At 58.9% G+C, this 268,252-nt stretch overlaps 8 protein-coding genes and 1 long non-coding RNA gene across 18 annotated transcripts in view; 4 read left to right on the forward strand and 5 right to left on the reverse strand.

Moving 5' to 3' along the window:
• The window catches only part of LOC115505306 (SLAM family member 9-like), a 22,954-nt gene extending 11,202 nt beyond the window's left edge, over positions 1–11,752 (reverse strand). The window contains exons 1-6 of one of the 3 annotated variants that reach the window (XM_030302841.1): positions 11,556–11,752; positions 9,900–10,298; positions 9,235–9,531; positions 7,767–7,908; positions 7,472–7,554; positions 6,678–7,214 (exon numbers count right to left, since the gene is read on the reverse strand). In XM_030302841.1, the coding sequence (XP_030158701.1) occupies positions 7,506–7,554; positions 7,767–7,908; positions 9,235–9,531; positions 9,900–10,298; positions 11,556–11,628 (960 nt within the window). In that variant the 5' untranslated portion in view covers positions 11,629–11,752 and the 3' untranslated portion in view covers positions 6,678–7,214; positions 7,472–7,505. Of the gene's footprint in view, positions 1–6,677; positions 7,215–7,471; positions 7,555–7,766; positions 9,532–9,899; positions 10,299–11,555 lie in introns of those variants that run through there. The other 2 variants (XR_003965977.1, XR_003965976.1) reach the window with 2 other exon arrangements.
• A 24,015-nt stretch (positions 11,753–35,767) lies between these two features.
• ETV3 (ETS variant transcription factor 3) lies at positions 35,768–49,276 on the forward strand. 2 transcript variants are annotated; one of them, XM_030302834.1, is made up of 5 exons: positions 35,768–35,847; positions 37,688–37,746; positions 38,358–38,595; positions 39,838–39,953; positions 45,882–49,276. In XM_030302834.1, the coding sequence occupies exons 2-5, from the start codon at positions 37,701–37,703 to the stop codon at positions 47,009–47,011; spliced, it is 1,530 nt and encodes a 509-aa protein (XP_030158694.1). In that variant the 5' UTR covers positions 35,768–35,847; positions 37,688–37,700; the 3' UTR covers positions 47,012–49,276. The 2 variants fall into 2 exon arrangements, with proteins under 2 accessions (XP_030158694.1, XP_030158695.1); XM_030302835.1 differs by having other exon boundaries at positions 35,774–35,847; positions 37,691–37,746.
• Positions 49,277–67,906: 18,630 nt separating this feature from the next.
• Positions 67,907–71,932, forward strand: LOC115505559 (ETS translocation variant 3-like protein). The gene is made up of 5 exons (XM_030303206.1): positions 67,907–67,964; positions 68,083–68,320; positions 68,471–68,657; positions 68,988–69,108; positions 71,454–71,932. Exons 1-5 carry the CDS (start codon positions 67,907–67,909, stop codon positions 71,930–71,932), a joined length of 1,083 nt encoding a protein of 360 aa, XP_030159066.1.
• A 21,556-nt stretch (positions 71,933–93,488) lies between these two features.
• ARHGEF11 (Rho guanine nucleotide exchange factor 11) lies at positions 93,489–180,826 on the forward strand. Its single transcript, XM_030302022.1, is given in 43 exon segments — positions 93,489–93,898; positions 137,503–137,517; positions 137,829–137,926; positions 138,825–138,923; positions 144,780–144,829; positions 145,502–145,559; positions 146,258–146,436; positions 147,121–147,192; positions 151,368–151,487; positions 152,839–152,884; positions 153,357–153,433; positions 154,381–154,518; positions 156,153–156,227; positions 156,437–156,538; positions 157,434–157,532; positions 158,513–158,555; positions 159,563–159,659; positions 159,794–159,916; positions 161,898–161,921; positions 162,931–163,075; positions 163,367–163,463; positions 164,249–164,278; positions 167,338–167,464; positions 169,871–170,050; positions 170,130–170,177; positions 170,305–170,492; positions 170,744–170,890; positions 171,194–171,273; positions 171,381–171,506; positions 172,018–172,135; positions 172,913–173,091; positions 173,511–173,586; positions 173,728–173,895; positions 174,340–174,380; positions 174,382–174,431; positions 174,924–175,049; positions 175,370–175,431; positions 176,192–176,407; positions 176,585–176,902; positions 177,831–177,926; positions 178,700–178,938; positions 179,021–179,210; positions 179,644–180,826. Coding segments are annotated over 43 exon segments (4,653 nt in total). The 5' UTR covers positions 93,489–93,866; the 3' UTR covers positions 179,703–180,826.
• Positions 180,827–181,671: 845 nt separating this feature from the next.
• Positions 181,672–192,534, reverse strand: LRRC71 (leucine rich repeat containing 71). Of its 5 annotated transcripts, none has more exons than XM_030302024.1 (16): positions 192,375–192,534; positions 188,956–189,105; positions 188,549–188,674; positions 188,168–188,243; positions 187,927–188,004; positions 185,899–185,967; positions 185,531–185,690; positions 185,361–185,444; positions 185,193–185,282; positions 184,521–184,674; positions 184,290–184,382; positions 183,827–183,915; positions 182,749–182,790; positions 182,565–182,676; positions 182,043–182,164; positions 181,672–181,936 (listed from the first exon to the last, which is right to left on the reverse strand). In XM_030302024.1, exons 1-16 carry the CDS (start codon positions 192,532–192,534, stop codon positions 181,829–181,831), a joined length of 1,713 nt encoding a protein of 570 aa, XP_030157884.1. In that variant the 3' UTR covers positions 181,672–181,828. The 5 variants fall into 5 exon arrangements, with proteins under 5 accessions (XP_030157884.1, XP_030157883.1, XP_030157886.1 ...); XM_030302023.1 differs by having other exon boundaries at positions 182,565–182,679; XM_030302027.1 differs by having other exon boundaries at positions 181,818–181,936; positions 182,590–182,679.
• A 1,686-nt stretch (positions 192,535–194,220) lies between these two features.
• PEAR1 (platelet endothelial aggregation receptor 1) lies at positions 194,221–203,937 on the reverse strand. Its single transcript, XM_030302586.1, is given in 33 exon segments — positions 194,221–194,694; positions 195,159–195,392; positions 195,496–195,564; positions 195,743–195,878; positions 195,990–196,078; positions 196,299–196,511; positions 196,664–196,792; positions 196,892–197,020; positions 197,894–198,019; positions 198,227–198,373; positions 198,505–198,574; positions 198,576–198,608; positions 198,706–198,758; positions 198,761–198,848; positions 198,850–198,869; positions 199,588–199,708; positions 199,792–199,902; positions 199,904–199,950; positions 199,953–199,966; positions 200,240–200,406; positions 200,408–200,434; positions 200,436–200,454; positions 200,538–200,674; positions 200,850–200,961; positions 201,604–201,680; positions 201,682–201,728; positions 201,731–201,856; positions 202,093–202,158; positions 202,161–202,184; positions 202,794–202,894; positions 203,170–203,252; positions 203,451–203,594; positions 203,850–203,937. Coding segments are annotated over 32 exon segments (3,066 nt in total). The 5' UTR covers positions 203,550–203,594; positions 203,850–203,937; the 3' UTR covers positions 194,221–194,542.
• An 84-nt stretch (positions 203,938–204,021) lies between these two features.
• On the reverse strand, positions 204,022–211,617 carry LOC115505149. The gene is made up of 4 exons (XR_003965928.1): positions 211,545–211,617; positions 206,573–206,790; positions 204,897–205,028; positions 204,022–204,110 (listed from the first exon to the last, which is right to left on the reverse strand). It is a non-coding gene; the product is annotated as an uncharacterized LOC115505149 (long non-coding RNA).
• Positions 211,618–222,285: 10,668 nt separating this feature from the next.
• Positions 222,286–241,119, reverse strand: NTRK1 (neurotrophic receptor tyrosine kinase 1). Of its 2 annotated transcripts, XM_030303130.1 has the most exons (17): positions 240,911–241,119; positions 236,922–236,996; positions 236,618–236,689; positions 234,951–235,019; positions 234,130–234,275; positions 233,779–233,921; positions 231,420–231,552; positions 229,503–229,829; positions 229,066–229,083; positions 228,848–228,903; positions 228,469–228,571; positions 227,818–227,964; positions 227,393–227,523; positions 227,100–227,272; positions 224,196–224,436; positions 223,765–223,923; positions 222,286–222,599 (listed from the first exon to the last, which is right to left on the reverse strand). In XM_030303130.1, exons 1-17 carry the CDS (start codon positions 241,117–241,119, stop codon positions 222,414–222,416), a joined length of 2,388 nt encoding a protein of 795 aa, XP_030158990.1. In that variant the 3' UTR covers positions 222,286–222,413. The 2 variants fall into 2 exon arrangements, with proteins under 2 accessions (XP_030158990.1, XP_030158991.1); XM_030303131.1 differs by lacking the exon at positions 229,066–229,083.
• A 2,132-nt stretch (positions 241,120–243,251) lies between these two features.
• INSRR (insulin receptor related receptor) lies at positions 243,252–258,356 on the forward strand. Of its 2 annotated transcripts, XM_030303133.1 has the most exons (22): positions 243,252–243,353; positions 246,385–246,936; positions 248,174–248,477; positions 248,571–248,713; positions 248,919–249,063; positions 249,729–249,943; positions 250,199–250,325; positions 251,713–251,951; positions 252,354–252,521; positions 252,609–252,804; positions 253,133–253,174; positions 253,245–253,465; positions 253,708–253,844; positions 253,928–254,090; positions 254,302–254,407; positions 255,020–255,072; positions 255,257–255,486; positions 255,979–256,089; positions 256,222–256,381; positions 256,671–256,800; positions 256,918–257,052; positions 257,266–258,356. In XM_030303133.1, the coding sequence occupies exons 1-22, from the start codon at positions 243,269–243,271 to the stop codon at positions 257,504–257,506; spliced, it is 3,903 nt and encodes a 1,300-aa protein (XP_030158993.1). In that variant the 5' UTR covers positions 243,252–243,268; the 3' UTR covers positions 257,507–258,356. The 2 variants fall into 2 exon arrangements, with proteins under 2 accessions (XP_030158993.1, XP_030158992.1); XM_030303132.1 differs by lacking the exon at positions 243,252–243,353 and having other exon boundaries at positions 246,240–246,936.
• The last annotated feature ends 9,896 nt before the right edge of the window (positions 258,357–268,252 follow it).

Raw genomic sequence — 268,252 nt, forward strand, 5'->3', positions numbered from 1 at the left:
GGAAGCCCATCCTAAGGCTTTGGATGACCATCAGAGGTCACTCAGCAGGGCGGGAGCAGGGACTGGACTCCTAACCGTGATCTCTGAGACCCAACATCCCAGCCCCCATCCCTTCCCACTGTTGTGGCCTCCAAGAGTCACCCCGTCCACTCTGGGCTCCACGACCTGCTCTGCGCTCCTCGGACAAGAGAGCATCAACACCGCCTTCTTCCCCCACTCCCGTCCAGTAACGGGGACGGTCCTTCAGAAGGCTCAGTCCCTGGCCTCGCGGTTAGAAAGTCCTTGGACAGAGGCCAGACCCGGGCAGGTCACCACTGGTCACTTCGGCGTGATGGGGAGCAAGTCGGCAATGCCCCTGTCCCTGTCCCTGCACCCCCGGGGAGTGCCTCGGGGGAAGAGTGTCTGCTCACGCAAACCACTGCGTGGAGGGGGGCCCAGGGCCCCGGAGGGAACCCCCAACAGCTGCAGGTCAGGGACACGGGAGGGGACGCCAACACACGTGCCACGCCGGCACCCCACCAGGGACATTTTGACCCCACATACTGATCTCTGTCACTCGCCGCCGTCCTGGGCAGCAAGAGCTAACGTCACCCGTGCACAGCGTGTCTGGTTTCTGCGGTTCCCAGGCTCGGTCCCTGCGAGAGGCGGCGGATATCAAGATTAGCGTCCATTTTACAGATGAGCAACGTCGGGGCCCATTTAGGGTATTTGATGAGCCCACGGTCTGGAAGCCGGGACATGGCGGGGCCAGGCCCACATCTCAGGCTCATAGGCCACTGGTCTGTCCAGACCTCAGTCCCTCCTGAGCTTCAGAAGCCCCACTGGAGGGGAAGGGGGAGGGAGGCCAGGCCTGCCCCCGGACAGCCTCTCTCCTTTCTCACACCCCCAGGCAGAGCAAACAAGCCCTGTGGTCGCCACTCTGCAGGCTCTGAGGCTCACAGAGGCCCCTGCTGACCACAGCCACCCCCCTACACTGCCTGCATCACACGTGGGCCAGCGTCTCCAGCTCTGCTCACCGTGGGGCTTGCTTCTCCCACGTTCGGCCACGTCCCAAAACTTTCGAAGCAGACTGGGAGCAGCTAACATACATCATGACCCTCAGCCCAAGGACTCAGAACCCTGCCCGCATTCCTCTCTACGGGGGAGGGGAGGGGACACGCTTTCCAGAAACAGGGCACAGAGGGAGCCAAGGTGCAGGGTGGGTGTAGGGACAGGTGCTCCGGCTCACGAAGGAAGTCTTCCCTGAGCCTGGACACATACCAGCTGCTGGGGATGGGGTCTGGGGGCCGTGACGGAAGCGGTCGGGGCCTCGACAGGGACCAGAGCACCTGCCCCTCCAGACACGGGTGACAACCAGAAACAGTGTGCCAGCAGCAACAGCCCGATGGAGAAAGAGCACACAACCGCCTGTCTTCCCAGAGGGGCTTGGGGCTCAGCAGTCGCACCAACGGAGCTCCAGACAACTCACCAACCTTCTTCAGACAAGCCACCCACGTGTTTCAGTGGGGCGATCGTGTGTCCTCCAGAAACCCTGCAGCTTCTCATGTAGCAACCTATGTGTTGGCTTGACTCTGGGACCTGGTCTTTCCTGGAGCTGCTCTGCCTCCCATAGGTATAGAAAAGAGACTTGGACTCCTTTGCTTTAGACTAGTTCGATCTAAATTGCCCTCGGCAGCTTGGAAGGTATGCATGCTATTGTGTCGGTACAAGGGTTTGGTCTTTACTCTGTGTCCCAGTAAGCAGGAAGACGGAGCCCACCCGGGCAGATGAGTGTTAACGGCCTAGCTGCTATCAGTCCACAACATTACTTTTTTCCATTAACTTCTGATCCCAAAAGAAACTGAGCCCAGCACCCACTCATGATGATAAACTCACAGAGAACCAGGAACAGAGGAGAATTTCTTCAACTTGATAAAGATCATCTCCACAAAAACCACAGCTACCATCATACCTGGTGCCTACAGGCGGGAAATGCTTCCTCTAAGGCCAGAAACCAGAAAGGATGGCTCCTATCAACACCCTCTCTCAGGGTTGTACGTGAACTCCTAGCTGACACAATAAGACAACAAAATGCAATAAAAGGGACACTGACTGGAGAATGAAATAAAACCATCATTGCACACATGTGACGTGGGTTTCCATGTACAACGTCCAAAAGAATCGACACAACAAGAAGTGCTCTGCATCTGATGACGGATGATAGCACGGTTACAGGAAACGCAAGGTTTCTACTCGACGCTCAATGACTCACTTACACACCAGGAACGAAGAAATGGAATTTTAAACTGAATGCACCGTACCCTTTACACTGACAACGCAAAAGTGAACTGTTGAGGCATAAATATCACAGAATATGCAAGGATCTTTATGAGGAAAACTACAAGACTCTCATCAACAAAATCAGAGAACAACTAAGTACATGGGGAGATAGACCATGTTCATGGATAAGAAGGCTCAATATTGTCTAGATATCCAAATTCCCAACTAGATCTATACATTCAGTCAACCACAATCTGCAGCCCAGCGCGTTATGTTGTAGACATTGATCACGTGATTCCGCAGTTTGCGTGGAGAGAAAATGACCCAGAGGAGGCCACACTATGTTGCAGAAGAGCGAGGTGGAAGTCTGACACCCCCTCCTTCAAGACCTCCTACACACTTACAGCCATCAAGACACTACGGATTTGGTGAGAAGAACCAAACAGATCGTGCAACAGGATAGAGAGCTCAGAAATAGACCCACGTATACACGGTGAACTGATCTTTGACACGGAGCAACGGCAATACCATGGACGAAAGACAGTCTCTTCAACAAATGGTGCTGGAACTACCAGACGTCCACGTGCAAAAAAAAGAACCGAGACACAGGGCTCACACCCTTCCCAAAAACTAACTCAGCGGATCAGTACCTCTATATAAACGAAGAATTGGGAAACTCCGACAGGACAACATAGGAAAATCTAGATGTTCTTGGGACCGGTGAACACGTTTCAGAAAGACACAAAAGGCACGATTCATGAAAGAAAGATGACGTAAACAGGAATTCAGTGAAATGAAACAGTTCTGCTCTGCAAAGGCAATCCCGGGAAGGAAAAGACAAGCCACAGACAGGCAGAAAATATCTGCAGAAGACACAGCTGATAAAGAAGTATTAGCCAACATATATAAAGAACTCTCCAGGCTCAACATTAAGAAAACAAACAACCCAATGAAAAGAGGCCCAAGGCACTAACAGACACCTCACCAGAGAAGACACGCTGATGGCAAAAAGCACAGGAGAGATGCCCCTCATCATATGTCATCAGGGAATAAATAAACAGCTAAATCCAGACAATGGGTCGTCACCCAGCACTAAAAAGAAACGAGCTATCAAACCACAACAAGCCTTGCGGGGAATGTAAATGCCTGTTACCACATGCAAGACGCCAATCTGAAGAGATTACACACTGTATGATTCCAGCTACATGAGGTTCTGGAAAAGGCAAGTTAATTTTTTAAGTCTATTTAAATATTTTCAGAGACAGAGAGCACCCAGCAGAGAGACAGAGGGAGATGGAGAGAGAGACAGACACACAGAGAGAGAGAAGCCCAAGCAGCCTCCAGGCTCTCATCACGGAGTCCAATGCGGGGCTCCGACCCCTGATCTGTGACATCATGGCCTGAGCGGAAATCAAGTGTCAGAAACGTAACCAACTGAAACACCCAGGGGCCCCAAAAGGCGAACTTATGGAAAGAGTAGGATTTTTAATCATATGTGTAAAACGTGATCTTTGTCATCGGGAGCCACCTTCCGGAGAGAACACAGGACAATTTACTTCCTGTGTCATTCATTTTGTTTAATTGAACCTAACAAACCTTAGACTACTTTATTTCGTAGGCTCTGCTCCCAACGTGGGGCTCGATCTCACCACCCTCAGAGGAAGAGTCTCGCCCTTCACAGACTGTGCCAGACAGGCACCCCTAGACTTTCCCTTTGAATTATTTAAATGTATATTCAGTATGAGACAGAGAGGGTGCAAGCAGGGGAAAGAAGAGAGAGAGGGAGACACAGAAGCCGAGGCAGGCTCCAGGCCCTGAGCTCTCAGCGACTCCTCATCCAGGGAGCAAACCTTCTCTCAGGACCAGGGATCATCACCCCCGTGACCTGCGACCTCAGGGATCCCCTGCGTCCCATCTCCCTCCCCCGGGGTCGGCCCTCACCTCTCAGGGTCTGTCTCAGGGGATGGGGCAGGCACCCCGCTCTGCCCTCCAGCCCGTGTCACCCCGGAAACCTGGATCGGGACCTCGGACCTCAGACCCAGGTTACTCCAGGGATCCCCCTCTCCCAGCGGTCACCCACCCCCCCTCGCCAGTCACAGTCGCCGCCCTCAGATCCCGCCCTCACCCCGCCCCGCCCCCCTCAGCACCACCTGCCCCCCCACCCACCCCCCCAGTCGCCCTGAGCAGCCTCCCTCCGGGCCCTGAGCGCCGGCCACCGCCGCCACCTGGCGGCCGAGGACCGAACTGCCGCTGGAGAGTTCTGCCAAGAAGCCTTCACCGTGGGTTCACCTGCACACACAGGTCATGAGCGCCTACTGTGTGCAGCACAGGGGCAGGGAGAGACAGGGAGCTGAGTCCTCTTCCCAGAGGAGCCCCCAGGCTGGCGGAAGCAGTTCAGGCCTCGGGAAGCAGGTCAGTTCCGCGGACGGAGCAGAGTGGGGACATCTCGCCTCACCGGGGAGCCCGGCCATCGTCATGGAGGGTGGGGGGTGCGGGGCACAGGCCTCGAGCGTCCCCCGCGTGCAGGGCCCTGTGCAGGGGGCTCCGCGCCTTCTCCAGGACCCCCTGTGGCTCCGCGGTTCTCTCCTCCCCACCTGCTCTACAGAGGTGCCGGCACCCGCACCAGGACGCGCGGGAAGAAGGTCGGGATCGAGTGGGAGGGGCCGCAGGTGACAGACCACAGGCTCTGTGACCGGCCTTGTGTGCACCCCCAGAACAGGCCAACTCGGCCGTCCCGTTCCTGCTGCCCACGGAGGTGGTCCAACTGGAGAGAGGCGGCAAGGGCTCACGTCTGGGGACGGGGACATTGGAGTTTATGAGGACATAGGGAGACTCCTGGGGGCCGGATGCAGGGTGCGCAGTCAGCTTGTCCCCCGCGCTCCCTGGGGCTGGCCCTTGTCTGTCCCTCTTGTGTTTGCCGCTGCGGGTCCCCGGGGACTCATTGGGAGCCGGGGAACAGGGTAGGGGGGCTGGGGGTGAGGTCAGAGCAGAGTGCAGGGAGGAGTGAGGGTGACAGACCACCCTTAACCTGCCAGAAACACTGGGAAAGGTGCCATGGCCCCACCCCCACTCACAGGGTTTGTCCCTCTCCTAAGACAACAGCCTAGGAAGGGGAAACTGAGGCACCACAGGACAGGGCCGGCTGCCAGGTGCCCTCCTCTCCTGCCCCTCATTCCTGCGTGTCCTGGATGAGAGTCGTGTGGAGGACGCCCCCCTCCGGCCCTGCTCCGTGGACACACTGGGTTTCTGGGGTGGGGGGCGTTGCTGCTGCCACACCCCCCTGATCAAGGCTGTAGGTCCCGGCCACACCCGCCTGCACACACCTGCTGGGAGAGCAGAGGCGGCCCACACCCTGTCCACCTCACTGCTGGACAGCTGACGACAGGGACGGGCAGGACAGGGCGATGCAGGCATAGGTCAGCACGGGGTGTCTCCCACCCATGAGCCCAGCGCCTCCTCTCTCTCCTGCCCCCACCCGGCCTGGCTCTCTGGGCCTCGAGGCCTCCCCTGCAGATCTGAAGTTTGGTGTGTCTTACTAGCTGGCCCGAGGCTACGAATAAGGCATCTCTCAGACTGACTGTGCCCTGTGTGCAGAACAACCAGTGTCCCCGGACCTGAGGTCCCAGAGCTGGGGGTGGGGTGCCCTCAGGGTCCTCAGTCTTTCCTCTTCAAATTCTTCCTTCCTCTGCCTGGATTCTGCTGCTAGGTCAGCCCCCCAGGCCCCCCGATGCTGGGAAGGGGGCGCCCACGGGCCGGCCCCACAGGTAGGTCCCGGGGACGAGGCGGTACCGGGTTCTGGTCCGCGTTCTGGACCTGCAGGAAGCTGGGGCCGAGCGCCAGCGTAGGACGCGGACGCTCCGCGAGGACCTCATGCAGAGACCAGGGCACATACGGGGCACACGGGCTGCCAGTGGTGTGGACGCCAGGGGGGAGCGAACGAGGGAGCAAAGGGGACCTCCAGGTGTTGCTGAAGCCAGTGGGCGGACGGTGGGACCCGAGGGAGCTGGAAAGGTCATCAGAGCCCATGGAGGAGCCAGGGAGGGGGAGGGTCCCCGTGAGACAGGAATCGGGTTTCCCACAGGTGACTGTGCCTCCGAGAGCCCATGTTCATCAGGCGGCCGCGTGAGGGTGTCGGCTCAGGACTGGAGACGCGGGCTCAGCGCGGCCCGGCTCCGGCCTCGGACTCAGCCGGAGTCATCGGGGGAGAGGTGGTGGCAGGGGAGAGACGAGGGCTCTGCGGGGACCAGCAGAGGATGGGGGGTGGGGGCAGTAAGAGACGGATAGGGAGGGGCCGGGGTCCTGCTGTGAGCGGAGTCACAAGGGTCAGAGTGAAAACAAACTTTTTCAAATTAAACCTGGAATTACAAATTACAAAGCCATAATAGGTCTTAGACAAATTTCATCTGTTTTTTTTTTTAAAGTGGTTATTTGCACATATATTTGGGGAGAGAGACAGAAGGAAAATGCACATACTGACAATTGGCTGGTGGTGAACCGGTCGAGGCTGGAAGTTGAGACTTCAGGTCGACGGGTCCCAGAGGCCCAGGGTCCGGACAGGACGACGGACGGGGCACAGACGTGGGGAGAGTGGGCTCCGTTGACGGTCGCCAAAGGGGCTGAGGCTGAGCGGAACCGGACCACAGCTTTGGACTCGTTCGACGACGAAGGTCCCGCTCGATCCGCCGCGATGTGTGTCTTCTGCTCAACTTGGGCACGACGTGTCCGCATAGAGATTCACGGAGGGTGGATGAATCCGGTCCCTGCTGAGAGCAGTCAGAGGGGGAGGGGGCAGGACCAGGGCCGCAGGCATCAGGCGCGCAACAGAGGTGTCGGGGGGAGGCTGGATTCCCTGCTCCTTCCAGTTAAATCGCCCTCAAGCCCTGGCCTGGGTGGCGGACCTCACTGTAGACTGTCGTGAGCGGTGTCTCCTGTTCGAGATGTGGTTCCCCCGAACCCTGGAACGCAGACAGAGGGTTCCTGCCACAGCTGAGGGACACGGAGGCCCCAGAGGGACCCACACAGATGCCATGCCGCTCACGTGACCTCCCCCCAAAGCGCCCAGCACCGCACGGACCCCGTGTTAACTCTGCACTGTCTGGAGAGGGATGCAGAGGCAACGAGGCCAGAAACGGCTGATCCCTGGGTTTGGCAAACTCACACCCAGGCACCGGGACGCGGGAGAACCCGGGCTGACCGCCTCGCCTGGACTCACCTCATCTCTGCCATCTCCTGTCTCGTGTTCTCCTTCATTGACGCCAGCAACAGAGTCTAAACCTTTCTGTTCTGATCCTGCCCCTGAGACACACACAGGTCGAACTTGTATCTGAACGTCGGAAACGTGTACCCTCCCCACCACCATGACCCCCAAGATCACGCCCACACCCACCAGCCTTCTGCAGTGATGTTCCCTGAGCAGGAAAATGCAGGAGAAAGGGAGACGAGGGTCCCAGGGGAAGGGAGGTATGAGTGCACAGGAAGGCGAAATGCACCTGCCTCTCCCAGCCTACCTGTCACACATCAGCCATATGCGCACCGTAACCCCAATGACCAGAAGCACGACCACTAAAGCTCCCACGATCAATCCCACGTTGACACCAACAGACGCCAAGATGTCTGGCAGCCGGGCAGACCCGTCCGGCCCATGTGGACCTGTTTGCCTCCCACAAGACAGTGAAGAAGGATGAGACAAGAGACAACGTCACATGCCCGTTGCCAGGCACGTGGAGACGTGTGAAGGGACCCCGTCTCGGCCGGAGAGGGGGGAACACGGCAGGTCCTGTCGCTCGACCAGCACCGGGCCCCCGCTTGGGGCCGGGGTGCCGAGAGGGACAGGACAGGGTCCAGGCGCTTGAGCGGCTCAGCCGCGGGGGGAGGGCTGGGAAAAGGCCAAAGGCAGCCAGCCAGGGCCATGGCGGTGCACTACAAGTTCACAGCCGGTACACGGGTCTCCAGGGAGGGCTTCCCGGAGGAGGGGAGGGCCGAACTGAGTTGAGGGAGGAGCCGGAGGGAGGAGGGTGAGCGGGAGGCAGGAGGCTCCTCCAGAGGGGTAGGGGTCACTGAGGGACGAGCTTCCCCGGGGACTCAGGGATGCTGAGGCAGCAGGGGGACGATGGGGTGGAGGGACGAGGCGGCACACGGGGAAGCCGGTCGCTGCTCACTCGGGGACACGCTGACGGTGAGCAAGTCAGGTGGGGAGGCCGAGGTGGGACAGGAAGGCAAACAGAAGCTGCCCCGGCCCCTCCCTCCGGTGCCCTTGGCCACAGCATCAGCTCTCGGTGGGGGGGGCCCCTGTGCTCCTGAGAGGAGGCCAGGGGTGAGGGCGGCTCAGCAGGGGCTCCTGCAGGGCCCTGAGGTAAGCAGCCCCGCTCGAGGTCAGTGCCTGCTGGACGGGTCCCCAGCGGGGGCTCCTGTGGGCCGGCAGGGGTCACCCACGGTGGGGCAGCTGCAGGAAAAGGGTCCCTGGACGGGAGTAAGTGCGGAAGGGGAGGACGCGGGACTGGAAGGTCTGGGGGAAGAAGGAGCAGCCTGGCCAGAGGCTGAAACCTGGGGAGCCCAGGACGCATCCGGGAATCCAGGCGAGCACTGGGGCGGGAAGCGTGTCCCCGAGACCGGAGACGGGCACACGAGCCCCGACGCCTGAACCCTGCAGGCCGCGGCTGGCTCGGCCTCCCTCAGGTGGCACCGACCACTGACCCTCCCCCCTCGCTTGCCGGAGACCTCCCGGGACACACAAGGACTGAAGGATGAGGCAGGGGTGAGGTACCCGAGGGGGCTGCCTGGACCAGCAGGGGTGAGGGCTGCAGAGGAGCCGGAGAGAGACACCGAAAGGCAGAAGCAAGCGGGGTGTGCCTGCCAGCCTCCTGGACGGGTGACGGTGGCAGGAGGTGACCAAAACATGGGGGACAGAGCCCGGAACCCTCACCCAGGGGGACCTGAGCCCCGGGAGTCCCCTCCCCTCTGACAGGATGCACTCACCGTGGCCACAGACTTCCCCAAGGTCCCGGGTGGCAGTTTTCCGGTCCCCCGGGTTGCTGACCACACAGGTGATGCTGGGGCTGGGCTGGCTCAGGGGCAGCTTCAGAGCCAGGGTCCAGGGGTTGGGGGCCGGTCCTGGGACCACTCCCTGCTCCAGCTCCCTGGGGAGGCCCTTGATCTCCCAGGACACATTCACGTCCTCTGTGGTTCCCGGGGCGTGGCACTCCAGGGTGACATTGCACCAGTCTGGTGTGACGGATGGAGTCTTGGCCAGGATCTGGGGGAGGGGCACGGGCTCTGGGGCCCGAGGGACAAGAGGACACGGGGTCACGTGAGTGGGAAGCATCACACCTCATGCTTTCTCGGGCGGAATCTCACTGTCGCCCTGGCATCCTCCCCCCAAGGATGATGAATCCACTTTACAGATAAGAGGACTCGACCCAAGTATACAGCGAGTGGCTATGAGGACAGGAGCCACTGCGTGAAGCCTCAGGCGTGATCTCAGCTCTGCCTCAACTTGTGGTGAACACACTGCGTCCAGTGTCAAGGGAGAAGCCAGAGCCTCAGGTCTGGGGTCTGGAAGGGGTCCTGCGAGGGGGGCCAGGGACACTCCCAGGGACAAAAGAAGTGGGTATTTGTGGATTGGGGGAGGAGCCACCACCTACCATAGACAGTGAGGTGGAAATACCGGTTCGTTTCTCTTCCTCCTGTTAAGGAGACTCGAGCCCAGTACTGCCCACTGTCCTCAAGGGTCAGGTTGTCAATCCTCAGGGTCGTGGTGTTGAGCACATGGACCCTCTTCTCGAACTTGTCCTGGAAGTTGACCCATGTTGGAACATCTTCCCCAGGAGACACGTGCAGCATGATCGTGTAGTTTCTTCCAGATTTAATGGCCCAAGAAATCTTCTCCAGCTTGACCCCTGGAGCTAATTCTGGACGTCTGGTCACATGAAATGGCACAGAACCACCTTGAGTTCCCTTCAGAGAAACTACGTTTCCAGAATCCTCCACTTGAGATCCAAGAGTTCCAGAACCTTTGACCACAGTGCTGAAGGTGCCTAGGGCTTTGGAAACAGACACGGTGAGTGTTTTGTCATTGAGAATAAGGAGAAAACCCTAGAACCCATGGCGCTCATGAAATCCGCCCAGTAGACTCCCTTGACCCCGGGAGGCGGGACCGAGCAAGAATTGGAGTCCTGCTGGAATCAGGTCCTGGTCCTCGTGGGGCGTCCCCTTGAACCCGGTCCTGACCTGCTGTCCCGCAGTGTCCTCGCCGTCTAACTCTGAGAGTCTGGACGTGACGACATCACGGATCGAGAGCCCCGAGCACTTCTGGGCCGACGCCAAGTGCCCAGCGTAGGAGGCAGCTTCCACCGTGGCTGCCCACACACTGTGGGAGCCCCGGCCCTGGAGTGGGGGCCGCGCCCTGTGACTTGCTCTGGAGCGGAGCTCAGCTAAAGTGATGGCCGTCACTCAGCGACAGCAGGTCTCACAGGAGTGAGACGTCCGTCTGGCTCACACCCTGTCTCTCGCTGCTGTGACGACCCCAATGCCGTGTTGGGGGCTGCGCTGTGGAGACGGCCATTGGCAGGGACTGAGGGCAGCCTCGGGCCAGCCGTGTGAAGAGTCCGTACACATGGAAGGATCTCATTTAACGTTGCACACGTCCCCTCGTGGACTGGAGTTCTCTCCACGTGTGACGGACAGTTCGTTTTTCTTGTCTCTACAAACGCTGTCGCGTTGAGTAGCCTTGGATTGGAGACTGTGCACAAGTGGATGCACATACCCCAGCCTCTGTGCACACCCACCTGTGCACACCCACTGTATACGGGGGTATATACATCACGCACACACATACACCACACATAGGCGTGCATGCGCTGGGATAACCCAGTGGGTGAGTCCAGTGCACCAAAGGCAGGTTCATGTACTGGGGACAGGCCTGCCTCAGTGCCGTCCTGAGAGCGACCGACATGTAACAACCAAACTTTTTGCCTTCTGCGGAATAGATGAGGGAAAATCCGCTCACATGATATTTTAACGAGCGTCTCTCCTGCAAAAGACCCTGGTCGCCATGTCACATGACTGTTTGATCTGCTTTTCTGTCAGCTGTCAGCCGTCCGCTTACAGCCTTTCCCCGTGCTTGGCTTTTCCTGTTAGTTTACAGGAGCGAGACCCATAGGCTCAGAGCCAGATGCCCCCCTCGTGCTCCCTGACAGAGCTGGTATTTCGGGCTGTTCCCCACAGACATCAGACACACGGGACCCCCGCCTCCCTGCCCCGCACACCGGCCTCCCACCCGGGGAGCCCGGGCCACTCACTGAGGACGAGGCTGCTGAACCCCAGGAGCCGGGAGGCCCAGCACAGGTGGGGGTCTTCTGAGTGGGCTCCCATCACAGGCTGCCTCCTTCAGGCTTGGTCTGGGCCCAGTTGGCCGTGGAGGAAACATCCAGAAGGCAGAGGCAAGAGAAGAGGCGAGCTTCTGCTCAGAACACTCTTAGGCTCTTCCCACCCCAAGGGCGGAGCTAACTGTCTAGGACAAGCTGGCTGGTCTAGATAAGCCAATCAGATGCTTCCTCTTCTCTCTGGCACCTGCAGGGACCCTCGGGGAACGATGGTGGAATAAACATAGGAACCTCCCCTCGGTGAGGCGCTGTGTGGGAGACGCCCCGTCCTGTGGGCACGACCAGCCTGGTGATCTCAACTCCCCAGCTGGCCGCCAGCGGGACCCCTTACCTGTTTCCCTGGGTTCACACTCTGCCCAGGCAGCCCTGCTCCCCAGGGTCAGCCGATGGCCAGGCACAAAGTCGCACAAACCACTGTACCAAGGACACAGTGACCCCCTGCTTTGGGCCTGTCCTCTGTCTTAACACCATTGAACGAGTCAAATCTCCTTTCTGATTTTCTCTGCACTTAACTGTCGGGTGTCTAAGGAAGACGCTCTGAGCACAAGAACAAAGCGCTTTGTGGAAAGGGCCCACCCCCACACCCCAGTGCAAACACGGGCATTTCCCTTTTGCCGGCACCCCAGGCCCTCCGGGACCCAGACCCGCCCTGCCCCCCCACACAAGGCAAACCCCCCCAACGGGGCAGCACCCCACCAGCGCGTCCCCCTAAGGCTCTGCCAGCCCTGGGCCCGCTCTCACACACAGGCAGGGGGCAGGGACGGGCTCCTCCGTCCACAGGCTCGGCTGCCTCAGACTCACGGCCACCTGCTGAGGGTCAGGCGTCTTCTCCCCAGACGGGGCCCCACGACCTCAGAGAACCTTGTCTCCCGTGGACCCTGGGGGAGCAGCCCCATAACTCCCGCCGGCCGTGCCCTTTCCCCGCCCACGGAGGCTCCCCCCAGCTGCTCAGAGCCTCGGATCCTAAGCCTGGACCCCAGGATGGCCGGGGACACGAACTGAAGGTAGTCAGCCTATGGGCTGGGAAGTCCCTTCTGGGGATGCGGAAGCCCATCCTTAGGGTGTGGACGACCATCGCAGGTCACTCAGCAGGGCGGAGCAGGGACTGGACTCCTAACCGTGATCTCTGAGACCCAACATCCCAGCCCCCTTCCCTTCCCACCATTGTGGCCTCCAAGAGTCACCCCGTCCACTCTGGGCTCCCCGACCTGCTCTGCGCTCCTCGGACAAGAGAGCATCAACACCTCCTTCTTCCCCCGCTCCCGTCCCGTAACGGGGACAGCCTGCCAAAAGGCTGTCCCCAGTATGGTACTGGCACAAAAACACACACATAGATCAATGGAACAGAATGGAAAACCCAGAAATGGACCCACAAATATATGGTTAACTCATCGTCAATAGACCAGGAAAGAATATCCAATGAAAAAATGACAGTCTCTTCAGCTAATGGTGCTGGGACAACTGGACAGCGACATGCAGAAGAATGAACCTGGACCACTTTCTTCGATCACTCACAAAAGTAAATTTAAAATGGATGAAAAACTTAAACTGAAACAGGAAACCATCAAAATCCTAGAGGAGAACACAGGCAGCAACCTCTTTGACCTCGGCCAGAGCAACTTCTTACTAGACACGTTGCCGAAGGCAAGGGAAACAAAAGCAAAAATGAACTATTGGGACCCCATCAACATAAAAACCTTCTGCACAGCAAAGAAAATCAACAAATCAAAAAGGCAGCCTATTGGGACGTCTGGGTAGCTCAGTCGGTTAAGCATCCACCTCCTGATATGAGCTCCGTCATGATTTCAGGGTTCATGAGATCAAGCCCTGAATCGGGTTCTGTGCTAACAGCAGGGAGCCTCCTTGGGATTCTCTCTCCCTCTCTCCCTCCCCCTCTCCCCCTCCCTGCTGCCAGGCTTGTGCTCGCTCTCTCGCTCTCTCTCTCTCTCAAAATAAATAAATAAACTTTAAAAAAATTAAAATGAATAAACTAGTTTGTTCTAAATTATTTTTGGTGGCTTGGAAGGTATATACACTATTCGTCCGAGTGGAATAGAGTCTCCGCTTTACTCTGTGTCTCAGTAAGCAGGGAAGACAGGGTCTACCTGGGCAGATGAGTATTAGTATTAACTCCTAGGTGGTGTTCCTCTACAAAATTAAGTTTCTTTATTGTTTTCTTTGACTCCAAATGTGACTGAGCCCAACACTCACTCATGATAATACACTTACAGTAAACTAGGAATTGGAGGGAACTTCTTTAACTTGATAAAGATCATCTCCAAAAACACCACAGCTGGGCGCCTGGGTGGCTCAGTCGGTTAAGCATCCGACTTCAGCTCATGTCACGATCTCACAGTCTATGAGTTCGAGCCCCGCGTCGGGCTCTGTGCTGACGGCTCAGAGCCTGGAGCCTGCTTCAGATTCTGTGTCTCCCTCTCTCTCTGCCCCTTCCCCGCTCATGCTCTGTCTCTCTCTGTCTCAAAAATAAATAAAAACATTAAAAAAATTAAATCAAAAACACCACAGCTAACATCATAGGTAACCACGAGAGACTGGAAGTGCTCCTTCTAAGACCAGAAGCGAGGCAAGGATGGCCTCATCACTGCCCTTTTTTAGGGTTGTACCTGAAGTCTAGGCTCATACAGTAAGACAAAAGCATTCAATAAGAGGTATACTGACAGGGTAGGAAGAAATAAAACTAACTTGATGAACAAGTGGTATGGATTTCTATGTAAATCCAAAAGAATCTACACAACACGAAAATAAGAAGCACTCTTAGATCTGACAAGGGATGATAGCACGGTTGCAGGAAACACAAGCTTCCTACATGACACTCAATTACTCACTTACACACCAGCAACGAAGAAATGGAATTTGATTCTGAAAACACAGTACCGTTTACACTGACAATGCAAAAGTGAACTATTTAGGTACAAATCTAATAAAATATGCACAAGATCTTTGTGAGGAAGACTACAAGACCTGATAAACAAAATCAGAGAAGACTAAATACATGCAGAGATAGACCATGTTCATGGATAAGAATGCTAAATATTGTCTAGATGTCCATTCTTCCTAACTTGATCTATACATTTGGTCAACTGCAATCTACATCCCAGCAAGTTATGTTGTAGGTATTGATCACGTTATTGTACAGTTTGCGTGGAGAGAAAATGACCCAGAGGAGCCCACACCATGTTACAGAAGAGCAAAGGTGGACAACCGACACCCCCTCCTTCAAGACCTCCTATAAAGTTACAGTCATCGCTGGAGGGGCCAACATGGCAGAGAAGTAGGGGGATCCATACTTCCCACATCTCCCAAACAAAGAAGGGCTGAAGCCAAAGGACTTTGAACCCCAAGAGTCTGGGAGGAAAAGAGACTGAGTCTACCAGGGAGAAACTGGGACAACCTGATGGACAACAGGTGGGTGATTGCGAACTGGGGGAGATAAAACGGGCCGTGTAGGTACAGAGGGGAGGGATGCCCTTTTGTGGAGAGACAAAGGGAAGAGAAAGAGTGGCTGGGGAAGCATAGAACTGTATCTGGAAAAGGGAATAAAATCTCGGACGAGAACAGAGAGGGATCCCACCTCTAACTGCAGGTTAGAGGATCTCTAATTGCAGATCCCATCTTCAGACTGGGGCCGGCTGCCCTGTTCGCACACCTGGGGAGGAGGGGAGCCACCTCTGGGTTCGGTGATAGATCAGGGGCGCAGTCCACAGCAGGAGAAACTGGTCCCCTCCCCTGAAGTGCTGCGGCACAGGACAAAACCAGCCAAGACCTCACCCCGGGAGGCACTTCCCCAGTACCAGGGCACACAGAGCAGGAGTTTAATTCCCAGCCAAGCACCAGGGCAAAAGAGTTGTGGGAGTGAGACAGACAGCCTTGTCGGCACCCGCAGCACAGTGACGATGGCTCCTAAGCAGTGATTTGGGACACTGGGTCATGGAGAAAAGGCGGGGGGGGGGGGGGTGGGAATCACCATTTTTCTCCCCACCACTACCAAGGCAGGGCCTCAGGGATTGGTTCTCAGGGCCCACTGTGGAGGCGGGACCAGCCTGCACTAAACCACACCCCTCCGTGCTGGATAACTGTGTATCTACCGGACCGGACCGGTATAGACGGTGTGGAACCAGATGGCCCCCTCCTCCAGGCCAGCGTTACAGCGGTGCCTGGATTAATTCTAGGACAATTCTTGTTACATAGATATATTCTCCCCCCCATTTCTCCTCTTTATCTCTTCCTTCCTCTAGGCTGGTTACTCTGGTTATTGGTTTGTCTAAACAGACCTATTTAATCCATTCTCTTGGTACATGTTCTACACCTCCTTCTTTACGCTCCTTTCTCTCTCTCTGGAGAGCCCCCCCCCCCCCGGGCTCCTTCCTTATTTTCCTTTATCTCTCTCTGAATTAAGCGTTTTAGTCTCTCTGCCTGGCCAATGTTTATTTTCTCCTTTTTCCTCTGCCCCCGTCATTTCTCTCGTTGTATGTGCTCTTCCATCAACACCGCCTCCACCCTCTTCTTTACTTGTAGCTGGTGTTTCTGTTTTTTTGCTTTTGGATTGTTTTTAGTTTTGTTTTTGTTTGTTTTATTTGTTTGTGAATTTGCATGTTTTTGTTTCCCGTTTGTCTGTCTGTTTGTGTTCCTTTCCAGGGCTAAAGGAACAAATCAAAGCACACCTGGTGGAAGGTCCAAAACATCACTACGAGTAGGGAAATAAAATAACCAAAGTCACAACAACAGAGAGCAAGTAACCCTCTCCAAAAAACACCTCCGGAAGGGTCAGGCCCTGGACAGTGTATGACCCACCCCTTTAATATAGCAGTGCTCACAGGTGCAGAGCACATAACAAACTTTTAAATCTCATAAGGGACAGAAAACTAGCCAAAATGATGAAACACAAGAATTCTCTTCAAGAGAAATTCCGGGAAGTGACGGGCCAACTCAACCATCCCGTTCGTGCCCCTGTGGAGGTGGTCCAACTGGAGAGAGGCGGGCAAGGGCTTATGTCTGGGGACGGAGACTTTGGGATTCTTGAGGACACAGGGAGACTCCTGGGTGGCCGGGGCATCCCTGTCCTGTTACCAAGATTTTTGTTTTCCTCCTTTTGCGATTTACTCATAGATGTGAGTGACGAGGCACATGCTGGGAACAATTCACACTCCTCCCTTCTCACCACCCTTGTGTGTCTAGAACGCCAGCAACTCGGAACATGAGCCCCAGGTTTCTGAGCTGCTTGTATCTTCTCTTTTCTGATTTTCTACACTCATCCCTGAACATGATCCACTGGAAAACCCCGTCATATTTGGGTGGCGAGACCACTACATTTTGCGGAGAGAGGGTCCCTGAGGGAGAAACTACTAAGGACTCGGGGGGGCCTGGGGGAACCGGAGGGGCCACGGCCCCCTTCTTCCAGAGCCCGTGAGGACCTGCTGTCCCTGCGGACGAGGAGCCGTGCACGTCCTTCCGTTTGGGGCCACTCGTCGGCTCCACAGGAGCAGCTCCTGTGCCTCCCGGGCCTACAGCCAGCACCCCCCCCCACCCCGGGGCAGGAGCAGGTGCACGGGGTGGGGGGTGGGGGGCAACGGAGCAAAGACGCACCTCACCCAGGAGGAACAAGCAGAGGGACGGGGGAGACAGCACACAGGCAGGGGTGCGGAAAGGGGGTGAGAGCTGAGTTTGGCTCCAGGGGTGGGAGGGGCAGAAATGTCCAGGGACTCACAGAGAATCCCCGGGAAGGAGAAGCATCGGAAGCGGGGGGACTAGTCTGGAGAGACGGGAAGCGACCCCGAAGGCCTGGTGCCCGGCTCAGCGCGGAGCTTTGTCCTGAAAGTGGCGGCTCCCAGGCAGGCGACGAGCGGACGCTGGCGTAGCAGGAGCCCATAGCACCTCTGCTCCAAAAGACAGAAGACAGGAGTGAGAATTCCGCGCCCCCCATGACGGGAAACCCGGATGAGAGCATTGCCACCGTTCCCGCTGGAGTCGGACCCTGAACAGGTCAGCAGGGACCCGTCTGCTGCGTCTCCCCCCCATTTCTCTGACCTCGTGCCCCGCCCCCACTCTGAGGAGCCTCCCGCAGAACTCACCCTCCCCGCTCGCACCCGGAGTCCCCGATGCAGGTAACCCGGGTGCCGGCGTGTGGACACGCTGAGCCACAGCGGCCTGGCCGGGCCGGGCCGGGCTCTCCCTCCAGCCCCTTCTCTCTGTCCCCACAGGGCAGCTCCTGGACGCCCCCCCCTCCCCCCCGCTCCTGTCTGGTGACCCCTGTTTGGTCTCAGCGGCAGGACCACGTGCAGGCACCGACCGCGAGCTGTTCAGGGTGCACCGTCTGCCCCCAACCGGACCCTCCCACGGTGGACTCGTTCCTTCCACGCCTGCGCCTGCGCCTGAGCTCCTACTGGGTGCACAGACCCCTGCAGGAAGCACCCAGCCCGGGCTCCGCCCCCCTCACTGTACTGGGAGGAGAAAGGCAGTGGGCGGTACCCACAACACAGAGGGGGAGGGGCTCTGGAGAAAAGAGCAGGTGGGGGGAGGCTCAGGGCCTGGGAGTGTGGTTTCGAGGTCACACCAGGAGGTCGGAGCGGCCTCCCCACGACGCCTCTGAGAGGAGACCAGAGGAGGTGAGGAGTGACCGTGGACATCTGGGGAGCTGCTCTCCGGGCAGAGGTGACAGCCCGTGTCATGGCCTCAGGCGGGACCTGGGCTGTTGTGTTCCAGGAGCCAGAGGTCAGGTGCCCAGAGCATACGTGAGCCCAGACAGGACAGTTGGGAGATTGGGATCAGACAGGTATCAGGGAGCCAGATCGGGTCCATCCTGACCTAGAATCCTGGGATCCCAGGGCCAGAAGGGCCTCGGCGCTGCCCCATAACCCACCACCCGCTGGACGGCTGAGGAACCAGGGAACAGGAGGGACGCACGCCCCGAGGCACCGGGAGAGAACTTGTCCCCTGAACGCCTTTCTCAGACCCGGGTCTGGCCGGCGCTGACCTGGCCTGGCCCGGTGCAGGGCTGTGCCGTCCACCTTCAGGGTCCCTGCTCCCTGGGCCCTGCAGGCGGGGCTGGGAGACCGGGCCGCGCGCGGCCGCCGCCGCAGCTCCTTCCGCCAGGGGGCGCTGCCGGCACAGCTTTGCCCGCAGGCCCTGCACCTGCTGAGGCTGAGACTCAGGGGCGCCCCTGGCCCGCGCCCTGACCCTGACCCTGACCGCAGCCCAGCCGGTGCGCAGGGCCCTTCCCAGCCTCGCTGCCCGGGTCTCCGTGTCTGCCTCCGGTTGGACCCCGGGAAGAGGCCTGAGGGCAGCCAGCCTGGTTTGCAGGGCGGAGCGGGGAGGGGGATGAGGAAGGGCGGCCCCAGGGCGGCCTGGGCAGGTGCAGGGTGCACAGTCAGCTTGTCCCCCGCGCTCCCTGGGGCTGGCCCTTGTCGGTTCCTCTTGTGTTTGCTGCTGCGGGTTCCCCGGGGGCTCATTGGGAGCCAGGGAACAGGGCAGGGGGTAGGAGCGAGGGCAGCAGAGTAGAGAGCAGGGAAGAGTGGGGTGACAGGCGGCCCTTAACCTGCCAGAACCACTGGGAAAGGTGCCATGGCCCCACCCCCACTCACAGGGCTTGTCCCTCTCAAAGACAACAGCCCAGGAAGGGGAAACTGAGGCACCACAGGAAAGGGCCAGTTGCCAGGTGCCCTCCTCTCCTGGGTGCCCTCATTCCTGGGTGTCCTGGATGAGAGTCGTGTGGAGGACGCCCCCCTCCGGCCCTGCTCCGTGGACACACTGGGTTTCCGGGGTGGAGGGGGGGGGTTGCTGCTGCCACACACCCCCGATCAACGCTGTAGGTCCGGGCCACACCCGCCTGCACACACCTGCTGGGAGAGCAGAGGCGGCCCACACCTCGTCCACCTCACTGCTGGACAGCTGACGACAGGGACGGGCAGGACAGGGCGACGCAGGCGGAGTCAGCACGGGGTGTCTCCCACCCATGAGCCCAGCGCCTCCTCTCTCTCCTGCCCCCACCCTCTCTTGCCCTCTGAGCCTTGAGGCCTCACCTCCAGACCTAAAGAGGAGGGGTCAGTGGGAGTTCCCTGCTGAGCAGGGAAACAGGCTCTTGGCCTGAACTTTGGTCTGGCTTTGTAGTTGGCCTGAGGCCAAGAATAAGGTTTCCCTTTCCATGCAGACTTCCTGCTGGCCCAGGCTGGGGAAATCCCAGAAGCTGAACTGCCCTTATCCCCCAGGGACTCACAGCTGGCCTGGGCCAGGGGCAGGGAGCTGCTGTGTGTCCCTGACAGCACAGTAGCGGGCTTGGGGCAGAGGGTGGTGCTGAGGCAAAGTTGGGGGTTGGGGGGGGGAGTGGCAGGAGGGCGAAGGGCCTGGGAGATACCCAGGTACGGACCAGGGCCAGCAGCCCAAGAGGGACAAAGAGGTGGCCTCTTCCAGGCCTTCACTTCATGGACATGGGGCTGATATGGCTCTCAGTGAACCAGGGAGAGAGTCAGAGCTGGGGAGGGGGAGAGGGTGGGACGCCCATCTTGGCAGCCACGGAGGAGGGGATCGGAGGAAGGGATGGGCTTCCGTGATGGGCTGAGGTGAGGGCGCAAACAGCTGGTAAGGCCAGCCATCCCGCACACTGGGAGCCAGGTGGAGAGGTGGGGAGTAGAGAGAAGTGGGGGGGGAGGCAGAGGGAGTGCGCGTGTCCTCCAGTCTGAAAGCAAAGCCCCCACAGGGAGCGAAGGCAGCCAAGCTGAGCTGGAACGGTGCATTACAATGGTTATTCTTGTCCCTGTTGCCCTAGAGATCTCCTTGGGGCCCCCTCACGACAGCTGTGATGGGCTCCTCCTCCAGCAATGCCCCCCCCAGGATGGATGGGCCTGGGGACCATGCCCAGAGTCCCAGCCACAGGCAGGAAGCTCCATCCTCCCTCCAAGAGCATCTCCCCCTGATTCTCTCCTCCTTCGCAGTTGCCTCCGGGCCAAAACTGAGCCCTGCCTTCCTCCCCCTCCTCTTCCTCCTGTCCCTCCTCCTCCGGGAAGCTCTTCTAGACCAGCCCTTCCCCACCCCCTATGCACAGCTCCTCGTCCTCTCCTCGGAGTGACTGACTCCCTTTCCTTTTCTGGGCGCTGACAGGAGGCTGTGCAAGTGTTCTAGACTCTGTGGTTTCCTGGATGTGTCTCAGGGCTCTCCTGTAGGAACGACTCCAAGGCACGGACCTTGAGGCCAGGTCACAGGCCGGTCCTCAGGGAGGGGGTGGGCAGCTGCCAGTGGACTTTCACAGCCCAGAATCCCAAGTAAATGGCCCTGGTCTCGCCATCACCACCTGTCTCAACCTGACCTTTGTGTCTCCCTTTCCTCACTTTCCTCTCTGACCCAAGCCATCAGCTTCTCCCAGCTTCTGGTTCTGTGCCAACAGCTCCGCCCTTGTCCTCCCGACCTGGACTCGGTCCCTGGGAGTTGCCTTTGACTCTTTCCTCTGACACCCCAGATACACATGAGGCCCTTTCCGCTCCGGGGCTCCAACCCCGGGCACCTCCTTTCTTTTCAAGTCAACGGCACCTTCGGGGGCCGGCTGACATCAGGTGCCGGTTCACAAAGGATGAGTAAGACACAGGCAGTCACCCTGGAGGGAGTCACCGCGTTGCGGGTCAGACTGTACTGAGCATCACCTGGGCAGCACAGATCGCTGCTTCCATCTGGGGCAGGAGGAAGGCAGTGTGGACCGTTTCTGTCTTCTCGTCCTAGAAGGGATGAAGCTGCCTGGGTCCCCTTGGACAAGTCACTTAACCTCCGAGCCTTCGTTTCCTCCTCGACAACTGGAGCCTCGCCGTGCGACTGGGATGAACCATCACGAGAGCTGACGTTTCTTGGTCACCAGGAACCAGGCGCCCTCCTAAGTGTTTCTTTGTGACGTAGAGTTCTACACTTACTCCCCCAACAAGATGGGCACGCTCTCAACTCTGGCTTTAGATGAAGAAACAGGCTCAGAGGTTAAGTAGATTATGCACATGAGCCCAGCTGACGGGGATCGGAGCCAGGATTTGATGTAGGGCACCGTTCCATAACCTGACCCTACTCACTGTGTCTTCAAAATAATTATCATCGCAGTCAACCTGTTGGGTATTTTTTTCCCCAGCTCTGTGCCAGGCTCTATGTTGATTGTCCAATCCTTAGAACACCCTTGAACAGCAGATATTACCGTCTTAGGAGAAAGTCAAGGCTCACAGAGGTGCCATGATGCTGAAGGCCACGCACCTGGTTCCCAGAAGTCTGTGCCTCCTGGGAGCTTTCTCTTCTGCCTGGTACCCTCCCCGCCTGTCTGGTCACCTGCAGGGCTCACGCGGCTCTCCCTTCCCGAGCTGTGAACGCTCCCACCCGCTTCCCACGCCAGCTCTGAGTGGCCCCGGCCACTTTTCAGAGTCCTTCCGGGCTGCACTGCTCAGGAAGCCCTCTCGCTGATTCGTCAGAGCCACCTGGCTTGTCCTCTACAGACACGCTCAGCAAGTAACCCTGGTGGCCCGTACTCTGGGGCTTTGTCATATTTAACCGACAGCGTAATTACACGTTATTTGGCATCGTCTTCTAATCATTTAATGTTTAGAACCCTTATATCCACGATCAGAGAGCAAACATCCCTTGAGGCCAGGAACGCTGACTGTCCGTTCCCTTGGGTCTCTGCCTCCTGGCCTCCTTACTAAGCGCAGGGCTAGACGCACCGCAAGGGCTCCTTAAATGGAGAGGGGCTCACAGAAGTGCCCAGATGCTCTCCCGCGTTCGTGTCCCGGGCACGCACGCGCCCACACACAGCGTGAGACTCCGGCTGGGTGCACCGCCAGCCTCACCGGGGGGCAGCCCCCCCCCACCGCGTTTCCAGGAGCTACAGGTCCTCTGAGGACGGTCTGCCAGACGACGGCCTTGCCCTCGGCTCCCATCTGGTAGCACCAGTTCCCTGCCTGCCTCCCGCCCTCCCTGAAGGAGGGCGCTGAGCGATCTCCCGAGCACAGCAGGGAGTAACCGCTAACCCAGGTCTGGCCCTCCTTCGTCTCCACAGCGACCCTCCGCTGCGTTCCAGGGCCGCAATCCAGACGGTGGCGCTGGGTCCCTCACTCAGGAGGACCGGGACTCGCCGTCTCCATCCCGAAGTGATGTTTGAGCCCCGGGCCCCACAAATGAGGCAGCCCGCCCTAGGCAGGCCATCCCTCCCATGCCAAGGGGGCCATGGCAGCCTGGGCCCCTTCCCCGCCCTGCCCCTGCCACCGTGAACAAGGAGGGCTCCGCATGGCAGGGTGCCGAGCCTGTGTCACCCTATCTCCCAGCGCTGTCGTGCTCTGGCCTCCTGCGGACCAAGCGCAGACTCCCCTCGGTCACAGGAGAAGTGCGCACGGGGCTCAGGCAGGGCCCGGCTCTGGGCTCTCGGCAAATGCTGCGGGATTAGCGGGATTAGTGGGAGGCCTAAAGCCGCAGAGGGAAGTCGGGGGCGTGGATGGAGGTTTGGCCTTGGGACCAGATGCCTCATACCTGGGGCCCCCAGATCAGAGGACGGGCTCCTCACAGTCCAGACCTCCCGCCGTGTCTCTGCTTCCTCAGCCTGTGCTCTGTCTCGGGCGATTTTCTTATCAGGCCTCGCACATGAGCGTGCTTGTCTCTGCTTCTGCAACTTTGCACAAAACGTTTGCTCCTAGATACCCGCTGTCACTCCTCCTTCCCGATCCATGCCTGTCACCTCCTCCGAGAGGCCGCCTGCGACCAGCACGTCTGCCCTCCTTCCCTGCCCGGTTCCAGGAGCGACACTACACTCTAACTGCTTAGCTTGCTTACTCACGGCTCCCTGCCTCCCCCCACCCACTCGGGGGAAGCAGATGCCATGTCCCAGGACTGGACTGACCCCTTTGAAATTCTCCCCGCCTCTCGCTGAGCTCTGAGCTCCGTGCAAGCCCACTGCCTGTCAAAGACGGCGAACCAAGGACCAACGCCCGCCCCACCTACCTCCTCAGAGTGACGGAAGGTAACGCTTAGAAAAGAGGGCTGACCCTCTGGGAATCAGGGTTCTAGAAAATTGCCGGATGATTATTACTGAAGTGTGCTCCTGTGCTCACCAACGGGAGTGAAGGAAGCATCACGGTGCCTAGAAAATCCCCCTGGAAGAGAGCCCAGGAGAGCCAGGACCCCACGTCCAGCTCTCCCACCGACGTGCTGGGTGACCCGAGCACAGAACTTCTCCGTGACTCAGCCGTCCGCGATTTGGGGTTCTGAGTGCGGGGACGGAGTGGTCCCCACCAATCGCAGGCTGTGCCTACGGCTGGCCCTCCGAGGGCTGAGTTTGTATTTGTCCACTTAGGACTGAAGGAAAACAGAGCTGGCGAGTTCTGGAAACTGAGTCCAGTCCTTTCTGCCCAGATGCCTTCCACCCTCTTCCCATATTCAGTGGGAGGCGAGGGGCAGGTCTCCTCTCCCAAACATGCCCTGATTCTCTCCCAAATTCTGCCGTCTACACATGAGATCATTTGAGTAGCAGGCATGAGACGAATCCATCATCGGCTTTCTCTGGTCAGTGAGCTTCAGTCCATGATTAGCAACAATGATGGGGTTGACAGCCTGCCATATGCTAATCGTTATCTCTGGGAATACTTTGATGGAGACACCATGAGGAGTCCTTCTGATCCCTGAAACTCCTTGTCCCCGTTCAAAACATTGCAAATAAGCCTTATTTTCTTTGGTTCTGTTTTCTATTGCTGCGTAGGAAACCACCCCAGAATTTAGCCACCTAAGACAAGAGCTGTTTTACTATATTGGATGATTTTGTGGGTCAGGAGTTTGGACAGGACCCGGCGGGGCAATTCTTGTGCTTCCTGTTGCTCAGACTGGAGTTACCCGGTGGTTTCAGCTGGTGGCTCAGCTAGGCTGGGGGGTCCAAGATGACTTCCCTCATGTGTGTGGTGTCTTGCCTGAGATGGGGGAAAGGCTGGTGCCTGTCCCTGTCCGTGCAGTCTGGGGTCTCTGTGTGTGCTTTCTCTGGCGGGCGGTGGCTCCGGGCCACGAGAGAAACAGGTAGAAGCTGCAAAGCCTCTTGAAGGCTCAGCCAGGACTCACTCCGAGTCGCTACGGCTGTCCTTTGTCGGTCAGAGCAGCCGAAGACCAGCCGAGATTCAGGAGCGGCGGAAATAGCTCCCACCTCTGCAGAGAGGAGCGTGGGAGAACGCTTGGCCGTCTGCAATCGGGCACACAGGGCAACCTGATGGGGACCAGGCAGGAAAGATGTGGGGGAGGACACCCGGGATGCAAAAGGCCACAGAGAGCTCCTTGATACAAAGTGAAACCTTCAGACTTGGCCATGGTCCCCAAACACCTCAGCCTCCCGGATGTTTCTTCTCTGCACCCTGAACCCAACCTGCCCAGATCCCAGGAGTTACCTCACTGGATGATTCGAAATCCAGACTGTGGTCTCGAGCCCGCCCGACACAGACACCGAGCCCTCTTCTCTGAACACCCCTCCCTGTGTCCTAACAGCTCCCGTGCTCCCCTTCTGTCCTAAGGACAGTGCCCCTCGGCCTCACTGTCTCCCATGACTAGTTTCTCAGACCGGCATCACCCCCTTCCGTTTCGTGGGCAGACTTCACACCAGGGTCTGTGCTAAGGGCTTTAGAAGCTTCATGACGGTGGCTCCTTGCAACGAGGCGTTGGCCGTGCACTCCAGGTAAGGAAACTGAGACTCAGATGATGCAAACACACCTAAGCTACGAGCACCAGGCGTTGAACACTCTCCATACACCGACTCACTGAATTCTCTATCTCAACAGACCACCCACGTCCCACGCCTGGGCCTTACATCCCAAGTTCCCTGTCAGTGGGAGAGGCTGCAAGCCCCTCAACGTGCTGATCAAGGACCCCTTAGACGGCAAAGGCGGTAAGGAGGGAACTCGGGGACCCTAAGTCCTTCAAGAAGGAAATCCAAGGAGCAGCTGCAGCCATGGTTTGGGACCGGTTCCGCGTCAGGGCGCATCCGTGGTGGGGATAAATCCGCACCCGGCCTCACGACAGACAAAGAGAACCGACTGAGCAGGACGGATGAACACTGGACACCTCATTCGGTCGTCCCAGCACCCCGGAGGCCCGGCCCCAGCGAGCTCGGTTCTGCGGAACGCAGCAGCCAATCCAGACGTGGACAAGGCCTTTAGGCCCCCAGAATAGCTGACACAAAGCTCTTGAACCAAAGCCACGTGCTCAGGCCTCCACACAGAGCCTTACTTACTGAGCCACGCCGGACAAAGTATTCAGAGGCTGGCCTCTGATTTCCCAGCCCGTGGTCCGGGGAGGTCAAGGTGGGGCGTGGGCAAAAGGCCTTCTAGCGAGGCGAGCGTCTGGTCGGGGAAGAGAAAGCCAACAACCCAACAGCAAAAGACAGTAGGAGTCGAGGGCGGACGCGGCGTTGTGTCATAGGCCGCTTGGCTCCAGCAAAAGCGTCACAATGCCTCCGAAGACGGTGTCTGGTGGCTGGCCCAGCCCTTCCACACGGATTCTCTGAGTCTATGCCCGCAGCAAGCCTGTGAAGTAGGTGGCCAAGGAGAAGAGAAGTAGAGAGGCGAAGTGACCTTTTCCCTGACCACACGGGTTAGCGAGCGTGGGGCTGGGAGTAAAGGCAGATCTTACGATGTCTAGCACACCCTTCTCCTGTGCCGTGACGCCTCTCTTCCCTAGTGACGACCATGAGTCAGCAAGAAAAGGCTACTTGAAATCTAGCCAACTCTGTTGAAAAAAGACAGGGAAGTACGTGGTCCTTTTTTAGATTTTTCATAAAAAGTGACACAAAGGGACAACGTTTGGCATTTGGGATACAGTTCAACTTTCTGCTGTCAGTTTTCCCTCCCCCTCTCTATTCCACCTGAATTCTGCTCCCTCCTCTCTCCTGAGCTCTCCTGAAACTCCTGATTGGGATCCCTGCCTCTGCTCATGGCATTCTGGCCAAGGCCACAGAAGGAACAGCAAACTCTCCCGGAGAGAACAGTCAGGCTCTCCCAGAGGGAAGGCACACCCTTCCTTCATAGGGGGTCAAGGCCTCACTCCTCAACCCAAGCCCTGCCCACCCCCTCCTACGACACCAAAGACTCATAGCTACCTCATGTCTCTCGCAAAGCTGGTGGCTTCTGCTCTTGGGGTGACCCTGCGTTTCTGAAACGCCCTTTGTCCAGCCTCTCACTTGATGACTTTCTGCGTATCTTTACTTTTTTGGTTTTTGTAATCAAGCTTATTTATTTTGGGAGAGACAGAGCCAGCATGAGTGGGGGAAGGGCAGAGAGAGGGAGGGAGGGAGAGAATCCCAGGCGGGTTCCATCCACGCTGCCAGCGCAGAACCCGACGTGAGGCTCGAACCCGCGAAGCCGTGAGGTCATGACTCGAGCGGAAACCAAGGGTCAGGTGCTTAACTGACTGAGCCACCCAGGCACCCTCTACGTGTCTTTAAAAACCCAGGCTGAGGGGCGCCTGGGTGGCGCAGTCGGTTAGGCGTCCGACTTCAGCCAGGTCACGATCTCGCGGTCCGTGAGTTCGAGCCCCGCGTCGGGCTCTGGGCTGATGGCTCAGAGCCTGGAGCCTGCTTCCGATTCTGTGTCTCCCTCTCTCTCTGCCCCTCCCCCGTTCATGCTCTGTCTCTCTCTGTCCCAAAAATAAATAAACGTTGAAAAAAAAAAATTAAAAAAAAAAAAAAACCCAGGCTGAGTTGCCACTGGACCCTTCTTCTGGGTGTCCCTGCCACACCCACCTCCGTACGACACGGCCTCCGTCCTTGCGTCATCAGTCAGGATGCTCGTGGTTCAGGACTCCCACATCTAACGCAGCTTAGACACCAGGGGCTTTACTGTCTCTTCACGACAAACGCGACAGCGGATGGCTCCAGAGTTGATCCAGTGATGCCAAGGTTCTAAGTTAGCGTGTCTGCAAGTCTCTTGGCCCTAAAGGCCTCATTGTAATTTACTTCCCTCTGTAGACACCCTATCTCCAACTACAGTCATGGTCACGTTCTGAGGTTCTGGGAGTTATGACTTCCACATAAGGAGGGGGGGAGAGGGGGGACAATTCAGTCCTAACAGTGGGAGATGCAGGGTCGGAAATCCCCCTCTGGGAATCTCTCTCTTCAAGGGAAAATCTTTGCCAGAATCCTTCCAGTAAATTTACAGGGCAGGATTTGGTAACATGCCCTTTTCCTAGTTACGAGGGAAGCTAGGAAAGCATTTGCACTTTGTAACGGGAAGAGAGCTCTGCCAGCCGGAAGGAAAGTGTCGGGAAGCACGTGTGGGGCAGGCTGCCGGGCTCTGGCACCTTGTGCCACACCGCTTCGAGCTGCCTGCTTACGCGTCCACGGGGCACCCAGCTGGCTCAACTGGTAAAGCATGAGATGCTCAGTCTCAGGGTCGTGAGTTCAAGACCCGCATTGTGCATAGAGATTACTAAAAAAAAAAAAAAAAAATGCTTTGGAAAGGGGCATCTGGGTGACTCAGTCGGTTAAGCGACCAACTCTTGATTTCGGCTCACGGTTTGTGGGTTCAAGCCCCCACGTCGTGCGCTGTGCCGACGACACAGAGGCTGCTTGGGATTCTCTCTCTCCCTCTCTCTCTTGCCCTCCCCCGCGCACGCCCTGTCTCTCTTAAAATAAATACACTTTAAAAACTCTTTGAAAAAATATTGTCATACAAATTTAAAGAGTTACCATATTTTCTGGACAAAATGTCTTCCAGAACCAGGCATGCATTCTGCTCTGTCAGCACTTGTAAAGGGGCTATCGCGTCAGGCATTTATAGCACCTATTTTTTTTTAATGTTTATTTATTTTTGAGAGAGAGTGAGAGAGACAGACTGTATGCAGGGGAGGGGCAGAGAGAGGGAGACACAGAATCCGAAGCAGGCTCCGGGCTCCGAGCCGTCAGCACAGAGCCCGACGCGGGGCTCGAACCCACGGACCGCGAGATCACGACCTGAGCCGAAGTCGGACGCTCAACCGACTGAGCCACCCAGGTGCCCCTACATCACCTATTTTTATTCCACTGGCAAAGAACGGTCCTCGCGATCTCGGCCAACAGGCCCACGATGTCAGAGCTATTTCATCCGAGAAGTGAGGCTACGCCGGCAACCTGAGCAGCTGAGCTGTTGTGAGTGGCTGGGACTCTGGCTCGGCGCGGTCCCGGGAGGAATACCACCGGGCTGCACAAAGCGTGCTGGCCGCCGGATGCCAGTTCCGTTCCACAGAACAGACTGCTCCACTGTTCCACGTGTCTGACCTTTCGTGTTCCGCAGAATAGGGAAGAACCGAGCACCCAACTAATGAACGGCACCAGCTGTGGGGGTACGTGGCTGATCGGGTGGAGGTTCCCCAAATTCTGGCCTCCCCAACGGTAGAGAGCCTCTCGTGACTCCCATGTAATTGCTACTTCCTTCTCTGCATCCAGGTGAAGGCCTCCGTTGGCCAAGGCGTGAAGTACGTGAAATAAATGAGGACCAGGGACGCAGAAAGTTGCCACAAGCAACCGGGCTCCCAGAGGCGGGGCGTGTCGCGCCCAGAGGCCACCGAGACGCCCAGAGCTGTCCCCTCCCACCCTTTGCAGACCCGGGGGACCCACACCTCCTTCACAGGGCTCAAGTAATGAGGTTCAATTAAAACGTTCGGGCTCAATTAGCATCTCAGGGCAAAATATTTTCCACGAGGAACTTGAGAGAAAGTAACCCGGTTCGGGACCAGCTCGGCATGTAGGGGCAGGAGAGGGCTCGGTCTGCACAGCGTCGAAGCCGGACAAGACGGCACTTGCGCGTGTGTTTGCGCGTCTCCAGCGCCCTTCTCTGCGCCCGGGGTGTTTTCCCAACAGCCAGGAGGAGGACGTGCACGCCAGGCTGTTTTCCCTCCGCGTTTCGAGTTTTTCTTCTCTCCTTCAAATATTAGCAGCCCAGACTTCTGCTGCAAAATCAAGACTTGTTTTTATAATGACGGTGCTTCGTTTTGGTTTGTTTAATTGTGCCAAGGAACCTGGTCTCGAGGCATTCTTGCAAGCGCATTAACCCAGCCCATTGCGAGAATCTATTGTTCAGACAAAAATGTCCTGGCGGCACATGCATCGAGAAGTTCCGCCTTCTTAATTGATGCCAAAATATGATAGATTTCCAGTTCCTTACAATGTCCAACTACTTGACACGAACCCCCACTCCCCTCTCCCTGCGGCCAGCATAACGAGTACTTTTCCTTTGATGTTCTTCCTTTCCACAGCAGCTTTAACTCTCTACCAGAGTCCCCCGCACTAAGCACTCTGCTATTTGGAATCCCATCACCTGCAACCCCACTAACTGGCATCCTGCAGATCAAAGGTACGATAATTGAGGACACACTACGGGATCCTGCAGTGACTTCTGAACCCGTCAGAAAATATTTGATTGTGTTTGGAGTAGGTTCACGTCGACGTTTTAATTTTTTCCGCAGAAGTCTGCTTCATGCTTGCTCTAAGTAGAGTCTCTCTACCAGGACATCATACAATAATATATTCCAATCAATCCAGATGATATAGACAGCAGGCTGGAATGAATAACAGATCAAAACCAACCATACAAAGTTGACAAGAAGTAATGTAATTAATGTAAACTCTGGCATTTAGACTTCGAGACGACTTAACAGAAGACCTGGACAGTTCTCGTAAGAAAGCCATAGAGATTTTGACTCTCTACTCAGCAGTACGCTATGGCCTCTGAAACGGTCAATCTTATCCAAGGCCATTTTAAGGTGGGGGGTGGAGGGAGAGGGAGAGAGGAGGGAGAGAGAGAAAGGGAGAAAAGAGAGGGAATGAGAGTGTCCAAACAAAGAGAGAACAGCCCCACTCCATACTTTGCTAATCAGAGGAGGACTGTGTTTAGTTACTGAAGCCACATTTGAAGAGGAAAGGAAATAAGGATGTTTCTTCCAGTTAATTCCTTACAAAAGGCATAATACTTGCCTTCAAAGAGCTGGTGGGTTGTCACATGGAAGAAACATTCCACTTAATCTGCACAGCCCCAGTGCCCAGAGCTAGGAGTCATGGGTAGTCATGTCAGGGCGACACATTTCAGCTCCATATAAGGAAGAGCCTTCCACAGTGAGGGTGATCTAAATGCTGAACGTGGATGAAAACGGGAGAAGCAAAGAAAATCCCAGGGTGTGGTAGCTTCTTTCCCTGCGTGGTAGGTACTTAAGCACCTTTGTTTTATTATGGTGTTTCAACTGACACGTAGATTTCCATACACTCTTCTGCAGGTCTGATATGTTTTACAATAAGAAAACTAGGTTGACTAGGTGCTAGGCAAAGTAGTGAGCTACAAAGTAGTAAGGGTCCAGGCAGAGGCTGATAGCGAGGGGATGGGGTAATGACCTCTGACATTCAGTCCATCTCTAAGATTCTACACATCCAAAAATACGTGGGCAATTATTAAAGGGAAGCTTTTCAAAAGTATTTTTAAGATGATTGCCTTTTAATTAACGTTGAGTCGAGGCCTCGTTCCATTGTTTGCCGCAATTAGTACGGGCGTTTGCTAGACTATGATCCCAAGTCTCTGTTACAGCGATTATCATGTTTATTGCCATTGTGTAATGAGAATTAGATAGACACAGTGTCTGCCCTCTTAGGACAACAAATGATGTAAAGAGTATACAGTAAGAGCCGGACACGAACAGTGAACAAATACAAAAGATAGCAAAAAGGTTCACGTAGCAAACAGGGCAAGGTTTCAGGCTTACAGGAGTGGGGCCTAGGTACGCAAGGACCTTGGGAAGTGTGCCCTGGGTGGGTCAAGATCAGGAGCTAGCCCTCTGCTCCAGTTAACTTCAGTGGGCTTCCTGGGTGAAGCGAATTTTCAGAACGATCTAGATTCTGGCAATCGTACATTTGGTTAGGGGAACCTTTGTCCCGGGCTGCCAGGAAAAAGAAAAAGAAAAAAGTCAAGATAGCCTGAGTGGCTGGTTCCTCACGTCAATCCTGTTCTCCTGTTCTGTTCCTTCGTGATCTCTCACTACCGTCTCCCCCGTGCTGATCTGAGATGGGGGAACCAAGACCTGAAAAGGGGAAATGAGAGGAAGGGGTATTTGTGGACTGTGATAGATGTGGAGTCGGGGAGAGTCCTTGAGTCCCCGAGTCGCTGCTAAACAAACACACAGGCTTTGCCCCTCCTGGCTGAGCTGTGACTCTGGGCCAAGTTACTTCTCCTTTGGGCTCACTTAACCTTTAATCTGGGGATCCCCACTCATGTTACTGACATTAACTCCTCTATCTTTACAACAACCCTAGGTTGATGGGAAAAATAAACCAAAACACGAAAATCTTATGATCTGCTTGAGTCCAATGTGGTAAAATACAAATAATCCATGGCCGAAGTTTATTCTTTCATAATCACTTGTCTTCACTTTACTGAAAGGGAACCTGAGTCACAAAGAGAGGAAGTAAGTTTATTCCATCTACACAATAGAGCTTTTGGCTCTATTGATATAAATAACGTTCTAACAGTATAGTATTTTTCTTTCTGAAACTTCTTGTCGTGGTCATTTTACGGGTGGGGATACTGATACTGAGGCTCAGAGTGACTGAAATGGACTGTCTCAAGGCAAGCCTGACAAAAAATATCGTGCCTGGATGAGAAACTCAAGAACCCAAATTCTCAAAGCAAAATTCTTTTCCGTTAGATTGCCACCCAGGTCTGAAGCATTAAGTTCACTTGAGGTTTGTGAAAGGAGGTGATTATGGCTGTCTAGTTCAAGTTCTGGATACCAAGAACAGTGCGGGGTCTGGGGCTGGTAGCAAGAGGCATCACGGTCCATGACCTTCGTAAAGAGTTTAGAGTGTACGGGGGCGCCTGGGGGGCTCAGTCGGTTGAGCGTCCGACTTCAGCTCAGGTCGTGATCTCGCGGTTTGTGAGTTCGAGCCCCGCGTCGGGCTCTGTGCCGACAGCTCGGAGCCTGGAGCCTGCTTCGGATTGTGTGTCTCCTTCTCTCTCTGCCCCGCCCCGACTTGTGCTCTCTGTCTCTCAAAAAATAAATAAATGTAAAAACGAGTTTACAGCGTGTGAATGTGCAGCTGCCATCACACTCTGTCCTCATCAAGGACGTCAACAGCGTCCCTTTTACAGACGAGGAGGCCAGGACTCGTTTAGCGGCTTGTCAGAGGACCCGGTTAGCAAAGGGCAGAACTGGGACCGAAACTCAGGCCTTCCGTATCCAAGTTCAGCGAGAACGCCCTTTGGGGGGAAAGAGGCCGCCTAGTTTTTACTGGGAGACCTAGAGGAGATTAAGGGAAGGTGGGAAGAAGCTAGTCCCGGCAGCACCCCAGCCCGTGTGTTGGCAAAGATTACCGTCACCAGGCATTTCAAGTGATGACACAGAACTGCTCTGGGCACCGTGACGTCTACCGCAGCTCTGGCTTCTGAAGGCCTGCAATCTAACACCAACACACCGAGAAGAACAAACATGCTCACGACACATCGATGGCATCTACTGCAGTGACAGATCTGCCGTGTTAATCCCCTACAAGGGTAGAGAGGAAAGCATCTGTAGCATACACACGGCCAGATCAGTTTGGGATGTAGAGAATTGAAGGGCACAAATAAAAACGGGAACGATAAAAGAGAGCAAGCTGGGCAAAGAAGAAACACACGTACACAAGCAAATGCACACACCAATCCGGGAAGGGTTTCTCGGAAGGAAAAATAAACCTGAGGACTTCCTTTTCTCTTCTTTGAAAGGGAAGACACAACGGTGTGGCGGTGTCATGGCAAGAGCAGAGGGGAGAGCGCGGGATTTAGAACAGAACTTGTCCCAGGCCTGTGGAACAGCTACAGAGATGGGGAAGCAGGGAGGCGGGGCAGTGGACAAAGAGGGCCTTGAGCAAGTGGAAATTCAAGAGAGGTCACAACCTGCCTTGACTCCTCAGACTATGCCCAAGTGTCTCCACCCCCACGCTTTCAGAAAGCTCGTGCTGTGTGTCTCAGAAACAAGGACCCCCACCTTGTGGAAGCCTGTCTGGAGAAGAAGGCCGGGTGCCACGGTGAAGGCGTAGAGGACGGGGACCTTGAGGGTGCTGGGCAAGGGGTCTCAAACCGTCCCCATCTCCCCAGCTGCTACCACCCAAGGAGGTTGCCAATGCAAACCTTATTCATCTGGACCCAGTAATTGTTAGAGACTTCCCAAGATTTGTTATCAAACCCAAATCTTCCTGTTTGAGTTTGAGGCCAGTGAGGAGATTCTTCACGTAAAGACTGTTGAGGTCTGCTGGGGCATAAACATTAGTCAATGGATCAGTTCAAACTGCAGCCAGGTAGAGACACCTGTTCCTCTCCGTTAACTGTGTTTACTGACTCGTCATCCTTTGTGACCCTGAGTGGTCAGAGAAGCAGCGGGCAGAGAACCACTAGGAGACCAGGGTGAATAATATGCAGAAAGAGCGCCTATCCTCTAGTTGCCGGCCCCTTGCAGAAAGGGTCCTGGGAGATAAGGGGCTGGCTCAAACCGTGACAATTTGAGAGCTGAGCCAAAAGTTAACAATTTCAGACTTTCAGAGGAAGCTGCTCATTCCCAATCATGCTGGTTTCTGAGCTGACACAACCAATAAAATTTGCAAGGGTGGTGTGAGAATTTGAGGATTTTTATGATAATGATTCTTATGATTATTTTTGCCAATATTTGTTCACCTGCCATGTTTACAATGTGCTCTTTTTACCCCCCCCCCACGTCTTAACGCATTTAATACAACCACATGAGCCGATACTATAGGAACTGACACAGAGAAGTTAAATAACTTAATGGGGGGGGGTCACACAGCTAGTACATGAAGGCACTAGGATCCAACTACAATTTACATCATTCCGCTTAAATGATTTTAAAAAGAATGTTCAACCAAACATCTGATACTTACGTGTAAGACATTGTTCTAGGTACTATGTAGAAGATACAAAAGATTGTAGACAGTTCCTTACAAAGAGCTCAGGGTATAGCTGCAGGTATTGGTAATCTTGGTAATCGTCTCTATGGCACTAAAATTGTGCTCATTTTATTCACCTACGTCGTAGCCTTTTCTAACTAGAAAAGACCTTACATCCTCAATGCTATTGTCCTTTTGTGGTTTTTGTTTTGGGGGGGGGGGGGCGTGTTTGTTTTTGAGAGAGAGAGAGAGAGAGAGAGAGAGAGAGAGAATGGGGGAACAGGGTAGAGGGAGAGAAAGACTCTTCAGCAGCCTCCACGCCGCGCACGGAGCGGGACCGGGGCTCACCTGAGCTGAAATCAAGAGTCAGAAGCTCAACCCACTGAGCCACCCAGGTGCCCCATCCTTTCTTTTTTAAACAAAAAAGGCAACCTGAGGTCCAGTCAATCGATCAACAGCTAGAGAATGGCTAGTGGCAAATTCACAAGTGGAAGCCACCTTTTCCAACACGGGATGCTGACGTCCCCACGCGTCTGTGGCCTGGGTATGTCAAGGCACCAGGGGAACACCAGGACAACACGAAGTGCCCTCTTCTGACCCCACACGCCGGTCAACTCCCCTTCAGTCCCGGGTCCCTCCTCCGGGGCTGCCGCTCTTATCCGGCCTTCCTCCTCCCTTCCCGACCGCCCACTCCCCTCCACCCACCCCCCCGCCGTGACACAGGCCCGCACCCGCGCGCGGCTGGGGGAGGCGGGGTCCACCTGCCCGAGGCCCCGCACGGCGAACTGTCCCTGCGACAAGAACGACCTAGGGAGGAGGCGAGCCAGCGGGCTCCGGACAGCAGGACCGGACGCGGCCCGCCCCTAAGGTCCCCGCGGCGACCCTCCCCCGGGCTCGGAGAGGCCCCTCGGCGGGCAGGGCGCCCCGACTCTCGCGAGGGATCTGCCGCACGCCCCCTCCCTCCGCGAAGGCCCAGCCCGGCCCGCCCCCTCGCGCGGCTCCCCCGGCCCGCCCGCGCCCCCCGCCCCCCGCCAGCGTGCGTGACGTGTCCCCGCGGCGTGACGCGGCGCGGCGCCCGGGAGGGGGAGCGCGCGGGGGCGGGGCGACGGCCGCGGCGGAAGTCGGCGTCTGCGGAGACGAGAAGGACGGGGGCGCGGCCCAGGCGGGGAGCCCGGCCGGACGGCACCGCCCCGTTTCCCGCCCCCTGCCCTGAGCGGAAGTGACGACAGCGGCCGCCGAGGTCACTTCCTGCTGGGGTGGATGAGGAGGAGCCGGAGACGCCGCGGGGGAGACCGGAGCGAAGACGGGCCGCGCCGGGGAGAGGTGAGCCCCGGCCTCGTCGCCGGGCCTTGGCGGGCCGGCCCGGAGCCTCGCGGGCGGCATCCCCGGGGTCGGGCCGCCCAGCGGGCCACGCACAGGCCCGGCCGGGCCGCCGGCAGCGCGGGGGCGGCAGGGCCCCGGGGTGTGAGGGGAGCCGGAGCGCGTTCGTGTGGTGGCTCCGCGGGGCCCCGGGGCGAGGCCGGCTTGGCCGGAGGCAGGAGGGAGACAGGCTCCGGGGGCCGGGACCCCGCAGCCGCGGAGCCGCAGCGCCGGCCTCGACGCGCCTCGCCCTCCCGGGCGGGCCGCGAGCTGTGGAAGGGCGAGGGCCCGGGGAGGTTGCAGACGTGCGACGAGCGGCCTCGCGGGGACTCTGTGGGCGGCAGGGAGAGGCGTCTCCGGGCTCCTGCGAGGGGGCGATCGGGGAGCCGGGGGGTCGGGAGGAAGGTTCCTGGTCAGGTCCTTGCCGCGGCGGGACTTGCACCCCCGAGTCTTGCGGTTGGAGGGCATTCCTGCGGCAGAATGGGGGCCCCGCGTTCCGACGGAGCGATCCGGCGCTCAGAGTCCGGGGCAGCTTCCTGGAGCGGCGGAGAGCAGTGTTTTTCCTCCGTCGCGGTCGCGGAGATGGGAGCAGCCCGGAGAGGAAGCGCTGGCCTCTGAGCTCTGAGGCCTTGTTATTGTGTATCTTGTGTGTGGGACTGCGTGTCTGTGTTTGTGTCTGTTTTCTCCTTCCTTTGGGGTGTTTCTGTCGCCCTCGTTCCCTGGTCGTTTTATAGACTGAAGCTTACTGATTATCCTAACGTATATGGTGAGAAAAAGAGCTCAAAGGATCTAGAGGAATTCTGTTTAGATGAAATTTCCAAGATCAGGAACTCGCCCCCACCCCACCCCACCCTGAGGCCATTGAGGCACCTACATTCCGGCCTTGAGCGCTCTTGTTGATGTGGGTGCTGCGGCCCTGTCATCCACCCTGGGGAACCGAGAGTGTGGCCCTGCCCCCTCCTGCCCGCATCTCCCTGAGGCAGCTTCACCCCTCCCTCCTTTTTGCTGAAGGGTTGACCGACACAAAGCTGCTTGCTGCCAGGAACAGGAAACTTATCGAGGAGCTGTAAGTCTGGGTGGAATGAGTTCAGATCAGCCAGACTCCTCCACCTCCCCAACAGAAGCTTCTCAGAAATGCCGGCCTTCTCCCCTCCCCGTTAAAGGGAGAAGATGTAAAAATACTTCTCCAAGTAACGTAACTGTACATGTGGTGTGTTTACTTCCTGTATCCCACGGTGTTTTTCAAGAAGGAGGGGGCAGTCTCCGACTGGGAGGAGTTTCCTTCTCCCGTCTCATATAATTCGAAATAAATCAAAATCAGATGTTTTCTTGAGTGGCACAGGGACTTGGATTTTTTCACCCTTTTAAACTGGTACATCTGGGTGAACTCAGGCATGTGTGTCTTGGCATCTGGGCCTGTCTGGTAATCGAAGAGAACGGTTTGGCCTGTTTGGGCTGCCTCTCTGGACCCATTTCACGGCACTCTTCCTTTTTTTTGGTTTTTTTTTTTTTAACATCTGAAGGGCCGGTCTGGGGGAAGAAAGCAAATACTAAAGACGGTGTTTGCACTTTGTGGTTTGAAGTCAGGTGAGAGGTAATTATGGCCTTTGAAGCCAATGACCCGAGGACCATCATTCGATGACCTGGGGATTAGCAGTTTGGAGGTGACCTATTCGAAAGAAAGCGGGTTACATAAGGAGGGAAGACAGGGAAGGAAGGTGGGGGAAAGGCTGTGCCGGAAAACGTTGGGAGGATAATAAACAAATAGCACCTTAAAGTAATTGATGTGGCTTGTGTCTCTCAGCAGGAGGGTGAAAATGAAAGCAGGCTGTAGCATCGTGGAAAAGCCAGAAGGAGGTGGAGGTGAGCAGAAGTTAATCATCTCTGATGTACCTGGAATGTTCCTCCCGGGGTTCCTTTTCTCTCCACTGGGGCTCTGTTCACAGATGTCAGGCTGTGACCAGACGGTCTGACTGGGTGGATACCGCCAGCACAGTTGTGGGCTTGTTTCTTATGAAAGTATATTTAACGTGTCTGGTCACCACACCTTTATCCCGGGCTTGAGTCTCCTCCCTGTTGGAGACACAGCTCCACCCTGGGGGAGGGGGCAGGGTAAGGGGTCTTTCAGCTCTGTTTTCCTAAAACGTTAGTTTGTCTTTCCCGTTTGTTTCTGTTGGAACTCTCATGCCCTCGTGGAAAGTAGGTGTGAGATTTAGTAGCGTAGGAAAGGGCGACAGGTTGGGACACCTTGGTGCGCCATCCCGCTCTAGCAGATCAGATGATTGCCCCAGGGAAGGTGACGCGCCTTTGCTCTCCCCTCCCCTGTTGTGTCAGCCCCAGCTGACCGAGGGGGTGTTTATGGCATGTTTGCACAGCACTCCTGAGATTCTGAGCGTCAGGGTGCGAGGTCGGGGATACTGATAGGTGTGTGCCCGACTCCTGACTACCTTGATCTTGCCCTTTTCACATTAAAGGGTATCAGTTTCCCGACTGGGCCTACAAAACCGAGTCGTCCCCAGGCTCCCGGCAGATCCAGCTGTGGCACTTCATCCTGGAGCTGCTGCAGAAGGAAGAGTTCCGCCACGTCATCGCCTGGCAGCAGGGGGAGTACGGCGAGTTTGTCATCAAGGACCCGGACGAGGTGGCCCGCCTCTGGGGCCGCAGGAAGTGCAAACCACAGATGAATTACGACAAGCTGAGCCGGGCCCTCAGGTGAGGAAAAGGATTCCCAGATCCACGGTTTTAAGAGATTGGAAGGAGACGAAGCAGTTGGGTGAATGTTGGATAGAAAGGGTATCAGGTGGTAAGAGACTGCTCTGTCGAAGTGAATAGCAACGTGTGGCTTTAAAGTGGGAGTATAAGAGCTTCTGGATCTGAGTAGCACAGGCACAGGAGGGAAAGGCATATCTTTGGTCATATGTAGGAGGGATTCCAGCGTGGTTGGCATCGGATCCTGACAGACAACCGAGTCCGCTCTGCAGTGGGCGAGGGTGTGTGGTGAAACATGGATTGGAGCTCACTTAGAATCCAAAGGATGAGTTTAGACTTCCCTGTTAGAGGTTGGTTAGACTTTCTCTCTTTAGGCTTTCCTAGAAGAAACAGAAAAGTGAGGCAAGCACACGGGAGGAGGGTTCGCTGAATGGCAGTGACCTCACCTTTCAGCAGCCGTATCTGGGAGCTCCGTTGTCGGTCCAGAGGTCGCTCCAGCAGGTCTAAAGATTGACCACTTCAAGGTTTCTCGGGTTCTTTTTTTCTCCCCTTGTCAGTTTTTACATTTCATAACCCGTTAGCCCTCCAGGGGCCAGAAGGTAGGTTATAACCCGCGCTGCTGAATAGATGCGATGCCAGAGACTCCGGGTCCATTGAAGCCCCTGCCTCTCTTCCTTCTTAGCGACCTTGAGCGTCAAATCTGCGGCAGCTGTGCTGGAGCCGCTCTCATCCTCGTGAAAGTGAGGCAGGCCAGGCCGACAGCTGTTTCCCAGATCAGGGTACACGACTGTTTGACCTGCCACCATCAAACGGTTCTGCGTTTCTGTGTCTGCGCTTTGCGCTCAGGTCTCCAGACTAGCCTTATCAGGTCTCCCAAGAGACTAGTCTGCCCCCACCTGGGCAAGGCGGCGACATACAGTGGGATAGGAAGGAAACAGAGAATGGAACTGAAAGTGTAGAGCGATGGACGACAAAAAGGTGGCTGGGGCTGGGATAGGTGTTCAGGATCTGAGAGTGCGATTGTCTTTGCAAAGCCCTAGCCAGGCACTAGAACCTAGTTTGAAAATGGAATGGGAAATGGAAGCTCTTAGGTCTCCCAGCCCTAACCTGAAGGCCAGGCTGCGGAAGGATAGTGACACTTCCATGTAATTTAGAGCAAGAACCGTTTGTCTCGGTGGTTACCTAAGTGTATCAAGAACCGTCAGTAGCTAGAAGGTAAATTGACACGTATTCCTATTTTTACAGATACTATTATAACAAGAGGATCCTTCATAAAACAAAAGGGAAAAGATTTACTTATAAATTTAACTTCAACAAGCTGGTGATGCCTAACTACCCATTCATCAACATCCGGTCAAGTGGTAAGAAGCAGACTGTTCTGGGGGGCGGGGGGCGGGGGGGATGAATTTTGAATTGAGAAAGGATTTTAAAAGCCCAAGTCTAAGTCCTGGCATGTTGAAGGATTTTTGGAAGTGCTGAAGTCAGGTGGATTGCCTCCAGGGTCTTGTTCAGGTTTCCCTATTTGTCCTGTACAGGGAGTGACAGCCTTTGCAGCCTCAGAAGAGGTGTGTTTAGTTGTGTCTTTGGTTCCCTTTTCTACATGTTTTTTGTATCTCCCAGATATTCTTGTTCTGTCTTCTTTAGGAACTATGTTCCACAGGTCTGTGTTCATCTTTCAGGTCAGAACTCAGAGTGTTAACACCCTGCCCAGAGGCTCTTTCATAGACGAGGGCCTGTTTCTACAAACACTTCCGATTTTCTATGAAACTACCAAGCTCTCCCTTATCGAGTGAATATCATCAAAACCACAGCATCCTTAATCACAGAAGGGGAGGTTCATATGTTTGCAGTGAAAAGCAGGGTCTTTGATCTGCACTAGCAACTCCTCAGAGACTAAGATCTGGGGTTGTTTGACCTTCTTTCCTCTTACGTGCAGCAAGGCTCCCTCTAGACTCTCCTCTAACCACTTTCTATCACCGCTCCTCACGAAGAGTTGAGGTCTGCCTCTGCCCGTGCAGAAGGCACCCTCTTAGAACGGGTTTGCTTTTGTTTTGTTTCAGATGGAAGTCTTATCCCTGTCCAAGAAAACAGATTGTATTTAGTTTCTGACCAGCCCATCAATACTGTGTTTTTGTGGAGTTGGGTGTTAAGGCAAAGAAATCTGATTGTAATTCTGCAGATTCTGAGTTCTCAGAGAAAAGTTGGAAGAAACTTGAAAAATCAGAGCGGGGGTGTGGCCGGGAGAATATACTGCTGAGATCCATTGTAGATAGGTAATTACTACACACAACAAGTTAGGGCAGTTTTAGCTTGACTCTCCTATCGGTAAAGTCCTGTCTCTCCTGTAGCCACTCCCTCCTATCCCTGGGGCATGCGCTTGAAAAAAAAAAAAGTGGTATTGGAATGCATCTCTCTAATTACAACCTGTTTTCTTTCCTTGTGCCTGAGGGAGAGGTGTTAGGAAATCAGACCCATTCTAGTCACTGGAATCTTGTTTCCTCTGTTTTCGCTCCTGTCCCCTTCTGCGTACCTAAGGGAATTGAGACTATGGATGGGTAGTACACCAACAATTTTGAAGAAAATGTTGGTGTTCCATACCTCCTGCCTGAAAAAGGTTCACTGCTTTTGTTTGGACCCATTTTTTCCTATTGAAAACCCTGAAGTCCAGCCAGCCACTTGAAGAGCCTGGAATGGGACACATCCATTAGCCCTTGGGAGTTATATGCTTTTCCAGGGCAGGAAAATCGGGCCCCTCACTCTGTGAAGTCTCTGGTGTGCTAGCCCAACAGTACTGGCCTAGCACAGCCTGTTCTCCCTGATGAAAGCAATCGGACCAACCTTGATCCTTAACTAAGCTCAGGACCCTGATCAAATGAAAAGTCACAGGGAAAGGAAGAGAGTATACATTTTGTTTGTGTATACCACTTGGTTGCATACGTCCTGGGTACAGATTAACTCCAAACAACTGGAGTCATCAGTTCATAAAGGACTTTTACCCAGACCAAATGTTGTTTCAGGTTTAACTTTTATGATGACGGGGAAATGTAACATTTATTGAACAACTGCTTAATGAAGGTACTTCTGCTGGGTGTGTTTATGAATTCTGTCATTTAACTCTCCCAGCCTACTAAACTATACATCTCCAGATTCACATCTTACAGATGTTAAAATGACGGATGACGGCAAAGTCAGAGATTGATGAGGGCAGGTTGAGTAGAGTTATTGTACAGAGTTGTTGAATAGTTTCTCAGGAAACAATTCCTGAGAGACTGAGCTATTGACACTCACTCTTGTTTATTAATAGGTCATACTTTCCTCCCCCAAATTGGGATTCATTCGTTTGCTCAACAGATAACGTGTTAAGTCCTGAAGACAAAAAGAAAAGATTACGGAGGAGTTCTTTCCCTCAAGGAACTTAAAATTTAGCGGGAGAGATCAGATATATGAGGTCTAGCACAATTCGGAGTAACGGTGTAAAATGTGATAAGCACTCTCCGTAGCAGAGCCCTGTGGATTTTGATTCTGGAGGTCAGACGGGTCATGTCCAGATGGTGGCGATATGTGTGTGCTTTTAGGAGACAGTAGATGCTGATGGTAACATACCCAAATAATACAGAAACTTAGAGTGAAAAGCAAAGTGAGCGCTCTTTTCCCTTCCTAGCAGTCCTCGCTGTTGACAGTTTAGGGTAGGGTGCTTAACATGTGGGTGGCATCAGAAGTACTTCTACGTACAGCATTTCATGTTTATCTTGAAAGCGTGCTATGAAATACGTTATTGTATATGTGTCTTTTAACGTTTACTGTCTTTGCATAAGAAACATTGGGAAGATGCAGAAGGTACTAGTGAAAATGGTTACTTGTCAGGGTGGGGGGGTGGGCAGGACAGGCCATTCCAAGGAGGGATTTGAGAGCTCTCACTCTGTGCCTCCTCACCCCCAGCCTGGGTTTTTACAGTTCTCTTTATTTTGGAAAACTTTATTTTTTTTAAAAAATTTTTTTTTTCAACATTTATTTATTTTTGGGACAGAGAGAGACAGAGCATCAACAGGGGAGGAGCAGAGAGAGAGGGAGACACAGAATCGGAAACAGGCTCCAGGCTCTGAGCCATCAGCCCAGAGCCTGACGCGGGGCTCGAACTCACAGACCGCGAGATCGTGACCTGGCTGAAGTCGGACGCTTAACCGACTGCGCCACCCAGGCGCCCCATATTTTGGAAAACTTTAAACCTATGAAAAAAAAATTGCAAAAAATAGAACAGTGATTCCTCCATCTAGATTCACTAATGGTCGACGTCGTTGCCACATTTGCTTTTTCTCTCTTTTTTTTTTTTAAGTTTATTTTTGAAAGAGAGATTGAGAGAGAGAAGGCTCTGTCAGCACAGAGCCTGATGTGGGGCTCAAACTCACCAACGAGTCTTTTTGAGGTTAAGTTGCAGACAACACGACATTTCTCCCATGTTCCCCCGTAGTTCCAAGGACCTTCTCTTCCACAACCACAATAACATTAACACACCCAGGAAATAAGACATTGCTCTAATGCTCTTGTCTAACATATGGTACGTAATCAAACTACATGTCTTTTACAGTTTTTATTTTTAAACGATGATTATTGTGTAGTAAAAAATTACTCGTTGTAACAAATAGTTAACGTAGTTAGCTGTGTGCCAGTACTATCCTAAGGACTTTATAAAAATATTAAACCTTTTACTTATTATTTTTTTAAGTTTTTTATTTTTATTTATTTTGAGAGATAGAGAGCAAATAAGGGAGCGACAGAGAGAGAGACAGAATCCCAGGCAGGCTCTGTGCTGTCCACACAGAGCCCGACTCGGAGCTCGATCTCACGAACCGTGAGATTATGACCTGAGCTGAAATCAAGAGTCAGACACTTAACTGACTGAGCCACCCAGGTGCTGCAACCCCTTTAGTTTTTATAACATGAGGATTAGTCCTTTACTATCCATTTTACAGGTAAGGAATCTGAGGCACAGAAAGATGAGTAGATTATCCAGAGTCACACAGCTAATAAGTGGTAGGGCGAGGGTTTGAAAGTAGGCAACAGTCCTGTTATTTCCATTTTGCAAAAGGGGGTTAAAAGCCAGTTGGTTACAGGTCACAAGGTAGAAGGTGCCAGAACTGAGATTCAATGTCTTTTTTTATTTTTTTTAATGTGTATTTATTTTTGAGAGAGAGAGAGGGAGACAGAGTTTCCAGAATGGGCTGTGCACCATCAGCACAGAGCCCGATGGGAGCTTGAACTCATGAGCTGCGAGATCAGGCCCCCGAGTCGAAGTCGGACGTTCAACTGACTGAGCCACCCAGGTGCCCCCAGAACTGAGATTCAAACCCAGATTTTGCAGCCTTGCCACCCAGATTTCATAGTGGCTCCTCGAAGGCGGTCTTGTTCTAAAGCAGTGTTATTCAAAGTGTTTTAAGCAGCAAGCTCAGTTTTTCAAACAAAATCTTAGATTTGTTCTCTCAGCACATCTACCCCATAGAAAAGTGTTGCCGCTACTCAGCGTGGGAGGCGAGGGCCCATAGTGCTGCCCCAGCACATGTGTTCTCTGTTCTTATTGCAAATCAGCATACCTTAGCCTGTGTGAAGAAGGAAGTAGAAGTTTAAAAAAAAAAAAACAGACTGTCTAGGAGACAGGACCTTCCTCCCTCCCTGCCGCTCCCCAGAACACACCTTCCAAACACATAGAAGCAGCTTTTTTGCTTTTCGGTACATGTGCTCTTAATACAAAATTAAGACGCAAATGAGTCCAAAAGAGAATTTTAGCCACTAATAGGCTGGTAGAAGAGATCCTTTTGGCCTGAGACGACCTTGATACTACTCGGATTGTATATACAAGGTCATCTACCAGTTTTTCCAGTTGTAAGATTGAGTTACTGGCTTTAGGGGAAAAAGGCCCTACGGAGCCGTTTCCGCGGAACTTCAGTTTGGGAAATGCTACTCTGGCACAGTTCCTCAGTCGCGTGTGCCTAGAAAGCCACAGTGCACAGCCCGGCCACCTGTAGAGTCCTGGCTGAGGATGGCCCATTGTGTCAGCAACGGAAGGGGGCAACTGATGGGGGCGCTTTCCGACCACACCAGGCCTTACACCCTCTTGTTTCTTCTCCTTGGTCTGGTACTTTCATTTACTTGGCTTTTCTTATTTTTTCCTTCTCCCGTATCTCTGCCTCAAGAGTGTAGAAAGCCCTCCTGACATCATCACTGATAGAAGCCACTGGTACCTCCCAGGGGCCCAAAGGGTCTCTGAGGCCTCAGATGGCATCCCTTTCCTCTGACTTGTTTATAGAAGGACCTTGGGGGGAGTTGAGAACTCGCAGGCCTCTGAGGCTGATGTTTAGTGTGGTGTTGGTTTTTGCATCAGTTAAAGTTTCAGTACCAGCAGGCAGACGTGGGAGAGGGGGTGGTAGGTCCTCTGTTTTCTCCCAGCCTCTTCAGTGCTTGAAAGCAGGATGGGAACGGAGAGCATTGTATGGAATTTGTTAGAGGAAAATAGATTTACAGACATCAAAAAATACTTGAATCTCTGTAGTGATTGTGTATCAGAAATGACAAAGGATCTACCACAGCAACTCACCTTAGTAAACACGTGGCCTTTTCTTTTTTAAGCTGTTTTTGCTCTTAAATATGGTCTTGTTCGTGACCTTGTATGTGAGGTGCAGAGTCTTTGGGCTTTTACATACATGTCCTTTCCAGTTTTGTTTGTGTTTGATTTGCTCGCTTGTTTTATTGATACAGCCCAAACTATGAAAGTAAAAAAGAGGGGCACCTGAGGGGCTCAGTACATTTTTTTTATAAAAATAAAAAAAGACTCTTTGCAAAGCTGAGAATTGCAACAGGTGATACACGCACAGTAGTTTGAGTCGCCGAGGAGAAGGCTCGTGTGCCCATCTGTTCGTCCCGCTGACCCAGACTGGGCCCCGACGAACCCGTTGGCCCCCGGCTGCTTTATTACATCTAGTTGCAAACAACGGGGAGTCCCCACCGTGGTGGACGTGATGTTGGAGGACAGACAAATAAGAAATGTGATTTCGGACGCCCGGCGGGCAGGAGGCTAGGGGAGCCCACAGCAGCCGCCTCCTGGGGAGGGAGCTGAGCTGCAGCTGCTGGGGGGGGGGGGGGGGGAGGGGCAGAGCGCGTGCTTCCTGCTGTGACGAGCTGTAGACCCCCCCCCCCCCCCCCCGTGCTGCTTACCAGGGTGCTGCTTATCGGGCTGAGCGTGCCGGCGGTGGGTGACCAGTCCTCTAAAGTGGCCTTTGTCTCCTCCGCCCCCACAGGTGTGGTCCCCCAGAGTGCGCCACCAGTGCCGACGGCCTCTTCCCGGTTCCATTTCCCCCCTCTGGACACCCATTCTCCGACGGGCGACGTGCAGCCCGGGCGGTTCTCCGCCGGCTCCCTCGCCGCTTCTGGCCAGGAGTCCGGTAACGGCGCCGAGAGAAAGGCGGAGCTGCCGGAGCTGGACGACGGCTCGGCCGCCGACTGGCGCCGGGGCGTGGACCTCCTGTCCTCGCGGAGTGCCGTCGGTGCGGGAGGGATCGGCCATCAGAAACGCAAGCCGGACATCATGCTTCCTCTGTTCACCAGGCCCGGGATGTACCCTGACCCCCACAGCCCCTTCGCCGTCTCTCCGCTCCCTGGCCGTGGAGGCGTTCTCAACGTCCCCATCTCCCCAGCCCTGTCCCTGACGCCCACCATCTTCTCCTACAGCCCGTCCCCGGGCCTCAGCCCCTTCGCCGGCAGCGGCTGCTTCTCCTTCAACCCTGAGGAAATGAAACACTACCTTCATTCTCAAGCCTGCTCCGTGTTCAACTACCACCTGAGTCCGCGGACATTCCCCCGTTACCCGGGCCTCGTGGTCCCGCCTCTGCAGTGCCAGATGCATCCTGAGGAGTCGGCCCAGTTTTCCATCAAGCTGCAGCCCCCGCCAGCTGGGCGGAAGAACCGGGAGAGGGTGGAGAGCAGCGAGGAGTCCGCCCCCGTCACTGCTCCCCCCGTGGCTCCTGTCCCCCCGAGAATTAAGGTGGAGCCGGCCTCCGACAAGGATCCGGAGAGCCTCGGGCAGTTGGCGCGGGAGGAGGAGCGCTCCCAGGAAGAGGGCCCTGTGCCGGGCAGGACCACGGAGGAGGAGAAGGGCACCCTCTTTGCCCGCCCGGCTGTGCCGGTCTGGCCCTCCGCACCCGTCGGCACCCCGAGCGAAGAGCCCCTAGAGGTGGCTGAAGACAGTGAGGACAGGCCTGGCAGAGAGCCCAACGCGCCTGAGAAGAAAGAAGACGCCCTGATGCCCCCCAAGCTCCGGTTGAAGCGGCGTTGGAACGATGGCCCTGGAGCCCACCAGCCGAGTAAGAACGGCGCGGCCCTCTGGAGGGGGCCGGGACCCCGGGGCTTGGCCGCGGCCGCCGACGCCTAGAACTGGCGGGGGGTCGGGGACCGTTTGTACTCTAGTCACACGCGTCCGTGTATTTATGTAGCGAGATTGGGGGGGGGGGGGGTGGGGGGAGGGAGTTAGACTGGTTTGATCATTCTAGGGGCATAGACTTGTATTTTTATGTTTGGGGGACGGGATGGGCATCTTCTGTTGTAAATTAGGTGGGGTATGAACACTTTCCCTGGTGAATAGCACGCGGGGAGGTCGATGAACTGAGAGGAGGAGGGGCCTCCGCTTCTTGGGGAGGCTCACACTTCCCGACAAACTCTCTCGGGGGCCTCGCTACGCTTGGCCCCGTCTAGTTCAGGTTCCAGACTTCTTTTCTATTGTATTTATATATGGAAAGCCATTAATGAATTTCTTTTGCTCTGAGAGATACACGTAAAAGGGAATAGGGCGTGATCAGGAGGGTGAGTGGGGAGAGCCCATTCATACTATGGGTGTCGCCTGAGATGTTTCTGTATAATTATTTCAGGGGAGGAATGAGATAACCTGTCTTACTGGGACGGGGGGGCGTGTTCAGATGTTGCTTTTTTCCTCTTTTCCTTTGTTGTTGTTGTTTGGCGTTTTTTCCTTTGCTTTTAAAAAAAAATCGTTTGCAGGAAACGTGAGACGTTTGCGCCGGTCACAGGCGGGGGTTGGGGGTTCCACAGGGGTGGGGCCGGGGGCCCCACTGCAGGTTTCTCAGACTTACCCCTGCTTCCCGTAGTGAGGAGCTGTAAACTCTGGTTCAGGGAAGCAAGAAGAGGGCGGGAGGACATAACCCAATGCCTTTAAAAACAAAACACATACAAAAATGATCTTCATCTTTCCTTCTCCATCGTGGGTTTGGAGAGCCAGGCTGCAGCGTGGCCGTGGGCGCGCTGAGCAGCACGACGTGGGAGATGCCTTTGCGTTGCGTCTGGTTCTCTGGCTGTTTCTTAAGTCGAGCCTTAACAATGAGCATACTTTCACCTGATACGGGTCTGTCGGCAGAAGCCCAGAGAAGGGCACGGACAACTTTGCAGACAAGCCAGGAGCGTCGAAACAGGGTTAAGTTTCGAGTTGGCATTTAGTTGTGCCCCTGAGCGTCACCGGGACGAGAAGCAGGACGGCGGGATTGTGGGCGACAGGGGCAGGTGATACCTGGAAATTCAGAAGGTAGCCGGGGTGCGAGTGGATGTCGTTGGAGACTGAAGGGCGAGGCGGGCGGAGACACAGAAGGCGGCCAGATGCCAAGAGCCTGGGGGGAGCGCGGGAGTTGGTGTCCGTCCTGTCGTGGTGGTGCCGTTTCTGGTGTACCCATTTCCCTAGATTGTTCTAATCCTCCTGATCAGCTGGCCGTCTCCCCCCCCCCCCACCCCCGCCGAGACTCCAGTTTACAGATGGCGAGGAGTGGTTTCTCCATGGGGAATCCCCTTCCCTCGGCACGAAGGAACGGGAAAGTACTGCTCTTACGTGAAGTGAGAGAGACCTGACTGGGGGCAGAGAGAAGCCACAGCCACCCGTGTGCGCACACGCGTAACTGCGAGGTGTGCCGAGATGCCGGACCGGCTCACGTCTGCCCGGCGTCCAGGAGGCAGGGAGAGAGGAGATGACTCCCTATCCGATGGAGGCAGGGAGCGGGCACAGGGACGCTGTCTAGGAAGTGGCGAAATCCCTGACTGCACCTTAGCCTGAGGAAACTGTATACTAAGAAGCATTCAAAGGTTGTCTTTTAATGGGGGGGGGAGGGTCTTTTTTAAAAGAGTGCATGCGGGAGGGGCGGGGGAAGGTGAGTGGGTTGGTAGCTGGCTTGGGATGTCTTGAGTCCATCGTGCTATTCTCTGGCAGGTGTCCTCGTTCAGATTTCCAAATAGTGACTTGTCTTTCCCTAGGAAGGGCTCAGGAGAGTGGTCTATCAACTCAGGCTTTGGTCAGGCTGCAGAGGGCTCCCCGTTCAGCCTCCTTGGGGTTGGTTATGTTTTTGTCCGTTTCTTTCTCTGCACCTCTTACCTCGGATCAGAAAGCAAGCCCAGGCAGGTGGAGGAAGGATCTCTGCGTGGCATTGCCCAATCTAACCAGGGTGGCTGGCCGGCCCCCCTCCCTGTCCACGAGAGGGGGGGGCCAGCACGTGTCGGTATGAACTCAGGAATAGAAACTCGAGGCCTTTAAAATAAGAGGGAGGAAAATCCGTGATGCATACCTGGAAACCCCTGGAACCCAAGTGCCAGAATTAATTCCTAGATGCTGCTTCTGTGTGAACAAAAAGTCACCGCTTTTACACTTGAAAAAACACACTCGAAAAACGTTCAACTCCATGAGAAATGTTTTTTGGCTTTAAGAAATTGTTTGGTGTTTACTGTTTTCTTTGGCTGCCATTCCTCTGGTAAATCGTTGGTTGATCTGCACTGTGCGCGGGCTGGCGTCGGGAAGGGCCCTCCTACAGAGCCAGCCTTGCTCAGGAAGGGGACCGGGAATGGGGAAGTCATCGACATTTCCCGGGGCAGTGGGGTGGGAGGTGCCTCCTCACCCCAGGGGACCCATTCCGGCAGGCACCTGTCTCCCTGGCCCGGCACAAAGCCAGTCCTAGCTCTTTGCGCCGCATTTCATCCCTGTCCCGCAGCAGGCAGGGAAAGGGGGACGAGACCGGGCCTGTTTCTCCCGTTCCCCCCACGTTTTGCTGCGCCAAACCTTTCAGACTTTGCAGATCTACTTCTTGGATTTCATCAGTCAAGAACTTGTTCATGCAAACAGTTTGCTTTTCTGACTATAGAGGGAACAGTAGTGGTCTCCCAAGGGCATCCGGCGCTGCTGAGCTCCTTCTTCTTTTTTAAAGGATGGCTAGGTGTGTAGCAGGCGATCCACCAGGTCCCTTCACCCCAGTTTTCAAGCTGCACTGCGTTAAACCCAGCTCGCCAGCCGACAGGGAGACGCCGCGCCCTAGTCCTCTGTGGGCCAAGAGACCCTGCGAAGCATTAAAAAGTAGTTGAAGTACATCACTTCTCACCAAGCGGGTAGTCAGTTGGCTGTTCGTCCCTTGTTTTTTGTTTTTTTTTTTTAATTTATTCCATAATTATGTTTATACTTTTTATTTTGTAAAGGGTAATGGAACATACGTTTTAAATTTGCTTAGAAGAAATTTTTTGACCCATTCTTTCATGAGCAGTTCTCTTTCTCGTTTCAGTGGGGTGGGGGGAGTCACGGCTCATTCGTTCCGACATAGCTAAGCATTCTTTGAGTTGCAGAATTGCGAGGCAGGGATCTGGGAGTGAGGCGCTCACGCATGGGGGAGGACTTCTAGGCGTGGCTGCAGCAGAACCAGCGTGCATGTGTGCATACGTGTAAGTAACCGCCTCCATCGTGCAGTGCCTTTTAGACGTTCCTCTTTCTATAAAGTCTTCAAATTTTTGCATATATATTATATATATATATATATGATGTAATGTTATAGAAATATATGTATAATATACATATTTTTTCCAGGGGTATCTGATAGCTCTGTATTTTGTTATGGAAGTTGAAAGAGAAAAAGTATTTTACCTCAGAAATTAAAGTTAAATAAAAAAATACTTTTAAGTAACGCCTGCGGGGTGTCGGTGGTGTTGACGCGCCGGGGCGGTCGTGGCAGAGAACTCGCCGAGCCGCGCCCGCTCACCCTCCCTGCCCCAAGCGTCCTCACGCGATGCCAGCGCGGTGACGGGCAGGTCTTTTAACCGCCTCGGGGGCTGTCGAAACCCCGGCGGCAGCGGCTGCGGCCAAAGGACAGCTGACGCCGGGGACACGAGTTCGTGGGGGGAATTTTGACCTCGGGATTGTTTGGAGGGTCCGGTGAGAGTCTGTGGCAGGGGCGCCGGCCGCCTCAGCCGGTGGAGCCTCCGGTTCTGGATCTCGGGGTCGCGAGTTCAGGCCCCACGTCGGGCCTAAAGCTTACTTTAAAAAAAGGGAAGAAGTGCACGGCGAAGCCGGCCCCGTGGGCCGCGGGCTGTGCTGTGCGATTGCGTTTCTACGAAGCGTCCGGGAGAGGCGAGTCTGGAGACGCAGCCTGGCTGAGCGGCTGCAAGGAGGGCAGCGTGACTGTGACCCCTCGGGCGTTCCCAGAGGGACAGGAGCGCTCTGCAGTTGGCGGCGGGACTCGCACGACGATCTGATAAAGCCCGCAGGATGGCGGTCGCTCCGAAGGGGTGAACCCCGTGGCTTGCGGTTGTACCTCCGTGAAGGCGGTTTTGTTAGCTTGTGGTTCTGTGGCAAGCTGGCTCCGGTTCCGGGGAAACCAGCGGAAGATGACCATCCGGAGGCAGGAGGGGAGCCCGTGGGATGTCGGATGTCCTGCCACACCGCCTGAGAAAAATGGTGCCACGCCCTGTAATCTCGTCCCCCCCCCCCCCTCAGAGCTCCCCACGTTCGCAGAAGCCCAGCCAGGTGTTGGGTTTGACTTCCGCGAGAGGGTCCTGTGGGTCGGGAAGGCCCAGACAGAGGAGGTGCCGAGGCTGGCCCGCAGAGCCAGGGCGGATCGCAGGAGGTCTCAGGAGGGGCCTGGAGGGCTCACGTTCTCCGGGCCGGCCACGGCCACACCCCGTGTCTAACAGGAGTCGGGGCCGGCCGCCGAGTGTGGCAGTCCCGGCCTCGAGAGCCTCCCCCCCCCCCCGCCCCCGAGCCTGCTGGCACCCCTGCCCACGGAGAGCAGGGGAAGGGACAGTGACGAAGGTGGCTGCTCGAGGCCCGGAAGCAACCCGGTCAGGCTGGGAATGAGCGTGCGTGCAGACCCCGGAGCTGGGAGCCAGGCAGCCGGTCAGAACACGGTCGGTCCGTCCTGTGTCGCCGCCTCCGTGCACAGAACTGTGGGATTGCTAGATGCCGAGCAGAGAGAGAGGTGAGCGGGGCAAGGCGGCGGGAGGGGGAAGAGAGGGCTCGGCCCCTCAGGTGGGCGGGCTCCCGGTCACCTCCCTGTCCCACACGCAGCCCCGCACAAAGCCTGCGTTGTAACCAGAGCAGTCGCCCGAGCCGGGCCTCCTGGCGTCGGCTCCTTTAAACACCCTGTGAGGCAGGTGCCGCTAGCTCCCATCGTGCCGAGGGGACACCGAGTCGCGCTGTGAACTGGTGCGGCCCCCGTGCGAGCCCCACCCGTGCGCTCAGCCTCTCGGCCCTGCTGACCGAGGACACCCTCTTTTCCTCCCCCTCCCCCTGGCCGGTGACCTCTCATCCCTCAGAATTCCACTCGCACGCCGTCGCCCTTCCCTGGCTCCCCTGAGGCGTCCCGTTGCCCCCGTGCCGGCCTCTGAACCACGGCCTCGCGCTGCCACCGGTGCCGTTGGTCTGGCCGCTGACGGGATGGTGGAGAAGCCGGGGGCCAGCACGTCGCCAAACCCTGAGGATGCTTGACGAGCGTTTGTTGGACAGACGGGAAGCAAGAGACGCACGAGGGGTGTTCGCCTGGGGTAGGGGACACAGGCCTGGGATACAAGGACAGGCTAAGGGACGAGGGAACAGTGGCACTCGGCGGCGTACGGTGTCTCTGTGACGAGCTTCCGGGCCCGGAGGAGTCCCCGTGCGGAAGGCGCTGTGCCCTGCGGCTCCCTCTCCCCCTGCCTCTTCACACTCTGTCTCCTCTCCCTGCAGCTGAGCCCCCCTCCCGGCACACCTGCCTCTCCCCGGGGCACCGACACGTGTGTGCTGCAAACTCACGCCCACGTGGAACGTGAGCTGGAGGAAAATGAACCGAGACCCCTCCCACTAAGGCTGCTCCCTAAATAGCCCAGCGGGGTCTTTCCCTTCCCGCCCCTTTGGCCGGGATTGACTCACACATTCCAGCCTCACTCACTTGCCCCCGACCCTACAGAAAGAGATTTTTAAGGGTGTGCGAGAAGGCAGCTGAAAATCCCCAGAAGGCCTGCTGTGTAGACAGCCCCCACTCCGGCATCCCCTCCCAGTCGTGGTCCTGTGGCCAGCTGTGCTGAGCCCCAGAGGAGGGGAGGTGAGCTGGCGCTGGCCTTGCCCCCACAGCCGCCCCTCCCCCCCCACCGCTGTTTTCCTGGCTAGGACATGGGCAGGTTACAGAACCTGCCTGTGCCTCAGTTTCCCTATTTTGTGGAGACCGAATGATGCACACAAAGCACTTAGTACTCAACATCATTTGTTGTAAAGATTTTATTTTTAAGTCATCTCCACACCCAACGTGGGGCTTGAACTCACAACCCCGAGGTCAAGAGTGGCACCCACTGAGCCAGCCAGGCACCCCTCAAAATCACTCTTTTAATGAGACCGGATGTCTCCTCATTGAGGTGCGGCTCTGTCTTCACGCTCCTCTCCTCTGCAGGGCTGAGTGCCTTCTCGTCCCCCTTTGGCCCCTCGAGAGGATCCCTGGTTGCAGATGAGAGAAAGGAGACCCGGCACGGGTGACCTGTCCCAGCCATTTAAACAGGTTTCCAGACTCCGAATCCCCAACTTGCCTCGGATCTCTGAGGCAAGAATGAACACACGGAAGGAAGTCGTGGGGGGACCCCGGCCTTGGTGTTTCTCCACTGTCGGGCCAGTCTGGAGCCCAGGAGGCTCTGGTCAGACAGGCTCCAGGGGCCGGGCTGCCTGCCGACCAGGGAGGGAGAAAGATCGAAGATGGAACCCTTCGCCAGCGCAGACGAGCCGACCCGGAGGAGCAGTCCCCGGGGTCTCTGACCGCAGGCCCCAGGATGTGGGGATGCGTCCGGGCAGACGACGGGGTGGGATGCAGCCCGGACACTGGACTGAGCCCGGACAAGAAGCCCGGGCCTCGGCCCGCGTCGCCGCCCCTCGCCTCGGCTGGCAGGTGCCCGTCCCAGCCAACTTCTATCCAAAGGCCGGTCTGCAACCAACCTTGGTCCCAGAGAGCTAACCAGCAGGGAGGCACAGGGCCTCGCCCCTGGAGCCCTGCAGGGACCTCACCAGAGAGGGGTAGGGAGGAGGCAGAGGGTGGAGGGACCCCTCCCTCCAGGAGGCAGAGAACAGCGTTGAACCAGGGGTCCAGCGGTGGCCGGGCAGGACCCAAAGTTCCGTGTGTCGTTACGAATTGCTTCCCCTCCCCCATCCCTCCAAGTGACATAAACAGGTGAGAGGGTGGGCAGCCGGCCTCACCTGGTGTTTTGAGATGTGTGGTTTTTGTGTGACGTCTGTCCTCTTGGCAACTGGCGGAAGGAAAGGGGAGGGGAAACGGGCCGGTGGTGTTGCTCTCCATTCGTGCCACCACAGGTAACGAGGTCTGTTCACTGTCCTGCTCCCGGCCCGGCTGGAAAGCGTCTGCATCCGTGCTTGTTCAAGCTCTGGCCTTCTGCTGCCCAACTCCGCCCGACCCCCGTGTCGAAAGTAACACCACCGTCTTGTCCAAATCCACAGACTTGCCCCCTGCAGAAAGTACTTATGATTGTCCCCATTTTGCAGACGAAGGAAGCAGAGGTCAAGGAAGTCAAGTGAGTTGCCCAAGGTCGACTCTGCTGTCGAGGAGCCAAACCAGGACTCAGCCTGAACTTCCGACCCCGAAGTCCGTGCACCGCCCCCCCCCACCCCCCGCCTCTCAGCCGTGACACACACAGCCTAGAAGCTGGAAGGAGGGCAACGGGGTGGCTTCAAAGAGGTCCCTGATGTCCCTAAGAGGACTTGTGGAATCAGGAATCAAGAATGCCCTGGAACAAGCTCCGGGCCACACGGTGCAGTCAGTTGTTCACCCACAAAACACGTGGCGGCCCATGCGTGCCTACAGCAGGTCCCCGCTCTCTGGGGACTCCTGGTTTGGCCCGGGAAACAAGCTGACATGATGAACTGACGGTGGCCTGGTGACAGTAGCCATGCATGTATTCAACTAGCCTTTCCTGAGTGCCTGCCGCATGCCAGGCTCCGTCCTGGGCTTTCAAAGTCAAATAGAGATGCTCCTTACCCACCAGGAGCTTCCCCCTGGGTGGGGTCCCCGCAGACGCAGGCCGCCCCCCACGGTGCCACCGCCTTCCCCAGCAAGCTGCAACTTTCCTGGCCCGGGGAATTTTCAGTACTGACCGGGCAGGCAGGAACTCAGGTGTTCCCACAATACTCGGGGAGTTCCCACTCTCCCCACGCCCCTTCTGGAAAGAACCAGAGCCTCGAGTGCCCCTTCTGACCCCGGGCAGTCCCCGGATGGACTGGTGCCCTTCCCTGCCAGCACCTTCACAGCCACCTTTGGAGCCGCACACACAGCAGCAGCAGCAGCAGCAGCAGCAGCAGCGGGGGCCTCCTCCCGGCTCCTCCGGGCCCGGCCCTGACCTCCGAGTGGGGCTCAGCCTGGGCCTGGCGCACTGGGAGTGCTGGGTGGTGCTCAGCACTGGAGAGGTCAGGTCAGGTCCAAAGACAGAGGCCCAGCTCCCTCCAGTCCCGTCTGGCCGGTGGGGAAGCCTCGGTCCCTGTAAACCTGGGTCTTGTCCTCAGAGAGTCCTAAGTGATGCCCCCAGGACACAGATGCGGGCAGCTGGCTCCCCAGCTGGCCTGGGGCGTGGCCCCCAGTAGGGGGAGTTGGCGAAAGAGAGGGAGGCATCCCGGGCAGCAGCCTAGAAGGACTGATGCTAAGGGGGTCAGCTTGGGAGGGGAGGAGAGGGCAGTAGGGGAGGGGAACGAGGGGAAGGGAGGATCCAGGGTGCAGCCTAAGCACAGGTGGGGGCCGGCCGGAGGGGCAGGGGGTGATCCTCTGGGGGGCCAGATGCAGAGGTAGACTCAGGAATTTTCAAGGAGTGGGCAGGGGCTGCAGCAGGGAAGGGCAGGGGGCCCCCCCGCCCCAGCCTCCTGCCCACAGTATTGATCTGCTAGATTACTCAATTTCACCCGTATTGATCAGGTAATTGCTTTATCTCGGGTCTCATTTGAGCTCTGCATTCTCCTGGCTTCCCCTTCTCTCTCCCTCTTGTTTTTCCTATCAGCCTGACACAGGGCTCCTTAACACAGAAAATATATATATATATATATATATATATATATATATATATATAAAGATATAAAGTTTGGTTAGCTTGTTGGGGGGTGGATGGAGCTCCCTCTAGCCCCTGAATCGTCTGCTCTCCAGAAGCCCCTACTGGCTCCAGATAGTGGCCAGGTTGGCTGTCCTGAGCTCCAAGGTCCAGAAAGGAGCTGGGGAAATAGAATCCATGGGCTTCGACCTCTGTTTCCTCTTTCCGTCACCCCACCCGCTGCCCTCCGACTGCGACCCGGAACCCCCTACTCCTTAGCCAGGCTTTTGGGCATCACCAGGTCTTGGGAGCCCCGCCTCTGCCCCCTCGCTGCCTCCTCGGGGGCCTCTTCAACGGCGGTAGCGCCCCGTCGGCCCTGCCCTCTCTGCAGCCCTGTGTGGGCCCCTCTTCCTAACTCCTGCTCCCCTCAGCCTCACCCAGCCCAGTGCCCTGCCCCCAGGGCCCAGGCAGCCTGGGGAAGGGGAGCGTGGGAAGGGTGCTCACAGCCCTCCCCCAGGGAGCCCCCCATCTGAGAAGCAACAGTTCCTGGCTTCTGCAGAAGAGACAGACCCATCTGAGGACCAGACAGAAAGACCCACACAAAAGACAAAAAGACAAGGCCCAGAGGGGAGCAGGCAGTGAAGGGTCCTGGACAAGTGTCATTTTGAGCACCATCTTCCAGAGCTCAGGTCACAGACCAGCCTGGCAATGGATACAGATACAGAAATTGTAACTTGCAAGCAGGACCACCGGAGCCTGGGTCTGGAGTCTGTCGCCAAGGGGACGTGTCCACCCGCAGCCATGTCCTCCGTCCGGCCCACCCTCTGGGCTCCTGGCCCCCCGGGACCCCCGTCCACGTGATGGAGTGGTGAGCAGTCTGTGCCCCAGACGTGCCCCCCTGAGCAGGGGTGCAGGGGGCGGTCGCCTGTTCGTTCTCCTGCACAAGCACCTGCAAGCGTCAGGAGTGGACCAGGCTGCAAAGACTCTTGACATTGGAGCTCCGTCTTCAAAACTTCCACTGAGAGCTTGGTCTGTAAGACAGATGAAAGCCTGCGTGACCTCCGAAGACAATGAAGTCTTCATGGTTATTGGCACAACCCTCCAAACACCTCGAGGTGCCAAAGGGCCAATGTCAGGGCGATTTGAAAAGCACTGCGTTGAGATCAAACAGCAGGGGACATCTCTCCCCTGGGCTGGAGCCCGGTCCTGTGTGAGCAGGGACTGGTGCAGGAATGAGATTTGCTGGTGGCCGTGCTCCCCTGTGCGGCCTGGACAGCAGTGGGAGGGACAGGAGGGACAGGGGCTGGGGACAGGAGCAGCCAGGGGACTAAAGGGCCCCCAGAGGAGGGCAGCTAGCACCCTCCGAAGAAGGTGCAAAGCTAGAGTTAGTCAACAGGATCTTCAGAGACACTGTGTGCCAGGCATGGAGGGAGGGACCCGGAAGTTCCACGGTGAAAACCATGACTGGGACCCTCCCCGGGGGAGCTCAGAGACCCTAAGACACTATAAACCAGCTCAGCCTCGCGGCCCCCACTCCACCCATGCCCACCCCCCGGGGCCACCGGGCCTGTTCCGGCCCATCTCTGAGTCGCTGCGGGGGGCGGGGTGGGGGGGAGCTTTTTTTTTTCTAATTTTTCTAATTTTTTCTAATTTTTCTAATTCTTCTAACGTTCAAGTGCCAAGCGCCTCGACCTTTCCAGCTTCCCCTTCAAGCCCCCACATCCCACGGTTCTCCCTCCCTGGCACCTGCCCCGCCCTTCACTCCAGCCTCCTGGTGTCCAGGCCTGGACGGAGCAGGAACCCCTGGCCTGGTTTTCGTGGGGCTGGGTCAGCTCCAGTGCTGAAACTCCCGTGTCTGGGGAGACCACTCAGGCCCCGCTGGGCCTCAGGTGCAGCCCAAGGGCCAAAGCTGGGGGACAGGGTTAGAGAGCGGCGGCACCCGCCCACTCATACAAGGAGACAAAGAGGGGGCGCACGTGCGCGTGCACACACACACACACGCACGGGTACACACGCACAGAGACGCTCGGAAACAAAGCGTGACCCGCACGTCCAGAGCAGACACCCACAGAATCGCGGACACACTCGCGAACCCAGGCTCACGCACCCACGTTCCCAGAGACAGGCGTGCGAGGACACACCGGCGACACAAAACGTGGCAAACACCCACGCGTGAAACCGCACGGCCGTGGAGACGCCTACGGAGACACGGCCACTTCCCGGGTCCTCGGAGACGCACAGACGCAGGCCGGCCGAGACAGACAGCCACACACGCAGACGCCCACGCGCGGGCACGGGCGGGCCAGGAGCACGGAGACGCCTTCACCTGTGCCCACGGGGTGAGCGGCTCAACAAACTCCAGAGCTTCCCCGGTTCCGCCTCGGAAACATGCGCAGGGCTGGGGACGTGAGTTCAGCCCCGGGGGGCACAGGGTGGGCCCGAGCCTCACAGAGCCGGACATCACCACCACCCCCCCCAGGCCCACCTCACCACGCTGGGGGCCCCCAGCCCCGGGGACGGTTCCGGGAGCAGGCTCTCCGGGGAGGGGGCCCGGGGCGGCCGGCGGGGGTGGGGAGCGTGAGTGAAATGGGTTCATTACTGGGAGTCTGTTGCCTCGATTGGTATCGATCCCACATGTCACCTTCCATTGCTGCTAATGGGACCTGAAGAGTCTGCACCGACACCACAGCCACGGGCTCCACCCCCGTGCGCCGCCTCCCCTCCCCCTGCCCGGCCGCCGCCTCCTCTCCCGCTCCTGAGGTTCCCCAGTCCTCCTCTGTCGCACCAGGGACCTTATCCCTCTATTCAGGGGTGTCCTTCCCCCGCTTCCCCCCGCCGAGTCCGGTCTCAGTCACATCTGTCACAACCGGACTGGCCAATGGACCCTCCTGAACTCGCCCGTCCCCTGCTGCCCTCCACTGCGTGCCAGGCCCCCGGGGCCAGATCCCTTTTCTCTCCTCCTTCCTACTCCTCATTTCTGAGCCCCGACCCGCACCCTGTGCAGCCCCTCGATCAGGCCTCCGGGGGCTGAGCCCACCCTGTGTCTCCTGTCCGCCCGTCATAAGTTAGAGGGTCACAGGGGCCCACATGAGGCCTAAGAGGACCCACGTGGGGTGATGAGGTCTTGATCCAAAGTGTCACACAGTGTCCATAGGCTCACGCTGGCTACTCGTGTATGAAAAAGTCACTAACTAGGACGGGAACCTTCGACCCCAAGCTCACGTGAACACCCTCTGGTTGGCCCCCAACCTGTGCCACTAAGCTCTAGGGGGTGGCTGGGGAGCCAAGGCCCACCCTCCTCCCCCTGGGGAGACTCCTCTCTCTGGGCGGACTCCCGGGGGACCCCCAGAGCCGGCTCCAGCCCCAGAGTGGGAAGGGCCGCCCTCTGCGGTCTCCGCCTCACCCCGCTTGGTGCCCATGATTGTGTCACTGTGTTGAGAAAATGTAGGTGGCCTGGAGCGGGCCACTAAAGTCAGTGGCAATGAAGTTGGGGGCCCTGAGGCGGTGTAAAATGTGTCGAGGCTGATGTGAGCTGGGGCCGTGGGATCGGCTTCAGCGGGGGGAGCCGGTTGGGTCCTTTTGGGGTGAGTTGCTCAGCAGTCATTGGTGAGGCAGCCCCGCGGCCAGGCCCTGGGACACATCAGAGATGCTCGCAAGAGCGAAGGGCTGCATTTGGTTAGGGGACGCATCCCCAAGGGCACTGGGCCCTCTGCCTGTGTCTTGGGGAAGAAACAGGAGGCCCGGTGTGCCACCCGGGAGCCAGGGTCGGTGCCAAGCGCCTGGCCTCCTGTCCCCTGGTGAATGGGAGTGGGGGCTCTGCTCTGATCGGGCTTACGGGAATATGGAAGGAAATGGGCAGGGAAGTGTGTAAGGCACTAGAGGGAAGGTGAAAACCCTAAGTGTCGCAGAAGCAGCTGCTCTGGTTCCCGAAGGGACTGTAGTTAGCGACTTGGGGGACTTTCCTGGGAGCTGGGGTCATGGCAGGCAAGCATGGGAGCCAGGAGCCGCCCTCCCCGGAGGCCCCCCGGATGCTGCCTCCCGGGGGACCTCTCGGAGGCAGCAGGTGCTCTGAGCGGCGGTGGGGTCCAGGCCTTGGACTCGGCTCCTTCGAATGGGCGGGGCCTTCGTGGAGAGGAAGCTCTTCCTGCCCGCGTCCGCCTGGCCTTGGCATCTTCCGGGTCCTCACTCAGGTGCCAAGTCCTTAGATGAAGGAGATGGAGTGAGGTGACGTGTGTAAGGGCAGGACCACCTGCCCAGGGGAGGAAAGGCCAAGGGCACCTGAGGGAAACGCCGGGATCGCGTCTCAGTGCCGACCTCGGCCCCCTCGCTGAGGCTCCGTCTCCCGTGGGCACCAGGCCTGCCTGCTCCTTGCTAGGCCTGCATCCAACAACCTGGACACGCATCCTGTCCCCCCCAGGACCCTCTGCCCGCGGCCCCCAGCGACCTGTCTCTCCATCAATCATCCTCTCCCCCCTCACCTCTCTGTCATGTTAGCTTCGGTTGATTTAACCAGAAAACAACCCCCAGGATTGAATTCCATGGCTCTCCCTCCCCACGTCCTTCAGCCCGAGGCCGGGAGGGGCTGCGTAATGAGGTGGGGAGGGACACTTGGCCTCCCAGAGCCAGGGAGGAATAAAAGAAAATCATATTGATTCCCCAGCGACAGCCGTCAACCTTTTCATCCCCGCCGGAGACTGGAGACGTGGGCTCCAGGCCCCACAGGCTCTAGGGGGGCTCATTCCCCGGGACTTCAAAGGCAGAGGCCCTCGTTTCCCCTTGAGAAGCGTCTCCCCATGTCAGGCGCCTAACGCAACCCCTCCCGGTGTATTCTGGAACCCCTTTCCTGCTCCTGCTCCTTCCCTGCAGGGTATCTGATGCCCCCCCAGTCACTTCCTCCTGTCCAGTCTGTGCCTGACCTGGAAGTTCTTCTCGCTGTCTGGCTTTCAGTCATATTAATAGAGGAAAGAAAACATCATTTTCCAGAACTCCGAAACTCCCAGACGACAGAGACATAATAAGTGCTTTAAAATCCTCAGAGAAAATACATCAGGTAAACCATTTGTATCATTTAATACTCGAGACTCGAGGAAAACGCCAGATTTCGGGGACTGTAACCTCCATGAGCTCGAGCAGAGCCGGGGCCTGGAAGCCAGGGGGACTTGGGGACCAGGTGGTGGTAACAGTCCCAGGTTGGGAGGGGCTTCTCTTCCAGGCCTGGGCTCTATCTGCACAGAAAGTTCCCTGAGACGGGGACTGACTTATCTAGGGAAGGGTAGACAGCTGGAAGGACTTCCCCACAGTTCAGGGTCCCTTTGCCTAGAACGGAGGACAGGTGGCCTCCTCACGAGTCTCTGTGTCGGCCTGACACTGTAGGAGCCACCAGCCCCAGAGGCAGCTCTGGATACAGAGGACTGAAGGAGAGACACCCCTCCTACCACAGCCCTCACGGAGGCGGAGGGGGCGCGGGCCGCGGTGCCACCGGCCCCCGAAGGGTTAATGCTATTGTCTGAAAACCACATCGGCTCCCCTGGGAGCTTGGAGATCCCGCTCTCATTTTAAGTAACCCTAACTCGCGTGTGATGAGCGAGGGCCGCTGGGCGAGGCGTGCACCAGAAGAAGCAGGGGACGTAGCAGGGGACGGCCGGCCACCGCTCCAAGGTAAGGGACTCTGGTGGCAGGTGTGCGGCTGGGCTGGGCTGGCCTGAGGGACGGCCCTTCTCGCCCCCGCCCCACCCCAGCTGTGGAGCAGCCGGGAAGGGGGTTCGTAAGGAGGAGCGGGCAGTGGTGGGGGTGAGAGCCCAGGGGCCTCGCAGAAGCCTCCCGGGAGGCGGCCGGTGCGGGACAGCCGCAGGGCCGGGTGCTGGGGGGCCAGGGCGGAAAGAAGGGGGGACCTCATCGAGACAGCTGGTCTCCTCTCCCCAGGTGGGGCGCTTCTGGGGTCAGACGTCCGCGTGCCGGGGCAGAGGAGACTCCTGGCACGGATGGGGTCAGGTCAGGCTGGGGCCGGCGGAGGGACGGGCTCGGGCGTCCCTGCGCCCTGCCGTCCACACAAACAGCAGCCCGTACAGAGCTGACCGCACCATCGGAGGGGCTGAGGGTGGGGCCGGACACTGGGGGTGCGGGCATCACAGCCCGGGGGTACGGAGGAGCAGGGGGTGGGCCTCGGGGTCCCAAGGGCGGGAGAGTTAAGGCTGTGCTCCCACCTGAGCCGGGCTGGGGTGGACCGGACCGAAGCCTGTGGCAGGGTTAGGGGACTCTGCCCCGTGTGCCTGCCGGGCTCCCTTCCTCATGCTCCTGGCATCCTTCCCAAAAACGAGGTCCAAGAAGCCTGAAGTCGGACAGCCCCTGTGCTGGAGGGCAGGTGCGGGCTCTTGGAGGCTGGAGAGGCGCAGGGAGGGCTGATTCTCTCCTCCAGCCCTCCGGAAGGACGAGGACGGAGAAGGAGGAGGAGGAGGAGGAGGAGGAAGAGGGCTGGGGAGGGCGGGGGCAGGGAGAGGGGCTTCGTTCAGGCAGGGGGCTTAGTGAAGTTCAAGTCAGGGTTCACTAGGACTGGGGTGAGCACCACGAGGCTGGAGGTGGAGGCTGCAACTGGACTGGGATGGGGGGGTAGTCTGGGGGTGGCGACACCCCCCAGCCGGCGAAGTCCTGACACTCAGGTCCCTGTTTGCTCCGTCTGGCTGCCACTTGTCCCAGATCAGCGTTTGACTGAGAACTTTCACTTCCTCTGGCTGGTCTGGCTCCTGCTGGAGGGGATTTCTTGTTGGGGGGGGTGGGGGGGTGGGGGGAGCAAAGGGAAGGATCGGGGATGTCCGGGCAGGGGGATCCCCAGGGCACAGCTGACAGGAATGAGATGGCAGGAAGGAGGCCGGGGTTGCCTGGGGAGGGATTTGGGAGGGAGCAGGGGTGGGAGGGGGCTGCGGGGACCTAGGCCGGGGAGCTGGGGGCCTGGGCTCAGCTTCCAGGTCTGAAGCCTGGGTTAGAGAAAGAGCACAGGAACAGGACAGAGAGAGAAGCAAGAAAACGCAAGACACAGGGCCTGAGCCTGGAGGCAGTGCCCAGAGCAGGAGATGGGGTGAGGCAGCCGGCCTGGTCCCCGTAAGTAAAGACGGAAAGGGACCGGCCTCCTCCTCGACACCGAGACGGAAAAGGATGGGCCACAGAGGTGGCGGGGCAGGGAGACTCAGAAGCCTGGTGGCCTGGGGACTGGAAAGAAGGGAGAAGAAACAGTCGGGAAGCAGGAAATGAGCTAAGATGAAAAGGTCAAACCAAGTGCAGAGGCCGGGAGGGGCCAGACGGGAGAGGGGAGCATGCGGGGCTGGGAGCCTGTCTCCTGACCCCCGTTGCCCATCCCCCAACCCCTGGGCCAGGGGGCTGTGACTTGCCCCACCGCCCTTCTACCGCGCGTCTGGGGTGGGGTCTGGGGGCGTCTGGGATTTCTACTCCAAGAGTTGCACAAACCTTTTAAAGCCCACGGTCCCCAGGGACACAGAGATCAGAGTCAGAGGGTCTGCCAGGGGCTGGGGGGCAGGGACCTGAGACCCGAGGGCCCCTGGAGAGAGAAGTAAAGTGACGGAGAAGCAGGGCCGCCTGGGGACCCCCCTAGGGAGTGGCAAGGAGGGGCGCCTTTCCTGCTTGGGGTTTCAGGGGAGAGGCGGGGCTCAGCTGGTCCATTCCCAACATGGAGCATCGAGAAGGGGCCCCTCGGCCCCATGCGGGTCCCCTGAGTTTGGGGACCTGCAGGAGGGACAAGATGCCCTGGGGTCTCTGGGAAGAAAGAACTTCTGTCTCTGCCCCTCCCCCAAATCCCCCAGGGAAGAAGGTGGTTGGCTTTTCTCCTGGGCCCCAGCCCCTCGCAGTCCTACCTAACTAAGCAGCTTTAGCTAATAGCATTAAGGGAGGTCTCAGGACTAACCACTCTCCACTGGGGGAGAGATCAAGGGGACAGACCAGAGGCTTCTAATCAGATTGGGGATTCTGCAGAAGTGGGGGGGGGGGGGGGCGGTGTGCAGTTTGCTCAGTGTCCCCTGGAGGCCGTCACCTCTGTGTTCCCACTGTCCCCCTCTGGGCTGGTCTCCCCACTGTGACCCTTCAGCCCTCACCTGTGTCCACACACACACACACACACACATACCCCGCAGAGCTGCCTCTCTGTCATTCCCTTGGCACTCTTTCTCTCGGACTCTGTCCCCCTGAATCAGTCGGGGACTCACCCACCAGGAAGGCTCGGTGGAGGTCAGTCAACCCGACCATGCGGTCAGCCCAGGCCAGCCTCCTGGAAGGCCCAGCAGCAAAGTGACTCTCGATGCAAGTTTTGCTTTTCAGATGGGTAGGCAGTACGGGGCTTTACCGCTCAGCTTTTTTTTTTATTCGGAGTGTGTTCGTGTCTTTCTCATCCCCTTCCCGTCTGACTGTCGGTCCTCAGGCTTCCGGACAAGGAGCCCAGCACAGCTTAGGTTAGACCTGAGAGGCTCCTCCAGGGCCCCGGCCGCCACCACCCTCTCAGCTCCGAAGTTTCAGTCTCGGCCTCTCTGCCCTGATTGACTGATTATAGCTCGGAGCCCGGAGTCAGATAGACCTGTTCCCGAGTCCGGCTCAACCACCTGCACGGGGATCTGATGCAAGGCTCCCACTCTGTGGAGCGTCGATTTCCTCGACTTGCAAAATGGGGGAAATAATGTCCACGTCGAGGGGCTTGTGTGCGGATTCGGGGCAGGACCTGTGGAAAGAGAGGGCTGGCCCGGTGCTGTGACACGACAAGGGCCCGTTTCTAGTAACTAAACTCTCAGAAAGATAAGATCTGCTCTGGACTTTTCCTCTGGCTCCAAGCCCAGAGAAGTAAAGTGTCGGAGAAGCAGGGCCGCCTGGGGACCCCCCCAGGGGAGTGGCAAGGGGGGGCGGCTCTCCTGCTTGGGGTTACAGGGGAGAGGTGGGGCTTAAGGCCCGCTCTCCGTTGTTACCAGGCTCCTCTATATCGCGTTGTTAAATAATGACCTAAAACCTACCTGTGTGGTAACGAGCGCCTGTATTAGCCAAGGAGACCGACCATGTTATCAGTAACCAGAATGACGGGGGCGGTGACAATAATAATCGCTCACGGCTACGAGCCTTCAAACAACACAAAGCGCCTAACAGCAGCCCCTCTGATCATTCCAGATTGGGTTATGGTCCTCTTTGATTTATAGCTCTCCACGCTGACCCTCTGAGACCCCGCTGTCGCCGGGGCTGTAGGGGCTGTGAGAGCCGCCGGGCAGGGGGGCCCCCCAAGCCCTGCGAGCTCAGCTCACCACACGGGAGGGAGGGAGCTGGGGGCCCGGGGTGGGGGCTCGGGGGACAGAGCGGGTCACCTCCCCCGGCCTTGGGGTCACCACCACCAGAGCCGCAGGGTAAAATTGGAGCACAAGGAACCGAGATGAAGCACGAAGGCCGCGACCGTCTGAGGGCGGGTCAGCTCCTCGGGGCCCAGGGCAAAAGGGGGGGCTGGAGGGGGGCCGTCAGGAAGGATTTGCCAGCAGCGAGGACTTCCACATCCCCGCTGCAAGCTCCTCAGAGACCCGGGGGTCTGGGCGGGACCCCCACACGCATGGGGGAGACCAGGAAAAGGGGAACGGCGGGGACGGGTGGGGCTTGACCTCACCCACTGATGCCACTTGCGGTTTTTGTATTTGGGGTTTTCTCCCTTTGGGGGCCAGAGGCGGGGTGTCGGTCGGTCGGTCGCCTCCCTGGGTGGCGGAATAGCACACATCTTGAATCAAGGTGTTGCTGTCGCTTCCGCTTAAGAGCTGTGTGACCTTGGAGAAGTTCCTCGACCCCTCTGAGCTCCATCTTGTGAGATACTCCGGCGGGCTTTCGGGGCGTGTGGGCTCCCCGGCTGGGGGCGGGGCGCACCGAGGACCCCCTCTGCAGTGGGTTCATCATTCTCCTCGCGCCAGATCCTAAAGCTATCCTAAGGTCTCCAATCCTCCAGACCAGGAGACACCGTGGGGGCCCGGCAGCACTGGGGGTGGGGGGAGGCAGCTGGAGGAGGCCACCGCTCCCTCCACGGAACAGTCTTCCCTTGGGACCTCTCACCCCAGCACCCCCCCCCATTTCCCAACCCATTTTCCTAAGGTGAGGTGGAAGGGATCCCAACCCGCTTGAGTTTAGACAGGAGGAACTTGTCAACGGACAAGGCAGGGGAGGAGGGTGGGAGACGGGTGGGGGGGCTTCTGTTTCGGGGGAGGTCGGGAAAGGGCGAAGTTCCAGAATGTCAGCCGTCAGTTTAGAGGCGGAAGGCTGGGCGGGAAGACCCCAAGCGGCGTGCACCCCTTACCACCATCCACCGTCATTTCCGGAGGTGCCCTCTGCTCCAGCCAGACCGGGCACCCCCAGGAGCACCTGCCCCCAAGGGGCCACTGGTTTGTCGGTTGACCCCCTGGAGCCGTGTCCCCTGGGAAAGGAAAAGCAGGAGACCAGGTGACCTCTGGGGCGGGGGTAGGGGTGGAGAGGGCAGGGAGGGTCTCAGCAGCTGAGGTGTCTGACGTCCTGACCCCCAGCAACTCCCGGGGTACCCCGCGGGCTCTCGCTACTCAAAGCAGGGTCCGCAGGCCGGCAACATCGGCGTCACCGAGGAGCTCGTTAGAAATGCAGAGTCTTGGGTACCACCAAGTGCCTCCAAATCAGAATCTGCATCCTGAAGCGATTCTTGGGATTCTTCCGCCTTGGTGTTTGAGAAGCACTTCTATAGACAGCGGGTTCTAAGTCTCAAGACGACACGGCGTAGGAGCGGGGGCCGTGTGCGAGGGGTGGAGGTGTGGCCGCTGAGCCCGTGTGTCGGGTGGCTTTCCCTCTGTGAGCCTCGTCTGGAAAGTGAGGAGGCCACTCCAGGCAAGCCCTCACATGCCCTCCAGACCTGCCGGCCTAGTAAGTTCTGGCTGAGAGCAGAGCTCACCCCATCCCGACTTCCCCCCTCCCCCAGAGATGGAGCCCGGAGCCAGGTCCTGTAAGCCTCGTCACAGGGTCCTGACCTCACAGGTGACGCCTACCCTGGAGCGGGACCCACACCCTGCATCTCCCCCAGACCCTGTGGGCGCTCCGCCTCTGGGGTCATCTTCCCTCGGGGATGGGAAGCCAGCCCTCGGCCCGGCCTCAGCTCCATCTGGAAGGTCTGGGACAGGGACAGGTGCTCTCCTCCCGTGGCCTGCATCAGGGAGCTCACCCCCGAGTCCTCTCCCCATCTGGGCCACGCTGGGAACCAGCAAGACCCCTCCTTCCGTGGCCGGGGCCGGGGTTCAGTAACTCCACGGATATTTACAGAGTAGCTGGAGCCCAGGGCCCGTGCTGGGCTGGCCTGGGGCCCCTGACGGCGGGGAGCCACCACTCGGAGGCGAAGACAGACACAAGCACACAGACCCCGTCGACAGCCTCATTCCCACGCGCGGACTCCACCGCCAAGCACTTCACCGCCAGGCACCTGCGACGCGCCAGGCGTCTGCTGGGCCAGGGGCTCGCTGGGGACAGAGCAGGAAGCACGCACCCCCTGCTCGCCCGACGCCTGCAGCGGGTCCGGCTCCGTAAAGGTATGGGTGTGCGTATCTTCCGCCTGCCCCCGCTCGAGGTTTACGAAGAGCCCACGATTAATCACATTTTCTCTGGTCTTCTCTTGGGGAAAGCTCCAATCCTATTAAAGCCCTGAGAGGAGAGCGCGTCCTGTCTAAATCCCCCAGCGGGGGCAGGATATAGGACCCTCTGCCTTCCTCTGCATCCATATAAGTGGTCCCAGCCCCGGGTCTGCCCCTGGCCGGGGAGGACGTCCCCAGAGGAGGCCGGGCCCTGCCTTCCGTGTGGGGGAGCTTCCCGCCTGCCACCTGGTCCCCTGCCTCAGGGCCCCTCGTCCTTGTCATCCTCCTCTCTGTCCTCTTTTCTTTCCCTCATTCTTCGCCTCCCTCCTAAGCAGTGACCGGCTCCCCCAGGCCCAGACGCGGCCCTCGCGGCCCCAGAGGCCACCATGCACTGCGGCTGCGGGGCCCAGGGCGTCCCTGTCGCGGGCAGCTCCTGGATCTCAGGTGAGCCTCTGCCAGGCCGCCCCGCCCGTCGAGGCCCAGCCGCAGAGGGGCGGCCCCAGGGGGCGGGGTTGCCCCCCTCCCCCCCGCAGCGCTGTGGCACTCACGCCCCTCCCCCCAGGCTTGGCCTTCCCGGACTGGGCCTACAAAGCCGAGTCGTCCCCAGGCTCCCGGCAGATCCAGCTGTGGCACTTCATCCTGGAGCTGCTGCAGAAGGAAGAGTTCCGCCACGTCATCGCCTGGCAGCAGGGGGAGTACGGCGAGTTTGTCATCAAGGACCCGGACGAGGTGGCCCGCCTCTGGGGCCGCAGGAAGTGCAAACCACAGATGAATTACGACAAGCTGAGCCGGGCCCTCAGGTGGGAAGGGGCGGCCAGGCGGCCAGAGAGGTCAGGGCTCAAAGACGGGGCTGTGGGTGCTGGTGGGGTGCCCCGGGGCCCCCCAGGCTCGCCGGCCGGGGGAGGGGCGTGGCCGGCCCAACTCTGCGTTCTCAACCTCGGAGTCCGCAGGTATTACTACAACAAGAGGATCCTGCACAAGACCAAAGGCAAAAGGTTCACGTACAAGTTCAACTTCAGCAAGCTGATTGTCGTCAACTACCCTCTGTGGGAGGTGCGGGCACCACCTTGCCCCCTGCTGCTGGGGGCCCCTGCCCTGTTTCGGCCAGCCCTGGTGCCCATGGGCACGCACGGCGAGGTAGGCACGGAGGCGGCCCCCCCTCCCCTCCGCCCAGGAGGACCCCAGCCCTCCTCTCTGCCTCGGGGGCCCCGGCAGTGGCCAGTGGTCTTCTCCCACTGCTTTCTGGTCCCCCAGCGCCCCGGGGGGGGAGGGGCAGGGCCGTCACCCTGAAACACCTTCAGGGGGCGCAGCCTGCGCCTGGGGGCGAGGGTGGTTCCTGCGGGACCCCTCCAGCGGGGGGACCCCAGGGAAGGGGGCGGGGTCTCAGGGAGGAGTCTGGGCATGAACCGGGGAACACAGGCCGCCGGCCAGCCCACGCCACCCTCACTCCTGCTTCTCCCTCCCCAGCTCCTGCACAGCGCGCTGCTCGCCCGTTGGGCCACAGTGGAGCAGCTGGCCGGGCAGCGGACCCCCCGAGGGCCGCCAGAGGCCTCCGAGGATAAGAAGGGGAGCGGCAGCAGTGCCCCCCGTGAGTGCTCGGGCCCGGGGAGGGCCCAGGGGATTGCAAGTGGGACCCTCCTGGCTGAGCCCATGGGCCAGAGGCTTGAGACGGGGAAAATAAAGTCATTCATTCATTCAACAAACTGAGCCCCAGCTATTCCCTAGGTGTGGCGGCTCAGAGGGGCTGGGCGGCCCTCAAGACGCTCAGAGAATGGAGGGAGTAGAGGAGGGACAGTCAGCCAGTGGTGTGGAGAGACTCAGGGAAGCGCCAGGCGCTACGGGAATGCAGAGACGAGCGGGCATCCCGGAGGAGGAGGCCCCTGCCCCCGGTGAGGCAGGTGCAGAAAGTGCCCAGGCAGAGGGAATGGCGTTTGCAAGGCAGGGAGTTGTGAGCAAGAGTAGCGGCGCTGAGGGACCCAGTGACTGGCCGTGGTCAGAGAGTGAGGGGTGGAGCTGGGTTGGAGGGGGCGTGTGGCGGGTACTGGCAGGCTTGGGAGGACCATCTAGGCAGAGGATGACGGGACCAGAACGAAGCACGGGCGGCAGGTGGAGAAGGAGGCTCTGCACAAGGAGGAGGGAGAAGAGCACGGCAGGCAGAGAGAAACGGTGTGTGCAAAGGCCCTGGGGCAGGAAAGAGGGACTAGGAAAGGCCAGCGTGGCAGCACTGGCGATCCCAGGGGGGTGGGTGGAAACGTAGGCAGAGGTCAGCTCTCCCAGGGCTGTAAACAGCGAAGTGACAAAACCAGACTGTCCGTGAGGAAGATCACGGACGCGCCTGAGCAGCCTGAGGCTTCACACAGACGGCTCAGACCTGCCCCTCCTCTCCGGGCGACTTCCCGGGAGAGAGACCCCGGGCCTTAGCCTTGTCCCCAGAGCCAGGCGCCTCTGGGCCCCAGGGTGCAGCCGAGGCTGTGGGCGAGGGTGGCCCAGGGCCTGCTGGGACCCGCTCGGCCACCGGTCTGGCCCCTGGAGAGAGACAGCGCCTGCACGGCACCCCTGTGCTCCTACCCCCACCCCCCTCCTGGCTCCAGAAGTGCCCCGCTTTCTCTTTGGGGAACCGCGAGGGGGAAACAGTGTCCCCGGCGAGCCCCAGCTTGGAGTGGGCCGTCTGCACCTCCCTGCCCTCTGTGGGGACACACACACACACACACACACACACACACGAGCTGCCTGGCTGAAGTCATCTGAAGGCTGTGCAGGCCCCTCACCCCACCTCCCCTCCGGGCACTGGTGCCAAGAGCGGATGCTTCTGGGTGGAAAAGTAGCCAGGCCTGCGAACCGGAGGCAGAGGCTGCAGGCCCGGTGCTGGGGGGGGGGGGGGGGGGGGGCGGGGCGGACACCCAGACCGTCTCCTTCACCTGCTCCTCAGCCCCCATCTGATGTCCGAGGGCGGACGCAGCCCCAGACCCAGGGAGAAGGGCAGTGACCCCGGGGGACGGCTCGGGGTCACCTTTGCCTCATGCAGGACCCTGTCCACTGGTTTCCCTTCGTGGGTCCGACTTCAGAACCATCGTTCCTTCCGAATACGTCGGGCGTGTTAAATAATAACGAATTCGCCTTTCCGGTTTTCATTCACTACAGCCCCACCGATGTGATGACATTACTCTTGTAGTTCGATGATGTGGCCTTGCTAAGAGAGGACTCGAGGGGTCGGAGTTGGGCTTTTGGAAATAAGGACAGTGCCGGGAGGTTGTGCTAGTCGCCCCGAGCCCCGGCCCCCGCCTGGGGTTTTGGGTGCCGGGTTGCAGGATGCCCGCAGGGCCGGAGGATCTGGAAGGAGGGGCGGAGGGAAGGATCCTGGGGGAGCAGGCCAGGGCCCAGCCGGCCGAGAAGGCGAGGCCGGGCCCCCCACGCGCTGGCCTCCCACTTGACCTTCGCCAGCAGAGGGGCCTGTACAGATGAGGAGACCGGGGCCTGGATTTCAGGGACAAGCTTGGGGCCACAGGCTAGAGCCAGAGCCCTGCGCTACAGAGAGTGCAGACAGGACTCACTGAGTTCCAGCAGTGTCCTCACCCAGTCATCCCACACGCTCATCCTGAGCTCTTAGGAGGCACCAGGCGGGTCCAGGGGACGGCGAAACAGGCGCAGTGCCGGCGCGCACAGAGCCGGGGGCGCAGACATTCTGGGGGTAACCATGCTCGTTGGGCCAAGGGCCCAGGAGGAGAGGGGCGGGAGCCACAAGGGGGACCCCCAGGCTGACCTGTCTCGCCCCCAGGGAATAGACCCGAAGCAAAGGAAACAGGATGGGGCACAGCAAGGAAAGGAAGTTTCCAGCAAGAGGAAAAGGAAAAAGGAAGTAGGTGGAGAAGGGAGAGCCCTCCTGACCCTCCCTCCCTCTCTGTCTCTGTCTCTCTGTCTCTCTCTCTCCCCCAGGCCTTGGCTCTCTCCCAGCCCCCTGCCAGCTTGGCCCTTGCTGCCTTCTGGGGAGCCCCCGAGAGGAGCTGCTGGGTCTGGCCTCCTTGGCCCCTCCTCTCCTGCCTTCCCTCCCTTCCGACTGGACCCGCCTCTCAGGTCCCTTCCTGCCCCCTGTCCCCCCAGAGGGGCTGATCCCGGGGACCTCCAAGCCAGACACCCTGCTGCCAGGGCCCGGCTGCCCCCCAGCGACCCACCACTTTCCGGGGCTCCCCCTGTTGGCTGGGCTGGGACAGGGGGCCGGCGAGAGGATCCGGCTTTTGCCCCTGAGGCCCCCGGGGCTGGAGGTAAAGCCCTATCCCATGATGGGGGCAAAGGGAGGCCTGGACCCCAGGGAGGGCTTCTCCTCAGAGATACACAGACCCAAAGTCGGGGACGAAAGCCCCATGTCCCCCCATCTGGAGAACTTCAAGGCAGTGTGGCCCTTGGATCCTCCTTAACTAGGGAGAAGAGGGGAAGTGGGGGGTCCCCCAAAGTCCATGCCTCCTCCCGGGTATTTCCTTTCTGGCTTTGCACCTTCCCTGGCCTGGAAACAGGTTTCAATTGCAGGAGGCTTTGAAGGGGAGGAGTTGGACAAAAGGGGGTGGGGGGAATGCCGGGGGGGAGGGGGGTGGGGACTGAGGCAGGGTGACCCTCCCCTCCCCTCCCCTCCTACCAAATTATGAATCAGATTAAGGAGGCATCCTTAACCTCAGCTGTCCTCAAAGGAGATGAGCATACGGATTCTGTCGCTTGAGCGCCCCCAGCCCCACCTGCCCACATGACGGAGAAAGCGAGCATCTGGGGAGCCCCTGCCCCCTCATCCGGGCTGAGGCCCCAGTCTCTCTCCTGCCCCTCCGTGCGCTTCGTCCTCGGCCCTCTGGTCTCTGTGACCCTGGGAGCTCCTGTCCTGCGCGGGCACTTCCTACAAGCCACCATTTCCCCAAGACGCCAGGCAGTGGGGCAGGGAGGACCCGGCCTCCTCAGCTCTGTAATTCTCCCCGCGAATAAAACACCCTTGGCCAACCAACTCGGCTGACCGTCCCACCGCGTCCCCGCTGCCCTCAGCTGCTGTGGGGCTACATGTCACCCCAGGCTCTTGTGGGAGGGGGGGCAGGGGACAGGGTGCTGCCATCATCCCCCAGAGAGAGAGGCTGGCAGACGACGTGGTCTGGAGCCACCTGTGCTGCGTGGGGACCAGCCTCAAGGACAGAACCCGAGCAGAGCGGGGCCTGCCGTGGACCCGTGAGCAGAGCCGAGGGGGCAGCGGGTGAAGGGGGCCCTTCCTCTGTCCCCAGCCCTCAGAATGACCAGAGGAGCTGAGGAAGCATGGGGCAGCCAGGGGAGGGGGCCGTGTGAGGGAGGGGCTTTTGCTCAATGAAGGAAAAGCCAACAGGGCAGAATGTTCCAGGAGCCAAGACGAGTGAACCGCATCGCTCTCCTGTCTCTGGGCCACCGATTACAGGTTTAGGACTCGTCTCCACTTCCTGTCTAGGATATGAGGAGGCACAGGGGTCCTCGTGTGTGTGTGTGTGTGTGTGTGTGTGTGTGTGTGTGTCTGCACTGGGCTTGGGGGTGTGCGCATTTTGCTTTCTGCCACCTGCTGTCCTTCCTTGCGGCAGATGCCTGGTGGCCTCCAACGGAATGGGGGAGGAGAGGCCCAGAGCAGGGCGGGGCCGGGCCCTCACCCCGGGGAACCCTGGATACAGGCCCGGGGTCTCCCTCCCAGGAGCTATGGGGGGGGGGGGTCCGTGAAAACCCGCTTCTCACTTGCTCCCAAGGCACAGGCCGATCCCCAGCCCAGCGGGAAGGAGGAACCACCAGCCCCGGGCCTGCCCCTCACCCTGCCGGGTTTGGGAGACAAACCAGGTCTCCTCTGACACAAGGAACCGGCTCGCGCTGTCATGGGGCCTGGGCCCTGTTCAGAGAGGCCAACCCCCCCCCCCCACGCCCCGCCTCGACAGGGTCCCGTACCGAGGACCCCATGTACCCTCTGCAGGGCACACGGTGGGTGAACCTGGGACACGGCCACAGCGGGTCCAGAGGACATAAACTCCCAGGGCGCGTGCCCTGCTCTGCTCTGCATAAACCATTTTCTCAACCTTGGCAGTGCGGACATTTGGGGCTGCCTCGTCTTCCCTTCTGGGAGCTGTCCTGTGCGTTCCAGGATGCTTAGGACATCCCCGGCCTCCAGCGGCACCCGCCCCCAGCAGACGCAGTGAACTGTCCCCCGGGGGAGGAAACCGTCCCTGGTTGAGGGTGGCTTCAGTGAGTCCAGCTGTTCTGCAAAGCTGGGCCCTGCGCTGTGCCAGCACAGGAAGCACGAGCGTTCCATGGTGCGAGAGCGCCCTCTGGTGGCCAGGGCCTCACCGACGCCCGGCGTGGGGGGAGGACTAGGTGTGAGGTGACGGGCACCTTGGGGTCTTCTCAGATTAGGGATTCGCAATTTCACATTGTGAAACCCTCCCACTTCAAACCCCCTTGGCTGATCACGGAGGAGCCCCCAAAGGCTCCGCAGGCCTCATGTGACAGCAGACAGCAGGTGAGCAGCTCCTTTGGGACAGTCGAGTACAGCCATCAACCCTGGACCTCAGGCTCCCTGGCCGCCTGTGGCCGGAAGGGCCCAGAGTGGATACTCGGCCCTCCTCCAGCAGCAGCGGGAACCAGGACGAGACACGCAAAGTCAGTGCACCAACCATCCTTCCTCCTGGACGCTCCGTCGCGCCAAAAACAGGGACACTCGTGGGTTCGGGCAGGCTGAGGAATCACATACCCGAGCTTCACGAAGGCTTGACTGTTGGGAGCCGGAAGGGACCTTTGCGAGAGAGGAAGACACCTGCCCCAAGTCACACGTGTGGAGGGGCCACGTGTAAAACCAAAGTCCCCCAGGTATCAGGGACCGTTCATCCCACCTCACCACAATCACGTGGACTGAGAGCTTAAGACGCCCCCGAATCCCTTAGAAACGAGAGTGTATTACCTACGGAGAAGGAAATTTTACGTCGTTCCTGCGTGATTTTTACTATGGCCGCGGTGGGATTCGACAACAAAAGCGAGTCATTTGCTGCCCTGAGTTGTCAGTGACGGTGAGGTCCTTCCCTCCGCTCCCCTCTTCGTCCCTAACGAGGACCCTGCCCAAGAGCGGGGGTAAACGTTCAAGTACCGCAGGTGTTACTGCACACACACGTGTGCGCGCTCACACGTACGCACACGTACGTACGCAACTCAACAAACGCGTCTTAAACACCTGCTGCGCGCCAAGCACCGTGCAGCCAGGTACTGTGGCTCAGGCAACTGCCCTGGAGATACTTTCCTCTGTGAACGTCGGAGCCCCGGACGCCAGGGGGGAGCCGAGAAAGGAGGAGGGTCTTGGGGTGAACCGGGGAGGGGACGGGGCCTTGGCAGTCACTGCGGGAGCTCCGAGCGTGGCGTGCCTGAGGGGCAAGCTTCTTCCTAATGTTCGACACCTAATTTAAAGATCAACTTTGTGGGGCGCCCGGGGCACTCGGTCGGTTAAGCGTCCGACTCCGGCTCAGGTCGTGATCTCGCGGTCCGTGAGTTCGAGCCCCGCGTCGGGCTCTGCGCCGACAGCTCGGAGCCTGGAGCCTGTTTCGGATTCTGTGTCTCCCTGTCTCTGACCCTCCCCCGTTCATGCTCTGTCTCTCTCTGTCTCAAAAATAATAAAACATTAAAAATTAAAAAAAAAAAAACTCAAATAAAATAAAATCTTCTAAGGGATGCCTGGGTGGCTCAGTCGGTTAAGCGTCCGACTCCGGCTCAGGTCGTGATCTCGCGGTCGTGAGTTCGAGCCCCGCGTCGGGCCCTGTGCTGACCGCTCGGAGCCTGGAGCCTGTTTCGGATTCTGTGTCTCCTTCTCTCTGACCCTCCCCCGTTCATGCTCTGTCTCTCTCTGTCTCAAAAATAAATAAACGTTAAAAAAATTTTTTTTAAATACCTAAAAGTAAATCTTAAAGCATTTCTCTTTTTTTTAAATGACTTTTTTTTTAGTTATTTACTTATTTCGAGGAAGGGAACGAGCAGGGGAGGGGCAGAGAGAGAATCCCAAGCAGGCGCCACAATGCCAGCGCAGAGCCCAATGCGGGGGCTCGAACCCACAAACGGTGAGCTCGCGACCTGAGCCCAGATCAAGAGCTGGCGGCTTAACCCGCTGAGCCACCCGGGCGTCCCCGGGAGGCGTTTCTAATCCCCACACACAGTCAGGCAACATGTGCCAACGGCTTGTAAAGTCATCAAAACACATCCCAAGTCCCTGATCGCTTTTCTGCGTGTTACTTCATAAACAGCTCACCGCGCGCACTCGGAGCCCACGTTGGCCCGCTCGCCACGGCCGACCGTTGGGTCACGCGGCCACGGCGTGTATTTAAGCATCAGCCTTTCCATGGCCTTCTAGGTTGTTCCTCTTTCTTTGCTTTGTAAATACAATGGTTTCAAAACCTTTGTCCCAAGTTGCCTTGTTTTTTTTTTCTTTTTTGACTTAATTCCTCAAGATACCTCCTCAGGAATGAAATTACTGACTCAAAAACCATGACATTTGAATGGCTTTAGATGCGCACTGCCCAACCGTCCTCAGGAAGGGTTGTAATATTTTTGAAAGCCACATCTCCGCACCACTTGCTAGGAACCGTGTTGTGTCTCACGCGAGGCCTACGGCTGCTGGCGGGGGGCGGGGGATCGTTATCACGCTTCACCGATGAGAATATCAGGTGTAGACGGGCCAGCCAGCTCAGGGCCCAGCCCCGGGGTGCACTTGGCAGTGGGCTCCATGGCCCGTCCCCCCGCCCCCCCCCCCCGGGGGCCGGCCAAGAGTGTCAACTCAACTGCAAAGGACGGCCCCACCCGTCTCAGTGAGAGAAGTCTGTTCCATCTCCGCCGTCGACTTCGGTCGGTCTTCAGTCAACGCTGAGGGCAATCGAACATTTGACCGCTGTCTTGCTGTTTTTAATCTGTACTAATACAATATCTAAAAGACGCTTTAGGGGCGCCCGGCTGGCTCTGTCGGTGGAGCGTTGGACTCTTGATCTCCGGGTTGTGTGAGCCCCACACTGGGTGCGGAGATGACTTAAGAATAAGATCTTTTGGGGGGCGCTTGGTGTGGCTCAGTCGGTTAAGTGTCCTACTTCGGCCTAGGTCATGATCTCGCCGTTCCTGAGTTTGAACCCCGAGTCAGGCTCTGTGGGGACAGCTCGGCTGTGTTCTGCCCCTCCCCGCTCATGCTCTGTCTCTCTCCGTCTCAAAAATGAATGAAACATTAAAAATTTAAAAAAAAAACTCAAATAAAATAAAATCTTCTAAGGGATGCCTGGGTGGCTCAGTCGGTTAAGCGTCTGACTTCGGCTCAGGTCACGATCTCCCAGTTCGTGAGTTCGAGCCCCGCGTGCGGCTCTGTGCTGACGGCTCGGAGCCTGGAGCTGCTTCGGATTCTGTGTCTCCCTCTCTCTCTGCCCCTCCCCCAACTGTGTTCTCTCGCTCGCGCGCACTCTCTCTCTTTCTCGCTCAAAAATGAATAAACATTAAAAAATTAAAACAATAAAAAATTAAATAAAAAATTAAAATATAAAAAGAAGCCCTCCCTTTATGGGGGCTGAGAGCTGTCGTTTCCATTTGAAATGTTAACACAATAGCAACCGGGCACTCTTTGTCTTTCTTTCCGCGCCCTGTGATTCTGGCCTCAGCCCCCGGGTCCTGCGGTTGGGCCAGAGGTTTTGCCTCCCAGCAGGTGAGCCCCAAACAGCCCACCGCGGGGAACCTCGAAAGGAAGCCGGCAGGGGGTGGGGGGCGGGGGTGGGTAGCAGTCCAGCCATCCCAGGTCCCCAGGCATCGGGTGTGCTGAGTCGCCGGCGTATCAAGGCCTGTGCGGTCCATCCCGTCCCATTCACCCCTACTCCCCTGCTGAGGGCTGATGGAGAGACCCCTGCGCCTGCAGGGACCCTGGCCCACCCCACCTCTCCCGGAGCTCCCAGGCCGGCGGCAGTGGCTCCCTGAATCCTCCCTCTCTCCCATCCCACCCGGTCGTCCTCCGTCCTCCAGGTGCTCCAGGTCATCCTCCGTCCTCCAGGTGCTCCGGGTGGTCCTCTGCCCTTCCTGCCAGACCCTCCCTTCCCTTCCCGCTGGCTCTTTCCTCCAGTCTCCCCAGCGACGCGGCTCCCCCCACCTCCCCGCCACCTTCACGGCCAGGCAGTACCATCCCTTTGGGCAAATCTCCTCGGTGACAGTCCACGGCTGTGTCCAGAAGGGGTGGGGCTGTGTTTTCTCCGTGACTTCCGTATTCCATTGCAACCAGTGATCACACTTTGGTCCTTATCTTGTTCAGCCTCTCCCGGCATCCACCACCCTTGACGACTTTTATTCCATTAGTTGCCAAGATCGACCCCTCCCCAGGTCTCCTTCCCATCCCTAAGATGTTCCTTTTCTTTAAAAAAAATTTTTTTTAATGTTTATTTTTAAGAGACAGAGAAACAGAGCATGAGCGGGGGAGGGACAGAGAGAGAAGGAGACACAGAATCCGAAGCAGGATCCAGGCTCTGAGCCGTCGGCACAGAGCCCGACGCGGGGCTCGAACTCACGAAGCGCAAGATCGTGACCTGAGCCGAAGTCGGACGCTTAACCGACTGAGCCACCCAGGCGCCCCAGTAAGATGTTCCTTTTCAAACTCCATTCTGGGGTCCCCTGTACACGCCCACCTCCAGGGCTCTCCACGGACCCCCCCACAGCTCTGCTAAACCTGCCCTTGATTCCTGGGTGGTTTCAGTTCTGTCCTGTCTCCCCGCCATGGCTGCCACCTAAATGCTGACCGTGCCCACGTCTGCACAGCCAGCCATGCCTCTGACCCGAGCTCCAGGCTCATCGGTCCGCCTGCCCACTGCCTGGACGTCCCACGGGCACCTCGAATGTGTCATGTCCCAAGTGGAGCTCTCTGTCCCAATATCCAGGGCTGCCTCTCACGCCCCTTGCCTTTCTGTTTCTTGCTCTAGTTAACGGCACCACAAAATATCCACTGACACCCAGGGAGAAGCTCGGGGGTCAGGATGTCCTGCCTTTCCCCTCACCTCCTACACCCTTTCAGTCATCAGAGCCTACCAGTTTACCAGTTTTCCCTCCTAAACATTTCTCGAATCTATCCTTTTCTGGATGATCCTACGCTGACCTGGTTAGGCTCTGACCAGCCCATAGAAAGGCCACCCTGCACATCCCATACATTTCTGTTCAAAATGCCGATCTGACCACGTGACTTAAAACCCTTCTGTGGCTCTCCTGAAAGGAAAAAAAAAAGTCCTCTGTGCCCCCAGTGATGGTAATTTATCTGTACAATAATGTCACTTAAAGAGACAGAGACACGGGAATGCAAACTGGTGCAGCCAGTTTGGACAACAGGATGGAGGTTCCTCAAAAAACTCAAAATAGAACTACCCCACGACCCAGCAATTGCCTGCTAGGCGTTTCTCCACGGGATACAGGTGGGCTGTTTCGAAGGGACACACGCACCCCCACGTTTACAGCAGCGCTGTCGACAACAGCCGAAGGACGGAAAGAGCCCAAATGTCCCTCGATGGATGAGTGGATAAAGAAGATGTGGTCTATATATACAAGGGAGTATTACTCGGCAATCAAAAAGAACGAAATCTTGCCATTTGCAGCTACGTGGATGGAACTGGAGGGTATGATGCTAAGTGAAATTAGTCAGAGAAAGACAAAAATCCTATGACTTCACTCATAGGAGGACTTTAAGAGACAAAACAGATGAACATAAGGGAAGGGAAAAAAATAATATAAAAACAGGGAGGAAGACAAAACAGAAGAGACTCATAAATATGGAGAACAAACTGAGGGTTACTGGAGGGGGTGTCGGGGGGGATGGGCTAAATGGGGGAGGGGCACTAAGGAATCTACTCCTGAAATCATTGTTGCACTATATGCTAATTTGGATGTAAATTAAAAAAAATAAAAAATAAAACAAGTTTTAAAAAAGAGATAGAGACATACAGCTAGTTATAAATATGTATTTATGGCACATCCAACTATAAAAGATCTGGCAATTTACCAATCAAATGGAAACAAAATTAGCAAGCCAATACGTATTTTACTAATAACATTTTTTTAAGTTTAGTTTATTTTGAGAGAGGAAGAGAGTGCAAACAGAGGAGGGGGAAAGAGAGAAAGAGCGAGAATCTCAAACAGGCTCGGCACTATAAGCGTGGAGACTGACATGGGGCTCAAACCCACCAACTGCGAGATCGTGACCTGAGCCGAAATCAAGAATCAGATGCCTAACTGCCTGAACTGCCCAGGCACTCCTTTATTTTACTAGTAACATTAATTTATTGCAACAGATGGTATTTCCTGAAACCGATGACCGCACAAAGCGTGACCCTCCAGCGCAAGTTCCCCGGTGTTTGGCAGGCGTGTGACAACTCACCTCTGCTGCCACTCTCCATTAGAACTTCTGCTAACCCCCTCTTCACGCCACCTGGAGGGAAGAACCAAGTCCTCTATTCTCTGTTCGGTGGCTGACACCATTAAAGCGGCGCTCCTCAGCACCAACCCATCATAAACACAAAGGCAAATGCAAACACTGAAACCAATTGGCAACTTAAGTCATAGAGCGCCTCCCGGATAATCCAAAACATGATTAGCTCATTTGTTTGTTATCTTATCACTAAAAGTAAGACCCAAAAGTTAACCTTTCCGCAGAAGTTTCATGGACTTTGGGTTGAAACCTACAGAACCGAGTCAGAGTTCCAGAAAGAGCCAGGAGCTCCCCACTGCACCCGACACAAACACTCAGAGCCACGTCTGTAGCCATTCCCCGCCATCCACTTGACATCCCAGTGGAAACAAATTGCTTGCGCCTCTGGGCTTTGCATGCCTCCTCATCCCCCTGACTGAAAGGCCCTGTTTTGCCCACTTCTGAAGCTAACTCCTCCTCATCTTTTCGAATTTCACTCAGAAGCTCATCCTGAACCCTCAGGCGGGATCCAACAGGATTTGTCCGAGCTTGCCCCCGGACCAGGCAGCATGGAAACACGGCCACCAGACTAAACCCCAGGCTCCCTGCAGCAGTGGAGGGAAGCCCTCACCGTGGCTGAGCCGTACAGCTTGCCGCGATGATTGTTTGTGACCTTGGATGTGCCATTTCACCACCTAGGACCTCAGCTGCCCCATCTGCGACGCAGGAACAATACAGATAAACTGGCACGGGTGAAAAGTATAAGCAAACTTGATGCGGCCTGGGCTCGAAGCAAAATATTAGAAGCAACCCAATGTCCACAAATTACACAGATTAGGGCACATCCATAGAACGGAATCTCATGCACAGACAGAAAGAAAGAGGAAGCTCTCTGTGTACGGATGTGGAAACACCTCTGAGATTTGTATTGGGAGGGAGTAGGGACATAGCAGTGTCCGTGGGATGTTATCATTTGTCTGTGAAAGGGGGGAGGGAATGCATATTCACATTTTCTTGCTTCTGCACTAAAATGTCCGGAAAGGTAGACAAGAACTAATCACAGAGGTTACCGTTAGCGAGAAGGAAGTGGGTGGGTGGAGGGCACAGGTGACAGATTTTTCACCGCACAGACTTTATGTTCATGATTTTAAAGTTTATTTCTTTATTTTGAGAGAGAGAGCACGGGGGATGGGCAGAGAGAGAGGGAGACAGAGTCCCAAGCAGGCTTCATGCGGTCAGCACAGAGCCCACATCGGGGCTCGATCCCACCGACCGCGAGATCATGACCTGAGCCAAAACCTAGAGTCAGATGCCCCACCAACCAAGCCACCCAGGCACCCCACGTTTATGATTTTTAAACTACAAGATTGTTATTATATAAAAAGTAAATGAATTTAAGAGCAAACGGTAATATTGCTGCCATGGCCACATCTCGGGATCAAGTGGGGAAACCAAACAAAATCTGCAAAAGCACGTGCCGTGGTCGTAAAGCGTGGAGCAACGGCAGCATTTTTGTGGTGAAGTTACTACCCTCCGGGGTCACATGCCTGCCCTTCTCTATCCCTGCACCCCTCCCGCCACACTCACCGGGAGGACCAAGCTACCATGTGACAGAGGGACGTGGGGAGGCTGCAATTCAGGAAAGGACAGCTGGGCACATGATCTCGTGCCTGCTTGTATTATGGCGGGTCCCACGTGCAAACCCTCCCCCCCAAGAGCCTTCCTCCCACCCTCCCTTCCCACAGCTCAGTCCCAGCCAGACCTTCTCGTGGGCCCCCGCACAATCGTGACCTTCCTTACTCAGTTGGACGTTCTCCCAGGAGCCTCAAGGCCGCCAAACACCAGGTCCCCACAGAGATACTGGGTGCTGAGTCCTGAGGTCCTGGGTGAGCTAGCTCAGGGTGAGTCACTTCGGATGGGCTTCCCGCCTCTTCTCCCTCTTGCTTCAAAGAAACTGGAAGGGTGAGGGCGCCTGGCTGGCTCAGAGCACATGACTCTTGATCTCAGGGTCATGAGTTTGAGCTCCATGTTGGGTGTAGAGATTACTTAAAACTTAAAAAAAAAAAAAAAAAAAAAACAGAACTGGAAGGGAAGAGTGCCAACATTGGCTTTTGGAGAGCAGGCAGGTGCCACGCAAATGACACCCCAGCAATGCCCACAGGAAGGGTCTTCTGTGAAATTCTACGCTGAGTCCTACTTGGTTCAAGGAACGGCCGGAAAGACCCTAATCATGAAATGATCAGACACACGGATTTTGGTCTTGTGTCTATTCATTCAACAAATATTTACTGAGTGCCTACTAAGTGCCAGGTGCTGGGCTAGATAATGGCATGCTGGTAAACAGGCTGTCCAAAAACAAAAATTAAAAGGCCCTGATTTTTTTTTGAGTAGGTTCCACACCCAATGGGGGGCTCGAAGTCATGACCCCAAGATCAAGAGTCACATGTTCCACCAGATGAGCCTGCCAGACACCCCAAAAAAAGCCCCGATTTAAAGCATCTGTCAACTACCATGGTGTGAATACTCCCACTATGGTCCATTATCAGCTGTAGGACGTCACTGAATGTGGAACTGGGAGGAGAGAGGCACGACCGGTTCTCGTTGGCACAGGCTGGCTGCAGCACGCCACCAGACGATGAGCAAAACACACAGACTCTACCTTCATGAGCACGTGGCATAATTACTAACGTTTCCTGAGTGTTCGCTGTGCGCCAGATAATATTCTAGTAACTTCATCATTATAAACCGTTAAGTTGTCACAACAAACCCTATATTGCGAGTTTTATCATCGGATAACAGGAAACTGCACACATAATCTCGAAGTGGGAAGCCAACAGACAGGGTACTGGAATAAACTATCGACAAGGGGGCAGGGGCAGGATATGATGACCAGGGCAGAATCTCTCCCCGCCTGGGTACCTTAATGAATAAGCACAGGAGGGCCGCATGCTACCCTGTTCACCCATCCCGCTGGTTAAACCACTGAAATTTGGGGATGGTTATGCTAGCTAGAATCATCCTGGGACAAATATTTTCAGTTGGTGGCAAGTATTTGTTGTATTTGTCACACGGAGGACATCATTCCACGGCTTTCTGATTTCCACGGTTGAACGTTGAGAAGTTGGCTATCAGTATAAATGTTGTCACTTTTACAGACAGCGGGGTTTTTCTCTAATCCCTTAAAAACATCTTCCTGTGCAATGATTTTAATAGGCATCTCTAACATACAAAGAATAGGGGCGCCTAGGTGGTTCAGTCGGGTAAGCCTCTGGCTCTTGGTTTCAGCTCAGGTCCTGATCTCATGGTTCGTGGCATCGGGTTCTGGGTTGACAGCTTGGAGCCTGCTTAGGAGTCTCTCTCTCTCTCTCTCTCTCTCTCTCTCTCTCTCTCTCTCCCACTATCTCTGCCCCTCCCCCACTCAGTGCTCTCTGTCTCTCTCAAAATAAGTAAATAAAAACATTAAAAATAAATAAATAAATAAAACACAAGAGATAACTTTTTAACATAACCACAATACCATTATTATATCAATAGTATTAGCAACGGTATTACTAGTATATCACTCATCAATAATTCCTAATATCCAGTGATCTAATGTCTAAATTGACTCACAAACGCCATATGCTTTTTTAAACGTTTTAGCAATTTGTTTGTTTGAATCAGTATCCATAAGGCCCACATATTACGATTGGTTGGTATGATTTTTAAAATCTCGTAATCTATAGGTTCCCCATACACACACACATACAAACACACACACAAAATCTATATATTAGATTTTATATATATATATATATCTACACATATATATGTGTAGATATATATACTTTGATATATTTCATCAGTTTCTGTAGTTTTCCTCAAATAGATTTGGTATATACTTTGTTAGATTTTTTTGGTTTTGTTTTTTTATTTTTTAAGTAGACTCCACACCCAACATGGGGCTCAAACTCACAACCCTGAGCCCAAGAGTCACATGCTCCACTGACGGAACCAGCCAGCTGTCCCTATTTTGTTAGATTTATACTTAAGTATCTCATTTTGGGGAGTGCTACTTGAAATGGTAATGTGTTTTTAATTTCAGATTTCACTAGTTCATCGCCAATATATAGAAAAGCTATTGACTTTTGCATATTAGCCTCATTTTCTGCAACTTTTCTCTAATCTCTTATTAAGTTACAGGAATTTTTTGTTGACTCTGATTTTCTACATAGATGATCATGTCATCTACAAAGTTTTATTTACCTCTTCCCAATCTGTATCCTTTTTACTTCTTTTTCTTTTTTATTTTTTATTTTATTTTTTTTTCAACGTTTTTTATTTATTTTTGGGACAGAGAGAGACAGAGCATGAACGGGGGAGGGGCAGAGAGAGAGGGAGACACAGAATCGGAAACAGGCTCCAGGCTCTGAGCCATCAGCCCAGAGCCTGACGCGGGGCTCGAACTCCCAGACCGCGAGATCGTGACCTGGCTGAAGTCGGACGCTTAACTGACTGAGCCACCCAGGCGCCCCTATTTTTCTTATCTTATTACATTAGCTAGAATTTCCAGTATAATATTGAAATGGAGTGGTGAGAGGAGACATCCTTGTCATGTTATTGATCTTAGTGGGAAAATTTCGAGTTTCTCACCAAAAGTATGATGTTAGCTATAGGATTTTTGGAGATGTCCTTTTATCGAGTTGAGGAAGTTCTCTATTCCTAGATTGTTGAGGTTGTTTTTTTTTTTTATTATGAATGGTTGTTACATTCATGTCAAATGTTTTTTTCTACACCTATTGATATGATCATATAATTTTTCTTCTTTAGGCTGCTGATATGATGGATCACATTAATTGATTTTTGAATGTTGAATCAGACTACGATGCCTGATATAAATCCCACCTGGCTGCAGTGTATAATTCTTTCTATACATTGTTGAATTTGATTTGCTAACATTTTGTTGAGGATTTTTGTATTTATGTTTATGAAAGACATTGGTCTGTAGTTTCCTAATAATGCGTGTGGTTTTGTTATTAGGATAAGATTGGCCTCATAGAATGAGTTACAAAGTATTTCCTCTCCTTCTGTCTTCTGGAAAAGATTGAAGAGAATTGGTAATAATTTTTTTCATAAATGTTTGGTAAAATACCAGTCGGCAAATCTGTGCCTGGTGCTTCCTGCTCTTAAGGGTTATTAATTATTAGTTCAAAAACATTTTTTAAGATACAGGCCTATTCAGATGGCTTCTTTCTTCTTGTATGAGTTTTGGCAGACTGTGCTTTTGAAGGAGTTTGTCCATTTTATCTAAGTTATCAAGTATGTGGGCATATAGCTGTTCATAATATTCCTTCGTTATCCTTTTAATGTCCATGGGTTCTGTAGTGATGCCTTTTTATTTCTGATATTAGTAACTTGTGTTTTTCTTAGTTAGCCTGGCTAAGGGCTCATCAATTCTATTGAGCATCTCAAAGAACCAGATTTTGTTTTGTTTATTTTCTCTACTGATTTCCTATTTTCAATTTCATTGATTTCTGCTCTAATTTTTAGTATTTTTTATCTTCTGCTCACTTTTGGTTTAATTTGCTCTACTTTTTCTACTTTCCTAAGGAGGAAACTTAGATAATTGATTTTAGATCTTTCTTCTTTTCCAAAAAATGTATTCAATGCTATAAATTTCTCTTTAAGCACTGTTTTTAGTGGATTCCACAAATTTTGATACACTGAATTTTTTTTAATTTAATCAGAATATTTTAAAATTTAGCTTGAGATTTCTTCTTTGACCTGTTGTTTGGAAGTATACCATTACATTTCCAAGCATTTGGGGCTTTCTAGCTATCTGTCAATTATTGATTTCTAATTTAATTTCATTGGGGTCTAAGAGCAAACACTGTATGATTTCTACTCTTTAAAAACTTGTTAAAGGGTGTCTTATGGCCCAGAAGGGGGTCTACCTTGGTGAATGTCTCATGTGAGCTTGAGAAGAATGTGGTACCTGCTGTTGCTGGATGAAGGGGTCTGTAGATGTCCATTATATCCAGCTGATTGATGGTGCTGCTGAGTTCAACTCTGTCCTTACTGATTTTACGCCTGCTGGATCTGTCCATTTGTGACAGAGGAATGTTAAAGTCTTCAACTATAATACTGAATTAATATATTTCTCTTCACAGTTGCATCAGTTTTTGCCTTACATATTTTGATATTCTGTTTCAGATGCACACACATAGGACTGTCGTGGCTTCTTGGAATATGGACTCCTTCATCATTACATAATGCCCCTCTTTATCTCTGATAACTTTCCTTGATCTGACGTCTGCTTTGTCTGAAATTAATGTAGCCACTTCTACTTTTTTTTGAGTAGCATACCTTTTCCTGTCTTTTTTTTTTAACACAAAGATTGAGTTTGTAGTTAAAAACTTTCCCACAAAGAAAATTCCAGGTCCAAATGGCTTCACCGGGGTATTCTATAAAACATTTAAAGAAGAAATAATGCCAATTCCACACAAACCCTTTCAGAAAATTGAAGAGGGAGAAATTCTTTCCAACTTGTTCTACAAAGCCAACATGACTCAAAACCAGATGGGGCTTCACAAGAAAAGAAAGTGACAGACTAATATCTTTCATGAACATAGATGTAACAATTCTTAACAAAATGTTAGCAAATCAAATCAAATCATAAAGAAAAGGTTAACATCACAACCAGGTGGGGTGTATCCCAGAAATTCCAGGCTGGTTCAACGTTGAAAATCTACAATATCAAACAACTAAAGAAGAAAAACCATATGATCATCTCAGTCAATCCAGAAAAAAAAAAAAATTGATAAAATAACGAACATCTATCTATTCTTGATTTTAAAACAAAACAAAACAGAAACAAAAAACAAACAAAAGCAACTCTCAGCACACTGGGAATAAATGGGGATGTCCACAGTCTGATAGAAGAGCACCTAGGAAAAACCTACAAGATAACATCATATTTAATGGTGTAAAATCAATTGCTTTCCTCCAAAGATCAGAAACAAGACAGGAATGCATGCTCTCACTAGTTCTATCAACTTTGTTCTGGAGGTTCTAGCTAGTGCTGTAAGACAAGAAAAAGGAAATGAAAGGAATGCATACTGGAAAGGAAGGAGGAAAATTGTCTTTATTCTCAGACAACATGCTCATCCATACAGAAAATCTTATGGAATCTACAAAACACCTACTAGAACGAATGAGTGGTTTTAGCAAGATTGTAAGATATAAGATCAATATATACAAAAATTACTATAGATCCATGTACTAGCAGTAAGCAATTTGAAATTGAAATTTTAGGGACACCTGGCTGGCTCAGTCGGAGAAGCATGTGACTCTTGATCTTGGGGTCATGAGTTCAAGCCCTATGTTGGGTGCAGAGATTACTTAAATAAATAAAATTTAAAAGAAAAGAAAGAAACCTAAGAGAAAAAAGAAAAGTCCCATTCAGCAATAAACTGATGTACTCAACAATATAGATGAGCCTGAAAATATGCTGAGTAAAAGAAGTCATGCAGAAAAGAATACATACTGTATGATTTCATTTATATAAATTCTAAAAGATGCAAACTAATCTACTGGGGCAAAAAGCAGATCCCAGATTGCCCAGGAACTCGGAGGGGTGGGGGGTGGGGGTCTAGTGGGAAGGAGCGGCAGGCAAGAATCAGAAATGAACAAAAAGTAACCTTAGAGGTAATCAACATACTCATTACCCTGACTGTGGTGATTGTTTCATGGGTGTGTGTCAAAACCCCTCAAGTCGCACATTTTAAATACGAAAAATTGATTATATGTCAACAATTTCTTTTTTAAATTTAAGAACATTTTCAGTTTTTAAAGCACGCTTCGGGCGGTTTTTAAAAAATTATCTTCCCCTTGGCCTCTCACCTTTTTTTGTAGCTCACTTTTGATCCTGGGAACTTTTCCTTATTCAGAGGGAAAAAATAACACACGTACACAGCCAGCTTCCCGAAATATTAGCCTTCAATCTAAAACTGGTTTTCTTTCACACATTTTCCTTTACAATGTATCTTGGCACCTTCCCTGCTATTCAGTTCGTCTCAGCTACCAGAGGTGTTGGTGGGAGAGAGTTGGTTTCTAAGGTAACCACAGACAGTAAGGTACCAAGCTTGGGAGGCTGGAGTGCACACCCAGAGGTGCCCCCCCCCCCCCCCCGGGCAGCACAGACCTCCCCTCAGTGAGAGTTAAGGTGAGAAGCCCCTTCTCCACTAAATGCCTTGAGATCTTCAGAAACCACGAAGGGCCGAACTTCTGGGGGTGGGTCTCAAGGCATCAAGGGACAGTAGAAAGGGAGACACAGAACTGAGAGCAGAAGGTGAGATCTGCTGGTCACCTCCCCGTGGGAAAGAGGACCGTGCAGACGGACCCGGACTTCCAGCAACACCCTCGCCAGTGTCCCCGCAGTAAGCCTGCACCCTTCTAATCTTCTGAGAACCTCCTGCCTCCGCACCGTTCTTTGGTTTCATCTTTTCCTCCAGTGCTGGCACCGTGCCTACAACATTGAGGGGGTGTGGTTGACAGTTAAGCACAGACTCCGGAGACAGACAGCCTGGGTTCCCAGCTCTGTGACCCTAAGCAAGTCATTCAACCTCTCTGGGCCTCAGATTCCCATCTGAAAAGAAGGGGTAACGGTAAGCACCTCAAAAGGTTGCTTGAGAGGATCTAATGGTTAATATTGACAGTCTGTTTAAAATGGTATTCACACAGTAAGCACTGTATATGTGTGGGGTATGGTTATCACTTCATATTAAAATGTGATCGGGAACTCAACAGGTTGAACAAACAGAATACTGAGTGGCCTTCAAAGGGGGTGTATAACACAGGTTGACTACTGGTTTTCCTGTCTACCCGAAAGCATTCTAGAGAAATCTAAATCAGCCAGAAAATAAGTCTCCGCCTTAGGGCTAAACAACACCTTAACTAAGCCAGCCTTTCCACATCCCCTTTCCAGTGGAGAAGGGCTACAAGAAGGATAAAAGATCTCCAATAAACAGTGGCACTGGGGCCTTCAGTGGTGATGTTATCTTCAGAAGGAGAATGGCTGCAACCTGGAGTGACCTGGCTGTCACTCTCTAGGACACACCTGCTTTGGTCTGGGGACGTCTGCCTGTGAATGAGAAGCTGTTTCTCTAGAACTCACTCCGAACCATTCGGGGCTCTGTATCACTACTCTCCCTGTGCTACTCAGTCAAGCGTTAAGTTTCTAGAATCCCTCCCCGCAAATAGGAGCCGCCCATACCTGTGTTTTCCTCTGCTTCTCACGCCTAAAGATGAGGAAGTATGAATTCTAGCTTCAATTTATCAAATTAATGAAACTTCTTGCTAACCACCTACAACCTGTCTGTGCCCTTCCTAGTTTCCTTAAGTATAAATGAATGAAAGCAGCATAAGAACGAATGCCCTCCCCACCCCACAGGATGTTGGACAGAGGAAAGGATTCATTTATTAATAGAGTTCTGGGGGGGGGGGAGTTAAAAGGACTATGTCAACTCAAGACATCACTTCTTAATGTCTATTTTGATTTTTCTGTCCAGCACGCTACAGTTTACAGAGCCCGTGCTTGAACTTATTCTATCCTTACGACCTGCAAACAGCGGTCCCAGAGCTGAAAAGGGACACAGTCCCCCCAAAAACTCAGTTCTTTGGACTCCTAGTCTAGTGCTCTTTCCATTAACCAGCCGCTGCTTCCAGATCCCCTACAACGCAGTCTGTCTTGGGTCTAATCTAGGTCTTGTTTCTAAACCAAGAGTTGCAGTTCACTTAAGTGGCCAGCTAACTTGAAGGAACTCTCTTCTGCTGAAGCCCCCCCCCAACCCTCTTCCCCATAGACTTCAAAGTGGAGTGTACCAAGAGATGCTCAGGTGTGCCAGAGGAAAATGTCTAAGAGTGCGTGCACAGTAGTATTTAACTGTAGCAAACACAATTGTCTAAGCTTTACTAAAACCTGTCTTTAACACAGGGATCGACCTAGAGCTCTCTCTGGGCAGCGTGTCGGATGTTTCTAGGAACGAACAGTAATGCCACCCACAGCTTAGACCTCCATTTTCTCCATCGCGTAACGCCATCCGCCAGACAAAAACAGGCCCGTTAATTGCTACAAACTTGACAATTCTTAGGAAAGACATGGAGAATGACCATGAAAATCCTTGGTCTGCAGAGATTCACTGGTTATCTCCAGAGAAAGGCCCCACAAGAGATACTGAACACAGAAGAGATACCCGTTTTTATTTGACAGCGTCCTATGCTGAGGACTGGCCGGCAAGAGTGGACTAACACTTGTGTTCCAAACCAAGCAACGACAACAAAAAATCCACTTAATCTGTTCCTTCAAAGTGAACAGGGCAGTCTATTAATGAGTGAGAAAGGCATTGCTTTGCTAAAGAAAGTCATGCATATGGGGAAAGCATTTTGAAAATGCACGACTACATACGGGTCCAACATTGTGATTTTTAAATTTTTTTTTTTTTTTAACGTTTATTTACTTTTGGGACAGAGAGAGACAGAGCATGAACGGGGGCGGGGCAGAGAGAGAGGGAGACACAGAATCGGAAACAGGCTCCAGGCTCCGAGCCATCAGCCCAGAGCCTGACGCGGGGCTCGAACTCACGGACCGCGAGATCGTGACCTGGCTGATGTCGGACGCTTAACCGACTGCGCCACCCAGGCGCCCCTTAAAATTTACTTATCGGGGAGCTTGAGTGGCACAGTCAGTCAGGTGTCTGACTCTTTATTTTGGCTCAGGTCATGATCTCGGAGTCCTGCGAAAGAGGCCGCGTCAGGCTCTATGCTGAGCGCAGAACCTGCTTGGGATTGTCTCTCTCCCTCTCTCTGCCCCTCCCCCACGAACATGCACTCACATTCTCTCTCTCTCTGTCTCTCAAAATAAATAAATAAACATAAAACAATAAAATTTATTTATCAAAAACAATGTTACCTGTAAAACATATATATATATATATACATATATATATGCATACATATATATATTTTTTAAATCAAGTAAACCTTATGCCCAGTGTGGGGCTCAAACTCACGACCCCAATGTCAAGAGCTGCATGGTCTACCTAGTGAGCCAGCCAGGCACCCCGTCACCTGTAAAACTTTTGTCTGCACGCTTGAAAAACTAGAAACAGAATTTTAAAATCTGTCTTAAAAACCTAAATGAACTTTCTTAGTAGGTTTGGACCCATTTGTTAAAAATACAAAACGCAGTACCTTTCAGTCAAATACCAAACAACTCATTGAGTTAAAATGTAAGTTGCTGACTGGATTTCAATGAAAACCTTTGCATCGTGGTGAACGGACTGGAAAATGAGTCCTAATATAATAAACGCAACCAAGAATGATCTTCCTCTACTTTAATCTACCTCTTTGACAAGTACCTCTTCCAGTTATGACAGCCAATACCTTTCACTAAAAAAGTATGATTTTAAAAATGCACTTCATCTTTATTTCGATCTTCGTGTATTCCTACTCTAGGGCATGTTTTATAGGGTATGTAATAAAATTGCACGTACACCATTGTTTTTAAAATATCGCACGTATTCAGAAAGCACGATAGGACTTGTCTGGCGACCACTGGTTGGTCTGTCAGCACAGAGGAAGTGTCCACATTCGGGACCATCATCCTCGCAGGTAGAAGGGGAAAGGAAAGGACAGCAGCAATTTGGACCGTGGCGCTTCAGCTGCCGGCAGACCACCCGTCTTGGGGAGTTCTGACCTGGGAGGTGGTGAAGACGGGTGAAGGCAGCAGGTCTTTCTTTTAATTGTCACCTTGTACTTGGTATCATCTAGGGGAAGCTCCTGGGTTATTCTAATCGTCAGCCAATGCTTACTCGTCTTTCCTCGTGCTAACTGGTAACGCTGCTGGGGTCAGTCCACACGGCTCCCTCCACACCGCTCATGGATGTGTGGGTAAGCACACATGCACCGTGCGTGTATTCCCCGCCCCCCCCCTCGCCCCCCAACGATCGAGGTGGTGTGGGAGGGAGGGAACACACTGCCCGCGGGGTGTTCTACAGTAGCACTTACCTAGGCCGGAAGACAGAGAGCATTCCCCAGTCCCGATGGAAAAGTTTCCTTTTTATCTTATTTTTAACGGTAATGCCAGGGACCCTCTGACCAATGTCATGTTACTTGGAAAGACTGAGGCACCGTGATTCTGTGAGAGGGGTTGTAAAGATAGAATTGTCCTTGAAAGGCTCTTCCACCGAGTTCAAAAACGCTCCAGGGCTGGCACCAAGGTGCCCAAACGCAGGGGAGCGGGAAGAGCGAAAGGTCTCTGCCTCCCAGGTGGGGGCGGGGGCGTCGGGGGTAGGGAGGTCACGGACACCGGGAACAGGCTAAAGAGCTCCCGGCACCCAGGAAGAAGGGCCGCACAGATTTTTGGAAAATAAGACGAGGTCAGAGGTGGAGAGAGGGTGAGCAGCGGCGGTGGGAGCGCCCCGGGCGGGAGAAGGGGGAGGGGGCGGCGCGCGCCGACTCGGCGAGCCAGGGCCGGGGCCGGGCAGCCGGCGGGCCGGGCCGGGAAAAGCCGGGGATCCCGACGCGCCCGAGGCCGGCTAGGCCGCGCGGAGAGAGGGCGGCGCGCGAGGGGCGGCGGGGCGCGGGGGGAGGGGGAGGGGCCGGAGGGGGGGGTGGAGCGCGGGGAGGGCCGGGAGGAGGGGAGCGGGGAGGACGGCCCGGAGTGGGGGAGGACGAGCCAGAGTGGGGGAGGGCCCGGAGGAGGGGAGAGAGGAGAGCGGGGGAGGGGAGCGGAGAGGCGGACCCGGAGGAGGGAGGGGGAGGGGCTGGGGGAGGGCCCGGAGGAGGGGAGGGAGGACAGGCGTGGGGGGGGGAGGGGCGGGGAAGGCCCAGGAGGGGGAGGGGAGCGGGGAGGAGAACCCGGAGCGGGGAGGGGCCGGGGGAGGGGCCTGCGGGCCGCGCCGGCGGAGCGGGGCCGAAGGGGGCGGCGCGGGCACGGACGGGCGGCCGGCCGGGCCTGCGCCCGAGGAGCGGCGCGCCGAGGGGGAAGGGCCCGGAAGGAGCCGCCGAGCCGCCTTCCGCGCGCGCCGGGCCGGGAGGCGAGGCCGCGGCGGGCGAGCGGGCGGGCGGGCGGCGCAGGGGCCGAGACGAGCCGTGGCCGGGCGGCCGCGGGCCGGCGCGGAGGAGGCCGCAGGCGGGCGGCCGCGGTTGATGGCGGCCGGCGGCTGGCGGCGGGCGCGGGCCGGCGGCGCAGAGAGGCCGGGGGTCCGGCGGGCGTGAGGCGGGGGCGCCGCGCTGCCGGGGAGGCGCTCGCTCGCGCGCTCGCCGTGCGCCAGCGGCCCATTGAGGAATTTCCAGACCTTTCACGGAAAGACTGCTTTTTTTCCCTTTTTCCAAGGACGTTGGTAAGCGCGGTCCCGGCGGCGGGCCGGACCTGAGCGGCCGCCGCGGCGCGCACGCCGCTGCACGGTGGCGGCGGCGGGGCCCGGCCCGGCTGGGGTCCCTGTGGCCGCGGCCCGCGGCGCTGGCCGGCGGGGGGCCCGGGGGGCCCGCGCCCGCTCTCCGCGGTGAGCGCCGACATGCCGGGGGCGCGTTCTTCCTGCGGTCCGCGCCGGAGCCCGCAGCGCCAGCCGTGAAGAGATTTGCGGTCGGGGGTTTGTTTTCTGAGAAGGTCACAGTTTTTCCTCTTTTTCTTTCGGTTTTTTTCTTCTTCTTTTTCTTTTCCCTACGGCGGGGGAGGGGACCGGGGGCCAAGAAAGGACAGCATGCTGGCCGGTGCGAGTAGAGTGGAGCCTCAGTTCCCGGGGTCCTGAGAGCCCAGCGCACGACACCCGACCATCCGGCCGCGAGCGGGGAGGCCCTCCTCCCGCCTCTCTTAACCATCGCAGCCGATTCGGCCCCGATCCCGACGTCCACACTGCAGGACCCTGGCGGCGCGGACGCGCTGAGGAACCATGAGTGTAAGGTTGCCCCAGAGCATAGACAGGTAGGTTTACGGATGATGTGCTTTTCAACACTTTCTTAAGGAAAGGCTGGGAGGGTGGGTGTTGCATTTGGATAAAAGGTTGCAAAGCCCGGGTCGGGGTGGGAGCGACCGTCTCTGGGGACCCTCCGGACCTGTCTGTGTGTTTATGTTCTGTGTGTGTGTGTCCGCGTCCTGATTCCGTGTTTTTTTAATCTACCAGCAATAGACAGCAGAGCTGGGAGAGCAGAAAGAGGGGCCGTGCTCCCATCAGCCTTTGACTTTTGCCTTGCTACAGGCTGATTTTGAGCCCCTAACACGCCAGTTTAGGGGGCGGGAGGCGACACGAGCCTGGTCACGTGAGTCCCCAGGGTGGATTGGGACTGGCTTTAGGTGTTGAGCTGCTGGGGGAAGGGCCCTGCAGGGGCGTGGGCCTCCGCCTGCTGGTTGCTACGGAATGGTGGGGCTTGGTGATGGGGTGGATTCCATTTCTAGAACGAGGAGGATGTTGCAGGCCTGACTGATGGGACAGAAACACCCTTTGCACCCATACAGGTCTGGATTTTTGCCAGTGGCTGATAATGGCCCGGCAAACGCACAGGGCACATTAGAATCTCTTGCTCTGCAGGCTTAGGGTTTAATTGGAGTCCTGCTTACGGGCGCACGTTCTAGGCTGGATCTTCTAAGCCGTTTTTAAAAAGCCTGGCTCTGCAGGATGGGCCTTTCCTCTGCCTAGGAGTTGTGGGCTCTCAGGCCTAACCTGCAGAGGCGCTGGGCCTTGGAGTCTGAGCCCAGGACCCACCCCCCACCAGCCTCTGCTTCACTGGTTACCACCGCAGTTTACAACTTTGTGAGGCGTTTGCCCGCACCCCCCCCCCAACGCTTTCTCCTTAAGAATCTTGACAGAGGGCTGCATTGTGGGTGCTGCACACATCCTAACTGGATGGAGATGGGTGGTTGCAGGACTGAGCACTGGCCTGGAGGCCGTGCGAGCGGAGCGGCAGGGAAGGGCAGGGAGCGGTGGTGTTTTCAGGCCAGTTAACCTTTGATTATCCATGCTAATAGTAATTTCTTTTTGGCTATGGAACGCGGCCTGAGTATAATCTGTCCCTCCCAGACACTCCTCTGCGTGTCGTCCCCGAGTCCTGCTTAGATCAGTTCAGCATCAGATCAACTCAGCAGTCCCCCAGCCCGGGACCTGACTTGGCAGCGGTGGGGGGAGAAGGCGGCCAGCCGCAAAGGACATAAGGCGTGTGCCCCTTCCCCTTGTTGTTGGCCTCTTGTTTTTTTTTCCAACGTTTTTTTTTTTTTATTTTTTTTATTTTTGGGACAGAGAGAGACAGAGCATGAATGGGGGAGGGGCAGAGAGAGAGGGAGGCACAGAATCGGAAACAGGCTCCAGGCTCCGAGCCATCAGCCCAGAGCCTGACGCGGGGCTCGAACTCACGGACCGCGAGATCGTGACCTGGCTGAAGTCGGACGCCTAACCGACTGCGCCACCCAGGCGCCCCGTTGTTGGCCTCTTGTAAAGGGGGGCCCGAGGTGCATCGGGGCAGGGAGGTGACATGGTTGCCGCCTTCTCTGTTCCTCCTGCTGGAGTTTGGAAATTCGTGCACCTGCCTTTTGTGAGATTTGAATGGTGAGTGATTTCTTAGAAATCGGGGATGTGAGCAGGTGGAAACCCAGGCTTAGGGGGGCAAAGAAAGAGGCCATGACGGTTCCCGGGCTAACGCGAGATGCCCCTCTGGGAGCCTGTGTATCTTCGTAGTCTTGTCGGGATTCATACAGCGCAGGACATCTTCCTAAGAGCTTTCGTAGGACGTATCTCATCTGGGCCCACGGCGTTTCTGAGGGGCAGACAAGTTGGATGTGATTCCGTTTTACAGAGGGGGTCACTGAGGCTCGGGAAGGATACGTGGCTTGCCCAGTGCCATCTTGCTGGACCAGTGGCAGAGTCTGAGCTCCGATGCAGGTTGTCAAGCCCAGGCTCTGCTGCTTGCCACACGCTAACAGGGTTTATGACTTGGTCCCGTGGAATGTGGTGTTAGTCTCTCCTTTTGACAGTAGGTGAAGATGCCTTTCAGTGTTCCCTTTGCACTTTTTTTTAAGGGTCATTTATTTGTTTTTAATTTATTTTTGAGAGTGGGGGACGGGCAGACAGTCGAGGGCGAGAGAGAGAGAAAGAATCCCAAGCAGAGCCCAACATGGGGCTCGATCCCACGAACTGTGAGATCAGGACCTGAGCCGAAAGTAAGAGTCGGATGCTTAACCGACTGAGCCACCCAGGCGCCCCTCCCTTTGCACTTTTTAACAGTCTTGGGGCCAACACTAGCTTCTGTAGTAACGCACTGTTTTCTCCTGGGGGATAATGTACCTTTGCACGCTGAGAGCATTCCTCGCCTCTGCCCCCACCTCCGCTCTCTTCCCCGTTAGGTATCTCCCGTTGTATCCGATCTCACCCCCGAGGCTGCGGGCTCATTCTGCTGGGCCTTTGACATCTCAGGTTCAAGACTCTGGATTTTAAATAATTCATGATTTTACTCCGCACTGGAGGGATTGAGCAGAAGGAATGCTCCAGATTGTGGCGTCAGGGTTTCTCTTATAGTTTGTCCACGTGCCGTGTAGGGTCTAGCATGAGACGCCAGACGAGCGTTTCAGAAAATTGAAGGACGCGGCTCCTGCCCACAAAGAGTGTGCAGTCTCTTTGGGGAGCGAGGGAAGGGTCCCGAAGACCAGGGAACGGGAACGGCAACACTAGGCTGTAAGCCGCTCACAGGCAGGGACTGTGTCTGCTTTGCTCAGCGGTAAGCTGTGCACACTGAGCCTTCGATAACTGTGTGACAGGTGATTGTGGGAAGGAGTGAGCGTGGCAGCAAGCAGAAAGTCTTCCATTTCAGATTGTCTCAGCGCTCCGGTGTTGGTTTCCCAGGTAGTCAAAGCGGGGTCAGAGAAGGCCTCCTAGGTGGCGTGTATTTCCCAGGGGATAAACCACACGACACAGGACCATGTTTGTGGGGAAGAACCCCCTCTAGGGGACGGACACCCGCGTCCGCTGGAACGAGGAGTATTTGTGACTGATCTTTGTCTCTCCGTATTAATCGGTTGTGACTGACACATAGGCCCCAGCGGCTGCTTGAGCCCCTGTTGGTTTTGCCCGTCGACCCCTCGTCTTCTCCAGAGATCCTGAAGGTGTGTTTGGTGCTGCAGGCAGAGGTGAGGATGCTGAATTCGTCTTATGGGAACGGTAATGAGTTCTGCTGAACGATCTAGATCCTTCTGCCTCGTCTCCAGTGACACACGTTTCCACGCTGGCCGGGTGGGTTAGGCGGCTGCGTCCGCACGGCAGCTTTCCTCCGTGCAGAGGAAGATAGCCCCTGTGAGGCCAGGACAGACGGCGAAGTAGGAGAGCTAAGCCAAGAGGCCCTGGTTTGAGCCCTGGCATGCCCCTTGACTCCGTGACCTTGGGCAGGTCACAGACCTTCTCTGATTTCCTCGTAGGCGAAACGAGCGTTCGCTTATGTGCAAGGCCTTCTGGTTCACAAACATTTTCACGCTGTGTGTCATTTGAGGATTATAACATTTATTGCGTCTCTCTCGTGGGGCTGTTGAAAAGAGCAAATAAGATAATATATTTCAGATTGCTTTCTAAGCTGTAAAGCTGTAAAGGAGTTCTAGGCGGTGAACTCCTGAATTTGATTTAGCGTCATGCGGTACTTTCTGAACTAGCCCAAAACAGATTTTGAGTAACTGAAGGATCCTTGCGTCGTTTCGAAGCATTTGACCAGAGTGAACAGGCTTTTTGTGCAGAAGTACGTGGTCGGAAGGAGAAGTACTTCTCCTGTGGTCTGTGCTGGGTGATAGACCTGAAGAATATGAGAAGAGGAAGCTTCTCAGGAGTTTTGATGAGTGGGAGGGACCGTACCTACCTTGGCTCCCTTAGATTTGGGGTGGAAAGAATTTGTTTCGTGATCTCCGGCCATTCCCAATTGAGAGTAAATCCAGACCCAGCAACCGCCCTTATCAGAGATCTGAGGCTGAATGTAACCTTTCCCTGTCGGTAGCCTTTTTTCTAGAAGAGACTCAATCTTGGGGGTGGAGGGGGGGGGCACAGGAAGGAAGGACGGTAGAGAGCCTTGCGCTTTGGGGAAGGTCTGCAGAGAAGAGACGCTGGGTGCCCAGACAGGGCTTATGTGGAAAGGAAGGGGGTGGTTCTGGGAACTCTTCCCACCTTGGCTGCAGGTTCTTACCGAGCCCCAGGTCCTAGAAATCCCCATTCAGCTGAGTTTAGATGGTTGGCCTCCCTCCCATTCAGAGCTACAAGTAATAAGCCCCCTGAAATGCTGAGTCTCCTCCAGGACATACTCTTGCCCCGTCTGGGGTGAGATGAGAGGTAGCAGCGGATTTGGAGATGAAACGTTGGGTGGTTAATCACCACTATGGCCGGAGCACGCTGAGCTCAACTCCAGATTCATTCACTTCAAAAGCATTTTTGAAAGAGCGCCTTTTTTTTTTTTAATTTTTTTTAATCTTTATTTATTTTTGAGACAGAGAGAGACAGAGCATGAATGGGGGAGGGTCACAGAGAGGGAGACACAGAATCCGAAGCAGGCTCCAGGCTCCGAGCTGTCAGCACAGAGCCCGATGCGGGACTCGAACTCACGGACCGTGAGATCATGACCTGAGCCGAAGTCAGATGCTTAACCGACTGAGCCACCCAGGCGCCCCGAAAGAGCGCCTTTTGATTAACAAATTTATTTAGGGTTTGGTTTTGTTTTGTTTTCTTTGTTGTTGTTGTTGTTGTTGTTTTTGGTCGGGCTACTGTCAGAGTCCTTGCCACCCATTTAAGAGAATAAATAAAAAATATGAAAAGTTAAGTGACGGTATGATTTCATCAAAAATAAAAAGATCTTATGGAGGGTAATGGCTCATTCCCAAATTAGTATAGAGACAGAGTCCTGGAAACTCATAACCCTCACGGAGTGGAGTTTGGGAGCCCGGGCCAGCACCCCGCACCGCTGCTCTGAAGGTCTGGGTGGGATCCCATGGGAGGGAAGGGCTTCGGTGCGTGTGTCGTCCCGGGAAACGCCACAGGAGTTGTTTTAATCTATGTTGACGGAGTCCGCTTCGTGTCTTCATAGTGGCACTTACCGCCTTTCGGTCTCCACTTTAGTGGCGTGTTAATCTTGGTTTGTTATTTTATTTTATTTTATTTATTTAAAAAAACTGTTTTTGTTTTATTTTACATTTGGGAGAGATAGAGCGAGCAGGGGAGGGGCAGAGAGATGGAGACAGAATCCGAAGCAGGCTCCAGACTCCACGCTGTCAGCACAGAGCCCGATGCAGGGCTCGAACTCATGAACCACGAGATCATGACCTGAGCCGAAGTCAGGCGCTCAACTGACTGAGCCACCCAGGCGGCCCATTGGCATGTTATTTTAAAGCGGTTTATCACGTGGCCCTGAAGAGCCTCTTCGGGGACCCCCCCCGGGGTCCGTGCATGCTTTCCCTTCTCAGCCCCTGAGTGGCCCATGGCAGGACCCGCACACAGCCCGGCTCTGGCCTCCAGGGTCACTCCTGCGCCCCATGGGGGTCAGCAGCGCTCACGAAGCTACAGGTACTGTCTCAGAAGAAAAAAGGAATCGTTCCTTCACTCAGTCACGCTGGGTCCCTCCCGAATGGATCTTTAGGGCTCTGAGTGACAGGGGAGCACATCAGCCCGCAGCCTCTTGGGCTCGGTCCCTCTGAGAGCATCATGCGTGTGTCCTTTCCGGAACCAGGACTTTTCCCCCAGGGATCTTGGTCTGGCCTTCCGGGAAACGGTGAAAGTGAAAGTTTGCAAAGACCAGGGAGCAGAGCTGGTGCTGCAGGGATGGAGGAGAGTGGAAGTGCGCTGAGGGGCCCGGAGCAGGGGCTGCAAGGTGCTCTCACACCTGGAAGGACACCCGGAGCTGTGGCAGGAACGTCACACGCGTCCTAAGGCTTAAGGGGTCACCTTGCCCTTTCCTGTTGGCTCCAGAATGGACACCTCTGGGGCTAGTTTGCAGCAGGTGGAGTGTCTCTCCCATACTGGCTGGTCCCTCGAGGAAGGTGGCTCCACATGGCTAGCACAGTTAGGGTCTCAGACTTGCCTCTGCTCCAGTTTAAGCCCATTTCATTGTCTTTTCATCCTGACTTCAGCGTAGGCCCTAAAATCACGAGTATTCTTTTATCTCTTTGTTTGACTTCAGGGTTTTCGTCCTCATTCTAAAGAACAGCAAACTAAGATATGAATGCACAAGGAAGGAGCTTTGAAAAGTCAGGGGAAGTGATTTCAGAGTCTTGATTTCCAGCACTTTCTCCGCCAGTATTTGAAGGTTACCATAAGGTGGTCTGTCGGGGTCTGTCGTCACCGGTCGTGGCCTGGCCTCAGGTGCTAGAGGGGACCGGGTGACTCCAGCAGCCTCCCAGGTGATGCCTTGTGATCTGTAGTCCGCTTGCTAGACGGCAAATATCTATCAAACAGCCGCACACCTAGCTCGGTCCTTGGTGTCCTGGCAGATAACATCGGGAGGGAACGTTAGCGAAACAGCACGTAACCACGAAAGGATAGTAGTAATTGCTCAAGTCCGTGTGTGTCGAGAGGTGCGTTCGGAGGAGAGGAGAGAGCGGGTGCTAAGAAAGGCAGCCGGGAGAGGGCAGGTGGAAATTAGGGAGAGGGGAGGGGCCGCGGCAGACATGCAAACAGCACCGGCAGAGGTTCTAGGTGGGACCAGTGTGGGGCGCGTCGGGGTAGTAAGATGGTGTGTGTTTGCAGAGCAGGGAGAAAGAAAGTAGGTTGTCGAGGTGGGCAGGATGGGGGGATAAAGGCGTTCGGACTCGATGCGGGAGGGAGAAGGAAGCCAGTGAGGTTTGTGTGTTACGTGGCAGAGAGAATGCAGACTGCGGACATCGATAGGCAGATCGGAAGAGAGCCTGGGGCCCGCAGGCCGGCAGGGAGGTTGTGCGGCGGTCTTGGCAAAAGATAACGTGGAACAGAGAAGAGAGGCAGGACCCGAATGACACCGTGGAGGGGAAATCTGCAGGGTCTGTTACGGCTGAATCCCATTTGATTTCCAAGGTGTCGAGACAGGTTGGCTGGGAGGAGGGGCAGGCTGTCGCTGGAGAGAATGGGACCGTCCGTGAGTCTGTCTCCTATTGGCTCCCAGTAGTTCGCTGACTGTGGCCACAGCCAGCGATCACTTCCCTTGCCAACACGGCCCTTGGGTTGGGCCTCCTGACCACATAGTTGTAGTTCTTCATGGCAGCCTCTTGAAGGGAGCGGGAAGGGAGTCGGGTCTGGGAGATCCCTCGGGAAACTGGTCCTGGTCTGAGGAGGCGGGCACGTGTGTGACGGGGATGAACTCACCCTGCACCCCCACGCGGCAGACCGGGCCCCAGGGCCGGGGGGGGGGGCATCTCTGCAGGAGAGGTGCTGGGACCAGAGTTACAGAGTCCAGGATTTGGGGCGAGAAGGTCTTTGTGGGAGCCCCCACTCAACCACCACCCGGCCGTGCGAATTCTGTGTTGTCAAGGTGGCTGGTGGGACCAGGACCAGACCGGCCTGGGCTCTACTCAGCTGTCACGGAACACCCGGGTCTGGGGGCTCCGGCCTGTGCTTGCCCTAAACTGGGGACTGGCAGACATTGCTCCGGGGACACCGAACAAACACGGGATGGTACTTAAGAACCCAGTGTGCAGGATCTCGTCCTAAAGGCATCCTTTGCCAGACACCCACAGCGCCTTTCCTTCCCTGCCCAGACCCCCCAGCTGGGGCTCCCTCCCAGCTGGGGCTCCCCCCCAGCTGGGGCTCCGTGGCTCCTTCCTTCAGCTCGGCCCACCTCTTCTTACTGTGCCCCCCACCCGCTTCCTGGGCCCACATGCCCCTCCGCACCTGTACTCGGGCCTGCTCTTCCCCCCACGACTTCAGGGAGGCCATTTCTGGTGAATGCCACCACGCTTGTACGTCTCTGTCATTCAGTGTCCCTTCTGTACACACGTACAGCAGTTGGACTCTTACCCTTTGTGTAAAATCATTCACGTAGGGGTCCTAGCAGAACGCCGCACCCCTGGCGCCCTGTGGTCGGCAGGTGCCGGTGTGCTTCTGTCCTTCCCATGCTCTGTGTCGGTGACAGTGTCTCTTCGTTCCTGTGGGTGGATGTCTCGTGCCCAGCTGGCTCTCTCCATACGGCATGCACACCTGCCCGCTGTTAACTGACTTCACCTGCAGCTCCTTCTGGACATTTGCCATCCCCACCGGGCCTGGCCACGGAGTTTTCGAGGAAGCAGCTCTCTACACAGTGCTGCCGGGAACGGAGACCAAGAATTCAGTGCTCGGTCTTGGGCACTTGGCGTTTCTTCTAGGGACAGAGCAGCCTTGTTGGGGCTGCTTCTCAGAGGCCGGGGGATTTCCCCACTGGCGGCCTGGCTTCCGGGCTGCCTCTCCCCGAGGGGGTCTGACGGCACCGGGCCCACCCTGCTATTGTCCTGCCCGCCCCAGGCCCCAGGCCGGCCCCATTCAGTTCCCAGAGCAGACCCACGGAGAAAGGCTGCTGTTGTCTGGGGGAGACGGTGGAGAGAGTGCAGTCAGCAGCCCTGTCAATGGACCTTGTGTGGGGCCAGAGACGCACGCCCTTCCTGCTCAGGGCCCTGGGGACGGGGGCAGAAACCACTGCGTGCCAGTGTCTTCGCAGGGACAGGGCTGAGGTTCGGGAGGGTCCGTGCTGGCCCTCAGGTTAAGAGGTCTGGTCCACTTCTCGAACCTTCAGGGCTTCAGCGGGAGTGAGCTACACACACCACTCTCTGCTGGGCGGGGAGACAGAAGGTAGGGGGCAGTGTGTGAGCTCTCTTCGGTGACACCGGCTGACGCACGCGGGAGGGACACCGAGGAAGGTTTCCTGGAGGGAGGGACCTTGAGGCCTAAAACAGAGCCAGGCTAGCGGGGGCAGGAAGGGCGAGGTGTGGTGGGGGGGGGTGGCCTCGGGACAACGAATAGGTGAGCCTGGACGATGGTAAGGAGCCGGGGCCCGTGTCTGGGTTCGGGGGGTGACGTGAATGGGATGCGCCATGAGGAAAACTGGGGTCCCTGTGGCGTCGGTGGAGCAGTGACAGAGCCGAGAGGCGATCAGGCAGGGAGTTGTCGCCAGGGGTGCAGAAGGACGGTGGGACACTGAGCAGCTGGCTGCGTGGGGGAGGACGGTGCCCCATCCTCGGTGCGGGTGGGGGTCCCCCTCGAACGGGAGTGCCGGAGGGGACAGCGTGCTGCAGGGAAGGAGGAGCAGGGCGCACCCCTCTCGGGCGGTTGGAGGTGCTGAGCAGGCAGGGGCTGGGGCCCGGCGGGCCGCCCGCACCCAGGGGAAGCGAGAGCGGGTCCCACAGAAGAGGCTGGGAGGGAGCAGGGGAGAGGCAGCGGTGGAGTGTCGAACGCTCCCACGGGCTGAAGGCGGAAGGGATAGAGAAACGTCTGGACGTAGAGCATTTTCTTGGCCTCTGGGCCTGGAGGGCAGGCGGGAGCCAGTGTGCAGTGGGTTGAAGAGAGAAGAGAGGGTGAGGAGACGGTGACAGTCTGGTCCATTCTCGTACGAGGTCTGCTCAGGAGGAAGGGGAGGTCCTTGACGGAGGGACTTTGAGTTCAGTTTCTCAAGGCAGGACTAGGCTGCCTGGAGCAGAGGTTGCAGTTGTAGGCATCCGTCAGAATCATCTAGAGCTGCTAGAGATGTGTGTTAGCATACCCACGGCTGGGCCTCCCCCCTGGGAGTCACCTCCCCTCCCTCACCCAGGGAGGCGGTTTCCGACTCCCTGAGCTCGGATTGGGATCTGGCCTGAGCATTTGCATCTTCACCAACTTCCCGGGTGAGGCCCCTGCAGGTGACTCCTGTGCGGGTCGGGGCGGGTGGCCCACGCCTAGAGAACCACCGAGGACGCCTGTGGCCCTGCTTAGGTCTTCTGGTGCACGCACAACAGAGCTTTGTATGCGTGCTTCTCTCTGCTGGGAATTTTCTCAGTAGCTCGGGAACATCTGGGGGGGCAAGGGCTGGTCACTCTGTAACCTTGGTGTCTAACCTAGTGCCCCTTAGATGCCCAACACGGGATTTCTGGGCCCTCTGTGAAACCTCGTTTAGCCTTTTTCTGCCTACCTCTGGTGTAGGTGCCAATAAACCTGGTCTACTAAAGATCTCCAGGGGTTTATCTAATTTCATAGTGAACTAAAGCCAAAAAGACGGTCAGAAAAGAATTGTATAGAAATTTCAAGATTTATAGTAAATGCCAAAATTGAATATCCATAATTTCAGCAATTCAGTTTTGTATTGAAAGAATACATTTTCTAACGTGGTTGGCAGACTGATCCCCGGCTCTGAATTTTCCAGTGGGCAAGATCCTTGACATGCCATTGATTCCCCTTAGAATGTCGGCAGAGCTGTTAAAACGTGGGTCCTGCCCCCAGAGAGCTTCCGTCTCTGGAGCCCACTTCTGTGCAGTGGCGGTTCTGCCCTGTCAGCCCTCACTGCCCTCCACTGGCAGTGTCTTTGCAGGGTGGGGGCACCGTGCTGTTCCGGGGCCCCTGTCGCTTCCCTTGAAATTGGGCTGAGGGACTGCACAGCTGGGGTTTCCCAGAGTCCCCTGATCCTTAGTCTCTCCTTGGTCTCATTTTCCTTTTTTCCCTCTGAATCAGTGGGTTGTTTCTTTCAACTTCTAGAAAACCCCCTAGGTTCTCCAGACCAGTGGCCACAGAAGTCTGAGGTGTAGGTATGGGTCGTGGACCGTGATCAGTGCGGGCCAAAGCCAGGCAGCTCCTGCGGGATTCCTGACCCCACTACTGGCCCTGGGATCATCTGATTATGCAGCAGGACCCCAGAGGAAATCCGGGTTCTCCTAGCAGGGCCCGGCGTGGGCCTGATGGCTTTGCTGCTTTAGCGTTGGTCTTTCACTAGTTCTGAACTTGAGGCCCGACAGGTGGAGGAAGGACTGGGTGCGACATGGGGGCAGAGACCACTCCCCTGTCCAGATCCTGCTGCACATTTGTTGGTCTGGGATGTGGGAATTTTGTATGGATTCAACACACGTATCAGATACATATTCAACGTTAGGCAGTGTTTTAGGCACAGGGGATACACTGGGACTTAGATTGCACCGGGGAAAACAGACAAGTGAGTATATAACTTGCTTGCGTTGTTGTCTGTGATCCAAACATAAGTGAGTTTAGTAAAAGCTGGGTTTGTAACTGCCACGGGAGAGGCAGGACGGGGATGTGTCAGGGTGAAAAGAAAGATCCGAGTCGAGAGGGCGGTCAGTGTTTGAAGCAGGGGAGGACGTGGTTGGTGGGGAGAGAAGGAGGGCAGGTATAGGAGCCGGGAGGGAGCACTGATGGCCTCCTTTGTACTTTGCAGTATAACGTATCGTTGGTGGAGCGGTTTTGTCTCTTGTCCTGTTGAGGTAGTTGGGCCAGTATTTGCATTCACGTGTCGCAGACGTGGAAATGGGCCCAGAGAGGCTGTGGTGACTTACCTGGGTGTGGACACTGGTGAGTGACAGAGCCGGGACTAGAGCCTGGCATGGCACGGTTCCACTCTCCTCGGCCCGGCGGGGCCTGGTGGGTGTGCGCGTCCTGGGAGGGAGCCAGGCCTCAGGCGTGCCCGGCAGGAAGAGATTGGGGACCAGGAATCAAGCCTCCTCCAGGAAGACCTCCTTGCCCCTGGCCCACTCGGGATCTGAGGGCTTGCATTCACTGGCTGGTTGATGACCCGGAGAGGGTGGCACTTGAGTAGGGGCTGGGTGGGTTGGGGGTGCCGGGAAGAACCAAGTGTCCCCAGCAGTCACTCCGAGCCCTTCCACCACGCGGCGTGTGGCACCTTGGAGCTCCTCAGGGGCTCGTCTGTGTTCTCTCTGGTGGCCGGGACCGTGTCGCAGGTGGGTACTTGGTGAAGTTTTACTAAAGGAATGGATATGATTTTTTTAAGATTTAAAGTTACCTCTACACCTAACACAGGGCTCACACAACCCCTAGATCAAGACGCACGTGTTCTAGCAACCGAGCCGACCGGGGGCCCCTACCATTTTTTCATTGACGGCTTTATAGAGGGTAATTCACATACCTAAAATTCACCACTTTAGAGCGTACAAGTCAGTGCGTACAAGTTAGTGTATTCAGGGTTGTGCAACCATCCCCACTTGCTAATTTCGGAAAATTTTCATCACCCCAAAAAGAACCCTTGTGCCCATACGGCCGCTCCCCGTTGCCCCTCCCCCCAGGCCCAGGCAACCGTTAATCTACTTTCTGTTTCTGTAGATTCGTTTATTCTGGACATTTCCTGTAAAGAGAATCCTACAGTATGTGGCCTTTTATGCCCGGCTTCTTTCACTTAGCACGGTATTCTCAAGGCTCGTCCGTGTCGTGGCATGTCAGTGCCTCGGTCCTTTCTGTGGTCGAACGCCGTCCCTTCGCACGGGGAGACCACCAAGGTCATCCACTCCTCGGTGCGCGGGCACCGGTGTGTTTCCACTTCCTGCTAACTGGCCGCCGCGGACATTGACGCGTCGTGTCTGGGGGGCGCGTGTTCTCGTTTGTCTCGGGCCCGTACCTGGAGGGGGACGTGGGGGGATTGCCAGATCATGTGGCAACTGTATGCTTAGCGTTTTTAAGGAACCGCCAAACCGTTTTCCAAAATGGCTGCACCACTTTACATTCCCGCCAGCAAACCGTGAGTCTGGTTTCTCTTCACCTTCACCGACACTTGCTACTGTCTGTCTTACAGCCATCCTCGTGGGTGGGAAGTGGTTTCTCGTGATTGTTGTTTGTTTTTTTAATGAAAACTCACGGTGACCATCTTTCACGTGCTTATTGGCCATTTACATATCTTCTTTAGAGAAACGTCCATTCAGATCCCTTGCCCGTTTTTTGTGTGGATTATTTGTCTTTTTATTGTTGAGAAACAGATACAGTTTCGAACTAAATGACCTAACCTCGGGGGCCTTAGTTTCATCAGTGATCCAGTGGGAGAGTCTCATGTGGTGTCTGAGACCCAGGTCCCCACCTTCTCCATAACAGTCACCTTGCCGGGCCGGGACTCTGAGCTCCGTTTTCCTCCTGCGGTCTCGCCTCTGTCACTTTGGTTATTTACCCCAGAGACTGAGTTGCTTGGGAGCGCTGTGAGCTGAATTCCTTTGGAGGGGTGTGTGTGTGTGTGTGTGTGTGTGTGTGTGTGTGTGTGTGTGTGTTTTCTAGGACAACGGTTTGAGGAATGGTGCTGAACGGGTAGGGAGCACAGAGGAGCAGAGGGCAAGAAGACAGCTAGAGCAGGTAGGGAAAAGAATCTCCCAAAGTGGCAACTGTGACGTTCTCTTTCCTTGGACTGACAAGAGTGCTGGTGGGCGCACAGCTGACCTCTGTCTGCCAGGAGCCCACTGGCGGCCCGCGCTGCCCCCGCGTCATCAGGGCCGCTCGCCGAGAGTCTGCTTCGTGTCACTTCCTGTCTCAGTGAGCTGTGTGATGGTGCCGTTGCGAGCACCAGGATGCAAAGCGGACAGAGGCTGAGCGCCCACTTAATAACCAGCCCCACGGCCCCGAGTGTGCAGTGCTGTCCCCGTGCGCCTGCCGTGCACTTCAACCTCACCGTGGGCGTGTGAGGAGGGCCTGGGGCGGATGAGGGAGGGTGACCTGCTTTCCCTTCCCTCCTCTCCCTCCTCGAGCCTGGCGGCCCTAGGACGCACTGTTGTGACAGCTTTTTCCCACGTTGGAATCGTCCCCCTTCTGGTACAGCTCAGCTCCTCCATCTTCCCGTGAATGGGGGACCTTCCGTCCCTGGTGCTATTTAACAGGGGCCCCGCTCGCTCATCTGTGTGGCTGCCCAGTCTGTCATGGTCATCACGTGCGGAGCCTTTTACACGAAAGCTACAGGACCGGAGAAGGAATGGGCTCGGGCAAGAAGATGACCGGCTCATAGGCCCGGAATCCACGCTTCAGGAAGGCGAGCAGGAAAGGGGGTGAGGAGGGAAGGAGGAGGTGGCCACCAGCAGCCTGAATTCGACTGGAATCCGGATTCTTTTCCCTCCGCCAGACTTACGCCGCATCTCGTTTTGGCTAGCATCCTCTCCGTCAGCTTCCCTCCTGCGCTGTGCTGCGTGCTCGCGTCTCCGCCAGATGCCTTGAGGAAGCTCATGGGGACGGGTGGTCGCCGACCTCGCCTTTCCTTAACGGCTGATGATGTTGGGCATCTCCTCCTGCACCTGGTGGTCGTTTGCATACCTTCTTTGGAGAAGTGTCTGCTGTTGAAGCAGCCTTGCCTTCCTCGGACAAATCCCACTTGGTCGTGACGTATCCTCGTCTTCCCATGTTGGTGGATTTGATTCACTAGTAGTCTGATGAATTTTCGTGCGTGTAGTTTTATTTAATCATTACAACGACGCTCTGAGAATTAGGGTCCTCGTGAAGAAGCCAAGACAAGTAGGCAGCTTGCCTGTGACCAAATGGCGTCAGAACTGGACCAGGAACACTCGACTTCCGAATTTAGTATGATTTTCTTTCCAGTGCTCCACTTTGCCCCTCTTTCCAAAAAAAAGTTTTTTAATGTTTATTTTTGAGAGAGAGGGAGAGACACACAAAGTGCAAGCAGGGGAGGGGCAGAGAGAGAGGGAGACACAGAATCCAAAGCTAGCTCCAGGCTCTGAGCTGTCAGCACAGAGCCCGACGAAGGCCTTGAACCCATGAACCGTGAGATCATGACCTGAGCCAAAGTTAGACGCTTAACTGACTGAGCCACCCAGTGCCCCTTTCCCTCTTTCTAGTGTAGGTAACCAACAGTAGATTTCATTTATGTGGGCTGTTGTCCTTTTTTAAAGCCTCATCACTGTTGCTTAGAGTGTAAATTCCCAGAGGGTCGTTTCACTAATGCTCTTGTCACATGGCCACACAGGACTTAACATCGGATGCATTTGGGATGATAATGAAATTTATATCCTTGATGGTTACTGATTTGATTGGAAATGTATCCTTGTCTCTTTGTGGAATCTGGAACATTTCCGAATAAGGACATCCGTGTGATTCTTCTTTCTTTTTTCAGTACCCAGAGTTTGCTGTGCCCAAATACATACTTACTAAAGACTGTGGGGTGGGAGGGGTGCGTCTCTGTCGTGCCCACCTGAAAGTTACCCCTTAGACGTCCCTTACGTACCCTGCTGGCCGCGTGTTCGTTGGGTGTCGTCTTCTGCCTGAACTGTGTGCCCCATCACACCTGCCTCTCTACCTCCTTTCCGCACGGTGACTGGTTCATCAAAGACTGGAATCACTGAGAACTTGCTGATGGAATCTCCTCATTATATCTTTTGCTTTTCCTACCTTTCCGATGTGAGCATAGGCAGATTGCAATCCATTTCACATTGGGGTACACACATTTAGAGACCCAGGAAAGCTCTGGGGCAGCTCAGGAGAGTGAGTAGGGGGTGCGTGGGCAGACATTTACCTGTGAGCGTGTGACCCTGGCAGGCACGTCTGAACGCTCTTGAACTGTCATTGTCTGCAGGTCACCCAGCGGCCTTGTGTGTGTGCCAGCATCGCTCTCTGTGACACCTTAGCGCCTGCTCTGGTGTCAAATGGGAGAGGGGTGGTGACAGTTCATTTCAATATTAGTCAAAGCCTGACATCCCTGAGAATATATCTTCTGAGAAACAAAACCATGTATTAAGTTACAGAGGCAGATGAAATTGCTTTTTGGATCATCTGTTTTTGCTGATTATTTGTGCCGCCTCTCCGATAACGTGGGTATTTGGGACTTACTTGCCTGTGCATTAATTGATTAAGTAATCATTTGTACGTACAAGTAGATAGAATGCAAGAGTATGCCCCTGTTGTGATTTTCCCTGTTTTAAATCCAGAGGCCATCGCCTCATTTTGTGATCTGGCGACACTGTGGCCTGGACGATGAGCAGAGCTGCCTTGGGGCAGGCTTGTGTTACCAGGAAAAGGCGCCTGCCTGCGTCTCTATAATTGAGAAGCACGATGTTGCGTTTCTGTGTGGGCCCAGAATACTTTTTTCCCTTAATGCTGGGTTTTTTTTTTTTTTCCTTTTAGTAGCTTTATTAAGGTATATTTGATGTACCATCAAAACGCACACACTTAAATAGAGTATACACCTTGATGCTTTTTGACGTATGCGTGTACCTCTGACACTGTCACCCCAATCAGAATAACGAACATACTCATCACCCCCAAATGCCCTTTTCATCTCTCTCTCCTCCCCAACCCCAGGGAACTTTCCTTGGGGATTTCCTTCTTTCATGGTAGATTAGTTCCCGTCTTCTGTAATTCTGTCCAAATGGAATCATACACTGTGGCCACTTTTCTTGTCTGACCTCTTTCCCTCGGCACAGTCATCTGAGGCTAACCCGTGTTCTACAGATCGGTGGTGTGTTCCTTTTTATTGCTGAGTAGTATTTCAGTTTATCGGTCACTTGTGTATCCGCTCCCCTGTTGACAAACAGTTACAAATAAAGCTGCCGGGAACATTTGTGCGTAAGGCTTTGTGCAGACCTCGTCTCCCGTTTTTCGTGCACTGACCCTGGTGTCGTGTGCTAGGTATGTGTTTGACATCACGAGATGTGGCCATACCACTTTCCAGAGTGCTTTTCCAGTGTTGTGTTCCCACTAGCGGTGTGTGAAAGTTCCAGCTCCCGTGCCCTCCAGCCAGCACGTGGTGCGGTCAGTCTTTTCCACCGTAACCGTGTGGCTGTGTGCACAGCGATATCTTACTGTGCTTTTAATCAGCGCATCCCTGATGCCCAATGGTGCCGAGCATTGTCGATGTGCCTGTGTGCCACACGTGAGTCTTCCTGGATGAAGAGCTTGTTCAGGTGTTTTGTCCCTTTCTTAATTAGATATAATTGCTTACGATTAGTTAAGTTATTGAATTGTAGGTGTTCTTTGTGTATTCTAGAGTTTCTCTGTCACGTATGTTTTTGTAACTGTTTTCTTCCAGTCTGCGACTGGCTTTTCCATTCTTACAACTCTTTCTTTTAAAGTTTGTTTTAAATTTGCATACAGTATGGTGCGCCTGGGTGGCTCAGTTGATTGAGTGTCCAATTCTTGATTTTGGCTCAGGTCATGATCCCAGGGTCGTGGGATCAAGCCCTGCATTGGGCTCCACACTGAGCGGGAAGCCTGCTTGGGATTCCCTCTCTCTCTCCCTCTGCCCCTTCCCCCCCTGCTTACTTGCTCACTCTTTCTCTCTCTCTCTCTAAAATAAACTTTAAAAAACAAAATAAAAACTAAATTTGCATACAGTAGAATACAGTATATTTAGAAGGGCAAAGTTCTTAATTTTTTTTGACGTTTTATTTTTTGAGAGAGCACAAGTGGGGGAGGGGCAGGAGAGAGAGGGGAAGACAGAGGATCCGAAGGGAGTTCCGTGCTGACAACAGAGAACCCGATGTGGGGACTGAACTCATGAACTACAAGATCATTACCGGAGCTGAAGTCAGATGCTCAGGACGCTCAACCGGCTGGGCCACCCAGGCACCCCTAAAAGTTCTTGATTTTGATGAAACACAACCTATCAGTTTTTCCTTGTATAGCTTGTGCACTTTTTATCTAGAAAATACTTGAGGGGTGCCTGGGTGGCTCAGTCAGTTGAACCACCTCATTTTGGCTCAGCTCATGCATGACCTCACGGTTCATGAGTTCAAGCCCTGCATCGGGCTCTCTGCGGTCAGCGCGGTGCCTGCTTTGGATCCTCTGGCCTCTCTCTCTCTCTGCCCCTCCTGTACTCGTGTGTGCTCTCTCTCTCTCTCTCTCTCTCTCTCTCTCACAAAAATAAATAGGTAAAAACTGAAAAAAAGAAGTTGGTTCTAGCTCTTATGTTTAGAGCTATGATTTATTTGTAGTGACTTTTTGTGTGAGATTGGGGCAAGGTTATTTATTTATGTATTTGGCACACGGGTGCCCAGTTCTAGCACCATCTGCCAGAACGCGTATCCTCTCCCTGCTGAGTTTCACTGGCACCTTTGCTGCGGATAAGTTGATCGTACGTGTGTGGTCTGGACTCTTCTTTGTTCCACGCTCGCTCTCTCTCAGTAACACGGCTTTGGTTGTTGTCACCTTATTGGAAGTCTTGAAATCAGGAAATGCAAGTTTTTCCAATGCTGTTCTTTTGTTTTCAGTATTAAATTTTTGCTTATTCTGGGTCCTTTTTGTTTCCATATAGATTTTAAAATCAGTTTGTCGTTTTCTACAAAAATGCCTCCTGGGATTATGACCGAGAGCTTGCTGGCTCAGAGTTCGGTTGGAGGCAAAGGTGCCCTGACAATACCCGGTCCTCTGGCCAGCAAGGTTGGCATATTTCCCTGTTTGTGGAGGTCTTGACTTTCTGTCACTGCTGTTTTACAGCTTTCAGTGTACGCGTCTTTATCGGTCTTTTGTCAGATTTCTCCCTCCATGTTTCATAGCTCTGATGCGGTTTTAAATGGTAGTTTTTACAGACCAGTTTCAATTGGTTTTTTTTAATGTTTGTTTATTTTTGAGAAAGCGTGAACGGGGAGGGGCAGAGAGAGAGGGAGACGCCGAATCCGAAGCAGGCTCCAGGCTCCAAACTGTCCTCACAGAGCCGGACACGGGGCTCGAACTCACAGACCGTGAGATCATGACCTGAGCTGAAGTCGGACGCTTAACCTACTGAGCCACCCAGGTGTCCCAGGTTTCAGTTATTTTTGTATATGGTTTATTTTTGTACATTGATCTTGTATCCTGCAACCTTGCTAAATTCATTTATTAGTTCTTGTAGTTTATTTTGTTAATTCTCCAAGATTTTAGAATCAGCTGTCTGGTTCTAAATCATGTTGTAGGCAGATGATAACAGTTTTTACCTCTTTGTTTCCAATCTGTGTATTTTTGAGTTTTGGGGGAAAATCGGGATTTTACAGCTTTTTGCTAGACCCGTAGAGTAGACATTGGGTTCTCCCTCATTAGGGTGTCTTTAAAAACAAAAAGAAAGAAGATCATTAAATCCTTCTCTCCAGGAGTGTCAGACATTTGTGTGTCAGACGCTGTCTAGTGGCCGGTGGAGGAGACAGACGTGTAAACAAGTAATTATAATTTAACAAGTAAGTGGAGTGAGCACCCGGTGCTTGGGATCCATGTGCGTCGGGCGCTCAGTGGCAGGGCCATTCAGACGCGGGGCAGAGCGTGAAGCACTCCCTGCCGCCCTGCTGCCCTGGACGTGGGTGACAGAGGAGTCCTCGGAGATTTGTCCGGTTACCCTCCCTGTCCTAAGACATTCTAAGTCTTCTCCCGATGGGTTCTGTTTATTACGACTGAGAGTCTGAAAGGAATGTGTCTTTATCTATAGTTCTTTTTAGAGAGAGGGAGAGAGAGAATCCCAAGGAGATTCTCTCAGCACGGAGCCTGACGCAGGGCTTGAACTCTCAAACCACGAGATCATGACCTGACCGAAGTTGGATGCTCAACCAACTGAGCCACCCAGGCGCCCCTGTTTTCTTTTTTTTTTTTTTTTTTTCAACATGTATTTATTTTTGAGAGAGAGCGAGAGAGACAAGGCAGGAGTGGGGAGAGTCAGACAGAGTGGGAGACACAGAATCCGAAACAGGCTCCAGTCTCCGAGCTGTCAACACAGAGCGTGACACGGGGCTCGAACCCACGGACCGTGAGATCATGACCTGAGCCGAAGTTGGACACTCAAGCGACTGAGCCAGCCAGGCACCCCTGTTTTCTTTCTTTAAAAAAAAAAAAAAAATCTTCCGTGTTCCTGTGGCGGCCTGTGCTTCTGGCTCGAAACCTCCTCGAGCCGAGGCCAGGGGCAGTGCAAGCAGGATACTCGACGCTGTGTTAGTCTCAGTACCGAATCGTGCTGCTGTGTTCAGAGAGCCTTGGGAGGGGGTCCTGCCACCCCATTTCTGCAAGGCTCTGTTCTGTGTAAAAGCGTGCTAGTGTGTCCCCATCTTTGTTATTCTCATAGTAACCTAGACCTTTACGTGTCTCCTGCCACGTGCATTTTGGGGGGAGCATGCTTTTGACCTCGTCGCCCCTGCCTAGATCCCAGGGTCTGGTGGGGGTTGGGGTGTGCGCATTGGTATAGCTTCTCTTTAGCCTACTTGTCATGCTGTGGGCTCCTGTAAATGATACAAGATCGCTCCCATTTCACAGACATGGAGATGTCTGCGGGCCACCAGGGGGTGAATGACAGGAGGCACTCCCGTCAGTAGAGAATTCCGTATTTTCTGGGTCACTTAGGAGACGCTGACACCAGCGCTCTTCGTTCTGGAGGTGAAGACTCTTGCTCACAGAGGACGATGGCTGAAAACCAGTAACACTGGCCGTAGCTCTTGCTTTCCTTGTGCCCGGCCTGTCATGGGTGCCGAGCCTATGGGGTGCAGGCCTGGCTTGGGGGTGGCCGGGTGGGCCGTGGCTCCTGCAAGCGCATTTACTGCCGACCCGGAGCCAGGAACCTGATCCACGTTCTTCCCTTGACACTTCTTGTGTCTCACGCCTTGTGACCTCCCTCTTCTATCATCCTGTTCTTGAATGAAGCACTCCCATAGAGCGAAGCGGCCGCCGCGGGGTGGGAACCGAGCCCGTGGTCTTGACCGAGCGAGCGAGTGTGTCCCACTCGGCCCGGGAAGCACACCTGTCGGGCCAGCATCGTAGTCTGGTGGTGGGTTTTCTGTTACTACCTCTTTCTCCCTTGGTGGCGAGGAGACCTCGCCTGCACCTACCTGTGCCCAGTGTGGGAAGGCCCTCCATCACCTTAAGACCCCTCACAGCATGCTTCCTGAGGGCCCAGGGGCAGGTATGGCACTAGGCCTTCAGGCTGCAGAAACGAAGGAGACAGTCCTTGCCTCGGCTCACAGACCATCGCATAGATAAGTGCAGTTGACCCTTGAACGAATGGCATAGGAGTTAGGGGCACCGCCACCCGCCCCCATGCAGTGAAATGTCCACGTGTAACTTTGAGTCCTCAAAAACTTAACTACCCAGTAACCTGCTGTTCACCAGAAGCTTTACCGGCACCATAAAGTCGATAAACACGTGCTTTGCACGTTATACATATTATAAAATATTATTCTTACAATGAAGTAAGCCAGAGCAAGGCCAGTGTTACGAAAATCATGAGGGAGATTTGCGGTCCGTTTACAGCACTGCCCTGTGTGGTTCAACAGCCGTCCTGTGAAGCAGACTCTGTTTTCCAGATTCAACATGGGTGACTTGACAAAAATCCTGAACAAAAATTTTAGACTACTCATTTTGAACATTAGGAGGATAGTATCCATCAGTGTCCTAGGAAAGACCTTTTCTTCCACTTAGTAAAACCAGAAAAGCAGTTTGATTTTTACAACTTTATTGAGATATTTTTCACATACCATAAAATTCATTTGTTTCAACTATACCGTTAAGTGGGTTTTTATGCATTCACAGAGTTGCAAGGCCATCACCACTAGTTTGATCTAGAATGAATTTTCCAGTGCCGTGAGAAGCAGCCTCGTGATCGTTAGCAGTCATTACCTTGTCCTGCCCCCTACCCCTGACCCCAGCCCCAAAAGCCCCGACTCTCCTCTCTCTCCGGAACATGCCTCTTCTGAACATTCCACGTAAACGGTGCCCCACAACATGAGGACTTGTGCCTGGCTTCTGTCACTGAGCATCACGTGTTCAGAGTTTATCCGTGTTGTAGCGTGTGTCTGTGCTTCGTGCCTTTATTTCAGTTTATTTTCTTTAAGATCTGTTTTTAAGTAATCCCTACACCCAGCATGGGGCTCGAACTCACGACCCCGAAATCAAGAATCACATGCTGTTCTGACTGAGTCAGCCAGGTGCCCCCATTCCTTTTTTAAAAATTGCGGGTTAAAAGTATGGAAAGAGCCCAATATATACACACATACAATGGGGTATTACTCAGCGATCAAAAAGAATGAAATCTTGCCATTTGCAATGACGTGGATGGAACTGGAGGGTATTATGCTGAGTGAAATTAGTCAGAGAAAGACAAAAATCATATGACTTCCTTCATATGAGGACTTTAAGATACAAAACAGATGAACATAAGGGAAGGGAAGCAAAAATAATATAAAAACAGGGAGGAGAATAAAACAAAAGAGACTCTTAAATACAGAGAACAAACTGAGGGTTGCTGGAGGGGTGGTGGATGGAGGGATGGGCTAAATGGACAAGGGATATGAAGACACTTGTTGGATGAGCCCTGGGTGTCATATGTAAGCGATGAATCACTAAATTCTGTTCCTAAAATCGTTATTACACTATATGCTAACTTGGATGTAAATTTTTAAAAAATTTTATTAAAAAAATAAAACTGTTCACCCTGCAAAAAAAACGATTGCTGGTTAACGTGTCATTGTACAGGCAGACCACCTTTGTTACCTGTTTGTCTCTTGATGGACTTTCGGGTTGTTTCTGCTTCGGAGCTGTGATGATTAATGTGATTATAAATGTTCACGTACAGGTTTCTGCCTGGATGTGTGTTTTCAGTCCTCTTGGCTTGTACCCGGGAGTGGAATCGATGCATCTGCGATCCTCTGTGTTTAGGATCTGGAAGAATTGCCAAAAAGCCGTTTTCCACGGCAGCTGTGTGCCTGCACGTCCCCACCGGCAACGTATGGGGTCCGTTCTCTCCACATCCTCGCCAGCTCTTGTCACGTACCCTCGTTTTGGTTTTAGCCGTCCTCGTGGGTGCGAGGTGGTATCTCATTGTGGTTTTGATTTGAATTTCCTTGATGACTAATGATGTTGAACATGTTTTCACGTGGTTGTTGGCCATTTACGTGTCTTATTTAGAGAACTGTCCATTCAGGTCTTTTATCATTTAAAAAAACTTTTTATTGTTGTTTTGTAAGAGTTTTTTTGTATACTCTGGCCACAGGTCCTTATCAGATAACATGATTTGCAAATTCTTTCTCCCACTGTGTGGGCTGCCTCTTCCCTTTCTGGATGTTGTCCTTGGAGGCACAGAAGTTCTTAATTTGAGTACGATAACTTGATGCTGTGGGTTTTACTTTTTATTTGTCTGGGGGAAGTGTGAGATGAATTGGATAGGTGCTCCGGGCAGCAAGGTCATGTTGAGAGAAAGCAGGAGAGCTTGAGCCAAGGCATATTGAACCCGGGGGTGGGGTGGGTACTTTTATGGCCAACAAAATGGTTCAGAGCTCAGATAACAGCTCCTGGCCTCCTTAGTGTGTTTTGAACTTTGCAGCCAGTTAGACTGGCTGCACCTTCCGCAGAATTTCCCACCAGCCAGCTTGGACTAGCCAATGAATTTGCATTGGTAAGGAGTCCCCTTGTTTGGGTCAGTTCGAGGCTCAAGGCTCATTGAGAAGCTACGGGAAGTAAGAGAAGGGCGTTTATGCTTTCTCCGTCCCTTTAAGAGCTCCGTGTAATCCTCTGACCTCGGCATCGCTCTCCTTGGAGAGCCCTGATTTCTGATCTCGGTGCCTATAACTCAGTGCTTTCTGTATCCAGTTGACTCTGCAGATTTGCACTTAACTCCTCTTGTACCTTGTACACCGTGTCCCTGACTCCTCAAGAGTGTGAATTTCCCAAGGACGAGAATCATGCCTGCACCAGTATATGCGCCCAAATATCTAAGTCACATCTGTGTACTGATAGTGATTACCTCTTGGTAAAGGTGAGTGTGATCACAAATGCAAAGACTTCTGAGCCATTGGGGAAGTATATTAAGCGTAAATCCATTTTATACTTGATAAGCAGACTTTTGACAGAGATGAAGGTCACCTGAAAGTCCTAATTTGTAAGTTTAATACAGACACATTTGGGTTTTTAAGGATGTGCAGGAGGGTTCGAAAGCGCCCCTAGAACGTCCTGAGTTCATCTAGTTACCTGCAGGTGAGACGCCAGGCAATCCTACTCCTCACGTCCCCAGGCCTTGGTGTAGTGGAAAGTCCCCGGCCTGGGCCCGGAGCCCTGGGCTCTGGTTCTTGCCCTGCTACCAGGAGACCCTGAAAACCGCGCCAAAAGGCCTTCTTACTCAGCTCAGGCTGCCGTAGGATACCGTAGACTGGGTGGCCTTCTCATAGTTCTGGAGGCTGGAAGTCCGAGACCAGGCCGGCAGCCTGTTGGGGTTGTGGAGCGTTCTCTCCTGGCTTGCGGACGGCCGCCTTCTTACCACGCACTCCCGTGGCCCGGCCTTGGTGTGTGCGCGCCTCATGGGGGCCCCCGTGGCCTCACTCAGCCCTCTTTCCCTCCCAAAGGCCGCTCTCCAAGTTCCACTGCGCTGGGGGGTTAGGGCTTTAGCAAGGTAATTTGCGGGGCCACACACATTGCGCCCGTGACAAAGGCTCTGATCCTCAGACTGTCTGCAAAACGCAAGCGCAGGGCCTTGAGATTCTCTCTGGCTCCTACCGTTAACATTCCGTGGGCAGCGCGCGTTTGCACTACTTTCTATTTTGACTTCTCTGGAAGGCTCCTCCCTGCATTCTCTCTGGCGGCGGAGAATTGACTAGGTTTGGAGTTAAATGGGGCTAGGTGTATTCCTTCGCTTAGTAAGTACGTTTGCTTTGGAGCATCTCTCCGTGCTGGTGTAAGCACTGAGGCTGCAGCAGTGAACAAAACAGGCCGTTGTCCCTGCCTTCCTGGAGCTTCCATTCTAGGTGAATTAAAGACACGACATTACAGCGTGCCGGGTAATCGTTGCCAAGGAGACAAAACGTCAGGAATGTGAGTGGAGAGGGGAGAGGGCGTGTGTTTGATCCTGCGTGGCCGGGCGGGGAAGCTCAGACCCTGCTAAGGAAAGCTCCTTAATCCAGAAATCCTCCTCTCCCTCCAGTGGCCCTCCTCCCTGCTGCCCCCTCATCCACTTCTGTGCCAGACGCTCTGTGCTAATTAATGATTTCACAGCCCTTTTTAAATCTCCACCCAAGGGCGGTAATGAGGAGTTGCATTTCACACTCCCGCTGCCGGAGTCTGGGAGGATGTAAAGCGGCCCCCGAGATAGGCAGGTGTCCACTCCCTTCTCCCCTAAGCCGGCCTTTCCTCTGTCACCCTGGCTCGTGCTCCCCTGTCTCCGCATCTTTCTGACAAGCCCTCCGCCCCGACCTTTTTCTTGCTGTACTCCCCCCTTTCTCTTGGACCCTCCCTGCTTCTCCTCCTCCACCTGTCTTACCTCCCGTGTCCTTGCAGGGGACGGGGCTGACGCAAGGGGAGCGGCCCTCCTGTCCCCCAGTTCCCTGCACCGGGTCACCCCCCCCCCTCACCGTGCCACCCGTAAGTCAGTTTGGCCCCACCGGACCCCTGGTCTCCCTAGGCCTTGGCATGGGGCTCACGCTGCAGATCTGGGGCTGCCTCTGTGGCTCGGGTCAGGCCCTTGGCACACTTAGTGGGTCTTGGGTCACTGTCGGTGTCACTCATCGGTCCAGTCGTTTAGGGTTCAGTGTGCTCTGGGGAAGGGGGTTGCTGGCAGTTGGTAGAACCTTCTGTCAGTCATCACCATCTCTGACCTGACCCCTGTCCGGGTGTCCAGAAGGTCAGAGCCACCCAACTTCCCTGATGTCACCAAGAACCGGAGCCTTGAAGCCCACTCCTGAGCAGTTCGGCCCCCAGGGGGCAAATAGGATCAGGGAGGGGTCCCCCTTGTCCTTAGGACCCTTCTTCTCTAAGAACAGGAAAGAGTGACGGAGAAACTGGATTGTGCCACTTGATCTTGTGAGTCCGGTGTCTTTGACGGGTGCATCCTTGCTCCCCACCTCCTGCCCTCAGCCCCGCTGTGTCACGATCAGGGTCAGCCTCGGGGCTGGAGGGAATCCTGGCCGCCGCCTCGTGGTTCTCAGTCCGCGGTTCTCAGCCCGTGTGGTTGCGTGGCCCCATCTTGCATAGCTCATTTCTGGTTGGCTGTGCGGTCGCTCGGACTTGTGTCGGTGGCCATTTGTCAGCTGTGCATACAGTCTGTATTTTGTATGCTGTGTGTGTGTGTGTGTGTCCATCCGTGCCTGTGAAGAAACACCCCTTTTATCCCGCTGGCCCCTGGGGGAGGGGAGAGGGCAAAGACACTCCAAAGAGGGAGGGCACATCCTTTCCTGTCAAGGTGTATACACTTGGCCGGGAAACCAGACGTGTGGAGGCACATTGATTGAAAAGTACCAGGAGAAGAGTGTCAACCCCAGTGTCCTTTACTACACAAATCAGATCTTTGTGGAATGAATCCCAGGGAAGTGTCCGTGCCTCCGGTCACGCTGGGTATGGCACGTATAACTCTCAGTGAGTGGTTGGAATGCTGGTCTGTTTTTCGCCGGTTTTGTTCACAGTAGCACAGAGTGAACTCGTGAGAGCTGAGGTTACTCCTGCCAAGGGGGAGAGGTCGGCCGGGAGAGACTAAATCAAGGAAAGCTTCTTGGGACTCACGTTTTCAGTCAGATTTTGATGGGTAGAATGGGGTCAGTGCCAGTGTGTTTGGGGGCTTTTCTCGATCTGCTCTGCTAGCTGCGATTCTGGGAGCTCTGGACCGGCCTCGAGAAACCCAACCCTCCGTTCCAGCCATAACTGCTCAGAAGCCCTTTGGGATTCTGAGGCCCCTTCCATCCCTGTCCTCTGCACTACCCAGCACTCAGCATACCTCCTGAGGGTCCCTGTGGATGAGCCCGGGCACTCAGACCCCCTGAAAGCCCCAGCATGAGGGGGACAGGAGCAGGGGCACCCTGAGGCCTCTGGGAGCACCAGGGGACAGCATGCTGTTTCTTACGGTGTGTCCGCAGCTGTCATGGGAGGAAAACTAAGCGGACCTGCCACCCACACGATGGGCAGTACACACAGCACAGGCGTGGGGACCCCAGTCCTATGTGTGAGGGTAGAGAGCAGCGTGTTTAGAAGAAAAGGCAGAGGAGCACCTGGGTGGCTCAGTCGGTTAAGCAGCCAACTCTTGATTTCGGTTCAGGTTGTGATCTCATGGTTCGTGAGATCGAGCCCCATGTTGGGCTTTGTGCTAACGGTATGGAGCCTGCTTGGGATTCTCTCTCTTTCTCTCTCTCGCCCTCTCCTGCTCACATTCCCTTCATCTCTCAAAATAAATTTTAAAAAAGAGAAGGCATGGCCTGTGTTCCTACAAGCCTGGATGAGGAGGAGCTTTGGGAGGGGGATTTACTCAGGATGGGGGCACACACACACACATACACACACACACACACCCGATGTTCATATAAGAGTCAGAGGCCCAGACTCCCGGCCTTCTGGATGCCATCCTTCCCACCCCGTCTGCAGCCAAGAGCGCTCTGTGTGGGGAGACTGAAGGTGCCCTTCCCCTTCCTCCCGTTCCTTTCCCCCTCACATTGGGGGTCTCACCCAGGGAGGGAGTTCCCAGTGTCATCTCTGTGGAAAGAAGGGGGAGGAGCGAGGGAGGAACGAGGAGGACCTCGGAAGGCTTCAGCACGTGGAAGTCCCTTCCAGTCCTCATCAGTTACCCCCGGGAGACGGCTTCTTTCCTCCCCCACCTACCCTTCTTCAGCCTCCTGGAATTGAGGGGGGCTGGAGGAGGGGTGGAAATCCCCACTGCGCCTCTGTCCGCGTGCGGGGGCCGCGACGGGGTTTGGCTGAGGGGGTGGGAGAGGCCAGAGACTGCCGAGCCGATGGTAAGGGCCTAATTGCTGCTCGGCCTTGAGCTTGCCTGTAATTGTGGTTTCTGGGAGCCAGCACGTCCTGGAAATCTGCTGGAACAGCAGAGATTTGGGGTTTCCGCCTGGGATGGACTTGGATTTTCCACTTGGAGCAGCTCGCCCAGCACCCACTTTTGGTCGAGGGGGGGGGGGGCGGCGAGTCCCGGAAGCTCTGGCAGTTAGGACAGGCTTCGGGCTACAAGGCCTGCCTTGGGGGTGAGAGGCTGTGTACCCTGAAATCCGGGACCTTTTTAAAGAGCCCAGAGAGGTAGCCGGGTGTGGAAGTGCCACGTGCTGCAGGCCAGGAGAGCCGGTCGGCCCCACCCCTGGGTGGGGACCTTGCGTCTCTAGCCTTAGTTTCCCCGCCTGTCACTGACTTGGATATCCTTCTGCCTTACAGGATCTTCCATAATAACAGGCGGGGAAATGCTGGACTGGTATAGGGGAGCGACTCAACTCCTTTCCCACGGTGGCAATAACAATAATAATAACAATACGGTACACGTCTTGAGTGTTCATGGCGTGCCCTGTGCAAAATGCTCTCGTGAACGGCTCTTCAAGTCCGATAACAATCCCGTGCGGTAGTCCTAACCTCTGCTACAGGTGAGGACACCTGAGGTTGAGAGGTGAGCTGTCTTGCCTGAGGTCACAGGGCCAGTGTCCTCATCAGGATCACCAACCCGGGGAGCAGATCCCGAAGCCTGTGCACTTGGCCGGCAGATGTGTAGACGGTAGCCCGCATTGTGTTTTATGCATGGGCCGGGAAACACCCAGAGCCCGCCTGGCCCGGGGCTGCCGTTGAGCTTGGGGTCACGGGGTCCGCGTGCCGGCCCTGGCACAGGCCGTCGTCACCCAGGGTCGTCCCCGCCTGCAGCGTCCCCATCTGTAAGGTACGCGCGTGCAGAGTTACTCCGAGGGCCAGGCGAGGTGCTACCCAGCTCTGCACCCGCCACCGAGCGGGTGCCTAGTAAATGCTAGCAGAGCCTAAATCCGCGGAAGGAGAAGCCAGCAGCCAGTGCTGCCATCCGGGACGTGGGATCTGCGGTGTCAGAGCGCTGAGTAGAACGGTCTGTGGCAGAGTGGCACGGGCACCGAAGGTGCCCTCCCGCGGGGGGACGCGGCATTGGCTGCCCGGGGTCGTGTCCCAGCTGTGCCTTGCTCCCCGGTGCGCAAAGCTAAGCCTGGTGCTTTCATTCCCGCAGCGCAGCTTCCTCGTCTGCGAACTTACAGCACCAGGTAGTGCTGTCCCAGGGGGTTGTCGTGCCGGGTGAGTGACCCAGGCAAGAAAGGCTAGTGTTGGAGGAGCCCGTTGTGTGTCAGGCCCTGGCCTGAGCATTTCATTTTTGCATGTTTAACTAGTCCGGTCCTAACAGCAGCCCCAGGAGAGGGACAGTCTTATTGCCCCCATTTTGACGGTGAGCCAGCGGGGGCGCAGAGCGCTGAGGCGACGAAGGCCATGTCGCTGGCACGCGGCAGGGCCGGCACCCACACCCGGGAGGGCGCCAGGAGCCCGCAGCCCCGTCACGCGCACCGTCTCCGTGAGTGTGCCCCACACGTGCTTGTCTCGTCCTCGCTGGAACCCATCCGTCAGCCGGTCGCAGGCACGCACAAGGGGTGTGGGCCCAGCCACGCGTCGCCAGCGCGTGCTTTGTCAACAAAGAGCGTGAGACGTGGCCTGTTTGGAGGGAGGCATGATCGGCACGGGGGAGGTGACCGAAGACGGTGAAGCTCTGGCTGATACACGGGGCCGTCAGTGGCGCCTAGGGACTCAGACGTGGCAGGTGTGCAATCCGGAGCCACACAGGTCGCCGGAGACGCTGACGGGGCGGGCTAGGGGCGGACTGGAGCTCAGCTAGCAGACGGGCGGGGGCGGGGGCGAGGGCGAGCTCTCCGGATGCTGGAGTTTGGGAGGGGCTGCAATTTCAAGGCGGCCGTTCGTCACTCAGCGCTTTGTTGAGCCCGTACACGCACCTGGCGCCTGGCCCGATGGAGAAGAATCAGTGTCGAGTCCTACTTGCCACTGATTGTCTCCTGGTCAGTCCTGGTTTGTTTCTTAAAGGTGGTGTTTAGCAGACTGGCTCCTTCCAAGTTGAAATGCTGTTATTGCCCTGCTGGGGTGGGGGGGTCCCCCTGTTGATCCGACAAATCTCCTGGTGATGGGATTTGTGCCTCGGTGGAAGGTGTGTGTGTTTCTAGGCCCCCAGGAGGGAACGGCAGGGACCATCCTTTTCGTGCACCCCTCTCCCCGTCACCGGCCCCCGCATCCCCCCCCCACGCCCCCGTGCCTGCACACACGCCCCACACTCTGCTTGGGAGGAAACCAGGACCCACAACCAAGGTTATAGCCGGGGCTATAGGATGCCCTATTGAAACTGCTGCCTGATCACAAACTGAGTCGGAGTCCGTGCTCTGCAATGTAGCTGTGCAGGACATGTGCTTAGCACTTCCGTTCACCTACGGGGAGCGGGGGTTGTGTCCAGTAATCTTAACACCCCTTTCACCGTTGTGCAGCCCCCTCAACACGAAAGATTTAACCCAGTAGGAGAGTGTAGGAAGCAGCCCTCGCTGGAAGACAGAGGGGCCGCTGCTCTGAAGGCCCTTGTCTTCCCACCAAACGGCCTCCGAGGGTGTCTGCCCCACCTGCAGACCCAGAAGAGTCCAGGCGGGCAGGGCCCGTGCAGCTCTCTTCCGGTCTCCCTCCTTGAGGGCAGGCCCCTGGCCCGTCCACACCAGGGGCCCGGTGGGGTGCGGTGACTCAGAGGGGCCCAGAGGAGTCGCTGCTGATGGGCCTGTCATGAGGGCCTCAGGGTCTGGCTGGCCTTCCATCGGCTTCCTAACCAGTTGTGTCTGGGAAGGGTCCTGGGTAGAACCCGGGCTCTTGGCTGGGGACCCAGGTCAGGTGCCTAGAGAGGCGGGTGCTAAAGAAACTCAGAGTCCCTCCTTCGGAGCAGGTATGTTGTTAATGTGGGGGGGGGGGGGGGGGGGCGTGCGCTTACAGCAGGAGTGGAAATCCTAAGGGCTGGACAGCACAAAGAACAGGAGTGGTCATCACTGGTGAGCACATTGAGGAAAGTTTCCAGAAGGCAGGGAACCCGTTGCCAGCCAGAGAGGAACCTCCCCCACCTGTCCCTCTCTGTCCCTCTCCCTTGGCGGGGCCTCCCCCAGTACAACCGGTGGCTCCCCAGCTGTGAACATCTTCCTCAGCCGAGGGCAGGTCCGGGGGGAGGGTGGTAGGGAAGGGCAGCGGCTTGCCTCCCCATGACTCAGTGCATGGCTTCAGCTCGGCAGCTTTAAAATCCAAGGCGAACTTTCGCCTGCCACCCAGTACTTCCCCATCAATTCTGATCCGAACTCAGGGAAAGAAAACAAGTTTAAAATCCACCTTAACTAAAAGTAAATTAGAAAGGTGAATCTTCTGAGCCGATGACAGGCTCTTTGAAAGCAAAATGGAGACTTCTTGGATTGGCTGTTATTCTGGATTGTTTTATGGTCCGTCCTTTAATTGTGCCAGTAATCAAAAATTGACTCAAGTAACAATTCTATTCATATAAAGTATACAGCCAGATGTGCCTTGTGTATTTAAAATATTATCATCATGGGGCGCCTGGGTGGGTCAGTCGGTTAAGCGTCCGACCTCGGCTCAGGTCACGAGTTTGAGCCCCCCATTGGGCTCTGTGCTGACAGCTCAGAGCCTGGAGCCTGCTTCGGATTCTGTCTCCCTCTCTCTGCCCCTCCCCTGCTCATGCTCTGTCTCTATCAAAAATGAATAAAGGTTACAAAAAAAATTTTTAAGTATTATCATCACTTCAGGAGGATTTACACATTTAGTTTCCTTTTCCGGAAAACTTTAGGTGGGACAGGATGCGCCAAAAGCGGTTCTGGGTTTACGAGTAACGTGGTCATCGCAGGGCCCCGTGAGAGGGGCAGGCTCGGTCTTCCCGCTGTGTCGCCACGAAAGCTGGCTCCCGGCCGCGGTGTGTGATTTGTCCACTGCCACACGCTGGGCACCACGGAGGCGAGGAAGACATCTCGTGCCCCAGATTGAGGCCCTTCCCCACCAAGTCCAAGCCTCGGGCCCTGTCTTGTGAATTCTGACCTCTCTTGAATTCCTTCCTCTCATTAAAACCAGGAAACTGGAGTAAAAACACCCTAGGCCATCGCACGAACATCCACGGTGCGGACTCCGCGGGGCTTCTAGAGCTTCTAGATCGCTGCCCGTCAAGGCGCCTGTTGTTTTCTGCCTCTGCCGTTGAGCACATCTAGCTCCGCATCAGCCCTCCCTGGGTACGCAGACACGATGCGCCCAAGACCCCCTGTGAGGGCAGAGACTGGCGCCCGATGAGAGCCGGAGGGAGGGAGATCGGGCCCAGGCTCTGCAGCGTAGGGCCGAGGAAGCCGTGGCGTCCGGAGGGGAAGACCCGACTCCGGCGTCAGCAGGCTAGAGTTCACGTCTCGGCTCTACCGTTTGCTGGCTGCGTGCCCTTGAGTGACTCGCTGAACTTCTCTGAATCTCGCTTTCCTCACCTATTAAGGAAAATAACCACATCTGCCTCGCCAGGTTGTTGTGAGGATTACACGGACGCCTGCGACGCATTAGACGCTTATTCCGTGTAATTTTCTCCTTTCTCGAGAGCATCCGGGAAGACAGGGGCAGAGTTGGTCTAGAACCCAGATGTCTAGACTGTCCGTCCCGCCCCCTCCCCGCGGCGGCCTCCACGACTGCCCTCCCGCGGGCCGCACGCCCCGGCCGGGCCTCCGGAGACGCCGCGCTTACGGTGTCTGTCCTGCCTCACTAGTGGACGGCGGCTCCGGCCTCCCCGCCTCCCCCGGCCGTCCGCACACGGTGTCCATCTCGTCGGAGGTGACCGCCGGCGGAGGTGACACGTGGACAGAAGCACAGGAGCGTGGACCAGACCTCACAGTGCGCAGCAGGGCGTCCGCCCCAAGGAGGCCCAGAGGCGGCTGCGCCCACACCGGATAACTCCGAGTTCACTTCTGTGCTGCGAGCCAGGCCGCGATCGCCTGGAGCAGCCGCCTCGTTCTGGCGGACTTAGGGGTTCGCGGCAGGAGTGGCAGCCAGTTTCCGAGCATGGCTGTGTGCCAGGCGTTATGCCAGACGCTTTGCTTACGTCCCGGTTCTTACAGCAGCCGGGGGGCGGGGGGGTGGCTGGTTTTCCGGTTCCAAAGATGAGGAAACTGAGGTTCATGGAAAGGAAAGAATTTCCTCTGAGCCCCCCGCCAGTGGTCGGAGCCGGGATGGGGATGTACTCCATCCGCCCCCCTGCTGGACCACCCTGCCCGCCCCCCATACTGGTTTGACTTCCTGGCCCGGCCCAGACGTCCGGCTTTTCCTGAGGCGTGTGCGACAGACAGGTGAATCGGATGTGAGTCTGCCCCTGCGCTGAGCAGGGGGGGGGGGGGGGGGGGGGGGGGGGGAGGGGGTGTCGGTGCCGGGTCCCGAGTGAAGAGAAGGTACACCGCCAGTCGACTCGTCCTCTGCTAAGCGCTGGAGACGGCCGCCCCCCTGAGCCCCCGCTTCTTCCTCGCCGGGGACACTGAGAGGAGCCCTTCTGACAGTCACAGTCCAGTGAGCAACACGGGAGAGGGGTCCGCGCCCACGGGGCACTGCTTGGCAGCAGTCTGGTCACTGGGTGGTGGCTCTGGGCAGGCTTCTGGTTGCTTCTCCCGGCCCGAGAGGCTGGAGGCCCCGCCACGGGAGAGAAGGCTGCGTCTGGGACACCTGTGGCCCAGGGAGGCCAGGGCAGCCTCGTCTAGCAAAGCAGAACGCAAGACACACGTGCCGTCGGAAATTGTCTAGCAGTCACGTTAAAAGTAGGAAGGAGGGGGCACCCGGCTGGTGTGGTTGACAGAATGTGGGACTTGACCTAGGAGTGAGTTCGAGCCCCGTGTTGGGCCTGGAGATGATTTAAAAGTAGGGTCTTTTGAAAACGAGAAAAAGGGCGCCTGGGTGGCTCAGTTGGTTGAGAATCCAGCTTCAGCTTGGGTCATGGTCTCACGGTTCATGAGTTTGAGCCCTGCATCAGGCGCCCTGCCCTCGGCACAGAGCCCACTTCAGGTCCTCTGTCCCCCTCCCCTCTGCCCCTCCCTCGCTTGTGTGTGTTTGCTCTCAAAAATTAAATAAAACATTTAAAAATGGAAAAAAAAAAAAAAGGTAAGGAGGGGCACCTGGCCTGGGTGGCTCAGTTGGTTGAGCATCCCACCTTGGCCCAGGTCATGACCTAACGGGTCGCGAGTGAGCCCCGCGTCGGGCTCGCTGCTGTCAGTGCGGAGCCCACGTCAGATCTTCTGTCCCCCCCTCTCTCTGTCTCTCCCCCACTCACACTCTCACACTCAAAAATAAATAAAACATTAAAAAAAGAAAAAAGGTGGGGGGGCGTCTGGGTGGCTCAGTCAGTTAGGCCTCCCAGCTTCGGCTAAGGTCATGATCTCGCGGTTCGTGGGTTCAAGCCCTGTAATCAGGCTCTGTGCTGACAGCTCGCAGCCCGGAGCCTGCTTCGGATTCTGTGTCTCCCTCTCTCTGCCCCTCCCCCCTCATGCTCTGTTTCTCTCTCAAAATAAGTAAACATTTTTTTTTTAAGGGGAGAAACAGGTAAAAGGAATTCAGTGATATATTTCATTTAACTGAATCTACTCAAAATACTGGTATTTCTGCCTGTGATCAGTGTTGAAAGTGTTGGTATTTTGCATTCCTCTTTTGTCTTGTACTGAGTCTTTGAACCCGTGTGTGTGTTTTACACTGACCCTCTCACTTCGAGCTAGCACATTTTTGGTGCCTGTGGCCCGGGCGGCTCCCCTGTGGACGACACAAGACGGTCCTGCGGCCTCTCTCCCGGCTGCTCTGGTTCATTCCATGCAGTGCTGGCACTCAGGTGCATGTGACCCCTGCCCTACCTGCTCTCTGCGCCTCCAGCCTCTCCCCTTCCAGTCCACTCTGGCCACCACCGTCAGACCTATCCTTTTCGTGCCCTGATCTGCTCCCGTGACTCCCAGGGAGCCTTCAGCCTCTACAGGGAATGAAATCCACAGCCCGCCCCAAGCTCTCCTCCTGCTCTGATGTTGCTTCCGCATCTCCAAGCCTCTGACGCACCTTGCCACGTAACTCCGAGCCGCCCCGTGAGGCAGGGAGAGCCGGCAGGTCAACCGTCCGCATTGTCGCGGTGGAGAACCCGAGGGTTTCCTAGATCCACCGGCTGGGATGCGGCAGAGCCCGGGTGGAGACCCGTCCTCTCGGCTCAGTCCTGTCTGACCCTCCGTCCCCCCGCGTGTTGCACCGACGGCCTCAGAGCTGCCGTGTCCCCCTGCCGCCTGTGCCCGCTCCTCCCTCCTGTCTTTCCACAGCAGAGCTTTCTGCCCTCGCTCCCGGGCCCTGGTGAAGTTGGCCTCCTCTCCGGTTCCTTCCTCCTTCTTTGGCCCCCTCTCTCCCCAGCCCAGTTTGTAGTCACAGCACGCTTTAACGTTCATTTTCTTGTTTAGTGCTTTGTGTGCAGAATGGAATTCTAGAAGTCCAGGAGACTGAAGACTGTAGGAGCTTACATGGTTCTGCAGGTCGGTGGCACTCACCGTGTAAGTCCATGCAGAGGCTAACACCTTCCTGCCTTTGTTAAAACCACGAAGCCGTGAATGTAATCCTAACTTACGTGCACTGTGGCGGTCCTTCAGGCTCTCTTGATCGACGCTAAGTGTGTGCTTACGATATTTTGATGTCTGCAGAGTTCTCTGGCACATATGGTCTGATGTTATCTTTCAGCTCATACTTTTTTTTTAACGTTTATTTCTTTTGAGAGAGAGGAGCACACACACGAGTGGGGGAGGGGCAGAGAGAGAGAATCCAAAGCAGGCTCGGTGCCGTCAGCACAGAACCCAAAGCAGGACTCGACCTCACAAACCGTGAGATCGTGCTCTGAGCCGAAATCAAGAGTCAAACTGACAAGAGCCACCCGGCACCCCTCAAGTCATAATTATTGTATATCGACTGTGTGCTCCGGCCAACAGGACACGATGAAGCTTTATCAGCAAAGGGGGAGAGTAGACGTGAAGCAGGCCGAGAAAGCACGAAATGACCAGTCGGCACTGAGCACCACAGGGAAGATTTCGGGGGAGGCCTGCGTCGTGGGGTGTCCAGGGAGGCCTCCTGGAGGAAGAGGTGTTTGTGCTGAACCCTGGAGCGTGTGTTGGCCTTCATGGACGGGGAGGCCCCTGGGGTTGAGGCCAGTGGGGGCACGAGGATCCCCCCACCCAGAGCACCTGCTGGGCTGGGGGAGGATTTGAACCTTTATACGAGGATGAAGACGGTAGGAAGCTGCTACAGGGTAACGTTCCACTTTGTCTTTTTAAGAGATTACTGGAAAGTTCTCAAGTAGAGAATGGATGGGATCTAGGGAGGGGAACGGCCGACTGTGCTAGGAGAGGGGCAAGGAGGGACAGAGCGGGTGGGTCCAGAAACAGTGGTGGGTAATGGCAGTAAGGTGTGGCGATGATTAGATTTGCAGGGGTGTCAGAGGTAACTCGGGCTCCCACTGAGTGACCGCATGGCACGGTTACCTCGGGAGGAGACCTCTGCTTAGGAGCAGGGCCCACGCTGGGAGGCTGATTTCAGTTTGGACATGTTGGCTTTGAGGTTTCTGTGAGGGTGATGTGCTCCCAGCCACCCTTGGAGGAAATGGTATTTTCCACATTCATTGCTGAGAAACCGGGGCTCGGAGAGGTGGGGTGCCAGCCAGGAGAAGGCTGGGCCCAAGCCCGAGCCTGTATTTCACCCCAAAACAGTGCTTTCCAGACCATAGCATGGGCTGTGTGATAAACATGGAGTGTTGAGCCCCGCACGCCAGTTCTCGCCACCCCCCGACCCCCTCCGTGCACCTGTCCGCCCCGATGCCCGCCGCCCTCAAAGCCCTGCGTGGAGGCGACCGGGACAGCCGGGGGCATCTTCATTTCTCTGTTTCTTAGTCACCCACTCTTTCTCATCGGTGTGCCTCACCTCTGGCACGTTGAGCGTCGGTCACCTAGTGTGGACCTTGAAAAGATTTGCACGGGACTCCACGCCGTGGGGAACCTAACGGAGTGCCTCTCTGAGCCTCATGGCAGCTCTGAAGGGAGGGCCGTGCACGTTCCTTCAGCAGACGTGTCGGAGTGGCCTTGTCCCCGGGGCTCCGGTCCACCCCGGGAAATCGGTGCTGGAGCAGAGGGAAGGGGCTGCTCGAGAAAGGACGCGTGTTCCCCGCCACCGAGCTGCCACGTTGGGTCCCCGGGTGGGAGCGTGAGGGGTTCCCATGCCGCTCTGCAGCCAGTGCATGACCTCGGGGGTGGGAGCCTCTCTGTCCGCTCTGCCAGGGGCTTCCGCTCCCCACCCCCCACCACCCGCTGCCCCCCGCTTGAATTGAGAAGAGACCCACGCGCAGAAGTGGGTGGTGGCCGAGGGCCCCGTGGATTCCAACAGAACTGCAATTGGCTCCTGAATTTCCAAGCCCAGTCCTTCTCGGCTGCACCCTTTGAAGTGTTGACTCTGCACTCTGGTTCTTTCTGACGGAGAGTGCTTTCGTTTGATCTGTGCCTCTTTTTTTCTAAGTGTTCTCAAGTGTACGAGCTCTTAGGGGCAACAGTGTCTCTTCCCTTCACTGCAGGGATGTGCAGGCTGGAGTGTTTGCCTCAGACCGTGGGGAGACTTCCGCCCAGATGCAGAATCCTTGAAAAGGGTGCCAGGAGGCTACTTAGAGCTCCTCCACCCTGGTAGATAAGGGAAACCAGACCAGTAAGACCAGGTCAGGGTTCAGCGAATGTGCACTTTATCTAGAACGAAGGTCCTGGCAAGGTAGCTCTTTCCTGGTTCACTGCCGCTCCAGGCTTTGGGGAGGGGCTCGGGAGTATGACTTTGCCCGGACACCAGAGACCTACGTCAGCTTACGTAGGGTGTGCTTTTTAATCTCTGTTGATCGTATTCGTTATCTCTCTAGATATACACAGCGTATGCCTTCTGCGTACCTTGTGAGTCTAGAGTACATCACGTGTATTGTGTGTGTGTGTGCACATGTGAGGTACATGTATTGTGTGTACGCAAAAAAGAAAATACCAGGGAAGGCCCAATAGAGACCAGTTAGTTAGATCCTCATACGTGGCCACAGGTCAGATAAGTTCATTTAGGGGCCCAGACCTTGAAGCCAGATCGTATCTCAACTCCGCTTAACCCTGCTGCTCACTCTGAAAATGGGGGTGTGCTGCCTACCTCGCCTGGCTCCGGGGAAGGTTAAATAGACAGCATACGGCAGGTGTTCCGCACACCGCGCGGAAGGTAGGAAGGACTTCGTAACTAGCGTCACGGGGACATCCTAGGCTGCTCCCTAGCTGCAGGCTGCCGGCGGGACAGAACGAGGATGACGAGAGCAGGCCCTGTTGGCAGCCGTTGTCCCCTTATGGGGCTTAGAAGCACGGTGGTGCCAGAAACCGGAAACCTGTGGTTTCTTAGTGTGAAAGGGTCTGATTTTCAAATTTTAACTAATTTTTAAAAATATACACACCCATAGTCCAACAGGAGGGGTAAATGGGCAGTTTCGGATTTTGTTGTCGGGACAGTCTCCACGCGTGTCCGCGCTTCATTGCGCTCGGGGGGCAGGGGGACGGTTTCGGCGTGGATTTGCAGAGCGCCTCTTCTGCGCCTGGTGCTGCTGCGGGTGGAGGGGGGCAGACCGCCGGGGTAGGGGGGAGCGTTCCGGAAAGCCCGGCCAGGACTGACACCAGATGACGGGAGTAGTGTCGGAGGGAAGGCCGAGGGCACCTCGGCATCAGGGTGTGGCCGGCAGGGCAGAGAGAAGGGGAGGGACGTGGAAGGTCTCTGCGGACCGGGACGGAGCAGTGTGCATTTCCTTAGCTTCCCAAGACGAGGCCCAGAGAGGAAGCCAGAGACCGGTGGGAAAGCTTCCCTGCAGGGTCAGGATGCGGCAGGGGCGGCTCTGGAGGGACCTTTTGTAAGGTGGCATCTTGCGTTCTCGACCATGTAAGTGCTGAACAGGTTCAAAACGTAAAGTTAGATAAATACTGAGGAAAGGAAACCCCCCAAGTTAAGTACAAGTATGAAAAGAGGCCTGGATGCATTTCAGGCCGATAACATCAGAGAGCAGCTTCCGCGCACGGTCCTGACTGTGCGCCTCTGATGCAACGCGATGTGGGGACAGAGCTGCAGGACACCCTGGACTGACTGAATAGACATGTTGGTGCGTTCACCCCAGCAACCCTCTCACGTGGGAACGGGTTCTCACTCCGGGAGAGGAAGGACCTGCTAGTGTCGGAGCCAAACTGGAGACGTCAGTGTGGACTCACACTTTCTGCATAAATACTCACTGCCCTGGCCCCCCCGATCCTGTCTCTAAGTATGACTCCCACTGAAAGGAACCAGGGTCCTTACAGGAGTGTTTGATCCTAGGCCTGGCTCAGGGAAGGTAGGCAGTGAGCCGGGAAGGTCTTGGGCCAGAAGGCAAGGATGTGCTCGAAGACAGACGGTGACACTGTAAAGGAACAAGGTCTCCCCCCAGCCAGATGGGGACAGCTCCGAGAGTTTCTAAAAAGTGATGATGAAAGGGGCGCCCGGCTGGCTCAGTCAGTGAGCCCGTGACTCTTGATCTTGGGGTCATGAGTTCGAGCCCCACGTTGGGCATAGAGGTTCCCAGAAAAAAAAAATAAACTTAAAAAAAAAGAACGTTAAAAAAAAGTGATGATAATGGACTGTAATGCATTGCATTAGGGAAGAAATTCATGAATTCGTGGCGCCGCTCCAGGAAGGGGAAAGACTGCCTCCTTTACAGGAGACTGCCCGCTAGTGGATGGGGAAGGAGAGGCGGAATCAGTAGATGGCCTTTCTATGGCTACAGTGCAGCATGCGGTCCAAGCAAGGAGCCCCCGTGGAGGGTGAGGCCGCTGGGGAGGGGCTGTTGGAGAAAAGGGTGGTCCTCTGGCTCAGGTATCACCCCAGCTTGCCCGCCGATTCAAGTGGGAAACATGTTTTTACCACTGCCGACTCCCCGGAGCGCACCTGACCCAGGTAACCAAACCTGGCGTAACCACTTACATGATACTCTTTTAAGAGGCTTAATCTGAATCTAACCATGAGGAGACAGCCGAGTCCTCTGCAGGCCGATCGATAAGACGACTGGCCTGAGCTCTTACACCTCAGGGTTCGGAGGGACCGGGGTGGGTGGGCGTTCTGGCTCAGACGAATCCCGAGGAGACTGAGTAAATGCGATCTGTGATCTGCGGCTGGACCCCGGTCGCAGGCCGTGGGAAAGCAGCCATGTGGAAGAGCCATACGACAGTTGGGTTTGAGCGAGGACTATGTGTGAGGTAATCCTGTTGTATCGACGGTGAGCTCCTTGGGTGCTGAGGTCAGTGTGGTTGTCCAGGAGAAGTCGAAGGTCTTGGGGGGTTATGCTGACATACTTCGGGATCAAGTGTCACGCTATCTGCTACTTTGAAATAGGGAAAAAGTGTGTAACCTTGGGAAAATAAAGCAAGCGTGACGAATGTTGACTGGGGAGTCTAGATGGAGGCCTACAGGCACTCATCGTGCTACTCCCCTCAACCTCAATGCACGTTTGAAACGTTTCAGAATACAATCTTGGCGTAAAAGATACGCAGGCTGCCGTGGCCAGGGAGAGCACTGTGGGGTCCATGCCCCTTGACCAGAGCCTCGAGGAGCAGGGGCAGAGGGCAGTGCCGTCACGGGGCCACGGTGTTTGGGTCCCCTCGGTGGAAGGCCCTTCAGCGCCAGGCGGCCTCGCACACGTCTGGTTGTGAGGTGTGAGGAGGGAATCGCGGGTCCCGATCCGGGGCCCGGGGTGGGCCGTGCCAGGGAAGGCTGGTCCGCACAGTGAATCTGGGCTTTTCCAGTCACCCAGACCCAAGGCTAGAAGCCACACGTGGTCAGCGGGGGCGGGAAGCAGGGAGCGGGTCTGGAAACACCGTCGGCTGCACTGGGCAGGGGGCTCAGTGGTGGGGCCCTACTGGGAAGCTGGGCCAGACCTCCTGTCTCGCGGCTGCCGTTTAGCGAGCCATGTGTTCGGGGGGAGGGGGGTCTGCACTCTCCCAGGCCTTCTCCCTTCAGGTTTAGGCCGATTCAGATCTGATCTCTGCTGCCAGACTTGGCGAGAACGGCATGAAGGAGAGGGGAGCCCTGCCGTTAAAATCCCTTCTCCTTTTCTGACGGCCGAGTACGCTCTTTACTTCTCCCTCTTCCCTTGTCTCTCGGATTTTAACCTTCCCAAGGCTCCCTCCAAACTCTCTGCTCGGGCTCCAGCCCCCGCCGACCCAGCAGCCCGCACGTTGTCTCCGCCCACCTGATCTGCCGATGTGTCTTCCTGCCCAGTTCCGGGGTAGTTTTTCCTCCTCGAAGCTCTCAAAGAGAAAGGGCCGTTCGCATCTGTTGCTGAAGTGATTCTCGTCCACGCCCCTGACGTCCTCCGCAGCCAGGTCCACGGGCCGCCGCTCCGCGTGCCTTTCGTGACGCACGACAGCCCATGGCCCAGCTGGAGTGCAAAGCAAACCAGGTTCCGGGTTCCCGTCCCTGCCAGGCTTCCATACAGGCGTGGGCCAGACTGCACGAGGCCAGGAGGAGGCCCCGGCCGTCCCAGCAGAAAACGGGCTTTCTCCCGAGGTGGCGAGGAGGAGGGGTTCAGGCCCGTCCTCGGTAGCCCAGGGGTGGGGTGTGCGGATCCAACTGCAGACAGCAGATGAGCGGCTGGAATAAAAGACCTTTAAATTAAGGTCCGTCCTGAGGACCCCTCTCTGAGGGGGGCCAGCATGGAGCTGTCGCCCCCGCGTGTGTGCTCCTCCTCCGTCTGTACCCAGCGCCTCGCACGGTGCCCGGAGCAGCGCCGTGCCGTCCAGGAGAGCTTTCCAAAGCGATGGAAATGCCTCGTGCTGTCGGGTCCAGTGAGTGTGGTAACCACGAGCCACCGTAGCTAGCTAGGAAGCAATGGAAATGTGACTGGGCCAGCTGAGAAACTTACATTCTATTTCAGATGTGAATTCAAATAGACGCTTGTAGCTGTTAGGTCGGGTAGCACGGGTCTGGGCTCTAGGGCAGTCTCTCAGTTTCCCTGAGATCTCATTGCCACACGGCACTGTGCACGTTCCGGGGGGGGCAGCGTGACATACATACGTTGCAGAATGATGACCGCAGCAAGTGTGGTCATCATCCGTGGATTCCGGACCACTTACTGAGTGCTGAGCTAAGCTGGGTGCCCGGCGTGGGTGGAGGGGTGGGGGTGGGCAGAGATTGGAGGCGGGTGATTTGAAGACAGCCAGAAGCCGGAGCTGCCGGCAGCGCACGCTCTCGTCTGGCTCACAGATGCGGTCACGAGCCGTGCGGCGGGAGGGACATCTGGGGAGCAGGCGCGGTACGGGCAAAGGCAGGGGCCAGAAACCAGAGCAGGTGAAGGGCCGGTGGCAAAGAGCAGAGACGGAGAATAAGGTGGCGCGCCTGCCGAGTCCCGCCTGGGCGGTGGGCCCCGGGGGCCGTGGGGGGCCCCCGGGGCCGTGGGGGGACCCGGCAGTACGTCCCACTCGGCCGCGGCCCAGCTCAGGCAGCACAGCCTTCCCCCCGCCCCACGCACCATACGGAAGCTCTGGGAGGTTCCCGGCAGCAAAATGACATGGGCGGATTTGCATTTCAGCAAAATGACTAGTGCACTGTGGGCAGTTTCCACTCCGCGGCCCTTCTCGGTGCGATTGCGGCTTTTCTTGAACCAACCGTCTCCCGTGTCTTGTCTCGTTTATGTCTTGTTCTTCCTTGTCTCTCGTCCTCCATTCCCGCATCACGCTCTCCTGGGCCCCACGCTCTCCTCTCCCTTGGCGTCCTCCTCTCTCTGATCCAAAGATCAGCCAGTAAAAAGCAGTCTCACCTGTCCAGGGAGGAGGGGCACCAGGATGAGGGGAGAAGAAGACCCCCATCTTTTAACTTTGAAAGTTATTTTGTCGTGTCATATATATCACTTGAAGAGCTGGCTCCTTCGCGGGATCCAGAACCTAAAGGCTGCAATCGAGAATATGAGTTTCTAGCACCAGCCCTGTGCCCCAGACACGCAGTCTTCTTCCTCAGAGGCAGCCAGTGTGTGTTCTTTTGTACCCTCCCAAAGGTGTCTTAGATCCTTTGTGCGTACGTGAGCGAGCACGTAAACGCACATGAAGAAATACTTCCCCCCCTGCTCTTTTGCCCACTTTTCCCTGGGCTCGTAATCCTGCGCCTTGCTGTTTTCACTCAACACATCCTGGAGGCCATTCCTTTCCGTCAAGGGCCTTCCCGTCACACGCAGCTGAGCACCCTGCCATCATACTGTCACCGTCACACTGTGGTTTACTCCACCAGCCACCATGTGAACATTTACACCAAGGGCATGTTCTGCCACTGCGCACAGCGCCTCCGCTAATATCCTTCTGCCTGGTCACTTGCCGTAGACACGCGGGAGACCCCCTCAGAGGGGCAGCAGGTACACTCTCCTGAACGGGAGAGGCATAGCAGCCGTTGAACTTGTCCTACTGCTGTTGAAGGGAAGATCTGGTTTGGTGATCTCGGTACCTTGAGGTGTTAGGGTCTCACTTAACCTTTGCCCAGCGGGGCGCCTCGGGCTGGCTGCAGGCAGGGGCTCGGTGTGGGCCGGATTTCTACCACCGGACGGGCCGGACTCCAGGAAAAGGGGCGTTTTCAGAGGCTTGGCCATTGCTCTCCCCCTCCCTTCCAGAGAAGCGTATGCTACCCCACCCAGGTTAGTCCCAGTTCCCCGCCTGGAGGTGCCCGTCTAGAGGGGACGAGACAAAGCCCGAGGTGGGGAGGCTCTCTGCTGCACCCGCCGCCGTCCTCTGCCGGCTGGTTCTGATGCCCCGCCGTCTCGCCCTCCGGTCTCCCTGTCCTTTGCCAGTCGCCGCCTGACACTAACCAGCTTTTGTTTTCTCCTGTCTTTTTCTTGCATCCATCTCCCTGCTGCTTCGTTCTGTTCCGTCAGCCCCATTGCCGCCTGGTAAGAGCCACCAAGCGTGTGTGTCTGTGCGCGGTCTGCTCCCGCCACTCTTTCTTTGTCTCCCGACTCCAGGAAGGGCTCTTGCCCTTCGCACCTTGCTGGGTACCAGGGAGACCGTGCTTGCCCTGCGGCCCAGGATCTCACATAGGTGGTGTTGCCGGTGGTGTAGACACGGCTGATCTCCCACCAGATTAAGCCGGTTACAGGCTGAGAGGGGTGGCCTCTCTTCACCCAAGACTCGGGCCCCTTCTAACAGAGCTGCAGGCTGGTCCCTCCCCGCCCGGCTCACCGCTGCTCTCCTTGCCCTGCAGGTTAAGTAGCCTGTCTTTGGGAGACCCGGCGCCCGGACGCAGGCCTTCTTCCCACCTCCGCCAGCCCTCTGACGCCTCTGACGCCTCTGACACAGCAGGTAACCTTGGGGCACTAACACGCAGACACAGAAGGGGTGCCTTCCCCGGGGGCAAAGCAGCCTTCCCGTCAGGCTCGGCAGTTCGCCGTTTATACCACTTGTCTCCTCTGTCCGTACACCAGCCACGGAAGGGGGATGTTGTCCCTGCTCACAGAGCGGGGGGCCGAGGCACAGAGGGCTTCAGACACCTGCCAAGTGCATAGGCTCGGAGGGGCCAGAGGCAGGCCCGAAACCAGTTGGGCTTAACTCCAGAGTTCCTGCGCTGGCCGTTGTGGGACGGGGCCCGGGTCGGCACGCGAGCTCGGTGCTCGGTGTGCGGCATCCAGTGCGGTGTGCAGTCCGCGGATCTGGGGCGCGATGTCTGGGGTGCAGCGTGCAGGGTGTGGGGTCCGGCGCGTACCCGCAGGGACAGGGGCACTCGGCAGTCGTGGCTGCCTTTCTTTTTCTCCACATTCTGGGGGCAGACGTGTGTGTGAGAAGAACGGGTTTTCTCTTTCCCTGCACCCTTCCCCGGGTCTGGCAAGGGGCCCACCCCGGGTCGCCCCCCGTGAGCCACCACCCGCCGCCCTCGCCAGGCGGGACTTCCCAGCAGCTACCTCACTCGGGCCTCAGTGACAGGGCTGCTTCCCTGTCCTGACCCTCTTTGGCCAGCCTCACCCGACAGACCTAAAGAGACAGACGCCTCAGTGACTGGAGAAGGGTGACTTCTTACACGGGGCGCAAGGTAGCTTCCAGGTGTTCGTTGCTCCGGAGGCCGTCGTGTCATCGCCCTAGTTTTGCTCAAGAAAAGTCTGGGGAGTCGGTTAGTCTGGAAAGGCTTTCTGCGGGAGGACGACCTGGGGCTTTCCCGGTCGGTGGTGGCTCCTGATGATCCTTCTCTGTCTGTCACCCTCATCAGGTCTTGTTCAGCGCTGTGTCATCATCCAAAAGGACCAGCATGGCTTCGGCTTCACCGTCAGCGGGGATCGTATCGTCCTGGTGCAGTCCGTGCGGCCCGGTGAGTGCTGCGTCCCGCTGCCCACAGGGGACGGGGACACCGTGTGGGTAGCAACCGTGTGCGTGACCTGCCGCGTGATTAGAGGATGGGCGTGGGCGCTCCCTGGAGGTGTGGGGAGTGCTGGGCGTGCGTGAATTACTACGAACTGGTCCCGGGGGCCGTCTCGGCAGTGCCGTGCGCCAGACAGAACTCGTAGGGGTCACGTCGCCTGCCCGCTTCCCCATTGGGAAGGGTAAGAATGGCAGGGTGACCCTCAGGCTGTCGGGCAGATGCCAGGTTGCCACCTGAGGGAGGCCCTCTTACCGGGTCAGAAGGTGCCGTGTGGGGTCAGAGACCCCCGTCTTTGTGCCACCTGCAGCACCCTACAGTTTGGGACAGCGTGCCGGCCCGGGCGGGTGCGGGTGCCGGGGCGGCCGACGTTAAATAGTAAAGGGCCAGAGAAATGACGTGTGCCGGGCGGTCTGGGAGGAGACGGTGCTGAGAACAAACGGTGTTCGGGCGGTTTGTGGTCCAAGCCTCCCTGAGAAGCAGTAGGATTTCGGGAGCAGTCGCAAAGGTGGGAATGAAAGACGGCTGGCAGGATGGGAAGGGAGCAGAGCGGGAGGGCACGTAGGCAGGTCGGTCGAGCCGCCAGTTGCGACTGGAAGAGCCGCCAGCACCTGGAAGCCGTGTCGCCCAAGCCATGTCGCCCGCCAGGAGGTAGAGCCGTGCTGGTAAGCGACCCCGGCCGGAGCTGACAAGCGGGAAGGACGTGGGAGCAGGGACACGTGTAAACCAGTGTCCCTAGGGGGGTGAACTTCAGTGTGGCCGCGGGGGTGGCGCGGGTGACGTGGAGAGTCTAAGGCTTGACAGGTACAGGCTCGGCCCCTGACCGCCACAGAAGCAGGCGTCGCAGTAAAGCGGCTCAGAGCGACGATTTGGTGTCTCCGTGCGCGTGAAAGTCGCGCTCTCACCGTACTGTGGTCTCAGAGTGCGGTGGCGTCACGTCTGAGAAAACAACACACACGCCTTCGTTAAAAACACCTTGTTGCGGGGTGTTCCTGCTAATGAGCGAGTCACAGTCTCTGCCGGAGGGTCTGCCTCGATGTTGGTGGCTGCTAGCTGGCCGGGGTGGTGGCCCCCGAAGCCTGGGGGGGCTGTGGCGATTTCCTGAGATAAGACGATGACGTTTGCCACATCAAGCGACTCTTCCTTTTAGGAATGTCTCTCTGTCACGGGAGCTGCTGTTTGGGAGCATTTTGCTCACAGCACAACTTTCAAAATTGGAGTCCATCCTCTCCACCCTGCTGCTCCTTTAGCAACCGCGCTGATGGGATATCTCAGTCCTTTATTGTCATTTCAACAGTCTTCACGGCATTCTCACCAGGAGTGGATTCCATCTCAGGAAACCACTTGCCCCGCTCCTCCCCAGCAAGCACCTCCTCGTCCACTCGGGTTTTATCCTGAGGTTGCAGCCATTCAGCCCCGTCCTCAGGCCACACTGCACTTGTGCCCGCGCGGAAGTCTTGAACCCTCCGAGTCAGTCCGTGAAGGCTGCCTCTTCCGGTTCCTGTGACTATTGATGTTTTGACCTCTTCCCATGAACCGTGAATGGGCCGAGTGGCATCTAGAATGATGAATCCTTCCCAGAAGGTTTTCAATTTGCTTTGTCCAGATCCATCAGCAGAATCATTATCTATGGCAGCCACAGCCCTACAAAATGCATTTGTCAAATAATGAGACTCGAAAGTCGAAATGATTCCTTGACGCGTGAGCTGCAGAACGGGTGTTGTGTCAGCAGGCACGACAACACTCGTCTCGTTGTCCATCAGAGCTCTTGGGTGCCCGGGTCATGGTCAAGGAGCAGTAATATTTTGTTTGTTTTTTAAATTCTTTAATGTTCATTTTTGGGAGAGAGAGAGAGAGCGCGCGCGCACATGCACACACAGGGGAGGGGCAGAGAGAGAGGGAAACCCAGAATCCAAAGCAGGCTCCAGGCTCTGAGCTGTCAGCCACAGGGCCTGATGTGGGGCTCCAACTCACAGACCACGAGATCATGACCTGAGCCGAAGTCGGACGCTTAACCAACCGAGCCACCCAGGCACCCCTGTTTGTTTGTTTTTTTAACATTTATTCATTTTTGAGAAACAGAGACAGAGCATGAGTGGGGGAGGGGCAGACAGAGGGAGACAGATTCCGAAGCAGGCTCTAGGCTCTGAGCTGTTAGCACAGAGCCCAACGTAGGGCTCGAACCCACGGACTGCGAGATCATGACCTGAGCTGAAGTCGGATGGTTAACTGACTGAGCCACCCAGGCTCCCTGGAGCAGTAATATTTTGAAAGAAATCTTTTTTTTTTTTTTTTTTTTTTTTCCTGCACAGCAGGTCCCAATGGGGGACATAATATATTCAGTAACCCATGTTGTAAACAGATGTACTGCCCTCCAGGCTTTGTTGTTCCATTTCTAGAGCACAGACAGAGTAGGTTTAGCGTGATTCTTAAGGGCCCCAGGAATTTGGGAAAGGTCAAGGAGCTTCAGCTTACACTCACCAGCCGCGTTAGCCCCTGACAAGAGTCGGCCCGTCCTTCGAAGCTTGGGAACCGGGCCCTGACTTGTCCCGCCTGGCCACGAGAGTCCTGGACGGCGTCCCCTTCCAACACGGGACTGTCTGGTCCACACTGAGGATCTGCTGGTGAGCGTGGCCACCCTGGTGAATTCTCTCAGCTGGATCTTCCGGAGAACTTGCCGCGGCTTCTGCATCGGCCCCGGACGCTTCTCCCTGCGCTTCTGTGTCGCGCAGGCGGCTTCTTTCCCGAGACCTCACGGACCGGCCTCAGCCAGCGTCTCGCCGCGCCCGTGCGGCCTCCTGCCCTCGCTCGGCCTCCGCAGAACGAAGACGGCGCGGGCCCTGCTCTGGACCGGGCTCTGGACCGGGGACGTGGTGCGTGTGATGCTCCGTCCGGACCACTCAGACTTTCTCCGCATCGGCAGTAAGGCCGTTTAGCTTTCTCGTCATCCGCGTGTTCCCTGGAACAGCACTTCTCATTTCCTTCAGGAACCTTCCCTCGCGTTCACAACTTGGCCAAGCGTCGGGTGCGGGAGGCCTAAGCGTTCGGCGTATCTGGGCTTTGGACGCGCCTTCCCCCCTGAGCCGAATCGCCGCCAGCTTCCGATTTCAAGCGACGGGCGCGAGACTCTGCCTTTCACTGCACACTCAGCGCCGTTGTAGGTCAGTGATCGGCCTAATGTCACTGCTGCCGTGTCTCAGGGAACAGGGCGGCTGAGGAAGGGAGAGAGACGGGGCACGGCCGTCAGCGGAGCATCTGTCAAGTTCACCGTCTTACAGGGCACCGCTCGTGGTGCCCCCCACACCATCACAGCAGTAACACCAACGTCACTCGTCGCAGGCACACCTGGGTGGCTCAGTCGGTTGAGCGTCTGACTCCTGATTTCGGCTCAGGTCATGATCCCATGGTTGTGGAATCAAGCCCTGCATCGGGCTCTGCACTGAGCATGGATGCTGGATCCTGCTTAGGATTCTCTCTCTCCCTCTCCCTCTGCCTCTCTCCCCTGGGTGCGCACACACGCGCTCTCTCGCACGCGCACACGCTCTCTCTTTCCCTCAAGAATAAAAATACAGATTAATGTAAATAAGTTTTTTTACCTAAAAAAGATCACTTGTCACAGATCACCATAAAAATATAATAACAGAAAAGTTTTAGATATTGTGAGAATCACCAAAATGTGGCACTGAGACAGGAGGTGAGCAAATGCTGCTGGAAAAATGGCACCGACAGACTTGCTCGACGCTGGTTCCCGCAAACCTTTCATTTGTTTAAGTTTTTTTTTTAATGTTTTTATTTATTTTTGAGACAGAGACAGAGCATGAGTGGGGGAGGGGCAGAGAGAGAGGGAGACACAGAATCCGAAGCGGGCTCCAGGCTCCGAGCCGTCAGCACAGAGCCCGATGCGGGGCTCGAACTCACGGACCGCGAGATCATGACCTGAGCCGAAGTCGGACGCTTAACCAACTGAGCCACCCAGGCGCCCCTCCCGCAAAACTTTCATTTGTAAAACCCACTGGCTGCACAGTACAGTAAGACAAGGTGTGCCCATGAGCAGGCTAGCATTTCACACTAAGTACATTGCAAAGTGGGAAGAAAAATAGACTTTAAGTAATTTTGAGGAAATAGTTGGGATTTGTTTATGGGAAAAGTAAAAAGAGAATTTCAAATTCATGACCAAAATGAGGTCTGTAGATCACACAAGCATATAAGTAATTGCAGCTCAGATGTTTGGGAGTTAACTTGTGTCTGTGGGGCTTGTTTTCCTGTCCGAGGACAGAGCTCTGAAGAGATACTTCTGTTCTCTGCTTCCATGTTGTCCCTGCTGCTGGACAGGGGAGACGGAGCTGGTGGGGACAAAATGCTCGTCCTTCACCTCTGCGGCCTGCGGTCCCTCGGGTGCAGCTCAGCCCTCTTACATGTCCCTGCCCTGAGGCCCAAGCAGAGTCGGACCCAGAGAGACAAGGGCGGAGGGGTGGCTTGCCAGGGAAGCCCTGAGTTAAGGGGTGTGTCTGTCCATGTGTGTGTCTGTGCACGGGTGTCTCTGCACACGTGTGTGTGCGTTTGGGGCAGGAGACAAGGAGAGCCTACATTGGCATCAGCATTGACCTCTCGGGAGTAACGAAGTGGTTGTTACGGTCTTTCCCTGACCTTAGGCTTCTCTAGTTCAGTTTCCCAGAGTGTGGTTGGTGCCCTGCCGACGTCAGAGTCACCCGGACCCCAGGATGGCTGCCATCCTCGTCCTGAGCCCACGGCCACAATTACTGAATCACTCTCTACCAGGGGGCCAGGGGTCATGCCTTTGAACACATCCCCCAGTGACTCATGATCACTGAGGCTTGAGAGCTGGTTTTTTTCCGAATCGCTAAGTTACTAGAAATCACCACGTGTGTTTCCTACTTTCTTTCCCACCTTTGGTTTCCAGACACAGGGTAGAGCATTTCACGCTCCTTTCGAGTCCTCTTCCGTAAATAGCACGCTGGAGACGAGGGCGTAGTCTTGAGTCCCGTATTGAAAAGCCAAACTGGGACGCAGTCAGTGCTGTAGAATCTCTTTTTAGACCAGAAACATCTATGTTTGCTTTGTGGGAGTTTTGTTTTGATCAGATGAGTGCAGCTCACAGATTGAATGATCATCTGGGGCAGATTCACGAAAACAGTCTTCATGCCGCTCGTTAGCTAGCCTCAGCTTTCGTGTTCCTTATGCTTCCTGGATGTAAATCAGACCAGGACTGAGTCATGGAAAACCACACGGCAGTCACAGCCAGCGCAGCCTCTGGCCAAGGGGCAGCGTCTCAGTAAGTCTCAATCAGAAGCTCTTAATGTGGCCCATTTTAAAGGGAGGAACTAAATAGCCTGAAACAAATTTTGACAGTGAGTGACCATGACCATCTTTATTGATACGAACCCCAGGATACCCCTGAACCCTTCAGGGCTTCAGAAGGACGCTTTGAAACCTCGTTTTTATCCTTTTGTCCATATTCCTGTTAATAACTATCATTATGCTAACAGTACAGTTGATAACGGTAAACCCATCCTTCCCACTGGATCATGGGAAGTAGCTCTTACTGGTCTGGGACATCCAGACACATTCGAATAAAGCGCACGCCCACTCCCCGGAGCCCGGCCTGCCTCTCCAGCACCGTGGTCTGGCCGCTGGAAGTCTGGTCACTGGAGCAGGACAAGAGGCACCCCCGGCATTTCAGGTCCTGACACAAGGGGCTGAGAAGACAAGTCGGAGGGACCGCAGGGCAGGGTCAGTGACCTCTGGGGAGGGTGGCCGGGCTCTGCTGACCAGGTTGTCTCCCTACAGGAGGGGCAGCCATGAGAGCTGGTGTCAAAGAAGGCGACCGGATCATCAAAGTGAGTGCCCCTCCCATTCTGTCCGGCACCTGCACCCTCAGGCCTCGCTGCCACCGGGGGCCCCCGGGTTGGGGGTGGGGCCACGAGAGGAGCTGGGGTGTGCCTGGCAGCAGGGGCAGCCTCTAGGAGCCCCATCCTCGGCCCTTCTTGACTCTAAGCAACCGAGCTTCTGGGATGGGTTTTATCTTTCCACTCATTTAACAAACAACAAAAATACAGTTAAGACAGAGAGGCTGAGGCCAGCGAGGGGCCCAGTGCCTTAGGATTCCGTCCCCACACTGCACTGACCTGAGGTCCTGCCCAGCTGCCACCTGCTGTCACCTGCCCACCCTGTCCACCCAGCACAGAGTCCTAGACATCCTCAGGAGATGCTAGACGAGGAGATCCCTCGGTCCTCTCGTGAGGAGGACACAGGCTGGGGCAGGTGACAGGAGTGCGGGCAGGTAGCTGGATGGAACCTACCAGAAATAACAGATGAAGCTGCAGGTCTCATCCCTGGATCCTCACAGACTGGCTGGGAGGACAGAACGTACGGCAGATGAGAACAGAGCAAACAAGTGACCAGAGGTGTCTGGAGAGCACTGGAAAATGGCTTTGAAGGAGTGACATTGCGAACTTGAGAAGGATTCTGTGCATCCATCTGGTTACTTAATAGCATCTGTCCCCCAACAGGTGAACGGCACCATGGTGACCAACAGCTCCCACCTGGAGGTGGTAAAGCTTATCAAATGTGAGTTGGAGAGAGCTGAGCACAGCGAGTAGGGGAGCAGGTGGGCTGTGGGGGCAGGCCCCTTGACCCGGGGCCTCCTTTGTATGTGACAGAGGCAGCCGGGGTCACGTCTTTAATCCTGATCCGCTGGGCCTGCCCCCGTTCCCTGTGGTCACTGCACGTGCAGACAGTGGCCTCTTGTCTCCCTACACGCCCATGTGGACCATATCGGGCCCCTCCAGTACCATTCACTGCCTGTCCCCCCACAGACAGCCTTTCTCATTGGTTTCCTATCTGGGGGGGAGGGAAGCAGAAACACCCTGTTTGTAGCCAGGAAGACACAACAGTCAGGCCTGCCCAGGTAATGAAACAGAAGCAACAGATTTGAGGAAAGGGTGGGGGGGGGGGGGGCTAGCTTCCGCATGCCTTCTGTGTGCCAGGGGCTTCACTGAATGTCACGAGAGCTGGACAGGTGGCCGCTGGGGAGTGCGGCCACGTATCCCGGTGGGACTGTGGTTGAGCGTTCCACGTGAAGGAAGGGAAGGAACGCAGGGCCAGTGAGCTGGGATTAGGGATGACAGGGCGTTAAAGTGCAGAGAATTTTATCTGCAGAATTTTAAGCTCCGCGCAAGGAGAAGCAGGACCCCTCTGTAGCTTGAGTGTCTGCCGTCCAGAACAATGTGCCGCGAGCAAGCCTCTCCTTGTCTGTCTTCCTCCAGCTGGTGCCTACGTTGCACTGACCCTCCTGGGCTCTTCCCCCTCATCCGTCAGCGTCTCTGGGCTGCAGCAGGACCCAGCCCCGGCCGGAGCCCCCCGAGTCGCCCCCACGGTCCCACCGCCTCCTCCGCCTCCGCCTCCGCCCCCTCCACAGCACATCACGGGGCCCAAACCACTGCAGGTGAGCTCCCCTCCTCAGCTGTCATCCGTGGGGAGGAAAGCAGGTTGTAGCTCAGTGTTCTGGTGAGAAGACAAGCCAGAGATCCGTGAAGCCTGTCAGAAAGCAGAGCAGAGAGAGGCTGGCTGCCAGAAAGCGTCCACCCCACCCTTAGTGTCCCCCTTCCACACAAACGCATCGGTCTTTCCAGACAGCAGTGGGCTCGTGCCTCCTAAATGGGGGAGACCCCGAGGAGGCCCTCAAGGGCCCTGCTCCACAGCTCCCCCGCACCCCCAGCCGTTGCTGCAAGACTGTGGAATACACTGGGGAGGAGGGGGACATGGAGCCCTGCTGTAGGCAGAGAATTGGGAAAGGACAGACACCAGGAGGGGGCGGACCCGGGACAGGAGCTAAGAGGACGGAGAGGGCGTAGTTGGGAGACGGGACGGGACCTCCAGTGGGGAGGAAGGCAGAGCAGAAGTCCCAGGAGACTTGGGAGCCGTTGGACAGCAGAGGTGGTTACGGCCAAGGCTTCTAGGAAACTCCGCAGTAGAAGCCCTGAGGGAAGTGAGGGGCTGAGTGTCACTCCCACGCCCACGCGGCCCAGGCTGCTGTGGTGGCTTTTCTCACCTGAGAAATCAGCAGGTAGAGGAAAATTAAGACGTGGGGCTGTTCCCAGCCCTCACCTGTCCTATGCTCCATTCCCAGGATCCCGTATTCCAAAACCATGCCACCCAGATCCTTCGGAATATGCTGAAGCAGGAGGAAAAGGAGTTACAGGTAAGGCCCCTGCTCAAGACGACTGGCCGCGGCCGTAGTGAAACCCGCAGCCAAGTGCACGATCTCACTCCGGGCGCGCAGCCCGTCATGGCCAAACCCTACCTGGGGCCAGCTGGACCTCGTGGGCCGTGGGATTCGTGACTGCGCAGCCCGGCTGAGAAGGGGAATAGGGATCAGAGCTCCTGGTCAGGTCGGAATAGTAGATCCGCAGGCCCCGCGCCAGCAGGTGACGGGCGAGGAGAGCACAGCCAGGGAGCACCAGAACTGAGCAAGGCCTCGGGCTCTCTGGGGAGGGAGGCGGGGCGGGTGGGGGCCCCGTCAGTGGGAGGGGTGCAGAGTGAGGTTCAGGCGGGGGCGGGGGTGATGCGCTCTCGCTGTGGCGGGCAGCCGGGTCCTGGCCCGGCCCCTCCGTTTCAGTTCACGTGAGCGTTCGCTGCACGGAAAGCCCTGTTGTTGGGCAGCGTTCAGAGACCGAAAGATGAGGCGCTTCTTGCCCTCGACGCGACTGTGCTGACGGAGAAGATTCGTAGCACGATGGGCCAGTTGGTAGGGGACGCAGAAGAGAGCAGTTGGTGAATGACAGGAGACGCAGGGACACCAGAGAGAGGCCTCCAAGAGGGACTTCTGTGGGCGGAACCAATGCGGAGGGACCGCGGTGAACGGACCGCGTCAGCCAAAGGCACGCACACGTGAAGACGCACTCCTGGGTTCGGCGGGCATGGAATCTGTGTGGCGGGGTGGAGCACAGCGATGTCGGCACAGAGACAAATGAGAGGTGCTCTTTCCTCGTGGCGCTTGTACTCCAGCAGGGGGTCGGCGGATGAAGGGAGGTACAGCTTCCCCCACGTTATAATACGTAGAGGTACTTAAGTGTGTTTGTGTCACGCGGTGATCAGGACAGGCCTACACATCAGGAGAAGAGAAGTCACAGTCCAGAAATTAAACCGTACAAATATAGTCAGTTGGTTTTTGACAGATGCCAAGACCATTTAGTGGACAGGGTCCACAACCAGTGCTGGGCCACCTGGCCGTCTGCACACAGAGAACGGACACGGACCCATACCTCACACGATTCCCAGAATTCATTCCAAACCGCTCAAAGACTCACATGTAAAAACTAAAACTATTTTTTGAAACTGCAAAACTCTCGGGGCGCCTGGGCGGCCCAGTCAGTTAAGCATCTGTCTTCGGCTCAGGTCGTGATCTCAGGGTTCATGGGATTGAACTCCACACTGGGCTCTGTGCCGACAGCATGGAGACTGCTTGGGATTCTCTCTCTCTCTCCTCTCTCTCTGCCCCTCCTCCATCTCGCACATATGCTCACTACCCCCCTCCTCTCAAAATAAATAAATAAAACTTAAAAAGAAAACATAGGTACGAGTCTTCACGACCTTGGATTAGGCAACGTTTTCTTAGGTAAAACACCAGAAGTAGAAACAGCGAAAAACATAAAATAAAATAAATTGAACTTCATCCAAATTCAAAACCTTCGTGCATCAAAGAACACTGTCAAGAAAGTAAAAAGACAGCCCACAGAATGGAGAAAATACTTGCAACTCGTATATCCAGTAAGGGCCTAGTACCAGACTGTGTAAAGGACTCTCAAAACTTAATAGTAAAAAAGACAACGTGAGCGCCTTTAAAAGTTGGCCAAAGATTTGAATAGACAGTCAGTAAAGAAAACGTAGAGATGGCCAATAAGCTCGTGAAAAGACGCTCCACATCATCAGTCGTTAGGGTGATGGCGATCAAAGCCCCACAGCACTGCTCCACACCCATTAGGGTGGTTAGAGCTAGAATAACAGAAAGTAACAGTTGTCGGTGGCAGTAGCCTGTGTATTTTGTCTGCGTGCTCGTTATCCTCATCTGTTCCCACCATTGGGGGGGGGGGGGGATGTGCAGGCACGCAGCCGCTGTGGAAAATGGCTTGGCAATTCTTCCAGATCCTAAACGCAGAGGATCACAGATGCATCGATTCCACTCCCGGGTACAACCCGAGAGGACTGAAAACACACATCCAGGCAGAAACCTGTACGTGAACGTTCTTCGTACCATTGGTCATAAACGGCCCCAAAGCGGAAACAAGCCAAAAGTTGTTGGTAAACGGAGGTGGTCTGTCCGTACAGTGGGATGGCTCTCGGCCATAACAAGGTCGGACACACGCTGCACAGCACGGGGACCCCGAACACGTGCTGCTCGTGAGAGAGCCAGGCACAGAAGGCCACAGGCTGTAGGATGACATTTACGTGCAAGTCCCAAATAGGGAAGTCTGTGAAGAGAGAAAGTAAATTAGTGGTTTCGGGGGTGGAGGAGGGGAGAAGTTGAGAGTGACCGCCGTCCTGTCAGGCGGTAGCCGCGTTCGGGAATTACACGGCGGCTTGTATGCTCTGCGAAGGCGCTCCAGGCCACTGAATTGGGCACTTTAAAACGGTGAGGTTTACGTTACGTGAATCACGTGTCGACAGTTTTTACAATGGTTTTTGAGGGCACAGAAGCCCAAAAGAAGGAATAATCATGCCGTAATCAGAGCAGGCTTCCTGAGGTGGCCCTTGAGTTTGGGTTCGGTCTGTTTCACTCTGGAACGTACTTTGGGCCTAGAATTCCGTCTGAGCTTGGGGTTTATTCTGAAGACCGTGGCATTGGTCAGGGTTTTGAACAGGGGAGTGATCACACCTCCAGACCGGCAGTCTCCACGGAGATGCGTGTTCCGTGCGTGGACACACCAGAAGGCCACGGGGGGCCACGGGGACGTCTCAGAGGCAGAGGAGCAGGGCGGGTCCAGGGGCAGGAAATGAAAGTCAGCTTCGGTTGACCGTGCGACATTCAGATAAAAAGGCCGTGGACCCGGCCGGCGGACGTGACAGAGTTGAGCCTCAAGGGAGAGGGCAGGGTTGGGACAGAGGTTCAGGCGTCCTCGGCCCGAGCTGGGAGTTGAAAGTGGGGACCGGGTGGCGTCACCCAGGGTGCCGGGGCCAGAGGAGAGCACGCGGGGATAGAACGTGATGCTCCAGTGCTCTTAACCGCACACGCACCCGCCCGTAACATCGCTGCTATGGTTGCTGTTACATTCAGATTTCAATTATCTGTCCTCCTCCCTGCGGGACTAAGTTCCTTAAAGGCCAGGGCCACACCGCGTGTCCCTGCACATGCGTGTCCTGCACTGGCATGGCTGGCACGCAAGGCGGGGCGGAGACCAGGCGAGGCTGCGGGCAGCTGTGAGGGAGGGTGGGGGGCACCGGGGCGGCTGTCCGAGGAGGGGGCGCTGGAGAGGTGACGGCTGGGGCCAGGCCTCTGGCTTTGGCCTTGGGTCATCGGGCTCCTTGGAGGAGTAGCAGTCAGATCATTTGCGGGCAGCAGGGTCTGGCCCCGAGGGTGGACCCGTGTCTGGAGACGTGTCCGTGGATGGAGGGTGAAAGGGCTGAGGGTAGTCATAACTGACGGAAAGGCTCGTGTGCTCGCAGGATGGGGGGGAAGGAGCCACTGGCGGGGAGCCCGAGGGCATGAGCAGCGTCTCAGCAGAGTCCGGGGAGCTGGAAGCAGGGCTTCTCCAAGGGCCGGGCCCGGGATGTGATGTCGTGTGCTGGGCGGCTCGGACGGGATGGAACGAGAAGTGGGGGGGTGTAAAATGCGGTTGGCAGGTGGCAGGGGGGCCTCAGATGAGCTTCGAGAACGTGTGCACCCACCATCTTGTTTAATTGCGAGCCAACACTTCCTTCCGGAGTGAAATTACAGTAGCTGCTCCCGCTGAGTCCTCATGGACGCGATGGCGTTCAGGTCTCCCAGCTGTCCCCGTTTTATCCGCGAGGACCCGGTCCAGCTTGCAGGTCTACGCAGCTAGTGAGCACGGGTGGCAGAGTTCAAGTCCAGCCTCCCCGAGCGCACAGCCCAGGCTGTAAGCGCGCCGGGTGAGCGTCCAGCCGGGCACGCACATCCGGCTGGCCCCTGGAGCAGGAGAGGGAGAGACTGCCCGGGCCTTCCTGCCGTCCCTCTCCAGCATCGCCTGTGCCCTCACCGCCTCCACACCTCTCCCTCCTCCTAACGTGCGTCTCCCGAAGGCAGAGAGCTCCCGTCTCTTCTCTTTGTTGTGGGGTGACTCCCCGTTCCCTGTCCCCGTGAGTTGTCTGTCCTCCACTAACCGCCTTCTGCCTTCCCCCGTCGCCCTCGCCCGTCCCCAGCGGATCTGCGAGGTGTACAGCCGGAACCCCGCCAGCCCGCTGGAAGAACAGATGGAGGGCGCCCGGAGGCGCGTCACTCAGTTACAGCGGAAGATCCAGCAGGAGACGGGTGGCTCGGCGGTGAGTGACGCAGGCTGGGCTCCAGGCGGGTGCCGCGCAGGCGGCCGGGGGCAGAGCGCGGAGAGCCCGGATGGGCTTCTGGAGCTGTGCAGGACCCGGGGCTGACCAGTAAGCGTCCAGGACTTTACAGGGAACAGAGGGCAGCAATTCTTTCTTTAGCACCAAAGGGCCCCTTCCTGCCCCCGGTGAGCCTGCGGCGGAAGGAAACACGCACGAACTAAGTCGGGCCCTTGGCTTCAGTCTCCCTGTCACCTGCTCCCCAGTGCTGTCCTCGGAGCTGACGGCTGTCCCTGAGCGATCTCACACGGCGCACGTCTGGGGGCTCCTTTCAGCCCCCGTCCCAGCACTTCGCACGTCAGCCCAAGTGAGGGAGCCACGGCGCTGACCGTTTTGCGTAAACGGAGTTTCCAGAGAGGAGTGTCCTTACCTGTCTTAGTCAAGGGCTTTGTTATTAGCATCCGTCTGAATCTCCATCGGGCCTTAACTCTTTGGGTAAATAAGAAGGAGCCCGCCAGAAACTGTAAGATCTCCAAGGACAGTTTTGCCAAAGCTGGTAGAACTTGTTGGAGGATGACCTTCTTTCTTCTTTGGGGCATCCCGATCAGAATGTCTGGGAACCGCAGGCTAGTCAAACTTGAACCGTTGTGTCTTCTGAAGGACAGTCAGCGTCGCATGGCTGGTAGGAGCTCAGGTTCTGTGCTCGCCTTCTGTAAGACTTGGGCAGGCTCCGTACTTCCCAGGAGGCGCGGTGTCTTTGTCTGTAGAACGGAGGTCACATCCACACCCGTGTGCTCTGCCGGGTGGTGGGTCGGGTCACCAGCCCCGGCGTCAGTTTTCCTGCTGCGTAGCTTGGGCACATCACGTGAGGTCTCTGGGCTTCTCAGTTATGGCAGAGAGCTGTCCCTGCCTCGGGCTTCCCGAAAGCCTAGACGAGATCTAGAAGGGCGGGCTTCCCGAGCAGCCGAGCTCTATCACCATAGTCCCATCCCCCCAGCCCCGTCCTGTCTGTCGGTCAGCGGCAGCTAGAGGCCAGCCCTCCTCCGCTGCCCTCAGTCACCAGCTTTCCTGGCGGGAAGCTCCTTCTGCGTCCAGCCCAACCGAGGCAGTAGATGCTTTGAGGTCCGGGGTGGCAAATCCGTGGGTTTGAAGAATTTCTGCCTTTCCACCATCCTCCCGACTACCCACGATGCAATGGCTCCCCAGTCTGGGCATTTTTAAGGCAACAAATCAGAAGCAGCCGCTCACTGCGGCAGATACTCTCTGCGGAGATGAGGGAAGGGGTGGCTGGAGGAGGGAACAAGTAGGAGAGAGGCTTGCAGAACTTGCCACCCTCGGCACCTTTGTTTTTTAGGACCTGCTGTCCCTGTACGGTGACACCGGCCAGAGATCGTCAGAAGGTAAGTCGGCCCAGCTCTCCATACTCTGGTCCGGGTTCCTTACTCACTGTCCCCTCCCCCTGGGGCAGGTTCAGGAAAGACTGACTGGAGGCCCTGCTCCGGGCACAAGCATAGGGAGAGAAAGCGACATCCACGCACAGGGGCAGCGGGGGCGGCTCAGTCGGTAGACGGGAGTGCGTGACCGCAGCACCGACGGCTGCGGACCAGAGAGGAACTGTGACGACAGCAGTCAGGCCCTTGGGAGGCCACACTGGGGTTGGGGGCAAGACTCTCGGTGATCTGGCACAGCAGAGTCTCATTCCGGGACTGACGTGGCCCGGGCACAGGCACACTGGTGGGTGAGAGCCGGGTGTAGAGCATCTGACCTGAGGGAAACCCGGAAAGGAGGGAAGGTGGCACTTCGCCCCCCTACCCTGCCCACGGGCCCCCCAGGCCACGATGCCACCTTCCATGTCATCTGTCTCCTTCCCAGGCCGGCTCTCTCTGGATTCCCAGGAGGGGGACAGCGGCTTGGACTCTGGGGCAGAGCGCTTCCCCTCCCTCGGCGAGGTGAGTGCCCACAGGGGGCCAGCCCCGTCTGAAACCACCGTCGGCGTCCGCTCTCCGGGCACCCACAGGTCCTGCCGTCTGTGCGTGCTCCCGGCTCCAAGGGTTCTCGTCGCTGTGCTCTGGGCACGGAAGGGGCTGCACGTGCGCCCTGCGTGCAGGGCTGTCGGAGCCGCCTTCCGTTCCGTAAAGAATCGGCGGAGGAAGGCGGACGACGTGTGGGGAGCCTCTGGGCGTGAGGGAGCAGAGCCTGTCCGCGAAAACCGCGGACTGACCGCACACACGGGTCTCCCTCTCAGGTGGACACCCCGAGCCGGCCGAGGCAGAGCGGCGGCCCCTCTCTCTCTCACAGACCTCACTGTCCTTGAACAGCTCATCTTTTCTGCAGCGGTCAGAAGACTTGGTTCTGGCCTAGTGTTACCTCCCAGCTGTCCTCTATTTGCATATGTAAATTGCAGATATGAACTTGCAAGCTGAAAGTGCAAGTGAACGGAAGAAGTAATCGTGATGTCTGTAAGACACCTGCTGAGCCAGGTTAATTAACACACTTACACCGTAATTCTAAGTAATAGTTGGAATTGTATTAGCGTGTCCTTACAGGACCCAGGATGCGTTCCAGGTATCCTGAGGGCCGGGTGTCAGAGAGGCGACCTGGCTTAGAGAGGAAGGCTGTGGGCTGGGTTGACTCCAGGGAATACCCGTGGCTGGGTCCCGACCTTCGGTAAATCTCATGACCTTCCCGAGTCTTGATTTCCTTATGTGAGAAGCGGGAGGAGTGGTAGTATCTGCCTCAAAGGACGGTTGTGAGCATCGAGCCCGGTGCGCCTAACGCGGGCCCAGAGTCGTGGCGGACGCGGAGGAAGCACTGGGGAGTGCACGTGCGCCGCCGGGCATGGGCCTCACCACACGAGCGGAGCGTGAGTTTCTGGATGGGCTCTCTGTTCCTCTAGGTGCTGAAGAATCGGAACTCGGCACTGTCAGACCCTGGGCTGGACAGTCCCCGAACCTCCCCTGTGATCGTGGCCAGGGTGGCCCAGCACCATCGGCGGCAGGGCTCGGACGCACCAGTGCCCGGCGCCAGCGACCAGGTGACGGGTCCAGAGCCCCCTGCGGCTCTCCCTCCCCTCCTCCCCTCCTTCAGAACCACATTCCAGTGCGTGGCCTGGACCCCTCTGGCCACACCCGCTTCCTGATAGACTTTTGCCTAGAGAACAAGACGGAAGGACGAACGTGGCTTGAGTGGATGTTTGAACGCTGTCTTGGGCTGTGTGAAGACGGTGAATACGTGTGCAGGGAAGGGAAGGGACGCCCGAGGGACAGACAGCTGTCTGTGTACAGCAACAGATAGATTTGTGCAGTCTTTCTCCAGAACACTACTCTTCAGTTTTCTCTTTCTGCAGCAAAATCTTATTCTTATGTGGCACCCTGGTACCACATAAGCTCAGCTCCCCCGGGACCTGCGCCCGTCAGCGTCCCCCCTACCCCGGGGCAAGTCCTGTGGCCCCAGGGTCCTGAAAACCTGATTCGGAAGCGCTGCCCCAAGAAAAGAACCAGGAGGGGAGACCCGGGAAGAGGGCTCTGGGCTCAGCGCAGAAAGCTTGCCGAGGGTCTGGGCTGTCGAGGGCCCAGAAGTGGCCATCCGCCATCCCTGGGGATCCTGGACCCCGAGGGATGCAGAGACCCGGGTGTTACAGGAGAGGAGGCAGCCCAGGATGTGTCTGAGAAATACAGAGGCAGCTGCCCCTGCGTTCAGTCTGTCCGGGCCTCACGTTTTCATTTGTCAGTGAGCGCCACGCTGATCTCTGACGTACCTTCTGGGTCTCACGTTCTTTGACTCTGTCATTCTGAGCGAAGAGTCTGCAGATAGCAGGAGAGCAGGGTGAGTGAGTTTTCGGAAGGCGCTGTCAGGAAAAACCCCTTGAGCGAGTCGGGTGGGAGGGCATGTTAGGCCTGGAAGAAAGTGGGCAAAAGTGGGCGTAAGTGGTCCAGACGGGCTCCAGAGCAGGGCCTGCGTTGGGGAATGCCTGGAAATGAGGCAGATTGAATTCAGTGGAAACGTTGGTAGAAAAGCTTTGGAAGTTCATGGAACCTTCAGGAGAAAGCTTGTCCAGTGAAGCGTCTGACACGTCTGTGCAGAATGAACTCTCGTTGTACCTGACATGGACCACACACCACTTAGGGGTTGGGCTTCTAGTAAAACAGGCGTGAGGAGGAAGGGGAGAACGCCGTGCTCAGAAGTCTGGAATTTAGGCAGGTGGTGGAGGCCTGCCGTAGACCCTTGAGCCGGCTGGGGGAACGGTCAGCTCCGTCCCATCCTGCTCAAGGAGGCAGAGATGGCTCCAAGCTGTCCTGTGACGGAGACCGGGCCACCGTGGGCGCCGTGCTGGACGTGGACATGGCCGCTGAAGGGACCAACAGAGCCCCAGGCCGCGGCCGCAGGGGCTGGCACTGCGTCCCAGGGTCTTTCGCAAACAGGAAGAGCGCCTTCTCTCACTTCCTGTCTCCGCATGCACATGCCCAGGCCTCCCCACCCAGAGGAACTTGACTCCGGGCGCTGGAGACTGTGGTCTGCCCTCTGAGACCAGGGGAGGTGGGGAGATGCCAGCGCTCTCGCCAGACACACACGGTCCTCCTCACCGGTGCCATGCCATCACCACACAGATGTGGTGTGGGGCCTGGACCCGTGTCCCCTGACCTCCCTGCATCTGGACTCTCTCCGCAGGGCACAGACCAAAGCCCAAAGCCTTTAATTATTGGCCCAGAGGAAGACTGTGACCCGGGTTATTTCAACAACGAGGTAACGGTTCCCTGACTCCCTGCTTTCGTCATTGTCGCACTGGCTGCTGTTGACTAGAAGCCGTTAGACCCACACCGGCCGTGAGGGGCACAGGGTGGGCGCCGAAGCTTGCAGACCCGGGCGGCGGGGGACGTGGGGCGAGGCCGCAGGCCATGTTGCTGCATCCTGCCTCTGCGCACCGCAGCCACACCCGTGCGTCTGCCTTCCAGAGCGACATCATATTCCAGGATCTCGAGAAGCTGAAGGCCCGGCCAGCCCACCTGGGGGTTTTCCTGCGGTACATCTTCTCTCAGGCGGACCCCAGCCCGCTGGTAAGTCCGATCCGTGGGCGCCGGCAGGCAGCTCGAGGACAGAGGCAAATAGGGAAGAAGGTGCAGGTCAGGCGGGAGGGACTGTGCCCCGCCAGGCACGTCCGGAGCGTAGGGAGGCGCGGGGAGAGGGAGGCCAGGGGAGCCGCCATCGTTCTCGGTCCGCTTGGAGGAGACGGTCATCCTGGAGTCGTCAACCCTGAGGACGTGAGAGCCTGGCCTTGCAGACACGAGACCTTACCACAGGGAGGCTTAGCGGAGGGGCAAGGTGACAAAGATGACAGCGGGCTGTATGGGGAAGGGGCGCCCTGGGACAGGGCTCGGGGCCAGCGGCCTCAGCAGCTTCTGTCCTGCTGCTCAGCCGCTCGGAAGGGGATGGGCACGAGGGGACGGTGTCGTGTCCCTCAGGAGGCACAGAGCACTGTTTGCCTTCGGGGCCAGGAGCACCGGTGTGTGGGACCCACGTGCTGTGTCCCAGAGACTCCGGAGTGAAGTCCGGGCACATCACAGACAGAAGTAGAACACCGGCCCGTAGAACACAAGATACAGACCAGCACGAGGCAAAATGCCGAGTGTGGAGGACGCACAGATAGGGTGCCTGTGTTGCAAGCGGGTGGGCAGAACTCAGAGGGTTCTGAGACTCCAGGCCAGGGTTTCTCCGCCCCAGCGTGGTGACGTTGAGCTGTAGGAGTTTTTGCTGGGGGGCCGTCCTGTGCATCTTCCCATCTCAGCTGCGCCACTAGGCTCTGCCCACTAGGTGCCCCAGCACCTCTCCAGGGAAGGGTCACAGGTGTCTCCAGGCACCTCCTGCTCATTGTCCCTTGGAGGCAAAATCACTCCTCCACGGAGGGGGGCCACTGAGAACCACCGCTCCAGTCCCCCTTCTCTCTCCTCCTAGCTTTTTTACTTGTGTGCCGAAGTTTATCAGCAGACAAACCCCAAGGATTCACGAAGCTTGGGAAAAGACATCTGGAATATTTTCCTAGAGAAAAACGCGGTAAGGCAGTCGTGGATTGAATTACAATTTTACTGTACTCTTGGGGGCCACTCGGAGCAGAGGAAAAATGAAGCCATACATTCAGGCTGGATGGAAACCGTTCTTCAGGAGAAGTTGGGGCTGACGGACGGCTCCTGGGTCCTGTTCCCGGCCCTGCTCTCAACCCTGAGCTCCTCTCCTGGCCCCTTTGTTCTGCGTGTGGCCAGGTAGAATGCACGTGGCCTCTCCAAACATTTGGAGAGAGAAGGAGCTGGTGCCAAACCTTGATTCCTGTCCCCTAGATCGGTGCTGGCTCCGTGTCTGGGCTCGCTGATCTAGGGGCTCTCATGCCCAGCCCAGAGCAGGGTTCCCAGGGAGGAGGCCAAGAGCGTGCGCCCGTGTGGACAGGGCCGGGCTGCGGCGGCACCTGCCTGCACAGGGCAACGCCTTACGGACTCTCCAGCGTGAGCGGCTACGCTGATGCCCAAACGACTTCAGCCTCTCAGTTCCAAAACAAGCTCGCAGGATTCCTGAGACTGGGAGTAAAGTGTCCTTCTCAAGACTTCCACACCTGTTCCCTCTAGCGGGTCTGGAGGGGGGCGGCCGCTGCCGACCGCACCCTGTGGGGGTTGCAGAACCGGCCTGTCCCCGTGGTCAGTCCCTCTGCTCTCCGCTCACTGGGACACTCGGTAACCTGAGGGAGCAGAGACGGCCCAGTACAGCTTGCTCCCTTGCTGCCGAGTCAGCAGCCGTGCATCCCATGCACCCCATGTCCTTGAAGCAAAGTGGGAAGCCTACATGTGCCCCAGAAGGTGGCCCAGCTCGCCTTGTAGCTTCATGCTCGAGTGCAGGCTTACGAGGGGGCAGAGGAGAGGACGGTGGGCCAGGTGTCCGGGAAGGAGAGAAGGGGTGTTCCAGTCCTCCCTGCCACCGTGCAACGTCTCCCACGTACCCTTGGCTGTGGGCCTCACTGCCCCCGCCCCCACTCTTCTCTTTTCTAGCCACTGAGAGTAAAGGTCCCAGAGGTGTTGCAGACCGAAATTGGTAAGTCAGTTTACTAGCCAGCTGCTCTTGTCCTGGGCCGTGGGAGGCTGCAGAGCACAGAGGGCACGTGGGCCCCATCCCTGGGAAGCCCTCCTCTAGGAGGGAAAGCAGGGGTGGTTCCCCCCGAGCGCCTCACGATGGCTGACGGGCTGCGCCACGGGACAGGCCCTGCCTGGGGAGCCCATCCCGGGAGTACGTGCCCCCGTCAGACCTGAGCTCGTTTCTGCCAGCCTTCCCCGGGACCTTCCTGGGCCCAGCGGGGCCATCTGTACGGAAGGGCAGTTGGACTTGAGGGATTCCTAAGCCTGGTCGAGCACCAGAGTCCCTGGGGGAATTCTTGAAACTCCAGAAACCGGGGCCTCACTCCATCCCACCTCGGGTCGGGATCTCTGGAGTAGTTTTGTTTCTGTGAATTCCTCTCTGATGCTGCCGGCGTTTGGCCCGGTGAGGACCCTGCTGGCCAGTGATTGCTCCGTCCCCATCTCGTTCTCTAGTCGTGATAGGAGAGCTGAGGGAAGGCGGCATAAGAGGGTGTCAGCCTGAGAAGCGGGTCCCAGGCAGCTTTCTAGAGAACAGACGTCCCACGCTGCCTTCGGAAAGTGTGCCTTGTGGCCTGAGGCCAGAGGGTAGAGTCCCTCGTACGCGTGAAGCTGCTGGGGGAGCGGGACCGACACCGTCCAGGTTCCGCTGGGGAGTCGGGGCTTCATGTGAAGTGCTTGCCTTTCTCGGCCTCGTGCCCTGGCCCGGTGGCCACGAAGAATGAGGGGTTTGCACTGTGGCATCAGAGGGCAGCCCCTGGGCCCATCTGATCATAGACGGGGTTTCATTTGTCCACATAACAGAGCCTAGAACATCCAGAAAATGTTTTTGTGCTTGCCTTGGGACCTGGACAACAGGAGTCCGGTCCTGGATTCGGGAGTGGCCTGGTGGGTCCAGGACTCAGGGGGCTCAGCAGGCATGGCCCCCTGTCCCGACACCCCATTTCTCCTTCCCTGGGTTCCCACCAGACTCACGTCTGCGCAGCAGCGAGGACGTCCGCGCTGCCCTCCGGGAAGCCCAGGAGGCGGCCATGCCCGAGATCCAGGAGCAGATCCAGGACTACAGGTTGTGGGTCCCCCCCGCTCCCTCTGCGTCCTCACCCGTCTGTCCCCTGTGACGAGCATCTCTCGTGAGCGCATTTGCCTCGCTGTTTCCGGGCGTCTGTGAGCACGCGTGTGCGCCTGCTTTGTCTGTCTTAGAACGAAGCGCACCCTGGGGCTGGGCAGTCTGTACGGTGAGAATGACCTGCTGGACCTGGACGGCGACCCTCTCCGAGAACGCCAAGTGGCCGAGAAGCAGCTGGCTGCCCTGGGAGACATCCTGTGAGTGCACTACCACCCCACCCCCACCCCCCCGCAACGCCACCCGGAAGTGCCGAACAGACGCGAGTGTCCTGTGCGTCTGCTCGCCGGCCTCTCCCCCTACGACGTCTGCCGGATCCTCCCCCCAGAAGGTGCGGAGGGCCCGGCTCGCCTGCTGCCTTGCTCAGGCGAGATTGTCGGCATTTCATGCGGCCGCGGGACTCCGCGGCTCCCCACGGAGCTTTCTGCTCCCCTTCCGAGCCCTCTTCCTGATCGTGCTGCCTCCTGTCTGTAGGGTCACAGGGACCCTGGCACGAGGGCCACACGTGGGCCCTCAGGAGGCAGACCGGCTGGCGGGCGGGAGGGTGAACGATTCTCAACTAATCATCTCAGTTGGGCATCAGAAGACCGGCCTGACTAACCTGGTCAGGAACTTCGGCTCAGCTGCAGTGGCTGTGCCTTTCCTGTCCCGTCTTCCCAGCGCCACCCGCGTGACTTTGTGGGGACACATCAGACTTAGGGGCTTCTCCACTCAGTGCTCTGGGACCCTGGTCTCAGCTATAAAATGACAAAAGGTGGACGAGACTGTCTCCGGAGTCTCTGTTCACACTGCCATTCAATGCAGCAACATGTGCGGAGTTCGTTCTGGGCTCTCGGGACATGTTAGTGAACAAAACAACAGTTTCTGTGGTGCTCACGTCATAGGAGGAAGAGAGAGCAATGTGCAAGAAATAAGGAAGGCCTGTAACGCGTTGGAGACAACGAGGGGGACAGAGCAGGCTGGCGGAAGGGGTCGGGTGCACCAGAGCCAGCGGGTGACGGTTTTAAATAGGGCGGCCAGGGCGAGCCTCCCCCCCCCCCCCAGTAACATTTAAGCAACTGAAGAAAGTGGGACCGTCATCCTTGAAGACTGCTGGGGGGAAGAGGCAGGGCAAAGTAGGCACGTGCTTGACGTGTGGGGAGCAGCGGAGACCAGAGCAGATAGAGAAGGTGGGCGCTGAAGTCAGAGAGGTGACGGGAGGGCAGCCGCAGAGCCTGAGGACGGTTGTGCGGCCTCTGGTTTTCCCTGTCCGTGGCGGGGAGGGGCCGCACGGGAACCCACGCGGTGGGGCTTGGACCGGGCAGGGCTGGGGCACGCGGTGAGATGCGGTCGGTGTCCCACGTGTATCCTAACCGTAGAGCAAACGGGCATCTCCTAAAAACTGAGTGTGGGTCGGGGAAGACCCCACGGTTTGTGCCTACACGGCAGAAAGGACGAGGTGCCACCAGCCGGGATCAGGGCGGCTGTGTGGGGGGCAGTCCGAGGTGGGCACGTTGAGTCTGAGGTCCGTATTAGACGTCACCCTGGAGGTGCGGCCGCAGGCTAAGTCTGGCAGAGGAGAGACAGGACTGTAGACATCACACAGGGGCATATTCCTGGGAATAACCCCCTGACCTTCAGCCAAGCCCTGGATCTTTGTGGGCCTCAGTTTCCCTGGCCTGTTACAGTGGGCACCCCGCTCAGGGTGGTCTCTACGGGAAGCTTCAGCCTCACTGATGGAGATCTAACACCTCCTCACGGGGCTCTCTGAGATCTCGATCAGCTTGTGAATAGCTTAGAATAGTGCCTGGCCCATCGTGCCCCCTCAGCTGGTCGTTGCTGCCTCCACCGCCGTGTGAGAAGGTCTCTCTGGGTCGGCTCTCAAGGGGCCACCAGCCCTCCTCCAGCTCTACGTCAGCCCAGCCCTTCAGTCGAGTTTGGCTGGGCGAGGACGGGCCCCTTCCTCCATGATCATGTCACAGTGCTGGCCACGTCCCCCTTCAGCGGGAAGGACCTCTCAGTCCCTGTGCCGAGGCCCCCAAGGGGGTGAGCGCTCTCGCCTCCCAAGCCCCACGTGGGCTCAGAGCTGAGACCGGAGTCGAGGTCTGGCCTCCCCGCCCCCACCGCCCCCGTCCTCCGTGTCTGCGCGGCCAACACGCCTGTGCCGTACGTGCGCGTCATGGCTCCTTCCTTTTGTTCCAGGTCCAAGTACGAGGAGGACAGGAGGTGAGTGAGTGTGCGGTGCGTTTGCCATCCTTCTGGACACAGGGCGCCCTGAGCATCGAGGTCACAGTGTGTCCAGGCATGGCCCCAGGTGTCGCGTAACCGTAACAGCGGCTTGTGAGGTCCAGGCCCCTGCCGCTTGGGGCCGCCGCCTGGGGCAAGGGTCTGCCCTCACCCCACCGTGCACATAGCCGGCCTCCCCACCTCCGCCTTAGCTCTGCGTCTCCCTCAGGCTTTCACCTCTGAGCCACCGTGAAGTGCTGGTGACAGGACCGGCCTGCGTCAGCAGCCCTTGTCGGGGGGCCGGGGCGCGACGCCTCTCCTCTCTGGCACAGGTTATGGGGTTTCCGCAGCCGGTATGCGTGTCCGCTCCTCAAGCAGCCAGCGTCGAAGAGTGTGCGCACGCTTGAGCTGGAGGAAGGCAGGCCAGGGCGGTTGTGGAGGAGGGGCCGGAGCCCCTGCTGCACTGAGTGCCAGAGTGCCCGACCTGCCTCCTGAATCCAGGGCCAGATCCGCTTCCAGACACAGCTCTGGACGGTTCCACGTGTGGCCCGTGGCGGCTCCGTTGCATCTCTCTCTTGGTGCCGGGGCCGGGAAGGTGGTGAAGGCAGAGGCAGGCCGGCATTTCTCCCCTTTTCCCTGCCACCCCGCCGCACGTGGATGCCCGAGGACCGTGGCCGTGGGCCTCAGTCGGTTCCAGGCCTGCCGGCTTGTTGGCTTACGTTGTAGGGACCGGCCACGTCCTTCTGCTGGCCGCTCTCCCCCCTTCAGGAAGAGTTCTGCTTAGGGAGAGAATTAGGTCTCTCCCAGGACTCCTGCTAGCCAAGAGTCCTTCTGTGCCCCCCCTTGAGAATTCCAGGGCTCCTTCCAAACACCCTGACCCAGAACTCTCCCTTTGTCACCCCCCCGGGTGGTAGTTTGCAGATTGTTCGGAGCGGGGTTCCGGCCTTTCCGCCTGTTGGCGGGCACAGCTCGAGCTTTCTGACTGACCGCTCTGCTTCCCGTCTCACAGCGCCCCCATGGACTTCGCCCTCAATACCTACATGAGCCACGCCGGGCTCCGTCTTCGAGAGGCACGGCCTTCCGGCGCAGCCGAAAAGGCTCAGGCAGCTCCTGACAAGGACAAGTGGCTGCCCTTCTTCCCAAAGACCAAGAAGGTGACAGAACTACCTGGACAAGAGTCCTCTGGTGCGGGTCTCTGCATGAGGCCAACCCGGGAAAGCCACTCACGACTGCGCCTGACCCTCGCTGCCTTTGCGTGGGGAGTCCGTGAGAACCCACAGACGAGCTCAAACCCGGCCCAGGCGCACGTGTGCTGGTTCGGGAGCAAGCAGGAGTCTGCTTTGCAGTTAGCCGTTCAGGGCGGGTCTGGGGGGCAGTGGCAGGGATGAGTGGCTAAGTCTGGGGATTGGGACCTTCTCCAAAGCTAGTGTCTCCTGTCCCAGCAGAGCAGCAATTCCAAGAAAGACAAGGAAGCCTTGGAGGACAAGAGGCGAAACCCTATCCTCAAGTACATCGGGAAGCCCAAAGGCTCTTCGCAGAGCAGTGAGTACACGGTGGGGGGGGGGGGGGGGGGGGGGGGCGGGGGGGGGCCTCGGGCAGGGGCGGCAGCCCCGTCACTGACCGGGCCGCTGGCAGAGGGTGTTCCCTATCCCGGCACACCTGCCCGCCCTCTGAGACCGCAGCTCCCGCTCAGTGCTGCTCATTGTCCCCTTGCCACACCGCATGCAGGCTCCTTGAGGTGCAGATGACGCTTCCGAGCCAAGGAGGCCATGCCGGTCCCCGGGCCTTAGTCTAGGAGCTCAGGGCAGTTATAGCTACCGAGCAGCCACGCGGAGGAATATTCCCGCCTGGCAAGGCCGCCCTGTTGACAGTAAATGCCCCCTTCACCTTCACCAGTGGGCTCCGTCTGTGCCCCTGAGGTGTGTTGGGAGCAATTATGGGCCCTCGATGGGAAGTCTGACTTACTGCTAAGCAGAACTAGATGTGGAGTGGGAGGTGGGGGGCCCAGCGACACCCCCGATGCTGCCACTCACCTGAAACTCGGTTAAGCCTGTCGCCGGTCTGGAACTTCCTGCTGGCCTCCCGGTCGGCGTCTTCAGACCCCAGTGTTAGTCTTGGGAGTCTGGGAAGGGCTGTGGGGTGGGTGGGCCAGTGGCCTTTTCTGATATTGCTGCCTGGGGGCTGCGGAAGGGGGGACTCTTCTAGATCAGACCTGATTTTTGCCATTCGTTTTTCATTTTCCAGCTTGATGTAAGTTTTGTTTTGACTCTGGAGACGTTAATTTGACTTTTCATGGTTTACTTTTGTTTTTGTTTGTTTTCTTTTAGCATTTCATATTCCCTTGTCCCCTGTGGAAGGTAAAAGGACCATTTTCTGTGGGTTTTTCTTTGCATTAGCTTTGAGTTTCCATCTCTCCAGTCTGTCTGTCCTTTTTCCCCGTCCCCCATCCCGTCACTCCGTCGCTGTCTTCCGTGTGCCTCCCTCCTGCTCCAGCTGCCTCCGCAGGGGGCTGCTCCTGGCGGTGTCACGGAGGCCAGCCTCCCCGCCCTCGGCCCCGCCCTGTCCCTGTCTCACATCTCAGGGAACGGGCTCCGAAGGTCCAGGGCTCCGTGTACACGAGGGAGGCCTTCACACATGAAAACGTCCTGCACGAGCTTCTCAGGTTTTTGTCTCGACTGACATAACAAAAATCCTCATTTTTGAGAGTTATGCGGGGTTTCTTTCATAAACAGTGGGTCTCTAACAGTTCTCCTTGGGGGCCTTTCACTGTCCGTCACCTGCTCTGCTTCAGCCCTTGAGCATGGCGCGTCCACCGCTCCTGACTTAACATGGACGGCGTGGCGTCACCGCGGCGGTTGAAGAGAGTGACCCCTGCTGTGTGTTAGAGGGCCTGGTGCCGTCGGGGGTCTGCGCGCTGAAAACGAACACGTCATATACATTAACCCAGAGAGGCTGAGAACCTGCAGTTGGGCAAACTCATTTCTCATCAGTGAGGCTCCCACGAGTACAGTCACGTGATTAACGTGGTCAAGGCTCTACTGTGAATCTGTGCAGAGAGAGAGCAGTGCAATGAAATCAGGAAATTGTTCAGTGGCTAGAATTCATTTTATGTGAAGTGACAATTAAAAATAATGATTTTCGGGGCGCCTGGGTGGCGCAGTCGGTTAAGCGTCCGACTTCAGCCAGGTCACGATCTCGCGGTCCGTGAGTTCGAGCCCCGCGTCGGGCTCTGGGCTGATGGCTCAGAGCCTGGAGCCTGTTTCCGATTCTGTGTCTCCCTCTCTCTCTCTACCCCTCCCCCGTTCATGCTCTGTCGCTCTCTGTCCCAAAAATAAATAAACGTTGAAAAAAAAAAAATTTTAAAATAATGATTTTCAAAATTATTTCAAAGTTACTAAATTCCTAGACTCATGCTACTTTATTGATTTTTTTTTTTAATGTTTATTTATTTTCGAGAGAGAGGCAGAGACAGAGCGTGAGCAGGGGTGGGGCAGAGAGAGAGGGAGACAGAATCCAAAGCAGGCTCCAGACTTCGACGCAGGGGGCTTGAACCCACGAACCGTGAAATTATGACCTGAGCTGAAGTCGGACACCCAACCGACTGAGCCACCCAGGCACCCCTCCTTATGCTACTTAAAAAAAAAAAAAAAAGGTTTTAAGTTTTGAGAAAAGGCATATAAAACAATGGAAAAATAAAAGAATGGCCTTGGGACCCAGGCCCTTAGATCTTAACACACACTTCCTCCCGTCCACGCTGCCCCAGTAGAGGCAGGAGGAAGCAGCAGCTTCGAGGGGCCGGGAGCCCAAGGACAGGGTAAGGGGCCTGGGTGTTCACCAGGGCCGAGTTCGGTCTTTTCCATTGTAATCTAATGATTTGGTGTGGCCTTGGTTCTGAAGTTCCCAGGACATCAGCAAAGCCTGTGTCCGTGTCTAAAGACCAAGCAGCCCCCAGAGGCAGAGGAAGGGTCAGCACTGAGTGACCGTTAGAGTCATCAGCTGTTGCCCCCGTTTAACAGCGACCATAACTGACTGTTAATTAAATGGAATGTACTTACCCTTCCATTTCATTGTCGTCCAGAGAGTGGAGGAAGGAGAACAGGGGACACCAGTGAAAACTGTGCTCATTTAAAAAATTGCGTTCCTTTCTGCCTTTCTCCCCCATTACACTGACTTTCCTCAGTTGTGCCGCCTCTCAGAGCAATCCCCGTTTGTCGTCACAGGGTGAACTCTCCCCCGAGCACAGGCGACACACAGGGGAGGGAGCAGTGGGCTCAGCCCAGCGGCCTCCTGTTACAGGGTATTCCCAGGCCCCCGTGCCATCACCCAGCAGGGCCGCTCAGGCTGTGACTGCAGAGCTGACCCTGTGGCAGGCAGCTCAGGCCCCAGTCCCCAGAGTGGGCGTGATGCTAACAGCCCCTGCTCCTGACACAGCCTCCTGTTACGCATCTCTGGAAAACTGTTACCCCGGCCACCTGCCTAAATGATACGAAGTTTGAAGAGACCAGCTGGATGTTCTGTTGGCTCTGGCCTGGAAACTTTCTCATGAAACCTGAGTTTAGAGACTTAGGGAGATTTGTGGGTTTGCATGGGTAGGACTCTGGCTAGTGTGGGTAGGATCAGGGCCTCGCCTGCCTCCCTGCCCACCCCCAGCCTTCCTGTTGGTCTCTGGCAGATCGGCCTCTGAAGCCCAGCTCTGGGCTGATGTCACTGCATCTCTGAGGAGGAACCTTCTGCGGGTATCCCATGAGCCTCGTGACTTTCATACCTGCTCTCTCTGTTTCTTTGAACAAGAACAGCCTTCTTTTGTCTTAGCTCTGAAGAGGGGCTGGAATTTGAATGCCAGAGAGTGACCCCTTTTCTCTGTTCTACCTAAGACCACCCCCACTCACTGATAATAAAGGGTCTGATTCACAGTGATGGCAGCAACTAGAGGCAGGGGCCGGGACTGGAAGGACAGGAAGGAAAGTCAAAAAAAGAACAAATAATGAGCTCTAAAAGTAATATAAACTTGGGAAATGATTGATATAATCTGGCAACCTGGCCAAATTACAGATAGATGCATTTTGGGTGCTCCCGGCTGGTATTCTATCCTGTATTCGGTTCTTGGAAAAAATCTCATCGTTAATTAAGCCTGAGAGTCATTGTAATAACGTGAGAGCCGAAAGGAATATCGACAGGAAATATACCTCCAAATGGTCTCATTTTGCATGTGAGAGAGCAAGGGACTGCCCCTGTCACTCTCCGGGTTATTGGGAGAGGACCAGGAAGTAGTCTAGAGGACCAGCCCCCACGTCTCCCAGTCCCCAGCCCGGTGCTGCTGTCATCCGTGCTTGCTCACTGCTCTGTCTTCTGGGCTAACGGGAGCGAGGGTCCCGAACAGAAAGCAGAGTACCCTTCATTGTCTTTCTGCTTCCAGTCAAACCAGGCAACGTGAGGAACATCATTCAGCACTTTGAGAACAACCAGCCGTATGACGCCCCAGAGCCCGGGACGCAACGGCTCTCCACAGGAAGCTTTCCCGAGGACCTGCTGGAAAGCGACAGGTAGCAAGGGCCACGTGGGAATTGCCGGCTTCCCACGGAGGGGAGCCTGGGCGGGGTGTGCTGCAGGGTTATTTCCAGGTGCTTCCCCCCACTCCGTTAGACCGTAAGATCCCCGCTGCAGAACTTGCAGCTGCTCTGAAGACACGCCAGTGTCGGCCATCAGGCCACCCGAAGACCGAGCAGGGCCCCCGGCCTCCCAGCCCGGGGACTGCGTGTCTTGAACGTTTCCTTTGGACTCACCGCCTGACTACTCAGCAGCTAGAGGATATTACACGGCAGCTAATCCCGACACCCTACCTGACAAGGCTGGAGAAGACTGGGGCAGGGGTGGCAAGGGACAGTCCCGGGGATGCAGGGGTCAGGCAAGGTTGGCCACCGACGCCCGTGAGGAAGAGCACTGGAGTTTGGCTCTGCTGGTTCCAAAGCACTTTTGAGAAGAAAAGAGGGTTTGCAGCTCTGGCATCCCGTATATTCTCCATCTTTGGCCACGTTCCAGTGAGAACCCTTCTCTGGCCTCGAGGCGTGCTCCCGGACTTGTTCCGGACCGCGGCACGACAGCAGCCACGTCATGTCTGAAATTCTCCAGCCAACACTTAGTGAGAACCACCTGTGGTCAGAAAGCTCCGTGCACCTTCCCTGAGTCACCCTTGAGTCATAGTAGATGGGGTCTTGGGTGCACAGAAATCATACACGTGTGCGCCTACTGAGCAGGCGCAAGCCAGGTCACTGGGTCACTGGGGAGTGGCCAAGGGAATCAAACCATTTTACCTGGGAAACTGACCAAACTACAAGTCCGCCGTTCCTGCTCCCACACGAGGTTACTCCTGCTTGTAGCAAACCTTCATAAGCTCAGTGCATGTGGAGATTCTGCTGTCGTGAGAACAAACAAAGCTGTAAGGGAAGGTGAAGGTTAGATCTGTCCTGAGCCAAGAGGCCGAGCTCTGTGTAATCTCATTGAGTGAATTAAATGTATAAATTACGGGATGTGTAGACCCGATGTCACAGATGCGTCAGGCATGTAGAGACAAGATACCAATGTTGTGAGAAAAAAGTTGAGACCGTTTGCAAATAGTGCTCTTGAAGGTGCCAGCTATACATGCCCTGAGACCCTAGGGTCCCGAATCCACTGTCCACGGGAGCCGTTGGCTTTGCTGACTGTAAGCTCACCAGCATCTTAGCAGAAACGGTGGGTCAGAGGTCGGCGGGTACAAGAGCCCCCGGGTCTAGAAGGCAGTATTCTAGGGATCGGGGACCAGAGGTGGGTCACCCCACTTGTTGGGAGGAAGGTTACTCGCTTGTGGGGGCTTGTCCTGGTGCTCAGGTGGCCTGTTGTGGGTTACTGGTGCAAGTGCTGGGTGAGTGGTCTTGGCTGGAGGCGTTCTAGCAGCCCCCAGGGGGTGGTCTGAGGCGGTCGGCTGGCAGCGTGGCTTCAGGGATAGCTCCGATTGAGTCCTTGGCAGTTGAGAGACACGAGATAAATGGAGCCCAGGGTGCTGGCCTCCTTTGCTACAGCAGCCTGCTGCGTCCTCAGGAGCTGCCCAGACTCCGTAGGCCGTCCCTGGTCCTGGAGGCAGGGGGCCGGGATGCAGATCAGTGAGCAGGTCAGCAAGAACCAAGCCAGCATGGCCGTGGAGGGAGGAGGCACCATCCTGGGGCAGCAGGGGTCAGAGACACCAGCTGTCTCCCGGCTCATGCTCTGCAGGATGCGGGAAAGAACACCCGGCCGTCAGCATCTCTTCACTCTGAGGGGTCTCTGGGACTGGAGATGCTGAGTCTTGTCTTGTCTGTGGGTCTTTTGGCCAAACCTGGCAGGTGAGGGAGCGGGTTCCTGCCGGTCAGTAGATGGGCCCTCCCCAGCCAGCCTGCCCCCAGGAGGGGACGTGGAAGCTCCGGAAGGATGCTACAAGATGAGAACAGAAGAATCCACACCACAGCTGGAGGGGCAGGAGCCCATCCGTGGATAGAATCTCTGATAGGCCTGCGAGGAGGCCAGGACAAGTGTGAAGGAAGTGCCTGTACTTCTCGGTAGAAGAAAGTCCTATGAAAGGAAGAGATCTGCCTCAAGCAGGGTCCGCGGTGGGAGCTGACCTGCTCTGGAGTCGAGGGAAAGATGGTCTGGCCACCAGACAGTCCGGGACAGGAGCGAGGACCTCATGGTCCCCGATAAGGGCCTGCGGCATCCACAGCTTTCCTGGAGGGTTTGGGGTCTGTGGCATACCACAAGTCTGATCTCTTGGTCCCCGCTCTCATTTCCTGATGGGCCACGGGGACGATGACGGGGACGATGAGAGCCTCTGTCCATCGAGCCGGACTGGGGAGGGGCAGGGGAGGCACCTGGAGTCTTGGTGGCAGAGGAGAGCTCGTCCGGGACGTGGGACCCCAAGGCTGCCGGTCCTCCTTCCCCAGTTCACGCTCAGAGATTCGCCTGGGCCGCTCGGAGAGCCTGAAGGGCCGGGAGGAGATGAAGCGGTCTCGGAAGGCGGACAACGTGCCCCGCTCTCGCAGCGACGTAGACATGGACGCGGCCGCGGAGGCCGCCCGCCTCCACCAGTCAGCTTCGTCCTCTGCCTCCAGCCTCTCCACCAGGTGGGCAGGGCTCGGGCAGCTCAGCTGGGGCGTCTCGGGGCAGGGGCAGTGGGGGCTGAGGGCTGACTTCTCTCCACAGGTCTCTGGAGAACCCAACCCCTCCCTTCACCCCCAAGATGGGCCGCAGGTGAGTGGGGTGTCCCGGCCCCGAGCAGCCGGCCAGGTGTGCCCGTCCACGGCCGCCGTTCCCCGTGGGCACGGGGCAGGAGAGACGGGGGTGGACCCCGAGCTGAGTCCTTCCTCCTCTTCCCCAGGAGCATCGAGTCCCCCAATCTGGGGTTTGGTGCAGACGCCCTCCTCCCCCACCTCCTAGAGGACGATCTGGGCCAGCTGTCTGACCTGGAGCTGGAGCCGGATGCCCAGAACTGGCAGCACGTGGTGGGCAAGGACGTGGTGGCTGGGCTAAGCCAGAGAGAGATCGACCGGCAGGAGGTCATCAACGGTGAGCACGTGCCCCTCTGTCTCGGGCGAGTAGGGGGCAGAGGGTGGTAGTAGGCCAGGTGGCTCCCCGGGGACGGGACCGGGTCCGTGTCGCCATTCCCGCACGGCCCTTGGGGTGGGATGTTGCCCTGCGACCTGACACCAGCGCTCGGCTTCCTCAGAAGTGGTTTGGGGTGGCAGTCATATGACTTTGCATACTCGCTTGACCCCCTGTGCTTTGTGTCCCTCCCATCCCGCGACCACCCCGCTCAGAGCTGTTTGTGACAGAAGCCTCCCATCTGCGCACGCTCCGGGTCCTGGACCTGATCTTCTACCAGCGGATGAAGAAGGAGAACCTGATGCCCCGGGAGGAGCTGGCCCGGCTCTTCCCCAACCTGCCTGAGCTCATAGAGATCCACAGTGAGGGGCCGTCCTCCCCGCCCGCTGTCTTTCCCCCACACCCCTTCTCCGGCCAGGCTTCAGGTGTCTGTCCCCATCTGACCGTGTGCCAGGGCCTACCTGAGCAGACGGCCCTCACCAGCTGTCTCTGGCGGACAGCTTGATATGCAGCCTGAAGCCAGCCTTCCGGGTCCCCCAGGAGCAGAACGGCTGCCGGACCCTTCCCCTCGGCACTGCCGCCCAAAGCCCTTCTCCCCGGGTCCCGGAGGGTCCGGCGGTGCAACTCTACCCCGGGCCTCTCTGATTCTTCTCTCCTTGCCCCAGATTCCTGGTGTGAGGCCATGAGGAAGCTCCGGGAGGAGGGCCCCATCATCAAAGACATCGGTGACCTCATGCTGGCTCGGGTATGCTTGGAGGGGACGGGTCCCCCTTTCCCGTGGCCACGGGAGCGGCGGCGGAGGGTGTGGGAGGGCCGGGGTGCGATGCCCGGGTGGCGTCCCTTGTGCTGCAGTTTGACGGCCCCGCCCGGGAGGAGCTCCAGCAGGTGGCCGCGCGGTTCTGCTCCCACCAGTCCATCGCACTGGCGCTCATCAAAACCAAGCAGCGCAAGGAGAGCCGGTTCCAGCTCTTCATGCAGGTGTGGCCTCCCTGCCGCGGCCTGGCCGCCAGTTCCATAAAGCCGACCGGGTCGCCAGGGATCTCCCGGGCTGCTTTCCTGGAGCCCCGGGGCAGGCCCGCCGGCCTCTCCTCTCCACCCGGGAGGGCAGCCCAGCTACCCCCACGCCCATCCACACCGCCCTCGTCCCACGCCACCGCCTCAGAAACACTGGCACATGCCGGCCCTCAGGACGGACGTGGCTTCACGGCCGGAAGGCCGTGTTCGCCTCCTGCTTCCTGTGTGCACGTAGCTGGGCCTCGGTTTCCCTGTCTGTAAAGCGGGCATAGCACCTGCTCTGTGGCGCTTGTTCGACCACATCCCCTCCGTGGGTTATCTCCTGGCCCCCACCAGTCTTCCCTAAACCTTTCTGAGTGACCCTCTGGGGCCAGGACCCACTTGGCCTTTTCACACCCATCCGGGTCCCGAGCCCATGAGCCAGGCCCTGACCGCGGGTTGTCCTCTTTCTCCGTCTGTGCCCCCTTCTGTCCAGGAGGCCGAGAGCCACCCTCAGTGCCGGCGGCTGCAGCTCAGAGACCTCATCATCTCGGAGATGCAGCGGCTCACCAAGTACCCGCTGCTGCTGGAGAGCGTCCTCAAGCACACGGAGGGTAGGGAGCGCGAGGCGGTGGCCGCACTCAGACTTAGTTTTAGCGCTGACCTGCTCTGTGGCCTTCACGAGTCACTTGTTTCGCTCAGTCTCGAGGGAGGTCGCGATTATGAGCGTGCTTTGGGGAGAAGAAGCGCAGCAGCGGGAGGGGGTGTGAGGCTCGCCCCCAGCCTGTGGGGGCCTTGGTGCAAACCTGAGGAAAGCGTCCGAATGGAAAGAGGTTGGCACGCGGACTCCCATGTGACTGTGGTCCCACACCGGGGCCACGGCTGCCGTCACCTCCCCTGCCCCCCGCATCTGTCCGTCCCCCTGCCGGACGCCTCTGTGCAGCGCACAGACGTACAGCTGCGTGTGCTGACTGTAGAAGTTCAGTGGCCGTGCTGAGAGGAGCTAGCCCCAGGGACACTCTCTGGGGTCCGCTGCCCTCGAATTTGGGGCGCTGGAGTCAGGGTATGGAGTGTGAGGACCCTCTCCCGACCTGGGCGGGCATCCTGGAGGCACCCTTGCCGTCAGCCAGGCCCTGCTCTCCCCCGCATCTGTGGAGCTGGTTGTGGTCCAGCTGGCAATTCCCAAGAGCTGTGTGTGTCTCCGGGACGGTGCTCTGATCCCAAGGACCCTCACCGCCAGGGCCCCTTACGTTTGAGGCCCTCGAGTGAGGCCAAGACAACACACCTGTGCCCGTACCGTCGGCTTGCAGCCCCCGGCGGCCAGGTGTGCTGGACTCTGACACGCTCCTCAGGCAGGCACCCCCCAGCACTGCCTCTGCCCCGATCGGTAGGTGGCACGTCTGAGCACGAGAAGCTGTGCCGGGCCCGGGACCAGTGCCGGGAGATTCTCAAGTACGTGAACGAGGCCGTGAAGCAGACGGAGAACCGGCACCGTCTGGAGGGTTACCAGAAACGCCTGGACACCACCTCCCTGGAGAGGGCCAGCAACCCTCTGGCGGCGGAGTTCAAGGTGGGAGGCGGGGACCGCCGCACACACTGGGGGCACCCCTGGGAGCGGAACCGGCCGGGGCCTGGAGGGACAGGGTGCCGCAGCGGGGCCCCACGAACACCCAGCAGACGGCCCTGCCGACAGGGACGGGATGCTGGAGTTCTCCTGCCCGAGCGGGGGCTGGGAGCCGGGGTCCAGGTGAAGGTGGCCGGGGAGGAAACAAAAAGAGGTCAGGCTGGGGAGAGGCCCGGGCAGAGCCGCTGGCGAACCCCCCGGTGGGACGCACAGCCTCACGGTGGCTTCTGTCCTGCCCGTGGCCTCTATTCGAGCGTCAGAGCAGAGGCCGCCTCTTGCTTGCCGCTGACCCCCAGCTCCTCAGCAGTGTGGCGTGCACTGGGTCGAACGAAGGTACGAATGAACGAACGACGTTTCCTTAACAGAGCCTGGATCTGACGGCCAGAAAGATGATCCACGAGGGGCCCCTGACCTGGAGGACCAGCAAGGATAAGACCTTGGGTGGGTGCCCCAGCCCTGCCCCCTGGACCGCACGCCCGGGGCCCGGCAGGGCTCCTGCGGCCCCGCCTGGGGAGGGGGCACAGGACCCTGTCCCTGTGCTGGGGGGGGGCGGGGGCACTCCTCATGGCGCTTGCCCCCCAGACCTGCACGTGCTGCTGCTGGACGACCTCCTGGTGCTGCTGCAGAAGCAGGACGAGAAGCTGCTGCTCAAGTGCCACAGCAAGACGGCCGCCGGCTCCTCGGACAGCAAGCAGACTTTCAGCCCCGTGCTCAAGCTCAACGCCGTGCTCATCCGCTCCGTGGCCACAGGTGCCGCGCGGGCCTGGCCTCGGGCCTCCCTGCTGGCCCCTGAGCGGGAGGACGTGGCCCGGGGCGGGGTGGGGGGACGGGGCCCGGCGGACAGAGGCGGTTCGGTGAGAAGCCCCGTGTGTGCGGGAAGGGGCCCTGGGCCCGCTGTCTCCACCCGTGGTTTGGGGCGATGCCCCCCCCCCCCGCCTCCGGGAGTCGCGGGCGGCGGCGAGCGTGAGGGAGAGCAGAGGGAGCGGGGGCCGCCGCGAGGAGGGCCTGAGGGTCCAGGACTGCCTCTGGCCTTCCTGTACGCGACCCCACGTGGTTCCAGTGGCCAGCTGCGTGTTCTGCTCTGGTCCCCGTCCCGTGTCGAGGGCCGGGGCTTCCAGCACCTTGTGGCCCTGGCGGGGGCCGCCGTCACGGCTCTGCCACCTCCACGCGGCCCTTCCCCCTTCCTTTGCACAGACAAACGGGCCTTCTTCATCATCTGCACTTCCGAGCTGGGCCCCCCCCCAGATCTATGAGCTGGTGGCTCTGACGTCGTCAGACAAGAACACGTAAGAATCGAGGGGCCAGGGTGGCGTGTGTGAGTGGTGGGCAGTGAGGCCGGGCCGAGGGGTGGAGGATGGGGCGTGGGCGCGGGACAGGGAGACAGGGCAGGCGCAGCGGGCTCGCGGGACCGCCGTCCTTGCCCCCGAGGGGTCTTCCGCGTGGTCAGTGGTCCCTTCCTCCTCCCTGCGCTGGGGTTCTTCCTCCTTCCCACCAAGCACATCTGCCTCCGGGGTCGTCACCCCCCCCTCGTTCCCTCGCTGCCGCCACACGAGGCAGCTCGACTGAGTCATCGTCTCAGCGTCAGGCTTGTCACCTGTGGGTCTTACTGCCTGTCTGGGGGCCGTTTAAAGACAAGGAGCAGACGGGGACCGCTCGGCCCAGAGCACGGCACAGGGCCGCCGTGGGTGGCTGCACACGCCTGCGGGGAGGGCTGCCTGCGGGGGGCGTGCCCGACCCTGTGTTTACCACCGGCCCTCTCTGCCCCTGCTGAGCCACAGGTGGATGGAGCTCTTGGAGGAGGCCGTGCGGAACGCCACCGGGCGCCCCGGAGCCGCCCCGGCACCCGCCCATCCCCCACCCACCGGCGCCCAGGAGCCGGCCCACCAGAGCCTCACACCCAGCAGGTGCTCACCCCCCAGGCCCCCAGTCATCCCCACGCCTCCGCCTTCAGTCCCTGTCTGCTCCCCGCCAACCTGGCCGTCAGGGAGACCATGCCTGCGCCGGGGTGGGGGGGTATAGAATCGGGACCAGGAGACGCCGGCCGGCACCCACCCTGCTCTCCAGGTGGCCGACCCGTGGCAGGTGCTGAAGCCTGCCACCTCCCTTTGTCGGACCATCCTTCACTGCCCGTTGTGACGCGGGAGGCCAGGGCGGCGTCTGAGCTCACCCCTCCTGGCTGGCGTCAGCAGTGCGGCGGGTGACCTCTGGGGGTTTGTCCCCGCAGGGTGGGACTGGATGGCTCGGAAGTGTTCCACGGCGAACCAGGACCTGAGGAGCTGTCTGGAGGTGTGTCCCCGGAACCGTCCTTGTGGGAGCCCACCGGGCCATTGTTGGTGGGACAGGTCAGGGGGTGGTCGGGTGCGGGTGTGGGGTGATGGGAGAGGATGTCGGGGCCAGAAGCGTGAGGTTTGGATAAGAACAGAGAAAGGACTGAGAAGGGGGTCCAGAAGGGGAAGGAGAGCAGACCTGAGCCAGTGTGGACGAGCTCACTTGAACAGAGGCCCCCACCCCGGCTCTCCGGGTGACAGGCGTTCCACAGTGGAGGGGGGGGCCCCGCCTCCTCCAGCTGGGCGTTTCCATGGAGAAGGCCACACCCGTGGGATACCGTGGGTAAATCTCCTGGTGGACTCCTCACTTCCTTCGGGTCCCTGCAGACGTTGCCTCTGCGGCGACACGCCTTCTGTGGCCTTGCGGCTGCAGGTAAACAGCGCTCCCGCCCGCCCCCGCCCCCTGGCCTACGCGCTGCCGTGTCTTTCCCACAGTGCTGTCTCCTTCTAATTTGTCTGGAGAGCTCGCTGTACTGTGTTACTCCTCTGTGTCTGTCCACTAGAGCTTAAGCTCCACACTGGCAGGGAGCTGGGTGTCATCCCCGACGTCTGCCAAGGGTTCGGGACGGTGTCTGGTTGTAGTCATAGTAGGGGCTCAGTAAACATTCGTGGAATGAGTCCACGTTCTCAGCCGCTTGAACCCAGAGCTGGGTGTGGATGGGGTCCGCCCACAGGTGCCTTCCTTCCCCGTCCTTATGCTGTCCTCCCGCCCAAAGCAGGCCCTGGGCCACAGCAGAGGGTCAAGGGGAAGCACCCGGTCCCGCTAGAGGATCCCGAGCAGGAGGGCAGCATAGAGGAGGAGCTGGGTGCCTTGTCCCACCCTCCCGCAGCCCTGGATGCAGAGAACAGGGGCCGCAGGACCAGGGATCCCATCCTCCTGTCCCTCCCAGGACCTCTGGTTATGGAAGGGCTCGCTGATGCAGCCCTCCAAGATGGTGAGTGCCTTCCGGGCCCCACAGACCCCTCTGCCCTCCACCTGCTGGAACGCTCTCTCCGGCCGTGCTGGAGGAGAAGGGACGCAGAGTCCGCTCCGGGTTCTGCCCTGTGGGGGAGGGGAGCAGCGGCCCTGGGCGTGGTTGTGCGGGGGAAGCCAGCACCTTCTCTCCCCCCAGTGGAGAGCCTGCGGCGCCTGATCCTGTGGGGCCTGCTGCCCGGTCACCCCGCGGAAGCACAGGCGTCCGGAGAGCCCGAGGCCGACCGGACACCCACGCCTTCCCTCATGAGCAGCGCCTCTCAGCCCCGCGACCCCGGCTCCCCCGGGCCAGAGAGGCATCGGCCAGAGCAGGAGGACACGGCTCTCTGTTCCCTGGAGCATCTGCCCCCACGGGCCAGGAATTCCGGGATCTGGGAGTCCCCCGAGCTGGACAGGAATCCAGAGGAAGAGACTTCGAACACAGAGGCAGCAGGAAGCTACAAAGTTGTGAGAAAAGGTAAATCAATTGGGACGTCCACTGGGGAGATGGGCGCCCGGTTCACTGAGGTCGAGGCAAGCCTCCCAAATGGCGCTTTATCTGGGAAAGCGTGTGCACAGAGGCTCCCGGATCCCGGGAGGAGACGCCGACACACGAAGGCTTCGGGGTCGGGCAGCCGAGGTTCAAAGTCTGTCACCTAACATCCACGTGGCCTTAGACAAAATCGCGAACCCTCTCTGAGCATCAGTGTGTAACGTGAGGGTGTCACCTGGTGCCCGGCACAAACCGGCTGCCCACAAAAGCCCCCGCTAGCATTCTTCACGGACGACCCAGGCCTGAGGAAAAGATGAGGCTCTCTTTGGGGGCCTCAGACCCGGGACGGGTGCTTACAGCCACCCCCTGCAGCTGGTGGTCAGTGGCTGTGGTGAGGGCACTGGCAGCATGGGGGGGGGGGGGGGAAGGGCACACGCCACAGGACGAAGCTGGGGGTGTGTGGCGAGTCATCGTGACAGTGGGAGAGCGCCCCAAGTTGCGGCCCCGTGGGCGGGGTGGAGCAAGAAAGCCCAGACCGGCCAGGACAGGGGCTGGGGACGGGTTCGGGCAGAGCTGCAGGCCCGAGGGAGGAGGGAGGAGGGAGGAGGGAGGGGACGGGACGCGGTCTGAGGAGGGCAGCAGGAACGATGTTCACAGGGCTGCGGGGTCCTGTCCTCCCGGCGCTCAGCTCCGCCTCCCGTCTGCCCGAGGCCCGCCCTCTCTCCTGGGTTTCCGGGGGGCTGCCCTTCCTGCTCTGTGCTTCGGTGAACTGGTGGACGGTTTCTCCGCGGCCCCCGGGCGTCTGCGTTCACGGTGTTCCCCCTTTTCTTCTCCTCTCCTGCTGTCTTCCGCCGCCTCCTCTTTCCTTCTCTCCTGGTGTCGGCTCTCCCTGGTGGTGGTGGTGCTGGTCCAGCCGAGGTGGCGGGTGCCACAGCTGTCCCCGCGCTACCCGAGAGTGGCCAGTCGGGGCCTGAGCCAGCCGAAGCAGAAGGCGGAGCCGAGGCTGCGGGTAATGACCTTCGTGGAGCCGGAGCCAGGCTGGGGCTGGAGCGTGGGGCCTGCGGGGCAGAGCCGGGCTCCGGGAGCGGACCCCCTGCCGCAGGGCACCCCTGCCACTGCGTCCTCCCTCCCCCATCAGGCCTGGGCCTCTGGGACTGGGCTCGGCGAGCCGGTGCCGAATATGGTGGGGAGCACACGCAGCCTGGTGCCCGGAGCCCTGCGTCCTTGGCCTGACATCCTGAGCCACACTGCAGTGTCACTGTGGAAAGAGGCTCACGTGGCCTCCCGGGCCCCTTGGTGTCTCCCCTCCTCCCCGCTCCAGTGGTGTCTGAGTCCCTCCTAGAGCTGAGGGGTCTCCAGGACCCTGCAGATGGGCGCAGGGGCTGTGTCAGAGTTCACCTAGAGCTTGCGATGGGGAGATGTGACGACGGGAGGTGTGACGGAGCCTCCCTCCGCTCCTTTTCCCAAGTGCCTGCGGCCGGCCCTGCCTCCTCACCCCCCTTCGGGGACGGGGAGGCCTTCCCTAACCTCCACTGCTGGGCACCCTCCCTCGGCGTGGGCCAACCTTGGCCAAAGTGCCACCTAGGAGGCTTTCTGGAGGAGGGGGCCTTTACGGGGCTGGTGGGCAGCGTGAGGCCGCCTACGCCGCGCTCACCCACGGGACGGCAGCCCTGGCCCCTGGCCGCGCCAGTCCACGTGGGGAGCAAGCACCCAGGGCGACGGGGTCGGTCTCTGCATCCTCTGGACCAGTATCGTAACCTCCCCGTCTCGCCGTGGGGACAGGGAACTGTTTTTACGTCAGCATGCCAGCGGGACCCCCAGACTCAAGCACCGACCCCTCGGGGGCACCCACAAGCCCCGCCCAGCCCGACAGCCTCCCTGACTGGCAGACGGAGCCTCGGCCCCGGTGCCAGGGCGGCCGCAGGCGCCCCAGCCGCTCCCCGCCCGGCCTGGCCCTCAGGGACGCGAGCAGCATCTTCCACACCATCGAGCAGCTCACCATCAAGCTGCACAGGCTCAAGGTGAGGGCAGGTCCCCAGACCCGTCACCCCCGGGGCCCTGACGCAAGGGACCCGGGTCACACATTGCCCTGCTGTCTTCCAGGACATGGAGCACGCCCACAGAGAGCTGCTCAGGTCCCTCGGGGGAGACTCGTCTGGTGGCACCACACCCGTGGGCAGTTTGCACGCAGAGGCGGCCAGATGGACAGACGGCTCCCTGTCCCCTCCAGCCAAGGAGCCCCTGGCCTCAGACTCCAGGGGCAGGCACCAGCCGGGGTCGTGCTCTGAGGACGGTGAGTGTGGCGCTGCCCTCTGGGTACCCACGCAGGGGAGGGGGAGGAGGGCTCTGTGAAGGGGTCTCATCACCCCCACCCGAGCACGAGTAATTCACACCCTCGGCTTCAGAAAGGGATCTTTCCAGGGAACCCTCACAGAAGCTCCCCTGAAAGTGGAAGACTTAGTATCGAACTCCATTTCCTTGGATCAGAGAGGAGGGTCTCCCCCCTCGAACCAGACGGGGTGGGGGTGGGGCCGGCGCATAGCCACCCACGGGCTTGGGAGCAGCAGTGGCCACTCCCAGGCTCCAGGAGAAACTCCGCTTTCGTCGCAAAAGGCTCCAGAGGACGCACTCTCTTGAGCTCGGGTGCCGCGCAGGCGAACCCTCACAGGGAGGGTCACCCCAGAGGCCGGCCGCTCACTGCCCTCCCCGTCCCCCCCCCCCCACAGGCTCCGACGCACCCCTGGAAGAGTGCACGGCCCACGCAGCCTCGTGCCCAGGACTCTAACTGTCCAAACACCACATCCTCCACGTCCCCACTCCCCCCGGGGACTGGCCCGAGGCAGGGGCACAGGGCAGCGGGACCCCAGACCTCCGCCCCGCAGTAGAAGCGGTCTAGCCGAGACCCCCCAGGAGACCCGCGTGTCCCTTGGTCCGCTCAGGCCTGGGTCAAGTTTCAGTGTGTTCCCGCCTCCCCAGCCCCGTCCACGGCCCGGCGCCCTGAGCACGCCGGCTGCACCCAAACGGCCCCCCAGACACGCAGGTGGCAGGAGGAGGCTCTGTGTACGTGCACTTTCTTCCTCCCCTCCCCTCTTCGCGGGACCCCGGGGCTGGGGTGGGGTGCCCGCACCCCTGCCCTCCTTGTCACTTTGGTTTCCTATAAATATGTATGTACCATACGTGCATCTTGCTTTGTAAATAACCGAGCGGTTTCTGTCGTCGGGGTGCCGGAGGCAGTCACAGAGGGCAGCTTGTGTCCTAACAGCCCAGCCCCGGGAGGGTCAGAGCTGAGCACGCCGGTCCCCCGCGGGCAGGAAGGTGTCCCAGCCCACCTGGCCTGAGAGCCCCGCCTCTGCGGCCCAGGCCAGAGCTGCTCCCTCCTGCGGTTCTCTTCAGGGGGATTCCGGACCCCACCTCTGTCCGCCCGTCCCCACCCTGTCCCTGTAGAAAACCAGTGTATCAGGTACGGCCCTGAAAACTGGGCCCCAGGAGGTGGGGTGGGGGTTTGAATGCTGGAGTCCCTGAACCTAACCCAGGACCGTCCCCAGGGGCCCCACAGCATTGGCCCCTGTTGCTGGGCCAACCCCCCACCCTAATAAAATATACACACTGTGCTAGGTGTATATATACATATATATATAAATATATATAATATATAAAATATAGAGATGGAAATGACTGTTTTCCTGTTAAAATAATGTATACTCTTTCTTTCTTTCATGGTTAAGATTTTTTTTTTTAAGAAAAGTTAAATATTCTTCAACCGTGGTGGTGTGTGTGTGATTTCTGAAACTGCCCTGATAAAGACAAGGGGCTGGTTCTCAGGCTCGGGTGGAGGGAACAAAAGGCAGCCCCTGCCCCTGGCATCGAGCCCCCAGGCGCAGCTCTGGCCAGGCTCTCCCCCAGCCTCTGTTGGGGGTGCAGCCCTCATGGCCGAAGAAGCCACGGAATGTACCGCACACACAGGCAGGGGGCCCAGAGCCGGGGGACCTCGGGCAGGCCTGGCTGGTCCTCGCTGCCCTCAGCCCCCGCTCCCTCCCACGGGCCCTGGCGGCCCTGGAGGCCACATCCCCCAAACCTCCTGCCTTTCGGACTTCACGGGCGGACCAAGGGACGGCTTCTCTTGCCCCTCGGTCTCCTGGTCTCCCTCCCAGACCCAGCACGCCCTCCGTGCCGGCCTCACGGGCTTATGGCGCAGCCGGCACTGGACTTCCTACGACACGGTGCCTGGGAGCCGTGAGGAGGACTGGAGAGGCCAGCCCGGTCCCCTCCGAGCACCGGCAGCGTCCCACAGGTTACCTGTTCCATAGGTGCTCTCACCTGAGGCAGCACTGAAGGTAGAGATATGGGGGGACGGGGGGGGGGGGCAGCTCTGAGGCTCCTCTGCAGCCCCGCTTCCTGCCACGCGGGCATCCCTGGTTTCACACCACCCACCTCCACAAACCATGGGTTTGGGCGGAGGGCTTGGCCTTTACTATGTAGACACAGCCCTCTTCCAATCAGCTGCCAACTCGGCATCCTCTATGGAGTCCTTGCCTCCTGTGGGCGACTGCCAGCTGCAGAAGGAGTGGGGGCCTGGAGCCCTCCCCTTCCCCTGGGCCTGGGCGAAGGGGTTACAATCCCTGAGATCCTGCGGGCAGCACGGAGAGAGCAAGCCGGGAGCAGAGGGGCCAAGCTCAGCCCGGGGAAGAACTGGAAAGCCCTTCGGCCACTTCTGGCCGTGAGACATGAACAGACTCAGAGTCCAAACGTTCCAAGTAGTTCTGGAACGGTTTTCAGACAATCTCGAGGGGCAACATATAGCAGTGGAGTTTGCTGGCGATCGAGATCGCCCCCGGGGAGGCCAGCCCCCCATGCAGGGACCAGAGATGCTGCGACAGCCCGGCGGCGGCTCCGGGAGGCAGGTGGGAGGGGCTAGGTGGTCTCCTCCTCCCTGGGCTTGGCCTTGGTGGCGGGGGCCCGTGGCAGCATCAGCTCCTGGATCGTCGCGTACGCAGGACATTGTGGGGAGAAGCAGTTTTTCTGGAAGAGGGAAAGGAAGGGGACGGTGGACAGAAGGGATGCGAGTCAGTCCTCTGGCAGGACAAAGCTTCCCGGGACAAGGTGGGTTAGGGGCCAGGGGACTCACCGCCAGGGACAGCCGCAGCAGCCCCACTGGGCCCTTGGACGGGCTCTTGGACTTGGAGAACTGGGCCTGGTACTGCACGGTGGCCAGGAAGCCCTCCAGCCCCACCTCCGTGATGCGGTTTCCTGGGAGAGGGAGCGACCCAGGTGGCCCCACTGCACCTGTGCCCCTCCCACCCAGCCCCTGCCCCTGCTTCTCCTCTTCCTGCTCCTCCCCCCCACACCCACCCTCCCTTTCTCCCTCTTCCCCACCTCCCCCCCCCCCCCCCCCCCCCCCCCCCCCCCCCCGCCTTCCTGCCTCGTTCTCCCGCTGCCCACCTGGTTTCCCGCCTGCACTCCAACTGCCAGGCCCGCGGCCCGACCTACTCTCGCCCCAGACCCTGTGCAGGAGGGCCTCCACCCTCGTGACGGCCAACCACGGGAGGACCGTGTTCTGCCCCGTAGGGTTGGGGGGGGGGCACCCCCAGGGCAGCACGGGGCCCCGGTGGCCTCACGGCAGGAGGACAGGGGTGCTCGGCAGACATACGGAGGAGGTTAAGGTGCAAAAGGACCTTGTTCCCAGGCACGAAAACCTTCCCGTCGCGGTGCTCCACCGGCTCCAGGAGCGGGTTGACCGTCTCTGTGGCTTCAGCAACCAGCTGCTAAAGCATAATCCCAATTGCAGCAGAGTAGAGGGAGCGAGCCCCCAGGCCACCAGTCAGTCAACATACATGCTTTGGAGACCAGCTATAGGCCAGGCTCTGTCCTAGGTGCTGGGGATACAAAGACACAATAAGCCCACGCCCTCCAGAAGCAACACTGTGAGGGGGAGCCAGAAGGGGAGGGGGGAAGGGATGGGCAAGCCCCGTGGAGAAGCTGGGGTGTGCGGAGCACAGAGGAGGCCCCCCGGCCCCCTCTCCGGGAGCAGGTGGCCCCTGTGCTGAAGCTTGCGGGGCGTGTGACGGTTACCAGGCAAAGAGGGGGCGGAAGGTGTTCCAGGCAGAGAAAATGGCCAGAGCGGAGGCCTGAGGCGTTGGGGCTCTCCTAACAACCAGCCAGCGCGAGGAGGGGCCAGCGCGAGGAGGGCCCAGCGCTGGAGACAGGACAACCCACGGACCGGACCGGGGCAGAAAGGCAGGCCCCTGGGGTGCCCGGCTGACTCCGTGGGGAGGAGCCTGCGTGCGACTCTTGATCTCAGGGTCCTGAGCTTGAGCCGCACGTTGGGCACAGAGACTACTTAATAAAACAAAACAATGTTTGAAGGCAGCCCAGCCCCTCTCTACCTGACCTTCCTCCTTGGTAGGATCTTGTGTCGGTGCCAGAGAAAACTCCCAAAAGAGGGGAGGCCCCTCCCTGCCTAGGGCAGGAGGTCTGATGATAGAGACAGACCCTTGGACAGCTGGAGGGCTGGGGCTGCCGGGCGCTGTGGAGTCAGCCCAGAAGGTTCCGAAGTAACGTGGGAGCCTCCCCAAGTTGAAAGGGAAAAGGGAGGCTCGGGCGGCAAAAGAAAAAGGGGCTCAAGGAGCCGAGCACAGGGTGGGGCGGCACCACGAGAGCCCTGCCTTCCCGGGGAGCTGAGAGGGGCACAGGGCCAGCGGGACAGTGTGGCCGTGGCCGTCCGGCTGGGAGGGAGCGGCCTCCTCCAGCCGGACAGAGGGAGCACTGAGCTCTCCCCCACCCCGCAAGGAGCCGGGTTGGGATGGGACGGTGGTGGGGGGGGGGGACCAGAGACCTTTGGGGCGGGGCCGGGCAAGCACTCCAGGGGGCCAGGCTGCCACCACACCCCCACGCCCACCACCTCTCCCCTACCTCCGACTCCAACAGGAAGCTGCGCTTCTCTTTGTTCCCAGTCTTGGGCCCTTTCCCCTTGCTTGTTTTCTGCTCAGGGATGGTGACCTCTGCAGGGGGCGGGGGAGCCAGAATGCACAGGGCCCACTCCGGAGACCACCCAGGGGCCCCGGAGAGAATGGGGCCCGGGGGGAGGGGGGGAATCTCCTCACACCAAGGGTTGGGAGCAGCCAAACAGCTGGAGGAACCACCCTGGCCAGGACGACAGTCCTCGTCTCAGAGCAGTGCCTTGGGGGTCCCCTCTCTTGGTAAACGACGTGGGGAGTGCAGTGGGCCAGGGGCCCCGGTGGGACGGGGCCACATGGGGCCAGAAGGACATCACCAGAAAACGCACGTGGAGGCGGAGGACAGGCCTCCCGTCCAGCACCCCCGCCGGCCCTCCCCCTGCGCCGAAGAGCTGCCTCGAATGGGCACCAGCACTTACTCCCTTTGCCTGACTTCGTGGGGTCTTCTTTCTTGGGGGTCCCTTGCGTGGGCGACTGCCCTGACCCTGACTTCTCCTCCTTCCTCACCGACTCCTGGGCAGCCAGTAAGGACGCAGATAGAACCCGCCTCCCCGGGCAGGACGGAGCCCGGCTGGGAAGGGGCCCACGCGGGACCTTCCCCGGCCTTCCTCCCTCCAGCCCGGTTCCCCCAGCGCTGGCAGCACACCCACCCCCCCCCGACTTCTCCTTCTTCTTGCTCAGGCCTTTCGGGGTCTTGGTCGTCTGCGTCTTGTCTGTCTTTTCCGCCAGTGCAGCACTGTTGACCTGCAGCAGCAGGTTCTTCTCCCGGTCCGTTTTGGAGTCCCCAGGTCGGGAGGAGGAAGGCTGCGCTCACAGAAGGGAGGGGAGGGGAGGGGAGGGGAGGGGAGGGGAGGGGATGGGAGAAGCAGCCAGCACCCCTTCCTCCAGGAGGGGTGAAGGGAAGCCCGGTGCCCGGCGTGGCACCCCCACGCCATCTCCCCGCCTAAAAGCCGAAACTGCACGTTTGGGAGTCCTGGGGGTGCGGGGGAGGGGGGTGGCGGTGGGAGAGGCTGCGGCGGGGCGGGGGGCTCAGACTCTCGCGTCGGGAGCGAAAACAGACTTTCACTGATCTAAGGCAGGTGCACCGCGCGCACTGTCCCGTGCGACCCCGCGACAGAGCTGCGGAGCAGCCGGGCGGCAGGCGAGCACGCAGGCCGCAGTTAGGGAACGCGCCCCAGGTCCCGGGCTGTGGCCGGCTGCTCGGGGTTGGTATCTAGTCCTTTCTCTCGCCCCGCAGGAGAGGCTCCGCAGGGAGCGCAGTCCCGCTAGGCCTGGGGGGGCGGGGGGCGCTTCGGGCAGGGCCGCGGGCGCCGGGGGCTCACCGATCGTGAGCGCTCCTGCGTCCCTTTCTCCAGCAGGAGGCGGCGGCGCTCCACCACCTCGGTGTGCGTCAGCTCGAAGGGACGCAGGACCTGGGGCGAGCAGCCCGCGGTCAGACACCGGCGGGGAGGGGGGGGGGACCCCAGCCTCTGCCCCGCCGCCGCACCCACCTCGGCCAGCTTCAGGGCGCCCTGGTCCTGGATGCGGTTGTGCGCCAACGACAGCCAGAGCAGGGCGCGGTTCAGCCGGAGGCCCTGGGGCGGGGGCGCGTGTGAGCCTGTGGCCCGGCCGTCCCGCCTCCGCCTCCAGTCCCCGCTCCCTGTCCCCGCTGGTCACGTACGTCCGCGATGTAGCCGGCACCCGCGTCCCCGATGTGGTTGAAGGCCAGGTTGAGCGAGACCAGGGTCCGGTTGCAGCTGCGCAGCGTGGACAGAGCCTGGCCCAGCAGCTGCGCGCCGTGGTCGTCGATGTTGTTGTTCCGCAGAGACAAGTGCGCGATCCTGCGCGCGGAGGGAGAGCAGGCTGGCTGGAGACGTGTGGCCGCGCCCCCGGGAGCCCAGCGGAGAACTCGGCGCGTAAGGAGGGCGCAACGGTCCGAGGGCGGAGGGGCAGGAGCGGAGGGTGCCTGGGGGTTTGTTAGAGGGCAGGACAGGGTGGACCAGGGGGGGGACGGGCCCTAAGAAAGGGGGGGAGGAAAAGCAGTCTCACGGGCTGTCCGCGGCCATGAGCTTGTGATAGGACTGTTCCGGCAGCGGGTTGCCCTCCAGAGACACCTTCCTGAGGACGGGGGAGATCTGAGGACCTGGCGGCACCACTGGGGCCAGAGGAGGGAGGGGGTCCGACAGGACGTGTGGGTCTCTGGGGAGCAGCTTGGAAACAGCCCAAGGGTGGCCCTCCCTCCCGTGTAGGAAGTTACACGGACAGTTCTTTCGACTAAAAACCCACAAGTTCTGGGGTCTTCGGTCAAGCGACAGACTCTTGATCTCGGCTCAGGTCTTGATCTCTCGGTTGGGGAGACGGAGCCCCGCATCAGGCCCTGCGTCGATGGGGTGCGGCCTGCTTGGGGCTCCGTCTCTCCTCTCTGCCCCTCCCCCACTTGTGCACGGGCACACGCTCTCAAAATAAGTATTAAAATATTTTTTTAAACATGAAAATCCGTAAGTGTAGCCATGTGAATGGGGTCACTCGCCAGCGCTAGTGACCGGTGGTGAGGTGGCCTCTGAAAGGATTTCGGGATCCCACCTTCCTGGTACCCATGCCGGGTGTAGTCCCCCCACTCCCCCCCCCCCCAGTGTGGCTGGACCCAGTGACCCCCTTCCTACTGAATGGAATATGGCACAAGTAATGAGGTGTCGCTTCTAGGTCACAAAAGGACCGTGGCCCCTGCGTCGGGAGCTCTCTGGCCCTCTCTGGGATCCCCTGGGGGGCAGGGGGGGCACCCAGACGGCCAGACTGGCCCGGAGAGCCCTCCCTCCTACTGCAGCCCCACGGAGGCAGCCACTAGGTCAGCTGGGAGGCAGGTGCTCCAGCCCCAGCCGCCAGCTTCCTGTGGGCCCACCGGGCCACCGCCACCACCGCGAGGGACCACACACCCCACACCCCACACCCCCCACCCCCACGACCATCCCCCCACCACACACACACACACACCCTGGGCAGGGGGCACCCAGCTCGCCCACACCCGCACCCAGGTCTATCTCACAGAAACCAGAAACCAATAAACTGGTGTCGCTGTAAGCCCCCACGTGACACGTAGTGTGTACCTGATTCGCGACCCCCATAAGCCTGGCTTCTCCCGCAGCAGCAGCAGGCGCTGGGAGAACGCAGGCCCTTTTCCAAGTCACCACGAACACTGAACTAACGGCTAGAAGCTTCTCTACTTAAAAGTTCTCTCCCACGGTTTATTATCACGGGAGATTCACTACCTTTCGGGTTGGCTCCTCCTTCACCTAAAGGTCATCACGTTCATTTTCAATTATTCGCCCTCGGCGATCTGACTCACTTTCGTATCTTAAGAGGAATCCCTAGGTCTGTTTCCGGTTCCCATGATGGAAACAAATTACGTTTCCTCCGCTGAGGGAGACCCAACCCCGCCCTGCAGGAACGTCCCACCGGCCACCAGGGGAAGACCCGTAGCCCCAGAACGCGGAGGGTGTGTTCTGTGAAGCAGGATAAACCAAAGGTGCTGGGGAAGCCTGGAGAAGGACTGCGAGGCCCCACACCTGTAGTGACACCGCCTCCCACCTGGCCCCTGCCCCCTCCATTCCTCCTCCACAACTCGGCACCACCTCCTCCAGGCAGCCCTCCTGTCTCCCCGCCCAGCAGCCATGAAATGAATGGGGTGGCACTCTTTCTCTGCCCCCGCTCCCTGCCCCACGAACCGCCACAGTGCCCACGCGGCCCTGCAGTATCTGCCCTAACCTCTCCCTCCCCCACCGATGCCGGAGGAGAAGAGCCAGCCCTTAGTCCCGCCTTCAACCCCAGGCAGGAAACCCCCAGGGAGAGCATGGGTGGTCGTGGTGGCGAGGAGAGGGGTCGGGGCCCAAAGGCCTGTCTCTTTAGGCACTGGTGTGGCATAAAAGGGACCCCCTCCTTGTCACACTGGAGCTTCTAAACCTCCCTCCCGCCCCAGGGACGCCACCGCCAGTCTCCTCCCCAAACTGCTCCCGGCCCCCCGCCCCCCCCCCGCGCCAGGTCCGTCCTGGGGCCCTCCCCACCTGCCCTCCCGCCTCTGACCTGAGCGTGGGCGCGCAGAGAGGCAGGAGCGCGATGAAGGTGCTCAGGGTCTTATCCGTCAGCCCCACCTTCCACAAGCTGGACTTGGGAGGTGCGGAAGCCAGCTGGAGCCTCACCCCCTTCCCCGTGTCCCCTCCAGCCACACGGTCTCCCGGGCGCCCCTTCCACCGTCCCGGGCCTCCCGCGCCCCTGCCCGCGGCTCTTTATCCCCCGCCCCGGCCCACCCACCCCGTGCCCTCACTTTATGGCCTGCAGCTGGCTGAGGGGGGGCAGACATTTGGAGAAGATGCCCAAGATCCGCTCCTCGACCCTCCAACCTGTGGCAGCAAGAGCAGGGAGGGGCCTCAGGACCGGGCCAGGGGGGTCCGCGGTGTGGGGGGGACTGCGGGGCGGGGGGGGGGGTGCACCGCCGGGAGGTGGGAGGCGGACTGAGGGCGAAGGGGCACCGCGGGGCCGGGGGTCGTCGGGGCTCAGGTCCAGGGGGCGGGGCAGCGCGGGGTGGGGGCGGACCCGGGCCGGAGGGGCACCGCGGGGTGGGGGAGCGTCGGGACTCAGGACGAGTGGAGGTCCGCGGGGGGGGGGGGGGGGCACCGAGAGGGGGCGGGCCCGGGGCGGGGCTCACCGCGGATGTAGATTTCCTTCACCCACTTGTCCTCGGGCTCCAGCTCCACCTGGATCGTGGGCCGGAAAAACACGTATTTGCTCTCCAGGCTGTTGAGGCTGCAAGACGCCGACGGGCGCTGATCGTCTGCAAGGCAGGGGTGCAAGGAGCGGGGTGAAGAGGGAGGAAACAGAAGCGCCGGCCCAGGGCGGCCAGAGGGCAGTAGCCCCCAGGTGTGGCCGGGCCAGGGTCGCCGAGGGTTTGGGGAGGAAGGCGGGAGACTCGCCCGCCTCCACACCCGCCACTTGGAAGCCTCCCCTCCGCGCGCCGCACCCCTGCCCTGCCCCCCCCCCCCCCTGGCCTTTGACCCGGCCAGCGAAGGGGTCCACCCGGCAGGCCCCCTAGGGGCTCCCCTGGCACTCACTCACCCTGGGCGGGCTTTTCCGACATCGAGGCGGAGGGGACGAAGGCCGGGTGCGGGCGAGGCCGGGTGACGACCTTGGGGAAGTCCGTGTAGCCCGAGCGCGTGCAGAGCTCGGCGAAATCCGTCTCGAGGACCCCGGTGCACTGGTATTCCTCTGCGGGGCGGCGGGAGGTGAGGGCGGCCGGGCCCGCCGCCGTCGCCGGGGGGGGGGGGGGCAGCAGAGGGCAGCGGGCGCCCGCGGGGACCCACGGGGACCGCGCCGGCGACGCGTCCCCAGGCTCAGCCGCCCGGGGCTTCGGGCCCCGCGGCGGCTGGGCGCCCCCCTCCCGGAACGGCATCCTTACAGCCAGTGTTTAATCTAAGATGCGTGGTAAAGACCCACGCTGGGGACACTTGAGGGCAAACCGCGGGAAACCCAGACCCGGGAGAAAGGGGGCTGCCGGGCGCCTCCCCTCTGCGCTGGGGGCTCCACCCACCCACGGGTCAAGGCCGCTTGCGCTGCGCTCCCAGCCCCGGGGCAGGGGGGCGCTCCACCTCCCACAGTGTCCCCAGCCCGGCCTCCTCCCGTGCCCCTTGTTTGCTGGGACGGCCCAGGGTCACCCGGGGAAAGAAGCCCAGGCCCGACCGACGCGAGCCTGGGAAGGAAGCCAGGAGCACCTGTCACCCCGCCGCCACCCCAAACGGACACGGAGCTGCCGCAGAGCCTCGGGCTTTTATTTACGCAGCAACGTGTTTATAGCACTTGTTTGTTCTGAGTGCTTTAGAAACATCACTTCACTCAAGGCTCCCATTCATTCAGACCCACGCTCCCCACATCCCATCCTGAGGGCTATGCAACCTGGAGTCCTCAGGGACCCGAGGTCTTTCCCACTTCCCCATGGGCATCCCAGGAAGAAGTGGTTCCTGAAGATGGGAAGGGCTGTCCCTGTTGCAGGGGAGAGTCTGGAGGCCGAAGGGTTGGCCCGGTACCAGCCTGCTCTCCCAAGTGCCGGCAGCCTGGAGCCGGAGCCCCCGAGGCACCACCACCGGCCTGTGCTGAGCTGAGCCGGAGGAGAACCGGTGCAGCTGACCACCCGGGAGCCTGCCCGGAGGCCCAGATGGTCTGGAAGCAGGTGCTCAGAACAAGTGGGGACGAGACAGGTTCTCGTGGCAAAGGAGCGAGACCGGGGGGGGGGGGGGGACAGGGGCACAAGACACATCAGCTCCAGGGACAAGGCGGTTGAGAGGAGGCTCAGGGCCCCAGGGAACCCCCTTGCACAGCCGCCTCCTGCACACCGCCTGCCTTCCGGGCTGTTCCCCCTGCTGGGGGAGCCCCTCACCCCTTCCTCCTTTGCTCCCACCACCCTTCCCTGTAACAGAGATTCTCAAACCTGAACAAGCCAGGAGAGCCGGTCAAAACAGTTTCCTGGGCCCCCTCCCCAGAGACCCTGATTCCGAGGGCCAGGTGGAGTCTGTGAATTTGCATTTCTAACAAGCTAACAACAAACCGGTGATGCCAAAGCTGGTCCAAGGCCGGCGGCTGAGAGCCTCTGCTCTGGAGCCGGGCTGCCCAGCAGAACTTCGCGGGCACATGGAAATGCTCTCTGCGCTTCAGGCAGCCTTTACCTGGTGGCCAGTGAAGCTCTAAAGGGGGCTTGTCCCCGCTCCGTCCCTCCCACACTCCTTCCTCAGGCTCTCGGCTGACCTTGCCTTGCACTTCTTGAGAAACAGAAGCCACCAGATGGGGTTTCCACTAAATCTCTAAACCTTCCTGCGGCCGCCATCACTCTCTACCCGGCTGGAGCCCTGAGCCCCGCATCTGCCCCACCACTGCCCTCAGTGCCACTCCGTGTTGCCCTGGGCGGTCGCCACCCCCACTCTCTCCCACCTGTCAGCTTCTCTGCCAGCTGCTCCCCCCCAACAATGCCTCCAAGTGCTCCACTCTTCTCTGCACATGCCCCCCGCTGCCCCAGGGGAACCTCTTTCCTCCCCAGGCCTTAAATACACCCGGACATCAGCAGCTCCCAAAGTGCCAGCTCCAGCCTTCCCTCTCTTGGGTGCTCCGGACCCAGGTGTCCAGCTGACGGCACCCCTTGGGGGACTTCTCCCACGTGCCCTTGCTTCAGGCTTTCCTGTCTGCGCGGATGGCACCTCAACCCACCTACTGCCGAGCCCAGAAACCTAGGAATCGTTTCTCCCTTCACTTCCCACCCGAGCCGAGACTCCACCGGTTCTTACGGCTTCTACTTGGGAACTATTTTTCCAAGAAGTCTAACTCATTCTCCCTCGCTGCTCTACCCCAACTACCACTGTCCCCCGTGTGGACTGGCGAAATGCCTGGATTCACCTCCCTGCCTCCACACTCTTCCCTTCCTCTCCACTGTTTATGCAGAGCGGGGGGGGGGGGGGGGTGATGCAGCTGGGTTCCTACCTGTAAAACATTCTACATTGTCTTGTCTCTCCTTCTGGAAAATGCTCTTTCTCCAGCTCTCACAGCTCCCCACCCCCCAGCCACCCTGACGAGGAGGTAGCCCCTGACCAAATTCTGACTATCAGAGCCTCTTCCCAAGTGGTTTTCCCATGAGTCCAGGGACAGCAAGCCCTGTCCCTCTCAAAGTGGATGGATTTGAATCAAGGAGCCTTCCAACAGGGGTGCCGGCTGGCTCAGTTGGTAGAGGGCACATCTCTTGATCTTGGGGTCATGAGTTTGAGCCCCACGTTGGATGTGGAGCCTACTTTAAAAAAAAAAAAAGACTTCCAGTAAATTCCCCTTTGTGGATCATTTATGTGGGCTGGGGTTCTGTCCCTTGCAACACACAGAGCCACACGCTGACTCCTCTGGTTTTCTTTCCCCAGAGAGTGTGAATGGACCCTGTGCATCTCCGCATCCAGAAAGTAATTGTTGAATGAATGAGTAAATAAAAATCAACTCAAAGTCACCTCCTGGTGGGTTCCCCTCCCCGCACCTGGTGTCCCTCCCCGGGGCCTTCTTCTCATACATCTTATCACACCTTATCCTGTTTGTCAGCGTCCCAAACCACAGGGTGGGTTCTTTGGGATCGAGTTCGATTCAAAGCTGTGCCAAGTTGACTTTCAAGAGCTGGGCTGCGAGAACCGTGATCTGTAGGCCAAGATGGAGCAGAGAGCTGGGCACAGGGGTGCACAATGTACGCTCGTGGGATCAACAAAGGAATTTGCACTTTACAAAACACCTTCCCACCGCCAGCTCCCTTGTTCCTCACATGTCCCATGTCCGCACTACACAGAAGGGTGCCCGGGGCCACACGCCTAATAAGGGTCACCACGCAGGAGCTGGTTACACGCACCAGCTGAACACAGCGAGCCTCAGCACCGGAGCTCCCACGGCGACCCCCGGCTCGCCCGCCGCGCGCTCCAGGCCGGCGCTGCGCCCCGCACAGCGACCATGCCCACCCGCCCGCCTACCGGGGTTCTTGGGCTCCTCCTCGCCCACCGGCGGCAGGACAAGGACCGGCTTCTCCTTGGCCCCGCGATCCCCCTTCTTGGTCACCGTGCCGGACGACTTCTGGGTCCCGGGACGCGGGGCCCTGGGGGAGGCCCCGGGCGTACTCGCCTCGCCGGACATGCCGGCGCCGTCCGCAGCGGCCCTGGGACGGCCCACGCGGCGCGGAGGCGAGACGGGACTCTGTGGGGCTCGCCCTGGGGGAGGACTGAACCCGGGGGTCTCTATTCCGCTGCCACCGCCCCGCCGCGCCCGCCGCCGCGTGGTCTCCGCGTCCCTCTCCAAGACAACGCGCGCGGCGGGAGGGCGCAACAGTTACAGCCGCGGGCGGGGGAGCCCGGGGGCGGAGCCAAGGAGAGAGCGAGGGGGGCGGGGCGGGGCCCGAGCCGGCATGAGGACCACTCACAGCCGCGGGCTGGGGAGCTCGGGGGCGGGGCCGGTGGGAGGAACGGTTACAACTGCGGGCGGGAGAACTCGGGGGCGGAGCCAAAGGCTGAGCGCGGGAGGGGGGTGGGAAGAGGCGGGGCCGGGACGGAGGTGGGCGGGGCATCTAAAGTCACTCGGGAAGTTGCGTCCCGGAGAGCCGGGATGCGGCACTCAGCGGAATCTAGGAAGGGAGGGTCGGGTGGGGGCAGACCCACTTTCTGGGGTGCGCCCTCCTATCCTGTAAGGAGAGGGCTCCTGATGGAAAAGGCGTGGCGCTGGGTTTTATTCCCGACCCCCCGTGTGGTTAGCCTCTGGGAAGTGTGCGCAGCTAGTGGGTCCGCTCATGAGGTCACGAGGCGGATCTCGCTTCTCAGAAATCCTGGATTCAAAGTCCTCAGCTCGTCTAGCCCCCGCGGTTCCACAGCCCTTGTGAGCCTCCCCTCTCCCCACTGCTTTCCCGCCTCCAGCCTCCGCAGCCCACCCAGCTCTGCTCCCCCCTGCCACTGCCAGCACCTCCCCGCCTGGGAGCCTTGGCGCCGACCTCCTGTGCCGCCCTGTGCACGTGCCACTCTTCCGGGAAGCTACCCACATGTGCCGCCCCTCAGCTCAGTTCGCAGGCTGCCTACTTAATGGCGCTTACCACTGGTGCTTTCAGCTCACTTAGCGGCTCGCCCCTTGGGGAACATTTATTGAGTGCCTACTGTATACCAAGGGGAACTGATGTTGAGCATATTACGTGATCCCTGCCTCCAGGGAGCCTATAGTGGGGGGGGGGGAGGGGAGGCAGAGATTAATCAAATGATCCCACAAACACCACATTACAGGGAGGACTGGTACCCTGAGGACCTTCTGCAGGTATCCGGTGGATGAACACAGCTGGAATCAGTGCTACACAACAGAGGGGAGCAAGAGAGGCGCTTCCCTGAGGACAAGTAGCAGCTAACAGGTGAGCGGAAGACAAGAGCACCGGATGTGCAAAGTCCCCGGGGGTAGGAAGAAGTGTGGCTGGTAGGTGGATCTAGAGCCCAGGGTGACTAGAACGGAGTGACAGCGAATACAGTTCAAGGTGAGGCTGAAGACAGGCCAGGCCAGCAGAGCCCCTAAGGCCTGTGACAGTTCTGAGTCTGGTCCCAGAGCCATGGGGCACCCACGAAGACGTCCACACACAGGTAACTAACCACTGTCTATTCTGAGCAGCCGGTTGAACAGGTGCCAGTGTGCAAGGAGGCCAGTTAGGCTGTTGCTGGAGTTCGCTGAGTTTGGGCTGCCTCTCGACTGCACAGTGTGTGCCCCAGACAGGGTGTGTGCCTGGAGGCCCTCTGCACACACACACACACACACACACACACACAGCCCGGGAGTGCGCAGAAAAGGAGCCCAATATACATTTTTGACATTAATCTGAAATCAGAGTTTTCCAGCAACATTCAACCCACCAGTTTATGTACAAAGGCCTTGGGGCCCTGGGGAGCAGCAGGCTACGAAACGTACAAAAGGGAAGGCAGGCCTCCTGCTGACCGGCGTCTCCCACGATGGAACCCGGGATCCAGGCCCCGGTGTCCCGGACATTCGCTTCCTCTGTCAGGCGTGCTCGCGCTCACGGCCCGCCGGTCCTCTCCCCGCTCCTGGCAGGGTACAGCGGGCTCTGCCCCCAGCCCTGGGCCGCGAAGGGCAGGTACTGGCCTCTGCGCACCGCCCCGACCCCTCAGCGGTCCTGGCGCCGAACTGGGGGTGACGGGGGATGCCGTACTGGGGGCAAGTCATAGTGTCCAGGGATGTGGCTGTTCTTTGGGGAGTCGTAGTGGCCAGGGGGCAGGCCCGGAGGCAGTGGGGGCTGGGAGCCCACAGAGTCTCCATCTGGGGACAGAGAAGGGACAGGGCGGGAGGTGGCTCCTCCCTCCTCACCCCTCCCAGCCCCTCCCCAGCCCCTCCTGCCCACAGACAGACGACGGACGGTGCCCGTTTGTGTATCTCCTCGGCTGCCGTCGGGGGGAGGCCACCTTGACCTGCCCACCTCATAGGTTATGAGGACACTTTGTCTCCAGCCTTGTTCCCCTCTTTTCTGGGTACCAACGCCACAAGTCAGGTGCTGTCGGACCATTTCAAATCCTCAGCCCTGGGAGGCAGGCCACCACTCACAGGCCCTCGGAGGCAACGTGACTTCCCAGACGTGATGCCTGTGCGAGCCCAGTCTGACCCCAAAGTCCACGCTCTTGGTGCTGCACCGAGCCCGCTCTGTGCTCTCTCCCCCCGACCCTTCTTTCTCCCTCCCTTGTCCTGCTTCCCTGTAGCCCCTGCCCCAGCGGAGAAGGGGGACTCACCATAGGTCAGAGGGCTGGGCCGTTCGTAGGTGCCACTGTCTCTCTGTGGCTGGGGGTGTCGCCGCCTCTGGCTGTCCCGGAGTGGAGGGGGCTGCCTGGGGGGAGACCCTGAGGGGGGGCCTTTCATCTCCACATAGCTGCTCTCCCGGAGGCCCCCGAGGAGGCTGGGCAGGTCCCGGATGGTGGCGTAGGGGTTTTCGCTGCTCAGGGAAGCCACGCTGGCCCCCAGCCCCTCTTCGGAGATGGGCCCCAAGGAGAGGGGGAAGGAGTCAGGCTCTGTGGGCGCACTGGCGCCCAAACCCCAGCTCGGCCTCCTGCCTCACCCCTGCGCCCGTACCTTTACCAGAGAACGGGCCTGGGCCGTCGCTGCTACGGTAGCTGTGGCTGTAGCTCAGGCGGCCGCTACCTGCGCAGGGGGAGCATTGCGCAGGCAATGAGCAGTCAGACCCCGCGCTCCTCCCCAGGCTCCCACCTGCCCCGGAACCAGAGCCCAGACCCTTCTGCGGACACACAGGCTCCGAGGGAGCGGGGTGCTGGGCTGCACAAGCCCCCCTCTCCAGACGCCTTGGCCTCCAGGCTCCTACCCCTGTCCAGAGGCCCTGCAGGGGGCTCCCGGCGGTGCTTCCAGTCCGCAGGCAGGGTGCTGTGGTTATCCTGCCCGTGAGCCCCCCCTGGCCGCTCAGGGACCTGCAGGCTGCCGAAGAGCTGACTGCCCGGAAGCTGGTAGGGGAGGGGCGGAAGGGGGAGAGAACACACAAGGATGGAGCTTTCCAGAGAAGTAGGTGTGCGCCCCCCCCCCAACCGCGGTGCCTTCCCTCCCCCAGCACTGACCTTGTTCGGGGGCGGGGGTTTAGGTGAGCACTGTGACAGGGTGTGGTAGCTGGGGTTGGAGTAGTAGTGGCTGTAGCTGGGAGGGACATCTGCGCGAACAGACGGGGCGCGTCGTGACCTGGCCGGTCAGCGAGAGGCCCGGGCCCGAGACAGTTGTTCTGTCCCGGCAGATCTGACCTCTCTTCTCCCCTCCAGCTCCCCGCTTCGCCTCTTCCGGGTCCAGGGAGGGACACGGGAGCCCCGCACCCCATCCGCCCGGAGCCCACGCGCCAGCCCCGCGTCGTGTCCCCCGCCCCTGGGCCAGCTCACCTGGCATGACGTACTCAGAGCCATCCAGCCGCCCGCTGCTGTAGGCCACGGCCAGGTGTTGGTGTGCCTTGCCTTTTTGCCAATGGCGGTAGCCGACGAACAGTGCCAGCAGGGCCACCACCAGGGACCCCAGCACCGCGATGCCAATCACTGCCCCCAGCGAGTTATAGGCCACCGGAGAGGCAGGCATCATGGTGAAGGGCTCCTGGCTTCCTAGGGGGATGGGGTGGCCGCTCAGCGCGGTCTTGGCTCTGCCCGTGAGCTTGGGGTGCCCGCATAGGACAGGCCCCGGGAGGGGGGCAGGGCCCATAAGGGGACGGGGTCCCGGTGCCCTGGGGACCATCGGGGCCAACAGGAGAACTCACCAATCCTGCAGGGGGCGCCGCTGTGCCCCGGGGGACACACACAGGCTCCCGTCTCTGGGTGGCACCTCTCTCCGGGACCACACTGGCAGGACTGGGAGCAGTTGGCACCGACCATCCCCGGAGAGCAGCCTGCGGGACAGGCAAGGAGGCAGTGGGGTTGAGGGACCCGGATGTGCAGTGTCTGCCTTGGGCTTGGGGGCGGGGCGGGAGTTTCCCTTCTCTGGGTACCTTCTAAGCAGAGGTGTCCAGTCCAGCCTGGGGGGCAGAAACAGCTCCCATCCTGGGGGTGGCAGGCCCCCCCCTGGCGGCACTGGCAGGGCTGGGCGCAGTTGGCTCCCCAGTGTCCTAGAGGGCACGCTGCAGGAGACAAGGTGGCTGTCCGGTGGGGCAGGGCCACCCCCGTCTGGATGAACCCTCAGCCCCAGCTCCCTGAAATCTTCTCAGCCTTGGTCTCCCGGGGACACCAAGTTTTTGAACCGCAGCCGCACACCGATGAGTCACACATGCTTATCACGTGCCCAACTGCCTACTGGAACCTGCGCTTGGCTATCTAGCAGCCATTTCAGACTCGCGGGGCCAAGGCCAGACAACCAAAGGCTTTCAAACTACCCTGCATTGCTTAGCTCTGGTTTCTTTTTTACGTCTTTATCATAAGAGAGAAGTAAACCCTTTGAGGCATAATTTCTGTGTGTGTGACACTAGCAGATAATCTAATGGTAGCCGGGACCGCATCCTATGGAAAACTCTTCCCCTAGATATGCCCCTCGCCCACCGCCACGCCTGCACCCCGCCTTTCTTGTGGCCTCAGCTCCTCATCTCCCGTTTCCAACACTTGCTGTCTGTGGTTTGGGGGGCTAACCTTTTCCGTGATGTTCTTTATATATTTATGGGGGGAGGAAGCCACATACAAATAAATATAAATTGAAAAGTGCAGAGGGGATAAAAGCACGTGCCCAAAACCAAGCTTGGGGTTCCCCCCACCCCTCGCCTGGTCGAGTAATGCCGTTCCCAGGCGTCCCGTGCGGAAGGGTGGGTGTTCCCTGAGCACGTGGAACAGGACCCGGCGTGGAGGGGACACCCACTATGGATCCGTTTGCGTTGTTTACATAAGTTACCGAATCCAAGCGGGTGCAGAGGCTTTGACGCCCCGCAGCAGGGGAACAGGAGCCTCGGGCCCTCAGCCCGCCTCTCAGCACACACACGCACTCCCCCACACAGGCCTGCACGTACGCTGGGAGCAGTCGGGGCCCGTCCAGCCAGACAGACAGTAACAGGTCCCATTCGAGGGATGGCAGGAGGAGTGGTTACCACACTTGCAGGGCACACAGCGTTTGCCGTAGCGGCCAGGCTGGCAGGCTGCGGGAGAGAGACTGGCCGTGACTGGGGGGCAGGGGAGATCCCTCAGCCAGCCCTTGACCCGCTATCCTCCCTCCCTCCCTCCCACTGGAGCGGGGTAGTGGGGGCGGGGCTTCCGGCAACTGATGTTGCACCGCCCCCTATTGCTGTAAGCACCGCCCAAGTGCTTACAGGCCCCAGGTGGGGGAAGGAAGGGGGGGGCCTCACATCTCTGGCAGGAGGGGCCTCGGAACCCAGGCGCACACACGCAATTGCCGTTCTCGGGGATGCAGGTGCCCCCATTCTTGCAAGAGCAGGTGTTACTGCAGTTTGCCCCCCAGAAGCCTTCGGGGCAGGGCAGGTGGCAGCGGGTGCCTGTGGGAGAGAAGGGTAGGTGAGCCCAGCCTGGGCCCCGGTGTCCACAGGGGCTCTTCTGGACACACTTACTTAGGCCTGCATCCTCAACTCCGCTGTGGGCCTGGGGCCTGGACACCTAGAATGCTCACCCGTCCAGCCAGCCTGGCACCGGCAGCGTCCGTGAACAGGGTCACAGCCGTCAGCATGGTCACAGTCACAGGCGACTAGCACAGCCTTCACCGAACTGTCCCTTCTTGGAGAGGAGGTGGGGTGGGGGCAGGCCAGTCAGCTGGCAGGGGAGGAGGCTGCGACCCGCCATTCCCTGGGCAGACAGGCTGTTGAGTGCTTACCGGGCACGGGAGCTGGCAGTGGGCCCCCTGCCACCCAGGGGTGCAGGTACAGGCCCGGTCTGGGGGCTGCAGGCTGCCTCGTGGGCGCACTGGCAGCTGGCGTTGCAACCGAAGCCCCAGGTTCCAGGTAAGCAGGGCACAGAAGCAGTTACCAGGCTGCCAACCTGGAAGAAGGGCCCTGCAGGTAGGCCTAGGGCTCCAGCCGTCCCGGGGTAGCACACACCAGGCCTCAGCCGTGCCAGGCTCTGGGCTCCGAGCCGGGGGTGGGCTGGGGGCCCTCCCGGCCCACACGGGGGACCGGCATATACACTGGTAGAAGCCGGACAGAGGCAGAGCGGCCGCCGCCGGCGAGCCACCCCCTTCTGGGGCCTGCCTCTCCTTGCAGAATGAGGGGAGCTGGCAGTGACCCAAGTGCTTACAGGCCCCACCAGGTAACTAAATGAGTTACACAGATCACGCGGCAGACTACGGGGAGGGCAGGCGACTGCAGACCGGAGGTTGGTTAAACATAACAGAGAACCGCCCAAATAAAACACATCCGTGTTAGAATCCAGCCTAGAGGTGGCCAACGGGCCACCGGGTAGGTCTTAGAAGTCCCTCTGGCCCTGCCATCGCGCGGTTCTAGATGACAGAGGGTGAGGAATGCTCGCCGAGAGGGGCCTTCTGGCCTGGCCTTTAAGCGCAAGCAGGATTTTTGTGGTTGAAGAAAAGCAAAGTGGATATTCCAGGAAGGAAGTAGGCTGGCTACTTTCCCACCGTCCAGCTGCTGCTACCCAGAGGGCGCCGCCCTCACCCTGCAGCCTCGCGCCTTCCCCGGGCCCGCCTTCTCTCCCGTGGGCCCGCCCCCACGTCGCCCCTCCCCGGACACCCCACGACCCTCACCCTCCTTGCAGACGCAGGCGCCGTCGATGGGCGAGCAGGCCAGGGCGTTGTGGCAGGAGCAGCGTGCGGAGCAGTTGACTCCATAAGTGTCAGGCGGGCAGAGGCTGGCGCAGTGCGGGCCCTGAAAGCGGGGGCCGGACTGTGAGCGGGGCGGCCGGCTCCGCCGCCCCGCGCCCCCGGGGCCCCCGCCGGGCCGCGCCTCACCGTGTAGCCGGGCGCACAGCGGAACCGGCCGCTGTCGGGCTGGCACACGCCGCCGTGCAGGCAGAGGCCAATGCTCTGGCAGCCGGGCCCGTGCGTGTCTTGCGGGCAGTCTCTCGTTGCAGTGCAGGCCGGCCCAGCCCGGCAGGCACGCGCACTCCAGCTCATCGGGTGGCAGCTGCTGGCGGGAGGGGGGGAGGGGAGGCGCCGTCAGAGCTGCGGGGTCCGCGCACCGGCACCCCCCCCCACGACTGCCACCCCCCCCCCGGCCCCTCCGTGCAGCGCGCGACGCGCGCGGGGCTTCGCGGAACTGGGAGCGGGGGGCGTTCCGAGCGCGCCCCCGCCCCCCGTCCCCGAGGCCCTCCCTCTGCCTTCTGCGACATCTGTCTCCGCCCCTGGGGCATGGTCTGCTCCAGCCTCGGCACCCGTGAGCGCGGGCCCCGCGGCGCACCTGAGGCTGTGCTCCGGGTCGCAGGTGCACGGCTCCTGGCAGCTGAGGCCGTAGCGGCCGTCGGGGCAGAGGCGCTCGGTGCAGCGGTCCCCGGTGAAGCCGTGTTCGCACAGACACGCGCCGTTGGCCGGGAAGCAGCGGGCGCCGGGCGCGCAGTCGCACGTCTCCCGCACAGTCCTGCCCGAAGCGGCCCACGCGGGCACTCATCACGGCACCTGGGCGCCGGCCGATGGTGAGCCCCGGCGGCGCCACCCCCGCCCAGCCCCCCCCCCCACCCGCCCTCGCCGAAGCCACTCACCGATCCCCCGTGTAGCCCGGAGCGCAGCGACACTGCCCAGTGAAGCGGTCGCAGAGGCCACCATTGTGACAGCGACACTCTTGGGAGCAGTTGGGTCCGTGGAAGCCCTCGAGGCAGGGCAGGGAGCAGATGATGCCCTGGAGAGGCAGAAGGTGGACAGAGTCCTGGGTGCCCGCCACTCCCCCTGGGCACAGGGCCCCTTCATACCCCCCCCACTTCAAACCTCCGCAGGGTCCCCAGAGCCCACCCCCTTCCCAGGCATCCTCCTCCCCGTCCTGCCCAGAACCACCCCATACCCCCGCCCCAGCCTACCATCCACCCATGCGGGCAGCTGCAGGAGCCCTGGGAGGCCTGGAAGACGCCCCCGTTGTGGCAAGGATAGGTGCTGGGGCAGAAGAAGCCGACGGTGCCCCGGACACAGGTATCTCACAGCTGCTGGGTAAAGCGGTTCGAGGTCAGTGTGCACACAAGCAGCCCGCGCCCCGGCTGGGCCTCCCAGGGCTGGCCGCCTGCACGCCTCTCCCGGGGCAAGTCCTGAACTCCCGGCTCTGGTCCCTGCTGGGGACTGCAGGAGTCAGAAAGCAAAGGCTCCAGGAGGAGAGAAGTGGTGGGGACAGCCAGCACCGCCAGATGGGAAGGGGAACAAACAGCCTGTGCACTCCCCCCACCCCCAGCACCTCTGCTCCGGCCCTGACGGCTCCCCTCCCCGGCTCCTCTGTGAGGCCGGCCTTTCTTGACCTCCGCCTGGTGCACATCCCCCCACTCTGCCTCCACCTCCTTGAGACAGGCCGACAGGCCGCCTGGGACCCTGTGTCAGCCCACCTCACACATGGTCGCACACACACAGGCTCGGGCTGTCTTCACAGCAAGCCTCCCGGGTGGAGGACACTGTTCCCGCTTCACAGACAGGCACAAGCCCATGAGGGGTCAATCTGCTCAAGGTCGCTCAGCTAGCAGGCGGCAGAGCTGGGCCCGAGGACCTTGGCCTCTGCATCCCGTCCCGTTTGGGAGCCTGAGTCCCCTCGGATCCCTGTGTATGCTCGTGGCGCCCTGTGGCTGCGGCCCCATTATGCACCTGGCCCCAGTCCTCTCTGGGGGGCAGAAGCAGGCTCCGGTCTGGGGGTCACAGGGTGCTCCGTGGCAACAGGCAGTGGAACTGGCAGGCGGGACCATAGTGGCCCGGGGAGCAGGCTCCAGGCAGCGTGGGGGCTGCAGGCCGGGGGGGCAGGAGCACGCTCCACTCTTGGGGTCACAGGAGCTGCCGTTGCCACAGTGACAGGGCTTGTCACACTGCGGCCCCCACACTCCTGGGGCACACCCTGGGGGCGGGGAGGGTAGAAGGGAGTCACCAGGGTCTCACCCCTCCCTAGCCTCCGACTCAGCCCTGGGCTCTGTCCCCCAGCCCCCCACACCCGTGCCCTGTAGCACCCCCCCCTCCGAAAGGGCCGTGGCGGCTATGGGGCTCCTGTGGGGGACTGTCCGGGGAGTGAGCACCCGTGGGCGGTAAGGAGGGTGCCGCCCGGGGTCCTGGGACCTGCGGTCACCGGCTACTCACCACTGGAACAGTCCGTCACCCCTCCAGTTCTGCACACACTGCACTGATTGGGTGCCACACAGCGGCATGGACGCACTCCTGGTCACAGAGCGCTGGGCAGAGACGAAGGGAGGGGGTTGTGCTTCCCCTGCCCCCACCCGCCCATCCTCCTCTTGGGGGGGCGTTGCTGGGTGACACTCCTCCCTCCCATCCTTTTTCTGCCCCGGGGCGGCGGCGGGGGGGGGGCAGGCTGACTCTCCCCAGAAGCACTAGCATTTTCTGCCTCTGAGAGGCAGAAGACAGGGGGCCAGGACTCAAGGCTCCCCAGCCCCTCTCTGTGACATTCTCCAAGCACCTTGTTGGGAAAAGGGACAGGGGCTCCTCAGGTAGGGACCAGACATGGATGCTGTGCAGAGGGGGTGGGCTGGGTGGGGGTTAGGCAGGACTGAGGGGGGGGGGCAGGAGTTTGGGGGTGCAGGAGAGACTGGGCAGTGACAAGTCAGAGACAGACGGGCAACAGACAGGATGAGAAGAGATAGCAATGGACCCAGACCCACAGTGACAGAGAGAGACAGAGAGAGGCTGCCCCGGGGCTCAGAGAGAAGGGGCGGGAGACACACGGGGTCAGCTGGAGACACAGGCAGCAAGTGGCAGCTGCCGTCCCGGGGACACACCCGGGGCGGCGGGGGGGACGAGGCCCCCCACGGCCCCCCAGGACTCACGGACACAGATCCCGCTGCTCTCATAGAAGCCCCGGCAGCACTGGAGTCGCTTCCGGTGGTCTGTCTTCACCACCTGGCGGTACACCGTCCTGTAGACAACCCTAGCGGAGACCGCGAGGCGGCCCTCAGCCCCCTGCTGCGGCCGGGCTGTCCCCCACCCCGCCCCCCCCGCCCCCGCCCACCATGTGGCACGGGGCAGCAGGGGCACCGCTCGCCGCTCTGGGCCTGGGGAGCACAGAAGGAGCGTTCCCCCAGGCCCCCCACCCGACCCCGCGCCGCACCCCACGCCAGCCTCCCCAAGCCACGCCTTGAGTGCCTCTGCCTCCGAGTCTCCGAGGAGGAGAATGAGGGTGTGCGGGGCGGGGTGGGCACTCACGTGGGCGGGGGGAGGTGTGGGGGCTCTCCAGGGCCGGTCGCAGGGCTCCGAGGGGAGCAGGCGAAGGGGCGGGAGTGAGACTCCTGGTGGTGGTGGTGAAGCTGCAGGACAGGGGGGGGAGGGGCGGGGGGGGGGTGGTTAAGGACAGGACGGGGTCAGAGCCGGAGTCAGGGGGGCCTGGAGGAGCAGAGAGCAGAACCAGGAGGGAGGGGAGGGCTGCAGAGGGGCAGGGAGGCTGGGAAGGAGAGGAGGAGGAGACCCGGGGAGCAGGCACCCCTCACCTTCCCAGAAGCGCAGGTGTTGGGGTCACTGGGGTTGAGGGCTCCAGCCAGCCGCAGGCCCAGGCCCAGGAGAAGGAGGGCACGCAGAGCTGGTGGCATCGCAGAGGCCAGGGGCAGAGCGGGGGACCGGCGCAGAGCCACAGCCTGGAGGACCAAGTGTCTGCAGAGGCGGCTGCCTCTTGTCCCCCTGCCTTCTCTTCTCGTCACCCCTCCTTCCCTGCAGACCGTGCCCCCCCCCGCCCCGCCCTCCCAGCACCCTTCACTCACACACCACCAGCCAGTGCCTCTTCCCGGGACGGGGATCTGCCTGGTATCTCTGAGCCCCAGCCCAGGGCACTTTGACCTTGGTACCAAGGTGTGAGGGCCGGGGCCAGCGGGGAAGTCAGGGGGGAGGCCCACCTGGGCTCAGCTGGAGGAAGGACTTTCCAACAGCCAAGGTTCCGGAAGGGTAGTCGGCCCGCCTCAAGCGGGGGGCTTCCCGGCCCGCATGTGTGCAGGTTGGAGAGCGGCCGCAGGAGGCGCGGGGCTGGGGCGGGACCGGTGGCCCTGAAGGAGGCCCCTCCTGACCACGGGCGTGCCGGCACCTGCTCGCCCGGGCTCGCGGGAGCCAACTGTGCGCGTCTCTGCCCAGCTCCCCGCTCACAGACGACACATCAGGAGCTAGAAATCAGGCTCGGGGAATTACTTCCATGGCGGACATGGGCCAACACCACAGACCAGGGGCAGCCTCATCCGCACCCGCCAGAGGCACCTGTTAAACCCTGGCCAGGGCACCTCCGTACCCAGCTCCGGGGACTACTGCCCGAGGACGTCCCCAACCTGGCCTCGGACAGAAGAAGCCCCCACCTCCCTCTGGCCACCCCATCGGCCATCTGGAAACAGCTCCTCTCCGCCCCCTCCAACCCGGCCTCGCCCGGTGGGTGGGAAGCAGGTCAGGACCTCAGCAGGGTCTGTTCTGGCTCCCGAGCTCAGGAGGGGCTGAGCTCCTGAGCGGCCGCCCCCGCAGCCGGTTTCAGATTCTGGGTTCCGTGTTCCTACAACTTGTCCTGGCTCCTTGCTCTCTGCCTCCCCGAGGCGCCCACATCTGCTTATAATTTTCCCGAGAAGGGAGAAAGGCCATGGTTGCTGGCCCCTGGCCCCCCTGAGTATCTCTGGAATGCCTGCTGCCTGGCCCCACCCCACGCCCCCCACCCACACGCTCCCAGGGTCCAGCCCTCCAGGTCTCAGAGAGGTGCTCCCTGACTTAACCCCCTGTTGCCCTCTGCTTCGGCCCCAAAATGCCTCCTGCTGTCTCTTGCCCCCCCCCCCCATACCGCCTGCTGGCCCGCGGGCTTTCCTCCCTTTGGTCCTCTGGCTGGTGGCCCTGTCACCGCTCCCCTGGGGCGCGTGTCCACCCCTAGCCTTCTCTGTGCTCCCCCAACCATCCTCGGTCCTCCAGTAACTCACCAGGCCTCTATGGCCTCCTGCAGCCTGAGAAGCTCAGCTGAGCCAAGGGGCAGGGCGGCTAGGCCCTGGGCCCAGGGGCCTGGGGGGCGCCAGGGAGCGTCCTGGGGGATCCCAGCGCTCAGGATATGGAGCCTGAAAACAGGAAATAGAGCCTGGCTAGAATGTGTGATGTGGGGGAGGAGAGCAGGGTCATGGGCTCCCTCTTCCCGACACCCTGAATTCAGAAGGTGGGGTGCAGGGGGCAGGGCCAGAAGCCTCTTTCTGTTAGGTTGTCTCTGAGCTGAGCACCGTGGTCCCCCTCTGAAGGGCTTCAGAGGAAACAGCCTGTCCTCAGAGAGCCTGGCCAGTCGGAAGTGTCCTTCAGACAGGGTCACCGGTCTGTCCCAGGGCACCCCCCACATCGTCCCTTCTCCCGCCACCCCCAAACTATCCCCTCCACCCTGCCCTGCACCGGCCACCTTCCCAGGTGTGGGGCCCACCTCCAGGGCCATCCCCGTCAGCACCCAGTTGACCCCTCCCTGCCTGGCCCTCCCTTGGCAGGGCCCCGAGCCCTCACACATCCCCCCTCTCCACCCCAAGGTCTTCTCCACGCTGACCTCTCCGTGGACCCTCACTGTCCTCACTGGGGCTCAGTCTGACTGGATTCAGGTCGTCAACCCTGGCCCCTGGGTGAGCCTCACATCCAGACCCACAGGGACCCCCTCTCCTGGATCTGTCGCCAGAGCTCAAGGCTGCAGTGGGACCTACCCCGTGGAGACAGGTCAGAGCCCTGTGGACAGTCACTGCCTCCCAGACCAACTTCTAGAGGAAATGGTTCACCTGAGGGCTTCAGGAGGTGGGCAGGGGGGCCCTGAGGAGGGCTGCAGAGATTAGCTGGCTGCAGGGGTGGGGGAGATTGGTTTCCCAGAGGGCCCTACGTTCCCGGAATGCAGGGGAGGCCCCAGCTGGTCAGCAGTGGGACTGGAGCCCGGGTGGGTCCACACCAGTGGGTGGTCCGCAGGGAGGGAGGGTGGGGGATCCCGGCAGGGGAGGAGAAGCGGTTGGCCTGAGGGACCTCAGCCCCTGAGGAGGGAAGGAACACAGGCCTGACCAGGAGCCCAGAGCCCCAGCCTGGTCCCCCAGCTTGTTTCCATCTGAGACTTTGTCCCCAAGGGGCTGGGGAAATTGAGGCCCTGGCCTGTCCTTCCCTAACACCCCCGGGCCCACCAGCATCGGGGCCCATGTGCCTGCACACACTCCCCTCCGGGCGTTTGAACCAGACAGCTCTGACTCCCGTCCGGCCCTGTCCTGCCCCGGGGCCCACACTGCCGTCCCTGAGGGCGCCCCATATCCCCTCCCTGTAGGCCCCCACCTGCCCTCACAAGAAGGCATCATCTACTGCGTGGAGAAAGGCAGGGAGCTGCGTATGAAATCCACGGTGGTGGGTGCAGTACCCCCTCTACAGGTGAGGACACAGGGCGGGTAAGTCCCCCACCCGGGGCCACACAGCCAGCAGGAGCAAAGACCCAGAGTGAGGCAGCCTCCCCACCCCAACCACGGCTTCCCATCAATCCGGCCCACCCGGGAATCCCAGGGGCTTTGCATCTCTGTGTAACAGCCTCAGTTATGCAGAGGGGGAGCCGGGAGGGGGGGGGGGGGGGGGGGAGGAGGAGCGGGGAGCTGCCACAAGGACAGACCAGAGGCGTGGGAACCGGGATGCGTTTGCAGTCAGTCTTCTCTCCTCCACCTCGAGATGCAAGGCAGCTGGGCCCCCGGCCAGGCCCCGGCCCCCAGCCCCCAGCCGCAGCCGGGTTCCCTCTGGTGGGGAGCCCTGCCCTCCTGGTGCCCCGGCCCCCTTAGCAGGAGGGAAATGACTCTGGGTCCGAGCTCCCGGTGGGCAGGAGGTGATCCGTTTCTGTAGGAGGCAGAGAGCAAAAGGGCTTCCTCAGGGCTCTTCTCCAGGAGGTGGGGCAGCGAAGGACGCCCTCTGAGCTGGGCGATGAACGCCAGCTCTCAGTTCCCTGGTCTGTAAAATGGGGATGATAGCACTTCCCTTTGTAGGGCTGTCCCCAGGATTAATACAGGAGTTACGTTCACGGTCACCAGGATGGCGGCCGGGGTCCCGGGTCTCCTGAGCCCATCCCCGTCCCCACTGCCTTGGCGCCCTTGGCCCTTTTGAGCATTAATTCCAAGAAAAGCTGTTTCTTGTTTTTCGTTTGTTTTTTTTTTTTTCTGAAGAACCCCCAGGATGATCCGGGAATGGGGCCTTAGCTGCTGGCACAGAGAAGGGAAGTGGGGGTGGGGAGGGGCCAGACCCCCCACAAAACCTGATCCCTCAGAACCACGGGCTGCCCGCCAGGTATGTCTTGAAGCCAAAGGCGGCTGATGAGTTGGACCGCCTGGGTTCTGCTTCCCCCAGCCCCCAGTCTGAGCACCACCTCCAGCGCCTTGCTGGGTCCCGGTGGCCCCTCCTCTCCTCTCCCTCTCTCTGTCCTCCCTCTCATCTTGGAATCCAAAGGTTCTAGGGCTCACAAGTTGTCACTTTTGAGGACATCGCTCGAGCCCCGTGGGCCTCCAGCCTCCATTTCCCCCTCTGTAAAATGGGAGAGTAACCCCCACATCTCACAGGGTGCAGTGAGGGCTGGGACTGCTAGTTCCCGTGACCGCCCCGGAACAGAGCCTCAGACCAGAAGCAGCTCAGAGGACCTGCGCTGGTGCAGAAACAGAATCCCCCACTGTTCTAGGCTCTCGGCCTCTTTTTGTTTCTGTCTTGTTCCTCATCAAAAACTCTTTGCTTTCTGCCTTTTTTTTTTTTCTTCCTCCATCAGTTTCTTGGTCTGTGTCTTTCTGTCTCTCTCCTTCCTTTCCTATATCGAGGCCGTCGGGTACAGCACAGTCGTGCGGTGTGTTGACTGCGCTAGGGAATCCATCCTCAGGTGTGGCGCGGGAGGGGAACTCCGGCCGCACTCGGCTCACCAGGCCGAGTGTCTTAGCTTGTGCCCGGGGCTGCCTTGCCCTGTGTCTCCCTTGTCCGTCTGTCTGTCTCCTTCCCCGCTCTCTCTCTCTGTTCCTCTGTGCCGTTTCCAAATCTGTCTTTGCCATGGAGACAGGGTCACTTAGTCCTCCCCACTCGGCAGCTAGACCCCAGTCGGAAGACTCCTCCCTCCGTCTCCACGCAGGGACGCGCCCTGACCCAGCCCCAGCAGCCTGGGCCGCTCTCTCCACGTCCGCGCACGTGCACACGCCTGCACACGCGAGCGCCCAGCCCCTCCCGCACCCAGCCTGGCCTTTTGCAGCCAGGAATGTGTGCCGGATGGAGGGACAGGAAGCCTGTGTGTGAGCCAGAGGCTGGGCGGGAAGGGGGCAGGGGTGAGGGGCCGGCCTGGCGTTCTCTGTGGCTCAGGAAACAGAAGCTAGAGGGTCCTCAGCCCGACCTGTTTACTCATCAGGAAATAGGGAAACTGCAGGGATTCTGAATCACCAAGCACGCATCGCGTGCCTGCCGGAGGCCGGCGCCAGCGCGGTCCGGGCCCCTGCCACCACCCGTGGGTGCCGGCGGCCACGCTCTGCAGCCACAGGCGGACGTGGGGGTCTCGGGCATCAGAGGCAACAAGAGAATTAGGATCTGCTTCAAAGAACAAAGCACCGGCCCACCCGCTCACTGCCACCGCCAGACACCCTCAGAAAGCACAGCCCTGCTCCGGCCACTGCCCCTCTCCAGAGCCCTCTGTGGCTCCCCACACCACACGAAAGGGCACCAGGAGCCAGGCCCGCCAGGGGCCCATCCTCACAGCCTCTCCCAGGATGCCCCTCAGTGGCTGCAGGCTTCATACACTCCTCCCGCCCTCGGGCCCTCCTGCAGGCCCTCAGCCCAGCCACCACAGACCCCCCATGGCCCAGAGGAGCCCTGGGCTGCTCTCCCCGGAGGCCAGCTCCACGCGGACCAGCACTCCCCAGACCCCAGCCAAGGGCTCAGCACCGTGTCCCTCCTCCGGGGCATGTGGGACTAAGCCAGGCCATCCCAGGAGTTCGCAGCCCCTGGAACCTTCAGGTCTGACGGACCCATCAGGGATCAGTGTTGGGGCTGCGGGGCTGCGCTCCGGCTGCCCACCAGGCTGGGCCGCCCTCAGTCTTATTCCTCCGGGGCTGTTAGTGGTCAGGCTGCCCCGATGTACCCTCACAGCCCCCATGCCCCACTCCTTCTGTTCTTATGAAGGTCGGTCTTCCCCGCTGCAATGGAGCTCCGTGGGGTCAGGGCGCTTTTCCGCACCTGACGGAGGGGATGGCCCGATAAAGCCCGAGCCCCCTTCTGACTCCAGCAAGCCCTGACCTGCCTCTGTGGGGCTCGGGGGCTGACGGAGAGGTGTTCAGAGGCTGCGGCTTCAACCGGCTCACTGGCCAGAAGAACTGGTCCCCCCTTCCAGGGCCCTCGAAACCCAGGACTGGCAGGATGCCGGAAACTGGGGTCCAGAAGGAGCCTCCACCCTTACAGAGGGGAAGGCGGCTCCGGACCTGCCCTCCTGACCGCCGGCCTCTGAGTTCCTAAGGGACGAGTGCACAGTCGTGCGGGGCACTGAGTCGCCTGGAGAGCAGGGGGTGTGCCCACACGGCTGGACCCTAACCCTGTACCACGGGCCTCGGGACCCCGGGACAATGCCCCTCACTGTCCATCCGCACACCCCCTCTGAAACAGAGGGACTGGGCGCCCCCCATGCCTTATGTGGGGGTGGGGCAGAGGTGGGAGAGGGGACCCAGGAGGCCCCATGTCCCAGAGCTCCCTACACGCCATTTCTCTCTGGAGACCTCCACCTGCACGCGTGGGGGCTGTAAGAGCCATCACCGGCCCAGATTAGATGTGCGCTCTGGGCTAGACGACCTCTCTCCATTCTCCGGCAGTCCCAAGACGTAGGTACTATTATGCTTCCCATTTTACAGATAAAGAAACATCCCAGAGAAGTTAAGTAACTTGCCCCCGGTCACACAGCCAAGCGACGGCAGAGCCGGGGCCTGGACCAGGTCAGTCAAACCCTGAAGCCTGTGCTGCCCCTTTGCCGCCTCCCCCATGATTCTCTTTGGTCTTCTGACCCTGCTTCTCCTGTCTCCACCCCCTTTCTGCTCCTTCTCTAGGTGCGTTCTCCGTTTCCCTAAGTCTGCCCTTTCTCCCCTCTGGCTCTCGTTTGCAGAAGCCTCTGCCTTTGCCTCTGTTTCCGTATTTTTGTCTCCTCCTAGCTCTGTTTTTGTCTTTGTCTCTCCTTCCCTGTCTCCCCTTCCTCCTGCTGGCTTCTCCCTGCACCCTCCCCAGCACTTCAGCACTTCTCCCCAGCACCCTCCCCAGCACCCTCCCCAGCACCCCTCCCCAGCAGCTGCTGTGGTGGCAGCAGTAGGGAGGCAGACAGCAGCCCAGTGACCTCTATCTCTATCCAGGTTTCCGACCCATTCGATTCGTGGACTGCCTGGAGAGTCAAGTTTCCTCTTCTGGGAAAGTCTGATAGGGAGCGGGGTCAGGCAGGAGTGAAGGCACCGATGCCAGTGCTGGGTTTCACCCCCCGGTGAAGAGCGGGGGACAGAGAGGCCGGCCTGGCCGCCCACCCAGCTCCCAGGTGGCCAGCCCTCGCTGCACTGGTGAGTGCGCCAGAGACTTCAGGAGGCCTCGGGACTGGGAGAGGAGCAGCAGGGGACAGATGACAGGAGACAGGACGGCGGCCCCCACCCTTGGTTCACACGTGCACACGCGCAGGCACTCCGTCACGCATTGGGCTGGCGTGGTGTTCAGAAAACAGCTCCCTGTGCACACCGCTCCCCTGCCCAGCCCCCGCCGAGGCCAGGGGTGACAGCTGACCCCTTGCCCAATCCCGCCTGGGGAGGAGGTCTGGCTGAGCCTGGGAACCTCGGGGCCAGTACAGGCTGTTCCCATCCCTGGGGACTAGGGTCACAGCGCAGCAGCCCGGGAGAGGCCACTCATAAAAGGTCAGGACAGGAGAGTGAGAATCGGGTGGGAGGCAGGAGACGGGGTGGGGCCGCCGGCTGGCCTCGCTGGGGGTCCCCCTGTCTGGGCCCGACCACCCCCGCCCCCTCCCCAGCCTGCCACCCCAATCATCTGCCAGCCCAGGCTTTCTGACCATCTAGACGCTGGAGACCTTTGGCCAACCTTCTGTGCTCAAAACCGGCAAAGCTGTGAGCCGCACACCTGGCCCTCCCCTCACCCCCCAACCTCCCCGGGGAGGCGCCAGCACCAACAATGGCCCAGACCAGGCGCCAGCGGAGCAGGAGACATGTTTTCGTTCCTCTGAGCCTCCCAACAACCGTGGTAGGCGCCGTGTCTTATGGTTCCCCGCTTAGACACGAGAAACTGAGGCACAGAGGGCCCACAGCCGGGAAGGGGCAGAGTGAACTAGAACCCCAGCAGCCTGGACTCCCAGATCCGGGGGCTCCCCTCGGCCAAGAAGAGGAGCCGGCACCCCATTCTCCGTCCAGCCCCGAGGGGGCCACGGGTTGGGGAGAGCGCCCGGCCCCACACGTCGCTGCAGGTCACTTACGTGCAGTCCCCCGGGGAGGGCGACCCCAGTGCCCTCGCCCCCTCCGCCGCCCCCACCCTCGCGCAGGGGCACCCGCAGTCCTTCCCCGGGGTAGGGGAGGTCGCGGAGCGGGTGGGGGCGCGCAGTCACTCACCTGCGTCGGACCCGGGCTGTCGCAGGCATGGGGTGGGGAAGCCGGGAGGAAAGAAGGGGAAGGAGGGACGGAGGGGAGGCGGGGCGTGCGGCACGCGGGGCGGGGCGGGGCAGGAAGGGGGCGGGACAAAGGGCAACGGCGGGGCAGGAAGTGTTGAGGGGGCAGCGGGGGGAGGTGGGGGGGAGAGGGCTAGGGAGGACGAGGGCGCCAGGAGAGGGAGGGTGACGGGGACGAGGAACGCTGCGGGGTCTGGGGGCCTGGGGGGGGCTGGGGGCGCTGGCGGTGGGGGGCGAGCCGGGGGAGGGGGCTGGGAAGTCCAGGAGAGGGGCAGGCGGGAGGAGGGAGCCGGAGGGAGCGGGGTCGGGGTGGCAGCTTGGCCTGGAGCGGGCAGGGTGGGGAGGCGGGGTCCCGGTCCCGGGACCCCCGCCCTCCCCAGCTGCCGCAGGGCCCCGGCTTGCTCCGCCTCCCGCGCCCCAGCCTTCCAGTCTGCAAAGTGGGGCTGTGCAGGGGGCCAAAGAGCCCGTCTGCGGCGGGCAGCTTCCCTGGGCGGCCCGGCGACCGCGGGACCCGAGCCCGGCCGCAGCCCACTGTCCCCTCCTCCGCTTCCGCCCGAGCCACCCGCGCCGCGGCGACCCCCGGCCCAGCCGCCGCCCCAGCGCGGAGCCCGCCCGGTGGCGGGCGCCACCTGGCGGCCGCAGCGCGCACCCGCACCCCACCCTTCTTAGGGCCCCGGACCGCGGGCGTCTCTGAACCCACACAGACCATTTTTGTGACAACTACGGTTTGCTTTCCTCCTCGCTAGCCCTTTGGGTGTACTGCGCCATCGAATCCCTAGCTCGAGGTCGGTTTCACTTACAGGATGAGACAGCTGCCCGCGCCTTAGGCTGCAGTCGTGGCGGCAGCAGGATTTGAACCGCGCTCTGGGCCCCGCCGGCTGCGCGGCATCCGGGCTAAACCACCGCCCGCCACAGAAGGAGCCCGGATAGCTCAGGGCGAGCGAGGCAGGAACACCCCTCCTCGGAGAGTTTTAAAAATCAGCTCTATTGGGGTATAGCTGACGTACAATAAAAAAAAAATGGACCCACTCAAACGCGTACAGTTCGATGATGCTTTTTAAGATTTTTTTTTAATTATGGAGAAATCTACATAACAAAACTTACCATTTTAACCATTTCAAAGCGTACATTTCGGTGGCATAAGCTCATGCATATCGTGCAGCCACCATCCGTCTCCATAAGGTTCTCATCACTCCAAACTCAGACTCTGTCCCCAACGCCCCCCGCCCCTGGTTACCGCTCTTCCACTTTCCGTGGCTGTGGATGTGACCACATCGGGCCGTCATGTAAGTGGACCCGCACACACTGTCTGTCCTTTGGTGTCAGGCTTATTCACTGGTGTGAGGTCGTGGTCCGATGAATTTTGACAAATGTGGTTAACCTGTGTGACCACCACTCCAATCAAAGTATTTTTTAATTTTTATTTATTTTTAATGTTTTAATGTTTATTTTTGAGGGGGGAGGAGCAGAGAAGGAGACCCAGAATCCCAAGCGGGCTCCAGGCTCTGAGCTGTCAGCACAGAGCTGGATGCGGGGCTCGAACCCATGAACCGTGAGATCATGACCTGGGCTGAAATGGATGCTTAACCAACTGAGTCCCCCAGGCGCCCCTCAAAATAATTTTTTTAAGTAATCTCTACACGCAAGGTGGGGCTTGAACTCACCACCCGGAGATGGAGAGCTGCATGCCCCACCCGGCCAGGCGCCCCAATCAGAATAGTTTTTTAAAACATTTTGTCTCCCCCAAAACTTCCCGTGGACTCTTGCAGACAATGCCCCACCCCCGACCCCAGCTCTATGCCATCTCCCGTCTGATTTCTGTTACTGTGCAATTGTTTGTTCTCGAAGGTCTTGTACACGGACTCACGCCACACTGAGGCGCTTATGTCTGGCTTCCTCCACTCACCAGGAGGCTTTTCAATAGTTCGTTGCCCCTTCCCACCAAGTGGCATCGCACTGTGTGGACGTACCACGATTATCTTTATCTTCACATCCCAGTTGATGGGACTGGCTCGTTTGCTTTTCCAGTTTTGAGCTACTGCGAGTAAAGGTGCTCTGAACGCGTGTGTACAAGTCTTGTGCGAACATGTTCTCATCTATCCTTGTAGCCAGGAGCCCCGTGCCAAGCTTGCACCACCCCCGCCACTTTGGGTGGGATTGTGGGGTTTCACAGTGATGAATCCTTTATGTATTCTGGTTTCAAGTCCTCTGTCAAAAATATGTCTTGAGAATATTTTCTACCCGAGAGACTCGCATCTGAGGGAGCCTAGCAAGTGCTCAATGTGACGCTCCCGGAGGTTTGCAGTGGGGAGGGGTGGGCAGGTGCTGCCCGAGGAACGGAAGGGCCGGACGCGTTCGCGGGTGGAAGACCAAAAGTTTCCAGCAGGGGGCAGCAGAAACCAGCGCACGGCTCCAGGGTCCGGAGGCCCAGGACCTTCGAGTTGCAGCATGTCCGAGGCCAGAGGGGCCTCGAAAGTCTTCCGATGCAGCGCCCTCTAGGGACCAGTGGGGGGACCTGCGCTCCCCCTCCCTCACCTGTGCACGTGCTCGGCTCCCTCCACGGTCAGATTCAGCACGACGCTGGCCCTTTCTCTGGGACCCTGTCCAACCTCTGTCTCTCCCTCCCCACTCCTACATAAGGAAGTTAAACTTGCCTCGCCTAGACTGAGTGCTTTCAGGACTGGGGATTGGCTGAAATTGCCTTAGTGACTGGCAGGAAGTAAGTGCCTCTTAAACGTCCCAGCGGTGGTAAGCCACCCTGCGGAAGGCTCCTCCAGCCGCCTGAACCCCAGCTCGGCCTCCTGGGCCAGCCCTGTGGCTGGAAGGATGCCCCCAAGAGGGAACAGGAGGTCCAAGGTCCTTATTCGTTTTTGTTTTAACTTTTTAAAAAATGATTATTTATTTTGAGAGAGAGTGAGCAGAGGACGGGCAGAGAGAGAGGGGGAGAAAGAATCCCAAGCCGGTTCCATGTTGTCAGTGCAGAGCCTGACAGGGGGCTCAATGAGCGGCTTGATCTCATAAACCCCGAGATCATGACTTGAGCAGAAATCAAGAATTGGATGCTTAACCAACTGAGCCAACCCAGGTACCCCAAACACTGACTTTTTTAAAAAGCTTATTTATTTATTTATTTATCTATTTATTTAGGGACCAAGAGCCAGCGGGGGGAGAGGCAGAAAGAGAGGGAAAGAGAGAATCCCAAGCCGACTCCATGCTGTCAGCGCTGAGCCAGACTGGGGGCTCGATTCCGCGCACCATGAGATCATGACCTGAGCCGAAATCAAGAGTCAGACGCTTAACCAGCTGAGCCACCCAGGGACCCTGATTTTTTTTTTTAAGGGAGGCTCTCCACCAAACATGGGGCTCGAACTTGGAGATCAAGGGTCATATGCTCCCCCCAGGGAGCCAGCCAGGCGCCCCAGCTCATTCATTCTTTTGTTCCGCAATCACGTGTTTTGTGCCCAGGATACAGAGGAAGCGACCATGACTATGATGATGGCGGCAGCTACTTTTGTTGGAAAAAACCTACCGATAACCAGGTTCTCCCCGAAGACCTTTGTATTTGATCACTTATTTGGGTAAGAAATAAAAGTTCCTTGATCTCAAAACCTCACATGCTAGTTGAGGAAATAGTTACTCGTTCGTTCGTTGGTGCAATAAAGATCCGTTGAGCACCTGTGTGTGCAGGCACTGGGGCTATTCTGTGAACAGAATAGGGAAAGATCTAAACACGGAGGTCGAGAGGGAAGCTCGCACCCGGTAGCGGTGCTGGAGGGGAGACGATGAACACGAAATCAGAGAAATCCGGACACTTGCCATGATAGGTGCCGTCAGACGCCAATAGAGGGAAATAATGCGGGAGGGGAAGGGGAGTGCTGGGGGGGGGCGATTTGGGAAAGGAGGCCAGGGAAGGCCTCACTGGAAAGGTGACCTCCAGATGAAGTCCTGAAGGAGGGAGCAGGCCAGGAAGAGCGAGTACAAGACCCCGAGGCCAGAGCACGGGCTACGTTCGGAGACCAGCCCGAAACCTGCAAGGAGCGGGTGTTGGCCGTGGATGAGCCAGACCCTGCAGGGGCCTTGTGGGCTGTGGGGGTTTGTTCTGCGAGGCGGGGAGGGGGGGGGGGGGGCAGGGGATTCTGAGCAGAGGAGGGTCATGATCCAGCTCAGGCTTTAACGGGACAGTTGTGGGCTGACGTGGCTGCAGGGAGCACGGTGAAGCAGGGGCAGTGGGACGAGGCCACTGCACTGACCCCGGGGGACGGCGGTGGTGGCTCAGAACCCGGGGAGCCCAGCCGGGGGCAGCGTGTGGGTGCCTCTTCCCTCCAGAATGGGAAGGCTGCTGGGGGGGGTGGTTCCCAGAGGGGGCCGCCTTAGAGGCATTGGGGAGGGCCGAGAGAGCCGCCACCAGCTGAGCCTCGGGCTGGCGTCCTGAGCACACAGCGCCCCCCTCAGGCCTGATGCCCGCATGCCCCCCGCATGTCAGGCCCTACAGACGAGGGAGGGAGTGGCCTCCGCCCCCCTGCAGCCCACTGCGGGGGGGGGGGGGGGGGGGGGCCTCGCAGCCTGGGTAGGGCAGGGGAGCCGGCAGGGGGAGCCTCAAGGGACAGAGCCTCCTTGCTGCTCACCGAGCCTGTCCAGGTGCCTGGCAGTGATTCCGAGACCCTGGCCAGCATGGTCCCAGTCAGGGGGCCCACCTGCCCCCTCGGTCACCACCCTCCGGGGTCTCCGGGTGTGGATGGGGGACCCTGGAAAAGGAACCATAGCCCCAACTGCCTGCCTTCCAGCCGGGCGTCCCCTCCCTGCCCCGGTGGTCCTGGCCTGAATCTGCCCACAGGCCCCCCCCCCCCGCCCCCCCAGCCCTGCCCTCTGCTTCCCATCCCTCAGCCCTCCACTGTAATCACAGCTCAGCCCAGACCCCCTCCTGTGAATAATTGGGGCTGATTTAGGGGCTATCAGGGGAGAGAGGGGGGGCTAATGGAGTCTGTGGGGGGGGCCTGGTGATGAGAGGAGTATGGGAGGCAATTAGCAGGGCGGCAGCCTCGGGAATCACCTAATGCACCGGCCTGCAGTCAGGGCCCGCGAGGGCTTGGGGAGGGATCGGGGCCATCCTTCAGCCTGGCAGCAGGAGGTTGGAGGACAGACAGCAGGAGGGACTTCCAGGAAAACAAGGGTAAGGGGGGAGAGGGGGCAGCTGACGGGATGAGTCGGGAGCCCCTGGTCCCCCACAGCCCCTCACTCCCCAGTACGAATGCATGTGTGTGCAAACACACACACACACACACACACACACACACACACTGCCCCATGTGAATCCTATCCCTCACTGGGGACCAGCTCCTGATTAATACCAACATTAGCCCTGAATGCTCTCCCCTCCTGGCCTCCCCGTCATTAATTACCTCCTCTCCCAGCCCAGCAGAGGGGAAGCCAGCTCCTCTGGGGCAAAAGGAATGAGTCTGCCCCCCTGCCCAAGAAGCCACCCCTACCCCTCCTCTGTGCTTCTGAAGGCAGAGAGCAGAGAGGAAGGAGGGAACCCTGAGCAAGGACGGAGGGAGAGTATGTCATACCACCCCCCCCCGCACCCCCACAGCCCGCGCCCCCTCGCGGAGGCCCTCGCCCCTCGGATGCAACCCGAGCGCCAGCCCCACCCCTGCAGGTGGAAGAGGGGCCCCCCGGGACAAGGTGGACAGCCACACCCCGATCCCCTTCCCTTTCTGACTTCACCTTGGGAACAGACCTCCTCAGAGACTGTCACGTGCAAACACAAAAGCAGACACCCTGGGGAGAAGTGACAACGCGAGGATGGCATCGCCTGTGTGGCGTCACCCAGCACCCAGCGCCCACAGCGCCCACCGGGAACGTGCGCTTCCCAGGACAAGGGAGGCTGCCGACAGGGGCAGGTGACGGGTTCAGAACGTCCGCGTTGGCGAAAGAGGCTCTGCCTTCGTGATGGGACCTTGAGTGGCCTGGACTTGAACTTGAGACTCAGGAGGAGGGAGCCCTGCCTTCTCGCCTTTGGGCTGCCATCTTGAATCTCTCCATTTCACCTGGGCCCTCCCCCTCTCTCCTTTTCTTCCTCTCTCCCTCTCTCTCTCTCCCTCCTTCTCTCTCTCTCTCTCCCTCGCTCCGTGTCACAGCCGCACACACACTTTAAAGCAAAGTGCGGTGAACTGAAACCCAGCCCGCAGCCCCCCAGTCGGCCCCTCGCCAGGCTGGAAGCTCAAACCCCGCTGGGCCCTCTCCTCCCCGCAGCCTTTGGGTCCCACACTGTGTCTCTCCACGTCTCCCTCTGAGAAGGCGCCGCCCAGCTCGCCCTCAAGGATAAGGGGTGGAGGCTCCGTGAGCCCCTCCCAACACCCCCGTGAGCCCCCTTGTAACCAAATGAGCCTGGAGACCCGACAATCGATACCCCTCAAAGACGAAGACGATGAAGACGCTAATAACTTTACTCCCTCTCGTCCTCCGACTCTTGCCTACATTAGCTCTGACCACAGGCCCAGGCAGCTGGGATCCGCCGTGGGCGGGCCTGGAGCTGAGTAACCCCTTCAGATCCAGGTGGGAAGCGGGAGGGCAGACAGCAAGAAGGACTTCCCGACGCCCGCGAATGGGAGGCCACGGGGATACGGGATAGAGGCCGCCAAAGCATGTTTCTAACACCTAAATGGATACACGGGAGACCTGACTCGAGTCTGTGAGGACTTGTGACCTCAGAAGCACCCTACAGGGGTGCCAAGGTCCATGTCTAGTCCCTGAGGGCTGCCTGGAGGAGGTGAGCAGGGAAGGGAGGTCCCACTGGGGAAAATCAGGGGACTGGAGTTGCCGGCGGGGCGGGGGGGGGGGGGGAGGTCAGCCAGTGGGGGTTGCCCTGGCCCTTCCCTCCCCGCAGGGGAGGCTCTTCTCCCACGAGGCTGTTGGGCAGCTCAGGGACCTGCAGTCTGCGGGGCTTCAGAGGGAGGAAGAAGCCCCTTCCCCACCTCACGCGTCCCACCTCCGGGGAAGTGCCCTCCCAGAGCAGCTGCAGCTGGGGGGCTGGTGGCGATCAGCCAAGAGCTTCCCTTCTGTGATCACCGTTCCCACAAAACGCGGCCCTGCCGGCCTGTGCTGCCCCGTCCCCACGGACCAGGGATGGAGAGGAGGAGGAGGGGGAGAAGGAGAAGGGGGAGGAGGATGACGCCGACAAAGACAGAGGAGAGGAAAAGGGTAATAAGCCCGCAACCTTGTGCCCAGGCATCCACAGGCCAGTCCCCGCTGGGAGGGACTCACACAGAAGACTTGCTTCAACCTGCAAACAACCTCGTGAGGTTAGTGCTAGTACTGTCCCCATTCTGCAGCGGAGGACCCGGAGGCACAGACAGGTTGAGTAACTTGCTCAACATCACACAGCCGGGGGAATGCGGAAGCTGGTCTGCGGGCTTAACCTCCGGGGAGCCTCGGCCTGGAAGAGGAGGAAGGGACCCAGTTAAGCAGGGGGGGTGGGCTGCAGAGCTTCTTGGTCCAAGCGCTTGCTGGGAGATGGGGCTCAGAGGACAGCACGCAGCCCGCGGGCTGTGTCCTGCATCTCGGGCTCTCTGCCCTTGTCTCCGCGCCGTGCACGTGCTTGCCCTGCTCGGTGGCGCTCTGCCTCTCTGTGGGCCCCCCTGCAGCTCCGGCTCTGTCTTCTCTCCGCCTCTCCCGTCTTCCCACAGCCCCAGAGCCCGAGCTGCTCAGACGTTCCATTTTAGCACTGGAGTCTGTGAGAGCTGATGCCGGAGCATCCCTGGGGCCTGGCAGTGGCCTGAAAGGCGCGACTCCTGGGTCCTGGCTCCTCCCAGGACTGTCACCCCCGCCCTCACCGGACGGCCTGCCCAAGGCCACTTTAGGAATTTGGCAAGACGGGCTCTCTCCAGCTGGCACTTAGAGAGCCCAGGGCCTATGGAGTCTGGGGTTCTCCCTAGGGTCTCTCTTAGCTTGGGGGTTCACAGGGGCATGGGTCAGGACATCTTCCACCCAGGCTGCCCCGGCCCTCTGCCCACACAGGCCCTGGAAACCCCAAGAGATGCCCGATCCCCTGTCTCCTGTCAGGAATCCGGCCCCCCCGAGGGGCAGTGCAGGAAGGAGGCCGAGGCTGCCTCGGGAGGGAGGCGGAGGGGGTCGGACGGCTTGGATCCCTGGGCTCTTTGGAGAGCCCATCCCCGCACTGGGGTGGCCCCGGGGGACCCCCGCTGGCTTCTGTATCACTGACTCCCTCTCCCCAGAGCCGAGAGCGGAGGCTGGCAGCAGCTTCCTTTAGAGGAAAGTTCTGGGTGCTTTTCTCAACGTTCTCACAGAGCGAGCCCACCACCATTTCTGAGCCTCTGTCTTCCAGCGGACACAGCCTTTTTCTGAGAGGGAGGGGTGGCGGGAGGGGCTCACAGTAGGTCTAGGGGCCCCAGATGTCTGACCCCCACAGCCCCAGGTTGCTGTCCCTGTCCCAGCCCCCTGCGGGGTCCTCGGGGTCCCATTCCATTGATCCCCCTGCTGGCATCCGCCTCAGCTGGTGCTCAGCCCCTGGTGTGTAGGGAGGTGGGGGGGGGCGCTAATGGACTTGGCACCCGCAGGAGGTAATTAACAGGGCGGGGCGTGGGCCTCACTGGGGTGGAGGGGGCACCATTACTGACAATGGAATCCAACAGCTAGAGAGAGGGGGCGGGGCCGTGTGTGTGTGTGTGTGTGTGTGTGCGCGCGCGCTCATCTGCGTGGGAGCAAAGAGGAACCAGTGGGGGGGGCTCTTAGGCCGTGAAACTGGCAATGTGGGTACAAGCCCCCTCCTCACCAACCAGGGCCAGGTCACCTGGAGGGGTCCCGATGACTGGCTTCAGCTCCCCTTCCAGGTCAATGAAAAGCTATCCCCAGTCCTCTGTCCCACACTCTCCCGGAATATTCCCCTCCAGGTCCTAACCTGTTCCCAGAACCCCTCACCTTACCTTACCTGCCCAGCTTTTCCAGCTGTGGTTTGAAGAGCTTCTGATGTCCTGATGCCCTTGACCTTGGAAATGCCCCCACACGCCCTGGCAGGTCCCTTCTACTGCCTGACCTCCATCCCCTCTGCTTCAGCGATGGCCCAAATCCTGCTCAGTGCGGGAGGCCCCCTATGGCCCTACCTCTGGGGTCTCCCAGGCTGGCACTGCCCCACCCCCTCCTCAGCCCTGAACTGGGGCTCCAGGGGCAGGGGAGGTGGGGAGGATGGGGGCGCAGGTGAGACAGAAAGCGTCCCAGGACCCCATGCTGTTCTCCAGGACATTCTCTGATTCAGTTGCGTGTCTCACCTGTGTCTGTTTCCAGCATGCACCTGCACCCTGTCTCTCCATCGGTGTCCCTCTGTCTCTCTGGGTGTCTGTCTCTCCCCTCTGTTCTCATACGTCCCTCTGCAGTCTTTTCATGTCTCCGAGTCTGTAGTTCCTGTCCCGGTCTCTCTCCAGGCACCTGTCCCTGGCCTACCTGTTGGATGTGATCCCCGACTGTCTCTCCCGCCACATTGCCACCCGCCCCCTTACCGCACCCGCTGTAAGCCCTGCCTTGCTGGGTGGTGTAGTACGGCCTCACTCCTCCCAGGTCAGGAGAGCAGGGCCTGTGAACTTGGCCCTCAGGGACCAACCCCCGCCCCCCACCCCCATCAATCAGCCTGCAGCCCTGGGTCAGACCTCCATTAGCACTAACCAGCCTGGACAAGAGGCAGACACCATCGGGCTAGGCCTAGGGGTGATAAGGCCCAGATTGAATCACTGTGTGGGGGGAGCTGGGCACCCAAGGACATGAGACAGCCACGACATTAGCCCTGAGGAGCCTTGGGGAGTGTGGGTTATTGTGGGAGCTCAGCAGGTGATTGGAAGTGATGGGGCGGGAAGCAGGAGGTGGGGGGGGGGGGCGCGGGGGGCGGGCACTGCTCCTCCAGGGCTCCATGTGATGAAGATAGGGGCAGGGCCCAGGTCCCGAGGGGATCCTCGGCCAGCCTCGAAGCCTCCAGAAGCCTGGGGCCACTCAGTAAAGCCAAGTGCTGTTCCGAGGGGCAGAGGGGAAAGGAGACCCTACCTCCTCCTTGGGCAGAATGGCACAGGGAGACGTCTCTATCCTTCCGAAACAGACACCTTGCCCAGTCCCTGGCCTCCAGATGCTGATCTCCAAGCACTTAGAGCCCGGAAGAGCGACAGAGAGGAAGGAACATGGCGTCCTGCCTCCCCCACCACCTCCTTCCCCGGCCTCGCCACGTGCGCGCGCGCGCGCACACGCACGCTCAAGCTCACTCTGTCGCTCATCCACTGGTCCTATCATGTGCCCGCCCTGTTCTGCCCACACCAGTACCAGGCGGACCCACCCCACGGATACTCCCGCCCGGTCCGCCGTGACATCTAACTTCCGCCTCGCGCTGCAGCCTCGGCCTTCGCGAACACGAAGCGCGGAGACGGATGATTCGGGTCTGAAGTTCTGGAAAGCCTGCCCTGAGGCTGCCTCTCCACCAGGTGAACGCAACGGTCACAAGACTAGGAGGCTGCCACAGCTGGAGGTGACAGCCGCATGGACTAGGGCCACCGCGGAGGGCAGCTAGAGAACCCCTCTCCCGGAGTGACGTCATCCCAAGAACTGGCGAGAGACACGCGGCCAAGGGATAATAAATATAATTGCCATGACGGAACCTGCCCAGAGAAGCAGGGACATCCTGTGCTCCCAGACCCCGCTTGTCCCCTCCGGCATGCTGAGGGTGAGTTAGATGCTGAGATCACCCCGGGGGCTGCTGGGAACTGCAGGGGTGACTGATGGCAGGCCCGGGATTCCGGCTGCCCGGCCCCTGGGTGGCCCCCTAGCCCAGGACGTCCAAGTAGACAGGAGGCGCCTGGGCCAGGGCCTGCAGCCGGGCGTGCACCTCCTTGATGCTGTGGCGTTGCTGTGGCTCCCGCTGCCAGCAGCCCCGCATGATGGCGTAGACCTCCGGTGGGCAGGCCCGGGGCCGCTCCAGCTCGCGCCCCTGCGTGATGCACTCGATCGCCTGGGGCCACCGGGGCGGGGGAGAGAGAAGAGGGCACACGGTGCTGGAGCGCCACCCCCCCGGAAGGCCACACACAGGTCTGGCCTCTGGGCTACTAATCTTCTAAAAGGATGTGGTGAACCACCGGGACACTGAGCAGTGGGAAGGATTCAGGCTAGGTAGACTCTGGGGGTAGGAGCTTCCAGAAGGGCTGGAATCAGACCCTCAGAAGACCCACCAGGTGACGTGAGGAAGGGGAGGGGCCCCGACATTTGCCAAATCCACCGGCCCAGTGCTGAGGGCTGAATGGAGGCGGGGGGAAGGGCCCCCCACCTCTCAGCTCCAGGGGGCAAAAAAGAAAAGAGAGCAGGATTGCAGGTAACGGCCTCGAAAAGGGTTTGCAATTTAAGGCACAGGGCGACCCACTCCCTTTTCTCTTCCGTAGGCACCACTCTGTGGGGACCTAGCTCCTCCGCAAGTTGGAGACGGCAGCAGGAGAGACCAAAGTTAGACTCCAGGAAGGACTGTCAGAGCAGCGAAGGGATCCAGGGACGGAGAGATGGTGGGAGGGAGGTGGGCGAAGGGGCCTGGAGCCTCTCCCCCGCTTCTCCCCTCCCTCCCCATCAGAGGACTTGGGTTATGGGCAGCGCTAATTCCATTCCTTCTCTCAGTGCTTGAGAAAATTAAAATCTATAACCCTCTCCCCCACCCCACCGGCCTCCAGGGAGCAGACTGCATTAGCAGGAGAAATGGAAACTGACAGCTGCGAGCCAAGGAGGGGGAGGGGGGCTGCTCTGGGAGACAGAACACCTGGGGCCCCGCGGTGGCCGCGGCCGGAGCAGACGGAGCGCCAGGCCTGTCCTCCCTGCAGTCTGACCTCCGGCCTTCCTGCTGCGGCCTCAGGCCCTCCGGTGCTGTGCTCCTCCTCCCGGGCCTCTCCCTTCCGCCCTGACAATGCCTGCGAGGTCTGTAAAGCGCAGCTGGGCATGGGGGTCTGGGCTCCGTCTGTAAAGTGCTCTGGGGCTCCCCCAGGAGCCAGCTGGGCCCGGGCTAGGACGGTGAGTGGGAAGAATGCTGGGGGGGAGGAGCTGGGGGGAGGAGGCCCAGAGCTGCGGGGACGCTGGATGGGGGCAGAAGGGGACAGGAGGTGCAGGGCTGGGGGGGGGGGGGGGCGGGCGGGGCTGACCTCGGTGTTGGAGAGCTGGTACCAGGGCTGTTTGCCGTAGGTGAAGATCTCCCAGAGCACCACGCCGAAGCTCCACACGTCGCTCTCGGTGGTGAACTTGCGGTAGAGGATGCTCTCGGGGGGCATCCAGCGGATGGGGAGCATGGTGCGGCCCCCCACCTGCGGGCGGCACCGTGTCACTGCCGGGGGGGGGGGGGGACCCGCCGCTCCCGCGCCTCCCGCTCCCGCCCGTGGAAGCGGCTCTGGGCCCGCGCTAAGAGGGAAGGACCCACGATGTCTTTCCGTCTGTCCGGGAGAGCAGAGAGCCGAGGAGGGGGGTTCAAGTCCCGAGCCGGCAGCCTGGGCCCCCACACCACCCTCCTGGGGTCGAGGGGCCCCCCGGGGGGCGTCTGCGGTGCCGGTGCGGCCCGGCCGGGACCAAAGACCCTTACTCGGTAATAGTCGGTGCTGTAGATGTCTCTGCTCATGCCGAAGTCGCCGATCTTGACCACTAGTCCCTGACCCACCAGACAGTTGCGCGTGGCCAGGTCCCGATGCACGAAGTGCAGACCCGCCAGGTACACCATCCCGGCAGCGACCTGGCTGGCCACGGCCAGCAGCTGGGACAGGCCCAGGGGGCCCGGAGCCACGTCCTCCCTGCCAGCCAGCAACTTGGCGTCGGGCCCGTGGGACCTGCCAGAGAGTGAGGGAGAGGGGCGGGCTGGGGGGGAGAGAGCCCCCAGGAGGCGGAGGCCGGGGAGCCTGGGGAGCTGGGGTGGAAGCGGGGAGGGGACTCAGGAGAATGGAGGGGGGGAAGAACGGGGAGGCGGGTGCTGGAGGGGCTGGGCTGGGCCCGCCAGGCGTGCCCACCTCCAGAGCGCTCGCCGCTGCCCACACTTCCCACATTCGTGCCCCACCCCCAGGCAGCCCCCTTGCACCCTGAGCCCCGCATCCACCTGCCCGCTGGCCCCTGCATCTCTCGCTCACGGGCACCTCCCACTCAGTCCTGTAGATGCTTAGCATCTTCCGCCAAGTCTGCGCCTTCCTCCGTGAAGGGAACCTCCCTCCCCAGCCTCCGAGCCTGAAACCTGGGGGACCTCCTGCCTCTCTCACCTTCGCCCTCAACATCCAGCCTCCTGTGGGGTCCTCCTTCCTTCCCGAGGTTTCCAGGACGCCCTCCACCTCCCACACGGCCATCACCAGGCCAGACCAGTCCAGACCACTCAGCCCCATGCCCCAGATACGCCCTGTGACCCCTGCCTGAGCCCAGGGCTTTGTCAGCACCGCCCCTTCCTACTGGCCAACTTTCTCCCGGTCCACTTATTTCTTCGTTTCTTCCAAAGCCTGTTAAACACCTCCAGTGTGCCAAGCACCAGAGCTCAGGTGGAGAGTAGGGTACAGATAAAGGGGTCACCGCAGTGCAGTGTGGGGGGCACCTGATGGGCACTCGGGCCGGAGATGGAAGAAGTCAGGGAAGACTTCCTGGAGGAAGAGACATTTAAAGTGAGACTCGAACCCTGAGGAACAGAGGTGACTAAGCCATTCAAAAGGGTCAGAGACAGAGGTGAAGTGGCTGGGAGGGAGACCCAAAGTGCCAGGCAGAGGGAGCTGTAAGTGCAAAGGCCCTGAGGTGAGAAGGAACAGATGCCCCTCCTAGGGAATGTCTTCCAGACTTATCAGAAGCTTTCATGGTCCCCTCCTTTGGTTCTCCATGTTCCATGCAGCCATGAGAGCCGCTTCTCCCACCGCCCGGGCCCCGGATAGCAGCATCACCAGCACTCAGCACTGAGCCCACACCGGGGCGGTGGGCAAGGGGAAGGCCTGCTGTGGACTCCAGTTCCGCTCAGCCCATCCACCCCACACTCAACATCGGGCCCTCCCTCCTGCTCCCCAGCCTCCGCTGCGTCCTCCTCCTGCTTAGACCCTGAGGTCTCTCCCAACTGAATTCTGTACACCTCACTGCCAAGGGGGCGTCTGGAGACCAAATCACGACCTTTACCTGGACAGCCACAAAATGCTTTCTTATCCACAACCACAGTCCCTCCCCCCCCCTTGTCCCGCTTAGTGGCAGGGAAACTGAGGTCAGAGAAGAAAGCTACCGGGTCACAGCTGATCCAGCCCTGGCCCTCCCCCTTCCTCCCTCACACCTGACAATGTCCCGTCCTGCGGAAGGGGGAATCTCATGCAAGAAGGACTCAGCGGAGGGAACATGTGACCATCACAGTCAGGGCTTGAGACACGGCTCTACCTGGGGTCATACTCTCCCCTGGGCCGCTGACCACCTTCGTGCCCTGGGGCAAGTCACTTAAGCCTCATCTGTGAAATGGGCACCTTTCCTGAAGTTATTAAAATTGTCGGCACACGTCAGTAAACGCATCGGAGTTGTTCTGCCCAAAAGAAGGGAATTTCTAGTCACTTCCTCCAAGTGTAAATTGCCACATGCTCTCGGAGAGCATGAAGAGTAAAAGTCTACTTATGTTATTACACAGATGTGTACAAACACACGCAGCCCTAGTGAAAGTGACTTAGTCACTTAGTGAAAGTGACTCGCTTAGAAAGCATAGATCATGGAGCCTGGAGCTCAGCAAGCGCCCGACAAGCGTTTGTACTGTTGCTGTAACTCTCGAAACCCCACCTCCTGGGGGCCCGGCTTCTGCGCGCCACTGCGCTACGGGCCACTCAGCCTCGGGCCACTCCGCCACGGGCCACTCCCCCACGGCCACTCCTCCACGGCCACTCTGCCTCGGGCCACTCCGCCATGGGCCACTCCTCCACGGCCACTCCTCCATGGCCACTCTGCCACCGGCCACTCTGCCACCGGCCACTCCGCCATGGGCCATTCCCCCACGGCCACTCCTCCATGGCCACTCTGCCTCGGGCCACTCCCCCACCGGCCACTCCGCCACTGGCCACTCCACCTTGGACCACTCCGCCACGGGCCACTCCTCCACGGCCACTCTGCCTCAGGCCACTCCACCACGGCCACTCCGCCACCAGCCACTCCGCCATGGTCCATTCCCTCACAGGCCACTCCGCCTCGGGCCACTCCCCCACCGGCCACTCCGCCTCGGGCCACTCTGCCGCTCACGAATGCATACCACTCTCTGCAAAGCCACCTCCCCTGAGGTACAGCTCCCGACTCCTGCTAGTGCCACCTTCCCGACTGCCGCCACCCTGTCCTCTGCGCCGCTGCCTCTGGCATTCACACATCTGCCCTAGAGCTCCCCGGGGACGACAGCCGCGCCTTCCCGCTACTTCTTGGCGCCGCCTCTCGACTCAGGGATGCGCGCGTAGGGAAGGGATGAGGGGCTCAGGGCCAGGGGCCAGCGCGGGGGGCGGGGGGCGGGCACTCGTACCGGAGGAAGCGGTTGAGGTCGCCGTGGCGCATGTACTCAAAGACCATGAGCAGCGGGCGGCCCTCGGTGCAGACCCCGAAGAAGCGCACGATGTGCTGGTGCTGGAGCACGGTGAGCAGCTGGGCCTCCCGCTGGAAGTCCTGCCTGGCGCTCTCGGACACCTCCTTCAGCGCCTGGACGGCGGGGCGGCACTGAGTGCAGCACCGCCCCCCCCCCAGCCCCAGCTCACGTCAGGGAACGCTGGTGCTCCGGGAGGTGGCCCGGCCAGCGGTGCGTCACCCACGGGGTCTCACCTTGACGGCCACCAGCATCTTGTCCTGCTCCGGCAGCAGGTTGTAGCATTCGGCCAGGAAGACCTTCCCGAAGGCGCCCTCGCCCAGCTCCCACTTGAGCACGATGTCCCTGCGCTTGATGTGGTGAACACCTGCAGAGAAGCTCGAGGGATCACGCACAGGAGCCCCAGCCTCTGGGAGCAGGGGCGAAGTGCCAGCCAAGGGGGTGGCTGGAGGCTGCCATGAGCCTCCACGTGCTCACCAAGCCCCATGCCGGGGTGTGGACGGGGGTGGGGGCAGATGGGGGGGGAGGCCCGTTCGGGCCTGGGGTGGGCAAAGGAGACGCTACCGGGGCTTACACACACACACACACACACACACACACACACAGACACGTGCACACACACCCAGGTCCCCCCCACCCTTGACCCAGGATAGCCGCTCACAGGCATCACTGAAGTATTGTGGGTTCTCAATGATGTGGCCTTGGAGCCCAGAGCCTTTGCCCTCAGTGGGGGACAAGGAGCTGCCACCTAATGTCATGAAATGCAGGGACATGGCCAGTCCGTCCTCTGGAGCCAGCACAGCTGTGCCTGGGGAAGAGACATAGCCATGTGGAGGGGTCACAGCCCAGGTGCCCGCCCTGGCCCCTGGCAGGTGCAGGACACCAGGCAACCCCACCTCCCCACTTGCAGGGGAGGACTGGAGGAGCAGAGGAGCAAGTCGGCCGGCAGGGGAAGGGGGGGGCACCGCGGCCTCTCTCCGTCTGGCTCCTGTCCAACCCCAGGCCCCGTGGGCCACCAGAGAACTCCCCCGCCACCCCCCTACAGAGCTCAGACCTCCCAGACCCACTTAGTGTTTGACTACAGTCCAGCCACCAATTAGCAGCTGCTGCCTCTGACACTGCCCCAGCCCCGGCCCCGACACGCTCACTCACACTCACTCACACCCACGAGCCCTGCAGCCAGGCCCCCAAACACCCTGACACACCCCCGAGCACTCCACCTGCCCGTGGGCCCCCCACACAGAGGACAGAGCCCGCAGGACAGACTGATGGACAGACTGACGGACAGCCCCGCTATGGCACCCCCACTCACGGTTGATCCCAAACTTGTTCCTCCGTCCACATTTGTTGAGCACAAGGAAGAAGGCGGAGAGGAGGAGGCAGGCAAAGACGGCCAGGCCCACGGCCACTGAGACCTGGGGGGCGGGGGGGGCAGACCCAGAATTCCTCCTATGGCCTCAGAGCTCCCCCAAAGCACATGGCTTCTCCGGCCTGCGCAGGGGCCCAGAGTCAGGCCCCCAGACCTGCCCCCTACTCCCCTGGCGCCCCAGGCCGTGGCTGTGAGGGTGGCTGAGGGAGCTCAGGCCACACGGTAGCGGTCCCCACGCTGTGACCAGAAAGGACACACAGACAAGCCGCTAGCCCAGACTCCGGACCCCAAGTCCTCGGCAAGCTTCCCGCCCCACACTCACCCCAAAAGGGGTTTCGTCCTTTTTCTCCACTGGGTCTCCGGACGTGCTGTTCGAGTCTGTGGGGACACAGGGAAGAGTGGGCCTTGGCACACTCAGTGCCTCCTGCCGCAATGCCCCCCGCCCCCGCCGACCCCTGGGGGGTTCAGGTCAGCTGTGCCCCCTGCCCCAGCCTCGCCTTCAGACCAGACGGAACCCGCCCTCCGGCCTGAGCTACTCACCCACCGGCGAGAAGGAGACTGCCGTGGGAGGAGGAGAGAAAGCCGTCAGATGCCGGGTGGAGAGTGGAGAGTCACCCCCCCCCCCAGACTCATCCCTTCCCGGGGTGGGGTGGGACGGGGAGGTGACGCTGCTGGACCTTGCTGAGAACAAGCACGTGGCCCCTTCCAGCCGAGCCACGGATGCCCTGGGGCAGGGCCCTCTCTCCTGCCAGCCCGGGGGGGTTCGGGGCTCCTGGGCTGGGAGGGGGGCGGGGCAAGGAGGCCAGCACCCAGCCTGTCACCACAACCCCAGGCCCCTTTCTGTCCAGGCCCCGGCACCCCAACTTCTGGGGTCGGGATCACAGCAGCGCGTGCGCGGGGCCTCCCCCCGCCCCCTTGACACCCGCACCCAGGGGGAGCCCGGGGGGGGGGGGCAGGGCTCAGGGTGGCCCTCGCACCGGGGATGGGGTCCTCGGGGTTGAACTCGAACGGGTTGTCCATGAAGGCCGCCAGCACGGAGGCGGCGGCCCGGCCAGAGGGGTTGGCGGCCAGCAGCGTGTAGTTGCCGTTGTTGACGTGGGTGGGCTGGTTGAGGCGCAGGCAGCCGTGCCGCACGGTCTCGTTGGCCGCCGGCTCCAGGAACTCCGTGAAGATGAAGCTCGTCTCGTTGAGCACCGAGCCGTTGAAGAGCCAGCGCAGGGAGGGCGCCGGCTGCCCGTCCACCGAGAAGGGGATGCACCAGTGGTGCAGCTCTACGGCGGCATGCAGCTGCACGCTGGCCGGGACTGCGGGCCACAGACAGGGGCGCGGCGAGGTCAGCCGCCGGGGAGCCCAGCGTGGCCCCGCCAGGTCGGGGGGGGGGGAGGGGGGGCGGGCAGAGCCAGAAATCAGGTGGCGGGCCTCAGGGAAACGGGCGAGCAGCCCCTAACGAATTCCCCGGGAGGGACATTTTGGAGAAGGGCGACAGTAAATCTTCAACCAACCAGGCAGCAGGTGCACAAAACGCAGAGGCTTAAAGCACTTAAGTGGTGGCCGTGAGTAAGCAACGGCCCCGGAGAAGCAGGGTGCCCGGCTGCGGAAACTAAGCAGGCCGTGCCTCTCGGACAAGAGATCCGGAAAAATTAAGTGCAGTCAAGCTTAAGAAGACCGGGAGAGGGCCTAGACATCAAACAAGCAAAACGTATCTAGTTAAAAAGCTTTCTGAAAACAGATACGGGTTTGAAAGAGACCCGACCTAAAAAAAGCAGACACATACATGTCAGGCAGCGGGATCCCCCTCGGCAGGGAGTGAAGCAGCCAAAGCCACTCCCACCGACACGGACGAGCCCGAAAACGTGCCGCTGAGCAAAAGAGCGCACAGTAATACTGGCGGTGTGATTCCACGCGTGCGACGCACAGGGACAGGTAAGACGAAGCCACCTTGACGGGGCTGCGGGACGGGTGTCAAATTGTTTTTAAAAGCAAGGAAAAGAGGGTCACGAAAACCCAGATGGGGCGGAGAAAAAGGACGGCGAGAGGAAGGGAGTGTCTTCGGAAGAGCTGAAGAGTAATCACTGTTTACAGTGTCTGAGTTTGGGGCGCCCGGGGGGCTCAGTCGGTTAAGCGTCCGACTCTTGGTTCCGGCTCAGGTCACGATCTCACGGTTTGGGGGCGCGAGAGCCAGCCTCGGGCTCTGCGCTGACAATGGGGAGCCTGCTTGGGATTCTCTCTCTCCCCCTCTCTCTGCCCCTCCCCTGCTCCCTCTCTCTCTCTCAAGAATAAATAAATAAAAACTTAGATGGAAACCAATGTGACAATAAATTTCATATATTGAAAAAAATAGTGTTAAGAGCTAACAAAATAAAGAAATAAAAACTTAGAAACAATTTTAAATAAAAAGAAAATAAAGTGTCTAGGTTTTACGTACAAATCTAGATCACAGATCACAACTAAAGGACTATGTAACGCACCGGGTTTAAAGCGATTTGTTGGCAGACCTAGGGGAATTAGGCAGCGAGCCTACAGAAGAAGCCGGGAGGGGAATTTCTTGTCTTAACACTAGGATGTGCGACAAGAGTACTATGAAGGCTACGAAGGGTCAGGCGGTGAAGCGATCCAGCAGGGAGCAGTGAGAACAGCCGGGCGGCGGGCACCAAGGGCCTCAGGTAGCAAGCCTTGGGCAGGGGGCCAAAAAGAAATCCATCGCCATCCCTCCGGCCTTGACAAGCCCCCAGGACTTCCCCCACAGGATCAGGTTTTCATGGGAATCTGGAAACAGCTGGGCAGGAGCAGCTGTGGAGACACGTATCCCGGCCCATCCTCCAGCCCCCCACCCCCACAGCCTCTTTTCAGGGAAGGAGGGGACATGGGGGTGGGGGGCCGTCATCGGGACTCACAGGACACGTTGACCTGCACGGAGACTTCAGCCCGGCCCACATCATTCTCCGCCCAGCATGTCACATTCTTCCTGTTGAGGTCACTGGTGACATTGGCCAGGGTCAGCCCCAGGGATGGCAGAGCTCCAGATTGCTGGGTCAGGGAAGAGAGGGGGGAAATCAGGAAAAGTGTCAGCAGGCTTGGGTATGGAGGCAGGGGGCCGGAGCTGAGGTCTTTGGGGGAGCCCCTGGGGCTCCAGATGGAAAAGGAAGAAGGCGTAGGGGGAGGAAAGAGGTGCAGGAGAGATTATAGCAGAGAACGGCCCCCCTCCTTTAGAGCTCGTTCGCAGACTATGTCCTGGATCGTGTATTTAATGGTCCGAAACACCTAGAACATGACCAGTAACCTCAAAATAGGCACGGGATACCCCGAACCAAAACCACCGTCCGAGCAGCTAAATAGATGTCAAGAATCCCAAGCGCCAAACGGACACAACCCACTGGACGAGCTAGCTGGGGTCTCGCCACCCTGCTCGTTTTTGTTTTACACACAGTTCTAATGGTCTCGGCCCGAGGAAGGCCAGAAACGCAGAGGCGGCTTGGATGGCAGGGCGGCAGGTGGGAGGGACAGCGGCAGCATGACCCCACCCGCTTTGGCAGATAAACACAGAGAGTGAAGTTACAGGCAAAGCGACTTGATTCTGAATCATCATCGAAAGATTGAATCAGCTTCAGATTCTCTTCCTAAGAAACTGCGGCTACGTGCCAGTTCCACGACCTTAGGACAGTTCTTAATCTTGCTGAACCGTGGTTTTCTTGTTTTGTAAGCTAGGGAGGTAGACAAAATGATCTTTTGACGTTCTAGAAAGCTATTTTCATAAAATGATGAAAATACACGAAACAGTGGATGACCCTCACTTATCTGGAAATTTCCTAAATGTGGGATCCTTTGAATAAGTGTGGGAGGAGGTGAGCCTTCCCCGGGTTTCCACTGGAGTATTAGCTCGAAGACTCCAGAAGAGCCCTCCGGTCTCTTGTGCAAGCTCTGGGTTCCAGGCTCCTCCAGGGGAAGCCCTGTCCTGCCCTGCCCTGCCCCCAGCTTCTCTTTGCTGTCCCATCTCCCCCAGATCACTCTGGGCACAGGGCATCCCCCTAACGCAGAGCTGCTCCGCCATCCCCCAGTGTCCTGAGGGTGACCAGCACCCCCCTGCCCTCTATTTAACCCAGTTGGGTGTGGCTTTTCTATAGGAAGTTTCTAGAAAACAGAAGCGGTCGCAAACATGTAAGTCTCCCAAAGAGAAAAAGCAAAACCCTGGAATTTCCCAAAGCGGTTGACCAGAGGTCTCTCCACAGATGGTCACGGCCAACCTCCTGCCTCCACCTGGTTCCCTTCCACCGCTCACTCTCGGGGGCTGTGCTCTCTGGGAGGGAAGGAGCCACACAGTGGCTACTGGTCCCCCCACCGTGCCTGGATCCCCTGCTCTGGTGGTTCCTCCTTCAGTACTGTTCCAGAGGCCTCCAGCAATTCTGGGGGATGGTTCCCTCCCAAAGCGAGGGCCTCCGCACTGAACGCGCTGGTCTGTCTCCTTGTGGGGCCAGAGTTTTGGGTGGGCGCAGCCTATCGTCCACCCCTGCTGATCTTGTCAACAAGGCCTGAGTCTGCTGCGGCTACACTGCCATCATCAGCCTGACGACAAAGGGCAAGGCGTGGGAAGATGCCCAAAGACACATCTGCAGGACAGAGATAGCAGCCAGCGTGTCCAGAGGCAGGCGGGACATCAAAGGTCATCGTGTCCACCTCCGCAGTAGACAGATACGGAGACCAAAGTGCAGGCAGATTTAGGCATTTTTCCAAAAGTCAGTCCAAAGACTCGTTAGTGACAAAGCTGGACCCGGACCCGGGCCTTCTTCCCTAATACGGTCGTCACACGCCCAAGAAGACGCTGCTTCCAGAATCTCCAGAAAAAGACGCGAAGGATCCTGAGGACTCACCTGGGCGCCAGGACCACAAATACCGTGCTCTCTCCCTCGTCTCGTTTCCTTCTCCAGAAAGCGGGTGGACGGCAGGGAGAGTCTGTGGGTTCAGGGACCTTCTCTTTTGCGGCCAGAGAGGGGCCCAAGTCCTGGCGGCCCCAGCAGAGCCTGGGGTCCCTGCTGGGCCAGTGCCCACCCCGAGGGTATGTGTGCACCTGCCCCACAGAATGAGCCTCAGCCCCGTGGAGTTAAGCCACATCCGTCCATCCCTCACGCTCTACGTGCTTCTTCCTCACTGTCTCTCTTTTCCTGTCTTTGGCCCCGTGTCCTGTCCAAGCCTCTCCTGGGACGAGGGGAAGAGGCGGACCAGGGACGGGGGGTGGGGGTGGGATACAGCGCTTCTCACCGTCACCGTGGCCGACTCCTCCAGCTCCGTGAGGATCCAGCCAGCTTGCTCCAGGCCCCGCCCCTCCACCTGGCATTGTAGCAACACATCGTCGCCCACGTTCACGGAGGCATTGGGCGTCTGGACCTTCAGCACGGGCACGCCTGGCAGCCCCGGACGGCCAAGGGATGTCAGAGCAGCGAGTGGCCTTGGGGCCCTCCCTGGCGCCATGCCTCCTCCCCCACCCTCCTCAGCGACCCTGAGCCCTTACTGGCAATGCCTCCCAACCTCCAGTCCCCCCAGCTTTTGCCAGTGCCCGCTCCTCGGGCATGCGGCTCCTTCCCAGCCCCTTACACCACCTCCAGCACCTACCGCAGCTGGCATTGGACAAGAGGGCCAGGGGCCCCTGCCCGGGACACTGCAGCCTCTGTGCACGAACTCCGCCCAGGCCCTCCTCCTCCCAGCGCAGCAGCCAATGCAGGGCACAAGAACAGCGCAGAGGGTTCCCCGACAGGACCCTGTGGGCACGGGGGACACCGAGAGAGAGAGAGAGAGAGAGAGAGAGAGAGAGAGAGAGAGAGAGTCAGGGCGGGGCAGGTGTCAGCCGGGGGAGCCACAGAGAAGGAGTATCACAGTAAGAGGGAGTGCAGTCAGAGCGCAGGGGTGGGAACATCCACAGGGAAAGGAGTGGGGACAGAGGAGAGGCTCCTCCTCCTGGGGACCCAGGAACAAGACATTGTCACCAGAAATCGAATCCGGAAAGTCAAGGAGCCGGCTGTGGGCTCCACGCAATTGCCCTGCCCCAGCGGGCTCCCTGGGATGACAGGCCGGGCGAGGCCTCTGAGCAGGGTGACAAAGAGGGAAGGGCGCTGGGGTGACCCACAGGCCCCAGGTGCCGACCACACACAGACCTCTGCTGCCCAGCCGGCCCGCGTGCACAGGGTGCCGGCAGTGTGGGCAGATGCACGCGCGGCCCCCAGCCTCCAGTGGGCCTGCGGCCGCTTTGATGGGGGTCACGGTCACGTGCCGAGTCCCTGTCTCGGGTCTCAGCTCGCTGCCGAACACGTGGTCCCCAAAGAGCGTGCCCCGCAGCTCCACACACACCCAGTGACACACCTCCACACAGGGATACGAGTGCCCACGCACACACACGCACACATACCGATCCGGCCCCCTGGGAGCCCCACACTCACAGCTCCTGCAGCGACAGGCCCTGGACGGTTTTCCAGGAGAGAGACTCCAAAGCGTTAAAGGAGAGATTCCTGTGGGAGGTGAGATAGAGACAGTGGCCTTGAGCCCCAGCTGGCCTGCTCTGGCCTGGGGGAGGGGGGGGGGAGCCCCGGGAGCCACAGGAAGCTGCTGTCCGGCCGCCCCTCCTGGGGCAACAACTAGAATCATCCAAGGGGCACCGGGGTCGGGACAGGTTAGGCTCTTTGAGTCCTCCTCTCCTCCCTGGGACAGCAAGGGTTAACCCCACTTAACCCCCTCCCTAGACCCCAGGGAGGGGGTCCCAGGGAACAGCCGTTCCCCTCTCCCCCACCCTGGCCCCAGCTGGCAAAGTGCTGAGGCCCCAGCTGGGGGAAGGGGTTCCATCTGTGCTCCCCTACCCACGAGCCCGGGACGGGCCACAGGAGGAGGGGGATGGGGACCAGGATCTCAGACTCCTTCCTCAGCTCCCCCCACCCCTCCCTTCCCCTCCTCAGGACCCCTGGCCCCGGGGCCCCTAGCTGGAGACAGGGAGAGGTGAGCCCTGAGGGTTGCCAGCTCCTGGCCACACGGTGAGCCAGGTTAGGAACCCCGGCTGGTGCCTTACACCAGGCCTCGTCTACAGGGCCTGCCCTGGGGCCCCCGGGTAGCCGCTTGTTGGGCCGCCGACTCTTGGTTTCAGCTCAGGTCATGATCCCACAGTTCAGGGGATGGAGCCCTGTGGCGGCTCTGCGCTGACTGCACGGGGCCTGCTTAGGATCCTCTCTCTCCTCTCTCTCTCTGCCCCTTCCCCCTCCCCCGTCAAAACAAACATTAGAGGCGCCTGGGGGGCTCAGTGGGTTAAGCTGCCAACTTCAGCTCAGGTGATGATCTCATGGTCGGTAAGTTCGAGCCCCGCCTCCGGGCTCTGAGCTGGCGAAGCCTGCTTGGGGTTCTCACGCTCTCCTCTCTCTCTCTCTCTCTCTCTCTCTCTGCCCTTCCCCCACTCGTGCTCTCTCTCTCTCTCTCTCAAAAGAAATAAATTGGGGACGACACGACCTCTCACCGCGTTGACCGTGAAGATTCACTGACATCACGTATTGTGAGGTGTCACTGGGCACGCATCTTTAACTGAAGCCCCCAGTGTGTAGTCCGGGATATGGAACATCACTTTCGCGTGTGTGACAGAGAGGGGTGGGGGAGGGGCAGAGGGAGGGGGAGACCAAGGATCCAAAGCAGGCTCCGCGCCCACAGCAGAGAGCCTGATTCGGGGCTCGGATTCACGAACCGTGAGATCACGACCTGAGCCAAAGCCAGACCCCCCCCGCCCCCCCGCTTCCAGGCTACCCCAGGGGCTCCCGCCGCCCGCTTGCTCCCTCGCACTGGTGTGGCTCTGAACTCCGGGAAGAAAAACGGGGCAGGCACCTACGAGACGGACGCATCCTGTGGCAGGCAGCGCGGGGGAGAGACCGCGAGGACCTTGGAGCCCACGGGGTGGGAGCTGGGGGCTCCCGCCTCCCCGGAGCAGGTGAGGACGAGCCCAGGGAGAACGGGGGAGACACTGGCCCGACCGGCTCGGGGCTTTCTTCAGAATGGGGGGTGGGGGGGCACGAGCCCGGCAGCCGCCCAAGTCTGGGGGCCCTCCCGCTCCCTCTGCCCCGCCCGGGCCACTCACAGGCGACTGAGCCGAGGAGTAAAATGGAAGACATCTGGTGCCACGAAACGGAGCCCGCTCTTCACGATGGTGCTGGGGGCGGGGACAGCAGGATCAGCCCCCCGGGCCTCAGCTACCCACTCCAGACCCCAGTGCCCAGCACCGGACCCCCCAAACCCTCCCAGCCTCCCCGGCTACCCTGGCCCCACTGACCCTCGGGCTTTCTGATCTCCTCCTGGAGTCTCCGAGTCCCCGGCCTTTGCTGAGCCCCGTGCCCGCACCCGTACCCGCACCCGCACCCGCGCCCACACCCGCAGCCCCTCACAGGCCTCTCAGCTCCCCCAGGCCCCTCAGGTCACTGGGCTCCAGGTGCCGCAGCCGCTCTTGGTTCTCGATGTAGCTGTGGGGAGAGGGGGCGGGAGTCACAGGGGTTCAGCTCTCCAAGTCCCGTATGCAGCCACCGCCTCCCCCACAGTCACACGTGCAGGTGCACACACACTCTTATGAACGCTTGCACACATATGCACTCGGGCACACGCAGACCTGCTGCACGCACATACACGCACAGGTACATGCATACACGTGTACGCAGAGACACCTCACACTCACTCACACACGTGCGTGCATTCTCTCACCTCTCATGCGTGCACACACAGCCATGCACACACACGCAGGCATACACATGCCCACAGAGACACGCCTCCTCGATGCACGTCACACACGTGCCTGTGACGCCAGCACGCCTGCGCCCTCACAAGTGGACATGTGTGTGCACATATCTCTCACGTGCACAGATGTACTCACATTCCTAAACACGCAGAAGCCCAGTCTCAGCTTGGTGTTCTGCTTTTATGCACAGGGCCTGTCCCACACGTCAGAAACGGGGGGTCCCGCACAGGCTCAAAAATGGGGGGTCCCGTATATGTCAGAAATGGGGGTCCTGCACATGCTCAGAAATGGGGGGTCCCACACATGGTCAGAAATGGGGGAGTCCCACAAATGCTCAGATATGGGGGGTCCCGCACGTGTCAGAAATGGGGATCCCGTACATGTCAGAAATGGGGGGTCGTGCACGTGTCAGAAGTGGGGGGGTCCCACACATGCTCAGAAATGGGGTGTCCCGCACAGGCTCAAAAATGGGGGGTCCCGCACGTGTCAGAAATGGGGATCCCGTATATGTCAGAAATGGGGGTCCCACACATGCTCAAAAATGGGGGGGTCCCACAAATGCTCAGATATGGGGGGTCCTGCACGTGTCAGAAATGGGGATCCTGCACATGTCAGAAATGGGGGGTCTCGCACATGCTCAGAAATGGGGGGTCCCACACAGGCTCAGAAATGGGGTGTCCCGCACATGCTCAAAAATGGGGGGTCCAGGGGCGCCTGGGTGGCGCAGTCGGTTAAGCGTCCGACTTCAGCCAGGTCACGATCTCGCGGTCCAGGAGTTCGAGCCCCGCGTCAGGCTCTGGGCTGATGGCTCAGAGCCTGGAGCCTGTTTCCGATTCTGTGTCTCCCTCTCTCTCTGCCCCTCCCCCGTTCATGCTCTGTCTCTCTCTGTCCCAAAAAATAAATAAACGTTGAAAACAAAAATTTAAAAAAAAAAATGGGGGGTCCCGTATGTGTCAGAAATGGGGGGTCTCGCACATGCTTAGAAATGGGGGGGTCCCACAATTGCTCAGATATGGGGGGTCCCGCACGTGTCAGAAATGGGGATCCTGCACATGTCAGAAATGGGGGGTCGTGCACGTGTCAGAAGTGGGGGGTCCCCGCAGAAACACTTGCCTCTTGCTTCCACCAAGGGCCTAGGCTCACCATAGCCACTGCCCCCCCAGCACAGAGGAAGCCCTGTGGTCATGCACATATGTGTTCCCAAACACACATTCACCATCTGCGCTGACCCACATTGCAGCACACGCACGCTCACACACACACACACACACACACACACACACACACACACACGCCCCACCCTCTCCTCCTCAAAGCCACAGCCCCTCCCTACTCAAGCAGCAATTCCTAACCCCCCACACACACACCTTTCAGCAGAGCAAGCGAGAGGCACAAGGCTGTTGGCCAGGGACCCCTTGAGCTCCTGCCTGCCCCAGCAGGGACCCAAAAAGGGGGAGAGGGGCAACGGGAGGATGGAGACGGGTGACAGGGGAAGAGGCACAGACTGGCTGGCTTACCTGGCGAGATAGTGGTGGGAAGGCTCAAGGAGGGGGGCAGAAAAACAAAGAGGGGAACAGAGACACCGAAAAGGAGAAAACAAACAGGAAGAGACGGGCAGAGAGAGACACAGGCAAGGAGAAAGACAGATAAGGACAGGCAGACAGACAGATAGATAAGGACAGAGCGCCAGAGAAGGCGAGATAGGGAGCCGGGACAGAAAGCCCTGCATGTGGGGTTGGGGGTTGCTGACGCCCTGGGCCCTGCCCAGCTTCTGGATCCTTCTGGACTCGGCATGCCAGGGAGTTCCTGAGAACTCAGCTGCCCTGGAGTGGCATGTCAGTGTGCCCCCCCACCCCGCCCCTCCCACATGCCAGGGGCCCCTGACTCACTGCCTGTTCTCAGAAGTCCCCTCCTCTACCCTCTCACTTTCCCTCGCTTATAGGAACCGGGCCCAGCCAGCATAACGGACCCCCTCCCCAGCCGGGGCCCCAGCAGGACAGCCAGGTATCAGGCCCTCCGGCCCCTGAGGCCTAGGGGACAATCTCCAGTGACGGTAGAAGAGTAGGTCCCTGCTCACAGGGTTTACAGAGAGCTGTGGGGACCCAGGGAGGGTGGTGGCTGTGTGCAAACTGTCAGGCGGCACACTCAAAGCTGCCTCATTCGTTTGGATTCATAATCAATCTGTCTTTTGGAGTCCATTATCTCCTTGTTAGCTCTGCGGGCGAGGGAGGGGAGGAGGAGGGGGCATGCAGGCAGAGGCAGGGGGTCAGGCCACTGCCCCACCCTGAGGGACATCCCCTCTCCCCACCCTGCACCTCCTAGTCCCCAGCCCAGCCCGTCCCCTACCCCCGCCCCACCCCCAGGGCTGGACCCACTTGGGGCCTGGCAGGGAACTGGAGCGAGAGGGGACATTCAGCAGCCTGGGCCCCGATGTGAAGGCACAGGGCACTGAGTGGACTGGACCAGCGGTGACGGCCTGGATCCCGCGCCCCTCCCATCACGCAGAGACCTAGGCCCAGACCAAGACAAGGCCATCATCTCGTCTCCTCTTGGTCTCCCTAGGGCCATTAAAGAGAGAGACTGAGGACCTTCCCGTTAATTACCACAAGATACCGGAGTAACTCACTGCCAATTATCACAGGCTGCTCAAGTAACTTCCAGACAGTGACGGTTCCCGCCTCGGACGCCTTCCAACCCGTCGCTGCCTGAGGCCAGGGTTCCTCACCCGCCCTCTAAGCCCCAGGCCCCAGGAGGAGGGTTTTTCTAGCAGTTCCTCCCCTCTTCTAGAAGCCTTGCCGGCCCCACCAGTCCCTTGGGATATTCAATCTTTTCCAGCCATCACCATGTGATGCTTGGGGACCTCTAGGTATTTCTACAGAGTACCCCCATAGGTTCACCAGCTGCTAGGGAGTACTCCAGTATTTTGTAACCAAGTGCTGCAGGACATCAGAGTACTGCAGAATGCTGGAGCTTTCTGCCAGCCTGGGGCCCTGAAAGGAGGAGAGTGTCTCAACAAGAACCCTGGCTTTCTGACCCAGGTAGGGGGAGGAAGGGTGGAAAGGGAGTCAGGACAGGGACAGAGAGGCCAGGGGTCTCCTTTTCCACCTCGGAATCAAGGGGTGGTGAGGCCACGGCAAGGTGGAAATGGGGAGAAGAGAGCTGGACCACCTCACCAAGCTACGCTCCTCACCACCTCCACCAGCTCAACCCCCAGCGTTGCCTGGTCATGACCCAGAACGGGGTGGGGGCTAGTTTCCCCCTGGAAAGGGGACAAGGCGGTAAGGATTTGAAACTAGGGACTCCCCCCAGCTAGCCACCCTCCCCCCACCCCCACCTCCAGGAGGCAGAGCTTGGGCTCCTGTCTGATCTCCAGAAGGCCGCTTCCACACGGCTGGGCTCCCCCAGACCCGGTGCACGGACAGCCCCCTCGCCCCAGCTGCACTGAGCACCGCGGTGCTCCCTCCAGACGGTCGCCGCGGTGGGAGCCGCCGCCAGGTGCAGCCTCCCGCCGCGCCCGCCCCTCCCGGGCCCGGCAGGCCCGAGGGGAGTCCGCGCCCTCGGGGCTACGGGGCTACGGGGCTACGGCTACACCCGTCCGCTCCCCACCACCCCCCCCCCGCCCCGCCCCGCCGGCCGGACACTCACAGCTCCGTCAGGTTCTCAGCGCCCGGCAGGCGGCGGAGGCTCTCCAGGGCCCCAGCCCGGGTGCAGCGCAGCCCCGAGGGGCCGTGGGGGCAGCAGACGTCCGCGCAGGGTGCGGCGCCCGCGGACGCCAGCATCAGCCAGGCCAGCAGGCTGCCCGGCCCCGCGGCCCGGCCGTGCCCGCCCCGCGGCCCGCGTCCGCCTCGCAGCATCGCGCCGCCGGCAGCCGTCCGTGCGCTCGCAGCCGCGGCCGCCGGGCCTCCCCCGACACGTGCGCCTGCCGCGTTAAAGACCCAGCCGCCGGGAAAGGGCGGGGCCCGCGGCCCGCCCCGCCCCGCCCTGCCCCCTCCGGCTCCACCCCCGCCCCTCGACTCCTCAGCCCCGAGGCTGCCCCCACCCCTTTCGGGGGACCCGGCGCCCCCTTTTTTCCCCGGCTCCAGAGAGAACTCCTTAGAGGTGTCTGTTGGGGTGGGGGGGTGGGGGAGGGCTGGGAAGTTGATCCGTTATTTCTCCCAGCCTAAAGCAGCTGCCTTTAGGGGGAGGGGAGATGACAGGGCGAGGGCAAGGTTACCGTCGGGGTCATCCCAGCCAGCCCCCGGCCTCAGATCTCCTCACGATGCGCGCCCCTGAGGGAGTGTACGATGTCACTTGGGGATCAAGAAGGTGAAACACTCCCTAAGGCCTAGGAAGAAAGGGGAAGGGACCCCAAAAAGACCAAACGCAGGACCTGGGGAAAGAAAACAGGAGAGGGAGGGGGTCGCCCCAAAACGGCCGGAGCGCCCCAAGGAGCCAGGAGGCCCGCTTTCAGGAGAGACCACAGGGTGGCGCTAGAGGCGCGCGCGCAGAGTGCGCTCCGCGGGGCTGGGGGCGCGGTCTGCAGCCCCCCAGAGCTGCGCCCCAGGCCCCAGCGGCGGCCCCTGACCCCGGCCGGCCAGCGCCGGGCCCCAGGCCGGGTGGGGCCCCGCCGGGCTGGGCTGGCATCGATTGCCGCCCTGACAAGAGCATCGATTTCTGCGCGGAGAAATTAATAGATCTTCTCTTAGCTCCTCGGACCCGGGAGCCGCCCGCGGGTGGAGCTGGGGACCCTTCGGTCCTAGGAGGTCGCGCACCCGGAAAGCCCCGGGATCCCCAGCCCCTCCCACCCCGGTGGCCGCCGGAACCCGTCCGTCTCAAGCCGGGGAGGAGGCAGTAGAGGGCGAGGGAGAGGGTCCGGGAGGAGGGGTTCGGCCGGGAGGGCAGGCGAGGGCCGCAGGGAGCGCGCCAACCAAACCCACCTAGAGGGGTCGCCAGGCCCTCAGCGCAGACCGTGCCCCAGCCCCGGGACGGGGACAGACCGACCGACCGACCGACCGACCGGCGGCCCGCTTTGGGAAGGCGACCGGACAGAGGTGGGCCCCCAGGATCTGGGTCGGAACCGAGGGACTTGGCTGGGACGGATCCTCGCGCGAAAGCGGAGGCGGCGGCCCCCCAGGAGGCGGCGAGGGCCCCGGTGAGGCGAACAGCTTGAATGTTCAGCACACGGTTCGCGTTCCCGCCAGGTTCCAGCAGGCTCGCCCGGCCGGGTCGTGGCCGCCAGAAGTCGCCCAGCAGGTGTCAGGGCGGCAGAACTTACCCCCGCCCCCCACCCCAACTCCAGCCGGCGCACGCGGCCCCACGTGAGTGAGTCCGCAGGGGCGATGGGCGAGCTCGTTCCTACCATCCCCCTGTATTTGGCCTTATTTCCCCAACAGACCTGTCCCCCCTCAGTTGTCAGGCTAAATATTTTGGCTTGGCGGGAAGGGCGGAGAGAGCCCGGAGGTCCCAGCAAGCCAATCCGTTGCGCCCCGGGGCGCGGAGGGCGGGAGCTGGGCGCGGCCCCGAAGCGCCCGGTGATACCGCGGCCCCGTGCGGCCCCCCGACGCTCGCTCGGCGCCCAGCCGCCCGGCCGCCCAGCGGGGTTCCGGACTTTTCTCCCGGGCGAGTCCGCGCCGCTCTCGTGGGCGGGCTCCCTGGGCTTCCTGGCCGCGCCGGCTCCGGGTTGGCAGGCCTCGCGGACTGCCTTTTGCTCTGCACCCTGCCTGACTCTCCCTCTCCGAGGCCTCTCTGAGCCTCCTCTGCTGCTTTCTGCATCTCTGCCCTCATCATCCTGTCTCTGGGTTCAGACCGAGTCTGTCTCCAGCTGCCTGGCACTGTCTTTGTGTCTCTGTGGCTCTCATTCCCTTTTTCCCTCTGAGATTCCCCCCCACCCCCCGCGCCCGCGGGCCCCCACCCTCCCCTCCCCTCTGAAGCCTGCATCTCTGTGTCCCTTAGGGCCTGCCGGACCCTGCTCCTCCCCGAGCCAGCTGCAGAAGCCAGGAGTGGGCACGAGGCGGGCCTGGGACGATGGCAGCGCCCAGCCTGTGCCCGGGGGTCGCATGCCTGCTTGCGATCCAGCTCTCCTTGGGATTTGGCCTGGACACACTAGAGGGTGAGTCCCCCAGCGCTGCCTCCTGGAGCCCCATCTCCCCCCTCCCACACCCCCCAGCCAGCTGGGAGGCCAAACATCTGTTTACCCAGGGCATGAAGACGGGGGCGGCTCTCAGGACTTCCCACCAGGAAGAGCAGTTAGTTCCCCCACATAACGGTGTTTCCCCCTCAGCCCCCTGCGATGTGAGAAGGACCTTGAAACAGAGAGATGAAGAGATCTCCTCCATCGTGCATTCCCAGAGAACAGCATGAGGAGGAGAGTCTCAGGGGTCGTTTCTCGGGTGCAGGGAGGGATGGGTAGCTGAGAACTAGGCACCATGAAGTAATGAATCCATTGTGCAGACAGGAAACTTGAGGTTCAGAGAATTGAGAGGGAAAGCTGGACTGGGGCCCAGAGCGCTTGTCCCAGCGCCCTGTCCCATGTCCCCCACACTTAGGGCCAATCCACTGGGCCCAGGCCAGACCCTTCCTATGTGCAGAGTTGGGGAGGGGAGGACCGCATAGACCAAGAGGCCCCATGCGGGTGTGGGGAGCCTAGCAGGGGAGGAAAAGACACTGAATGTGCGAGATTCAAAAGCGGGAAAGATTAAGAGCGTGCCCTTCCCCAGTCCCACCGTTCCCTTCCAGACTGAGGCCGCTGGGGGTGGCGGGTCCACTGCTCCGTGCCCCCCCCCCGAGGGGCCCCGTGGCGCCCTCAGATGGGAGGCTTCCAGGAGGAGGTCAGAGTCTCCCTTTCCTACAGAGACAGAGGGGAGCTGCAAAGGGTTGGGGTCGGGGGTCCCCTGAAGAGTGCTGGTGGGGAAGGCACTGCAGGCGAGGGACAGCCCCTCCCCCACTGCCGGGCCAGGACAGGGCACACAGATGCCAGCCGCGAGCCCGGTTGTCAGGAGGGGAGCACGTCCCTGGGAGGGGGTGGGGCGTGGTGTTTGGTTGTTTGATCAGGGGACCCAGATGTCCTCTTCCCAGCACAGCTCTGCGCAGGGCCAGGTCCTGAGGGCAGGCAGGCAGGGGTTAATCTGTGAAGGTCGTAGATTTGTTTTTCCAAATGACTCCCATCAGGGGAGCCCTAGAGAGGCCGGGGCATGATGAGAAGTGGCATGTGGGCGCCTTGGAGAGCCTGATTGGCCTTTGCCTGGAGGGGCTAGAAGTGTTTTCTCATTCTCTCCCTCTTTTTGTGCGTGTGAACACACACACACACACACACACACACACACACACACAACAGCAGCTGTGCAGAGCCAAGCACAGGGAACATTAATGACAACAGGGAGAAGGTGTGATGCAAGCCTCAGGGAGCCAACCTTGCCTGCCCGCTACCAGGAGCTGGGCCTGGGTCCGTGTGGGGGTGCGGTGCTGCCGAGAGCCAGGCAGGAAGTGTGACTGGCGAGCCGAAGAATAGACTCGAATCCTCCAGCCCGGACGGTGTCCTCTGGAGCAAATGAGAGTGCACGGGCCAGGCAGCCAGCCCAGTCAGGGGGCCCGTCTCAGGTGCCCTTGGGGAGAGGAAGGAAAGTGGGTCTGAAGAAGCCAGGCACACCCCGGTCCCCGGGGGAGGAGTGGATCCGGGAACCAGATGTCCGCCAGTTCAAACCATGGCCCCTGAGTGCCCGGTGGACGCAGCCCTGAGCCGAGCACCGCGGACTCGGTGCCGACTAACAAGGGCCACCCTCGGGAGATCCCGTCCTTGGAGGGGTGACAAAAATGTGGACAACAGTTGTGGGGTGAGGCCCCAGGTGTTCCGGTGGGTGCTAGAGCCAGAACTGGCCAGCCCGAGGGGGGAAGTGACTAACTCAGGTCAGAGGATCGGGGACGGACGGGCTCGACCCGAGGTTCGCAGGACAAGAGCTGAGCGTGTGGCCAGGCCCGGGAACCCTCCTGAGGCTTGGAGACATTAGCGAGGACCCGTTTATCAGCCCCCTGGATATCAGGCCGAGGAATTTTCACTTGAACTTTCGGCAGTGGGGAGCCACGGACGTCCCTTCGAGAGTAAACCAGTGCGGGGACCAGACATCCGGCTCCCTTAGGCCTGGGAGGGAGGCGGGAGGTGTGAGGCTTTGCGTCCCAGTCACAGAATCCATTCATTCATCACATACTTGCTGAGCACCAGTTTTGTGCCAAGCACCAAGGATACAGCAATGAACTACACAAAGATCCCTGCCCTTCGGAAGCTTACCGTAAACAAAATAAGTAACTCAGACATTAGCCAACGTTAAGATGTAAGGAGAAAAGTTAAGTAGGAAGGGGGGTAGGGAGTGTTTAAACGGATGGTCAGAGAAGTCCTCATTGAGGAGGTGACATCTGAGCAGAGACTTAAAGAAGGTGAAGGACCGCGTACAGGGAACAGCGCTCTAGCCAGAGGGAACAGAATGTGCAAAGACCTCAGAGCAGAAGCTTGGCTGGCTTGTTTGAAAAACCAGCAAAACAAAGTCAGTGCGGCTGAGGAAGAGAGGCAAAGGGGGTGAAGTCAGAGAGGCTGCAGAGGCCTTGCAAGCCCCGTAAGGACTTGAGCTTTTAATCAGATGCGGGCCACCAGGGGGTTGTGAGCAGCGCAGGAAGGTCACCCCAGTTGTTTTGAGACGATCCCTTTGGCTATAGAGTGAAGAGACCGGGAGGGGATGCGGACGGAGGTGGGGGGCCATCTGGGAGGCCACCGCTGTCAATCCAGGAGAAGGGCACGGTGCCAGCAGTGGAGGCGGTGACTGAGCATTGGATGTGCTGTCACTTAAAGGTGGAGCCCACAGGCTCTGGGGGCGGGGGTGGGGGGGTCGTGGAGGGAAGGACTCTTCACCGTCACCGTCACTGTCACCGCAGGAATGAAGCAGGTTGGGGAGGGAGGAGCTCACTCTGGCCCACGTTGACCCGTGGGGTGCCCGTCCTTCAAGCCGCCATGAGGCCTGTGAGGCCCAGGGAGGAGGCCGCCCCACCGCCACGGCGGAGCCCTGCTCCCACGCCGTGTCCCGCTCCCAGAGGGTCCCCCAGGGCGGGACGGGGAGCTCAGCCCACTGACGACTGCCTGCCGCCTGTGCCCGCAGTGTGCCCCAGCCTGGATATCCGCTCGGAGGTGGCAGAGCTGCGCCGGCTGGAGAACTGCAGCGTGGTGGAGGGCCACCTGCAGATCCTGCTCATGTTCACGGCCACGGGCGAGGACTTCCGCGGCCTCAGCTTCCCGCGCCTCACGCAGGTCACGGACTACCTGCTCCTCTTCCGTGTCTACGGCCTGGAGAGCCTGCGGGACCTCTTCCCCAACCTGGCGGTGGTCCGCGGGGCCCGCCTCTTCCTGGGCTATGCGCTGGTCGTCTACGAGATGCCGCACCTGCGGGACGTGGGGCTGCCGGCGCTGGGGGCCGTGCTGCGGGGGGCCGTGCGCGTCGAGAAGAACCAGGAGCTCTGCCACCTGTCCACCATTGACTGGGGCCTGCTGCAGCCGGCCCCCGGGGCCAACCACATCGTGGGCAACAAGCTGGGCGAGGAGTGCGCCGACGTGTGTCCCGGGGTGCTGGGCGCCAGCGGCGAGCCCTGCGCCAGGACCACCTTCGGCGGGCACACCGACTACAGATGCTGGACCTCCAGCCACTGCCAGCGAGGTGGGCGCCGGCCCAGAACACGACGGGGCGGCGGCGGGGGGGGGGGGGGCACCGGAAGGGTGGGGGCAGGCGGGCCGGTGGCCACAGGACGGCGCGCGTCCTCGCTCGGCCGGCACGGACCCCCTTCATTCTCACCCGTCCTGTGAGGCAGGCCGTCTTTGTTATTCCCAGTTTGCAGATGAGGAAACTGAGGCTCGGAACAGTTAGGTAACCGAGGTGGCTTACGTGAGCTATTCCATGAGGCTTAGGGCAGTGCCTGGGTCATGGCGGGTGTTCTCTGTGCCGATAAAAGTGGCTGCAGCACGGGCGGGAGGCACAAGGCAGGCTGTCAGGTGGGATCCAGTCTAGCAAGTCAGGTGCACGGAGAGAAAAACGGAAGGAGGGAAGGGAGTGGAGCGAAGCGAGGAAGTGAAATAAGGAGGGATGATGGGGGGAGGAGGCGGAGTTCACGGGGGAGGAAAGGAGGACCGTTCAGAGGCTCGGAGCAGATCTGGGGTCCCCGGCCACAAGGAGGTCAGCTCCCTCAGCCCAAAGCCTCTGCTTCGGGGCAGAAGAGTAACCAGATCCCCGCTGTATCTGCCGGGCCCCGGCTCCCCGGTGCCTCCGTGTTGGCTGTAAACACGGCTGCTTCACATCCTCTCTCGTGTACAGTGTCAACACGCCCTGACTGACCCCCGCACGCCCCGCTCCCACAGACAGCGAGCTGCCACCACGCACGGTTCACAAGCCTTGGGCCCCCAGCCCCAGACCCACCCGCCGCTGCTTGGAGCCGCCTCCCGCCCAGGGCAGAGAGCTGGGGAGGGGGGAGGAGGTGTGGGCAGGGCACGGGCGAAACGGCCCGTGGCGGCCCCACCTCGCACACACTCCCAGGCCCCCTGGCCCCGGGCCTCGGTGCCCGGGAGAAGCTGGCAGGCTCCCCCTGGCACCAGGCCCAGTGATGATCTGAGCACCAGGCCCAGACAGGGCAGTAGGCGGGGCAGAAGCAGCCGTGGTGGACGAGGTCACAGCTCTGCCCTGAGTTCTGATGTCCCTGGCCAGGCGCCGTGGGAGGTGGGGAGCCACACAGAGGGACCGTGGTCCTTGTCCTCAGAACCCACCTGAGGAAAAGAGAGCCAGCAACCCGTGCCATCTGAATGGGAGGAATTTGGGTGCGGACGAAGAGTGTTATCCCAGGGGGAGGGGTGGCACCAGAACCAAGGGGGCAGGGGCCAGACCCGACACGGCCCTCTGTCCACAGTGTGTCCCTGTCCCCATGGGCTGGCCTGCACCGCTGGGGGTGAGTGCTGCCACGTCGAATGCCTGGGGGGCTGCAGCCGGCCGGAAGACCCGCGTGCCTGCGTCGCTTGTCGTCACCTCTATTTCCAGGGTGCCTGCCACCGGGCCTGCCCCCCAGGCACCTACCAGCACGAGTCCTGGCGCTGCGTCACGGCGGAGCGCTGTGCCCGCCTGCGCTCTGTGCCCGGCCGCGCCTCCACCTTCGGCATCCACCAGGGCCGCTGCCTGGCCCAGTGCCCTCCAGGCTTCACGCGCAATGGCAGCAGGTGAGTGTAGGGGGTGGGGGGGCACTCTCGGGTCGGTGAGGAGGTCCACGCTGGTCCAGGGCTCATTCCGCAACCTCCACTTGCCCCTGCCAGCATATTCTGCCGCAAGTGTGAGGGGCTGTGCCCCAAAGAGTGCAAGGTGGGCACCAAGACCATCGACTCCATCCAGGCCGCACAGGATCTGGTGGGCTGCACCCACGTGGAAGGGAGCCTCATCGTCAATCTTCGCCAGGGCTGTTAGTACCTTCCCCAGGCCACACCTCTCCTCCCGGCCGTGCCCGCTTACAGGGACCCAGCTAAGGCACCACTGTCCACCACCCCGGGTCCCGGTCCTGAGGGGCCCCCTCCTCGTGCCCCCATCCAGCAACGCGCCCTGCTCCCCCACCCCACGCAGACCTGTCACCTCCCGCCCTGCTCTGGCCCTGTCTTCCCCGTTTCCAGACAACCTAGAGCTAGAGCTGCAGCACAGCCTAGGGCTGATAGAGACCATCACCGGCTTCCTCAAAATCAAGCACTCCTTCGCCCTCGTGTCCCTGGGCTTTTTCAAGAACCTCAAACTAATCCGGGGAGACGCCATGGTGGATGGGTAAGGGGTCAGAAACAGCCTCTGACCTGATCCCTCTGTCACACCTCCTTGTCCCTAACCCTCCCAAAGCAGCGGCAAAGAGCATGGGCTCCGGAACCAGCTCTGCCTCGGACTATCTGTGTGACACCGGGTAGGTTACTTAACTTCCCTGGGCCTCAATTTTCTTCTCTGTAAAATGGGGTTAAGAGAACACTACTTATTTCTTAGGGCTGTTGTGAATACGACTTACATTGTTATGTATGAAACACAACAGTGCCTAGAACACAGTACGTACTATGTAAATTACAGTGACACCAAACTCCACGTAGGTTGGCTAATATTGTCATCTGATGCTCTCAGCTGCCCAGCAAGACTGCCTGGGTTTGAACCCATCCCTACCACCGACCAGTCAAGGCCTACCTGTAAGGTAGCCAGGATTTGTCAACGTACAGAGAATGTTTTAAATTACCGTCCCACCAAGCGGTTTTTCATGTCTCCCTGGAACAGCCACGGACCCCCCAGGGGTACCCACACTGCAGCTGGAGAGGCAGAGCCCCAGGCTGAGTGCCCCTTCTCCCCTGTGCCCCCGGCAGGGACAGCCCCTCCAGGAGGAACCCATAAGGCACCCCCCCTCCCCCCCTTGCCCCCACCTCTCGTGCAGAGCAAGGTCCCCTGGCCTCCCCCAGGAACTACACTCTGTACGTGCTGGACAACCAGAACCTACAGCAGCTGGGGTCCTGGGTGGCTGCGGGGCTCGCCATTCCCGTGGGCAAGATTTACTTCGCCTTCAACCCGCGCCTCTGCTTGGAGCACATCTACCGATTGGAGGAGGTGACCGGCACGCGGGGACGCCAAAACAAGGCCGAGATCAACCCCCGCACCAACGGAGACCGCGCTGCCTGTGAGGCCCGACACCCCAACCCCGGGGAGACACGACCCCGCGCAAAGCCCAGGCGCGCGCGCGCGCGCGCTGAAACACACCAGACGCGCACCCGGGAGGCAGGGGGCGCTTGACCGGGACCCTTAGTTACGTCCGCTTCGGAGGCCGCGTGGGGGGAGGGGGTGCCGCGGGGTCAGGGTGGGGGCTCGGAAGTAGGTGGCTCGGGCAGAGACGAACGCGGCTGAGAGCAGGTGTTGGCCCCCCCGCCCCGCCCAGGCCAGACTCGCACCCTGCGCTTCGTGTCCAACGTGACGCAGGCGGACAGCATCCTGCTGCGCTGGGAGCGCTACGAGCCGCTGGAGGCTCGGGACCTGCTCAGCTTCATCGTGTACTACAAGGAGTCGTGAGTGCCGGGGGCGGGGCCGGGGCGAGGGGCGGGGCCCGCGCTGGAGTGGGCGGGGCCAGAGCCACCGCGGGGCGGGGCCAGGCCCGGACGCGGCCGATTCCTTCGCGAAAGCGGTCAGGTGAGGGCAGAGCGCTTTCGGGGGGGGGGGGGGGGGGTGTGCTGTAGAGAACCCAGGGGCCAAGACCCCCACGTCGCACTCGCTTGCAGTGCCCACGTCTGGCTCTCCCCTCACTTTATTCATCCCTCCGTGCCTCAGTTTCACCTCACCAGTGAACTGGAGAGGACAAGTCAGGACTTCCGAGAGACCAGGACAGGAGCCCCGCTGAAAAGGCTTGGATAATTAAACTTCAATTCACTATGCTAATGTTCTGTACTGACCACATGCTCCTGCCCCAGCAGCGGTTTGGGGAGTACCCACTAATTTGGCCAGTTTTATGCGTAGCTTTGCCAGCATTTCATTAAAGCCAGAGGAAGGGAGGGAGCAGGGACAGCCAAGGACAGGCTGCTCTTTTCCTCCGAGAGAGTGTACTGACCAGCGCAGGAGGGCCAGTGGTTAGACCACAGGAAGGATTTCTCCAAAAGCATGGCTAGGAATCAAAACTAAAATTCTTAGAAGAGAGGGGTGGGTCTGGGAGGGCAGTCTGGGAGGGCAGCAGTGAGGAGAACTCCCGTCTATGGGAGGGAGACAGAGGATGGGAACCACCTCGCTCGGAAGTCCTTCTTGGGAACTAAAATCGAGAGGCCTTAACCTTCCCACTAGCACAGGACCTGGCTGGGGGGAAGGGGGTGGGGAGTCAATGGTGGGTGGCCTGTCTCAGTGGTAGGTGAAGGTCTCTAGCATGGGGAGCTGAAGACTGGTAAATACAGATTCCTGGGCTCTACCCCCCCCCACGCGCGCGCGCGCACGCGCGCGCACACACACACAAGTTCTGATTCACTTAGTCCTGGGTAGGGCCCATGAATCTGCATTTCTAACAGGCTCCCAGATAATGCTGAATCTTCTGATCCATAGACCACACTTTGGGGAGCACTAACATGGGCTGCAATGTACCTGGCACCCCCTGCCTGGCTTGTGCAGTTCACAATCTACACAACTGTACCCAGCTGCCTCTGGGCTCAAAAGACAGAGAATCTTAGAAGTCCTTCACGAAGCCCCCCTACCATCACTGCCTTGCGGCTGTGCTCACTCAGAGACAGGCTGTGACTCCTGGCCCAATCCCGGCTCTGAGCAGACCCACTCAGTGAGTGCCCCCAAAGAGCAGGGTGCCTTCACGCCTACTGGAAGAATGGTAACGACAGTCTTCAGGTGGTTCAGAGAGGAGGGGGTGCTAAAAACTGGGGTGGGGCTGAGCCACCCCTCAGTTCCGGGGGTCGGGATGTTCAGCCCCTTCCAGAACGCCACGGAGCACATAGGTCCAGATGCCTGTGGGACCCAGAGCTGGAACCTGCTGGATGTGGAGCTGCCCTTAAGCCGCACCCAGGAGCCAGGGGTGACTCTAGCCCCCCTCAAGCCCTGGACCCAGTACGCAGTGTTTGTGCGGGCCATCACACTGACCACTGCTGAGGACAGCCCCCACCAAGGAGCCCAGAGCCCCATCGTCTACCTCCGAACCCTGCCTGCGGGTAGGCTGGACTTCCAAGGGGGTGGGAGCGAGGTGCCTGAGTCGGAAGGAGAATGAGGGAACCCAGGCACCAGACATAGAGAAGCTGGGTCGCTGAACACCTGGCCCCTAGAGACTGGGAAGCCAGATGTTAGAGTCCTAGAAAGAATAGGGGGCATCCGTCTGGGTCCTAGGGAGGCTGTGGGTGGGAGAGAGCGCAGGGGGAACATTTGAGCCAGTTCAAAGGCCTTCGAGGGACGGGGGGGGGGGGGCCTGGATTCTGAGTGCCAGGAAAGGGAGTTTGCGGGTCACTGATTCCTTGGGAGAAAGAGAGGGGCTTGGACCCCAGAGAGGGGCCCCTTACCAGACAGTATTTGAAAGGGGGATCCGCGGCCCCTCAGCTGTACCCTACTTACGTCCCCAGCGCCCACGGTGCCCCAGGATGTCATCTCCACGTCCAATTCCTCGTCCCACCTGCTGGTGCGCTGGAAGCCACCGACTCAGCGCAACGGGAACATCACCTACTACCTGGTGCTGTGGCAGCGTCTGGCGGAGGACGGCGACCTCTACCTGAACGACTACTGCCACCGCGGTGCGCAGGGCAGCGGCGCGGGCCGGAGGGGTTGGGACGCGGGCCGGGGCGCCGTGCGTCTAACTGCCTTTCCCTGCGTCGCGCCAGGCTTGCGGCTGCCCACCAGCAACAGCGACCCGCGATTCGACCGCGAGGACGCGGAACTCCAAGCGGAGACGGAGCCCGGCTGCTGCCCTTGCCAGCACCCACCTCCGGGGCAGGTCCTGCCGCCGCTGGAGGCGCAAGAGGCCTCGTTCCAGAAGAAGTTCGAAAACTTTCTGCACAACGCCATCACAATCCCCAAGTGCGGCGAGACGCGCCACCCCCCCCACACACACACCCCGAGGGCCTGAAGGGCCAGGCCGCGGAGGGGCGGGTTTGGCTGGAGGGGTGTGGGCGGGGCCGCGGAGGGGCGGGTGTGGCTGCAGGGGTGTGGGCGGGGCCGTGGGGGTGGGTCTGGCTGGAGGTGTGGGGGCGGGGCCACGGAGGGGGCGGGTCTGACTGGATGGGGTGTGGGCGGGGCCGCGGGGGCGGGTCTGGCTGGAGGGGGAGGGGCCTGGGTGGGGCCGCTCTGCGGGCGGGGCTGACCCCGGGCCGACCCGGGCCGACCCCGCCCTCCCTGGTCTCCCCAGATCCCCCTGGAAGGTGACGTCCATCAATAAGAGCCCTCACAGGTGAGCGGGGCGGGACTGAGGGGCGGGGGTCCCGGGCCGCTGCCGTGGTTCTGACTCGCGCACTCCCCAGAGACTCAGGGAGGCACCGCCGGGCAGCCGGGGCCCTCCGGCTTGGGGGGAACAGCTCGGATTTCGAGATCCAGGAGGACAAAGTGCCCCGGGAGCGAGCAGTGCTGAGTGGCCTTCGCCACTTCACGGAATATCGGATCGACATCCACGCCTGCAACCACGCGGCGCACACCGTGGGCTGCAGCGCCGCCACCTTCGTCTTTGCGCGCACCATGCCGCACAGTAGGTGACCCCCGACACCTCTACCCACCCCCCACACCGACCCCAAGGACTCTACCCAATTAGTGCGCCGACTAGCGAGTTCGACCTCCGGGTAACCAGGGCCCCTGCCTGCTCACCCTTCCTAGTCCCCAAGTCCGCATATCCTAGAGCTTCCTGAAACCTCCCAGGGGGGCCCCCTTGAGTCTGAACGTGAAGTTGAAAGGAAGTACTTGGGCCGGACTGCCTGCTGCCCTCTCCCACAGGAGAAGCGGATGGCATCCCAGGGAAGGTGGCCTGGGAGGCAGCCGGCAAAAGCAGTGTCCTCCTGCGCTGGCTTGAACCCCCGGACCCCAACGGACTCATCCTCAAGTACGAAATCAAGTACCGCCGCTTGGGAGAGGTAGGTGCCCCAGGGGACCCCCCACCCGGCCCCAGTTTTTGCCTCCATCCTCTTCCCAGACAGCCGTTCTGTGTTGTCCTCAGGAGGCCACAGTGCTGTGTGTGTCCCGCCTGCGGTATGCCAAGTCTGGGGGGGTCCACCTGGCCCTTCTGCCCCCTGGAAACTACTCTGCCAGAGTTCGGGCAACCTCACTGGCTGGCAACGGATCCTGGACAGAGAGTATCGCTTTCTACATCCCTGGCCCAGGTTGGCATAGCCTCTGCCCCAGACTGTACTCCCAGCAGCCCTGCCTGGGTCCCCCGCCCCCCGCCCCTGCCACATCTCCGGTTGTGGAAGTCACAGCCACTCCACCGCGTTCCTCCCCCTGCTCCCGTTGCCCATCGTGAAAGGAGAAGCGTCCCCTGTGCTCTGACTTCTCCATCTTTGACCCTGCCATCTGCTGCCCTCTGACCACCAGAGGAGGAAGACTCCGGGGGGCTGCATGTCCTCCTCACCGTCACCCCCGTGGGGCTCATGCTGCTTGTCATTCTCGCTGCCCTCGGTTTCTTCTACGGCAGGAAGAGGTGATGATGACCAGTCGTACCGTTTCCCATCCCCCCTCTCTCCCTGAGCCCTCGTCACAAAGTCAGTGTGCAGTCAGAGCATGGTAGATGAGACAGTAGAGGACTTCCTAGAGCCCTAACTCATCCCCTGAGGGCAGCATGGAGGAGACACACATTTCAGGGGGGTGACCGCTGGCCTCAGTGTACTGGTGAATTTCCCAACCTTACCAGTGAAAGTCCCACCTCCTGGGACTCCCCGGTCTGGGCACACGGGGACTCTTGCCCACCACGTTCTCAGCCTGCAGGGGAAGAGACAGGAGACCTGACCATGTGCCCTGGAACAGTTGCCAGATGCCCCTGGGGCTGAACACAAGAGGGCAATGGAGGCAGGATTTTGCTTGCCTGGACTCTAAGGGTCACAGGGTCACCAGAGTAGGCAGGAGCCGCTCTACTCCCCATTCCCAGCCTGTCACAGCCCAGATGCCGGGACTTGGAAAGTGCGTAGGGATCCCCAAGGTCGCCCTTGATCAGGGATGGGGGTGTGGTCAGTAACTTCCCTCCTCTTTGTCCTCTGACATTGCTCCTTCCTCCCTGGGGACACTTCCAGCCTGACCCCCTCACCTCCCTTTGCAGAAACAGCACCCTGTATGCCTCCGTGAATCCGGAGTACTTCAGCGCCTCTAATAGTAGGTCTGGGAGTGGGTGGACAGGTGTGTGGGAAAGGGAGACAGGAGGGGAGGACAGCCACACTTCCAGGAGACCTTCTTAGAGAAAGCAGCCTTGGGAGCCGAGCCCTTTCAGAGAGGAGAGGGGTGGGCGGGGTGTGGCAGAGAGCAGTGTTCTTGCCTCGTGACCCCCACCTCCCCTCAGTGTACATCCCTGATGAATGGGAGGTGCCTCGGGAGCAGATCTCCATAATCCGGGAACTGGGCCAGGGCTCCTTTGGGATGGTATACGAGGGACTGGCACAAGGACTTGAGGCTGGAGAGGAGTCCACACCCGTGGCCCTGAAGACGGTGAACGAGCTGGCCAGCCCACGAGAACGCATTGAGTTCCTCAAGGAAGCCTCTGTCATGAAGGCATTCAAGTGTCACCACGTGGTAAGGGAGGATCAGGGACAATGCCAGGGTAGGGTCGTAATTGGGCTGAAAGTCATATGGTAAGACGGATAGGGAGGGTCAAGGATGAGGTCAGGACACCATTAAGGTCAGGGTTGGGACTGTGGCGAAGATCCTAATTGAGGTAAAGGTCATGGTTAGGGCTGGGCTCAAAACCGGATCATGGGAAGACCATGACACAATCATGGCTGGGGCTGGGATCAGTCATGGTTGGGGGTCAATAGTCAGTGTCATTAGGGTCATGATTGGGACCAAGGTCAGAGTTGGGTGAATCGTGAAGATTGGAATGATAGTTATGATCGAGTTCGTGGGTTAGAGTCAAGGTCATTGTTAGGTCAGGATTAGGGCTGTGGTCATGGTTGGGTTTAGGGTCAGGGTTGGTGTCTGGGTCAGGTTGTGGTCACAGCAGGTCAGTACTTTGGCCAGGTGGGTCAAGGAGAGGGGACCTGCAACCAGGCTCTTTGTCCGTCCCAGGTACGTCTCCTGGGCGTGGTGTCTCAGGGCCAGCCAACTCTGGTCATCATGGAGTTAATGACCCGTGGGGACCTCAAGAGCCATCTTCGATCTTTGCGGCCTGAGGCAGAGGTGGGGACCAGAAAGACCCTGGGCCAAGGGGCTGGAGAGTTAGAACTGACTTGGACACAGTTGTGGGGGAATCCTTGGGCAGGAGTCCAACCTCCGGGTTCCTTCTTCACCAGCCCCCTGTCTTGGCTCTAGAACAACCCTGGGCTCCCGCGGCCAGCACTGGGAGACATGATCCAGATGGCTGGTGAGATTGCAGATGGCATGGCCTACCTTGCCGCCAACAAGTTCGTGCACCGAGACCTGGCGGCCCGAAACTGCATGGTGTCCCAGGACTTCACCGTCAAGATCGGGGGTACGCAGGGTGCAGTGGGTAGGGGCGGCCTGAGGAGTAGAGTGACCCTCCCTGAGCTAGACTAGGAGATCCAGACCTGGCCCCCAGCTCTGCCCCTAACAGCCACTCCCCCCACCCTGGATCTCAGGCTTCTCGTCCAAGGCCAGGGGGTGGTTGGCGTGGGATGATCTCTGAGGTCCTTTGAGCCGCCGCATTCCAGGATTCTTGGGGGCTGTGCAGGGGGAGAGGGCTGGGGCCGGGGCTGGTGTGGCCTTCCGTGACCCCACACCTGTCCACCCTCACTTTGCAGACTTCGGGATGACCCGAGACGTGTACGAGACAGACTATTACCGCAAGGGTGGGAAGGGGCTGCTGCCCGTGCGCTGGATGGCCCCCGAGTCCCTCAAAGACGGAATCTTCACCACCCACTCGGACGTCTGGTGGGGCCTGGCTGGAGCAGAGGGCTCAGGGGGTGTGCAGGTGGGGCTGGGGAGGGGCCCAGGTGCACTGCGCGGCGTGCAAGGTGCTGCGCTCAGGCCCTCGTGCGTGCCCTCCAGGTCCTTCGGTGTGGTGCTCTGGGAGATCGCGACTCTGGCTGAACAGCCCTACCAGGGCTTGTCCAACGAGCAGGTGCTCAAGTTTGTCATGGATGGTGGGGTGCTGGAGGAGCTGGAGAGCTGTCCCCTTCGGCTGTGAGTGCCCCCTGCCTGCCATCTGCCCTGCCCCGCCCCCGCGACGGTGGCCCCGCCTCCTCTGATGCTGTAGGTGCACCGGTGCCCCGCTCTGAGCCTTCCCATTCTGAGTCCCCACTACGACCCCATTTCCGCCGCCCCGTGGCCCTCCCGATGTAGTCCCCCACGCCCCCCTTGCACCAGCTGGCCCTCTCACGCTGCCCCCCTCCCCAGGCAGGAGCTGATGAGCCGCTGCTGGCAGCAGAACCCACGCCTGCGGCCCACCTTCACCCACATCCTGGACAGCATTCGGGGGGAGCTGCGGCCCTCCTTCCGCCTCTTTTCCTTCTACTACAGCCCAGAGTGCCGGGGCGCCCGGGTGTCCCCACTGCCCGTGGCCGAGCCCGACTCCCTACCGACACCAGAAGGGGCTCCCTCAGACTGCAGCCCCCAAAATGGGGGCCCGGGGCACTGAGGCCACCCTATTCTCTGGGTGACGGGCCTCCCACGGGCAGAGAGGAAGGGTCCTGACCTTTGAGGCCCTGAGGTGTGCAGACATTCACACCCCACCCCATGCTCAGAAGGGTCATGGGGGCGGCCCAGGCTGGGCCAGGGAGCAGGAGAGGGAGGATTGGGTGGGGGCAGAGGGGGCAGAGCAGACTCCCCGTAGGAGTCTGAGTTTCTCCACGAGAAGCTCAGCAAGGTCGCGGCAGGAAGAGTGGACAAGAAGTCCAGCCTGGGGAGAGGGGCCCACCCACCCAGAAGGTGGGGTCCGGAGACCCCCAGCCTCAGCTTTGGGTGTCCTGTGGACCTCTGGGACCATCAACACACTCAAAACCAGAGGAGCACCCGCATGAGGCCGGGAGCCCTCTCTGTCCCCGTGTGGAGGTGGGGGATGGGATGTCTGTACAATGCCCTTCTCAGCCCCACGTTCCCCCTCCTCCCCTCGTCCCCACGCACCAGGGGGCGTGGGGAGAACCCAGAGACCTGGGTGAGCAGGTTCCTAGCCTGTAGCCTGCCCTCACTTCCTCCCCTCCTTCGCCACACCCAGGACCCCCCAAGTTTGGTGCTCCTCCGCCCTCCTCCCCAGGGGCATCCCTTGGTGCAGATTCACCCCTTCTCCCAGCCCCTTCCCCTCAACCTCCCCCCTGCCCTAGGATGATTAAGGCTTTGATCCTTCAAGGCTTGCTTCCTCCCTGCCCTCACTCCTGCCCCCCAACCCCCGGCCTCTCAGGGGAAGACTGAAGGAGGCACAATAAATGCTGAGGTCTGTTTGTGCCCTGGTCCCCGGAGAGCCCATTATCTCTCCATCTATGTGGTCTTAACACTGGCTGAACTTCCTCCTTCCCTTCTTGGGGGCTTGACACGGTGACCCTGAGGCCGCGATACAGGATAAATACTGGGCTGTCAAACACCACCTCCACGAGGACCTAACAGCCCGGGTTGTCATGGCCGTGTCCGCCGCTCGGGCAGCCAGAGGTGGCTAAGCCTGGCAAGGAAGCTTTGTCTCTGGGCTCCCAGCCTCACCAACCGTCCCCCACACCTCATCTTTAGGTCATCCCTCGCTGCTTCCTCCGGGCAGACGTCTCCCGGGCATCGGAGGACAGATGCAGGGGTGGGGGAGGGGCCCTGATGACCGGTCCGTGCTGGACGCCCCCCTCCCCCCGCCCCCCAGCCAGGGCGGGGACCGCGAGCAGAGTCTGTGTGTCTGGCTCCCTTAGATTACCCACAAGCAGAGATGCCCTGCAGGCGTGTTGAAGGAACACAGGGGAGTCCATTTCCAGGCTCTTATGCCAGGAAGAGCTGCAGATAAACGACTTAAAGCCTTGGTGAAGACGATGGAGGCAGAGGGGGCTGGTCACGGCTCAGGACATTTTAGCATCCTGTACCAGCGTCTCCCGCACCCTGGGCTCGGGGCCATGGCTCCCGCGCTGCCACGGACCCAGAGTCTGGGGACGTTTGCGCTTCTGAGCTTGCTTGGCGCCCTCGTGCCCTGCAAACCACAGCTCCTTAAGGCCTGAGTGGAGTGGGCACGAGTCTGTGTGAGACCATCTCCGTCACAGCAGTTACAGCTCACTTACACTCCGCTGGCAGGGGCAGTGTGGGCAGCCGGGACCACCTGTCCCGCCGGACCCCTGCCCTGCCCCTGCCTGTCAATGGTAGCTGATGCAACAGTGGCCCCTAATGGTTGCTGGTGGAACTACAGTTTACGGAGAATGGAACCCCCGGAGGTTGTTCTCTGGGTTCCTGGTCTCTGACCAGCCTCCCGCTGACTAGAAGGGGGGGGGTGGGCACGCCACACAGGGGCCCCAGGGGAGACCCACACACCTACGCAGGGCACACAGCCACATCGGCGCTTGCACGGGCCTGGACGGCGGCAGTGGGGTCAAGCTTTCCCCCACCGCCCGCACCCCTAACCTGCACAGTGCTGGATGTCACCTGTCCCGGAAGTGCTGGCCATCTGGACGTGGAGGGGCATAAGGAAGGGCTAGAAAGCTGAAGCAAAGAGGGCTTCAGGAAAACCCTGCCTGTGCTCGACTTCCAAAGATGAGCAGGTGCTGGCTCTTGGTGAGCCCCTGGGAGCACGGTCAGAGGGAGGCTCTTGGCAGGCCCCTGGGAGCACGGTCAGGAGCTTGCGATCAAGTCCTCAGCTACTCCTGATGCCTGACAGAAGTAGGGGTCTCAAAGGGGCTGCAAGGCTAAGAGTTCTAGTGTCCTTGCTGTGGAAAGGAGGCCTGAGGGGCCGTGGGACCTGGGTTCTGAGTGCGGCCTAGATATTGGATCGCCCCGACTCAGGAGTATTTGCTCTTCTCCAAAGCCAGGAGGTATACAGCCCGTGCCCCGAATCTTGCCCCATGGTAGATATTGCAGCCCCAGCTGAGATGTCCCCTCATTCGGTTCCTGGGAAGGCAGGACACCTGAACACTTTGGCTTCTTGGACGGAGCAGGCCAGGAGTCATTCTCTCTGCCTTCGTTGCTCCCACCACAGCCTGGGAGAGAGGGGAGGAAGGCGCTGGTAAGAAGCAAGTGTGGGGATGGGCAGAAGGGAGGCCGTCCAGGGACAAGGAGGCTGGCTGAAATCCTAGGACAGAAAAAGGGGCTCGTTCAGGGGCCTCTCTCCCCACCAACACCCCAGCAGCTGCAGCTCTGAACCACCCGGGCCTTCTCGGTGCCGGGATGGGAAAGCATGGGTGCTGGGGAGGCGGTAGGAGCAGAGACACAGACAGACAGGGAGACAGGAGCTCAGCACCCCTCTCCACACGCCATGGACGCTGAGAGGCCACCCCAAGGCCTCTCCCCTACCCTGCCCTTTGCTCTCTGTAGGTCTAGCCCTCCCCCCCCACCCTACACTTGCAAGCAACAACGGGGGGACTTTCTGCTTGGTCACTGCCAGACATGCTCGTGCAGAACTAGAGCAGGGGGGAAGTGGGCAGAGGTGCAGGGAGAGGGGGCGGATGAAGGATACACAGAAGACTAGGCAGCCGTGGGGGAGAAATCCCGAGACCATGAAGAAAGACTCTCAAGAAACTGAGACAGGGCGTCTTCCTCCCTGGGGGGGGCAGAGGCAGGAGAGCGTGTGCATAAAAGATGATGCATCTCAGGCGAGAAGACGGGGAGCTGGGGAGGGGTGCGGCCAGCCTCACCCCCGACGCAGGAAGGGGGAAGGCGAGGCTGGGGGGGAGTGTGGGAGCACGGTGGCCTCTCTTGGAAGCAGCCTCACCTAAGGGAGAGCCCCCTATGAAGGAAGGCCAAGGGCTGAAACAAAATAATGAACACCGAGCACTCTGCGAGCTGGGGAGCACCACATAAATGACCACCGTTACCTAATCGTGATAGCATTTTTTTTTAAGTTTATTCATTTCGAGAGAGGCGGAGAGAGCAAGCGGGAGGGGGGCAGAGAGAGAGGGAGAGAGAGAGAACCCCAAGCAGGCTCCACGCCGTCAACACAGAGCCGGACACGGGGCTGGAACCCACGAAACGCGAGACCATGACCTGAGCCGAAACCAAGAGTCGGACGCTTAACCAACTGACCCCCCAGGCGCCCCTAAGTGTGATACCATTTGAAGGACACGTGGCAGTGCCTGTGGTGAGGACAGGTGGCGCCTTGGAAAGGTGGCCACGGTGAGCTGCAGAGCAAAACGAGCAAGTCACAAATTTTGCATTTACATGTCCCAACTCAGAAAAATATCGCCAGCGTAATCGAGGCCTGGGAGACGCGATTGTGAACGACAACCTTTTTGCTTATCTGTATCTTCTCCGCCGGTCTGTTCAAGAGCATGCATCGTTTATAGGGTGGAAAACAAGCAGTTGCTTTGAAAAGGAGGCTTCCTGCCCAGGTGGCCGAGGTCCGGGGCTGGGGACGGGTGAGGTCAGGCCCATGGGGCCCCGGCTCACCCTCTCCCTACTTGCTTGGATATCGCGAGAACTGACCCATACGCATCCTCCAAGAACCTTGCTTCCTCCGTGTTCTGGGCAGGACCAAAGTCAGTTTCCATGAATTTAGGATTGGCAGCCTGCTTCCGTAGCCCCAAGATGTCTTCTGCCTGGAAAGACTTAAAACAGGAGGGAGATGGGGGAAAGCGGACACTTCTTGGAGATTCCGGACAACTCTGGGCCCAGTCCAGGGGAGGCCAACAGCCCCCCGCGAGCAGTGTCTTTGGGACCACAAAAAGTGAGGGCGCCTTCCCCTCCCACCCCGACAGGACCACCCTCCGTCTGGTTTCCCAGCCCCTTCACTGGACAGACCCTCCACACCCACTGACCAACCGCATCTTCCCTTCCCCTCGGGTCCCACGCCCTGCCCAACCTGTCCCCCCCCGGACTCAGTGCGGGCCACCTCACCCCTTGAGGTCATCCCACACTCCTCCCCACTGGGACGCCCCCCTCCTCCCCTTCCCAGCCTGGAAACACCCGCTGCGGTGGCCCCTCCCCCAAGCTGACCTTCTCCACTTTCTCAGGATAGCGTCTTAATAGCAATAACTCCTCACGCTGGCGAAGAACTTTCCGTTGCCAAAGAAAGAGAGACAGACAGAGGTTTTTGTTTGTTTGTTTTTTAAATGTGCTTCAGAGGGGATGGTGTCAATGATCTGAGAGGCCAGCTGGCCCGCCTCGGATGGCACAGCAGCTCCTGGAGGCCCAGCCTGCCAAGGGCTGAGAGCAGTCACCCTCCCTCCGTCCTCCAGTCCCCGTCTTTATCCCCGAAGCGCATCTTCCCTGGCGTGGAGGCCTCCACTTCTGGCTGCAAAAACCCTGATCCGCCCAAACCCGGTACAAACCCCACCTTCCCATCAGCCTCGACTCTTCCGGTCCTGCCAGCGTGTCCCCCCGTCGCCCGGCCCGCGCTGCCCCGGGACTTGCCTCCGCGGGTGAGTGGCTCCTGGTCATGCCCTCTGGCCTCTGCACCGGGCACAGTGTGCCCTGTACCTGCTGTCACACGACCCCGGTGCTGGGCGTCAGGAGCCAGTCCCTCGGGAAAACACACACACACACACACACACACACACACACACACACACCACGCTGTGGATCTCCACAGGCATCCCTGAAGGCAGGCAGAGGTCCCTCCTGCTGTGGGAGGGGACACGCCTAAGGACACTGATAAGGCAGGAAGCAGCTCCCCCTCCGGGCTGTGAGAATGAGCGGCGAGACTGGGGTTGTCGGGGCCTGGACGCTCAGAGGTGGGATCCAGCTCTCGGGGGAGGCGGTGCTGGGCAGCCTCAAAAAGAAGCAAAGAGGAAGGAGCGGGTCCTCCCCTGTCCCCGGCAGCAGACCTCACCGTGGCCCTGGCACAGGCCCGCCAGCAAGGAGCCCGGGAGTGCAGTTTGCAGTCGAAGCCCTGACCGCACAGGGCGGAGAGAACAAGGGAGGGGTGGGGCTGGGAGACGGGCGAGTGGCCAGCGCCCTTGGCGGCTGTTACTCCCTCCCACGACCATTCCTCAAGTGCACTGAGCACGTCCTACGCGCCTCCACTCCGCACGCACTCTAACACACGGAACGTTCTGGGGGGCTTCATACCGTGGCTGACATCTTGCAGATAAGGAAACTGAGGCCCGAGGAAGTGAAGGAACTTGCCCAAAGACCCACGGCCAACAGCTGGGGGATTCAAAGTCCGAGCCATTCTCGTGTTTCCCGATGTGTCCCACTGCCCCCGGGGAAGGCGGCCAGGAATTCCTCACGGGCAGGAATGGCGGCAGGTGCCAAACCACCCGAGCACCTAGCAGATGCCGGACAGCCGGTGACGGGCCGCCTGCGGTGGGTGAAGGAGCGCAAAGATGAGCAAAGCCAGGCTCGCCCCGAGGGTCGAGGATCGTGCCGGATGGGGCGAGCGCACGCAGTGGCCCAGGACAGCCGTCACGGGGCGATGTGAGCGCTGGAAGCGGACCTCCCACTCCCCCCATGGCTCCCCAGTGCCAAGATGGAGCTCCCCGGCTGGCGGCTCTCCCACTCCCTTGATGCTCATTCACGCTCACTCGTGCCCCTCCCCAGAGGACCCTACAGCTCGAAGCCCCTCATCATCACCCATTCGCTCCCCCACCCTCCTCCACCCATCCCTGCTCATCTATCCCGAGGATCACCTGCTCACCCCTACACCCGCTCTCTCAACTACCATCCCCTCCCTGAAGCCTCACTTGGCCTCATGCAACCTGGCACCAGGCAGAATGGCCCACGCCTCCCCACCCCACCCCACCCCCACGCCCCCCATGCCTGGCTTCCTGGTTAGTTCCCGTGTCCTGAATCACCCGGGTTTGTTTACCTGTGTGTCTCCCCCACCCTCGTGTGTCCCCCGACCCGCCTTCCTTATCTCCGTAGCCCCTGAAACTCACACACACCAGCACAGAGTAAGTTTTCGGTAGACACTCGGTGATTTACTTACAAAGCAGCTAAGGGCAGGGGCGCCTGGGTGGCTCCAGCTAAGCGTCCGACTCTTTTTTTCTTTTTCTTCATGTTTATGTATTTTTGAGAGAGAGAGAGCCAGAGTGCAAGCAGAGAAGGGGCAGAGAGAGAAGGAGACACAGAATCCGAAGCAGGCTCCAGGCTCCGAGCTGTCAGCACAGAGCCGACGCGGGGCTCGAACCCATGCACTGCGAGGTCATGACCTGAGCCGAAGTCGGAGGCTCAACCAACTGAGCCACCCAGGTGCCCCTCATGACTTCTTGTCTTGTTGAGATGTGTTGTGTAACCTTATATTAGCGGCAGGTGTACAATGTAATGATTTGATATCTGTATCTATTGCAACGTGGTCTCCACAATAACATCCATCACCACACATAGTTACAAATTTCTTTTCCTAGCGAGGAGACCTTTTTTTAATGTTTTATTTATTTTTGAGAAAGAGAGAGAGTGTGAGCAGGGGAGGGGCAGGGAGAGAGGGAGACACAGAATCGGAAGCAGGCTCCAGGCTCTGAGCCATCAGCCCAGAGCCCGACGCGAGGCTCGAACTCACGGACCGCGAGATCGTGACCTGAGCTGAAGTCGGACGCTCAACCGACTGAGCCACCCAGGCGCCCCTACGATACAGTGTTATTAACCACAGTCGCCATGCTGTACATGAGCCTCACGACTTAATTATTTTACAACTGGGAGTTTGTACCTTTTGACCCCCTTGGTCGTTTTGCCCAACCCCCACCTCTGCCAGGCACCAACCTGTTCCATCTGTAGGTTTGAGGTTTGTTTTGTTCTGTTTAGATCCCACACAAAGCGAGATCATAGAGTGTTTGTCTTTCTCTGGTTTAGTTCACTTAGCCTAATGCCCTCCAGGTCCACCCATGTTGTTACAAATGGTAAGATTTCCTTCTTTTTATGGCTGCATAATATTCCATTGTGTATGCACGCCACACCCATCCACCGACATTTAGGTTGCTTCCGGGCCTTGACTATTGTAAGTGATGCTGCAGTGAACGTCGCGGTACGGGTGTCTTTTCAGGTTAGTGTGTTCTTTCCTTGGGATAAATGCCAGAAACGGGACTGCTGGATCATATGGTAGTCCTAGTTTTAATCTTCTGAGAACCTTCCATAGTGGCTGCACCAACTCACACCCCCGCCAGCAGCGCACGAGGGCTCCCGGTTCTCCACTCCTCGCCAACACTTGTCATTTCTCGTCTATAGGATTAGCAGCCATTCTGACGGGTGTGAGGTGACGTTTCTCTGTTGGTTTTGATTTGCATTTCCCTGATGGTTAGTGACATCGAGCACCTTTCTGTGTGTCTTCTTTGGGAAAATGTTTATCCAGATCCTCTGCCCATGTTTTAGTCAGACTGTTTGGGTTTTATGCGTTCTTTATATATTTTAGATACTAATCCCTTACCAGACATAGGATTTGCCAATGTTTTCTCCCATTCCGTAGGTTACCTTTTCATTGTGTTGGTGGTTTCCGGCTGTACAGAAGCTTTCTAGTTTGATGCAGTCCCATTTCTTTACTTTCCTGTTGTTGCCTCTGTTTTTGGTGTGAAATCCATAAAATCATCGCCAAGACTGATGTCAAGGAGCTTACGACCTCTGTTTTCTTCATGCCTTTAATCTCAGGTCTTTTTTCCATTGTGAGTTAATTTTGTTTATGGTGTAAGGTCAGCGTTCAGTTTTATTCTTTTGCATGTGGCTGTCCGGTTTTCCCAGCACCATTTATTGAAGAGACTGCCCTCGCCCCATTGGTATATTCTTGGCTCCTTTGTCATAAATGAATTGACCGTATGTGCCTGGGTTTATTTCTGGGCTCTATATTCTGTTCCATAGACCTATGTGTCTGTGTCACCGATGCCATACTGTTTTGATTACTATAGCTTTGTGCTATATTTTGCAACCAGGAATCGGGATGCACACGGCTTTGCTCTTTCTCAGGATTGCTTGGGCTATTCTGTGTCTTTGGTGATTGCACACAGATTTTATAATGGTTTGTTCTATTTCTGTGAAAAGTGCCATTGGAACTTTGATAGGGACTGCAGCGAATCTATAGATCGTTTCGGGTAGTACGAGCATTCACCTGTGACTTCTCATCATGGCCCGACCCGGATGCCTCCCAAACTGAACTCCCCCCTCTTAGCCTCCACTCCCGTCACCCCATCAGAGTACAGCTCTGTCCCCTGAGGTCCTAGGGGAAGCACACAGCACATGCTCTGAATCACCAAGTCCCTTCTGAGGTCCCACCTACCTTAGGACACAAGATCCTTGAGAGGAGATGACAGGTGCTAACATTTGGTGTATGGACTAAATCGGGTCCCATCAATATTCATATGTTGAAGCCCTAACCCCCTGTTACTGTATTGAGAAAAAGGGCCTTTAAAGAAGGAATTCGGGTTAAATGGGGTCATAAGAGTGGGGTCCTGATTTGATAGCACTGACGTCCTTATCAGAAGAGGAAGAGACAGCCGAGATATTCCCCCAGCCCCACCCCTGCACGAGCACAGAGGAAAAGCCAAGTGAGGACGCAGCGAGAAAGCAGACATCTGCAAGCCAGGAAGAGGGTTTTCATCAGAAATCAACCCTGCTGGCACCTTGACCTTGGAATTCCAGACTCCAGAATTGTGAGAAAATATATTTCTGTCGTTATGCCCGCAGACTGGGGGTTTCACTGTGGCAGCCCAGACTAATACATCTGGGGCCTCAGAGAAAGGGATCTGGGGCTGGGGGGCAGGGGCACCACCACACAAACCGTCTAACACACATGTTCTTGAGCCCTTCCTGATATCTGCCCGGTGGTCCCCAGACCCCCGCCTGCGCAAGCCCGGCCAGGGGGGGAGACCTAAAGTCTGAACTTGTGCCCCAGCCATGGCGTGGCAGTGGCCAGAAGTGCCCATCACAGTGCCAGGAGCTGCAGGAAAGAAGGGAGGGAATACTTGAGCGGCCCCTATGTATCAGACAGACCGACTGCTGGCTCAGTGCCCATTTACCGATGAAATCCCACGGCCACCCTTCCAGAGAGGTCTTCTTGCCCCATTTTCCAGATGAGGCACCTAAAGCTTGGAGGGATCAAGCAACTTGCCCAGGCTGACCCAGGCACGAGCGGGGGTGGGCGATGAGACGCAGGTAAAGGGGAGAGACGGTCACAGCCTCAGAGGCGCTAAGGCTTTTCCGACACGGTCTACCCGACCAAGTGTTGAGGCCCACCCGGGGGCCGGTCTGCATTTGGACAGAGCTGGGTCCGCTGCACCTGCGTCCACCAGCCAGCACCTCTAGCCGGGCCCAGGCCTCCAAAGAGCGCGGGAGTGAGTCCATTTGAGAGGTGAAAAATGCTTCCCTTGCGATCATCACAAAGCGCACCAGAGCTGGGGGGGGGGGGGGCAGGGTTTCCAGAACTGGGCTGTGCCGAGCAGAATTCCAGACACGCGGCGGGACACAGAGCAGAGCCCTGCCGTTTGACGGGGTCGGGAGGGGCTCGCCCCCACCGCCCGGTCATCACAGCAAAGTGAGGGGTCTGGGGAAGAGGCCGTTCGGGCACCTCTCGGCCTCACTCCCAACCCCTGGGGCTGGGACCGAGGGAAAGGCGATAGCGTTTCTGGAAGGGGAGAAGGCCTTGGAGTGTGTGCACGTGCGGGCCAGCGGGGACGGCGGGGACAGCGCCCCTGCCCAGAGCTGCTGGCCAAGTAGCTCTTCCGGCTTCAGGCCAGGTGTCCAAACTCCTTCCTGGGCACAGGGCAGCATTTCATCCGGCGGCACGAACTGCTGCGGGGGGGCCCCCCAGCCAGCCCCCGCTCCACCCCGCACACCTCGCTGTTTCCTTCTTATACGCATTCGCACACACCCGTGCCTCTTCTAGAAACATCTCTGCCCACCTTCCTCCCCCCACTCACCCTCCACGACTCAGCTCCTCCTCCTCCTCTTCTGACACCCACCCCTGCACACACGCGCACCAGGCCGGCCGGGCACCCGTTGCACCAGCCCGCGCCAGTCTCTCGCCACCAGAAGAATCTGTTGGCAGGCCCGTCCGCCCCACCTGGCCTCTGGAGGCAAGATCCTTTTTTTCCCTCTGGGTTCCCGGCCCCAGGAGCAGTGCCTGGCACTTAGTCAGGGACTGTTGGCTTAAACCGCGGTGAGATGGGTAAGAGGATCTCTAGTTTCTGATCCCAGCTTCTGAGACATCTGGCCACGGCACTTCTCTGAGCCTCAGTTTGCCCTTCTGGAAAATGGGCGTAACATTCCCCGTCCCTTTGAGGATCAAATGAGAGAGAAATGGGATTGGTCCTCTGGTGTGGAAGGAGGTGTCGGCACAGCGCGAGTTTAAGACAAC

The sequence above is a fragment of the Lynx canadensis genome, chromosome F1 (assembly GCF_007474595.2).
Source record: "Lynx canadensis isolate LIC74 chromosome F1, mLynCan4.pri.v2, whole genome shotgun sequence".
NCBI lineage: Eukaryota > Metazoa > Chordata > Mammalia > Carnivora > Felidae > Lynx > Lynx canadensis.

What these genes read in the sequence shown, in the direction of transcription:
- ETV3 (XM_030302834.1), top strand. Translation starts at nt 37,701, where the DNA reads ATGAAAGCAGGCTGTAGCATCGTGGAAAAGCCAGAAGGAGGTGGAG. An exon ending in AAAGCCAGAAGGAGGTGGAG is followed by an intron (nt 37,747 to 38,357) that starts GTGAGCAGAAGT and finishes TTCACATTAAAG; the next exon opens with GGTATCAGTTTCCCGACTGG. An exon ending in CATCAACATCCGGTCAAGTG is followed by an intron (nt 39,954 to 45,881) that starts GTAAGAAGCAGA and finishes CCGCCCCCACAG; the next exon opens with GTGTGGTCCCCCAGAGTGCG.
- LRRC71 (XM_030302023.1), bottom strand. Translation starts at nt 192,534, where the DNA reads ATGTCCGGCGAGGCGAGTACGCCCGGGGCCTCCCCCAGGGCCCCGCGT. An exon ending in CGCAGGAGCGCTCACGATCG is followed by an intron (nt 184,675 to 185,192) that starts GTGAGCCCCCGG and finishes CTGTGAGCGCAG; the next exon opens with CCTTCCTCCTCCCGACCTGG. An exon ending in ATAGCTGGTCTCCAAAGCAT is followed by an intron (nt 182,680 to 182,748) that starts GTATGTTGACTG and finishes ATTATGCTTTAG; the next exon opens with CAGCTGGTTGCTGAAGCCAC.
- NTRK1 (XM_030303130.1), bottom strand. Translation starts at nt 241,119, where the DNA reads ATGCTGCGAGGCGGACGCGGGCCGCGGGGCGGGCACGGCCGGGCCGCG. An exon ending in ACAATACTTCAGTGATGCCT is followed by an intron (nt 227,524 to 227,817) that starts GTGAGCGGCTAT and finishes GCTTCTCTGCAG; the next exon opens with GTGTTCACCACATCAAGCGC. An exon ending in ACCAGCTCTCCAACACCGAG is followed by an intron (nt 222,600 to 223,764) that starts GTCAGCCCCGCC and finishes CGGTGGCCCCAG; the next exon opens with GCGATCGAGTGCATCACGCA.
- LOC115505559 (XM_030303206.1), top strand. Translation starts at nt 67,907, where the DNA reads ATGCACTGCGGCTGCGGGGCCCAGGGCGTCCCTGTCGCGGGCAGCTCC. An exon ending in AAGCTGAGCCGGGCCCTCAG is followed by an intron (nt 68,321 to 68,470) that starts GTGGGAAGGGGC and finishes CGGAGTCCGCAG; the next exon opens with GTATTACTACAACAAGAGGA. An exon ending in GAGCGGCAGCAGTGCCCCCC is followed by an intron (nt 69,109 to 71,453) that starts GTGAGTGCTCGG and finishes TCTCTCCCCCAG; the next exon opens with GCCTTGGCTCTCTCCCAGCC.
- INSRR (XM_030303132.1), top strand. Translation starts at nt 246,240, where the DNA reads ATGAGGCCTGTGAGGCCCAGGGAGGAGGCCGCCCCACCGCCACGGCGG. An exon ending in ATCGTGTACTACAAGGAGTC is followed by an intron (nt 250,326 to 251,712) that starts GTGAGTGCCGGG and finishes CGGGATGTTCAG; the next exon opens with CCCCTTCCAGAACGCCACGG. An exon ending in AACGCCATCACAATCCCCAA is followed by an intron (nt 252,805 to 253,132) that starts GTGCGGCGAGAC and finishes TGGTCTCCCCAG; the next exon opens with ATCCCCCTGGAAGGTGACGT.